Source organism: Dipodomys merriami, unplaced genomic scaffold, assembly GCF_024711535.1.
Source record: "Dipodomys merriami isolate MVZ:Mamm:240054 unplaced genomic scaffold, mDipMer1.0.p SCAF_11, whole genome shotgun sequence".
Classification (NCBI taxonomy): Eukaryota; Metazoa; Chordata; class Mammalia; order Rodentia; family Heteromyidae; genus Dipodomys; species Dipodomys merriami.
Window position 1 is genome coordinate 22,612,871 of NW_027202382.1, and position 288,358 is coordinate 22,901,228.

Genomic DNA, 288,358 nt, shown 5'->3' on the forward strand with positions numbered 1-288,358 from the left:
GGTTCTCTGTCCTGATTTGCCTTATAAACAAAACTTATCGCATAAAATTCATTTACACAGAGCTAATTTGGCTTTGATGGAAATACTCAGCATTTAATAAGCATCAGCATAACATCAAAATTAAATGGTTGCCTATGTAATCTCAGTGTCCAGATGTGGCATACTCATGGAAATACCTGGTTTAATAAGAATGTCGAACTTTAAGACTGGTAAATTTTCAAATATTTTATTTTCAATTACTTGCTTTTATCTCTAGATTTAAAATGAATAGATATTTTAAATCAGTGTGTATATAACTCAAGGCATATTCATACCATGTTATTTATAAAACTATCAACTTTAGAATTCTTCCTAGCCTCCCTAGTGTTAAAAATGTGAAAATATATGATTTTTAGATTTGAAAAGACATAATTTTGCTTATTTTTATATGTGTTGGGTGAATAACTATTTGTACTTATAAAATTTGCAAAATAATGTTTTGCATAATTTTAATGCTGTGTATGAGCTAGCATAAAGGTGAAACTATTATAGGAGTTCTAATTGTATAAATGAGTATAAGGTCAGAATGTTTTCATATTGTGCTTTTTGAATTCTCTGTGAATTCATTGATACATGCGTCCACAGTGTTATTTTTAAAGTATGTTGGATAATTGATCCCTGAAGGAGAAGGTAGATAAACCTTACCCTGTAGTAATTACATTGCAAAAGAAACTATTTATTAATGTAAGCATATTGTAGAAAATGATTCATGAATATACTTAATATGTGAGGACAAAATTAAGTAAATTAGAATTTTGTCATTAATGCAAATTGATGTTTTGCTTTTACGTCTTCAGTGAAGCTAGGGAATAATGAGGCCAATGGGCACACATCACCTTCTGCTTATCATAGAAACTTGCTTGGATTTCTGTGAATGATGGCTTTATCCTATGGAAAAAGTATTACTTGATGCCATAAATATGATCTCCTTGGGCCTCAGGCTTACAAAAGATGACACGATCATAGGTAATTATCAGCTGAGCATCTTGGCACACATCTGTTATACCAGCAATGAGCCTTCAGGTCCATTCATCTTTGAAATGGAAGAACAAAAACGGCTTAGGCTCCAAACATGTGGAGAAGCTGCCCATTCAACAAAAAGGGCCAGGATGTGCAGAATCTCTAACATAAGGGACAGGATCATCTCAGAAATCCCTAAATGGATGCCTTATTTCCTGTGAACCTGATGGCAGCAGTCCATGAAGTAGAGGACTCAAGAGAAATATGAAGTGCAAAGTACAAAAGATAAGAAGCTATTCTAATCTTGTCAGTGAAGCAAGCAAGGTGAACCTCTTTTAGAGAGTTTTGCTAAGGGAGGTGATCAATGCCACTGGGGACCCAGTGATTGTTAAAAAAAAATCTCTAGAAACAAAAGTTTCTATTCCTAGGCCATTACAGTAGACAAAGCTAAACAGAGCTATAACACACAAAAAAGTATATAAATACATTTCTATCTATTCTATTTATATTTATCTATAAGATAGAAAAACATATACTAATGTGTATAATTGCAATAGATTTTATCCTCACTTTTATATATATATATATATATATATATATATATATATATATATATACGTCTTTTCTGAAAATAAGAAACTTGGCATCAATTACCTCAAATATATTTCCTTTAGTCTGACTGTATGTGGTCCATCTCCCATTGCTACTGTTTTATCACCTACACTGGTTTATGTGTGGTGACACAACTTTGAGCTATAATTTTCAATCCAGACCTTCTCTGAGAAGCTAGGCTATTATTATCTGTTGTCAGAACTTGGCCTGGAATCTTAACTGCCACTCCCTTACCAGTTTTCTTTAGGACCATTTCCTTAATGTATTTTGTGTCTAAATTCTGTTCCTTGGATCTAAATTTTCTAGATCAGAAAAAAAAGTTACTTGGAACTTTTCTTATATCTACCTGTTATTTTCTATACTAAATTATGTTGAAATACTTAAGAGCCAGTCACTTGTGGCTGATGCTTATAATTCTAACTTCTCAGGAGGCTAAAATCTGAGGGTCCTGGTTTGAAGCCAGCCCTGGAAGACAAAATTGTGAGGCTTTTATCTCTTTTAACCAGCCAAAGGTAGGAACTCCAGGTGTGGCTTAAGGGACAGTGTGTCAGCTATGAACAAAAAAGCCAAAGGAGAATGTGAAGCCTTGTTTTCAACCTCTATACTTGCACAAAGAAAAAAAGAAAAAGAAAATTCAAAGAAAGAATTAAAAAATAGGAAAGATGGAAGGAAGACAGTCACACACACACACACACACACACACACACACACACACACACACACACACACACACACACACACACACACACACACACACAAACAGCAAAAGTAAAAACTGTGATAATTTGTACAGATTCCTGGCCATTTTCAAGCGAATCTGCTTTGTCATGTGGTTGAAATTAGGTTTGGCCTAATTTCATTTAGGCCTAATGGCCTACATGTCACTCTAAGAGATGTAGTACAGTTTGAAATCTTTAGGGTTTGTGCTTGAAAGTTTATAAATCTCAAGAAATAATGAATTTACGGCAAGGTGAAATAGTTCTCTGGACAAAGAATGTAAGTGGTTTTAGGAAACTAACAGGTTTGTCTCTATTCTGCTCTCACTAGTGGTAAGATGTAGAATTACAGCATGTCAGAGAACATTGTTCACTCCTGCTCTTATGCTAGATGGTTTAAAGTCTGGGTTTTTTTTCATTTTTATAAGTTTTATTGTGAAAATACTGTACAAAGGGGGGGTTACAATTATATGAGCAAGGTAATGAGTACACTTCTTATCAAGCATTGTTGCCTCCTCCTTTGTTTTTCCCCTACTATCCCTTCCCTCCCACTTCTACAACTACACTCCCCACCCACCCATCACCACCTCCCTATCCCCCCCACCCCCACATAAATTGTAAAGTTCCTTGTTCAACAGTGTCTTGTACATCTCATTGTTACAATGGGTCAACCTGTATCCCTATTTAAACATTTTGTTTTTTCCCTTCCCCTCCCCAAAATATTCCGACATCAAATACAGTGAAAACAGGAGTAATACCATGGGGGAGGAACATACAAAGAAACAACAACAACAAAAAAATCACATGGTATCTTATAAATACGTTCAAAACAATAGCAAGAAGGGAAAAAACACTTGTGTCCCTATCTTGGGGTTCATTTCACTTAACATCATCTTATCTGGTCATATGTACATAGCTTTTGACCTTTTCTGCTTGTCCCAGACATATACTAGTTATTGAAAATAAGAGAAACCATAGTACCTATGTTTCTTTGGGCCTGGCTTAAAGTCTGTTTTACAATATGTACCATCACATAAAGAATAAATGTAAGGTGTCAACTTGTATTCAAGATTCTAAGGTACTGCATACAGGTGTCTTCTTCTGTCAGTATTTTAAGAACAGCAGGGTTTGAGTTAACTCTGTCAATGGAAGTAGGAAGAAGCCTACATCTGGTTCCATCTTCAACAACCTTAAAATTACATTATGCTTTATCACACCACTGTTAGATTACAGGTTGTGGGTCATTTAATGACTTGGGAAATTGGAAATCCTTTCCATTGTGTATCAGGAAATGTTATTATCCTGGCTTTAATCTATTACCTATCCTAAACTAAGCATATATGAATCCATATTAGTGGCAAATAGCAAAGCAAAATCACCCACATTTCTTAAATTATACTCAGTATCTTGGTTAATGCAACTCTATACCTGCTCCCAGAAAGCTAAAAACATGTCTCAAATGGATCAAGGTAATCCACAAATCACTGCCTACCAGAATATATCTAATATACTTTAAAGGAGACCATAAACTTAAGATTCAACAGCCTAAAAGGCAAAGTGACTATTACTCATCCCCCAAAGCACAAAACATGAAAAAGAATAACAGATTCTGTATAAAAGCTAGGAAAGAAGCATATTCAAAAATAAAAGATGATAAAATTAGCAGAAGAGTAATAAATTACTCAGAATTTAATGAAAAATAAGAGACCAATGAGCTGAAAAGTTATTTACTATTATTTTGGGGGATGGAATACAGAATATGTGAAATGGAATGTCACTAGATGGGATGAAAAGCAGATTAAAGAGTGCTGATGGAAAATGCAAATAAAGTCACAGCAAAAAATTCATTAACAAATAAAACAAGAGAAAATATCCCAAAAGGATAACAAATATTGTTCCCAGGACACCAAAGAAATTTATACAGATCAAAACATGTATCCTTGAAATCTCAGGAACCAAAGGGAGATGGATCACAGCATCAAAAGCTAGTATATGGTTCCCCTCCCCAATACAATCTGGATTTCTGCCATTTTGAAAAAATGAAGATTTGATTATTTTAGTATTTCCAATTATATATATATATATATATATATATATATATATATATATATATACCTAAGTATCTTATTAAACTTAATTTTTAGCAGGTCTGAGCAGAGCCTGTAACTCTTCATTTCTATTGAAGTTCCAGGGAAAGATGGGGCGGCAGGTGGAGTGTCACATTTTGAGTAGTAAGTTGTTAATTTACCAGTTGTGTAAATTGGCAGACAATTCAGATTTTTTTCTGATGCAATAGGTTTTCTTTATGTTATGTGGACTTGTTTAGCAATGTGGAAAATCACTAAAGACATTTTCTAGCAGGCTTCAGGGCCACATCATGCTATTCCAGGTACTTCAGAAAATAAGTACTACTAAAATACAAATATCATAAACTCTCCCCCTTATCACATGTGTGCAATATTACTAGTAGCTTAACTTCATCACAAGCCTATTAGCATCCAAGTAAAGGCAGGAAAAGTATGATGCATCATGTCAGCATCACAGTGATTATTTTCAGTGACAGAAACCAGAAAAGTACCATGAAAGAGTTTGATATATATCATAGGATCAGAATGAATATTTTTAAGGATGCCTAGAAAGATGTTAATGAGAAGTAAGTTAAGAGAGAGTTCTGAAACAATTTCAGTTCTAGACCAGATCTGGAAAAAGTCAAAATGGAAGAGAGAAAGGGAGAATTGAAATGTTCCAGAAGAAACAGCCTGAACATCATTTAAAAGTAGCAGATTCATAGCACCTACTTTGCTGCGGAGGAATGAAAGGTAAACATGATAGGTGTATATGAAGGTTCTATTGTCAGAAAAAATGGCATTTTTAAATAAGAAGAGCCACATTATTAGAAACAGAAATCTTGTGTTTAGAGGACCTTACCTGCCCTCCAGAGGTGACATAATGCAATTTGATTTTGATAGTTTCTTCTGAACATATATGTGACATGTACAAGTAAGATGATAGATTAGCTGGATCATCAGCAACTACCACTTGGGACATACATAAACCTAGTCTTTTCATAACTGCTACCAGTTCTTAGGTTAATTAGCTCAACTTTCCATCTGAAATTCAGTTTATTGTGTGACAGGGGTGGGAAAATTTTCTCTGAGATGTGTAATTTCGTGGAATCAGAAGCCAAACTAGAGGGAGATTCTCACTTCAAAAATTATTTAAGTAATACTAAGTTGAAGGAGAGGTACAAATGAGAAAATATTACATCCCCAAACATGAAATGAGAACATTGAGTCTTGAACCAATTTTTAATTTTATTTATTCAGACTGAAGCCAGAACTGCCTCCACTTTTGTTTATTTAGATGGAAAGAATTTACTAAAATAACTTTTATTTCATATGTGCCCAGTACTGCTCCTGAAATTAATTCTCTTAGCTGCATTCACATGGCTAATAAACAGAGGGAAAACCCAAACCCTACTTTCTTTCCACATCCGTCATGACCTAGAGGAAGCACTGACAAATGTACACAAATTTTGTGTCAGCAACAGAGAATGGCCAAAGAATTCCACAGATAAATGGAGATCAAAAAGGCAAGTATTAACTGTAACATTACCAATGTACAGGAAGAAGAGTTAGATCATGAAGACTTAACTTCTCATCAGAAAGGAAGACTCAGGATCCTAGTTTTCTTTTACTTTTGTACTGTAAATTTAATTTAGTGTAAATATATCTACATAGATCCATTTTTTCACAAATGACACTTTCAGAGTTTTTAATGGTATAAGAGTGTTGCATTTTGTATATATCCCACTTTTATATATCTATAGCTGACACTCAAATTCTTTCCATTTCTTATTATGAAAAATGCTGCAGTATATGCAATGTATGCGAGTTCCATGTATGTTTTCCATTTGTTCTCAATATATGTCCAGAAGTGAGATTGCTGGATTCTATCATAGTTCTATTTGTATTTCTTGGAGCATTTTTCAACAGTTTTCAGTTATGATTGTCCTAACTCAGATTCCACTAATCATTTACAGATTCCACTAATCCCTTTACATCTTCACCAACACTGTTGATTTTTGTCACTTTCTATTTTTTGTCTTTTTGGATGCTAGCCATTTTTACTACAGTGGGACACTACTGCATTGTAACTTTGACTTTCCCCCATAGTTAGTAACTTTGAACCTGTTTTTGATACAAGACTGCCCCTTAGGCCTAATTGCCCATTTTTATTTCTTTTTTATTATCTTTACATAGTTGTAAGAGGGGGTTTTAATGCAACATGTTCAGTTCATGAGTATAATGTGTCTTAGTCAATTGAGTTTGTTTGTTTAGTTGTCACTGAAGTTTGAGACCTATTTGTATATTCTGGATATTAATACTTTTCCAGATAGACAGTTTTAAACTATTTTCCTCCCATTCTGCACATTATCTCTTTCCTCTGCTGATGGCTTCCTTTGGTGTGCAATCACTTTGACTTCAAAACAATCCTCTATGTTTATGTCTAGGACTTGAGGCTCAAAGGGCAGGAGGAAGATGAGTGGAGAGAAAAAGAGTGACAAAATGAAGTCATAATATTCAATGCACATAGATGAAAAGGGATCCAAGTAATAAGGAGATGGATATAGTTGGAACAGTTGAGGTGAAGAATGATGGGAGGGGGCTGGGAAGGTGGCTCAGCGGTAGAGTGCTTGCCTCGCATGCATGAGACCCTGGATTCGATTCCTCAGCACCACATAAACAGAAAAGGCCGAAGTAGTACTGTGGCTCAAGTGATAAAGCGCTATCCTTGAGCTGAAAAGTTGAGGGACAGTGCCCATGCCTAGAGTTCAAGCCCCATGACCAACAAAAATAAAGGAAGAATGATGGAAGGGGTGACACTGATTGAGATCCATTATACTCATAAACTGACCTGTTGAATTGAAATCTTTTTTGTATACTACATAAAGATTTTTTTTTTCGATCCTGGAGCTGGAACTCTGGGCCTGGGCACTATCCCTGAACTCTTCAGCTCAAGGTCATTGCTCTACTACTTGAACCACAGTGCCACTTCTGTTTTTCTGGCAGTTGATTGGAGATAGTCTGGTAGGGGAAAAATGAAGGAGGAGGTAACAATGCTCGATAGGAAATGTACTCATTACCTTACTCATGTAACTGTAACCCCTCTGAACACTATTTTTACAATAAAAAACAATTTTTTTAAAAAAAAAGAACCCATAAAAAATGGGGGAAAAAAGAGTCTCAGACTTTTCCTTAGCAGATGGCCTTTGAACTGTGATCCTCAGATCTCAGCCTCCTGAACAGCTAGGATTACAGGCTTGAGTCACCAGCACCCAGCTATAAAGATAATTGAGAGAGAGAGAGAGAGAGAGAGAGAGAGAGAGAGAGAGAGAGAGAGAGAGACAGACAGACAGACAGACAGACAGACAGACAGACAGACAGACAGACAGACAGACAGACAGACAGAGACAGAGAGAGACAGAGACAGAGACAGAGACAGAGACAGAGACAGAGACAGACAGAGAGAGAGACAGAGAGAGAGAGAGAGGGTGGGCGGGGGTGAGAGAGGCACCCAGCTATAAAGATAAAGAGAGAGATAAAAAGAAAAAGGAAAGAAAGAGAGAAAGAAAGAGAGAAAGAAAGAGAGAAAGAAAGAGAGAAAGAAAGAAAGAAAGAAAGAAAGAAAGAAAGAAAGAAAGAAAGAAAGAAAGAAAGAAAGAAAGAAAGAAAGAGGAAGGAAGGAAGGAAAGAAAAGAAAGAAAGAAAGAAAGAAAGAAAGAAAGAAAGAAAGAAAGAAAGAAAGAGAAAGAAAGAAAGAAAGAAGAAAGAAAGAAAGAAAGAAAGAAAGAAAGAAAGAAAGAAAGAAAGAAAGAAAGAAAAGAAAAGAAAGAAAGAAAGAAAGAGAGGGAGAGAGGGAAGGAGGGAGGGAGGGAGGGAAGGGAGGGAGGGAGGGAAGGAAAAAGAGAGAGAAAGAAAGAAAATACAGAGAAAATATTCAGGAAACTGAAATGAGCAAGAATTTTTCAGACACGATCCCCAAATCATACACAGGAAACAAAACAAAACATAGACATGTAGGATTATGATGTTAGTAGTTTTAATTGTGAATGAAAAGGTATCATTACAAGGTATTCAGAACTCATACTTAAAATAATTGATTATATCCATCCCTTACAAGAACTAAATTCTTTTTTTGCTTAATATTTATGTCAGCATTCTAAATTAAGGGCAGGTTCATAGAACAATGTCTGATTCCACAGATATGGAAAAGAAATGCTTGTTATGTAACAGGTGTAATTGCTCCCCAAATCCCAAAGGATTTTGAAGTTGGAGAGAAGGATCTGTAGTGTGAAGATCTTCTGGTATGACAGGAACAGAGTCCTACAGACCCAATTAAAGTGCTGCTAAGAATATATTGTGAACAAAAGTTCAGTGAGAAAATACCATTATCTTGCCTTTGTGACCTTTGACAGAGGGAAAGGTCCACACAACTAACTTTAGGTAATATGAGAGGTTTCTAGTTTAAAATGTATCTACCAAAGCAATGTTAACTCAAGGATCTTAATAACTTAAACAATGACAAAAACAAAACACTATCATTTTTTAAAAATCTAGACATTATGAATGTAAACAGATATTTGCTGTGAATTAAATTTGTTACCTTTAACATTTTGGCTGACATTCTCCTTGTTCTTTTGTTGTTTATTTCATACAGGATGCCATGCACAATCTTTATTAGAATGAAAAGAAATTCAAATCAACAATATAATAAATAATTCCTGGAGGATGGAGGAAAGGAATGGTAGGGGAAAACAAAGGAGGAGGCAACAATGCTTGATAGGAAATGTACTCATTACATTGCTCATGTAACTGTAACCTCTTTTTACAGTATTTTTACAATAAAAAATGTACAAAAAGGGGCTGGGAAGGTGGCTCAGTGGTAGAGTGCTTGCCTTGCTTGCATGAGGCCCTGGGTTCGATTCCTCCTCACCACATCTAAAGAAAAAAGCCAGAAATGGTGCTGTGGCTCAAGTGGTAGAGTGCTAGCCTTGAGCTGAAGAGGTGAGGGACAGCGCCCAGGCCCAGAGTTCAGGCCCCACAACTGGACCTCCCCCCAAAAAAAGTACAAAAAATAAATAATTCCATAGGCAAAAGTGAATTTGTATGTCAAGATCACAAGATTTTTACATCTATATCAAATCATTTGGGGAATAAATTCAGATAAATTGACTCAGTATTCAAGTGTTTTAGTTAAATCTACTCAGTTATTGTATAAATGTTACTATTTAGATTATGACTCAATGTTAATAGATTATTATTGTAATAGTTACACTATGACTAAAATTTTCCAATCAATGTCACATATTACTGTAAAGCACAGATTCTGAAAAACAGTAATTTACTTAAAATATCAAGAGCAGTATCTATGAAAGCATGTAAACAAAAACAAACACAGTCTACAAATTACAATATGTATTCATTAAATACTAGCAGAAATATGTCAAGGTTTTTATAAGATTATAGAAGTCTAGAATCACAAAAGTGTGAAATAATTAAAACTCCTTTCCACAAATAGAGAGGAATGATAAAATATTCTGATTGCTAATATTTTTCTTAAGAAGAATGAAAAGGAATCAGATAATGACAATAATGATATCATATGTATTTTAAATATGGAAGAATGGAAGAATCATATCGTCTAAATGTGTAATTTTTATTTAACTACATAGGACCCCTACATTAAGTTTAAGTTGGGAGATATGTTTGAGGAGACATAATTAAAGTGTGACATATCTTGGCTTATTATAAAAGTTCCCTGAGTTTAGAAAAGAACTAACATAAATGGAAATCTTTATTCTCCTTTTGAAATGGCTTCTTAGAGACCAAAGATGAGAGGAAATGGAGGCATTCAACCAACACAATGAAGTATGGACCAAAATTGAAAGAAAATTAGAGTTGGAATAGTTTTCAGTGGATGGTGTGTGGTGGGGACGTAGGAAGGGCATAGACTGCTCAAATGCCACAATGATGAGCCTTTGTCAAAAGCCTGGTGGCTCAACATCAATATTATCCAATCCAGAGGAGAGAAACCTGCAGCTGTAAACGCTCTACAGTCACAATGCTCCATCTACTGTGGTAAAGTACCCCAAGTCAGGGACACGAGTGGTTTTGTTCTTGCTTGCTATTGTTTTTAACGTACTTATAATGCACTATGTGATTCTTTTGTTTCTTTTATATGTTCTTCCCCCATGGTATAACTCATTTTCACTGGATTTGATGCTGGTGTTCTTCAGCTTGTATATACATTTTTGTAATTTGGGGAGGGGAAGGGATATAGCAGAATGCTTAAATGGAGATGCAGGTTGACACATTGTGACAACAAGATGTACAGGACACTATGTTGAAAACAAACTTTACAATGTCAGGGTGGGGGTCAGGAGAAGTTGGGGAGGTGGGGAGGGAAGTGATGGTAGGGGGAACAAAGTAAGAGGTAACAATGCTCGCTACAAAATGTACTCATTACCCTACTCATGTAACTATGACCCCTCTGTACAATATTTTACAATATATATATATATATATATATATAATAGAAACATCAAAAGCAAAAAAAAGAAAAACAACTGCAAGATTTAGACATCTGGTCATTTAGGCAGAAAGCTGGATAAACCTGAAGGAAGTCAATTGACAAAGAGTGGATGAAGCAGATGAATAGTGAGGTAGGTTGATGTGGTTCTAAAACAAATAGAAAAGAGGAAAACTGTACAGAAATGTGATGTAAAGCCTCAGCAATCATAAATAGACTAAGAAATCATGGGCATGGTGGATGGGGTAGCTGATTTTTCTCCATGCTCATCACTGGTCTCCTAAATAAGGATTCACAGAAAAAGCAACATTTACCTCTGCATTTTAACTCAGTGAAGAAGAGTAAGAACTGAGTTCACTTTCCCAACTGCTTGCTGTTTTTAGCGCCCTTTCTGAGCCTGTGAGAACAATTCAGAAAGATCTGAGATGTTTATATCCTTTTTGGCTAATAATATGGGCCTTCTTCCTTCTTGACTAGTTCTGCTAATCTGTACCCTCAAGGGTTCATCAAGTTATACCACATTCAGACCTACAACAGAACCTCCACAATCTTTTCTTTGTTGTCTAGGGACAGGAGTGAACCACTTCCTACCAATTATCTTACAGTCTATTATTTTTTTTTCATGTGCCTACCTTTACTTTATAAAGATATTGGAGAAACAGCAAAGGAAAATGCAGTTAGTATTAATGGTGAACATCTTGAACAGATATCTGGCTCTACTAGTGATTAGCTGACAGTGAAAGAGGTGTTAGATTTAGTAGTATATTTCATTCCTCAATGTTGCGTCTAAGCTTCAATTCTGATTTTTTGGACAGTATGAGACTGAGACTATGCTAGCAAGTTTCCAACTTTTAAACTTGAAATGACACTAGAATCAGCTTTGTTTATTTATTGCGAGTGAAGATCACCATGGCTTAGAAGAAATGAATCATCAACCCAAAACCCATTTGGGTGGTTTGGAGGCTTGAAGGGTTTGTACTCATGTCTCTTCATTTCCAATGCATGTAGTCGTTTTTCACTGTTGCTGTGTGGTTCATCAGAAACACTTATTTCAGATATATCACAGGATAGAATGTTAATGGAATCCCAAGTATTTGTAAGATCTAGGGCAAGATTTACTACAAAGTTTCTAGCAAACTATAGCCTATTTCTACTATTCTACCTGAGCAAGGCTACTGAAGGCAAAAAAAAAATATCTCTCACTAACCAGGTTTTCTCAAAAAAAATTCTCTTTGACTTTTCTCTGAGTCTACTTTTGTGCAAGTTACACAGAGACATGAATGTCCTGATGCTGTTATTTAATTGGTTTTTGTTTCAGTATATATTTTATAGCAGCTTTGACATCCTTATTCCTCAAGCTATAGATTATAGGATTCAGCATGGGAGTCACAACTCCATGAAATAAAGAAATGACCTTATCTGCAGTTTGAAACTTTTCGTCCCCAGTTGGGTCTTGAGACTTGGGTTTTGCATACATAGAGAAGATAGTACCGTAAAATATGATCACAACAGTCAGATGAGCTGAGCAGGTAGAAAAGGCCTTACGTCTCCCTGTGGCTGTGTTCATTCTCAAGATAGCGAACAGAATGAACATATAGGAGAAAAAAATGACCAACAGTGGAAGAACCAGAAAGGCCATGTTTGATATCATCATGGTAATAACATTGAGGAATATGTCAGCACAAGCTAGCTTAAGGACAGCTAAGACCTCACAAGTAAAATGATTGATAATATTATTCCCACAGAAAGGCAATCGCATGGCAAGAGACGTTTGCACAACTGAATTGGTTCCACCACAGAGCCATGACACAGAAGCCATCACTACATACACCTCTCTGCTCATGATGATGGGGTATCTCAGAGGATTGCAGATAGCCACATAACGATCAAAAGCCATCATGCCCAGAAGCAAGCATTCGGTTGATCCCATTGCAAATCCAAAGAACATCTGCACTGTGCATCCAGAGAAGGAAATGTTTCTTTTCTTGGAGATTAAGCTCACCAGTGTTGAAGGAACAGAGGAAGTTGTATAGCAGATATCGAGGAAAGAGAGGTTTCCCAGAAAGAAGTACATGGGAGTGTGAAGACGGGAGTCCAAGATGCATGCTACGATCAGAACACCATTACCAATTAGAATCACGAGGTACATCACCAGGACCAGAACAAAATAGGTGATTTCAGTCTTTGGATACCCAGAAAAACCCAAAAGAAGAAATTCTGACACAAATGTTTGGTTACTTTGATCCATGTCATTCACTTAGGATTCAATCAAAGACTTTACATAAAATATGCCCACTGCAAAGAAAGAAATGGTACAAGCTACCTGACACATCATTTTTAGAAGGTGTTAGGAGTTTCTTGCTTGAAGCTCTAACAATAATTCTTGTCTCAATAATTCTTGTCTGAATCTCTAACAATGTTCTCTTCAATAACATGTGTTATTAGAATGCAATGAATTTGGAATGCATTGAAGTACCTAAGCATGATTACTAATTTATGTACAACTAACCATGAACAGATATATATACATACAGAAGTAACCTTTCTTAATGCTGAGAACCACATCTAGTAATTGATGGTTATAACACTCATGGCCAATTGCCAATTTAAAGTCCGATTTCTTTTGTTCCAAAAGAAGCAGTTGAGGGAAAATATTTACTCACCAAGGATTGGAGTTTTGATTGGTAACTAGTCAATTTAGTTGAATCTTTTACCAATATTTAATCATAATAAATTGAAAAGCAGCACCTGAAATTTAATAGCAGGTTCAAGGTATAGTTAGTTATAGACTTCATATTTCAGTCCATCCAGTATCTTGTGTGATTCTTCCTTTGGTAAGACCATTGCATACAAACAGGATAGAGAAATCTAGGAGAATGTTAAATAAGCTCCAGCTTATTCTGCAGCTTCAAAATTCATCTTGATAATTTACTGGTTTAAAGCCAACCTGAAAATGGTAAGAATGTTTCTAAATTTCATAGAAACTTTCATACAGTTGTGCATAAACTACTATATGTCTTTCTAAATATAAATTCTTTGTATTATCACCATTTTCCACACATGAAAGACAGAACTTCACTGAAATTAATCAGGTAGTAAACAATAGAATTTGAAGCGAAGCTCTTTGACATAGCTTGTGTCAGTTCAAGATTATGATAATTTTCATGTCCATGCAAAGCATCTGGGGATATTGAAAAGCTTTAGATTTTGTTGTAGTGTTCCTTTTCCTAAGTGCTGCTGATAATGCTTAGGAAATCACTCTCCCTAGCACTGGAGGAGAAACGCTTTCACAATACACACTGAGCTTGTAGCTTATAGATTCATTTCTCATTCAAACCAACATTCTTTTTTTCTTCCTATATAGATGAGCGTAACAACCTAGGAAAATTCAAGACGACAGTTCTTTAGGGTTTTACAAGATGAACCAGAATGACATCATATTGTTAAATCGTGAAAAAAAATGGACAGGACGCTTCAAAAACAGGGTAAAATCATATCAAACTACTCTGTATTAGTTTAGTTTGAGAATATTATTAGATGCTCACCTTGAAACCAATCATGTTCCAAGCCTAGCAAGAATAAATAAAATCATTCATGTAAATTGTTTCCATTGTGGACTTCACAGTTGGCTACTAGGAGCATAGAAGAATCTCATATGGACATCTGTTATAGCTATATTTTCCTACTGAATCTTAGGCTAAAATAAGAAACTTTTTCAAAAGAAAGACATGTATAAGATTTAAGTCATATAAGTGAGAATCTACTACAATGTCCACCTTAAGCTGGACTTAAAAGTGTGGAGAGATTGGGGGAAAAAACTGGGAAGAGTAACATATGAAAGTGAAAAGTTGAGTCAAAATAAAGAGTAAGCAAATTAGCAGCTCATCCATTTTTGAGGAAGGATTTTTTTGAATAAGTATCATAGTATTTCTGAGAAATAAAGTCAATGTCAGGCCACAGAGAAAACCTCAAAGACAGAGGAGAGAATGTTACTGCTTTTGTGAGGAAAGGCCATTAGAAAGCCAAGTGCTAGAGCTGGAGGCATGGCAGAGTTGGTAAAGTGCTAGCCGGCAATCAAAAGCAGCAGGAGCCAAGTTTGGGTATTGATCAGAGACCTAAAAGAGAAAAAAAAAAAAACGTACAGAGCTTTCCCATGTCTGACTTTAGCATTCCCCAAGCTGACATCATACAAGATGACACTACGAGAGTTTCTTTTTGTTGACTTGTTTGTTTGTTTTTTAGCAGAAATGTAACTAAAAGAAATTAAGATATGGGCTGGGAAGATGGCTCAATGGTAGAGTGCTTGCCTTGCATGCATGAGGGCCTGGGTTCAATTCCTCAGTATCACATAAGCAGAAAAAGCTGGAAGTGGTGCGGTAGCTCAAGTGGAAGAGCTCTAGCCTTGAGCTGAAGAGCTGAGGGACAGCGCCCAGGCCCAGAGTTCAGATGCCACGAATTACTAAGAAAAAAAAAAGAAATTAAGATATATATGTGTGTGTATATATATATATATATATATGTATGTATATATATGTGTGTGTATATATACATGTATATATGTGTACATGTGTGTGTATATATATATATACTAACCTATATATATATATATATATATATATATATATATATATATATATATATATATATTGGTTAGTATGGTTGTCATTACTTACCAAGTATGAAAGTTGCTCTTCCTGAAACCATCGTTGTGTTTGACTCTATAAATATTAAAATATTGAGGAAAAAAGGCAAACAAGGGAATACACATTCTCAGTCTTAGAAATGAAAAAAGTTAATCCCAAAAGAGATTGTTCCTTTTTATTTAATGAGTTTAAAAACAGAAGAAGGAAGGAAAGAAGGAAGGAAGGAAGGAAGGAAGGAAGGAAGGAAGGAAGGAAGGAAGGAAGGAAGGAAGGAAGGGGGGAGGGAGGGAGGGAGGGAAGGAGGGAGGGAGGGAGGGAAGGAGGTTGGGAAAGAGGAAAGGAGAAGGGAGGCATGGAAGCAGAGAAGAAAATTGAAGAAGGTAACATGAGAAGAAGGCAAGGAGGAAAAGAAGAAGGAATATAATCATTTCATTGAATTAGCCATATTTTATGGTGGCATCTTACGTGTCATATTTAGCTTAGAAATAGTTCTCTAGGATGAAGTCAAATTGATAACAATAAGTAGACACAAGATCCTAAGCCTATTCTTTTTACCTTACTATCTTTAGCGAAATCACATGTCAAAACATAGAATAATCAGCTCGAACCCTAGAAAAATTATAGAATCATGAAGATGTTCTAGACGTACTCAACAGTGCTCAGAGAAAAGAAGCAATGATTTGACATTTATTCTATACTACTTCTTAGGATACCCAACATTCTCCCTCAGGTAGGGACCAGAGATTAGTTAAGAACACACTGAATAACAGACACCATAAGACACCAGTTCCAAATGCAAAATTAAGCAGCCAGACATGAAGTTCCCAGCACACAAGATATTTCAGATCAGACTCCTTTGGGATCCAGACATGAGAAGCTTATTATCTTTCCTCCAAGACAAAAGTGGCAATGTACCTTAGGCTAGTTGAATTGCTTCTACTGACACTTCCTAGTCGGAAATTCCTTCACAATTCACATCCACCTAAAATCAGACCTGTCTTGCTGCCTCTAGTTTCTTCAGCTCAAGCACCATATAGTGGTCAGTTTCTATAATGGAAAATGACTAAAGACACGGAAATCAACTTTTCTCTTGCTCGTCCCTTGATACCTATATCTCTCACCTATCCTCTGATACCTACATACAGTGTCTATACATAGTAAATAGGTTTTACTGAATCCATGGTTTACTTGCTAGGTTCTTAAGCAGTTTCCTTGTGTGGTATTTGTGGATTCAGGTTGAGGGAAACTTAGTCCTCAAATTGTTCATTTCCAACAATGTTTAATTTTAGCATCTTTCTGTAATTACAAACCACTGCCATCTGCTGTAAATAATCAGCAATGATGTCAGTAATCTCTGTGCACAGTGTACAGGGTCATTGAGTGCTCTCTGGAGTTCCTCTTACATGGGTTTAACACAATTGGGAAGCACCTCAGACTAGAATCAAGGTTTTTTGGTTCTTCATAACTTAAGAGCTTGTGTTCTCATTTGTGATAGTGATAAAATACTTATAACTTGTAGGGATATGTAAAATAACTGTGGCCATAACTCTGGTGGCTCATGTCTATAATCCTAGCTACTCAAGAGGCAGAGATCTGACAATTATTTTTCAAGGCCAGCACAAGCAAGAAAGTCTGTAAGTGAGACTCTTTCCTCTAATTAACCAAGAGTCAGAAGTGGAGTTGTGGGTCAAGCGGTAGAGCGCTAATCTCGAGTAAAAAAGCTTAGAGACAGCACCCAGAACTTGAGTTCAAGCCTCAGTAGAGGGACAAAAAAGAATAAAATAAGAAATGACAACATATAGAAATTGCTTTAAGGATTACACATATTATGCAAATAATAATTAATAAGTAATTTGGTAAAATAATTGATACCTACATTTCTTTAGGTTATTCAAAATGCATATTGACTAATAGCTGTAATTATAGATTGGGCTTCATTAAGTTTAATAATTGTGCTGTTTCTGGTATTCAAGACTCACCTTTGTAGTAATAAATTATTCTACCTCCCATAGAAACCACGTACATTTTCACAGTATTTATGTCAGCATACTGAATTATGGCCAGGTTTAACAAACAATTCTTGACTCCATAGATGTGGAAAAGAGAACATTCGTTATGCAACAGTTATCATAATTGTTCCCCAATTCCCAAAGCAATTTAAAGTTGGAGTGAGGACTCTGTAGGATAAACAAACTTCAGATGCAACAGGGACAGCATCCCACAGACGCCATTAAAATTGGTACTGTAAATATATTGTGGCTGAAATGAAGCTCTATAAGAAAATAACCATCACCTGACCTCGTGACTTTTTGAAATGGGCCAGTGTCCACATGATAAACCAATATCAACAAGAAGAATATTATATTGTACAAGGGGAGTTTTGTTGTAGCATTTACATATATGTAAACCTACTGCTGCTATCTGTCTTATTCCACTCCCCCATCCAAAACCAATTTTAATGTTCTTTTTCTCACATGTGCAGATAAATTACATGGATTACATTTATTTTCATTCGTCATTCTACATTTGGCCTTTCTTCTTCCACTGACATACAAACCCAACAGATCCTGTTTTATTTTCCCTGTTATTCTTGTTTTTTAAGTATGCCTCATCTGTACCAAAGAATTTACCATGGCATTTCATGTGTGCATATATTCTATTTTGATCAAAATAAACCTCTCTACTGATCTCTCTTTTCCCTGTTCACAAATCATCTATTGATCAACTGCTTTCATTGAGAGTCCTCATGTCATATAAGGTCATGGAGATTTTCTATTAAGTTTTGGTGCTTTATTTTGTAGTAGAATGGTTAAATCTAATAATAACATAATATTTATTTCTTCAAAAAAGTTTTAAAAATGGAATTTGAATGACCTCACCACAAAGAAATGATGCGATTACTATGCTAATTGCCCTGAAATGATCATTGCATAATGTACACTCACATCAAAGCACCATATTATACCTGGTAAATATGTACAATTCATATATTTAAATAAGCAAATTTCTTCAGGAGAAACAGCAAAGCCTGAGTCATCACAATATTTGATTTCAAATTATAATACAAACCTATAGACATCAAAAGAGCATGATGCTTGCATAAAAAAGACATCTAGACTAATGGAACTCAATAGAGAACCTGGAAATAAATTGATGTATTTGTGGTCTGTGACAAAGTTGCCAAAAAGATGCAGAAGAGATAGAAGATTTAAATGAAAGACCCATAACTGTGAAATAGCAAAGCATATCCAAAAATCTTGATAATATCTGAGCATAATATCACAGAAAACTCAAACAAAAATAAACAAATGGGATAACATCAACATGGAAAGCTAGCAGAAAAGAAATAATCATAAGAGTAGGAAAAAGAAACTTTGGAATGAGACATGTGTCTCATCCAAAACATGTGTCTGAAAAATAGTTAATAGCTCAAACTTATAAGGAACTTAAACAACTTAATAAATAGTAAAAAAAAAAAAAAATAGGGCAGGAAAAATGACCAGTATTTTTCAAAGCATGTTAAAGGACCATAATAGACAATTCCACTGGCCAACAGGCATGTACAAAACAAGAGAAGTGGCACTGTGGCTCAAGCAGTAAGCCACACCTGCCTTGAGCTGAAGAGCGCAGGGACAGCACCGAAGCCCAGAGTTCACGACCGACAAAAAAATTCAACACTGTAATTACCAGAGAAATCAAAATCAAAATCATCAATGAATGCCACTTCTTCTCCTTAAGAATGTATATTATCAAATAAAAAAAAAAAGCAGCGATAGCAAGTATTGTCCAGGATGTGAAGAAAACTCTTGTACACTATTAGTGGGAATGCAAGTTAGTACAACCATGATATAAAACAATTTAAAAGTTCCAAAAAGAATAAAAATAAAACTACTGCAGGATGTAGCAATACCTTTTGGGGGTATACATATAAAGCAAATAAAAGTATCTAAAACAAATGTACAGTCCCACATTCACACCATAAATATCCAAAATAGCCAGAAAAATGGTATCAACCTACATGACCACTAATTGTTGAATGGATAAAAAGTAGTGATATTACTATGCACAGCCACATATTGGAACATTATTCTACTTTATTTAAAAAGGACGAATTCTATCATTCTTACCAAAATCAGATAAATCTGAACATATTACAGTATATGAAATCAAGAAGGCACAAAGAGATCAATGAAAGAGTTCTATGTGATACCATTTTCCTATGATCCACATGTAAAATAGTCAAATTCATAGACAGAGAGCTAAAGTGGAGTTGGCAGGCATTGGGCTGGGGTGAGTAGGACAAAAATGACAGAGAATAGTTAAATATAAATAGTTCTAATTACACAGGATAAATAAGTTCTGAAGACCTAATATACATGATGATCACTACAGATTTCTTTCTTTTTTTTTCTTTTTTTTAATTTTTTGTGAACATACTGTACAGAGGGGTTACAATTATATGGACAAGATAATGCGTACATTTCTTATCAAGCATTGCAGCCTCCTCCTTTGTTTACCCTTCACATTCCTTCCCAGCCATCTCCTTCACCCCCCTACCCTATCTCCCCCCCCACCTGTACCAATGTTGTAAAGCTCGTTTTCGACATGACAACTTGTACTTCTCATTGTTGCAACAGGTCCACCTGTAGCCTTAAACGACTTGTTTTTCCCTATCTCTTCCACAAGTTATATTGACATCAAATATAGTGAAAACAGGGGTTATACTGTGGGGGAGGGACATACAAAGCAACAAAGAGATAATCTTATAAATGCATTAGAAACAAATACATGAAAGAAAAAAACATTAAAATACATATCTAAGGGTTCATTTTCCTAACATTACATTATCTGACCTTTTCCGCTTGACTCATACATATACTATATATTGCAAATAAGGGAAACCATGGGACCTATGTTTCTTTGGGCCTGGCTTACTTCACTTAATATAATTTTCTCCAAGTTTTCTATTTCCTAACAAATGGGGCAATATCATTCTTTCTGATGGAGGCATAGAATTCCATTGTGTATTAGAAACACCTGCATGAAAGAAAAAAACATTAAAATACATATCTAAGGGTTCATTTTCCTGACATCACATTATCTGACCTTTTCCACTTGACTCATACATATACTAGATATTGCAAATAAGGGAAACCATAGGACCTATGTTTCTTTGGGCCTGGCTTACTTCACTTAATAGAATTTTTTCCAAGTTTTTCCATTTCCTAACAAATGGGGCAATGTCATTCTTTCTGATGGAGGCATAGAATTCCATTGTGTATATATAAGATTATCTCTTTGTTGCTTTGTATGTCCCTCCCCCACAGTATAACCCCTGCTTTCACTATATTTGATGTCAGTATAAGTTGTGGAGGAGATGGGGAAAAACCAGTTGTTTAAGGATACAGGTGGACCTGTTGCAACAATGAGAAGTACAAGTTGTCATGTCTAAAACGAGCTTTACAACGTTGGTGTGGGGGGGTGGGGTGGGGGAAGGGGGGGAAGGAGAAGGATTGGGATTGGGGGGGAGGGGGGAGGCTGGGAAGAGATGTGAAGGGTAAACAAAGGAGGAGGCTGCAATGCTTGGTAAGAAATGTACGCATTATCCTGCCCATTTAATTGTAACCCCTCTGTACAGTATGTTCACAAATAAAATAAAATTAAATTAAAAAAACAAAAACAATGCTTGATAAGAAATGTAAAAAAAAAAAAGAATTCCATTGTGTATATATACCACATTTTCTTGATCCATTCATCTACTGAGGGGCATCTGGGTTGGTTCCAGATCTTAGCTATGGTAAATAAGGCTACAATAAACATAGTTGTGCTGGTAGCTTTAGTGTGGTCTTGTTTGTAAACATTTGGGTAAATGCCCAAAAGTGGGATTGCTGGGTCATAGGGGAGCTCTATGTGAAGTCTTTTGAGGAACCTCCATACTGCTTTCCAAAGTGGTTGAACAAGTTTACATTCCCACCAACAATGAAGTAAGGTTCCCTTCTGTCCACATCCCCTCTAGCATCTGTTGTTGTTAGAGTTCTTGATTTTTGCCATTCTAACTGTAGTAAGATGGTATCTCAATGTTGTTTTGATTTGCATTTCTTTTATGGCTAGGGAGGTTGAGCATTTCTTCATGTGTCTATTGGACATCCTTCTTTCTTCTTCAGAGAAGTTTCTCTTTAAGTCTTTAGCCCACTTATTTATTGGGCAGTTGTTTCTTTGAGGATTTGTTGTTGGGTGGTTTAATTTTTTGAGTTCCAAGTATATTTTAGATATGAGACCCTTGTCTGTTGTATGGCTAGTGAAGATCTTCTCCCAATCTGTGGGCTTTCTATTGATCTTGCTAGCTATGTCCTTTGCCATGCAGGAGCTCTGCAACTTCATGAAATCCCATTTGTCCAACCTTTCTTTGATTTGTTGTGTTTCCGGGTCTCTATTCAGAAAATTTCAGCCTGAGCCAAGGAGACCTAGGGTTTCTCCTATTCCATCCTGTAATGTTTTCAGAGTGTCTGCTTTGAGTTCAAGGTCTTTGATCCATTTGGAGTTGATTCTGGTGCAGGGTGATATATAAGGATCTAGCTTTAGTTTTCTACAAGTAGTTAACCAATTTCACAAGCACCATTTACTGAAGAGGCTGTCTTTCTTCCATTCTATTGTTTTAGCTCCCTTATCGAAGATTAGATGGCTATAGGTCTGTAGGTTCATTTCTGGGTTTTCAATTCTATTCCATTGGTCCTGAGGTCTGTTCTTATGCCAATACCAAGCTGTTTTGATTACTATGGCTTTATAGTAGAGTTTGAGATTTGGTATTGATATTCCTCCAGCAGTGTTCTTTCTGTTGAGGAGTGTTTTTGCTATTCGGGGTCTTTTATTGTTCAATATGAATTTTTGGATTGCCTCTTCTATTTCCTTGAAGAATGAGGTTGGAATTTTGATAGGTATCGCATTGAATTTGTAGACAGCCTTGGGAAGTATTGCCATTTTCACAATGTTAATCTTTCCAATCCAGGAGCATGGGAGGTTTTGCCATTTTCTAAGTTCTGTTTTGATTTCCTTTTACAAGATTTTATAGTTTTCATCATAGAGGTCCTTCACTTCTTTGGTTAAGTTAATTCCTAGGTATTTTATTTTTTGTGGGGCTATTACAAATGGAGTTGCTTTCCTAATTTCAGCCACACTTTTCTCATTCTTGGCATACAGAAAGCCATTGATTTTGGGGGGTTAATTTTATACCCTGCTACTTTGCCAAAGTTTTGAATCAGCTTGAGTAATTTGGGAGTGCAGTCTATGGGATTCTTTAAATACAAGGTCATGTCATCTGCAAAGAGGGAGAGTTTTATTTCTTCTTTCCCTATTTGGATCCCCTTTATGTCTGCATCTTGTCTTATTGCTGTAGCTAGGCATTCTAATACTAGATTGAAGAGAAGTGGAGAGAGTGGACATCCTTGTCTTGTTTCTGAGTTAAGAGGAAATGGCTTATTTTTTCACCATTAAGTATAATGCTGACTGTAGGTTTGTCATATACAGACTTTATTTTATTGAGGAATGTTCCATGGATTCCTAATTTTTCCAAAACCTTCATATCACTACAGATTTCAATAGTATTCAATGTGCCTGAAAATTGCTAAGATATAGATCTTAAATGTTATCATCGTATAAAAAAGTAACTAGGTAAAGAAATATATTTGTTGCTTAGGCTAATCATTCAATTTTTTCATATTTTTATATTATATAAATAAAACACTGGATACCTGAAATATGTACAATTTTTCTTACCAATGATCACTTATAAAATCTAGAAAATGTAATAAGGAATTAGTAGGGATTCCAGCTACTGAAATTAAATAGGTTAGTATAAAAGAATAAAAAAGCAACTTAGATGCCACGTGTCCTCAGAATCTAACAATTATATCAAGTCACTTCAATTTAACTCAGGCTTGATAAATATGAGACATGATGAAGATCCATGGGATAGAAAATTTACCATCATCTCAGAACCAGTTTTAATTAAAATTGTATGAAATGCAAGGTGGAATTATGATGAGAATATTGCCACATTTTCTTGTTGCAACCTAGCACATGAAAGAAAACATAAAGAATTTGTAAGTCAGATTGCCTGGGGATGATTTAGAAACTTTACTGGAATTACTGGAAACTGGTGTGAAATGTACTTAATCAAACCTACTAATAAAAACTAAACTATAATATAATGAAATTAAGGAATAGAATGATTTGGTCTTAAAATTAAAAGTAAGATGAAGTCCTAAACATGAAATAAAAATAAAGTTTGTAAATTTCTTTTACAAAAAATGAGAGTATGGACAGATATTTTACTACCTTTACCATAAAGTATTTCTAGAATATTTCATATGCTTGAATGGAAGACAACACTTCCTTTACCCAAATAAAGTCATGAAAATTTTCTCCATTCTTTTCCATTAGGATATTTTCCATGGGATTTGTTAGTATTACCTAAACACTCAAGTAGTTAATGTAATATACTTGGAGCATATTTAATTAATAATTATATATCAGTACTGACATAATCATCTAGTATGCCTGTGATCTATACATGTTGGAGATTAAATTGTTGACTCTTGGAAACTAAATAATGGATCAGTCTCAAATTTTCAGCCAGGACTAGGATGAACACAAGATGCACAACACATTATCATAACTGATATTTTGTAATCTACTTACGAAATACATTTGGTTTTATTCTAATTCAGAAGAAATGCAACACAAGTATGAATAGATTCCAATACAGAGTTACAAAGCTCCTGGAAAATGTTTAAACTATCTTGTTTATTGCAATATTCTGGACAGATGATAGATTATATGAAATTGCTGTTCTTAATTATTACAATGGCATAATGCTGATAACTTATATGGATATTAACCTAAGGTTGAATTATAAATGATGATAATATGCCCAGCAAAGTAAGACAGATGAACTTGCTAAACCACATGTCCAAGCATAAATAGCAATCATTGTAGGAATCACTGGTATTATTTGTTCTGCAAACAACCAAAAAGAGGACAGAACAATACTTTTGTGCACTTAAAAACCTAAACAAGAGGTTACTGAAGTCGTTGAGGTGTTAAATTATGGAGAGATCATATATCACATAAAGCAATATTAATACCTCCTTCTTACAAGGCTGCAATTTGAATGTGGCTCTGAATATCCGCAGAGGCTCTTCAAGCTTCCAAAACTTTTCAAAGTTACCTCCCAGACAATACGTGGTGGATGATAAAACCCTAATTCCTCAATATAACTAGAAGTGTGAACAACATACACCCCCACTGATGGCATATGACACTGACACTACCTATTGGGATTTTGATAGATGACAACCCAATGAAGCCTCCAGAGAAGTTTTTACGTCTTTAGCCCACTTGTTTATTGGGCAGTTGTTTCTTTGAAGATTTCTTGTTGGGGGATTTAACTTTTTGAATTCCAGGTATATTTTAGATATGAGACCCTTGTCCGTTGTATGGCTAGTGAAGATCTTCTCCCAATCCGTGGGCTTTCTGTTGATCTCGCTAGCTATGTCCTTTGCCATGCAGAAGCTCTGCAATTTCATGCAATCCCATTTGTTCAAACTTTCTTTGATTTGTTGTGTGAGTCTTTATTAAGAAAATTTTGGCCTGTAGCAAGGAGCCCTGGAATAGGCAAAACTGTTTGCAAAATTTATGCACTATCCCTGCCCTTACAAACTGAAAATGTACCTAACAAATATTATGTTTGTCAGCATACTAAATACTATTAGAGATTTGTATTTTTCCCCTATGGTAGCAGTAACAAATGTGCCAGATCAGATGGCCTGAAATAACACAAGTGCATTATCTATAGTTCTTGAAGCTGACGTCTGCAACCAAGAGCTGTGGCAAACTCCTTACAATCAGCAAGGAGAGTCCAGCCTTGCTGCTTCCTAACTATGGGTTACTTGTCAACAATTCTTGACTATCCTTGGATTGTAGATAGTGCAGTCCTTGCCTCCATTGTAACTTCTTTTATTTCCCCTTTGTGTCTTCCTCGTGCATCTGTGTCTTTCTGCTGCTCCTGCAGAAACGCCACTCATACAACACTAAACATACATTCTGCTCCAGTTTGACCTCATCTTAACTAATTCACAGCCATGAACATCCTTTTTCCAAGTAAGATCACATTCTGAGATGCTAGAGTGAAGACATTCAACATGATTTCTGGAAGAACACAATTAAACCCATAACACAACATTTTTTGAAAGGATCTGTGAAGACCAGAACTGGAAAGTAGATAAAAATCAGCCCAATTCTTTTACTCAACGTAAATAACTCTTCACTAAGAAAGACATGCATATGGAATTGTATTCTTGAAAACAAACCAATGCCACCATAGAAAAACTATAGCAGGAATATCACTAAGGAATCAATTAACTGAAAGTGAAATACAATAATGAGTTATGAAATTTGAGATATGACTGGCTTATGGTAAATCATTGGTACATTAAAAAAAAAAGATTAGACAATTGCTGGGACTCATGCCTTTAATCCTAGTTACTTAGGAGGCTGAGATCTGAGGACCACAGAAGAAAATTGGAAGTGGAACTGTGGCTCAAAGTCATAGAGCGCTAGCCTTAAGTACAAAAGCTTAGGGACAGCATCCAAGCCCTGAGTTCAAATCTCATGACTGACAAAAAAAATAGATTGAAAACTAGAATGCCATAATTATTAGAGTGGAGAGTAACTCATGGAATGGCTTTATAATTTAATGTGTTATAATTTCATATATATGAAGAAAACTAGAGATTGCCATTGGATAGGGGCATTTTGTATACACAAAGGAAAATTGTAGAAATGATACAGTACTTACAGAAATTACCCTACTTTTAAATTTTTCTTTCATTCTATGTTGGTAGGATACAGATTACATCTATGAGTTTGGAAAAAAATGTCAATTGCCGAACTGGACACTCTGATAAGAGGTCCCAATGTAAGTTCCCAACATTCCTTCAGTATTGGTCATTCCTTCTTCCCGTCTTCCCAAAGTGAGCTTTGTGGGTTTGTGTTTCCTACTGGGTGGATAAGACTATATGTTTATGTTCATCAAGTTCTCTGTAACAGATGGCACATGAGTGCAGAGGGTTATAGGAGGTGGATTTGAGATCTTCACTCTGTCGTGTTCTGGCTATACAACCATCAGCAAAGTAGTCCAACACAAGACACAATGTCTCAGGCTCTTGGACTATAAAATAGGAACCATTGTTCTAACTAACTAAAGCCTTCTGAGGATCCTGAGTATTTGAAAAAGCTATTCAAATCAGGACAGTAATCATAGGACGGTTTCATATCATTTCAAAAAAGGAAAAAATAATATTGATGTGGGATGTTTCCTGTTTCCAGTGTCTTATCCTAAAAAAGATCTTCAAATATTGTGATAACATGAATAGTAATTTATTCCTTATTTGAGTTAGCTTAGAGCAAGAATATGCCAATTATATAATATAATTGGGTCTGAAAACTTACTCCCTGGAGTTTTTTTAACTTTTTCATTCTCTGTGTTTATGTTCCTAACTTTAATTTGTTGCAAATATTGGAATCCTCCCTGGCTCAATCCAAAACAAATTTAAATTACCTTCCTGTGGTAATGGCTTGCCTTCTGAAGGATGATTCTAGAGCTGAAAATGTAGAGAAATAGATCACCATGAAAGTCTGGAGAACCTGTAGAAATCTTATACTTTTTTCTGATATTGAACTAGAAAAATGTGGGTCTAAGTCAGAACACACTGGATAATATCATCCATTAACTTTACCTGAGAAAGAAACTATGGGTAAGTGGAAACATGAGTCCAATAATTGCAGCACACTGCTTGCTATCTCATGCTTACTTGTATTTCCTCAGTTTATCTTACAAGTAAGTTATTTCATAAGATTAGCATTATTTCTTTAGGACATAGGACAAAGGAGCTATTAAAAAACCCGTCTCAACACAATGAAAGGAAACTCTTCCTCAGGCTCAAAGGTATGTGAAATACATCCTATTCCATCTTCTGGTTTGTAAATATTCTTTCTTGGGAAAAAACAATTAGGAATAAATAATCATTTTATGCTTTAACTTGATATAGATGGTTATTGAACCATGTAGTTTTTATATTTAGTGTCATAGAGATGAATGTTACATTTTAGATCATCTGGTATTATTCACAACAAAGCTGTTAGAGGAATTGGCCCCTCTAAAGAAGAGATTGTAAGTCTGCATTTCATATCTAATTATTCTAAACTCAAGATCACATTGTTCTCTAAAAAAAACATTTATTTTGTATGTATGTCCCCCAGGTGTAAGCCCTGCTTTCACTGTATTTGATGTTGATATAATTTGTGGAGGGGAAGGGAAAAACAAACTGTTTAAATCGGGTTACAGGTGGATCCATTACAACAATGAGATGTACAAGACATTATGTCGAAAAATGAACTTTACAACTTTGGTGGGATGGGGAGTGGGGTGGTGGGGAGGGGTTGTAGGGGGGTGTGGGGGTGGGGGCAGAGAGGGGAAGGGATGATATGGGGAAACAAAGGAGGAGGCAACAATGCTTGATGAGAAATGTACTCACTGTCTTGCCCATGTAATTGTTACCCCTCTGTATGGTATTTTCACAATAATAAGAAAATTTTAAAAAAATTCTGACATAGGAAAAAAAAGAAATGTACTCATTATCTTTCCCGTGTAATTGCAACCCCTCTGTATGGTATTTTCACAATTAAAAAAAAAAGAACAGAAAGAATAAAAACATTTATTTTGTCTTGTCTTCCATTCCAGGAAACAGAAGGAACAGAATGTCTGGTACTCTTATGTAGAAACAACATTGAAAAACGGGGGCATTATCTCTTGTGTTCTTCAGTAGGTAAATAAGTAACTTAACCAGCTATTATTGACCTATAATCTGCTATAAAAAATTCTGTCTCAAATGTGTGCAAATGCAATATGATTGACCATAGCTAGGGCAAAAGTGTTTTGTTAAACATTTCTAGCCACTGAGATACAGTATCAGCTACATGGTTTTATTCAAAATAACTATTTGATTCAAATTATACAAGACACAAAAATAATCCCTGTATTTTAATATATACATTCCTATATCTAAATTTTATGTAATTTAATAATAAATAAGCATGAACTGCTTCTGCCATTAATACTTTCTGAGAGTACCTTGAACCATAATTACTATGATCATGCCACATATGTTTTGTACATGAGTGTGAATTTGGGTCTCTTATTCTTCTAATTGCAACTAAGCATGAACCAAGGATGAATCACATTTGTTTTAATTTCTTAAGTTTCTTAATTAAGTTTAGTGGACATCATAACAATTAAACAGACAAAGCTAAGCAAGCACATAAAATCACCTAATGTCACAATGTTCACAAGAAACACAGCACAGTTTTCTTGCAATTCATTTGGCTATGAAACTTAGGATGTTCAATGTATCTTATGTCTTCTCAGAAAATCTGAAGACAAAATGAGGATTCACTTTCCCACCGAGTGAGCAATACAATTATGACTATTAGAGAAAGAAATTTGGGGGATAAGGGAACCAGAGAATCTTTTCTTAGAAAGGATAAAGGGAAGCAGCATTAGATTCTTAAGACCTCCAGGGCATCAATCTTATATGGTTTTGTTTTGTTTTGGTGCCTGTCCCGGGGCTTGAACTCAGGGCTAGGATACTGGCCCCTAGCTTTTGGCTCAAGGTTAGTGGTCTACCAATTGACCACAGCTCCACTTCTGGCTTTTTGATGGTTAATTGGAGATAAGAGTCTCATAGACTTCATTGCCTGGTCTGTTGTTGAACCACCAATTCTCAGACCTCAACCTTCTGAGTAGGTCAGATTACAGGAGTGAGCCACTGGCACTTGACCTTTACTTTTTTGTTTTGTTTTGCTTTGTTGTTTCTTTTTTATTTGTGGCTGAATAAAGACACAATTTTTTTAATCCTCGGATCAGTTGTAACTGAGCTCTATGAGAGATACAGGTTTAATGTTTTCAAACATTGTAATTTAAGTCAAGTTGAAATTACATTCTTATACCATATCCTCTTGCTTTAAAATTCTTTCCTGTAATTCATATTTAAAATACAGTGGGGAAATATAAGATTTGGAAGTTGAAAAGGAACTATTACTTGGGAATGAAAAGAGGTTGTAAAGAATGGGAAGGCAAGAGAAGATAGAAGGAGGGTGAAATGATAAAAGGACAATACATCTTTGTTAAATGTTAAATGTAAAAACCATTAATTTTCACAGTTAATTCCACAATTAATTATAATAAGAAATTATGAGAGAAAAACTATTGTAACTCATTAATGCCTAGCAAAGTACATTTGTCTGCTAAATCCAGTCTGCTAGCCACTAATTTGCAGCTGAGAAGTCAAGAAATGGAGATCTTCTTTGGTACCAATAAGTACTTCTTTCTTAATTCTGGAAAAGTTAGGTTGGAATTCTTGCTCTAGTGGTCTAGGTTCCAGTAAGAAATCTGCCTACGTTAAATTGTCAAACCCAAATACACAGATACAGGAACAAGAATTAAAATTCTTTTTAAAAAGTAACTCTTAGCTGAGCATCAATAGTTCATGCCTTTAATCCTAACTACCCAGAAAGTTGAGACCAGAAGGATCATGGTTACAAGCCAGTCCAGGCAGAAAAAGCATGAGACGCCATCACCAGTTTATCAGCAAAAAGCTAGGTGGAAGATTATGGCTTGAATGGTAGAGCACTGGCTATGAGCAAAAAGAGACAAGCAAACTCAACACTCTGAGTTCAAACAGCAATACTGGCAAAATAAATAAATGAAAGAATCTCTTGTAGATGTGATAATAATAGAGTTCTGTCCTAACACCCACAGAGTTCTCTTGAAAGACATGTACCTATAACATGGGAAGAATCCATAATTCCACATTGACAGAATTTGTCCTAGTGGGGCTTTCTGCTCACCCAAAGCTACAGACAGTTTTCTTTGTGCTTGTTTTGTGGATGTACCTAGTGATCCTGCTTGGCAATGGAGTCCTCATCTCCGTGATCATCTGTGATTGTCACCTGCACACTCCCATGTACTTCTTCCTCTGTAATCTTTCCTTCCTGGACATTTGTTACACAAGCTCCTCTGTCCCACTAATTCTTGACAGCTTCCTGACAGTAAAGAAAAAAGTCTCCTTCCCTGGGTGCATGGTGCAAATGTTCCTCTCCTTTGCCATGGGGGCCACAGAATGTGTGCTTCTAGGTATGATGGCACTCGACCGCTATGTGGCCATCTGCAACCCACTGAGGTACTCTGTCATCATGACAAAAGGTGTCTATATGTCTATGGCAGCTGGTTCTTGGGCCATTGGACTTGTGGACTCGCTAGTGCAGACATCACTCATGATGCAATTGCCATTTTGTACTAATAACGTCATTCACCATTTTGTCTGTGAAATTCTGGCTCTGCTGAAACTGGCCTGTGCTGACATTTCCACCAATGTGATCAGCATGGCAGGGTCGAATCTGATTGTTCTGGTGATTCCAATACTAATCATTGCAGTCTCATACATTTTCATTGTTACAACTATCCTGAGGATCCCTTCTACTGAAGGAAAGCGTAAGGCCTTCTCTACCTGCTCAGCCCATGTGACGGTGGTGATCATATTCTATGGAACCATCTTCTTCATGTATGCAAAGCCCAAGTCTAAAACCAGTATTGGTGCAGAGAAACAAGACATTATTGATGTTTTCATCTCCCTCTTCTATGGAGTCGTTACCCCCATGCTCAATCCACTCATCTACAGTCTGCGCAACAGGGATGTAAAGGCGGCTCTTAAGGTTATGCTGGGTAGTAAAAACTTTTCCGAGGAAACATAAATACTGAGTTCCACTAGGATACTAGTATTTGAAGTGGAGGGAAACACCAAATTTGGGAAGAAAAAAATTATTATGTGACTATAAATGCACAATGTGGTACATGAAATCGTGTAATATATTTGAGTTGCTGTTTTTGTGATCCATTTTTTTGTTCTAGCTGTAGTTAGGGGACATGTGAACTGTTGAAAATTTCTTAGGAAAACTCAACAAGAAAAAATATTCCCTGAAACTTCAGTAAAATAATAAAGGCTAAAGATCTTCTTACAAGTACTTTGTCCTATAACTAGTGTACAGTGAATATTGGTTGATTACATTCATTTTCATATGTTCATTTATTTGTAGTTTGTGTTCACAATGCTGTAAGTTCCCAAGATAGGTTATCTGTTCATAGCCCTATAGCTTCTGATAGAATTATACCAGAAGCTGCAACAGAACACATACAAAATACATATTTTTCATAAATACATGAGCCACCTCATGTATAAAATCAGACATGTTTTCTGCCATATTTGAAATTATATATATATATATATATATATATATATATATATATATATATATATATATATATATAATCCTTAGCTACTCAGGAGGCTGGGTAGCTCCATAGTTTCATGCCAGTCTCCTCAGTAAAGTTGAAAGACTCTTATCTCCAAGTAAATAGCAAAACACCAAAGTGGAGGTGTGGTTCAAATGGTAGAATACCAGTCCTAAGCAAAAGAGCCAAGGTAGAGGAAAAGGTCCTGAATTTAAGTCCCACTGCCAGCACAAAAATCCAGTTACTTCTCAGAATAGTAATCTAAGGCATGTGAAAGAAAGGCTACCTAAGATGCAATAACTTTGATTAGTAGAGAAAAGAAAGCATTTTAGAATGGAGCCTAGAAATCATCTGAGAGTGTATACTTAAATTTACTGAGAACTGCCTGCAGCTAAAACCACAAGTTAATTGATCAGCAAAGGATTCAAGTGCTTTGATGTTTCACTGTATCAATCATTGTAGGATTTTTTTCAATCTTAATCTCAAGCTTTTTTTTCTCTTTGCAGCATGTGTTCTTTTGTACTTTATATCATTGATGCTAATTATTAATCAATAATTAATAAATGGCAAGAAAATTTAGCAGTCCCAGCCATATTTTACCTTGGCATTTTATTAAAGATATTAATTGGATAATTAGATGAATATAGGATATTATACTAATACTCCAATTATGACAGAAGCCATGAATAAGTTACGTCAATCTAGAATCTTATTGAGAAACTCATACATATTCTTAGAATCACAAACAATGGATAATTGCAAATAGGAACAAGGGCTTTAACAAAAGGAAAATTAGTAAATAAACCTATGATCATGTACTTTCATTATAAGATACTTTAAGAATTGTTCATTTATTAATGGGGGCAGAAAAGCTTCCTAGTTAAGGATCTACTGTGTATTAAAACAATTTGGATTTCAATCTGATGTTCTCATCTACCTTACCAAATTTCATGTGAGTGATTAAACTTCTGAACCTCAGTTTTCTCATTTAGCATGAGGATTAAACATGCAATCTTTTCACCCACATTTCAGCACATCTCTTTTACGCTAGAGCAAGAGTGCTTAGTTCTTCGAGCCACAAAGCAATTGGACTATGGAGAGTTCTTTATACATGGGTTTCCTTGAGGGAATGGTAGATCTTTGAGCTGAGAGGGGATGTTAGATTGCTGGCACTCAGCCTGTACATGGAGAGGAAAATTTAAATTCTAATGATGGAAATTCAATTTGATTCTGAGAATAACAGGGTCCTTGAGGCAAATATTGTATGTAGTGCCTTCTCAGTGTATGATAAATGTGGAACGACCTTTAATAACCCCACCCCACTTTTTATGAATGGAAGAAGTACAACCACTAACAGGAGAGGCAATTAGGCAGTCCAGTGGGTAGAAAGAAAGGCTTAGAAAAAAGTATATCAAGCAAAGTAAGCCAGACTCAGGGAAACACAAGTTGCATGGTTTCCTTCATTTGTAGTGGTTAGAATGTGCCTATAAATGTATAAGTAAACACACTGTGTCTTATACAAGTGGTTACAAAAGAATTGACTGAAGTATAATAGACTCTATGGAGAACACAAATAGTGTAGTTCCTAAAGACTAAGTTAAAACCCAACAAAATAAGTACCAAGGAATGGGTACTAGTAAGAGGGAAGAGTGGAGCTAAGGGGAGAGAGGTAGGCAAGAATGCAGGCAAGAATTTATTATATATATACATGTATATATATAATAAATAATATATAATATATATCACAGAACTGAGCAACATTAAGGGAAAGGGAGGTGAAGATATTGAAGTAAAGAGACAGATCGAGGTGCATTAAATACATAATACATAATAAATAAAGGCTAAAAAGAGAATACCCATATTCTAGGAAAGGAAATCAAAGATATCATAGATGTTACCATGGAGAATGAGGGTGCTGAACAATGACTTACTCATGGCCCCAATGGGAAGAGCTTTACTAAACAAAACTCCTTTGTTTAGTCACACTTACAATAAATCCAGAGTTGTTATAATATTGGTGGGACTCTGAACTATGATAAAAAGAACAATTACTTTCCTGAGACAGTAAAGGTCAATTCTTTTGATGGTCTCTGGACAACATTCATATTTCATACTACAGATTAATGAGAAGTGAAGCAGCCACATTACTAATTAGTGTTTTCTGTATTTCATACAAGAGAACCACTCTACATTATGCTGCAGACACATTTAATCCTCTACATGTATTATGTAGAACCCAAAAATTCATCTAGACCACCCTAGATGACAAATGTGGTAAGTAGTTCAGCTGAGATTAGATCGCTACTCAATAGACTTTAATATTCATACACCTATCATCTCCACCACAGGGCTCCATTTTTAAATTTATTGTCTTTGGTATTGACCAGTAGATACTTCCCCTCTTGAGTAAAATGTTCATAAAAGTTTTCAGTTCTTTGTTATATTGACTCATAGAAACCATAATGCTTCAAAAGAGGCCAGCATAGGAAGGCACCATTTTCTTTCTACTTGTTATCTCAGAGACTAGTAAGCTCCTCCCACAGGAATACAAAGCATAGTCTAGTATTTATACCTGAGCAGGAAACTACATCTCAGAGGACATCATTAAAAAGTTTACTGACCTACTTCTATCTGTTATCATGGTACAAATAAGTTACACAGAGCTGGGATCCCATGTGCCTGTTAGTCTAAAACCAAGCTTGTTAAGGTGAACTTGTTAACTTTTTAACAACACTTTTCCTTACACAAGTTTTCTGGAGGGAATCTGAAGAGGATCCTAAGAGATTGATTTCTCCTCTTTAGTTATAGCTTACCAGAAAAACAATATATGATCGCATCAAGTGGAAAATTCTAAAACGTAGACACCAATTCCCTGAAAAGACAGTTTTCCATGTCCCGCCATCAACACACAATTCAGAAATGCTTATGTCCTGAATTTTAATTTGTTGCAAGTAATCCTCCTGGTAGGAACTTTCCCTGGCTTACCCTCAAAAGAATTTAAATTGCCTTCATGTGTTATTGGCTGGTTCTCTGGAAGGTAATTCTGGAACCCCAAATGTAGACAAACATAATATTGAGGCCCTAAGAAATTATAGACATTTCATACTTTTTTCTGAGATTGAATTAGAAACTTTGAGCCCGAGAGAATATTTTCAGTAATATCATCTATGAGTTTTACTGAGCAGTAAATTACAGGTTAAGTAGGAAATTTGAATAAAATAATTACAGCACATTGCTTGCTACCTCATGCTTAGTTATAGTTCCTCAGTTTATCCTGGCAATTACTACAAAAAATTAAGAATATTTCTTTTAGTTCATAGAGCTGTGAAGGAAGATCAGTCTCAGCACAAGTAAAGAAAAACTTCTTTGGGCTAGAGATACAAAAATTACTTCCTATTACACTTTCTTGTATTGTGAATATTCTTTCTCAAATTACAAATAAGTTTTTATATGCATTAGCCTAATACATTTATTATTTTGATTATGAGGCTTTCATCATTTTGGGCGATAGGTTTTTCTATTATATCTTAGGCCATCAAAGATGTGGTCTAAAATACATATGTATACTGTCTGCATTTCAAATTTGATTACTCTAAACTCAAGTTCAATATTCTTTTCCAATTTCACATCTGCCTCTTCAAGAGAATTTACTTTGCCTATTTTCCCCTCCCACTAGCAGAAAGAATAAGCATTGTATTCCTCTGACTGATGCTATTACCTAGAAACATCTTGTAAAATATGTGCTTTATCTCTCCTTTTCTCCAGTGTTCAACTAGAACTCTGTAACTGAATCAGAAAAATATTAATTTTCTGTCTCAAATGTGTGGAGCTATAATGTAACTGTCTGACTATAACCATGACATCAATATTGGAAAAAATTAATAGCTGCAATATCAAATCACTTGCATGGTTATATTGATTCAAATTATATAAGACAAAACTTATTGTTCTATCTAAATGCGAATGTAATTCATATTACACACAAGTTTCTATTAATATGAATAAACATAAACCACTTCTTCCATGAATACTTTCTGGATGTTCCTTGAACCAGGTTTATTGTGATCAATTCCTCTTTAATGTTGATATTTTTTGCCCAAGAATATGATTTTGTGTCTGTCTAATTGTAACTAATTATGATCCAAGAAAGAACCAAATGTTTAATTTCCCAGTCTCTACATAAACTTATATGTAATAAGAAATGAACTTGAGGGGCTGGGAAGGTGGCTCAGTGGTAGAGCGCTTGCCTTGCATGCCTGAGGCCCTGGGTTCGATTCCTCAGCCCCACATAAGCAAAAAGAAAAAAAAGCCGGAAGTGGCACTATGGCTCAAGTGGTAGAGCACTAGCCTTGAGCTGAAGAGCTGAGGGACAGCGCCCAGGCCCAGAGTTCAGGTCCATGACTGGACCCCCCCAAAAAAAAAAAAAAGAAATGAACTAGAGCCAGACTAAATGAACCTGTGTAATCTCAAATATATAAGCAAAAGAAGCTAGAGACTTTATCCAATTTTACAGAGCTCAGAAAAAGGGCAGCACAGTTATTTTAGCTCATATACATTTGATTAAAATGGGGTTATATGGGAATTCGATTGCAAGAAACCAACCACATTTGAGAGGTTGAATTGGGAGTCTTTATTACAAAGCCACGTGACTGCAGGTGGACTCCTGTCTCAAAGACCTACAGCCCAGAATGTAACTTGCCTAAAGATTTTAAAGACAAAAACCACGTTTGGGGTTGATACCAAGCCTTAACAGAAGCAGAAGCAGATATCATAGGGTAATACTCAAGGGCAAGCCAAGAAAACCATATGGGGAAATATTCAGTGGTGAGCAAATGAGATCATTAAATCAAGGAGGAGCATTCTCCATAGCACAGCTTTCATGGGGCTAAGCAACATGACATCTGCAATGCAAAGTACAGTCTATCTCACCTTTAGGCTTTTCTGAGCTTAGTGAAAAGCTTTCTCCTCTCACAAGGCACCAGGATGGCTGTAAGAAGACAATGTTCCCTGGACCCAGTATCCACAGTTCAGTGGTTTATACTGTCCAATATACGTCCCCCACAGCCAAACAACAGACATAAAAATAAATGTACACTATCTGAAATAGAGAGCAGCGACTGAGTGAACTTATTACTTCTCCAATAGAAATTTGAATAGCAAAGAGTCAGGAAATATAAGAAAAATAATATATTAAAAATACTTTCCTTATAAGGAAATTTCTCATTATTTCTCTTAAAATTAATTATCAAATCAAAAGACAGATTGGCTGATTGGATTAGATCATGCAGACCAACAATCAACAATGAAACATGAGTTAAATTACACCCTATTCAATGAGCTTAATAGATATTTTCAGAATATTTAACATAACAGTGGCAGAATACACTTCCTTTACATCAACACATAGAAGTTTTTCAAAAATAGAAAATAACTTTTACAGGGCAAGGCCGGGCGGGGTGGGGGGGAGAAGATGGGAAGGGATGGGAAGGGGAAACAAAGGAAGAGGCAGCAATGCTTGATAAGAAATGCACTCATTACCTTGCTCATGTAATTGCAACCCCTCTGTACGGTATTCTCACAATAAAAAAGAGGGAAAAATGCAGAAAAATAACTTTTACATAATAAGCAGGTCTTCATGAATATAAAAGGTTGAAATAACTTTCCTTTTGGCCATAAAATTAATAACAAAACTAGAAAGCAATAGCAAGATGAGCTATAGAAACTACATAAACACACAGAGTTTTTCAAAAAGCAGTTTTGAACTAATGATAGATCATTGAATTAATTAGAGAAAAATTTCCGTAAAAATAAAAATGGAACATGACATCCAACAACCTGTGAAATATAGTGAAAACAGTTCTAAAAAGAAAGGCCATAGTTAAGAGTGCCTACCTTTAAAACAAAGAGGTCTCAACTAAATAACCTTTACTGTTTGCTTGATTTGAACCCTTAGGAGATCAACAATAACTAACAAGATTATAGCTGAAACAAAGTGTCTCAACAAATAAAAGCATGGGACTAAATGGATAGATTCACAACTTAATTTTACCAGACTTAAAAAAAAATTTTACCAGACTTTTCAAAATTTAATACCAATACTTCACTATTCTACAAAGCAAGTATTAGTCTGATATCAAAGCTTGATAAAGGCATGACAAATAAGGAAAACTATAGACAAATCTGTCTTGAACATAGACCCAAAACTCCTCAACAAAATATTTATAAATTATACCCAACAAGACATTAAATGATCCTCTACCATGATCATGTACATTTTCTTCTAAGGTTATAACATAGTCCCACATACACAAATCAACAATTGTGATCCTGTACACAACAGAATTAAGGACAAAACCATGTATAGAAAAGGCATTTCACAAAATTCAGTGTCCTTGTATGATAAAATCTCTGAATCAATTAAGTGTAGAACAATCATACTTCAACCCAATAAAGGCTATCTATACTGAATAGAGAAAAACTGAAGATATTTCGTTTAAAAAAAAGTGCCCTCTCTACTCAATAAATACAGTGCTTAAAATTTTAGTCAGATTCAAAAGGCAAGAGATAGAAATAAGTGGATATAAACATCCCACTGAAAGGCTATAATAACTGATCAACAAATTCAGCAAAGAAGCAGAATAAAAAATCAATAACAAAATATGGCTAACTTTTATACAGAAGGCTAATATGTAGAAAGAAAGCAGAAAACCAACTGATAAAGGCTACCCAAACAAGTACCTTCAAATAAACCTGACTCTAAGATGAAAATGATAAAACACAAAAAGAGAGATTGATGAAGACAATGGAAGATGGAAAGACTTACCATGTTCATGGATAGGGAGAATTAATCATCTCAAAATGATTAAAACACTAAGTGCAAGTTCCATCAACATTTCAGTAACATTCACCACAATATTAGAAACACATGATTCTAAACTCTATTTAGAAGCACAAAAGACTCCAAATAGCCAAAAAGAATTTCAATCAAAAAAAGTTAAATAAAAGAAGCAGCAATGCTAGAGGCATCATAAAATCCAATCACAAATTATTCTACAGAGACACTATTACAAAAACGGAATGGCAGTGGAATAAACATAGAGATATGTAGGGCAGTGTTACAGAATAGTGGATGTAGGTATAAACCCATGCATTTGAAGGTATCTGATTCTCAACAAAGTAGCCAAACATACAACAGAGAAAGAACCTCTACCACAAATTGTGCTTGGAAAACTGGATATCCACCCACAAAAAGATTAAACTAGATCCCAGTCTCTTACTGTGTGCAGACATCAACTCAATTACCAAAGACATTAATGTAATGCCTGAAATTTTGAAACTACCAGGGGAAAACCCTTCAAGGTATTGGCACAGGCTAAGATATTAAGAATTGGACACCAGTGGCTCTAGAAATAAAAGCAAACATTATTAAAGCAATTACATCATACTGAAAACCTTTATTACAACAGTGGAATCAACTTAGTAAAGAGACAATATACAGAAAGTGAGAGAATCTTTGAAGAAGGGAAGGAAGGAAGGAAGGAAGGAAGGAAGGAAGGAAGGAAGGAAGGAAGGAAGGAAGGAAGGAAGGAAGGAAGGAAGGAAGGAAGGAAAGAAGGAAGGAAGGAAGGAAGGAAGGAAAGAAATATTTTAATAAGATTTTTACTGGGAAAATACTGTACAGAGGGGTTACAATTACATGAGGGAAGTAATGAGTACATTTCTTTTTTTCTTTTTTTGAGGGAGGTGGGGCAGGTCTGGTCGTGGGGCCTAAACTCAGCATGGGCGCTGTCCCTCAGCTCTTCAGCTCAAGGCTAGTGCTCTACCACTTGAGCTACATTGCCACTTTCAGCTTTTTTTTTTCCTGCTTATGTGGTGCTGAGGAATCAGAACCCAGAGCCTCAAGCATGCCAGGCAAGCGCTCTACCACTTAGCCACCTTCCCAGCCCAAAATATACAATGAGTACATTTCTTTTTTTTTTAATTATTTTATTTTATTTTTATTGTGAAAATACTGTACAGAGGGGTTACAATTACATGGGCAAGAGAATGAGTACATTTCTTATCAAGCATTGTAGCCTCCTCCTTTGTTTCCCCACATCCTCCCCCCACCCCCCCCCCCCCGACCCCACACCCAATCCTCCCCTCCACCCCGCACCAAAGTTGTAAAGTTCGTTTTCAACATAGCGACTTGTACATCTCATTGTTGCAATGGGTCCATCTGTATCCCTATTTAAACGATTTGTTTTTCCCCTTCCCCTCCACAAATTATACTGACATCAAATACAGTGAAAGCAGGGGTTATACTGTGGGGGAGGGACATAAAATGAAAATACTGTACAGAGGGGTTACAATTACATGGGCAAGATATTGAGTACATTTCTTATCAAGCATTGTTGCCTCCTTCTTTGTTTATCTCCTACCATCCTTATCCTCCCATCTCCACAACCAACTCCCCCCTCCCTCCCACCTAAATTGTAAAGTTCATTTTTCAACATAGCATTTTGTACATCTCATTGTCGCAATGGCTCAAATTGTATCCCATTTAAACAATTTGGTTTTTTCCCTTCCCCTCCCCCAAATTATACGAACATCAAATACAGTGAAAACAGGGGTTATACTGTGGGGAAGGGACATACAAAGCAACAAAAAAATCACGTGGTACCTTATAGATACATTAGAAGCAATAGCAAGAAAGAAATAACCACTTGTGTCCTTATCTTGGGGTTCATTTCACTTAATATCATCTTATCTGACCATTTCTGCTTATCTCAGACATATACTAGTTATTGCAAATAAGGGGAACCATGGGACCTATGTTTCTTTGGGCCTGGCTTACTTCATTTAATATAATTTTTTCCAAGTCTTTCCATTTCCTAACAAATGGGGCAATGTCATTCTTTCTGATGGAGGCATAGAATTCCATTGTGCATATATACCACATTTTCTTGATCCATTCATCTACTGAGGGGCATCTGGGTTGGTTCCATAGCTTAGCTATTGGTAAAGAATGCTACAATAAACATAGTTGTGCTGGTAGCTTTAGTATGGTCTTGTTTGTCATCATTTGGGTAAATGCCCAAAAGTGGGATTGCTGGGTCATAGGGGAGCTCTATGTGAAGTCTTTTGAGGAACCTCCATACTACTTTCCAAAGTGGTTGAACATGTTTACAATCCCACCAACAACACAGTAGGGTTCCCTTCTGTCCACATCCCCTCCAGCATCTGTTGCTATTATAGCCATTCTAACTGGGGTGAAGTGGTATCTCAATGTTGTTTTGATTTGCATTTCTTTTATGGCTAGGGAGGTTGAGCACTTCTTCGTGTGTCTATTGGCCATTCTTATTTCCTCTTCAGAGAAGTTTCTCTTTAAGTCTGTAGCCCACTTATTTGTTGGGCAGTTTTTTCCTTGAGGATTTGTTGTTGGAGGATTTAATTTTTTGAGATCCAGGTATATTTTAGATATGAGACCCTTGTCCATTGTATGGCTAGTGAAAATCTTCTCCCAATTTGTAGGCTTTCTATTGATCTTGCTAGCTATGTCCTTTGCCATGCAGAAGCTCTGCAATTTCATGCAATCCCATTTGTCCAACCTTTCTTTGATTTGTTGTGTTTCTGGGTCTCTATTCAGAAAATTTCGGCCTGAGCCAAGGAGACCTAGGGTTTCTCCTATTCCATCCTGTAATGTTTTCAGGGTGTCTGCTTTGACTCCGAGGTCTTTGATCCATTTGGAGTTGATTTTGGTGCAGGGTAATATATAAGGATCTAGCTTTAGTTTTCTACAAGTGATTAACCAATTTCGCCAGCACCATTTACTGAAGAGGCTGTCTTTCTTCCATTCTATTTTTTAGCTCCCTTATCAAAGATTAGGTGGCTGTAGGTCTGTAGGTTCATTTCTGGGTTTTCATTTCTATTCCATTGGTCCTGAGGTCTCTTCTTGTGCCAGTACCAAGCTGTCTTGATTACTATGGCTTTGTAGCAGAGTTTGAAATTTGGTATTGATATTCCTCCATCACTGTTCTTTCTGTTAAGGATTGTAAATTTTTTAATATACTTTTTATTGTAAAGATACTGTACAGAGGGGTTATAGTTGTATGGAATCTTCTAGTTGAAAATCTCTCTATTAAAAATAATTCTTCAATGTGCCATGGAAGTCTATTTTCATCATTCACTACATCAAAGAGAAAGACTGTGGACTTTGGGAGCTTGGTGTGATGAATTTAAAATACCAAGAATTTATTATCTACTTGTTTTGATTTCACTAAACTATTTCCACACTGTGATTATAAAATGATCTGACTTTTTTCACTTATTTCATAAAGGTTATTCTCCTCCATAAATGTTTTACTACTTCCTTCACATCCTTATTCCTATAGATCATAGGATTTATCATGGGAGTCTTCACTCCATAGAATATAGATATAAGCTCATCTGTAGCATCCATGTCATCTGAATTAGACTTGGGCTTCATGTACATGAAGAGGATAGTCCCATAAAATATTATTACCGCAGTGAGGTGAGCTGAGCAGGTCCCAGAAGGCCTTGCTCCTCCCCCTCAGAGGACTGAACCTTCAGGATGCTGGAAATGATCAATGTATAAGAGATCATGATTAATAACAATGGTGTCAGTATGAGAAATGTCATGGCCACAAGTGTGATGAACATATTGCCTGAGACATCAACACAGGCCAATTTCATGTCAGCCAGAATTTCACAGAGGAAATGATTGACAACATTCCTGCAGAAAGGCAGTTGGACCACACCTGCAATTTGCACTGCAGAGTTGACAGCCCCTGCCAGCCAGGACCCAGCTGCATGGACACATAGGAATCCTTGCTCATGATGATGGGGTGTCGCAAAGGGTAGCAGATGGCCACGTAGTGATCCAAGGCCATCATGCCCAACAGCACACATTCTGTTGTCCCCATGGCCAAGCTAAGGAACATCTGCATGGCACAGCCTAACGAGATAGTCTTTTTCTCTAAGAGCAAGCTCCCCAGTATGAAATGAATGGAAGAAGTAGTAAAACAGATGTCCAAGAATGAGAGGTTCCCCAGAAAGAAGTACATAGGAGTGTGAAGGAGAGAGTCCAAAATGCTGATAATAATAAGAGTGCCATTACCCAGAAGGATGACTACAAACATTGCTAAGAACAGCACAAAAAAGTGTAGCTCAAGCTTTGGGTAACCATACAGTCTCTTGAGAAAAAAATTCTTCCGGAATGGTTTTGTTTTTCCATTCCATCTTACTGCCTCTGTTTTACCTGTAAGAAAGAGCATGGATTTTACTAGGATTGCTTTCAAAGGTATACCAATGCAGAAGTGCCAGACTTTTATAGGTTAAAAAAGAAACTAAAAAACTTCCTTAAAAAAGAAACTAAAAAACTGAAAGCCAAAAAAGGGGAAATAAGAAAGAAAAAGAAAGTACAGACGGACAACAGGAGACTCGGTTACCAATGCATCCAGCGTTCTGAGCTGGTGTATAGTCCACTTCAGATGGCTGCCCCAGTGAGTAACAGGAATGGCTGAAGAATTGCTGATGGGCTGCATCTGTTTACAGCTCAGCTGTTCTCAGTGGATTGGAACTTAAAGGCTAAACCTCAGTTTCCTCCATCATACACAAATCAAGAGTCAGCTACTTCCCAGTTGTAGCTTATTATATCATATATGAACTAGGATATTTATAGTGATGTGCAATGACTTCTAAGATATTTATTAAGCAGTAGTGACCTACAGTGAAGTATGTATGCCTTACTGGAGAAATACCCTTACTAATACCTTCCCACTTCACTCTTACCTTGGTCACATGTTTTGATGTAACCAGTGTCCTCTTTACGTCATTTAAACTCACCATAATTCTAGGAGTCTATTATCATCCACATTTTATACATGAGTCAATTAAAACAAAGCTCTTACCTAAACTAGGCCAATACCAAATACCATTGAGCAAAGCTAAGATTCAAATCAAGGTCATTCTTGAAGATTCCTAAGCCTTTTTTCCCCATATACATAAAAATACATATAAAGTAGAATTAGGACTAAAAATGAGAATTACATTATCTATAACTGAGCAATTTTAAATCACTTTTATTGGCTATAAATCACCACAACAAAAAAAATGCTACCATCATTCCTTGCAATTATACTATTGTATTTATTGCTTTTCCACCCAGTAGAATTGGAGCAGGTTCTTTTCCTGTTTGCTTCCATGATTCCAACAGCTAGAACAATGCAGACACAGAGACTGATGCTCAAACCCATTGACTTGAATAAATTAATAAAACCAAAAGGTGAAAGCCTTTTTCTGTTCAAACCTCTACTTATTTCCCCCAATTCAGTCTGAATAGAAAATCTGTGAGGTAATTACTACTATTATTAGCTGCATTGTCCCTATTATATGTAGGGGAAAATTAAGGCACATAAAAATAAGACAATTTGTTTAAAGTGAAAGTCACAAAACTAAGGAAAAAAATGCCACAGTTACACTTAAACCTTAGCAAGATGTCTGCAGAATTCAAGCTCTTAGCAGCCAATTGCAAAGATGGTCAGGAAGTATCAGGCAAAAAATCAGTTGCTTACAAGAGACAAGTTCAATAGAAATGCTTTGTACTATGCTAGGAAATCAGTGTGTTTTTCTGGCAACGTTTAGTCATTAACTTGAACAAAATCCTTACAATTCTTGTTACTTACCATATATGTCAGGTTATTTTCTTTATTTTGACTTACAGAGAGTTTTCAATATAGCTTTTGTCTTTTAAATATAAAGCATATTTAGTCAGGTATGGTGGCATATACCTATAATTTCGGTACTCTAAAAGCTGAAGATCACAAGTTTGAAGCCAGCCTGAACTACATAGTGAAACTTTGTCTCAAAGCCATCAAACAACAACTAGAATAGATTTGTGGCAGACTTATCCTTTCTACTTTTATATGTGCATGTTTATTGTTTTTGTTGTATTGAGACAGGACCTCACAATGTAGGCTACATTGGTCTTCAACTCAAAATCCTACTTCTGCATGCTTTATGAAGGGATTATAGATGTGCCAGCACACTTCGTTTAACTTAAGTTTCTGCCTTTTTAAGTATCTTTAAACTTTTTTCAACCTTTTTTTTTTGTAGGCTGTGAGGCTTGAATTCTGGGCCTGGGCACTGTCCCTCAGCTCTTCAGCTCAAGGCTAGTGCTCTACCAACATGAGCCACAGCACCACTTCTGGTTTTCTGGTACTTAATTGGAGATAAGAGTCTCACGGGGACTTTCCTATCCTGGCTGGTTTTGAACCATGATACTCAGATCTCAGCCTCCTTGGTAGATAGGATTACAGGTGTAAACCACTGGCATCTGGCCTTAAATCTTTTTTCTACTTGCATTACATAAAAGCAAAATGCTTTATTTCATTTCTCCCTTAAACTTTTAGCTTACTAAAGACACTCAAAATACTTGATGTTTCAAGCTAGCACTTATGATATAGATTTAAGATTCAATAGTTTTGCTTATAAAAAAGAAATGTTTTATCCACTAGGGAACTCTCTAACCTCCTTAAACCTAAATGAAAATAAAATAGAATACACTCACTCTTTCATTTCTCTATAAATACTCCCATTTTTTTACTGAGATAATGTGTTAAGACTTTCCTTACAATATGTCTTTGTAAAATTTCTTCAGCCTTGACATGATACAAATTTGGATAGTCAAACTTTACTAATGCATCTATCTATGTGCTTATTCACTGATCATTTCTGGCACCCCTTCCTCTGTTTTTCATCATTTCTTAAGGGCTGTATTTATATTTTTGTTTAGCTATAGTATATTTGCAGTAATTTTTCTCATGCAACATGTACTATGTTATTGGAATTCCCATGGATCAATAACCAACACAATGAAACACAAAAGTGAAATAATGAATATCATCTATGATCAAAATGGAATATAAACTAGAATGCCTTAATAGAAAATAAGCAATATAATAAAATACCAAATACCTTCCTTTTACTTTGCAGGCAAAAGCATATTATTTTGACCTACAAATTCCACATGTAAGAATATATTTGTTTAAAAGCATGTATGAGAAGAAAACAATATGTATTTGTATATCATATATAATGAATATGAGTATAATGTATAACTTATGTAAATATAAATATAAATTATGACTAAATTATCACTATATACTTGACACATCCCATTTAGTTCTTTACACTTCTGTTATATGAATTGGTTACAGAGCTGAGACTGTGGCCTAGTGGTAGAGTATTTGCCTGGCATGCATGAAGCCCTGGGTTCAATTCCTCAGTACCACATAAACAGAAAAAGTCAAAAGTGGTGATGTGGCTCAATTGTTAAGAGTGCTAGCCTTGAGCAAAAGAAGCTCAGGCACAGTGCTCAGGCCTGAATTCAAGTCCCAGGACTCTCCAGGAAAAAAGAACAAATAAGATGAAATGTTTACAAAGATCTATGTGTAAATTCTTTGCACATGTATTTAAATAAATAAGTATAGAGATACAGAGACATTGCCTGAAAAGGTTAAGAAATTTAGTGGCCAAAATCCCAGAGAATCCAAAAAGAGAAATACCCTATTACCTCTTACTATATGGCAAAGCTTGTCAAATTTACTTTATTTAGAATGATTGACTACAGATTTAATCCTCCATAATTATCACACAAATATATTGGTGCATATGAAAATTGATGTAGATACAAATTGATTCATTAAAATATTATTTTACATAGTATATGAGGAAACAATTGAAATTTCCACAAAGAAGTAACATGGCAATGATGGGATTCCATTAGCAAAAGAAATAAGATATTTTCCTGTACAATACTATGCAAAGATCTTCAAGAAATAATAAGTGGAAAAGTAAATGAAAATGGCAAGCCAGCATCTATGCAAAAAGAGATTATTCTTACACATGCATGCAGTCTTTTTTATGTTTTTGCTCACATAGATCTCAGATCTTAAAATTATAAGCACTAGTTCATTATCTCTAGGAATTGAAATGGATAGTTGATCTAAAGGATGGAAGTAAGTTTCTTTAGTACTGTTTATCATTTTGAATCTTGTGACTATATTCAAAAGATTTCTATATATAAACATGTATATATACATATATACATACACATATATACATATATGTATATACATTTAAGCTAAAGACTTTCTTTTGGATTCAAAACTTTTCTTCTTTTAATCTTCCCATCATACACTATATCATTTCCATATAACACAATGAAGACATATGTCTGTAAAATTATGATAAATTATTCAATGTCACATACCGGATGGAAATTGCTGAGTACTTTAAATACAGTCACCTTCTCAACACTAAAGACACTTCATATAGTTTGATTAGGACTTGTGGTCCCACCTCCATCTCCTGTCTTACCATTAGCCTCTAGGTTATTCTTTGCCATGATTAAGGATCCATTCTTCAACTGCATGCCATTTCATTTCTACAGAATGTGTCAGTGTTTGTTTGTTTGCTTGTTTTTATCATCTGCAACAAAATTACAGCTCAGTAAATGTCACTGTTCTTACTCTCTTTTTAAATCCTCAAAGCCTTCTCATTTCAGAATCTATTTTCACATTAATTTCCTGGGCATACTTTGCTCTGAAGCCCCAGTCCATCTTCAATTGCAGGACATAATTAATGTACTTTCAACCATCCCTAAATCAACATAATTTTCTGTTTTTAATTCCTCATTTTGCCAGTTTTTAACATGCTGCAGATTTTTATGAAATTTGTTTGAGCTTTTCAGATTTTTCTGGATTAATAAATAAGCCACTTGAGACCCCAGGGGATAGTAGGAAAAGCTTTTAGAATAATGGAGATCATACTACACCTGTGAAAGTAGTATCTCTGCAATTTCAAGAACTACCTCTATTTTAGAGGCAGTCTCTGTTCAAACATTATCTTTGCCCATCATTAATTAGTTATCCTAGACGGTTTCTGGTCATTACTTTCCCTAGCAGTAGAATGGAGAGAGATAGAACCTATAACAGTATAAGTCTATTGATAAAATTAAAAGAGATGGTACATGCAATTAAAATAGCAACGTAATATTCTCACTACTACTGTTTTCCTCCATGTCTCCCTTCCATGTCTCTCCTTCTGTTAAAAGTATTTTTGTACATCTTAACTGGTTATTAATAATACTGCATCAAATTTAATTCGTTCCTTAAATTGAGTACATTTTCTTTTTTAAAAACTTGAGACAAATCTCACTATGCCTGCAGACTAGTATGGAACCAGTAATCCTCCTGTTTTAGCTTCCTGGGTGCTGGTATTATAGCCATGCACCAACATACCTGGCTGAAAATTAGAGTTTTGATCATATATCCATGTAGTCTGGTCCTTGTCTTAAAGCACGTGGCTAGCCTTTCTTGAGTAGGGCAACTGTAACAATTTTTAATAAGGCTATTCGCATTTAAAAAGCTCATTTTACCCTTAGGATCTGTTGATAAAAAAGCAAAAAATTAAAAATGTTTGTTAATTTTGCATACAAACAGAATAATGCCCAAAGTTTTCTTTCGGACTCTATTGTCTTGATAAATTGTCCTCCCCCCACACACCCAGATTTTAGTTGGTTATGTTCAGTCTTTTAAAATTTCCCAAACTATCTTGTAACCCCTCTGTACAGTTTTTTTCACAATAAAAAAAAATTTCCCAAACTAATTGCAGTATTCCCTTTGTGTATTCTGTCCATTTGAGAGTGCCTAGCCTGGATCACAGCATTCTGCTCTGTCTGAGAGGCCCTTACCACTCCATTGTTTGCAGTTCAACTAGTTTGCTGTTGGCTGAACCAAATGACACTGAATTATCATGCATAGAACCAAGGGACATTGAGTTACTGTGCATAAGCATCATAGACACTTATGAATTTCTATACTAAACTTCAACATAGTCTATTCACTACTGTGCACTCAGCTTCAGTAAGCTCAAGTATGTGATAGAATGTCCAAATGCTTTGTAAACCACTAGAAACTTCAGATGAACAAAAAAATAATATAGACAAGTTCCATGCAGTTTGTTTCCTAAGTGCTTTTGCATACAAATTGCTGTTTGAGTCTCAGCTTTTTTTCTTTTTTAATTCCCAGTAAATAAACCTATTAATACCATTGTGAACACTCCAAGTCTTTCCTCAGTGAGAAAAAAATATTTCCTTTCCAATTTTGATAGATTTAAGTCATTAGTCTAAGTCTTGCTTATAGATAATAAATGTGCTTCTTGTTTACTTCCCAGGAACTTACCATCACATCAGAAGTTCCTTTATGGTTTATACTTTCAGGCAGACTTCATAGCTCATTGTCAGTAGCTGGATCTCTGAAGATCAGCCAATTGCAATCCACTAGTTAATACACACAGAAAAATAGTGTGAGGGGATATGATTACTAGTAAAGTGTCATTAAATTCTTCTCACTTATCTAACAAATCATTATGTTCTTTTAGTTTAAAAATAAGAATTTTGGCATTTCATTTTAGTAATAGGACAAATTAAATTTGCCCTTAATAGGGCAAATTAATACCCCTCCGTTGTTAAAAGCCACAAAATCCTAAATAACTTGTCTCAAACTTTAAGAAACAATTTAAATATTATCCTCTTAAGGACTGCCCTAAACCTCTGTACACAATGATAAATTGCCTCCGTGATGAAAAATCTATGAAACTTATGAAAATTCAGATATAAAGCCCTGAAGACCTAGTTACAGGAGGTCTATTGCTCTGCTGCAGCTCAAAATCAGAAGGGAGTTCATGTGTTGTAATTGATTACTCCATCTTACCTCTCTCTGTCTCTCTCTCCTTTTCTCTCTTTCTCTCCCTCTCTACCTCTCTCCCACTCTCTCCCCCTCTCACTCTCTCTCTCTCTGTCACACACAAATACACACACACACACACACACACACACAAACACACACACACACACACAAAGAAAAACAAGAAAAGGCAACAAATGATATCTTAAAGCGATATACAGAGGTTTATATATCAAAGACAGAAAATAATAATTGAATAATTCAGGAAGAACTATTGTTCAGGAAGAACACAATTATACAATATAACTCAGATTATATTGTGCCTATCTGCCAAAACAAAAAGTATCTTCAGTCTGGACAGTTCTAAGTGATTGCATATGATTATTATCTGTTTCCTCTTCATTTGAGTATATCATACACAAATGTCTATACATATAGATCATGTACACACACATACACATCATATATTCACTCATATACATATACATAGATATACTTATGCAGTACTGAGGTCTGAACTCAGTACTTTTATTTTTACTGTACTGCTTGAACTCTTAAAATATATTTTAAGAAATTATATTTGTTAAGATATAATTATAAATGTGAAATAAGTGAGTCAAAATAAATTAACAATTTTATAAATCTAATATGTATTTTACCAATTTATAAAACTAATATATAAAAATATATAATACGAGTTTGTAACACAACAGTTGCAGTGATATTGATTTTATCTTACTCTTATCAATACTATACATTTAAACCAATAGTTCTAATTTTTCTTCTAGTCTAAATGTCAAATATTTTAACTTTCTTAACTTCTAAAATTATCCATTAATGCATATCTTATAAAAACCTGTATTTTATTGTGTATGAGTTATTGTGTGTGTTTTATACCTAGTTTTCTATTATTTTAAATGTTTAAATCACTTCTATTTACATAAGATGTGCTTTATGCTCACTCTGTCAAACTCATAGCAAGAATTTCTGTGAATAGAGAAAACGTTAAGATACAGTCCTTACCTCAGCAATCTGGGTGGTGTGAGAAGTAGTTTGGATTTTAAAAAAATAATTAAAAATAAATCTTTTGGAGAATATTGTCAGTTTCATAATTTTAATATTTAATCCATAAATGTGATATATTTTCCTGATCTTCAAATTTGTTGTACCATTGTTTATACATTTTAAAATATAAGTTTAAGGTATTAACTTTCTCAAATTTATGCCTATGTATTACATTATTTTTTATTGTGAAAATACCATACAAAGAGGTTACAATTACATGGGCAAGATAATGAGTACATTTCTTATCAAGCATTGTTGCCTCCTTCTTTGTTTCTCCTTCCCATCCCTTCCCATCTCCCATACCCTCCCCTCCACCAAAATTGTAAAGTTCATTTTTGGACGGAACGTCTTGTACATCTGATTGTTGCAATGGGTCCACCTGTACCCCTATTTAAATTATTTGTTTTTTTCCTTCCCCTCCACAAATTATACCAACATCAAATACAGTGAAAGCAGGGGTTATAGCATGTGGGAGGGTGTTTTACATCATTTATACTTTTATAAATTATTTTCTTAATTTTATGTTTGCATTGTTTATTGCTGAAGTGTTTAGAAATAAAATTTGATAATTCATATATTCTGAATTTTTTTCTAAATTCATGGCTTAATTATAATTCTTCTAATTGGTACCTTAGAGTTTTCTGTGCACAAATTTTGTGACCTACAAGAAGAGAAATTTCATATATGTGTGTTTTTGTATGTGTGTGTATGCTCTTGTTTGTCTTTTGATTATCTGGTTTTCATATATTCCCTAATATCAAAAGTTGATACTGGTCTCATAAGATAAGCTGAATTAGCATTTCTTCTGCTTCAATTTTTGGAAGACTTTGTGAAGGATTTATCATTAATTTTCTTTTAAATATCCAATAGAATTTAAAAGGGAAGTAATCCAGGTCATGACTTCTTCCTTTGTGGCAAATTTACACAACAAAAACCATGCTTTTTATTACTGGTTATTCAAATTTTCATTTCTTCTGGGATCAGTTTTGCTAAGTTTGAGACTCATCCAATTTCTTACTTGTTTATACTATTCATTACAGCCCTTTTGTTCTTCTGTAATGTCTATATTCTATTGATGTTCTCTATTTCATTTATGATTATTTTACTATGGGTATTCTCTAAAATTATCTTGAAAAATCTATTTTAATTTTTTTTAAATAATTGTTTCAAAGAACAATTTTTTTATTTCTCTAAGTTCATTTACTGTTTTTCTATTGTACATTTTATTGATGTCCTCATTACTATTTATTTAGTTAGTTATTTTCTTCTTCTGGTACCTTAGATTTAATTTGCGCTGCTTTCTGTAAATTTTAAGGAATAATTTTAGGTTATTGATTTGAAAGCTCAGTTCTTTAAAATATATATACTTCAAAGATTAATGAAACAAAAAATTCTTTCAGAAACTAAACTAGATTAAGGAATCCTTAGCCAAAAGAGAGAGGGGGAAGTCCAAAATAAATAAAGTTCAATGTAATAAAAAAAAAAAAGGATTGTCATAAATGGCAATTAGAAAATCAATGGGAAATACTTTGAAAGTTTATATCTTAATAAACTGGAAAATCTAGAATAAACTCTTGATGCATATGATCTGCTAACACTCAAGCAGTTGAATCAATAATAGAGTCTAAACAAAGAAATGCCCAAGGAAAGGTAGATTCATGGCAAAAATTCTATCAGGTCTTTAAAGAAGAAATAACAAAAATGTTCCTCAAACTATTTCATACAATAGGGAGGGTAGAAGCATTATTAAACTCACCATATGTGGCCAGTATTATACTTACATCTACACCAGCTAAGGACAAAATAAATGAGAAAAGTATAGACCAATTTCCTTGATGAACATGCAAAACTAAACATAGAAAACATACAAGAATTCTTAATAAAATATTTTCAATTTGAATTCAACAATCCATTTAAATGATTATATACCATGATAGAGTTGTTTTCTTTCCAGGGATGCAAGGATAGTTCAACATCAGAAAATTAATAGATGTAATATAGTACATAAACAGAATAAAGGCTAGAAATAAATCACAATACAATCTCAAAAAGATGCCAAAAAAGTTTCTCATAAGCCCCCCCAATCCATTCATATTAAAAGCTTTGAACAACTAGGATTAGAAGAAATGTACCTGAATATAATAAAAGGTATAAATGAAAAATCCATAGCAAACATTGTACTAACTATGTGTGAAACAAAATAATTTCCTTTGAGGTCAGGAATGAGGCAAGGGTGTCCAATCAATCCACTCTTATTCAATAAAGAGTTTCAATTCCTAGACAGAAAGGTAGGTAAGAAATAAAAATAAAAGCGATATAAGTAGAAAAGGAAGAAACCAAATAATACCTACTTTCAAATTATATAATCTTGTACTTAAAAGACTGTAAAGATTCCACTAAAATATTCTTGAAGTTTTTCTTCTTTAAGTAGTCATACAAAGGAGTTGCCATTTAAGAAAGCAGTTTATAAATACAATATATCTTGATCAATGTCACCTCTTTCAACATTCTCAACCATCCCTCCCCTATCCACCCCTTCGCTTTCTTTTCTTAATTGTGTAGGATATATATTTGATTATTTACTGTACTCTTCTTCTATTCGCTGCATTCATATACTTCTCTCTCTTTGATCCTACCCAACCCCGTTCAAGTACCAGCTTTCCAGTGGTTATTTTGTTGAACTTTGCAGTAGCCTTTCTAAGGAATTACACTGTTTGAGTTCTCCCTTGAATCTACCATATTTTAGCTAATTCATTTGTGTACACCTGCATACTCTTAGTCTAATAAACCCATTTCACAAATTCAGGATACAAAATCCACATATAAAATTCAGTAGCTTTTCTATATACCACCGACATAAGAGGAGGAAGAAGCATAAGTGGAAAGGGAGAGAATGATGGAAAGGTTGACTCTGCTTAAGATGCATTTCGTGCATAAGTGCACATATCAAACTGAAACACCTTTATATAATTGTTGTAAGGAAGAAAGAGAGGGAGGGAGGAAAGAAGGTAGGAAGGAGAGAAGGAGGAAAGAAGGAAAACAATCCTATTCACAATAGACTCTAAAGAAAGAAATTAATTATTTAATTAATTGCTTTCCTCTGAAAAAACTCAGACTGTGAAAGACCTCCACAATGAACATTATAAAACACTAAAGAACGACATTAAGGAAGACACTCGAAGATGAAAGACCACTGGTGTTCATGGATTGGCAGAATCAAAAGTTTGAAAATGGATATACTCCCAAAGTATACATATTCAATAAATTCTCCATCAAAGTCCCAGTATTATTCTTCAAAAACATAGAAAAGTAACCTCAAATTTCATAGAGAAAAAGAAAAGAATACCTTCTTTTAAATGAATACATTCAAGACCAGTCCAGGCCAAAAGTTAGTGAGACAGCATCTTAACGAATTGTTGTGATAGTGCACATTGATCATCCCAACTACACTGGAAGTGTAAGTAGGATGATTCTTGCTTCAGGCCGCTCTAGCCAAAAACGTGAGAACCTACCTCAAAACTCATCAAAACAATGGAAGGGTTGGAGGCATGGCTCAAGTTGTAGGGCAGCCACTCAGCAAATTTGAAGTCTTGAGTTCAAATCCCAGAAAGACCAAGTAAAAAGTAATGGGCAAATGAGATTGTGTCGGGGCTGGGAAGGTGGCTCAGTGGTAGAGCGCTTGCCTTGCATGCCTGAGGCCCTGGGTTCAATTCCTCAGCACCACATAAGCAAAAAGAAAAAAGCGGGAAGTGGTGCAGTGGCTCAAGTGGTAGAGCACTAGCCTTGAGCTGAAGAGCTGAGGGACAGCGCCCAGGCCCAGAGTTCAGGCCCCACGACCAGACCCAAAAAAAAAAAAAAAAATGAGATGTGTCAAATTGGAAAGCTATTGTACATTAAAGGAACAAATTACTAGAATCTATAGAAAAGACACAGATTAAAGAAAATAGTTGCAAGCTGTTCATTGGACAAAGGATTAATATCTAGAATACATAAAGAACCCAAAACACTGAACATCAAAACAACTAATTCAATACATACATAGGTTAATGAGCTGAACATAGTGTATAAAAGTACAGATAATAAATGTATGAAGGAATTTTCAACAGCCTTAAAAGAAAATCAAAATCAAAATGAGGCTGAGATTCCATCAGAAGCAGTTAAAATGGCAACAGCAAGAAATGTTCACAAGGATGTGGCTAGGGAGAGGAGAAGATCTCTATACATTCTTATTGGCAATGTAAATTATCTAGACACCTTGGCTTTTGGTATTCAGAATCCTCAAGAAGCTAAAAATATGATGATTATGTAATGCTGCTATGCTACCCATGGGCAGATATCTAAAAGGATATAAGTCACCACACAGTAGGGATACCTGTAAATCAATGTTTACAGCAGAACTATCAACAACAGCCAAGCCACAGAATCAGCTTAGGTATCCAATAATTGGTGAGCTACTCAGAAGGCTGAGATCTTGGGATACAGTTCCAAGCCAGCCTGGGCAGGAAAGTCCATGGACCCTTATCTCCAATTAACCACCAGAAAACTGAAACTCAAAGTAGGAGAAAACTAGCCTTAAGCAAAATGCTTAGGGACAGGACCCAGGCCCTGAGTTCAAGCCCCATGACAGACAATAAAAAGAATATATATATATATATAATATATATAATATAAATGCACACATATATACATATATGTGCACAATATAAAAGAAGACTGAAATTATGTCATTTAGTAGAAAGTGGTTAGAACCAGAGGTCATCATGTGGAGTGAGGCAAGTCATGCTCCAAAAGACAATTAGGACATTTACTTATATGTAGAATCTATATCTAATAAAAATGAGAATGTGACATGATTGGAAAATGAGGGCTGTTTGGAGTAGAACAAATGAGAGAGTGGGGGGAAAGGATAGTGTAATAGGGAGTGAATCTTACAGAAGTTACACTTGCAATACGTAAGCCAAACAAAACTCAGTACTATGAGGTAAATCATGAGAAAGTCAGAGCTTGGGTGAATGCATCCTGCTTTACAGATTTGATGACTATTGTAGAATAACTTTATAGACCTAAAGCAAAATATACTGTCAGATGTGACGGACACATAATGAAGCTATATTATGACCAAATCAATCATTATTTCAAGTTGGAAATTATTAAAGTTAAACATCCATCTGGTTTAAATGTTAAAAATTCTTTATATCTGCAAGTATTCTTTTGAACATTTAATTTTTTAATTTCTCTCAAAATCTTTTTTATTTTGCCAGTCCATGCCAGTCCTCGGGCTTGAACTCAGGGCCTGAACTCCAAGCCAAGGTGCTATCTCTGAATGCTTTTGCTCAAGGTTAGCACTCCAGTTTACCACTTGAACCATGACTCCACTAGTGGCTTTTTGTGGTCAGGTGGAGATAGATTCTCATGGACTTTCTTGCCTGGGATGGCTTTGAACTGTGATCCTCAGATCTCAGCCTCCTAAATAGCCATGATTTATAGGCATGAACAAACAGTGTTCCACTTATTTTTCTCAACTTTCTAGCTACCTCAAGACAATTTTCTTGATTTTTTAAATTTTGATTTCTTACACATTCCCTCCATTAAGAAATAATTGATTCCTTCAACTCATGACTTTTTTCAACTTGGTGGAGAAGGATTGATTCTCTCCTCCCTTCGACTTGTGTTATTAATAGGTTTTCAGCCATTGTCACTAAAGGTGGCAACACTTAGCACATTGTTTCTCCTTGAGCTTCTATGACCCACTATTGTACAAAGTTTTCCATAGACTGATAAATGGCTTAAGATGGATTGCCATTAGATTCATAGTATTACAAGACGTATTAGCTGGAAAATGTTGATGATAATGGTCATCATTTTTTTAAACTTTTCTTTTATATTCTAGTGAAATGAATTTCCACAGAGAATATTCTTTGGGTTAATTAATTCAAAAGAAAGTGGTGAATAAATATTTAAATTCATGTTGAGAATATGGCGCATCTGATTTGTTCTTGTAGCCCAAGTGGAAACACTATCTCATTGTACAAAATTCAGGAAATTCTTTAAAGAACTTTCTTTGTGCTCTGTAAAGCAATTTAAATATTTCTAGCTCTCAGGGACTTCTGTAATTTCCTAAGCTGTAATTTTAAATTGCTTCGGGGAAAGATGTTTAAAACTTTTGAAAACTTCAAGAATAATTCCCTAAAGACTTAATTAGATTATACCCACAAATGTATTTTGAATAACCAATCAGAAGTCTTTAAGACATGCCTTTCCTTATTCTCTAGTACTATATAATTTTAAGATCTCACCCCACATATATTCCTTTTGTCAGGGAGCAAAAGAAGTTTTTATTTCTGTTAAATGTTAACAGCTTTATTGAAGTGTGATTTACATACTAAAGGTTTACTTATTTTAAATGTATAATTTAGCAATTTACCAAATTGTACAATCATTAATCTAATTTTAAAATATACTCACTACTCTAAAAAAGAAATTTTGTGTTTTTTTAATTACCCCAACCCTTATTTAATGTCTCTATAGATTTGCTTTCTCTGGACATGTATATAAAAGAAATCCAATGGTATGTGGACTTTTACATCTTTCTTTTTTTTGGGGGGGGGGTAGTCTCTGGTCATGAGGCCTGAACTCTGGGCCTGGGCGCTGTCCCTCAGCTCTTTAGCTCAAGGCTAGCGCTCTACCACTTGAGCCATAGCACCACTTTTGGCTTTTTTCTTTTTGCTTATATGGTGCTGAGGAATCGAACCCAGGGCCTCAGGCATGCAAGGCAAGCGCTCTACCACTGAACCACCTTCCTAGCCCATCACCTTTCTTTTATTAGCATAATGTCTTTGAGATTCATCTACGTTGTACCCATGTGTTAGTACTTCACTCATTTTCATGTTGAGTAACTATTCCATTGTATAAACAGATATATCACATTGTCTCTATCTATCATTTGACAAACATTTGGTATTTCCACTTTGGCTATTATGAACATAGCTATTAGAAAATGTTTACTCTAGCTTTTTATATGGACAAATATTTTCATTTTTCCTTGGTAGACAGTAAGGAGGGATATGCTCATGGCAAATAATAATTTTTAAGAGTTTTGCATATAACACAGGCTGGTCTTGAACTTGCTCTCTTCATGTGTTCACTCCCAAGTGCTGGAATGACATGTAAAGTCCCATCAAGCATGACTGCTTGGGTTTTTGCAGCACTGCGAATGGAACTCACTGCCTTGCACATGTGTAACAAGTGCCCTAACTCTGAGATACATAGCTAGCCCATGTTAAATTCTAAGAACCCAAAACCTGTACATTTTTCTGCCACGTCTAGGCTTATGGAAAAGCATATGAAACTGTCTTTAGGGGAGTAGAACTACCTACAAGAGCATTATTATAAAATGTACAATGTCAAGAGAAAACAAGAAACTAAGGCTTACACTCACACAAACCAGGCATTCATTCTATCTCTTGTTTATAGAATAACTTAGCAGTATGGAAAATCTGAATGCAAACAGATTAAAATAATTCATGCAAAACAATTTAGAAAGAATCATTTTGAAAGACTCAATACTCGGCCTCAGGTGGATAAATGGAAACTGATTTATCTATGTTAGTTTTTCAGAATGAGTTTCATTTTGTTTTCATACATGTATTCAACAGACTTCGGTTCATATTCATCCCTTATCACTCTTTCTTGTCAAACTTCACTTCCTGCTACTCTGCAAACCCTCATAAATAAAATTTTACTTTCATGTATATTTTTTCTTAATCTAGATTTCACATATGCAGTCTGAGTTTGGCTTAGGATGTCCCACTCATTTTCAAATGATACAATTTTATTTTTTTAAATATGTTTATTGTAAAGGTACTGTACAGGGGTTACAGTTACATGAGTAAGGGAATGAATACATTTCCTATGGCGCATTGTCCCCCTTCTTCTGTTTTTCTCCCTACTATCCCTTCCCTCCCCATCTCCCCTGAAAAATACTCCGTTGTGTACGTCTACCACTTTTTATTTATTCATCCCTAAGTTTATCAGTACCTTAACTGATTCCATAATTTGGCTATTGTGAATATGAGCATGATAAACACAGTGTGCAGTTATCTCAACTGTATGCTATGATTCCTTTGGATATGCACACAGGGAAATTATAGAAGCGTCACAAGGTAGTTCCATTTTTAGTTTTCTGATTTGCATGTGTCTAAGTCAATTCACTTTCCCCCCCTGCTTCCTCACCAGAGTTTTTGTTTTCTTAATGAACGCCATTCTGACTAAGGTAGAGATAAACATATTAAAGTATTTTAATTTACATTTCCTTTACACCTACTACATCTCTTGATTGTGCATATATTACCCGTTTATATGTCTTTCTGAAAAGTGTCTGTTCCATACATTTACTTATGTATTGAGTGAATTATTGGTAGGAATGGGAAATTGCTGTTTAATGCTTTAGTTCTTATAGTGTGGATGTTAATCTGATGTCAGATGAATTTCTGGTAAGGATTTTCTCCTATTCTGTAGGCTGTCTCTTCATTCTATTGTTTATTTTTCTGTGCAGAAACCTGTTAATTTGATAGAATCCCATTTGTCAACTCTTGTTCTTATGTCTTAAGCTCTTAGAATCCTATTCAGAAAAGTATTGCCTTTACTATATATCTTTTGAGTATTTTCTCTATGTTTCCTCTAGTGCATTCAAAGTTTGAAGTTTTATATTAAAGTCTGTAACTTATTTGAATTGACTTTTATATAAGGTGAGAGACAGGATCTTGTTTCAGATTTCTACATGTGGATATCCAGTTTTCCCAGCACCATATGTTGAGGAAGGTGCCTTTCCTCCAACATATGTTTCAGACAACTTTATTGAGAATCAGATGAATGCATCTGTGCAGTTTTATTTTTGTCTTTTATTGTATTCTGTTAGTCTACACATCTGTTTTTATGATAGTGCAGCTGTGCTTTCTCTCTCACACTACTGTGTTCTATTTCTCACTGTCTTCTTCTATTATTGTTTTTTAAAATAATCCTAGCCCTTTCACATGAGAGCAAACTATTACCACATTCAAGTTACTATAATTAGGGCTGGGAGTAAAGGCCAGTGAGTTCAATTTCAACACTGAAAATAAAGAACTCCATGGCTACCCACTGTGACAGTCAGCCCAACAAAGAACTAATAACTGAACCAGCATAGAAGTAAAATACACTTATGTGTTGGTCTATATTTAGCACAAAAAACAGTGTGTTCTTTGGCGTGTATTTTTGTTTGCTTGTTTTGCTTGCATTGTTTTTTTCCTGGTGATGATAGTGGATCTGGGTTTGAACTCAGGGCCTCCCATTTGCTTGGTGATCACTCTACTACTTTGAGCCATGCTCCAGTAATGTTTGTTCTGGTTATTTTTGAAGTCAGATATTAGTCTTGCTCAGGCCATTCTGGATTGTGATCCTGTATGTACACTTTCTGTCACAGCTAGAATGACAGGTACATGTCACTGTACATGGTTATTGTTTGAGGTGGTCTCATGAACTTTTGTCCTAGATTGTCCTCAAATTACAATCTTACTGATCTCAGCTTCAAATTAGGATAGGATTTCAGACATGAATCACCATGCCTGGCTTCAGGTAATATTGTGTGTGTGTGTGTGTGTGTGTGTGTGTGTGTATGTGTGTGTGTGTGTGTATGCATGTTATAAACTTTATTCATTCAGCAAAAACTGGTTGATTCAGCAAATATTTGGTTAACTGAGTGAATAATTGAGTAACAGAGTAAGTAACAAATGACAGAGCAACTGCATGAATGAAAAATTCATATTCTACAGGAAAGTTATGTCCCTTCAAAAAACTACCTAATTTGCTACACTGTAAACTCATTATCATTGCATTCTCAGAGAAGTAGGCAATAAAGCTCTTCAGAAACCAGGTAATTTCTTGAGCCATTTAACAAACACAACAGTAGCCACTTAAAGACACTACTGTTCATCTACTGAAACACAAGATAGAGCATATTTCCCTATCATCTAGGTTGTCTGCATACAAAGCCATATTTTGTCCCAGACATCTCTAACAGAATGCTTGCCAATTTGCAGACAAAAGGAATTCCTCAAGACGCAGTGATTTATTCAACATAGCAAGTGAGCCAAGTCAGTCTAATCAAATTCAATTGAAGAATTACATCCCACTATGAAAAATGAGGCATTTTTTCTACTAGAGTTGGTAAGTGGGGAGATCATAAACCTGGAACTAATTTTCACAAGCACATGAAGACAGCCTAACTGCAAAAGCAAAGAGGCACTTGTGAAAAGGAAGGGAGAGGATTTCTGGTACTGTATTTGTTGTTGTTTTGTTTTGTTTTGGTTTTTTTGGTCGGTAGTGGGGCTTGAACTCTAGGCCTGGGTGCTGTCCCTCAGCTCTTCAGTTCAAGGCTAGTGCTCTTCCTCTTGTGTCACAGTGCCACTTCCAGTTTTCTGAGTGGTTTATTGGAGATAAGAGGCTCACAGACTTTCTTACCCAGGCTGGCTTTGAACCTCAATCTTCAGATCTGTCTCCTGAGTAGCTAGGATTACAAGTGTGAACCACCGGCACCCAGCTCTGATGCTGTTTTTTTAATTCCTTGGTCCAACTATATCTAAATCAAAGTCACATTTTTTTAATTATATGAGTCAAATTACCATTCTATAAAAATAACTTTATATTGGATTCTTACCACTTAAAATCATACAGTCCTAACTAAAATTTTATAGTTACCCCATTCATATTTTTGAGGCAAAAATGTGGGAATGCATTATCCATTTTTTAAAATTTTTTGTTTATGTAGTTGCACAAAGAGGTTTCCATACATTCTGTCAGTTTAAGAGTAGAATACATCTTGATCAATGTCACCCTTCCATCATTTTCCCCATCCAAGATCTCCAACATTCAGGAGTGCATCTTTAATAATGAATTTATAGTCATCTAACATCTACTTGTTATGTAGGGAGGTACTTGAGTCTCATTTCTAATCATTTGTGAGGCGAATTTTCATTTTCCTACATTCTGCTTTTCATTTTTCTCCAAACCCCTATTCTGAACTTACCTTTCTTTTCTGGGGACGCTTATATGCCTCTGTATTCAAACTGTCATCAATATATTTTGCCAGCAAAAAAAACAGATATAAGTCCTCATAACACCTACATGCATTGAAACATTCACTGTGTTTAACATCTATGTTTAGACTTGAAAGTAAGACAAAGAGCACAGATCTGGGTCTTATTAGCCATGCCTCTTCACATGGCCAGTCTGAAGTCCATTTTCCTCTCTGGGCTCTTCTCTGACACCAGGTTGATGGTGTCTATTCATTTTTAAAAGAACATGGGTTGGTTCCTCATCAGCACTGGTTTAAAAAACATCAGCATCCAATCTACAAGTACCTTGAATGATGCCTTCCATTGGAAGATACATCAAGCTGTGTGCTTGGGATTTATGCACTTTCAATAAAATGCCAAAGAAAGAAGAAAACATGAACCCTTGCCTGCCTCTCATTACAAAGTATGAAAATTATCATCACAACTCACATAAAATGAAGACCTAAATGGTTTATTCTTAACAAAGAACTGTAATTAGAAACCAGCAATCAAAGTGCTTTTAGGATCTTCTTTGGGTTTCTAAAAAATCCACAGCAATTTGCAAAAATCGTGCCACATTTCAGCTCACAGTTACCCTGAAGCTTCTCTTCCACCATTTCCTTATCCATAGGTTTCCCACTGCTTGGGCCCTTTCCCCGCTCATTTGACCCTTCCCTGATCATGATAGGCATTTCCTTGCAACATATTCTGCCCTCCTAATGCAAGGAGTTTAGAGAAAGATGGATTTTGAAGGAAATGAGAAGTTGGTTCCTAAAATATGTATAGGAGGTTGTGAAAATTCTCAAGAATTTTTTTCTTACATTATTTGTCAGTACAAAATTTAACTCTTCTTTTCACAAATGTAACCTTTCAACATCTTGGGAGCTCTTCTAGGAAGAAATTATTTCTTCCAATTCTATGCTTTTGCTTTTTATTTTTTAATAATGTTTTTGAGGTTTGAACTCAGGGCCTCAAACTTGCTAGGCTGAGGTTCTACCACGTGAGCCACTCTGCCAGCCCTCTTCCCATTCTATTCTTCTATTGTTTTATAGTATGCTGCTATTGGATTTACTATATTTTTTCAGTTGGCATAGTTTAGAAATATAGGGTAAAAGTCTGGAATAAATGGCTACAAGTGTTTAGCTCTATGTTTTACTAGGAATATAATCTTTAACATATCAGAATGTACATTTCCCCTAATATAAAATCCAAATCCAAGACCAAAACCCCCTCTGTCAGCGGACGAGACTGTTGAATCATTTTGTATCTCTGAATTAGATCCTAAATAGTATTAATATAAATTATCTTAATTTAGGAAAAAGTTCTATTTCGAAAACTTTTCAGTAGATTATTTACAACCCTTACAGGAGAAAGATTAAAAATAAATTTTAATACTCCCTGTGAAACTTAATTTCATCAGAAAGTCTCAACCTTAATTTAGGAGAAAAGTTCTGCGAAAGTTTTTAATAGGTTATTTACAACCCCTGCAAGACAGAAACTGAAAATAAATTTTAATGATCCCTGTGAAACTTAATTTTGTATACTGAACTTCTGTCAGGTTTCAGGTGCTATCTCTGGGGGATTCAAATGGAAAAGGAAAGAAAAGAAAAGAAAAACAAGAAATCAAAGAAATAGATCAGAAGATTTACCAGAATCAAATTTCAAGATGACAAAGAAGAAAAGTCTTCGTTTGCATGGTTTGTGTCTTGCAGTGTTCTTTCGTGTGAGTCCAGCTATTTTTGACAAGACTCCAAGCGCCCCAGGCATGCCACACTGTTTAGGCTTTGGCAAAGGAAAGCTGGTCCTTCTTACTACACTTATTCTCTAGTTCCACCTTGTCAATACACTTTAAGTCAGAAGCCAGGCCCAGTGGCTCACACCTGTAATTATAATTACTCAAGGGGCTGAGGTCTAAGGATCAAAGCCAGTTCAAAGCCAGCCTGGCCCAGGAAAGCTCATGAGACTCTTATCTCCAATTAGCCACCAGAAAACCAGAAGTAGAAGTCTGGCTCAAAGTGGTGGAGCAGTATCCTTAAGCTAAAAAGCTCAAGGACAGCACTGAGGCCCTGAGTTCATGCGCCATGGTTGAAAAACAAAAAATGAAAGCCAAGAAATTTTTGATAGCACCATTCCTATACAGCCCCAGAACAATTACCTAAGTGTCTTAACATTGCTGGTCTTCAAACAATGAAGTTACATAATCATTCCCATACTCTAGAGCCTTTCCAAATGTGGAATCTCAATAAAAAATCAAGAATTTAAGAAATTAATTTATGTTAGTTGAATTAATTTATAACTTAGTTGAACCATTTCCTTCCTGTAGTCCTTATCATCTCACATTGCCAGATGGGGGACATAAGTGGTGGTGTGAGGTACTATTGGTTAAAAGCAACAGCAACTGTACCATAATAATGATTTGGGTGAGTACAGAATAGAGTATTAATATGCATTCTGTGATTAATAACACTATTTCAACTTAATGAACAGTGCTACAGTGAATGATAAAAGAACGATTGAGTACAAACTTTGTTTCCAGTTCAAACTTTAAATTTTAAATCATTTTGAACGAACAAAAAGTACATCTTAGTAAGTGAATAATAAGTGAACAAGCTAATGAAGTACATCAATTAAGACAATTAGATACAAAGAATTATGTTACAGTGATCTTGGTGCAGAAAGAAATCATGCCTCCTAGAAATGCACACATGCAAACTCGGGCATCTTTGTGTTTAATGTCTTTAAATTGTTAATTAAAATTCATGGAAAATAAGTGGTACAAGAAGATAATCAAATAAAAAATAATTATACCAACGTCATAAGGCTGAAAAGAACGTGCACTGTATTTATTTTAGTTTTGGACCAATCCAGGAAGTTGTGACACATTTTGAAGCCAGTTGTCTTATTATAAAGTTGAAATCATTAGAAATTCTAAATACAATTATGCAGAAATATATACCATGTATAAAACTGCATTGTTTTAATGCATATAACTACATAGGTATATATGTATATTCGTATGTAAATATATAATATATAATAACATAATGTAATGTAATCTATAATATAACTGTATAGTATAATGTAACATAAAATGTAATTAAATAGTTGTAGCAATGCAAATATATGTATATTGGCTTATCTCTCTTCTCTAAGATATCAGATTGTGAAATACAGGATTTGCTTTTTAGCTTTACAGATTGAGGAAAATTACAATGCCCAGATTAGATTTCTCTCTGTAGAAAATGCCTTCCTTTTTAGTTACATTTATCTTAGAGTCCATATTTTATAGTATGATTTGATGGTCACATTTAAATTTAAAATCTAAAACTTACAAAGTTTGGTTTTAAATCAATATTCTAATGAGTAATAGTTTTCAGCAAAGCAAGTCACTTTTTGAATCTACATAAAGTGTATAAGCATGTTTATGAATAAGCATGTTATAATGGTAAAATGACTCATGAAAGGCAATGTGGAAGTTGGTCGGGAATGTCATGATACCCCATATTGACTGCACAGATGTCCTACCCAGCAAAAGGAAGGGAAAGAGTGCTGATCAGAGCGGGGGACAAAAAGAGGATGAGAAGAGACAAAGGAAATAAGGGAACAAAGAAAAAATCAGGAAGGAAGAAAGAAAAGAGAGGAAAGGAATGGAAGATGGCAGTGAGAAGTATAAAGACTGGACAGAGAGAAAGAAAACATCATTACTACTCACTTAAAATATGGTTTTGTCTGTGGAGAAAGTCAAAAAATAATCTGTAAAACTAAAAAAACTGAGAAGGAGCAGAAGAATCATTTATAAAACTCAGTAGCAGTTACTGAAGCAAGTACAACTAACTGGATGGAGAAGGTACTTTGAAACTACCACAGGGAAACATAGGAAACACATTAAAAGATAGAGCCACTTCCTGAATACAACCCCAATAGCTCAGAAAAATAAGAGTAAGGATAGCTTCAAATGTAACAGATTCTGTACAGCAAAGGAAATATTTACTAAAATGAATAGACAGCCTACCGAATGGGAAAGAAACCTTTGCCAACTATCCATCTGGCAAAGGATGAATAGCTAAAATATATAAAGAGCTCACAAAACTAAACACCTACTAAAGAATCAATAATCCAATTAATAATTTAGCAAACTAGTTCAATAGATAGTTCTCAAAATAAGAAATACTGATGATAAAATACAGGGATATATATTATATATATATAATATATATCCCTGTATTTTATCATTTTATATATAAACATGAAAGCAAATACAACACAGTTTGGGAGGTTTGAGAACAGAGAGAAGGAAAAGAAGGTGATTAAGATAAGTAACATGAACTACATCATAGTGACACATGAAATGACATAATAAAACCCCCTGAAAACTGTAGCATGTGGGTGTCCATGAAGAGAAAGTTCTATTGCACACATGTGAGCTGGACAATGCCCAGAATACATTCAGCCAAGAATCCCTGATCAACTCGGGGTCACACGAGGTCCAATCTCAAAGCATGGACCATTCTACATGGAGCATTTTAATGCTAAATACTACCCTTCGGGTCCGGTGACACACAGCTCAGAGAGGTAGGAGATGGGCGATCTCAGCCCTCAGCCAATTCTAACGTCACTTCTGACGTTTGAGGCAAGAACGCTGGCGTAGACAAGGCAAAGGGGACGAGCAGACCTGGGCTGACATCACAAAGTGGGCTTGGCAGGTGGGGCGGGCTGACCCTCCGAGCCTAGGTCCGGGTCATCCTCCCCAAGCTAGCCTTTCCAGCTGCCCGGAGAAAGGGAGCCAGCCAGGACTCGGTCTGGTTGCTTTCTAGGCCGTTAAGCTCACCATGTTCGCCCGCGGTGGCCGCCTGACCAGTGCGCTGACCACGCGCCTGCTCGCATCACAGGTGGGGAGCAGAGGGGCGCGCAGGGTGGGTGAAGAGTACAGGAGGCCACATCTGGCAGAGCATCTGGACCTGACATTCCACATGGAGAACCAGATTCTCGGGTCCAGGGTCCTGGATGTATGTGAACCAGTTGGCACAGCTAAGGACCAAAATGGACCAAGTGATCCAGACATCAGTTTTGGGCACTAGCTTATTCTGTGAAGTTAGCCACCAATTGCTTTCCCTTCCCAAGCTGAGGCTTTTGCTCCTTTCCCAAGTGACAACACGGAAAGGGTTCACCTATTCTAGAAATGGACTTTCTGGTGGACACTTTCCTAAACTGGCCACTCATCTGATTTTAACTGCAGTCTTTAGGCTTCTGACCCGCACTGGTAATGGTACCAGGCCTTATAACGATTTTTTTTGAATTTTTTTTTATCTTTAAGTAGTTGTACAAAGGAGTTGCCATTCAACAAAAAGCAGTTGATGAATATAGCAGGTCTTGATCAATGTCACCCCTTTCCATACTCTCACCCACCACTCCCAGCCCACCCTTCCTTCATTCCTTAATTTTTTAGGATACGTTAATTTTTTAGGTTAAGTATTGCATATTTTTTGCCATTGAACAAAGCAGTTTATGTACACAATGCATCTTGATCTGTGTCATCCAACATTTTCACACATACCCTTCAACCCACCCCTACCCTCATTTATCATATTTTGTGGTATACAATAAATTGTGGGCTGCATTCTTCCCTCTTTCCCCTTTCATTCATTCTTGGCCTCGCTCCCCTCTTGCAAGTACCCATTTCCTGGTACATATTTTGTTGGGCTTTGACTTAGCTTTTCTAAAGAATTAATAAAGTTTGAGCTCAAGGTAGAGTTTATTACACCTCAGTTAATTCGTTAGCCAGTATGTTTCCTTACAAGTTTTCTCTGAACTTAAGAGTTTTCAAGTTTCTACCAACAGTCTCTTAAAAATTGAGTTTTTGGTCATCATTAGAATGAACCCTAAGTTGGACATAAGGGTGAGGCAAACACTGATGATGTCCTGCCCCAGACCAATCTGTTCAGTCCTGCAACAAACTCTGGAAGATCACCATTCTTTCCTATTCACATACCACCTCCCGCACCGCAGGCGCTCACTGTATGTTGGCCCCCACCAGATAATAAGGGTCTGTGCCTATGACCAATTATTTCATCTTCCAGATGTAGCTCTTTTTCTTTTGGTCAGTCATGGGGTTCTGGGCCTGGGTGCTGTCCCTGAGCTCTTCTTTAGTTCAAGGCAAGCGCTCTACCACTTGAGCCACAACACCACTTCTGGGTGGTTAATTGGAGATAGTCTCACAGACTTTCCTGCCCGGGCTGGCTTTGAACCATGATCCTCAGATCTCAGCCTCCCGAGTAGCCAGGATTACAAGCATGAGCCACCAGTGCCTGGCTTCAGATGCAGCCTCATTAAAATTGTAATACCAGCCCACTTTTTATTCTGCTAACATTCTGCAAGTAATTTGCTTCAAAAGCACAAAATAGTGTCCGCAAAGTGCAGAGACCACTGAGATTGTTTTTGATGTTATTTGAGCAATAAGAATATAATAAACATGAACAGATGTGAACAATGAACTCAAGATGATTAAATCTTACATACATAAAAAATACATAATGTGTTTGTAAACAAAAAATAATAGGTCAGTACAAAAGTCTAATGCTTCCTCTAGACAAACAGTCTAGACAAACAGCCAATTTAAGTCCTTAGTTTTGCAGATTCTAAATCCATGGATTTTTCTGATTTTATTAGCTTTAGAAAATGAGCACGTTTCACCACATGTAACATAAGATGTATCTGTGAATTCCAATGCCATAAGAGTGTCTGTGTGTGCCCTTCTATGTATGTACATACAGATACACATGTACAGAGGACAATTTCCCACAGGGTGTTTCCTAGTGAAAGTTAAGTTCACTTAGATGAAGAATTAAGAGGTTATACAATGACCCTGTGATTATTGAAAAAGTAATGGTTCTTAAATAGTTCTATAAAACTGGTACAGCTAGATGCATCAAATACATTTCCTCACTTTGCATCTGTCATGAAAAATGAATATAATTCAGGCACCTGGTTCGCTCAATTTTCCTCTCCTAGAATTCACATATTCTATTCCTCCATTATTATGATGCTGCTTGATAGCACTTTACTAATGCATTACTTAAATTTCAGTCCTATTTTTCATCACTGGCTGCTCTATTGAGTGTAGAAAATACAACAATTCACTTTTGTAAGAGGGAATAGTAATAATAATAATAATAATAATATAAAGGTTTCTCCTAATAAACATTTTCATTGTGCCTCCAAAAGATTTTGTAAAGTGTTTTAGGTACAAAATCCTGGCACATATAATCCTGAACTCAGGTGAGATCTTGACTAAGTAAGGGAAAACTGTAAACTTAAATTAATCCAAATTGTATTTTGCCTGTACAGGAGTAACATTAAGACACATAGACCTTTACATACACATTTTCTCATGATCATGCACAGTAGCTATGTGTTCAGCATATTTGATATTAGTTATCTTTATTAATATCTCTGAATGAACAAGTCTAAGGAGATTTGATAGAAGCACACAATACATTTTTTCAGTGTACCGTGTATCCCTTGTTTCTAGACTCAGATGTGGTTGTAACAGAACTTCACATATCCTACCTTTCCCAAAAAAATTTAAGTTCACCTTATCTCTATCCAGGTGTGTGCATCCTTTGCTACAGGCCCTAGGCAAGATCATGGAACATTCTATGAATTTCGTACCTACTATCTTAAACCCTCAAAGATGAAGGAGTTCCTAGAGAATTCTAAGAAAAATGTTCATCTTCGGACAGCTCACTCTGAATTGATTGGATATTGGAGTGTAGAATTTGGAGGCAGACTGAACACAGTATTTCATATTTGGAAATATGGTATGACGTATCTAATTTAGGTGTCCAGTACAAATATTCATTCTGGGGGCTGGGAAGATGGCTCAGTGGTAGAGCGCGTGCCTTGCATGCCTGAGGCCTTGGGTTCGATTCCTCAGCACCACATAAGAAAAAATAAAAAAGCCAGAAGTGGCGCTGTGGCTCAAGTGGTAGAGCGCTAGCCTTGAGCTGAAGAGCTGAGGGACAGCGCCCAGGCCCAGAGTTCAGGCCCCACGACTGTACCTCAAAAAAAAAAAAAAAACCACAAATACTCATTCTGTTAGATGTCACATGACACACTATTGGATCTATATTACAATAGATACACCTAAGTTAAATAAAACTATTAAAAAGAAATATAGTACCAAAAACAAATATAAATTCAGTGATTACTGTTCTCAGTGATCCACTTTTAACAACACCTTCCCAAATTCTTATCATAACTAGGAAAATATGCATCTTCATATATCAAATAATAAAATTGTAATCCAGATGTAAAACACAAATGGTGTACTAGAGAAAGAGTTAGCGCAGGCAGAATTTAAAGCAGTGCTTGCAAAACCCCCAAGTGTGGTAACAACACAGAACAAAATATCTTTTCTTATTAATAAACTAGGGCTGAATATCAATATTGCAGCAAAAATAATTCACTGAGGGAAAAAAATAAATGGAGGTTGAGAGGAGATGACTCAACTTTTGAGTCTCTCTCTTTTGAAGTTCAATAATTCTCTTATGTTGAGAGATCATTTGTACTTGAGTACATACTTGAGTATGGCTGTCATACTATGAAGATGAAGGAGGAGGAGTCTTCTCCTCATTTGAATTTACCTAACCCTGAAGAAAGAGAATCAGTTATAAAAATCCCATCCATGTTTGCTAACATTGTGCCTGGTCTTAACAGTCCACATCAGAATGCCCAAAGAACTCTTAATTTCATTGAGGGTTTGGTCACGGGTGTCCAAATTAATGTTCCTAGAATACTCCATTATCAAAAATTTTCATTCTATGTCTAATGCAAGATTATTTTAAGGGTCTTCCCTGATGTAATAAAACAAGCCACATTAAAACATAATTTACACTTTGGATATGATAGAACTTAAATCATGGCTCACTGGGAAAACAAAGTTCTCATCCTCATTTCATATGTAAGATGGGTGTTATTCATTATCCCCAACATAACATATATGAATTTTACCATTCACCTCATGAGATCTAGTAGTAAATATGACACTAGGCCTATACATTGGTAAAAGTTTGGGTAACTTACAAAAGTGAGATATGAAAGTTGTTGAGAATGACCATAAGCCATCCATTCTTTGAAATGGATCTGTTGTTGTTGTTGGTTTTAAGCCATTTTAATTCAGTTTGTTAAAAGTTATTCTAAGTATGCCTTGTCTTGGCCACCTACCATTACTAAGAAATCATATAATATTTGCCTAAACTGTCCTTGTCAGCTAAATGCCTCAATTGAATAAGTGATGCGCGCGCACACACACACACACACACACACACACACACACACACACGAGTACTGTGTGCTGAGCCTTGTGCTAAGTCTGTCTCATATATGAATTCATTGGATCCTCACATCACCCCCAGACATGGGTGCTGTATTATCCTTTCCAGTTTTACACACAGAGAAGGTGACCACAGAAAGACACCCAAACTGACTCCCACAGCCACTCAGGAAGTGGTAGAGCCTTTGGAGCCCAGTCTCTCGGGTGACCACAGTCCCTTGCATTTCTGTTCCCCATGAGAGCATCAGTACCCTGCAGCCTTTTGGTCTCTCCACAATATTCCTAAATGCTGTGGATGAATTCTGCTGGACTGGATAAAATCCAGAGAAATACAGTTGCTTTGAAGTTGAATTGTTTTTCTTTTTGCTTTTCTTAATGCTTTTCTCCCATAGATAACTTTGCTCATCGAACTGCAGTTAGGAAAGCCTTGGCGCAGGATAAAGAATGGCAAGAACAATTCCTCCTTCCAAGTTTGCCTCTCATTGATAAACAAACAAGTGAGATTACTTATCTGGTCCCTTGGTGCAAACTAGGAAAACCTCCAAAACAAGGTAAGACTTCCTCCTGACTACTTTGAATGTTGGTGAATAAAAATGCTGAACCTCAAGTGATAAAAACCAAAGTTCCAGTGGAAAGCAATAATCATTTGTTTTCAATAAAAACATCTTATTGATATAAAATTAAAGCTCTATGCTTATTCTTTTTTTAAAAAAAAGTGAAAATTGAAGTAAAGAATTGTTTTCCAAATATAGATTTTGAAACTAGGTAAAACTTAGCCACATTATGGGAAAAAATCATACACTTGTCAATAGGGTTGAGAAATTTCTCACTAAGAGCAGGAACCATGATCTTGAGAAATAATGAGTAATATATGAAATACTATCAAAGATTTAAAATAATATGAGTTTGGATATAAAAGCATCTTCCACACATCACAACAAATTGATTATTTAGGGGAATGAATTACCTGAAACTGGCAAGCTGTATTACCATAATTTTTCACTAATTTCTCAATTTGCAAATAATTATTTACAATATGTAATAATTTAAAATAATTTAATATTTAATCAATATACATTTTAAATTTATTTGTTTTGATTGCTTTAACTTATTTGCTTTATTTATTTCACTTCATCTTTGTGTGTGTATGTGTGTGTGTGTGTGTATGCGCGTGTGTGTGTGTGTGTGTGTGTGTGTGTGTGTGTGTGTGTGTGTGTGTGTGTGTGTGTGTGTGAGTACTGGGGCTTAAACTCAGGGCCTATGCATTTCCTTTAGCTTTTTCTCCCAAGATCGGGACTGTACCACAGTTGAGCCACAGCTTCAACTTCTGGCTTTTTGGTCATTAATTATAGATAAAAATCTCACAGACTTTTCTGCCAGAGATCGTTTCAAACCATGATCCTCAGATCTCAACCTCCTGAACTGCTAGAATTACAGGTGTAAACCAAAGTGACTGGCTCATTTATTTCTTTTCCAAAAATACAGACTTGGAAAATTCAAAAATCTGATTTGTTTATAAACTTTCAATATCTGTTTCATTGATAGATATTTTAAAATTAAGATATTTCAGAGCCAGGCACACAAGGTATCCACTCCTGGATACTTTGCTGTTATGGAGGCTGAGATTGGTAGGATGGAAGATCTAAACCAGTCCAGGCAAAAGGTTAGTGAGATTCTATCTCAACCAATGGAAAAAAATAAAAGTCTGTGTGTGGTGGCACACACCTGATGTCCTTGCCGTATGAAAGTATACACAGAAAGAATCACTGTCCAAAACACAAGACCCTATTCAAAGAAAGAAACAAAGAGGGGGAGGGAGAGAGAGTAAGAGAGAGAGCAAAAAGGAACGGGAGCATGGCATAACTGCTTGCCTAAAAAGCATAAGGCTGAGTCCAAAATGTCATTACTGCAAGTAATCATTGCGAAATAAATAAGTAAAGTTCAAATAATCTTTATACAGTGTCTATTTTTTTCTTTTCTCTTCTGTGTAATTAAGTTTACAAAACTCACTCTTAAATATGGGCAAGGTCTTAACATAAAAGCAAAGAAAAATCATGGAAATATAATATGTGTAAACCAGTCTGTATAACTCTCCAAATATGCATATGTAGATGAGGCTTCCACTGGAACAACAAATAATGATTCTAAATTATAGGATGTCCTCTGTGAAATAATGCTTTTTCTCCCTATTCTAGGTGTGTATGAACTGATAACCTTTCAGATGAAACCTGGAGGCCCAGCTCTGTGGGGTCATTCATTTCAAAGGGCGATTCATGTTCACATCAACCAAGGTTATGCAACACTCATTGGTGTTTTCAATGCAGAATATGGAGCACTCAACAGAGGTATGGTTGTCTATCTCTTCCATGAGACTTAGATGTATATAATGATCTACTGATAAGTTTTGGATCACTGTGACTTTCTCATTAGAGTGCTGATTTTTTATTGTCAAAATTTTAGTGTTTTGTAATGAAGGTTGAAACTACATTTTTACATCCTATTTGGAATGTTGACAACTGGCCAGGTACCGAAATTTTCTATTTAAAAAAGAAAAAAGAACAAGCCAGATGTGGTAGCTCATGCTTGTAATTCCAACTATTCAGAAACCGTAGATTTTGAGGATTGTGGTTCCAGACCAGCCATGCAAGAAATGAGTAAGACCCTAAATCAACCAAAAGCTGGGTGTGGTGGTGTGTACCTGGATGAGCAAAATAAGGCCAGACAACTACCTGAACAATAAAGCAAAAAGGGGCTAGTGGTGTGGCTCAAGTGGTAGAGGTTTTATCTCAAAGTGTGGCGCCTTGAGCTAAACCCTTGTGTTATCAAAACAAGTATTAACACTTACTGAAGCTTTGTTCAGTGCTAAACTACTGTTTTCCCTGATATATCAAAATAATTAAGTTTAAAAAGTGAAAGAATCTTGAGAAATAATCTATTTCTCTTACAATCATGTACTCCTTTAAATGTACTTTTATTGCTTTTGAAAAAAAATCATTACTTGAAGTAGGGACATTGTTTCTGGGCAAAATATAATGTATACTATTTTTAATAAATATTAACACCCCCCACCCACAAAAATTTACTCATTTTTGTATTGCAAATTCAGTAAATATCCATATATTCAGAAAGTATCTACCTTAAGGGATAAACAACAACTAAGAATATCTCCTTAGTATTTGAAAGGCTCAAAATGTCTACATACCTTCTTACTGTTTCTTTTTATATCCATTGGATATCTAACACTTGGCAACAATCAGTGATGAGCTTCTGATCTTTACCCAGAAATGCTCCTAGTGATATCGAGGCTCATCTAAAATAAATGACACCAAGCCAGGTGCGCCGGTGGCTCTCACCTGTAATCCTAGCTACTCAGGAGACTGAGATCTGAGGATTGAGGTTCAAAGCCAGCCCAGGCAGGAAAGTCTGTGAGACTCTTATCTCCAATAAACCTCTAGAAAGCCGGAAGTGGCTCTGTGGCTCAGGCGGTAGAGTGCTTGCCTTGAGCTGAAGAGTACAAGGACAGCGCCCAAGAGTTCAAGCACCACAACCGACAAAAAAAAAAAAAAGACACCAAGAGTATTTCAGGTTTCGGATTTTTAAAAATTAGGGATGTTCAATCTATACTTCATGAGAAAATGAAATACATACAAAAATAGATATCTGCTTAAGATGAAGAATAGATGGAGAAAATTATGAAATTATCTCATACCAGATACTAAAATAAAATCAAGATGGATTATGGTTTGGGATGGCAAGTATAATTCATAGCAATGCTAAAGCAGTATGCAAATTTTAATATTGTGGGTGAAGACTATATTTCTAAGGTAAAAGCAAATCAAGCTGGGTGCGGGTAGTTTGCTGGTGAGGTATTAGCAAGGTAATCCTTGCTATTCAGGAGGCTGAAATCTGAGGATCACAGTTCAAAGCCGCTTGGGCAGGAAAATTTATGAGACTCTTATCTCCAATTAGCTACCAAAAAAAAACCAGAAATGGAGCTGAGCTCAAGTAGTAGAAAGCTAACCTTGAGCACAAAAACTCAAGAACAGGGGCCAGGCCCTGAGTTCAAGCCCCAGAACTGGCACAGGCACGCGCGTGTGCACACACACACATACACACACACACACTCATGGCAAATCAAGAAGCCATAAGGTAAAAAAAATTATGCATTAGACAACTGCATTATACAAAGACTTAAACTTAGTGCATGCTCCAAATATCTATAGAAACAACTTTTGATGCATTTGTGCAGTTCACGTTCTTTGGTGGAGTGAGAATGCAGATACTCGTGCTGCAGGGAGACATCGTTCCCATGAGGACCCCCGAGTTGTGGCTGCTGGTAACTTATTTCATTGGTGATGAATTATTTTCAAAAACCCAAATTTGATTTAATCAATAACTTATATTCCACTTAAATATGTTTTTTTTTCCAGTACGGGAAAGTGTCCAATACCTGGAGACTCAGCAGAATATACTTCTGATTCCTACATCATTTTCACCATTGAAATAGCTTCTTACTAAAATATGACTTTACTAGCCCATATTAGATGTATCTGCCAATGGTGCTTGAATTCTCTCAAGAGAACTTTTATTTGAAGGAGATGGTAAGCTAACTTCCTATGTCTTTTGCATTTTTTAAATCCCTATCATTGGGAAGTAAGAGTTCATTTTCCCAAGGAATTTCAGTATTTGTTACACATTAAAAAATACCTGTCCGGAGTTGTCACGTTGAAAACGAACTTTACAACTTTGGTGGGGGGGAGGGGAAGGATTGGGTGCGGGAGTAGGGGGAGGCTGGGAAGGGATGGGAAGGGGAAACAAAGGAGGAGGCTACAATGCTTGATAAGAAATGTGCTCATTATCTTGCCCATGTAATTGTAACCCCTCTGTACAGTATTTTCACAATAAAAAATAAATTAAAAAAAAATACCTGTTCTGCCAGGCACTGGTGACTCACACTTGTAATCTTAATACTCAGGAGGCTGAGATCTGAAGATCATGGTACAAAGCCATCTTGGGCAGAAATGTTCCCATGAGACTCTTATCTCCAGTTGATTACTCAAAAAACAGAAGTGGTGCTATAGCTCAAGTGGTAGAGCACTAGCCTTGTATACAAACAGGCTCAGGGCAAGCACCCAGGCCCTGAGTTCAAACCCCACAACTGACCAAAAAAAGAAAGAAAAAATATGTATCAATTGGAAAATAATGTTATTAGGTCATAATATTAAAAATCTTTTAAATCTCTAGTATATAGGCTGAAATGTCTGCATTTATCCTTAATTGTCCTTTACTTCATTTTGAATCTTATTTAATGAAGATGTTTAAAATATCTTTGTTTTGACAAAATCTTTATGGATATGGAAATATTTGCACTCATAAATGCCTGCCTGTATATTTTGATTCTTCTTACTGTTTTTTGTATTTTTATCATCTTTTCCAGATCAATGGATTAAGGTAATGAGATTGTGGTAAATTACCACCTTTGTTGTAAATATTGTTTCATTTAGATGTTATTGTTTACATCTTAAACATCCCTAAAGAAGGTTTCCTAGCTAGTGGTACTATTGGAGGGGGGCGGGGTTACAAATGTTAGGAGGTGAGGGCTACTTGCTGTAAATAAGTAACTAGGCCCATGTCATTGATAAATACCTCAGGCACCCATTCTTGTCTTTTGATAGGATTACTACAGAAGGTCTCACACTTAGCCTAAGCAACTATACAACCAGAGTTTTCCACTGGCGTCATCCATACTCTAAGCACACTGTCAAATCTACAGCCAAAGTCCCCACCAGGCTCTAGGGTTCCTATTCATTTACATTTCCATTCATTCATTTACAGTTCCTATTCAGTTAACATTTTTCATATGCATTGAAAATGAAACATAACAAATTATGAATTAGCTATTTTCTGAGGGAAAACTGACAAACAGAAAGCACTAACTAACTCAGAGATTCAAAGGACAGGTAAGTTTCCTAGTAAGATTTTTTAAAAAAATACCCTGACACTGGACACAAAAACCTACCAGAGACATAGTGAGATTTGGGCAGAGAGTGAAATATCAGAGTCTGCTATCGCAATCTTCCTTTGAGAGGTTTTCACTTGCACAGTTAGATGGCCGTGTTATTCATTGCAATCAATGTGAACAGATATTGATGTGACATCAGCTGTCTACCCAAAGTCATTTAAGGTCTTATACCTGTACAACTTTCCTGCCTTCTCTTTCTCAAACTAATTTGAAAAAGAGCCAATGGCTCTTTTCTTAGACATGCCCATCTATGGTCCTGACCAAGATTTATGAAGAGGCAGAAGACCAGGCCCAGAGTAACCATACTGACTCAGTATGAGAGCCAATGAAAGTGAAATTTTATTAGTGAAAGCTTCACTAATAAAATTCAGCATGAGGTCACTATAAGGGTCTGCTGCTTCTGTTAGATTCAAGAGAATCTATGAGCATGGCTCTTGGGTAAAAAGCAAAGAGGAGCTGAGCACCAGTAGCTCACACCTGTAACCATAGCTACTCAGGAGAAATCGGAGGATTGCACTTCAAAGCCAGCCTAACCAGGAAAGTCCGTGAGGCTCTTATCTCTAATAAACTATTACCCACCCCCTCAATTCCAGAAGTGGAGCTGTGGCTCAAGTGATAGAGTGCTAGCCTTACATAAAAGAAGCTTAGAGAAGTTCCCAAGCCCTGATTTCAAGTCCCAGGACTAGCACCAAAAAAGAAAACAAAAAAAAAAAGTCAAAGAGGAAATGTGGGAAGCAGAAGAAACCATTTTTTTAAATTTAATTTTATTTTTTTTGTGAACATACTGTACAGAGGGGTTACATGGGCAGGATAATGCGTACATTTCTTATCAAGCATTGCAGCCTCCTCCTTTGTTTACCCTTCACATCCCTTCCCAACCTCCCCCCCCACCCAATCCTCCTCCCCTCCCCTCCCCCACCAACGTTGTAAAGCTCGTTTTCGACATGACAACTTGTAATTCTCATTGTTGCAACAGGTCCACCTGTATCCTTAAACGACTTGTTTTTCCCCATCTCCTCCACAAGTTATACTGACATCAAATATAGTGAAAGCAGGGGTTATACTGTGGGGGAGGGACATACAAAGCAACAAAGAGATAATCTTATAAATGCGTTAGAAACAAATGCATGAAAGAAAAAAACATTAAAATGCATATCTAAGGGTTCATTTTCCTAACATCACATTATCTGACCTTTTCCACTTGATTCATACATATACTAGATATTACAAATAAGGGAAACCATGGGACCTATGTTTCTTTGGGCCTGGCTTACTTCACTTAATATAATTTTTTCTAAGTTTTTCCATTTCCTAACAAATGGGGCAATGTCATTCTTTCTGATGGAGGCATAGAATTCCATTGTGTATATATACCACATTTTCTTGATCCATTCATCTACTGAGGGGCATCTGGGTTGGTTCCATATCTTAGTTATGGTAAATAATGCTGCAATAAACATAGTTGTGCTGGTAGCTTTAGTGTGGTCTTGAGAAGAAACCATTTTTAAGGCATATAAGGAGTAGGGGCAAGGATTAAGTGGTAGAGTCCCTAGCTAGCAAGCACAAGGCCTGACATCAAGCCTTAGAACCACCAATTAAAAATATAAATAATTTTTTTTGGAAAAGAAGTATGTCAACCTTGTTTTCCAAGAGATATAATTTGACTTTGAGTTATTTCTGCTGTGTACCCATGGCTAATGCCTGCAATCCTAGGTGTTCTAGAAGCTGACATCTGAGGATTAAAGTTCAAAGCCAGACTGGGTGGAAAAGTCTGTGAGACCCTTATCTCCAATTAACTACCAAAGAGTCAGAAGGGGAGGGGGAGGATATATTGCTCAAGTAGAAGAGCACCAGCATGAGGCCCTGAGTTCAAGTGCCTACACACACACACACATACACACACACACACACACACACACACACACACACACACACACACACACACACACGAATAGTAGTTTGTGTGACACCTTGTAGAGATGAAGACAAATAGATACGTTGGACAGCATTGGATAATGAATGCTCGGTCAGAAGTTCATGAAAAATGCCATGGCGTGTGTGAGCAGGTGAAGATAGACGGTGTGTCCAGTTACGGCTGGGAGAGATAGAAACCACCATACTTAATGAAGAAAATTGAAACAAATTACAAAAGTTCTAAAAATGCTTTCCTAATAAAAAAAAAATTCCCAACTCTACCATCAGGCATAGAAATTATTCAAAGGAAAAAATTTGCAATGCCTAGATTAGGCATTGCATTTATTGCTGACAGGTTTTTAAATGTCATTGTTATTCAAATGTACTATCCTATACAAAAGCCTTAGGAAAGACAACAGGATATCTTAAAAAATGTTTCATATGTGTGTGTATAGTGAATGTTCATGGGTTTTAATACTAAAAGTTGCTCCTATATGTAGAAACCACTTTAAATTAATTTATACCATAACATTAGAATGTTCATAAACTTTCTTGTCATTGAGTCTTATTAACAAGGATGTTAGCAGACATTAGCTGCAGAAATATGACCACAGGTTGCAAAGTTCACAGATTTGGTCTTTTTCCATCTGCACAGCATGTTCAGCAATGTTTAGCACAAAACATGCTTAACAAGTACTTAGTGAGATCAGGAGGACACCATAAGGAATATTGAATGAAACTTGGTTTTTACTTTTATTGAAAGTTGCCTATTATAAATAGCAAAAATTATAGGGTGCTGGTGGCTCACGCCTGTAATCCTAGCTACTCAGGAGGCTGAGGGCTGAGGATTGAAATTCGAAGCCAGCCCCAGGCAGGAAAGTCCCTAAGATGTGAATCTCTAATTTTAAAAACTACTCAGAAAAGAGAGGAAGTGGCATTGTGGCGCAAGTAGTAGAGTGCTAGCCTTGAGCTAAAAGAAACTCAGGGACAGTGACCAAGCCCTGCATTCAAGCCTCAGAACTGGCACAATATAAACAAACCGACAAGCCGGGCGCTGGTGGCTCACACCTGAAATCCTAGCTACTCAGGAGGCTGAGATCTGAGGATCGCGGTTCAAAGCCAGCCCGGGCAGGAGAGACCGTGAGACTCCTATCTCCAATAAAACCACCAGAAAACCGGAAGTGGCGCTGTAGCTCAAGTGGTAGAGCGCTCGCCTTGAGCTGAAGAGCTAAGGGACAATGCCCAGGCCCAGAGTTCAAGCCCCACGACCGGCAAAAATAAATAAATAAATAAACAAACAGACAAATAAATAAAAGTAAGGCAACTCACAAAACATTATCAGAGTAACTCAATTTCCTGAAATATTTTTCTCTGATACATAATCAGTTATTATAAAATTTCTGTAAATTAATTCTCTTCATATTCATAAGTTTAAATTACAACATAAAACCAGCAAAAATAGGTGGATACACCTTCAATGAAAGGAAAGTTAAGCTATGCCGCCATCTAGTGGCATTTAAAAGTAGCTCTAATGAAAGAAAGTACCCAGGTTCACATCTGTCCTCTAATCTCATCAAGGTCAGCATTGGACCCACCACTACTGCTTCCATCTACACAATTGCATGAGCCTGACCTTTAGACAAAATTAAACAGGTAGATTATTTCTTTTTACCACTTCTTAATCTATCATATTGCAACTGATACCAATTTTTATATGAAGCATAAAAATGCACTTTCACATCAAATTCTATGAGATTGCTAGAGAATCCTCATATACAGGTTTGAAGATTGTAAATGTGGCACTATTTAGGACAGATAAATAAAGCATGCCTTATTGCCCAGTAATTCTATTTCCACGAATGTATCCTAAAGCAAGGGTGTGTAGCATCCTGGGCATGAAGCCAGGAAAGTCAACTGTTGGTATTCAGAGGGTCTGGTAACTTACATAGGCAAAATGTTGTATCTACTCTTACCAGTAAATAAACAACATTATTATCAGAACCTGTGACATGTAAGCCACAACAATTCTTAAATACTGCCCAATTCTACTTCTAGTCGTTGAAAATACACCCAAATTTCTTTTATGTTCGACACTACTTAAAAATTCTCTTACACCAGCTATTAGATTTTGTCATTTAACACCTTAATAAAGAAGACTATTTCATCAAGAGATGTGCATAGTATTGGGGCTTGAACTCTGGGCCTGAGCATTGTCCCTGAGCTGCTTTTTGCTCAAGGATAGTGCTCTACCACTTGAGATATCTCCAAAATAAACTATTCAGAAAAAGTCTCATGGACTTTCCTGGCCAGGCTCTCTTCAAACCATGATCCACAGATCTCAGCCTCCTGAGTAGCTAGTATTACAGGCTTGAGCCACCAGTGTCTTGGCTTATGCCTTTATATTTTGATGATCCTGATTCAATATAATTCATTTTCTCTACAGCCCTCTGTATTTTCCTCTGGGAATTCCCTCTGCCTTTCTGACTGCTAGAGACATTTCATGATAAATCTGTAGAAAAATGGTAAAGCCAAGGGGTAGGAAAAGCCTTAATTCATCATGTAAAAAATACTGCTTGACAACTAGGAAAACCTACTTTAGATTCTCAAGGAATAAGAAATAAAACACTGTTGTGCATTTGCTACATCTATATATTACAACAGTGATTTTTTTTAACCTTGAAATGTCAACCACATGCAAGAATGTGAGAAACAAACTTAAACAAATAATTCAGTGAATTACAACCTAGCAAATACTGAGATGGCCAGGGCCTTCCCTTCAGTCACAGGAAACTGAAATAATGTGCATATATCTCACATAGAACATGAGGACATGGGAAGTTTCTCCATAGGTCTTACACACACACACACACACACACACACACACACACACACACACACACAGAGCTTTAGGAGCAAGCATGTGGCATGTGGTATTAAACTTTTGAAACTTGTATGTCTAATAATATATTCTACTAACATTCTATTCATACTTAAAATGAATATAGAATTCCACATTGCGTATCTTTACTTTTTTTTTCTGTTGGTTGTAGAGCTTGAACTCTGGGCCTGGGTGCTGTCTCTGAGCTCTTCAGCTCTAGGTGAGTGCTCTACTACTTGAGCAACAGTGCCACTTTTGTTTCTGGTGGTTAATTGGAGATAAGAGTCTCACAGACTTTCCTGCCCAGGCTGGCTTTGAACTGTAATCCTCAGATCTCAGCTTCCTGAGTAGCTAGGATTACAGGCGTGAGCCACCAGTGCCTGGCTCTTTTACTTCATTTTTTTTTTTTTTTTTTGGTCAGTCGTGGGGGCTTGAACTCTGGGCCTAGGCGCGGTCCCTGTGCTCTTCAGCTCAAGGCAAGCGCTCTACCACTTAAGCCACAGCACCACTTCCGGTTTTCTAGTGGTTTATTGGAGATAAGAGTGTCACGGACTTTCCTGCCTGGGCTGGCTTTGAACCATCAGATCTCAGCCTCCTGAGTAGCTAGGATTACAAGCGTGAGCCACCGGCGCCCACCGGCTTACTTCATATTTTTAAGGCAAACAATACTCTACCACATCATGGGAACTACTAAGAAAATAGGGTGGGTTCCCTCAAAGAGCCCACTTAGAAAATTGTACAGTGAAGCCCACTACTTAACAGGTCATTGTAAAGTCAAATCCAAGAATCAAATGAACACATTTTAGGGAAAATTCTGGTACTAAAGGTAGGAAATAAACCAAGATAGAAAACGTAACAAAAGTCAAATGAAAAAGAAGATATTGTAATAATTTATTATTTTTTTAAATACTTATTACTTCCAGAGAGATAGAATATTGAACTGGCAAAGCAAATAGAAAACATTTCGTGAAGAGGAAAAAAAATATTCCAAGGAAAGTGTTAAAAGGGGGGGGGGCAGATCTTGAGAGTAAATACTGTAAAAGTAGAAGTTTATATTTCTATGTGAGATTAAATTGTGCCACATACCCCACAAAAAATGTAAAACAAAAAAAGTAAACAGAAGAACTGGTAAAGAAAATCAGAGGATCAACTAGAGGCCTTGTGTCCCAACAGCATAACATCTTGAGCTCCACATGAAAACAATTTAAAGAAGAGTAAATTTTCAGTGCTGTTGCCAGATGAATCTACTGAGAATGACACATTTTTTGGAGGGGGCAGGGTGGGAGAAGCAGCTTCCCAAAGTGCATCAGGTTTCCCAGAGAGTAAGAAATAATTCTCAAACAAAGAAACAGCATTTCCAACTTCAGTGAGTTTCTTATAGAACTTATTATACAATAAAACATTGCCTTTACAAAAAACAGAAAAGAGTCCCAGTGTAGAACTTTATACCCTTCAAACCATGAAGCAAAGGAGTTGACCCACCTTTCCCTAGGACATCACACACCAGGACAGAAGTGAAGCACTGTTAGAGCATGGTCGAATACAGTTGAAGTATTGTCACTGATAAGCCTTTGTTGTCTGCAGCCTTTTTTTATTGTGAAAATAACATACAGAGGGGTTACAATTACATGGGCAAGGTAATGAGTACATTTCTTATCAAGCATTGTTGCCTCCTCCTTTGTTTCCCCTTCCCATCCCTCCCCCAGCACCCCCTACCCACCCCCCTTCCCCCCCTCACCCCCCCTTCCGCCAAAGTGAAGTAAGCCAGGCCCAAAGAAACATAGGTCCCATGGTTTTCCTTATTTGCAATAACTAGTATATGTCTGAGACAAGCAGACAAGATCAGATAAGGTGATGTTAGGAAAATGAACCCCAAGATAAGGATTCAAATGTTTTTGTTTTCATGCAATTGTTTCTAACATATTTATAAGATGATTTCTTTGTTGCTTTGTATGTCCCTCCCCCACAGTATAACCCCTGCTTTCACTGTATTTGATGTTGGTATAATTTGTGGAGGGGAAGAGAAAACACAAATTGTTTAAATAGGGATACAGGTGGATCCATTGCAACAATGAGATGTACAAGACCTTATGTCTGCAGCCTTTTGAAAGTTTTTTTTTCTTTTAAATGGGCTGAGATGTTGGGGCCTGAAAATTCTAAACTCTAAAAGTAATAGCTTTTAAACTATTCTCCTTCTCCTCTACCCCTGTTGCCTAGAGCAAACCAGGTTGCTAAACAGACTGCCAACACCCAAAGCATGACTTTAGCTCCAGAAGGCACTACACCCTTCCTCCCCCTCTGTCCCCCACCCCAGCAGGGGGCTCATGGAAGTCCAATTGTCACAACTGCAGCAGGTGGGCAAACACGGATCTGCATAATGGACTGTACATGACTGGCTGAAACGTGAGGGGCCATTAATTATTGGTGCAGACAGTCCTCCCCTCTTCCACTGACTACATAAGCAAGCTGTTCAATTGGCTTTGTGAGTAGCTAGCAGACACCTCCACCTTCCATCCACCCAATAAAGACTTTCTCTCCAGTGGTTTTATCCACCTTTTTCTGAGGCTTTTAACACAAAGACAGACAAGAGAAGCAGGGGTGGGAGTAAGGAAGCTGCCCCGCATCACAGCACCCCCTTTAATACCAGCCTGATCAGTCACCAGGGTGAAATTTACCAGGGCAACAGCTGGTAGGCAATAAAGAAAGTAAAACAACAATGGCCAAGGCCTAAATGCTGTGTCAACATACTAGCTGTCAGAGGCCCAGGGCTGGCTGCGGCTGCTCCACCTTTATCACCCTGCTGCCCAGAAATATCACAAAGGTCCAGAATACTTGAGTAAAGAAAAAGCAAAACAGCTGGTTTGTCATGGAAGGAGAACTCAGAATCAGTGCCATGCCATATTAGAGAACAAGAAAGCCCCTCTGCAATAAGACAACCAGGAGTCCTGAGAGGATGACTCCAAAGACGCAGCTGATAATGCTGGCTCACAGGTTTAATCCTATGGATAGGAAAGTCATGTTCAGGGGAATTAATTGGGTGACTCATAAATGGTAGAAAGAAAATGAAGACCATATAAAATGGGGTGAGAAGAAACACCCACGCTCATATTAAGATCACAGATATAAGCCACGTAACAGCAGTCTTACACTATAAAGCAATTTCTCGTGTAATACAGACCTAAGGAAGGAAAGATTACAGTGGCTAGTATGCAATTTCAAGACATCAGAAAATCGAGACTCCTTTTCTATTCCACCATCATCATCTATCTTAATATTTCATGGACTCAGCCATTACAGCCACATTCCAGCAAGTACAAGTAAAGAAGCAGAGAAGGAAACTTTGAGCCACAGTGCCACTTCCCGTTTTCTGATGGTTAACTGGAGATAAGCTTCTGACTGACTGTCTTGCCCAGTCTGGCTTTGAACCTTGATCCTCAGATCCCAGCCTCCTGTGTAGCTAGGAGTACAGGTGTGAGCCACCAGCACCCAGGTTTGCTTGCATTTTTATTTCACATCAAGCCCCCATTCTTCTGAACTCCACAAAAAGTTAACATACATATGTGTGTATACACATATATATCAAAGCCTCTATGTGTCAAAGAATACATATATAGGATATTGGCATCGAACACATTGATATAGATATCTATAGATAGATATTTATAGATATCTATATCTATATGGATATATAGACATATACTGATTTATAGGTATATCGATATCTCAAAGCCTCTCAAGAGATCTTGCCAGGGTGGTCAGAAAGATGGAAAAGGTACTCCGCAGGTAAAGGTGAAAGGTCGCTGGTCGGTTCCAGGTCTCTGACCTCCACGAGGTTACCTGCAAAGCCCTGCACAGCACACACCCCCAGGCGCCTCTCCTCCCAGCTCAGGGACTCTCCGCCACACTTCCCTTTTCCACTCTCTATCACTGACCTTTGAGCCCAGTGACAGGCGGCCCGGGAAGCTGCCCGGGTCAGATCTACCATCCCTGCTGGCATCTGACGGGACCAAACACTCCAGGGCGTGTGTCCCAGCGACCACAGCATCCCTGCCATGACGGCGGGGGCGGGGCTGACCCTCCGAGAGCCCCGCCCAGGCCCCGCCCCGTCCCGCCCACCGCCCCGCGCCGCCCCCTCCCGGAAGCCAGAAGGCCAGTCACTCCTCGGAGACCCGGTGCTCCGGCCTCGCCATGCTCGCCCTCCGCGGCCGCCTGACCAGCGCGCTCGCCGCGCGGGTGCTCGCGCCACAGGTGGGGGAGGGGGAGCGGGCTCCCTGGGGTGGAGGGGGGGCCGCGTGGGGCGGGAGGGAGCGGGGGGGGGCCTGTGGAAGGGGCGGGGCGCGAGGCCGTCCCCAGCTTGGGTAGCGCGCGGAGCGACGTGCGGATCGTGGATCGGGAGTGGCCGGGGTGGAGGGCGCGTCCCGGGGTGGGGGGCGCCTCCCGGGGGAAGGGGGCATCCGGGGGTGGAGGGCGCGTCCCGGGGTGGGGGGCACCTCCCGGGGTGGAAGGGGGCATCCCGGGGTGGGGGAGCGCGTCCCGGGGTGGGGGGCGCGTCCCGGGGTGGGGGAGCGCGTCCCGGGGTGGAGGGCGCATCCCGGGGTGGGGGGCGCGTCCCGGGGTGGGCGGCGCGTCCCGGGGTGGGCGGCGCCTCCCGGGGTGGAAGGGGCGTCCCGGGGTGGAGGGCGCGTGGGGGGGCGCGTGCGCGTCCCGGGGTGGGGGGCCGCGTCCCGGGTGGGGGAGCGCGTCCCGGGTGGGGGAGCGCGTCCCGGGGTGGGCGGCGTCTCCCGGGGTGGGGGGGCGCGTGCGCGTCCCGGGGTGGGGGGGCGCGTCCCGGGGTGGGGGGCGCCTCCCGGGGTGAGGGGGCGTGTGCGCGTCCCGGGGTGGGGGGGCGCGTCCCGGAGTGGGGGGGGGCGCGTCCCGGGGTGGGGGGTCGCATGTCCCGGGGTGGGGGGCGCGTCCCTGGGTGTGGGGGCGCATGCGCGTCCCGGGGTGGGGGGCGCGTCCCGGGGCTCCCGGGCCGGTATCTCCCCCTCCCCCACCCCAGCTGAGAAGGAAACTCCTGAAAGAGAAGAGTGTCTCCTTAGATGAGGGACTCACGTCGGACACGGTCTATCTGTAAAGTGAGCCCAAAGCTGGCCTTCGCCTCCCCACGGAGAGGCGCTTTCGTGGCGGTTGGTGGACGCAGCTGCCTAATAATGGCGCTGGCCTGCTGAGAGCTGCAGTCCTTATCCTCACCACAGTGGCCGAGGCCAAGAGTTAGTAACCTCCTAGCCGATTGTTTTCTGAACTTAGAATGCTCACGTTTCTTATCCATGGATTATTATTATTAAGAACTGAAACGTGGGAGTGTACACTTGTTCAACCACTCTGGAAAGCAGTATGGAGGTTCCTCAAAAGACTCCACATAGATCTCCCCTATGACCCAGCAATCCCACTTTTGGGCATTTACCCAAATTACCACATTAAAGCTACCAGCACAACTATGTTTATTGCAGCATTATTTACTATAGCTAAGATATGGAACCAACCCAGATGCCCCCCAGTAGATGAATGGATCAAGAAAATGTGGTATATATACACAATGGAATTCTATGCCTCCATCAGAAAGAATGACATTGCCCCATTTGTTAGGAAATGGAAAGGCATGGAAAAAATTATATTAAGTGGTTAGCCAGGCTCAAAGAAACATAGGTCCCATGGTTTCCCTTATTTGCAATAACTAGTATATGTCTGAGTCAAGCAGAAAAGGTCAGATAAGTTGATGTTAGGCGAAATGAACCCCAAGATAAGGATTCAAATGTTTTTTTCTTTCATGTGATTGTTTCTAACATATTTATAAGATGATTTTTTTTTGTTGCTTTGTATGTCCCTCCCCCACAGTATAACCCCTGCTTTCACTGTATTTGATGTTGGTATACTTTGTGGAGGGGAAGGGAAAAAACAAACCGTTTAAATAGGGATACAGGTGGACCCATTGCAACAATGAGAAGTACAAGTGGTTACGTCGAAAAACGAACTTTACAACTTTGTGGGGGGAGAGGGTGGGAAGATGGGCAGGGAGGGGAAGGGGAAACAAAGGAGGAGGCAACAATGCTTGATAAGAAATGTACTCACTATCTTGCCCATGTAATTGTAACCCCTCTGTACAGTATTTTCACAATTAAAAAAAAAAAGAACAAATAAGGGAGTGCCAGACATTGGTGACTTCTGCCTCGGTTCGGTTCTTAGCCCTGTTAACAAAACAAAATGATCCCACTCTCAACCTCTGCCCTTATCTCCCCTGTCCTTATCTCTCATTGTAGGTTCTCATATTATTATCCGGGGAAAGATTATAATAAAAAAAATAGTACCTATTTAGCCATTTATGTCTCTTTCCAAACACAGATTACTTGAGTCAACCTGAGCAAAGTTTGCTCCATATGCCCATGGATTCATTTTTTTATGTTATTCACAGTCTTTAAAAACTATAGGTAGTAGGCTGGGTTTGTTTTTTTTTTTTTCTTCTAATAACAACCTATCAGGATGTAGTTTAAAACATTAAGAGTGCCTACCAATTGCGATTGTTTTTGATGACAAGCTCATTTATTTGGGACAGTAAGACACCAAATGGAATAAACTCAAGTTACATGGTTACATTAAGATTTATATACTACAAGGTAAAACTTATATAACTGTGTTTTGTAGACAAAAATATATCAGAATAAAAGCTAATACCTTCATTATGCAAACTAGGTAGTGAAAGTAAGCCCTAAATTTGACCACAGCTTTGTAGATACCATAAACTGCTTTAAAAGATTTTAAACTGATTTAAAAGATTTTTCTGGAGTCATTAGCTTCAGGAAATGGGTGCATGCTAACCTAACCTACATTAGATGGATCTGTAAACTAGAATGGCATATGTGTGTGTGTGTATGTGTGTATACACATACACGCATACACAATTTGTGGTATAATTTATGGTGAAGCAGTTCCTAATGAGAATAATTTATGGGAAAGCAATTCCTAGTGAATGATGAATTAAAGTTTTTCATACTCAACAAACAGCTATTACAGAAGGAGGAACTAATGGTCCGTAACCTGATGTCATTAGAGGCTTAAAGATGACCTTGATACTGCATCTGTCTTTTGAAACTAATACTGACTCACACAGTTCTGCTTGAAGTCTCCTTTTTCAGCTTGTGTGTATTTTACCACTATATCACAATGCAGTTAACACATAGCATCGTCTTGCATTAGTTACATCTCATATCTGCTTTTAATCAGTGAATTTTCTGCATTTACTCAATATAGGAGATTCTTTGACTTTAGCAGCAATTTCTAATTTTTAAAGAACCTAAGAAAATTCTGGTAAAACATACTTTTATCATGATTGCCAAAAGACATGCAAACAGAATTAGTAAAGTTCATTCAGATGAATACATTATCGAGTAAAAATTTTTACTGCATAATTGCAAAATTTGCAATAATCCCAATTGTTCTCAGATAAAGGAACAACATTGGAACACCCACACCCTCTAATGAGCATCTACTCATAAATATGTGGCTAAAAGAGAATGCCTGCTGGTTCACAATAGCTATACATTCAGTATTGGGTAGTGGTTATGTTTATTGACATCTCTACATAAATATGTCTAAGGAAATCTGTCATACTACTCTGTGAAGGTAAAAGAGAAGCAATTAGAAGTACAAGCATGGATATTTCAATCTACTGTGTGTCCCCTGTTTCTAGACTCAGATGTGGTTGTAACTGAACATTGCATGTCCTACCTTTCCCCAAATATTTAAGTTTACCTTATCTCTCTTCAGGCATGTGCATTCTTTGCTACAGGCCCCAGACAAAATGATGGAACATTCTATGAATTTCGGACCTATTATCTTAAGTCCTCAAAGATGAATGAGTTCCTGGAAAATTTTAAGAAAAATGTTCACCTTCGGACAGCTCACTCTGAATTGGTTGGATATTGGAGTGTAGAGTTTGGAGGCAGAATGAACACAGTATTTCATATCTGGAAATATGGTATGCATCACACAGTTTGTGTTCCATACAGGTATATTTGTTCTGTTGGATGTTACATGACACGTAGTTTTTTGTTTGTTCATTTTGTTTTTTGGGGTTTTTTTTTGCCAGTTGTGGGGCCTGAACTGTGGGCCTGGGCTTTGTCCCTCAGCTCTTCAGCTCAAGGCTAGGGCTCTAACACTTGAGCCATAGCACCACTTCCAGCTTTTTCTGTTTATGTGGTGCTGAATCGAAGCCAGGGCCTCAAGCATGCAAGGCAAGCACTCTACCACTGAGCCACCTTCCCAGCCCCCAACACATAGTTCTTGAATTCTGTATTACTATAGATACTCATTAATGAAGTATAGCTATTAGAAAGCAATGTAGAGCCAGATATCCAGAGCTCACGCCTGTAATTCTAACTACTCAGAAGGCTGAGCTCTACAATCACAGTTTTAGGCCAACCTGGGCAGAAAAGTTTATGAGACTTTTATCTCCAAGTCCCACCAGAAAGCTAGAATCCAGACTGTGACTCAAGTGGCAGAGTCACAGCCTTGGGAGAAAAAAGTAAGGGACAGCACGTAGGCCCTGAGTTCAAGCCATAATACTGACGCACACACATATACACACGCACACACAAAATCAATATAACACCAGAAGAGTAAAATTAATACATTGATTACTCTTCTCGGTGGTCCAGAACAACACTGCTCAAATTATTAAATTGTCATCAATGGGAATATATAATCTCATGTATCAAGTCCTTAAATGGTGAGCTAAACAAAATTTGCAGAATACTTTCTCTGTGTTTATCTATCTGAGGGCTTGAACTTAGGACTTGCATAGTATCCTTGAGCTTTATTTGCTCAGAGCTAGCACTCTACTACTTGAGCCACAGCTGTACTTCTAGCTTTGTGGTGGTTAAGTAGAGATAAGAATCTCACACTCTCCTGCCCTGATTGGCTTAAAAACCATGATCTACAGATCTCTACCTCCTAAGTAGCTAGAATTACAGGAGTAAACTATCAGTTCTTAGCCTTAATGCCTAGACAAATCTTAGGATCATTTATTGGAAAATTGGTTTACGCAAAACTTAAAGCACTTCTTTTAAAATCCCAAGTGCACAAAAATCACAAAAAGGAATTTGGACAGAGCTAGGGTTAAATATTATCTTTTTGTTAGACAAAATTCACACATTTGAGGTTTTAAGTAAATGATGATAGTCAAGTTTTATGGCTCACTCAACTCTGGGATTTAAAAATTCTCTTATGCTTAAAGACCACTTTTGCTGTATTTTGTACCTCAGATATTCAAGGAAATCTATCATACTACTCTGTGAAGGTAAAAGAGAAGCAATTAGAGAAACTTCTTCCTATTTTGAAGCTACCTATCCTGGAGGAAAGAGAACCAGTAACAAAAATCCCTACGATGTTAGATAACCCTATGTCTAGTCCTAACAGTCCACATCACAGTGTCCAAAGAACTCAATAATTTCATCTAGGATTTGATCATCAATGTCAAAATTAACATTCCTAAAATAATTCACTATATATTAAATTAATTTAAATAATCTACCATTCCATACCTAACACGGACAACTTGAGGAATTTTCCATCATGTAATAGAACACAACTTAGAATGTTGATAGACAAGTTGTTACAATATGACTTTCCAGGAAATCTAAAATGTACTGATATATCACTTAAGATGTAAGATTTGTGTTACTCCTTATCCCCAACATAAACTGTATCAATTTTCACTATTAGTCTCATAAATTCCTATTAGTAACTATTTGGCTTGACCACCTACTAGTACAAAAGAAATACAGTATTTGTTTCAGTAATATGAACCTCTGGCCCATGAGCTGCATAAGGACTCTGAAATCAGTAGCTCTGGACCTGCCAGGGCATCTGAGGCCAGGACCCAAACTACCTCCACAGTATTCCTAAATGCTGTGGATGAATTCTGCTGGACTGGATAAAATCCAGAGAAATACAGTTGCTTTGAAGTTGAATTGTTTTTCTTTTTGCTTTTCTCCCATAGATAACTTTGCTCATCGAACTGCAGTTAGGAAAGCCTTGGCTCAGGATAAAGAATGGCAAGAACAATTCCTCCTTCCAAATTTACCTCTCATTGATAAACAAGAGAGTGAGATTACTTATCTGGTCCCTTGGTGCAAACTAGGAAAACCTCCAAAAGAAGGTAAGTCTCCCTCCTAACTAATTTTTGTTTTGATGAACAAAATGCTAAACCTTAAGTGGTGAAAAACTTAACGTTCCACTAGGGATGGGGAACTAATCCTTTTTTGCATAAAGTAGCCTACAAGGATGGTTGATATGAAACCAAATGGAAGCTCTTAGCTTGTCCTTAAAAAAATAACTGGGAATTAAGTTTGAAGAAATTTTCCAAATTGAGATCTTTATATATTAGTAAAGCTGAACTATGCTGTAGAAAAATACCTACATAATATAGAAGTAATCATTTAAATATAAAATATTTTCTCCAAATGATAACTTTTTAGTGACTTTTATTTATTATTTGAATTTAAGACCTAGCCGTTGCTAGGCAAGTGCTCTACCACGTGAGTCATATTCCTTATGCTTTTGCTCTCATTAGTTCTTGAATAGGGTCTTCTTTTTTAACCCAGGTTTCTGTGGACCGTGATCCTGTTCTTTATACTTTAGTAGCTGGATGATAATCACGCACCTCCCAGGCCCTGTTTTTCATTTTCTTACTTTTTCCCTGGCTGACTTCTAACTATAATCTTCTCCATCACTGTCTCTCCCAAATAGCTAGGATTATAAGTGGAAGTCACTACACTTAGTTTGTAATTAATCTCAAACATTAGGTTTATCTTTGCTTAAAAATTGGTGGGAATGAACCAAAACTATTAAGCTATGTTACTATAATCTAACATTTTTATCTTCCTCTCTCTTATTTCTGTTTGATAATAATTCCTTAAGCTAGGTCTTATTGCTGATTTTACTTTTCATTGATGTAAAGAACCTCTCACATCCAACCAGTTTTAATTTTTTTATAATTTTTATTCCTCTTATCACTTATTCTGTACTTTATTTTAGATTTATAAGAAGTTTGAATTTCTGCATTTTCCTATTTCTTGTTTCATCTATTTATATCCTAGTTCTATCTCTCCATCTTAGTCCATACTTCTGGCTAGAGGTAAAAAACTTTTCAAGTGTTGTTTAGATATTAGGATGTAGTATCAGAAAAACAAAGAAGAACAAAAAACCACTTAACCCTACAAATTTTCTTTTCAGGTTATTTTCCTTCAAAAAATAAAATACGTCCTATCAAAATTGAGAGAGAGGGGAGAGAAAGAGAGGAAGAATAAGAAATCAGAAGATATTTCTCTTATTAATTTCTTATCTAGTGGACTTAAGAGACTCAAAAATCCTATTTCACTATAAATTTTCAATATCTGTTACATCAACAGAGTGGACAGTTTAAAACATTTCACACAATAGCTTCGATGCAGCTTCTAGGCCTTTTTCCTTCTGTTGTGAAATTTAACAAGTAAGACTTAACATGGACAAGAACTTTCTAAACATAAAAGCAAGCAAAAAGAATAAGTTAAAAAAATAATAAGAGGCTGGGAAGGTGGCTCAGTGGTAGAACACTTTCCTTGCATGCATGAGGCCCTAGGGTTTGATTCCTCAGCACCACATAATCAGAAAAAAAAAAAAAGCCGAAAGTGGTGCTGTGGCTCAAGTGGTAGAGTGCTAGCTGTGAGGTAAAGAGCTGAGGGACAGCGCCCAGGCCCAGAGTTCAGGCCCACGACCAACCGAAAAAAAAAGAAGAAGAAGAAGAAGCAATAACTGCATAAACATGATCCTTCAAATATGTGTGCAGAAGGTTAGCCTTCACCTCCAGAGACAAAACTGACTTAAAATTGCTGGAATCTCTTCTGTAAAATGATTCTTTTGCTCCCTATTCCAGGTGTCTATGAACTGGCTACTTTTCAGATGAAACCAGGAGGTCCAGCTCTGTGGGGGGATGCGTTTAAAAGGACAATTAATGCTCATGTCAATCTAGGCTATGCTAAACTCATTGGTGTTTTCCACACTGAATATGGAGCGCTCAACAGAGGTACATTTCTATGAAATTGTGTGCTAGTTCAGTTTTCTCTCTTTTTTGCATTATATCTTTTCATTATTACTGAAAATTTTTGAGGTTTCTTTGCAACATGGAGATTTGACAAAACTAATTTATAGCTGTTTCATTTTTAGAATATTAATACTTTCTATGGTCTATTTCAAATTCTGAAGTTCTATTTAGACACAGAAACTAAGAAAATATTATTTCTAATCTCCTTTTTCTTCTTAAATACACTTTCCTTGATTTTCCCCCCAAAAATACTATTACTTGAGTTAGAGGGATAACTTATGAATGAAAATGTACTATATGCTAAAAATATATGGAAATCCAAGTGAACAAAAGTTACCCATTACTACTAGTAATGTTGCACATATATAAATAACACAGGAATACAGATATAAAAAGACTAGAAACAATTTATATGCATAGATACTATCATCTATACCACCCTGTATGAGTGAATAGACTGGTTAGATAGATACGTACATACATACTTTAATTTTTAATTAAATATATTTGGAGCACTTAACTATTAAAATGGAAAGAAATTACAGTAAGAATTTCTGAGGTTTTCTGCCAAATTCTTTAAAAAATGTGTATAATGTTTATCTAGGATAAATGATTAGGAAGAGCTACTAAAATACTTGAAAGAGTCATTGTATCCTTTTATTTCCTCAACTTCCCTACCTGAATGTTCAACAGAGATCCAAGCCTGACACATGCAAATAACTCATCTTCTTTTGGTACTGAGGTTTAAACTCAGGGCCTCACACTTGCTTTGATTGCTGGCTTTGCCATTTGAGCCACATACCTACCTTTGCTTTTGCTGGTTAATTTTGCAGATGGAGTCTTGTGGACTTTTCTGTCTGGGATGGCTTCAAACCATGATCCTTTGATTCTCAACCCCCTCACTAGCTAGATTTATAGTCCTGGGCTACTGGCACCTAGCCAGGCTCCTGATCTTTATCCAGAAATTATGTCTTAGCCATTTAATCAAAGAAAATCATTAGAATATCTAAGCAATGTATTTTCAAGATAAAAAAATAGGTTAAGAGAAAAATATTTGATGTTTATGTCATGCTAAAATAAAATGCATTATGGATTCAGTGTGTAAAAACATGCAGTTGTGCAATTGTTAGGATATTTGTGAACCTACATAATAGCATACATGAAACTAAGCCAAAATTAAACTATTGAAAATATTAATTTTATGATCTTATTATATAAAAGCTCAACTATCACATACCCCAAATCACTATTATGTGAACTTCAAAGCAAAAGGAAAACTGAGTCTTTATACAAAAAAAATGTACAGGTAGCTTAAGGAAGATGCAGGTTAATGCAATAATTAAATAACATTTTTATGTAGTTTACATGTAGCTAAATAGGTATAATGTTAAGTCAGAAGCCAGGCACTGGTGGCTCATGCCTGTAATCCTAGCTACTCAGGAGGCTGAGATCTGAGGATCACAGTTCAAAGCCAGCCCGAGCAGGAAAGTCCATGAGACACATCTCCAATAAACCACTAGAAAACCAGAAGTGGTAGTGTGGCTCAAGTGGTAGAGTGCTCACCTTGAGCTGAAGAACTGAGGGACAGCGCCCAGGACCAGAGTTCAAGCTTTATAACCGACAAAAAACAAAAACAAAAAAAAGTTGTCCAGAAAAAAGTACTCATTTAGTGTTCACATTGGCTTAATTTTCCCTTCCAAAAATTTGACAATATAAACAAAAAGCTTTTATTTTTGTTGTCCTTGTCAAAATTACTTCTAGGAAATATTCATGAATGTGTAGCATTAGCTTGCACAGGAAAGAAATTTCCAGGAAAAACTGGAGGCCTGGCTGTATTGATAGAGCACTAGCTTAGCAAGTACAGGCCACACATGCAAGCACACACATGCACAAAAGACATTTGAAATGATGTAAAATATAAAGTAGACACATTTGAATTACAAAATTAAAGGTTTTGAAAGTTTCTCTCTTAATTTTTCCAGAATGAAGATACATATAGATATATCATTAGATATTTTTATAAGAAAAACATACCAAAAATGTGTGTAGACTTTTTGAACATAAATTTATTCTCAATACAAAAATGATACTATGCAAAGGATACATTGTCTGAGTTAGAATCCCAATTCCCTCACTTCATAACTTCGTAAACTTTGGGTAACTTACTTTAGCTTCATTAAACTTTAGTAACCTCACTCATAAAACTGGAAATAGTAACCTACCACCTACACTATCAGGAGGCTCAAATAAATGAACACATGAAGAATACTTAAAGGTAGGCCTAGGACATAGCAACTCCCCAGTAAATGTTGCTAGTCACTGTCATGGACCATGTCATTATTATGGGCACACATGTAGATGCTGCTATATTGAAGTGTATGTCAGCTTTGTTTATAATAAGAAAATACTAGAAACAATGTGGCAGGACCCCATTTGAGTAATGTATACGCTCACAATGCACAAGTAGAAATATGTATGCCTCACGTGCATCCTGTATTTTATATAAGCAGCCACACATACACTGTGTGGGTATAAATATATAAACATAAAAAATACACATTTTCTAGCTGGGTGCCGGTGGCTCATGCCTATAATCCTAGCTACTCAGGAGGCTGAGATCTGGGGATCACGGTTCAAAGCCACCCTGGGCAGAAAAAAGTCAGTGAGACTCTTATCTCCAATAAACCACACAGAAAACCGGAAGTGGCGCTGTGGCTCAAGTGGTAGTAGAGTGCTAGCCTTGAGTTGTAGAGCTGAGTGACAGCGCCCAGACCCAGAGTTCAAGCCCCACGGCCTACAAAAAAAAAAAAAAAAGATATATATATATATATACATATATATGTATACATTTTCTCTATATATAAGCATACATACTATGAGAGTATAGATGTATAAACATAAGTACACACATCAATATATAAATATGGAAACAACAACAAAATAGAAAAACATGGTTATTTGAGGGTAATAAAATTAGAATTGTCTCTTACTTTTTTAATGTATTTTCTACAACCTTTTTGGCTAGCATCATAAATGTCAATTATTAAAAAATGTAAGTATATATAAAAGCATATTGGGAATAATATGCATTACCAGCAATAAAGGGCTGGTAGAAAAGATATTATGTAGATAAGAACAAATTCATATAACCATTTAAAAAATAGTGTTATTGTTAGGCACCAGTGGCTCAGGCCTAGAGTCCTACCTTTTCAGAAGGCTGAGATCTGAGGATCCTGACTTGAAACCAGCCCAGGCAGGAAAGTCTATGAGACTTTTTTTTTTTCTTTTTTTGTTCGGTCATGGGGCTTGAACTCTGAGCCTGGGCACTGTACCTGCGCTCTTGAGCTCAAGGTGAGCGCTCTATCGCTTGAGCCACAGTGCCACTTCCAGTTTTCTAGTGGTTTATTAGAGATAAGAGTCTCACAGACTCTCCTGCCTGGGCTGTCTTTGAACCGCAATCCTCAGATTTCAGCCTCCTGAGTAGCTAGGATTACAGGTAAGAGCCACCGGCGCCTGACTAAGCATAAATCTTCCTTTTTTTTTTTTTTTGGTGGGTCTTGGGGCTTGAACTCTAGGCTTGGGAGCTGTCCCTGTGCTCTTCAGCTCAAGGTGAGCTCACTACTACTTGAGCCACAGTGCCATTTCCTCTATGAGACTCTTTTCTCCAATTAACTACCAAAAGGCATAAAGTGGAGTGGAGCAGAAGCCCAAGTGGTAGAGTGCTAGCCCTGAGCAAAAAGAACTCTGGAACAGTGCCCAGACCCTCAGTGGTAGTTCCAGGACCAGAACACACACACATATACACACAGACATGCACACATGCACATGTACACACACACACATGTAACATTATCAGCATCTCATGAAATTCCATTAATATGTACAAGGTTAATGTTTATATGTATTAGTCAAAAAATAACATTAACAGAATATTATCACATTGATGATATTTAACTGGTAGTAAGCATAATGTGTAGTAAGAACATGATTTGGTTTAGTCATTTCTTTTAAAGGAAAAATGTTATATATTAACAAAGAGTGAAGATAAGCTTTTGGTTTTCTACATTAATTTCCTATGGAAAACACAACTTTTTAATAATCTACTGTTTTAATGAGACAGTCTAGAAGGAAGTAATGAAATGTGCACCTCATCTTAATTTTGTTTTAGCTATTTTATATTACTTCCCCTCAGCTTTTGGTTTCATTTGATTAATGTACACAATTTTTTCCCAGAGTTCTGACCCCATATTTAAAAACTAAACAATGCTAGGCCAGGTGTCTGTGGCTCACTCCTATTATCCTAGCTACTCAGGAGGCTGAGATATAAGAAGTATGGTTCAAAGCCAGCCCAGGCAGGTGAGTCTGTGAGACTCTTTATCTCCAATTAAGCATCACAAATGCTAGAAGTGGAGCTGTGGCTCAAGTGGTAGGACCTTAGCTCAGGGACAGCGCCCAGGCCCTGAGTTCAAGCCCCAGGACCAGTGCGCGCGCGCGCACACACACACACACACACACACACCACACACACACACACACACACACACACAATTATAAAGAAATTGATCTAAAAATAAGGTGTATTTGTGCAGTTCACGTTCTTTGGTGGAATGAGAACGCGGATAGTCGTGCTGCAGGGAGACACCAGTCTCACGAGGACCCCCGGGTGGTGGCTGCTGGTAAGTTATTTCACTAGGCATAGATTGTTTTTAGAACAAATCTGTTTCAGCCAGTAACTTTATGTGCCTTTTCTGGAATGTTTTTCCAGTTCGGGAAAGCGTCAACTACCTGGAGACTCAGCAGAATATGCTTCTGATACCTACATCATTTTCACCATTGAAATAGTTTTCTATCTAAATACCAAGCATTACATTAACCTGACATTAATATGTGTCTGTGAATGGTGCTTAAGCTCTCCCAAGAGGATTGTTTTCCCTATGATCTGAAGGAGGTAGTAAGTAAAGTCACTGGGGTCCTTCCATTTTTTTAAAGCCCCCTCTCTCTCTTGTCATCACCAGTCACTTCAGGGAACAGCTGTGTTCATTTCCCCCTGTATCTGTTATACATTAGAAATGCTTCTCCTGTGATACTTTGTACTTTGATAATCCTTTATGTCATTTTCTATATTCAAATAGTGATTTTTACCTTCTTTTGCCTGGCAATATTTTTAAATTATTTACATGCAGTATCTTTTCATCAGCTTTATTTTTCTGAGATTTCCATCCAAGTGTTAGACCAAGTACATTACTTTGGAAAAAGTGTATTCTCATATGTATCATCTGTATTCATTATGGTTTTCACTTTAATAACTACATTAATCTACTTGGATCTTTTATAATTAGATCACTGCATTAAAAATCTAGAGAAGACTTGACTTGCTTGCTGAAGTATGTTCATTTACAATTTAATAATTTTGACTTCCCCATGGGCCACTCACAAAGTTCCTGAGACATTTGTGTTTAACAGATCTGTGTGACTATGGAAATGCCCTAACAAAAACAGCCATCTCTACTATGATAGTTCATGGGAAATATTTCATATTTCATTTTTATATTCTCTTTTGTAGAGGTCTTACTGTCTTGCTGTAGTGACACTGTGATAATTTGCCAGCTTTATGGTAAATGTCGAGTTATAGCATAAAAATAGCATGCTGGTAACCCCAGAAGGAAAATTTCTTTCATACTGATTCAGATGTTCTAGAATTTTCCTTGAAATATCTTGAATCCCCAGTCTATTGAATTCCTCAACCTTCTAAAACTAGGTTTCATACTCAGAGCTCCCTGGGGAGCATTAGTCAGGGAAGGCAGACACACACAGGCACAAGCTTCTGTGTTTTTTTCCATGCCTCTAAAGTTCAAAGAGTCTAGAGACATTTCACATTTATATGAAATATTTAGGAATTCAGTAACTCATTAACATATCGTGTTACCAAGGTTTCTCCTCAGGTTCTCCTTTGATTCAGGCAGGCCATGGAAAGATGTCCAGCAAGGTGGAAAAGAAAGTCATGTTTATTCAAAGCTCTCTGTCCATAGATTCATCACTGGCATTAACAGCATCAGCAGTCTCTAGCATAACAGCACATCTTTCACCCAGCATCCACTCTCAGCACAGCATCACCAGCTTTGATCTGTTCACAGCTTCATATTCTGTCTGCCGGCTGCAGCACGCCATCACCCTGACCTCCAATAGCAGCTGACTGTCCAGCAATGGTACCACCCCCTCACTTCCTCCTTGTCCTTCAGTGGTCCCTGTTTATGTCCTCTGTAGACAAAAGAGACATATGGCCAAGGATGGCTACACAAGACCAACCATGTGCACCCAGTCTCGAGGCTACATGGATGTGCTGAGACAGCTGAGTCCCAGTGCTTGGGAAGTTCAGGCTCAAAGCCTTCAGAAAGCAAGAAAAGTCTTACTTATTCCATTACCCTACACGCACATACCCATACATTACCAATTCAGAATTCAGATTTAATTAAGTTAAATTTTTTAATGAACTCTAAAATACTACCAATGATTAACACTTTGCTTCAGAATGTAGCAGTGTCAGGCCTTTGAGCGTCAGAGGAAGAGGGCTTTCCTCTTAGATCTTTTTGATGATACGTGAAGAAGCACAAGGGAACTCCCCTTCATTTAACTCCTATGGCTTATTTCCATCGTTAGCTCCAGCCAGGTTTACCTTTCTCCAGAATCTGACATGACAAGGATTTGCCTTCCAAGAGGTCTAATTTAAAGATGAAAGTAATTTCTCTCTCCAGATTCATTTCTTAGCCTTCAGTTTTCTGTAATTGGTTTGTTCTTCCAGTCTCTTAGGTGATTCCCAACACCTGCTCCCCCATCTTCATTCTCAACTGATAAACTTTCCTCTTACTACACTGAAAGATGAAAATAATCAGAAGAGACTTGGTGCAGAGGTTCATATCCCCGACTAAGTTCAAATTCATCTCCCCCACCTTACCTCCTCCTGCTCTGCATGGTCAGAGCCAAGGAAGAATAATCTCTCCCACATTCACTCTCGCTGCAGGATGAGGCCACAATCGTTTTGTCTTCTAAAGCTACACTTTCCCTCTCTTCTTCTTCCTTCTCTTACCATTTTATTATTGTTTTGCTTTTATTTTCCCCATGGTGGGGAAAATGGGAGAGAGTGGGTGGGAGGTAGCAGAGATTGGTACATGCACACCAGTCTTGGGGCTTGAACTCAGGGCCATAGCATGCTCCCTTAGCTCTTTCACTCGAGGCTGATCTACCATTTGACCCACACCTTCACTACCAGCTGGTTTTGGTTTTGGTTTGTTTGTTGCTGGTTAACTTGAGATAAGGGGCTTTTCAATTGCCCTGACTCCCTGGAAGCTCACGCCAATAATCCTATCTACTCTGGAGGCTGAGATCTGAGGATTGTGTTTTAGAGCCAGCCAGGGTGGAAAAGTCCTTGAGACTCTTATCTCCAATAAAATACTCAGAGGGCTGGGAAGGTGGCTCAGTGGTAGAGCTCTTGCCTTGCATGCCTGAGGCCCTGGGTTTGATTCCTCAGCACTACATAAGCAAACAGAAAAAAGCCGGAAGTGGCACTGTGGCTCAAGTGGTAGAGTGCTAGCCTTGAGCTGAAGCGCTAAGGGACAGCGCCCCGGCCCAGAGTTCAGGCCCCACGACCGGACGCAAAAAAAAAAAAATTAAAAATTAAAATAATAAAAAAAATACTCAGAAAAAGCAAAAAGTATTCTGTGGTAGAGCGCTAGCCTTGAGCTACACAAAGAAATTCTGAGACAGCACCCGTATTCTGGGTCAAGCCCCAGGACCAGTTTTATTGTTTTTTTTAAACCAAAACCTCTCATTTTCTTATTTATTTATATGACTCAGAAGAAGTATATTTTCTTCCTACCTTAATCTCATCTCAACTTCCATTTAAACATTCTTTTAGCTCCATACTAGCCGAGCTGATCCTAAATCTGCTAGCAATCTCTCCTTATTCTGGAACTATTTTCTTCATTTCTAACACTCACTGCATAAGCTCCCTCCCCTGCGAATGCCTTCTAGTCTCTGCCTTGTCCCCTTCACCTCCAGTGAGGTAGCATCCCATGGCAGGTTCCTTGTGAGGCAAATGCTGAACAGGAATCTAGACACACTCAGAAGTCAAGAATCTTTTTCCCACAAAGTTCAGATCTGTGCCCCAGCAAAAGGGCTGATCAGGACTTCTCCCACAGTCCTGAAGGGTTCACAGTGGAACCAGGACTCTCAAACCTCCTAAAAGGGACTGTTTCTCAGAACTTCTTACATTCCAAGATAAGCAGATGTCTTGTTGTGAGACCCATTCTGTTCTTGTTTTGTTGGTCTTGTTATTGTTTGTGCCAGTACTGGGGACTTGAACTCAGGGCCTACCTCTCTCACTTGGCTGGCACTCAACCCTTTGAGCCATAGCTCTGCACCTCCCTTTTTCATGGCTAACTGGAGATAATATTCTCATGGACTTTACTGCCTAGACTGGCTTCAGACCAAGATCATCAGATTTCAACCTCCTGAATAGCTAGGATTACAGGCATGAGCCAACTGTTTCTGCTATTTTTGTTGTTCTTGGTGGTACTGAGGTTTGATCTCAAGGCCTTGCCCTTTCTGGGCATATACTCAATGCAGCACACCCTCAGTCCCTTTTGCTATGTTTTTTATTTTTTGCTTTATTTTTTTTACATTTTTTGCTTTGTATTTTTTTTTAAAACTTTTATCTTTATGTTTTGAAACCTCTATGTTTTATGCAGTACTGAGTTTGAACTCGGGGCCTTGTATTTGCTCAACAACTACTCTGCATATAAAACTGACGAACTCAGTGTTAGTTATTTTTTAGAGTCTTGCTTTTTCTTTCCCTGGGTAAGTCTGGATGGCAACTCTATTTGTGTTTCCCAAGAAGTTGGGATGACAGGCACACAGCTTCATGTCTTCAGCCTTTTAATGGTTGAGATGAGATTACAGGTGTGACCCAGTGCTCCAAGAAGAAAAGAGCATGTCTATAGTCTCATCAGAGCACCATTTGTGAACTGCGTAGCCCTTACCGCAGGAGCACAAGGAGACATCTCCAGTATGGGCTCAGTGTGAGTTCCCTTCCCATATTTCCTACCTGTGCCTCGTCAGCCTTACCATCACTTTCAGCAAAAAGCTCACAGACATGCTATGCTATGCCTTGTATTTTGGAAAGACTGCCTTTTGGTAGCCTCCTCCAAGCCAGTTAAATATTTATGAAATAAATTTAACTAGTTTATTTCCAGATGTCTCTATAGTATAATGATCAATAAGCGGAATAAATTCAACTAAAAAACACCTCTTAAGCTTTCTTAACCCCAGTTATCTAGGATCTCGATTGAATCATGAAAGTACAGAATAGGCATTCATGTACTTTCAAGTCATCTCCTGAATTCCCTTGTAATTCAGAGGACATCTGAACCTTTTCTAAGACTTTTTCCCTCTGATTGAAACAGCTTTCCCCTCCAGGAGAGACCTTTGTTTCTTTTGTCATGGCTTTACAACCCCTTATCAGTAGATGGTGCTACAAGTGCACAAAAGCAGACTAGTATAGACGAACAGAAGTGTCACAGCTTTATTTTGTGACTCATTACAACATAGAAATATGCCTTTTTAATACGTCATATAAAGTCACTGACATACAAATTTTTTTTCTAGTTTTTTTTGTTCTTTTAATGAAAATGATTTAACTTAGAAATCTATTGTGAAACTTTTGTCTAGTTTTGCAATTCTCAGATATTCCAGTGCAAAAATAGATCCATTACAGACAGCATAAAGTGCTTGGAATGAAGGGCCGAGGGTAAAGAAAGCACAAAAACGGCTTCAACCTCAAGTTTAAGAAGAGATAAGAGCATACCTAACCCTTATTGGGGAAATAAACATTCTAGAAAAAAAAGATACAGTGATTTTGGAAAAAAATTAGAGCAATGTTACTATAGTATTCCATTACTACTAGTAAATAGTAATAAGAGTACAAATTAATATCTCAGTATTAAAGTGGTTCACTATTACATGGCACAAAGCTCTTTGGAGAAGTTTTACCTGATATATACAACCATGAGAAGAAGAAAAAACAGACACCTCCCTTTAAGCAATGATTACTATACAGTGAATCAATGATGTTTAACATTTAATAGTCACAAAACATAGACTTTCCATACAGATATCAAAATACAGTAGTTTGAGGTTTGTGTTTTTTTAATAAAGAATTATGCTGGGTTATTTACAGAGAGAGGACTTGTTATTTTCTTCTGTATTTTGCTTGTTCACAGTTAGTAAGTTTTCCAAGGTTCCCAAAAGGTAAAAACAGAAAGTTCTAAATCCTTGAGAATTTCCAAAACTCACGTGGTTATACTTCCACAGGGAATATATAGAAAATTTATTCTCAGAATAGGATTGCTAAAAATTCTACCAAAATTAGGGTTACACAGGAAAAAATATAAAATATAGTTGGGTAGTCTAAAGGTAACAATATTAACGAGTCAATGTCTAACTGTGGATTGTTTAATTTTTAAGTAACAGACATGTCTTTTTTAAAAAATGGCCTTAAAGTGAGAGGAATTAAATCAAGGAGTTGCTCATGGATTTTATTTAACAAAAAAGTATATAGGATAAGAAATGCAACAGAAGTTAGATTTTGAAAAATAGGAACAATTCAATTATCTTTGATGATGACAGAGACTATAGTGATCTCACCAATAGTTATTGGAAATACGCTTCCAATATCATTTTAGAAAACTATTCACAGTGATTTCTAAGTCATTGTTTCAAGCAATGAATTAGATAAGAACATTCTGTAAATTTAAATTGAAGTAGATTGGAAATCTTCTACCTTTAGAGTTAATATTTAAACCTTAGAAAAAAATTGAGGAAATCAGTATGATGTGGAGATCACTTGAACTCTGCCAAACAATAATCATCTTCTCATTTTTTAATTCTGTCTCAAAACAGGTGACATTCACATCAGTGCAGTCCTATTTTTGAAGTGGTTTGTTGAACAAAAAAAAAAGAAAGAAAGAAAAAGACTGTGTTAGAATAGTCTGAAAAACATTCCATGTGGCAGTCTTTTTCTGTTTTTCATGTTAAGTTAGTGATTGAAGAGATGAAAATGTTGAGATTGTCAAGGATTTACTGGGGTGTCTCAGTCTCGGCAGTGTCAATGATTTGAAGGTGCTAATTGTCATAAGCACAAGTGGTGTTCAAGTTTACAACCAGTTATTTTTCCCTTGAAGAGTTCATTGTTTAGTCTTGTGAACCCATTCTTGGCTTTTGCATTGTTCCTATTCAAAAAAATTAAAGTTCAGAGGCAGGGGTGATTAGACAGTATTCTCTTAGTGGGCTCCCAAAACAACAGTATTATTATTATTATCGGAAGACTGTGGCACAGAAAATCTACTGACAATTTCTCCTCATCCCTTCACATATCTATACTTGTTCAGTGATAACATATTCCCCCAAAATACTTGATTGACGGACTGAGATTAAAAGCATTCTAGGTGACCTGACAGAAATTCAAATTCAAATATCATGCATGAGATTTTGCTCACGTTTTCTAGTCACTGGGCCCTAGTCAGACGTCTAATCCGCGAACTCTAGGAAAATCAAGCTAGCAAAGCAAGTTGGGTAGCCAGATTCCTTTACACCACAGGCTTGTACAAAGAGGCCCCCTGAAAGGATTCAAAAGTCACTGAAGAAGTTGAAATGCCAAATGACATTCATAGTACAAAGATTTTTGTCAAAATACAACCTGTTTTCATTGTCTTGACTAATCAGACATACCACACTTGTGTCAAATTAAAAAAAAAAAAAAAGGACCTGGAGATGCAGTGTACCGTGTTAGCAGACAAACAGGACAGACAGACATCAGCCTCCCTACACATGAATGCAACCTCTCTCTCATCCCTTGCTCTGACCTCAGTAGCTTGGTAGCTGCAGTAGTTGGGCTATAGCTGTTAGGTTTCTTACTGGTATCTAAAGACATGGAAGCAGTCCCTAGGGATGACCCTAGAGAACCATGGCTCCAAACATGGCACAATGTAACAATGGAGCCATGTATCCTGTGTTTAGAGACATCCATATCTTACACATTGCAGCTCACCAAAGAGATCAAAGCAGCCTTTAATCACACACAGCACCAGTTTATCACCTGATAGTTAATGATGTTGATCTACTCTTGAGCAGGGAAAATTTCACCAAAATGTGATACATATACCATGGTGCTTCAAACTTTCTGAGCACCTTGGCACTAGTAATCCTGGCACATTCATTGCCAGCAATGGATGTGTCACTGGGAACCCATTCTTCTGGCCTGGCATTCCTTAATGGCTGAGGATGTGTAAGCCTTTGAGTTTGATCATCATTGACCATGATTAGTTGCTGCATTTTTGTTGCAATCCCAGTGAGAATACATACATACACAGGAACAAAAAAAAATATGACTTCAAACCCATATGTCCGCTGGGTTGCATACTAGAGTTTCACATAGGTAAAAATAAACTAAATTCAAGTCTTTTTCACTAGAGAGCCATACAAGACATAGGCTACAAAGGCACTGCCCCTGTAATGGAATTTCTGTTTTCATTGCATTGAATTGCATTGCATTGAATAGTATCAGTACAGTATCCAGTTTATGTCTTCCCATGAAAACCTTCCAGCTCTTTCCTCGGGCACACTTGACATGGGGCACAGGAAGATCAAGTTCTTCCCCACTTTCGGCCGTTCTGTGTGAACAGGGTTCTTCATACATAACTTTCTTTCACTTTCTCATCCTGCAGGAAAGACGTGAGCACTGCCACATCCACCACTGTCTGGTTTTTGTGCAATGATAGGTCCTTTAAGTGGTCGTCATCACTTTGGTCCTTGGCAAAGTTCACAAATACCTGTCAACAGAAAGAGGGGGCTTTAGGAAGACTTCTCAACTTGTTCTTTCTTTAGTCTAGTTTCAGGATTTTTTTTTCCTGTGTGGAAATTAGGTCAGGTAAGGAATTCAGAACTACATAAATAGACAGGAACACTGTGAGAAAAGAATATGTGAAAAACATCAATAGTCACTGAAAATGATCTCTATTACTCCCCTCAACATATCACTGCTCAATCCTCTATTTAATGCAGCACACGTACACTTCACTAAAGGAAAGAGAAGAACACATTTACTAAATACTTAACTGAGGGCCTGTTTTATACTTTTGGTTATCTAAGTGGAATAAGGCACCCGGTCCATAGTTGGTACTCAGTAAGTGGTGGTTATTATAATGACTGATATTATACATTTTCAAAAGAGCCTCATCTTTTCTTCTGTGTGTAAGTAAAGAAGTTTTGTAAAAGGCACAGCTAGTTATAATGGATGAGGAATCCAAGCACAGATCATATGAACTGCTTCCGGGCTTATGATGGGGGGAAGAATGGGGAATGAGTGGGCAGGAATCCTCACCCTGAGAAGTAAAGCTACTTTTTGATATGTGAAGCTTACTTGGTCAAGTGTTGTCTGGGAAACAGAGTAGTCTTCTATGTGGAGTCGCTTTTTGCTCTGGGAGAGGATACTGAATATCCTAGCCAGAGAAGATAATGAGGATGGAAGCTGGTACTGGAGCATGTTCCGGTGTTTCTCCTTTAGGACACTTCCTGGAAAGGCGAGTCCGAAGAATTCCTGGACAGGCTTCAGGTCAGGGTTGGCCCCTGCTATTCGTACAACTATAGTATAACCATCTCCAAATCTAAAAGTGTGGGGGGAGGGAGGAGAGAGAAACACACTTGAAACGAAGTATTTCTAGGAAATTTATCAAAAGAATACTTAAGCCAGAGAATCCAACTCTGCACCAGGACAAAAGGGAGGTCCCTGACATACCCAGAAATAGATTCTGAGGAAAGGAGCAACTAAGCATTTGCTGAACCCCTATTTTATGTGTGCACACTCAGCGCTTGAATGCACAATTTCATTCCATCTCTACCCGAATGCATGAGGTCTAACATGTTACACAAACCCAAAGCTGAGAGTGTTAGCCACTCGCCCATGTCATGAATGGTGAGGGTCAGATCAAAACCTTCTATGTTGCCTCCAAAGCTCCTAACCATAACGTCACAAGCAAATTTTAAAACTGATTTGATCAGCACAGCTTCGAATTAATCATCCTAGGAAATCATCCTTCATTTTCACTTCTAAGCCACCATTTATGCGCTCACACAAGAATAAACACCAAGCTTTCTCACTAGGCATTATCCCGAAGAAATTATCTTTGTTACCTATTTTTCAGATGTTGGACACTGCCAAGGCACCTGAACCTCCCATTGACCATAATTGCCATCCTAGTGCAAAGAGCTTCACATTCTTCCATGCTGTGGGAGCAGAAAGAGGTTTTCCTTTTAGAGAGAGGCTCTTGTAACTATGAGAATATTATGACATCAAAACATTTAAAGAACAGATCCCCAGACACCTAAGACCATAGTACCAGCTGTAGCAAAGACATAAAGATGTCTTTGCTCCCTGCAATGTTGGTTACCATTATGGATAAGCTAGAAACAATCCAAATGTCTATACAATGGGGAACAGTCAAATAAATTAGGATATATCCTAATGAAATACCATCCAGCTATAAGAAATGAGGGCACACATATTGATTTATTTGAGATCACACTCACAATATATTGTTAGGTAAAAAAAGAAAATGTGTATTCTATGCTTATGAACATACACACGCATATGTAGACTGACATTTGAAAAGGCTGCAAGCATATATAAGCCAATGATAATAACAGTTTTCTCCAAGGGTTACAATTTCAGATGAAACTTATTACTAACTTTTGTTTTGTAATTTTTACAAAATGACTATATGCACTGGAAAATTTAAAGGACACAGGGTGAAAAAGCTAACCCAAGCTTCCACTACGCACCTATGAGACGTCAGCACCACCGATCTCCCCTCTTTGACGATGCTGAGGGCACAATTCCATAAGAATCTTCGGGCTTTGGGATCCATGCCTGTAGTTGGCTCATCCTATAAGCAGAATAAAACAAGTTTTATTATTCACTGGGAGAAATATTGGTTATAAATACTAAAAACATTTTAAACCAGCACAAATTTTTAAGTTACCTTCTATTTTTGATGGATTTTTTTTTAAAAAGAGTAAGCCTCACTCATCTGTAACAAGGTCACTTATGTCTGATTAAAGCAGACAGTTAAAAACTCAGAGTCACCATCCTCTTTTGCCAATAAGTATATTTTAAAAAGGCTTTTTGTCTGAAACCTCTTGGGAGATCAAGGTCTAGTTTGAGTAAAGTCCCTTTCCTTTATGTATTTTAGCTCCCTCCAGCTTATCCTATTATCTTGCTTTTGCTAGTTTTAGTGAAGTCCCAGATCCACATGTTTGGATAACATTGACACCAAGGCTTCTTGCTCAGTACTCTTCTCTACAAAAGACATCAAGGGTCACTTCCCAACTAATCTGCCATTCAGTTATCTATGTATAAGGAACTATGGTTCATTTGCTACAATATATATTCTGAAGCTGTGTCCTCACTCTCCATCTTTTGAGAGAGGACACAGCTTTCTGATCACACACTTGGTCAGAAAGAACACTCCAAAGAAAGATCAAATCATATATCCACCCTCAGTCCCAGTTATAGCAGGCACCAAGAAGCAGAGCACCTGGAATATCTTTGTGGGGAGCATCTGAAGGTACTATAGGACACCGCAGTGTGTGCTATCATAAAAACTTCCCTCTGTTCTTCCAAGGCTGCTCTGCCATTTCTAGTGGGCCACTCACCATTGCGACACCAATCATGCAACAACAGCCCCTGGCATACAGGACTTTTGAAAAGTGGCTTTTTCCACTCACGTCAGGACAGCAATTTTCCATCCCCACATATGTACTCACCAGAAACACCACCGGGGGCCCGCCAATCAGAGCCATGGCTGTAGAAAGTTTCCTCTTGTTGCCTCCACTGTAGTTGCCAGCGTATTTCTCCCCATACTTCACGAGGCCCAGTTTCCGAATTGCCCACTCACCAACCTAGACAGATAAAGAGCACCTTGGCTTCTTTCTGGCTCATTCATTTTATCATGCTTTCTTACACTTACACACAAAAGAACTTTTCACTGAATAAGACTAGATCAGTCATGAGCTACCAATTGCTAGGAAGCCAAAAGCAGGGAGGAGGGATTCATTGGATGGGAGCACTACTCCCTCTCTGCTGCCAGCCTAAGAATGGATATCCATGACCTACCCCTCACCCACGCATCACTACGACTTCCCAGCCTAAAAGCAGGTCCAAAGAGCTAGCACTTCACACTTCACATTGCAGGAAGTATGGGGACATAGCCCAATGTAGACATGTGCAGAAAAGCCGTAAGGTATAGTGTCAGGATGCCCAAAGAGGCGGGCTGACTTTTTGGTGTGCGTAATACCTTGCCAACTTCTTTCTCTGGGACTCCTCTCAAGAGAGCAAAGAACTCCACGTGTTCTCTCCCAGTCAGCAGCTCTGTGATGGCGTCGAACTGAGGGCAGTAGCCCATGTTCTGATGTACTTCGTGGATACTTGATAAGATGCTAGAAAGGAAAATAAAGCTAGTCACACTTGCAGCATCTAGAGATATTCCAACTGGATTACCAGGACAAAATGTTCATGTAAAGTCTGCTTATGCCTAACACCAAGATAGTCATACATATGTTGCTGTTTTAGAAGCTTTTCTGTTCCTAAGATGTCAGCTATTCCTGATTGTCTGGGGTCTGACCTCTAATTATATTGACTCACCCAACACTTCAACCTGCAGGCTCAGCTATCTATTTCAAAATGCTTGTCTCTGCTACTTGAAGCATATGATACCAACAATATGAACTATCCAGGAACTTCAACACTTAAATCTCCATCCTAGAATTGACCCTATGATTCAATTTTATATACAAATTGCCTGTTGGCTTCAAAAAAGTCTTTGTGACTCAGTTGTACCATGAGAATGTCCAAAAATTCTGGGCATAAGCACCTGCTGCTTTCTGCTACTCATACTATATACTCATACTATATACTCATACTACTTACTACTCAACTATATACTGTGATGAGCTTGCTGCCTTCAGACCTCCCAGTCCTGAATACCCAGCCCAGACACCTTCTCAGTTCTTAAGAGGGTTTTTTGTTTGTTTGTTTTTTGTATCACAGACTCTCTGACAACAGGGTAACAACAACAACAACAACAACAAATATATCTACATATATTGTTTGGGTGAGTTTTAGGGTCTTGGGTAGCCAACTTGGTTATAAAAATCCTTAATAATGTGTGAGCACTTCAGCTGGACTCCAAGCCTCCTAGAAAGTGATGAACTTGGCCTGTTAGCAGCCGTAATTGCTGCCTGCCTTTCTATCCAGAATTCCCAAGGCCAGCCTTTTCCACACAGATTGGATACCAATGAAAACTGTGCCCAGACCTCACAGCTACACTGCCCAAGATGGTCCTTCGAACCAGTCACTTGGACAAACATTAGTTTGGACCAGTTATTACTGCCATTACAATGTGTTCCTGGGAGCTAGAAACAAGCCTGGGTAAACAACACTAGTCCTAGAATGTCTGTTCTCTTAAGACTACTGTAGATCACTACAGAAAAAAAAAAAAAAAAACACAAAACTGGAAAGGGACCGAAGAGGAGACTTGATGAATACATAAAGTTCCTTGCTCTTGGAAGTGGCGCTATAGCTCAAGTGGTAGAGCGCTCGCCTTGAGCTGAAGAGCTGAGGGACAGCGCCCAGACCCAGAGTTCAAGCCCCACGACTGACAAAAAAAAAAAAAAAAAGTTCCTTGCTCTTCAATATTACTGGCTAACCCCAGCCAATGTTTCCAATAGCAAATCAGCTCTCATCAGTGCATTGTGAAGTCAATTTAGTAGATCATGACTAGCAATTTTATGTGGCAGTGAGTAGAATAAACTAAAAAATTATCAGAGTATAACCAGATCTTAACAATAGTATTTTATGAAACTTTTTATTAAATGATGTATATTCATGTGTCTGTGCATGCACTGCACTGAAAATGTAAGTTGCATTTCCTACATGGGTTATGCTCAGCAAAGTTTGAAAATCACCACCTTGGACCTTTATCGACATAACAAAGCCTAGAGAAGCCCCACATGTTCTGGAGTACTTAGTATAATATTACCTAACTGGTCCCTAATGCGTGGCTGCATCCTCAAAAATAATCAGACTGCTTAGTGACCTGTACAGTCTCAGAAAATGGACTACTGTTGGCCTCATCAATCAGCAGCTTTAGTAAGGAAGGTTTGGCAAGTATATTCCCTTTTCCCTCCCAGAAATTTTCTCAGAGGAAATAATAACACCTGCACAAGGACAAATTTACATAGTGAAAAATGGAAAGGAAGAAGTCTCCAATGTCTATAAAAAGAAATCAATTACACAGACATAGGGGCATTTTAGATACATAAGATTCTGCATCTTAAAATATGTAACCCATTGGAAGTAATATACTAATTAGCAATAAAAGCTAATTTTAAAACAACATACAGTATGATCTCAAATATATGATGTATTGAGATTGTAGAAAGAAAGATTTGGATGTGAAATGATGTGAAAGTTTCAAAATTGAACTGTGATGATGGTTGTACAATCCTTTGGATTTACTAAAAATTGTTGAATTTATTCTTTGGAAGAATAAATTATATTTATGTAAAGTATAGCTGAATAAGACTATTACACTATACTTGAATAGTAAAATGAGGCTGAAAGGAAATTTAAATAATGCTTTTTTCTAGTCAAATTAGAAGTGACTTTTACTTTAATAATTCTATTTTACTTGAATAATTCCATGATCTCTAAATAGTACTTCTACAGTCAGAAAAATAATGATGTATTTCTTCACACTTAGAAAACGAGTCATTGTAGGAAAATACAAACTACTTCTTACTCACCTGTTTTTGTTAAGAAAAGCATCACCTCTGGTTACAGTGGTGTCTCCAGTTAACATCTTGAAAGTTGATGATTTCCCAGCACCATTCACTCCCAGGAGTCCAAAGCACTGGAAAATCAAGACTAGGTTAGTTGCTTAGGTCAACAACTAAGTCTAAATATGAGTTGATCCTGTACAGTAGCCACCTAAGTTTGTTTGTTTATATGATGTGATCCTCAAAACATACTTTATGTGTTTGTATGTCAGTGCTAGGGCTTGAATTTAGAACCTTACTTTTGCTTAGCATTTGTCCACTCAAGGCTGGTGCTCTACCATTTTAAGCCACACCACTACTGGCCAGATTTCTGCTGGTGACCTGGTGATAAGAGTCTCTCAGATTTGTCTTTCCTGGCTGTCTTTGATTTATGATCCTTAGATCTCAGCCTTTACATGAACCACCAATACCAGGCCTCAAAAATAATATTCATAAATATCAATGACAAGTCAAATATCCCCTTGGTTTCAAGACATTATAAAAATATCTAAACATGCATTTTATAATAAACCATATTTTTAACTAAGTTTTTTATTGTGAAAATACTATACAGAGGGGTTATAGTTATATGAGCAAGGTAATGAATACATTTCTTATCAAGCATTGTTGCCTCCTCCTTTGAATAAACCATATTATAGGTGGTTATATTTATAAATATTGAGTCATCAGGTTGAGACCAACATTAATATGTGGAAAACAATGATGTAAATCAACCAATCAAATTATGCTACCTCTGATTAACGGGCATGAAGGAACAAAAACAACTGAAAAAGGAGAAAAAAACTTAAAAGAAAGCCTATTTGAATCTCAAATAGATCACAAATATACAAATTAGATGTGCAGGCTTTCCTTAAACTGCCTGAGATTACCCAAAATTGTTCCATTTTGACATATGGAATCCTCATCTTCTCCTAACTGACTTCTTTACACAGCCCTAAGTAGAGAGGCCTCTAAAAGCTTATGTCCCCCCTCAGAGACATTGTTGTTTGAGTAGATACAGTCTGAATTAATGGAGACAAACAAAAAGCAGACAAAGTATATTTACCTCTCCAGGAGGAATGCCAACACAAATCCTATCAACAGCTGGCTTCCTCTTCCTTCTGTATATCTGCAACAAACAAACACAAAAATCCATGCACTCTGGTGACTCTCAGCTCACCCAAACAACTGCAGAAGAGGGGACTGTAGTCCACCTCATGAAATAAGACTCATGAGTAAGACTTAGTCATATAGTGGATATGGTGAGAGTACTGTCTGTAAGACAACTAGCTTCTAACAGATTCAGAAGCTCAACTGTGATATGTTGATGGGTTCACCACTAAAATTGATGTAATTTTTCATTTAGTTAAATAATATCATACATACCCTTAAATTTCCATATGATATTACACTTTTTTTTCTTGGTCCTAGGACTTGAATTCAGGGCCTTAGTACTGTCTCTTGAGTTTTTTGGCTCAAGGCTAGTGCTCGACCACTTGAGCCATAGGTCTACTTCCAGTTCAGTCTCACAGACTTTCATGTCCAGGTTTGCTTGGAACCACATACTTATGCCTCAGCCTCCTGAGTGAGTAGCTAGGATTACTGGTATAAGCCACCAGTACCCAGTTTATATGGTTACTTTTTTAAAGGAATTTTGGGGTTCAAGCATTTAGAGAAGGCCGAAATAGACCTTTCTTCTGAGCAATGGAGGTATACCAGTATTCTGAACTATGAAACTCAAACTCATGCACTTAGTCTTGCAATATCACCAACAACACAATATTAGTGTATATATAAGTACGTGAAACAAATAAATTTGAGAATGGATATTCACATTCCCAAAGTAATCGCCAATAGTATTTCTGAAATGAAGAAATGTCTATGGTATATGTTAAATATTAAACTGACAGAAGTTTGGTACATCTTGGAAATCACTCCTTTCTTTTTCTGTTTTTTCTAATTTAGCAAGTCATCCAAATGCTAGTTCTCAGTATAGAACACTGAAACAACTAAAGACAAGCTGTTAGAGCCTGCACTCTCAAACTCACCTTAGTCAGTTCCTTGATTTCCAAAATGTCATTCTGTCCTCCACCATCCAGGATTCTCTGTCTTTCCCGCCTTACATCTTCATCCTCATCATTCAGAGGAGGGAGCTTTGCCTTCACAGGTCTTGTGGGGGGGAAATAAGAAAAAATATCAACCATCTGAATTATATTTATGACAAAAATCCAGTCTCTAAAGCAGTCTTACAAAACCTACTTGCCACACTTTCTCGGATTTGAGCAGGGCTGAGGGTTAAGAATGGCCACAATAGGATAATCAGTTTGATTATTCGAGTGTAACTCAATTCAACAGCCATTCACCAGTATTTCCCTGAATTTCTCCTCTGTGACCTTCAATCAGGTGTTCCACGGGAATTTAGGAAATCCTCACCTGGGCCTGATGAAGAATCTGTACTGGATCAGAACAGTAATGAGGAAAAACACCACTCCTTCCACGGCCATGGCGAAAAGGTTCCGCCCCACCAAATCCCAAGAGAGTGGTGACACAAAGCGATCTTCTCCTGGTGGACACAATGCACAGATCTGGTCAAAATTACAGGCACTAGAGCACACGTCACTGCCTCAAATTAGAGGTCAAGTTCACCTATTTTCCTAAAGATGCTAGTAGCTGTTACCCATAGTGCCTATAGATGCTTATTCAAGATACAACCTTTTATCAATCAGTATTTCAGAACCAACTTGTAACTTCATGCAAGATGGTTAATATTCTCTTTTCAATACGACAGGCCAAACAGTCCTTTTATTTATTTATTTTTGGTAGTACTGGGGTTTGAACTCAAGGCTTAATGCTTGCTGAGCAGGTGCTCTACCACTTGAGCCACTTCCTACCCCTATTTTGCTTTAGATATTTGTCAGATAAGAGTTAATGACTTTTGTTTGCCTCAGGTTGGCCTCAGGCCATGATCTTCCTAAGTCTCCTATGCATAGGTAAGATATAATATAGGGATATGCCACCTTACTTGACTTGTTGGTTGAGAAGGAATGGGATCTCATTAACTTTTTTGCTCAAACACCTCTAGCCACAATCCTCCTGACTTGTCTCTCTGATACCTAGGATTCCAAGCAAGCATCACAATGCCTGGCCTTTTAAATAAGGTAAATAATCCAGGGTAATTCTTAGTGTATGTTAATAAATTCTATGTTTCAATAATACGAAACACTAAAGCACACAAAGAAGATACCTATTTTAGTAGCATATAATGTAACCTGGTGACTCAATTAAGTCATCTGGCTTTAAACAACCATCCCTTACATTCCTTATATAATATCCTCTCAGTAAAAGAAAAGTCCCTCTTCTATATGTATTAAATAACATGGCCCATCTAACTATAATAGCTGGTAGATAAGTAATAGTAATATAACAATAAGAGAAATGCTTTTAGCTACTCTGAAGGTAGGAATAACTGTAGTAAATTATCTTTTTATTGACTATGTAAAAGGTAATATACAACCACACACCTGCAAGCCCACAAAGTATGCATATTTTCTTTCTATTCTCTGGCCTGTATCTAATTCCCAAGGCTGTGATTTGACTTTTCCAATGATTTGACAAACCCAGCCAATAGGCACAAGATACAAGCAAATACCAGCATTTTCCTTACTTCTATTTTTTTCAGCACTGTTATCTTATCTTATCTCAGCACTGTTTGTCAGAGAAACCCATAAATGGATATGTCATGAGACCCATGTGGGACCAGCTACATTGGCATGAGCCTTCAGAGATGAAGTGAGGCTGGACATCTTGTCTCTAGTCAAACAGAGGCCAAGGGTGCGAAGGACCCTGCAAAGTGCCACCTCTGTTAAAGCCTTCTACAGCCGCTGCTTCACTCACCAAATCTTTCTAGAGCATCAGCCATTGCCTGGTTTTTCACCATGTCAATGAGCCCTCTCCCCAGGCAGAAGTGGGGGAAGATCAGGAACACAGACTTCAAGATGTCGTTGATGTTATTCAGCTTCTGTAAACAGGAAGGGAAAGGAATATTATTCACAATGTCCACTAAAGTCTTATCAAAGTCTACAACAGGAGCATGAAGAAAAACGGATTGCCTGTGGACACATTGGACCTCTGAGTTCAGAGACCAGATCTTTTCTGTTCTTTTAGGAAATGTGGAGTCAGGCTGACTATGGAGAAATAAATGAACAATGGGAGCTGGGCACCGGTGGCTTACGCCTGTAATCCTACCTACTCAGGAGGCTATGATCTGAGGATTGCAGTTCAAAGCCATCCCGGGCAAGAAAGTCCGTGAAACTTTTTATCTCCAATACACCACTAGAAAACCAGAAGTGGTGTAGTAGCTCAAGTGGTAGAGCGCTAGCCTTGAGCTGAAGAGCTGAGGGACAGTGCTCAGGCCCAGAGTTTAAGCCCCATGACCAACAAAACAAACAAACAAACAAACAACGCTTTGGAGACAGGGCTACAATTAATCAGAAGAAAATCCACAAAAATCCACAACAAAGTTTTTGATTAGCATTTCAAATCAAATGACTCATGCATGAGTCAAGTTTCAGGACTTTTCTGGAAATTTCCCAAAATAAAAGTCTTCTCAGTTACATTAGAACTTATTATGATTATTATAATTGTTATTATTTTCCACAAGAAAATGGTAGCCAAATATCCAGCACTTGAGTGAGTGGCAATATGTAAGACACATTGTGCTAGGGCATGGGAGAGGCAAAAGTTAATAAACAGACTCTACTCTGAGGAAGAGAAACATCTAGGTAGGAAATGATTACATAACTAGGTATGTGCTGCTCTAGAGGAAGAACTGACAACTCTGAGAGCCCCAGAGATGAGAGAGAGCACATCTTATTGTGCAGGTCAGAAAAGCTTCACATTCCTACAGGCTCTGTGATAGAAGGGCATTTCAATTCAGGCCCACAGGAGTTTGGTGGTTTTAAGGGACAATACGGCTGAAGTTTCAGGGCAAGAGGAAGAGGTGTAGTGAAAATTGGCCAGGAAGGACCTATTAAAGTACTTTTTAAAGACACTGGATGCTAACCCACGGTGTTTAGGCAGAGGCAATGACAACAGAAAACAAGAAGAAGCCTTGTTTATTTGTAATTGGAATTTGTGTTATTGGAAGAACTGATGGTGTGACCAGTTGTAATGGGAAAGAAGCAACAATAAAGCATGTAGGATGACTCCAAGAGAGCCAACACAGGCAGCTATCCAGATGGCAAGGCCACTAGATCTGAGATGGCAAGAAAAATAAAACATTAGCTTCTGAAGGGAAAGATCTGTGACATCTATAAATTATGTAAATGGAACCATACACTCTAGGAGACTAGAGTTTAAGGGAACTGCCGAGACATTAATCTGTGAGACTAAAATAGGACACTAAGAGACGAGTCTATACTTCTTATTTCCTGCCTATCTCTCCACTTTAACACTGTTAGGCTAAAATAAATCCTTCTAAAATTTTAAACAACAACAAAAATCATTGTCCAAAAAGAAATGTACTCTTCACTTATGTAACTGTGTATTCTGTACTTCCATAACTATAACCCCTCTGTACATCACCTATATAATAACAATAAAAAAACTGAAAAAAGAAAAATCAAGTTGGGTTGTCCAGAGATGATGACTAAACTGGACAGTGAAAATGGAAAAGGATCTAGTCCTGAGCACAGCAACAAAGGAGTAGGCATTTATTTAAAAGAATCTACGACAAGAGATGAAAGGCATGGCCGAGAAATACAAAGGCACAGCCTAAGAGAACAGAGTTGTGCAAACCCAGGAAGACAGAATCTAAAAGAAGACAGAGTGGTTTGTAATTTCAATGCCACAGACAAATTGAATAAGATCACAGTTAACACAGTCATCCTCTGGTACGTCCTGGCAGAGCAGGAAGTACTCTTTCTACAGAACTCACGTTGTTGGTGAAGAGCTCCAGCACAAACGTGGCCACACTGCCATTGATGCCGATGAAGAGATTCACACTGGTGAGTACTACATAGGCTGTGCTGGGGATCTTGAACACAAAGGAAGCTGGGTACATGAGAGGTGTGATGGACCACCTGGGGAGGCACAAAGTTAAATGTCATTGGGAGACATCTCACCTGGGGTATCATCTGCCTCACCCACTGTGGGATCCTGCACCGTGGGGCAGCTTACCCATATAGCAAAAGTAGAAGGGCTAACACAGGCAGGTTGGTGGAGGACACATAGGACTTCTGCTGGAAGCAGATGAAGATGATAATGACCAGTGTAGCAGGGACCACATAATTGCACTAGAAGACAGAACAAGAAAATGAAGTTGACTCCTAAGTCAAACATACAACATCTTTACCATCACTGAACAACAACAACAAAAAAAAACTAAAAGGACAATGAACTTGAAAACAAAAGAATTCACATATCTTTTGTCTCAAAATTATTTTTTCTCCTTTTTTTCAAAAAGGAATGTATGCATTACCTGAATTGTTAAATGGTAATCCTTCTATACAATACCTTAATAAAATTATATTTTAAAGAAGCAAAAATAAAGGACAGATAAACATATTAGAGAATCACTTTGGGTTAATAAAGCCACATGAACTATTCATCAAAATGCTAGACAATACATTTTGACAAGCATTTTACCCTTGGATGGTTTTATAAACTGCATGCCCTCTCTGTCTTTCCCACAGCTAAGCCAAGGTGTCACGCTCAGTAAACTTACTGAAGGATGGATTCTCAGTCAAAGTAATTTCAATTTCACAGGAGGCAAATAAGCTTCCATTATTCTTCCCAAAGATGATTGTGTCTGTTTCATCATTAATGCTATATGATTGTCTGCCCAGTTTCGATCGCACAAGCAATCTATTTATGAGGTAAGCACTCCTAACACAAATGTCAGGACTGTTTCATCACACTGAGAATAATTTTAAAGTGTGTCTTGACAGTCCTTCAGGCATTAAAATGAGAAATAAAGACTTGACCATGAAACAATTATGAGAATTCACAGCTATAGAACAAAGCACAGGCAGGGAGGTGATGGTAGCTGGAAGAATTACAGCTTCATACCCCAGGACTCTGCCCCAGTCCCTAACTACTCAATCCTACTTAATGTGTTTATCAACAGCTTGGATGCGGACTTGATCACAGCAAACCTCAGTCTCAAAAAGGAGGGACAGATGATACATGAGAGTATAAATGATGTCCCTGAGGTCAGAGACGCAATCATTCATCTCTGAATCTACTATGGCTGGCAGAGTCAAACACATAGTAAACACTCAGGCCCCTTTACATGAATCAGGTAATTACTTGATCAAAACAAAACAAAACCACAATAAATGGAAACCAAACAAGATGTGGCTTAACAGGGATAAATATAAATATAGGTTCAAAAATGCATTAGCATAGCATTAAAAAAGCCCAGTTAAACAACCTTCATAGGAAATGGGGGTTTAAGGTCATTACTGAGTTGCTAGTAAGACAGTGCACCTTTTAAAATGCAATATCCTGGTGCAGAAAGAGAAGTACAGGATAAAGAAGTATATAAACTCTCTAGACATGTAGCTGTTCAGATTGCAGCCTGAACACAAGGTTAATTCTGGACTCTGCTTTTCAAAAGAGACACTAACAAGATGGAATTTGGTCATGGAAGGCCAATCAGATCAGAATAGTGGCAAATCTTGAAGGTTTGTCCTACTTAGCATAGACTTCACCATCATCTTGAACAGCTCATACTTGTACAGGGCTATAAAGATCACAAAGTGCATTCTCATACATCATCTCATCAACGTAGAGCAGAGTTGTCTTTAAATATCCTATGAGTTGCACAATGGAAAAAGACTTAGACTTATTTTGTGTGGCCTGGAATGAATGGAAGGCATAGTTCAACATCATTTTGCAATCATTAGAACCCCAGAATTCTTTGAAGTCTTCCAGATTGGTCCAAACATTTGTGCACTGGCACAAAAATAGTTGCAATGGATCAATAAGATGCTGGTAGAACATACGGAGTTTTCAATTCACAGGTGAATTTCCTAGTAAGGCAATGGATATCTTATCTCTGGGAGTTAAAACATTTCAGAGAAGTTAAGACTGATTTATTGGCTTAGAGTTTTGACCAAGGTCTTTCCATTTCTATGCTTGTTGAGAAATTTTTCGCATGGGATATTAGGAGGTGGTGGTAACAGCTGTACATGCAGCCAGATGTCTGGTGTGAAATCAGCTTTGCATCCAATGCCATGTATGGAAGTGTACAGTTGCCTCTCTCTTTTCCATTTTCTACATCTTTAGACCAACTGGAACACTTCCTACTGATGGTCAGGGGCCTTTTCTGTCTTACCCATATCAACCCATGGCTCTAAGACAGATTCATACAGGGACAACAGGCATGTGTCCTCACCATATCCCAGACAAAATTGGAGAGCCAGTAAATGACAGGCTTCACCCCACTGATGAACTGCAGATGCTTTGCTTTGCTGACCCGTTCCTGAATTAGGAACACAACAAAGCTGGCTGGGACAAAAGACATCGCAAAGATGACACAGATGGACACAAGGACATCCACCGATGTGGTCATCCTAGAAAGAGAAAGACAATAAAGATCAAAGGAGTCTTTAGATTCATTGGAAGTCATACAATGTAAGGGGATACACACACACAATCTAAACCCCAACCCAGGGGAAAATATGTGTTCACACAATATGTTTAAATATGAGCATTGAATATGATCATTTTCAATTGTTGGCTTTATTCTTTATTTTCTTTGGTCATGGGGCTTGAACTCGGGGCCCAGGTGCTATCCCTGAGTTCTTCTGCTCAAGGCTAATAGCCACAGCACCACTTCTGCTTTTCTGGTGGCTAATTGGAGATCAGTCTCATGGACTTTCCTGCCCAGGCTGGCTTCAACTCACAATCCTCAGATCTTAGTCTCCTGACATTTTCAAGTTTTTAAAACCTGACAATTGAGCCAGGTGCTGGTGGCTCATGCCTGTAATCCTAGCTACTCAGGAGGCTGAGATCTAAGGATTGTGCTTTGAAGCCAGCTGGGGCAAGAAAGTCCATGAGACTCTTATCTCCAATAAATCACAGAAAGAAAAAAAAAAACAGAAGTGGTACACTGGCTCAAATGGTAGAGTGCTAGCCTTATGCAAAAAAGGAGCCCAGGGAAAGCATGCAGGCCCCAAGTTCAAGTCACACGACTGGCAAATAAAACCCTGAAAAAACCTGACAATTCAAATATAAAACCAATTTCTCTGAGGTTAAAGATAATACTCTGCTATAGGAAACCACTTGGAAGGCCTAGAAGTAGCCCATGTTGTGCAATATTGTCACCAGCCTTGACCTTGTAAAAGCTAAATTGTACATTTTCACACATGAAAAGATCTGTGTTTGTCAAAGACTAAATAGGGAAGAAATATTAGTGTGAACCTACTCAAATAAACACATTCTTATGGCAGTGAATAAATTTGAAAACAACAAGATACAGCATAGCCATCACATACAAACACATTTAAAATTTTACCAGGGTCTAAGTATAAAGAGCCTACTACACTATATTGACATTCCATAGTAGTGAAGCAGAAACAATAGCTATGCCAGGTTCTGTTTATAGGTGTTGTTCTAGGCACTGCACTTGACAATTTATAAGAATGGCTTCATTTATTATCAAACATCAAGCAAGTTTAGAGGCTAGATTCAAACCAAGGACTAAAATTCCAAAAACGGCTTCTTCTGCTTCTCCTACAGACTGCCCCTCTCTCTGTCTCTCTGTCTAGCTCTCTCTCTGTTTTACCTTCTTTCCCTCTCTAACTCACTCTCCCCCTCCTTTAATCCTTTCCCACCCTCTTTTACACACACACACACACACACACACACACACACACACACACACACACACACACACACACACACACACGCCATCAAATGTATGCTTCCATTTAAAATACAAGTTTTAGAACAAACGAAACTGACATTAAATGATGTTGTAATGGTGAGAATTATTTTTGGATTTTATAACAGTTTTTAACTCACTTTATAGGAGTTCATCAAATATAATGTTTGTTTTTTTACATATCTGTGTCATTTCCTCTACAGTTTAAAAATGCCTACCAATCAATTTGTAAACTGACCATTTTCTATGTGGAGACTGGATGAAGCCAGACTTACAGGATACAGCTTTTTGTAGCTGTTCTCCACCTCCTCATACTCCAGGATTCCCCCAGCACTCTCTCCTCTCCTTGCCCCATTCATTTCCACGCAGCTATACTTACAAAGCCACCTCTGAGAGCTGCTGTTTGGTGAGATTCAGGGGGTGATTGAAAGCAGTGATTCCATACTGGCTAGGATTCTCTCCCTTCTGCAGGTTAGCCCGGAGAATAGCATTGTTGATGACATTCAGGAAAGAGCTGATGGCATGCCAGCCCTTGTTATTGAACCACACCTGAAATAAAACCAGGTGCAATGTACATGTTTTGCTCCTAAACCAAACTCTTAAGAAGTGAGTGTACACATGTACAAGATGCACATACACTTCAGAAAGAAAACCTAGTCATATATTGAGACAAAAACACTGTGGCAAAATGATAGCACGCAGAATTTACTGGCCTGGCACTGCATTAAGCATTTTTATCCTGAACTCATTTATCCTCATAACTGTGAGGTTTAAATAGGTTCGTCACAAGTCAAGGCCTGGTAAGTCTCACTAAGTCTGGTGGCAAAGCAAAATACTCTTAGTTACCACACTGTAATGCTTCGTTCTTATAGTTGGCAGAGTTTGCTCTTTTCTGTCTTGGATACCTTCATTAATCAGATCATGAGCTGAAGATACTTCAAGGAACATAAGACTATTTTTACTAAGAGGCTAGAACATAGATACTGATTTACCTTGACATTGTTTTTGGTATCCAGACCTGTCATGAACCTTCCCAAGCTGCTGAGAAATCGATCTGCAGAACTGTCCTGTGAACGACAAAACCCTCAATCAGCTCTGATTATAAGGGTCAATGGTATGGCAACAGGAAAAGTCTTTGAAGAGCAACAGCACTGCAATCTCATTAAAATCAAATTTGAATCCATTAATAAATGACTCCCAAGAACCAAGTAACCAGAAATCTATAGTGCTGATACCACCAAGATGCCATCAGTCTCAAAGGAATCCCAGAAACCCTGCATCTCAAAGTCCCAAGATAAGTATCTGGATATAACATGGTGATGAGGATTCCTCACAGAGTTCCCCTGGCATTGTCCCCAGAACCACAACCACACTCTATGCAGACGGGACTATGTGACTATGACTGCCACCAGCATTCCAGAATCCACGTCACTTCTTACATCAAACTGGGAAACATGATATACAGAGAAATGACAGTGCAGCCGGGCGCCAGTGGCTCACGCCTGTAATCCTAGCTACTGAGGAGGCTGAGATCTGAGGATCACAGTTCAAAGCCAACCCGGGCAGGAAAGTCCATAAAACTCTTATCTCCAATAAGCCACCAGAAAACCAGAAGTGGTGCTGTGGCTCAAGCAGTAGAGCGCTTGCCTTGAGCTGAAGAGCGCAGGGACAGCACCCAAGCCCAGAGTTTAAGCCCCATGACCGACAAAAAAAAAAAAGAAAGAAAGAAATGACAGTGCACTCACTGGGTCCAGAAGACCAGATCAACAGCTTGAAAATAAAAGTAATTCATTTACTATTTAGCCAGTGATTGTCTTAGAAAAGTCTGGCTGAAGCCTAGCTTTTTTTTTTTTCATCTATTTTAGTTATCTTTATAAATTCAGTTCTTTTAAGAACTTTTCAGTCTCTGAATTCACACTTGACCTACCTGTTCAGGCTTTTAAATACACACTGAGAAGTTTTATCTAATTTGGCTGAAATCACTGAATACTGATGATGGCTTCATAGTAAAACATTCAGAGCAGTAAGCTACTAGAGTCAGATCGACCTGGCCAGACCGCTCATGTCCCAGCATTCCACACCCATTTTTCTGATATGCCTCAGGATGGATACTTACTTTGGCCAGCCTCAAGTGTTTCTTCACTTGCTTGATGGCATCCTTAACTTCTTGACTTGGAGGAAGTGCTTGAGAATTACTGACACCCAGGGAAAACCCTCCATACCTAAAAGAACAGCCTGACATTAAAACCCAGACAGTGTGTCACATGTTATCACTCAGCAGTAGATAGTACAATGCACAAGATTCCTTGAGATAAGTTTCTTATTTAAACTAGCACCAAGGTTGGACTCAGGAAGTTATGCCTCAGCCTCCTTTGATAAATTCTAGGGATCTCTTTAAATCTCAAGGTTGTTGTCCAGATGGAAGGGCCTGGGGTTGGCAACACAAAGTTAGACATCTGTAACACTCAGAAAAGAAGGTTCATCTCTCAGATGCTCCTGTCACCAGGAGGCTTAGGCCTCAACTTGATCTGGTGAAGACATACTGTCCCAGTTGAGCAAGGTAGAGTGAACGGAAAGGCTTTATATCTTCCTTAGCATGAGGGCCATCATAAGGCTATGTCTTCTCTGTCCAGAGATCCAGGGATCCTGGCCTTTGGGGAAAAGGCAGTCAAGGAAAGTGGGATTCATTCACTTGGCCCTTGATATGTTCCCCATGGCAGTCTCTCTTCTATCTCATTTTCTAGGATGCACAAATTGGCTGCAAGGCTGCTGCCTTCCCCCGGCCCTTCACAGCCCACAGGGGGAAAATACAAGGAAGATAAATGGCTTCGATGACTTGTTCTGCAGAGATCTTCTAAGTGACATAGCAAAGGCTGAAAACAAAACTGTCCCTGGCTCCCCAGTCACCTTTGGAAATCTGTTTGGAGAAAAGGGCAACTAGGACCAATATTCCTCGCACAGCACTGAGCTTCCTTCAAGACCCTAGTCGCTCCCCAGAGCGTCCAAATCTCCTCAAGGAAATCACTGCACCAAATATTTTGGTGTCCTCTGAAGTGGCCACGGAGCACAGAACAGAGATGCTCCAGGCAGAAACTTCAAGGTGAGTCCAATCTAAATTCCACTGTGCCCCCGTACACTCCGTGTGTTCCTTGGGCCCTTTGGCCTCTTCAAAGCGAGTTGACATTCAAGAATGTGAGTAAAAATGCCCAAACCCTCGACTTTCCCTCAATCCCAGAGGACTGCATCAAATCTCCTGAGGCTAGAGACACCAACTGAAAGTAAGGAGAAGCTTACCTAAACTCATTCACCCAGATCTTATTCTTTAAGCTGCAGAAAAGGAAGACAAAGAAAACAAAAATCAGTTGTAGAAGGCACCAATCCCATTCTACACGAGGTGCAAATATCTACCTGAGGATACAATATCTACCAGAAGGACTTCTATGATCAGGTATGCATGCACTACAGAACTGTACCAATGGGGAAAGAGAGCCATGTCAACAGAAGGCTTGTCTGCTATCTTAAACAGGATTGTTGTTTATATGAGAACAGAACCTTAGATTAAGCCAATTTAAAAATTACTCTACAGACCAAGATATGACAACCTATAGGCTTTTATTCAATGCAAAGGGACACTTCAATTGTGAATGACACATGGGGCGATTATGTCTCTTTCTTATAGATGCATGCTCATTATCAATCCAACACACTCTTGTTATTTAAAGTTACTGAGAACTAACAGAGAAACCCCACCTGACCAAGCTGATTGGTCTGAGCATTAAACAGTGGTCCCTATGGGGACATGTCTCAGGAAGATACAAGGCTCTTCCAAAGTTCCACAAGCAACAAATAAGAGCATCATTACTATCTCATTTTATATAAACAAAGGCCCTTAGTCAAGCAGCTAATAAGTATCAGCATTCACATTTGAATTCACATTTATTTTTTATTCTAGAGTAGGAAGTCTGCATGTTCCCAATACTTCTCGTCCTTTTCCTCCTTTGGTATATCCAGACTTCTTAAACATCAGGCCATAAGTTGGCAATTCCCTCACCACTAACTAGGTCTACTACTCAAAGACCTAAAACTCTTCTACTCAGCAATGACCTCCCGTGGGTTAAGTTTTATTAATAGTCACCTTTTAGCAATGATCTGAACGTACGTCTTCACCAAGTAATCTGAAATGTTTCTTCCTGTCAGGTTCTGAAGGATGTCTGCAGTGTTCTGTTTTCTCTGAAACCACATAGAACCAAGCACATGTGTCTTTATAGACAAGGACTTGCCAGAAGACAGACCATCAACAACAGGGATACATGTCCCACAAACATATATACCCAGGCCACAGGACCCAAGTAGCCTCAGCCACAATACTACCAAGACCTTGTTCATTCTATCCTAAGCATAATCGTTCATTTGTATCAAGTTCAGGTCATTCTCAGGAAACTTTTCTCAATATAGAAACAATAAGCACTGAGATAAAAATTCTTTATAGTCCCAGATGATTTGGGGGACAAGCATCATAAACCAAGCCTAGTGACTTGTATTCATTTGCATTACACTGATGCCTACATTAGCTGTCATTGTAGAATGGTGACCAAGGTTTCTTTAAGCTGTCACACTCATTTAAAAATCACTTGGCTCACTGTCCAACCTGGGGGCTGAGAAAGCAGCAGAGAGCTATCACAAGCGAGACCCTGTCAGAAAAAAAAATTGCTGGTATCTCCTTCTCAAAGTCAAGAGTCTCAGAAAATGCTAAGACTAACACACATTGTCTGATCCAGCTTTCCTAATTCATGGGTGAAGAAATAGGCTCAATGAACTAACATAGCCTGTTGACCAGCTCAGGGTTAGAAGCCAGTCCTCTGACAGCCTGTCTTGTGGCATTACCACTGTAGGAAAGGCATGGGCACAATACGACCCAAACCTCGTCTATGCAAAACTATTGTTTTCACTGCTATCACATCTCATCCATTCCTGCTCCCAAGGAAATGCTACCAGCTGACCTGCACCCATGGCTCGGTTATGCATTTGACAGTGACTCACTTGTGGAGGGGGCAGCCCTCCAGCCCCTGGAGGACACACAGGCAGCATCTTCTTAATTTTGTCACTGCTACACTGGCAGGCAGGAGAGGGGTTCTCCATCGTCCAGTTCCCATTTTGGAAGAGATCGACAATGGTCTGAGGAACAGCAGCAGTGGTCCATTCCTCCTCCCCCACCAAGCAGGGTGTGTCTCTGTGAAGGGAGAGCAGGAAAGGTAGAATCACTCAAAAGAGCCTGGACTTCCTGTTGCCTTAGAGCACAAGATCATCCTGTCCCAACCAGTAGCATGCACCTGTCCCTTAGTGTTTGGAAAGAATGAGCATGACCTCATGGGATTGTTTGATCCCACCACAGTTTGGGAAGTTGCAAGGTCACCTCCGAGATAAGAAAAATGGAGCTTAAACAGGCTCTTGAAGTTCATGTATTGAATTGTCTGACACTGCCAACCAACATTTGTTGACATAACACACATTGAGCATTTACTCTGTACCAGACATTGTTCCACATCTTTTGAGAGTCTGGAGTAGACAAGACAAATTCCTGCCTTGATGGGGTTTGCATGCTCCAAAAGAGTTAGAAAGCAAATAAATAATCAAATTTTGCATGGCCCAAAATAAAAATCAAGATGAAATGAGAGGATGTAGAAGGAACAGACTTCTAAACAAAACAAAAATTAAAGGATCAGAGAATGAACTAGGCAAAGATTTGTGGGGAGGTAAGACAAATTCAAACTAAGTAATGAAAAGTCTTGAATGAAGACTCTGAGAAGAAATGAGTTTCTAATCTGAGGAACAAAAGAAGGCAGTATAGCTGAAATAGATGGTCTAAGAGGAAGAGTAATGCCAAATGAGATTGAAAAAGAGTAAGGTAGGATGCAGATGATCAGACCTGAGAAGAAGTTTGGATCTTATGCTCAAGATGCTGGAAATTCTGTGAAGAGTAGCAAGATTCAATTTATATTCTAAACTGAATATAGATAATTTGGAGATGAGTAGGGAGAATGCTTGGTGTTTGGAGAGAGGTTGTTTGGACCAGGTATGATGGTTCATGCCTTTAACACCAGCTACCAAGCTAACAGGAGACAGGAGAATCACAACTCAAGACTTGCTAGGGAAAAGCATGAGACCCTATCTGAAAAACAAAAGCTAAAAGCTAAAGGACTGGAGGTATGGCTCAAATGGTAGAGTGCTGAGTTGAGTAATCTCCAGTACCACCACACCCACAAAAAATGGCTGTTGGCAAAAGAGACAAAGTACAGAGCTTTTATCACTGCCCTGAGCTCTGAATTACCAGAAAAACATCAGCAAGTCTCTTTTCCTCTCAGGGTTTATTTTTGCCACTGGAAAAAAAAATTAAGAGTATAAGGTGACTTGTCATTTCCAGTCTCTCTTTTAGTTTCAAACTTCTACAACTTCAAGTAGAACCACAGTATTTCCTTACATATCAGAAAACAAAATCAAATGAACCATTTTCAGATTGATCTCTCATTCTCTTTAAAGCCTCTTAGTCATGGAAAGACTTAGTGGTCTCCTGCAGCTCACCCCTAAAGCCTTCCAAAGATGATTGGCTGAGACAAACTTAATGAACACTGAGAGACGTGTTCCAGTCAGCTCTGCTTCAAGCCCTGCCACTTTCTGCAAACTTCAACTTTGAACTTCACTGTGAGTTGCCAGCAGGGATACGCTTCCTTCAAACCGATTCTAGGGCAGAGTCAGAGGTACTCAGACTCAGTGCTGAAAACCCTCTGATGACAGGGCTCTGCTTCTTTTGTCTCTGTAGGCCATCTCTCAGCCTAACTGTAGCTCCTAGAGATCAACTTAAGCTGCCAGCAATCTAGGAATCAACACAAAATTCAGCTGGCCAGCAGTGAATTCCACCTAAATACATGATCAACTTACTCATCTTCTTGCTTGCCTACAAAAACCTTAATGGGAAATCTGAAAGGTGTGATGACATCTAGTTGGGCCATGTCTATGTAACTTTCTCACCACCTCCCTCCCCCACCATCTTTTTATTGGAGAACCTAAATTAGCTGTTGGGATTTGCCACCCATTGAGTACTAAATACCAAGAAGTATTTAGTAACTATCTGTTAAGATGTCAATCTTAAATATCACCCAAGTGCTCATAAGCTGTTGGCCCTTCAAAATTAAAAAAAGTATTCAAAGAGCAAATCGTGACAGTCACATTACTCATGGCCTTCAGCTGAGAAGTGCAGTATATCAAAAACCAAGCACAAGCAGCCAGTCTATGGCTAAAGTGTCACTCACGGGATTGGGTTTCCTTCCATACAACGGGTTCCGAAGCCAGGGTCCTTGGTGAGGGCATTCAAGAGCTGCTGGGTTCCCATATCTTCAGGAGCATCATTACTGTGAGCATAGGAGAGGCAGCCAGCTTATAATTCATTCAGACCAGGAATTAGGAGGTAGACATGTTTATTCCTAGATATGAGACCCTAAGTATCTTTGGGGCTTAGGCTCTTAAAAACAAAATAAATAACAGACAAGACACTAACAAGACACTATGTACAAGGACTTCAGACTCTGGTCATATATTTGGCCTCAGGGTCATGTGCAGTACCAAAAAGTGGAGTTTGTATAAATAGCTTATCTGAATGAAGGTGTGTATGTGTGTGTGTGTGTGTGTGTGTGTGTGTGTGTGTGTGTGTGTGTGTGTGTGTGTGTGTGTGTGTGTGTGTGTGTGTGTGTGTGTGTGTGTGTGTGTGTGTGTGTGTGTGTGTGTGTGTGTGTGTTTAATTTGAAGTCAAGAAATTTACTAAGAATCAGTATTTCAAAAATACTAAATAGCTTATCTGAATGAAGGTGTGTGTGTGTGTGTGTGTGTGTGTTTAATTTGAAGTCAAGAAATTTACTAAGAATCAGTATTTCAAAAATATTTCCATTATTTAATTAGCATTAACAAGTTGCTCAAGAGTATTTCATTTTCACATATCCATTTATGTTTTCCTAAACTAAATTCTTTCAATTTACAGATAGGATTATTATATAGCAAGAAGCATTCCTCTCTAAAGATGAACCTTAGCTAACATCCTCATCTTGAGAGAATAGAAAATTACATAATTTACATTATGCAGAAAACAAGAACCTGAAACATCTATGATTTGACAGCACAGGGAAACCTGTGATTTGATTACAAAATTAAAACTGATGTCTAGAAACCCAAATAGCTTATAAATTAGTCACAGATTTTAGTTGAGAGCAGATTACTTATTCTAAGGAACACATACTGTTATTCGTGACAGCTGCAGTATAACAAGAAAGGATAAAATGTCCAAAAGAGGACTTACTCGCCTACTATTTCAAAGATAGTTCATTGTTGCTCTTTGCACAGAATAGTTGCTTATGTAAGGGCATGAGCCACAGTCAATAAAATCCACCTCACAGTGGAACTCTTGGGAGCATTCCATTGGCTCTCAGCATAGTAAACATCCTTGGTTTGCTTGAATCCTCCTACCTCCCGAGGCACAGAACACAAGTGCATACCTGACAAACGTATACTGCTCATTGTACATCCAAGGCTGAAGTTCCAGGCTGGGGTACTTGCCAAAGGGTGGTACGATCAGGCTGAACACCAGAGCAATGCAGACAAACACAGCTGGCAGGACAATCTGTAACCAGGCATTGGAGGAGAGCAGAGGCATGTCAGAAAACAGTAGGTGTTATAAATATGTTAGAAAAAATCGCAAGAAAGAAAAAACATTTGAATACTTATCTTGGGGTTCATTTCACCTAACATTGACTTATCTGACCTTTTTTGCTTGACTCAGACATATACAAGTTATTGCAAATAAGGGAAACCATGGGACCTATGTTTCTCTGGGCCTGGCTTACTTCACTTAATACAATTTTTCCCAAGCCTTTCCATTTCCTAACCAATGGGGCAATGTCATTCTTTCTGATGGAGGCACAGAATTCCAAGTCCCAAGAGTCAGACCTTGTAAGTTCAGCCAGCCTCTCAGACAGACCTGGGAAAAGACACAAGGCCCATAGCTGATGGTGCTACACAGTTAGGGAGCAATGAAGCCTGAAAATTAAACCTCTTTTCCTTCCAGAGAATCTCTGGGAGGTGATAGCACATGGCCAATGGTTATGGTCATGCGGCATAGGCACTAAACTGGGAATCTCACAGAGCAAATAGTTATCCTATAAAAAGATGACTCCAAACCTTAGCTCTTGGCCTTCTCTTGAAGACAGAGGAAGACCACACTGAGCCATGACCCACCCTCCCCCCCCCCCCCGCCCCAGATCAGAGGAAGGGCAAAAGGACAAGGAGCCAAAAGATCATAATCCTGGTTCTGACTCTGCCAGTGAGTGCTGGTGACATCAGTTCCCCCCTCTGGCCTCAGTTTCCTCACTTGTAATCTCGAGAATGGACAACAAGTTCAGATCTCACGCTTGTGAAATCAGGGCTACAGCAATAGCTCCAGTGTGAGGTAACAGCAACCATGCTCTCCCAATATCAACTCAAAGCCAAATCCTTCTGGAACTTACTCATACTTTCCACATACTTTCTCTAAAACAGTAACCCCTCTGTACTTGATAAGAAAACCAGAAGGTCTTTGCATTCATCACTACAAAACTGACCCTCTTATCATTTAAGAGATTAAGCTAGATATAGTGTCTCATGCTTGTGAGGACAACTATTCAGGAGAAAGAGATTGGGAGGATGGCAATTCAAGGCAAACCCAAGCAAAACTTAAGTGAGACTTCCATCTCATTTTTTTTTCTGAGCATAGTGGCATATACCTGTCATCCCAGCTACGTGGGAAGCATACTTTGGAGGATCACAATCCAGGACAGCCCAACAAAAATGTGACACTATCCCAAAAGTAATTAAAAGCAAAAAATAAAAAGATTGGGGTCCTAGCTCAAATGGTAGAGCAAAGCTCCAAGGCCATGAGTTCAATGCAGTACCAAAGCAGGAGAAAAAAAAAAAAAAAACCTGAATCAGATTTCAAATCCAGGTCTGCCTGCTCTAAAGTCATGGTCACAGTCTGTAGGGAAAATTCTCTTACAGACCTTTTCTCTACAAAGTAAGCAAGTTAAAATGTACTCTTTATGAAGCCATTAATGCAATGAGACTTCTCAGTTTGCCATGTATATTCTGATCCCTCTGGTTATATTTTCCTATCAATGGGAATCAAACTTAGAGAAAAGTTGTTTCCTGATAGGTTCCCATGTCAAGTACATCAGGGCATAATATCTCACAGGTTAAGAGAGTTTAATCATTTTTCTAAACTTTGTCCCTTTCATGTATTTTTTTCCAAAGTAAAATACACACACACACACACCAATTGCTCATGTCAGATTCTAGTCTAAAAAAAATAATTTTCATACTATAACAACCCTGTATCACAGGTACTATTATTTTCCCTTCTCTGCCGATAAGAAAATTGAGACACAAAGATAGAAAAATGGCATTTAGCAGAACTGGGATGGTAACCTGGCTCCAGCATCTATATCCTGGCCAGAAGGCTATTCTATTCTACCCTCACTGGTCAGAGAACCTGAAATCCACCCATGAGGCCAGAGACCAGCACATCTCACCTGAGCAAAGAATCCTTTCCTACTCCTTTTGGCAATCAGCAGCCTCTTCCATAAAAGAGCTAAAAACTGTTGCTGTGTCAGTTTCCAGCCCTTCACCTGATAGGAGCCTTTGCCATCCATTCCACTGAGCAGGTCAGTCTCTCTGGATTCTGTAAGAAGCCAACACTGAAGGTCACTCATGATCATTGCACTTTGATCTGATCATATTCCTTACTCTCCTTTTCAGCAACCATCTAAGACTAGCATCACAGAAGTAGAGGGTTATGACAAATCAACCTCCAAGAAAAGTGATGACTCAAACTATCCAACAGTAGCAGTCTCTGTGGTCCTTCAATGGTCCTCTGATAAGTAAAAAAAAAAAAGGAAGGATTCTTGAAACAAAGGGAGAGGTGTTCATACATGATGGGGTGCTACTGCAAGTCGTTTGGAGGAATCAAATCACGATATTAATTTCTTAAGGTTATTCTATAAAATAGGCCATGTATGTAGGCTGATTACATGACAATTACAGTCCTATCTTTAATGTTTTTGATTTTTTTAATTTAATTTTATTTTATTTGTGAACATACTGTACAGAGGAGTTACAATTACATGGGCAGGATAATGCGTACATTTCTTACCAAGCATTGCAGCCTCCTCCTTTGTGTTTTTGATTTTTTTTAAAAAAGGTAACAAATTTTAAATCATCAAGATACTGACAAGGTATAAAATCAGAGAGGATGTAAGAGCCATCTGCTCATAGGACCAAGAACTGGGAAATCCAAAGAGTTTTCTGTTCCTAAAAATTACATAGAAATCTTTGTCTCAAACATGAATCCTAACTCCAGTGCTTTGGTTTCCTATCGAATGTGTTGATTTCTTACCTCCCCTCTTCATTCTAGTTACACACACACACACAAGGATACCGGTCATCCAAACTATTTTGGTCTAGGGATACAATTAACTCTAAAAGCAGGACTTCTGACTCTTTCAGTATCACTCATTCAATGAATATCTATTAAACAATTAAACACCTAGCATTTTTCAGAAACTGAGACCCTATAGAAAAGATAGTCAGTAAATGGGTTTGGAGGGCTGAGGTGCAATTTTTTTGTGTGGATTTAGAGAAAGATCTCTTAGATGCAGGAAGTGATGAGAATAGGCTCTCTCAGATTTAGCCATATATACAATGATGGAAAATAAAAAAGAAATAGCCTTTTCTCTCCTCCCCACCCCCCCACCCCCTGCTTCCCTTTGGACCCTGTTGGGATCTATCATCTTGCCTAAAGCCCATCAGAAAAGGAAACCAGCTGAGTACAACATAAAAGAGAAATTCACAGTCAAACAACAGAACAAAGATCTTGCCTAAACAAACCTGGGTCGATGTCAGAGTCATTCGGATCAATAGCATCATCTTCAGTGAATGGGCGCAGACAGCTCTGCTTGTCCCCAAAGACCCGCCTGTTCCGTCTTGCTGGCAAGGTTCCATCTAAAGGCAAAGAAAAAGATTCTATGTTTTATTTTCTTTGTAACGAAATAAATCGTCTCCAGTTGTAGTACACCCATGCACTAGAAAAAGGAGACTGCATTAGGAGCGATTTCAAAAGTACACCAGAGATGATCTATGACCGCCTGCAGGAGGCGCTATCTCCTGCGCAAAAGGCTTACCTGAAGTCTCCGCATCCACTCCACTCTCTTCTGCCACTTTAAGGAATATCTGAAAAGTAAGAGCATCAACATTAGGCCAGTCTAACATGAGTATATGACTGAGTTGCATGCTAGCCCCTCAAGACACAAAAGGTAGAAAGCACATTTATTAACACTTTATCAGAGTCATCAGGGAGAGAATTTATATTCATCAACACACACACACTTTTCTTAGAGATGAGAAATATCAATCCAGACGATCTTTTTCAAAGCACACCTATCGCATTAAAACCGCAACAACAACGAACTCCAGGAATGAGGCAAGTGGCTTCTTTGAGGCCTATGGCCCCAAACCTTTGAATTGAACAGCACTATGATAAGTGATCCAAGACACAATGGTCAGGAGGAAATAGGTTCCTTATCACTAGAAGTAAATATTACGGCAGATGTCCAGACAGTAGAGGAGAGTTTCCAAACTAGTTTATAGGCCCCTGTGAGGAAGCAAACAATGAAAGTACAGATTTCAACACCGTATCTTGAGAAATTTTGGTTCAAAGGCTCTAGGGCTGAGCCTTACAATTTCGATTATCATTAATATCCCCAGACAAGAGAGTCTGGGCAGCTTTTAAATCCCTTTCAGCCTTCAAGGTCTGTGTCAAGTCTCTGAGTCTAAAGGGAGGTACTACTGCATGGTAAAGAGAACATGAACTCTGACACCTTAAATCTCTGATTCTGAATCCCAGATCAATATCCCTCACTACTCATTTTCATTTTCTAAAAAAACGACATTTTTAAAAAACAACAACAAAATACCCACCAAGCTCAGCACCAAGTCCCACTGGACTAACTATAAAATGTTGGTCATTCTCTGTGTTTGTGAGTTCAGTTGTGCATGTGAAACCCTACCAGGGAACAATCCATCCCATGCTTCTTGCCTTCTATTTGTCAGTATGCTTCTATATGATTCACTAGAACAACATTGCCCTTTCAATAATCTGAAAATGCAGTGATGATTCCATGTGATCCTATGTCTGATATAGGCTGCTTGTTTGTTAGTCCTTCTATATTCCCACTGAACTTACTTCTTCTAGGGTAGTCTCTGAGATGCCATAACTGGAGATGCCCAAGTCTGAGAGCCGGTCATCAATCTCGTGGAAAAGTTCCACAAAGGCTCCCTCCTTAGCTGCTTCATATGGCAGCACATAGGTCAACTCATGTCCAATGTCTTCTACCAGCCGGGCTTCAGATACATGCTTCCTGATGAGGTTGGAGATTGCAGACACATCTGTAGGAACCAGAATGCAAAGATGGCTTGATTAGCTCAGAGGATTCTCAGAAGCTCAGATGTCCCATCTTTGGCCATACCGCCTGTTTATCTCTCGCCTGAGCACTCCAGGGGGAAGACCCTCCACAGATTTAACTTTAAAATTCCAAAGCCTGGCACTGTAGGTACTCGATGCACAATGGATGAGCAACAATTTGCTGAGGTTGAAAGCCTGGTATGTATTATATATGCTCTGGAATTCTTCAATGGAAAACTTGAGTACAAAAAAAAAAACAAAAGAAAAATTTAAAAATGCTTCACTCTTCACTAAACTTTCAAAAGAGGCTATCTTCTATTACCTCACTGGAAGCTTAATCAAACAGCTAATGGGAGCCAAACTCTTTCTAGAAAATGCCAGCTGTTAGTACTAAGGCAGATAGCCACAGGTCAATATTTCTGTTCCATGTACTTCTAGTAATACTGGTCTCCCATAAACATTGACTAAGGAAAACTTACAAGGCCATCCCTTACCTCTGTACTCTGCCTCCTTATATATACTAAAGGTCATTTCCCTCCTTGATGGCTTGACCCTAAGCTCCTCTTGCAGGCTCTAACCACTTCCATACCCTGAAGGGATTCCTTGGTTCCCAACCATCTCTTTTCTCTGGAACAATGCCCTGCCAGCTCCCAGACCAAGCCCCAGGCTCGCCAGCAAGCATTAGGCCAAACCACCACCAAGCTGCATTTGCTCCCACAGCCACCCAGCCCAGCCCAGCAGCAAACCTTGAGTCAGCGCCACCAGCCTCTGCACCTCGCCTCCTCTGCCTCCACTCTGCCCAGCTGGGGGAAGCTCAGGCACCACCTGAATAAGAAACCCCAGAGTTCTTACCGATGGTCAGCGTGTCACTTTCATGGTCGCTGCCCAGGCCAGCATCAGAACTGCTCTGAGAAACACTGTCCTCCTGATGGCAAAGAAGGAGGTGAGAATGGGTCAGAGACCAAGCAAGGTACAGACACCACCTCTGCCAGGGAGCGCTTCTAAGAAGCTGGATTGAGTAAGAACAGTTGCATAAAAGGCTTTCCTGGGATGCAGGCCGCTGGCAGCAAGAGCTTCAGAGGCCACTGTGACTTGTGTGTGACGTGGGCAGTCCTGATCACTAGGATAAGAGGTCAGGAAGCAGTGCTGTCCACAGAACTATAGACAGATGATAAATGCTGCAACCACGCTGCTTGTCAAGCATTGACTTCCCTGGCTGTTGGTCCATTTTAGATGTTTTCTAACCTTTAACACATATTTACTCAGAACCCTTATTAAAATGTGGATTGATTCAGGAGGACTGCATTGGGCCCAAGTGGTTACATTTCTAACAAGGTCCTAAGTGATCCTGTGGTCCACAGACCATGAGAATGGAGGTTTTTTATTAAAATGTTAATAAGTGGACAGGAGTTCCATGTGAAGCATGTGGGTTTCAAAGTGCAACTAAATCTTAGGCATGTGCTATGGTACCAAGGAAAATATTCAATTACTGTTATGTACTTGCTGGATGACCTTGAACAAGCAACAGAATCCCTACCAGCCTCATTCCCCTATCTGGGAGAGTAATCATGATACCGCCTTCCCACAGCTACTCAGTACTTCGAGATGATAGATTAACAAACAATGTAAATTGAACAAAAATGAACTATCACCATTATTTTCTTTTAGACTCAGAGTCTGTGTGTCATGAAATTGGTGTTTAAGGCATATTTAATATTTTGTAGTTTAAGAGCTAAAGTCAATGAGATTTGAAGGTAATGAACAGGAACGGCAGGGCATTTTATAACCAAGACTCTTACCTCTTGGCAAGTCTATTTTCTTCCACATAATCAAGTCCTCAAAGAGCCTTCTCCATCACTCACTGAACCTCCGTAGGAAACACAACAGAGCTAACACAGTGGGAAAGAGGTTCCCACATAGGAGGTAGGACACAGTCCAACAGGACCCCAGAGCAGCGAGATGGTGGCCACAACTGGACAGAACGGGCAACTTCCCAGACCCAGCACCCTGTTCACACCCAGGCCTGAAACATCAGCTCACCTTTTTCAGGTATGACACAGTGCTGCTGCTATTCCTGCAGGAACTGAGAGAAGATTCCACATCTTTCTTGACCAGAGTCAGATAGTAGCCTGTTCCCAGCTGGTTTTTCAGGAACAAGGAAGAGCCCACACAACACAGCTTCCCGTGGGAGATGATGGCAATCCTGTCTCCCAAGACGTCTGCTTCATCCATGTGATGTGTAGAGAGAATGATGGTACGGCCTGCAAGGCACACACACGAAGATGGAGGACAAGGAGGACTTCTCTGGTCTCATGAGTTACACTGGCAGGGGACTACAGAGATCTGAGTGGGGTATGCATGTGAGAAATTTCTGGCAGCTGCCTTCAACCCTGTGTGGTCAGCATCCTCAACATGACAAAGCTTAGGGTACTGTTACTAGATCCTCCTAGAAAGAACTTGCTACCTATAAGGCCAGTTTTATGGGCATCTTCGGTTAACTTATTCCACTGTGAATATAGTATTATAGGTAGGGAAACTGAGGCAAGTTCAGTACCACACCACAGCTGTAAGCAGGTAACAATTGTGTTTCTGAACCTCTCCCACTTCATCTGTTTATTTACCTACTTTCTCAAGAAGCATAAATTTGGGATAACATAAACAAAGACTCAGTCTCTGTTCTCAAGAACCTTTGTCCTGGCCAAGTACGGGCGGCTCACACCTGTAATCATAGCTACTCAGGAGGCTAAGATCTGAGGACCATGGTTCAAAGGCAGCCCAGGCAGGAAAGTCCATGGGATTCTTATCTCCAATTAACCAGTGAAAAGTGGGAAGTCAAAGTGTGGCTCAACTGGTAGAGAAACAGCCTTGGGTGAAAAAGCTAAGCAAGACTAGAGGTCTTGAGTTCAAGCCCCAGTACTAGAATAACAGCACAAAAAAAAATTTCAATCTACAGGGAGACATAATCATAATAGTGTAAGTCTATACTATTTCTGCCCTTCTCATAGGTACCTAGGCAATGAAGCATAAACTTCCATGTCATATATACCAGGCCTCCCACCTCCACAAAATGAGGCACTGAGCCTAAAGGAAAGAAGTCCCGGATTTCCCATGAGAAGCAAGTCTATTTCCCTAGCAAGAGCAGGCATGAGAATGATCCATACTTCTCAACAGCCCTCATCTTGCCCAGCCCATGACTGAGAATAAGTACACATCAGTTACCTTGGCGATATTTCAACAGTAGTTCCCATATTCCCCTGCGAGAGTAAGGGTCCACACCAGCTGTGGGCTCATCCAGAATAACAACCTTGGATCCTCCCACGAAGGCCAGGGCAACAGACAGCTTTCTTTGCATTCCGCCTACAAGATAGAGAGCCAGGCTCCAGGACCAGTGCCAGGTGGCAAAGGAAGGCAGAAGTGGAGAAAGGTGAATGGAGGGACAAAACCTTAGATACATTTCTGCTAGCCATCCACCTAGCCCGGGGACCCTACACAGCTTTTCCTCTGTGAGTATGTGGTTGGAGTGGAACAAGGAAGATGGAAAGATGCCCAGGGCATCACCTGACAGCTGACTTGTTTTGCTTTTCAGCTTGCTGGGTGGCAAACCAACATCCAGGGCCATCTGCTCCATCTCTGCTTTCACGTGTTTCTCTGAGAGCCCCTTTAGGCGGGCATAGAACCAGATGTGCTCTTCCACCGTCAACCTAGGGACAGAGAGGCGGGTCAGCTCTGGGGCTTGGCAAGATGTATCAGAATGTTTGTTTCCTGACTCACAACAAAAAACAATAAACACATTTTTTCTCCCTCACCATAATCCTTTCTTAGAATTTTTTATCCATTTCTTAAAAAAAAATAATCAGAAGGATGGATTCAAGGTAGACCAACAGTGAACAAGAACTCAAGCTACACAGGACATCAAAGTGAAATGTAACTGATCATTTCTGACCTATCCCCAGCAGACTCCACCATCAGCCATCAGAGGACTCACCCCATAGTCCAACATAGTCCAGTCAACCAGTTGGTTCAGTATTTACCCAAAGGATTTCAGGCTCTGAGAGAACGAAAGTCTCTGGGGAACCCACTCCACAAAGGGATTGCAAGTACTCACATGTCAAACAGGACATTATGCTGGGGACAGACCCCGAGGTTCTGCCGAATGGTGCTCAACTCGGAGCGAATGTCCTTCCCCAGGATGTAAGCAGTGCCCGAGGTGGGAGGGAACAACCCAGTCAGGATGGACCTGAGGACACAAGAAGTACAGCAGTTGGGATTGAACACTTTCACCAATAGACTGTGCAGAGGGCAGAGAGAGCAAAGGGTACCAACGTCCCGCCCCATTCTTTCCTCCTCGACCCTAGTCAATTCGAGAGCGCTTCTGCATTAGTGAAGAACTAGGATTGGAACTATGTGTTTGATCTGGCAAATTTAGTATGAGTGTTTGTATAATGAAGCTTCCAATCTGCAATGGGAGATTTGACTTCAAAAAAAGACTATATTCCTAATGTCAATAGAAATGGATGAAAAAGAACCTACCAGTAAAGGCTAAAAATTATGTATGTTAGCTGGAGGACTTTTAGAGTTTCTTTTTAAAACAGTCAACAACATTAAAATGTCTTTTTGAAATGTTCAAAACTATCGATTTTTATGTGGGAACATAAGAAAAACTAGAAAATAACATCACCCCTAAAGGTCTAGCCTTTTGCAATAAGATGCTGTTCGCATTTGCTTATAGACAAGGTTCCTGGAAGCTGCCATCACCCTACAACATAGCTATTCTCCCTTTGCAGATTCTTGCTTTGTAGTCCTGACCAAATTGGCTCAAAAGGAGCCCCTCTTCTCTACGAACTATCAGAGCCTCGGGGTCCAAGAACTCTGCAGAATTCTCAGAACAACATGGAAAAGTTTACCAGAATGTTCTGGCTGGTTTTAGGCTAGAGAAAAACCTATGTAGGAGAAAAGTTGAACTTGGAAAGCACGCTCAGGATTACATAACCTGCTGCTTCAACGCAACCTCACCTGCCTGCTCTACCTGGGTCCCAGTAACCCACTAAGCTCACTGCAGAACCCTGCGCAGACTCTGTGAGCACTGCACCCTCTGCTTACATGGTGGTTGTCTTCCCTGCTCCATTGTGGCCCAGGAAGGAGGTGATCTGTCCCTCATAAAAATTCAGTGCCAGGCCATCAACAGCCACCTTCATGCCATCTCGGTAAACCTTCACCAGGTTCTGAATGGACACACCCAGCTTCAGATGCGTGGGTTCTTCTTCCATGCAGACTGAGAAAAGAAAGAAGTCAGGGATCAACCTGCAGGAAAGACTGATGAATGCAGTGTTAAAGACACAGGGGCGGTGCTTAACTTTTAAGAACTGTCTTCTGTCCATAGACACTCTGGCTGTAAGAATAAACAGGAGACTATAAATATTTATTTGGGCATTGGTGGTGGTGATGGGAATTAAATGATAAGGGAATATTTGCATTCTATTGATGGAGACTTAACAGGAAATTAAAATATAGGATGTGAACAGCCACCCGTTTTTAATTAATCCTAAATAGCTGAATAAAAGGGCTTCAATGTGACATATCAGTTAGTGAGTACAATGCATCTTAATCCATGTCACCTCTTCTATCATTCTCTCCCATCTCTCCCAACCCCACCAATCGCCTCAATTTACCTGGTTCTATTTTCCCATATGCACACTGAATATTATGACTGCATTTACTCAGCCTTTCTCTATCCATCCTAACAGCCATTTTTAAAACAAACAAAATGTGCATGGAACTGTGGTGCATCACTCTGTGGAATAGTACTCAACAATGAAAAGTACTGAACTCTAGATAACCATACAATTTGTCAAGAGAATTGTGTCCAGTGGAAACAAGCCAGCTAATATTTTAAAAGTTACCCACCATATGGATCTATTTCCACCAATATTTGGCAATCACAAAAATATAGAAATGGAGATCAGATGAGCAGTTAACAGGTATCAAGGAGTGGAGCAGAAAGCCAAGGCTATTTAGCAGTAGAATGAGGGATATTTGTAATGTTGGAACAATTGTAGATCTTCAGTGGAATTAGTGACTGCACATATCTACAAACAAGATAAAGCTGCACAGGTCAAGTGAAATGATGATATGTGAAAAAAAGGGAAGGTATCTACAGGTCTGTAAAATATTCCAGTATCAACGTCATGTTTGTGAATCTATTCTCTAGCAATTTGTAGTGCTAGCACGAGGAGAAAATGGATGAGAAATAGGAGAGAACTCCATCCTCTTTTCTTCCCAGCAACTTATTATGACTCTAAAACTATTTTTAAATAGAAAGGACGTTTTGTGGGGCTGGTTTTGTTCTGTTTTTTGGCCACAGAAGCTCAGCAGAAGTGGTAACTGACCACAGGAGCATCTAGGAGGTCTCCTAGGAGAAGAATATTGAAACTGCTTCTGATGAGTGAGGAGGAATTCAAAGAAAAAGCTTCTCTCATGGGAAGCAACAGTGCAGACAAAGGCTTGCAACTGTGGAGGGGAAGGCATGTTCTAGTGCCCGGGAGCAATCCTGAACACATGGACCAGAAGCTTGTGTGGGAAGAAGGGAGGGAAGAAGAGTAGGAACAGTGGGAGAACAGTTGGCATGGGTGCCAAGCTAAGAGGATCATCATATTTCACCACCTGTGACCAAAGGTAAGGCACTTAAGAAATCAGTAGAAGGATCAAGTCATCCCTTAGGGTTAGGGTTAGAGAAACCACACGGAGCACAAAGACTAGAGTAGAGAACCTGGATAAAAGAACCTTTTCTGAACAGTGGATATCTCTACCTATAGTCAGGAGACAGGAGAGGACTGGAGATCTGAGTAAGAAAAGGTGGGACCACTAAGAAACACACAGGCTACGTTCAATGTTAGCCACTGCTGTACGAGCCTACACAGATTCTTACAAAGATCACCATGACAAGGCAAGCAACAAGGCTACATGTCCACAATCACAGTTACCATTATCATTTCCTGGAACTTGTTAGGAGAGCACAAGGGAGGGGAAAAGATACAGTGATCAAAACATACTTTCTAAGAAGCCAAGGAAGCCAAGGAATGTTTCTAGAGACTTTGGCGCTGGACACGTTAGAATCTTGTAAAGGATGCACTCATTGCATCTGATGCATCTGATTGATGTCTCTGACCCTAGACCGGCTTTAGAAATTTCACAGTGTAGCAGCTGTCTCTTGTCCCTGCTACAGGCAAGATAGCTGCATTGGGTTTATGAGGGAAGGTTTTTAAGCTTAGCAATACGTACTTTCTGATATTCCTTTCTGAATGGAACCAGGGTGGCTCTTCTCATCACTTTCTTCACCAAACCAGTAAGACTTGGTACAAGGAAAATACCAGGGCCTGGGAATTCCATACTGACCTAAAAGGAAGACATAGCTGTAATCCAAGCTATACAGTACCTCCATATTCCTGACATTTGTCAGACCCAATCCCTCCTTCACACCCTTTCTACAGAACAAACACACTGCCATAGAGGTGGGGGAAAGGGAGTTAACCTTTGCTGAAACCTATGATATATATCATGCATTCTGCACCTCTCTGAGGCCTCCCAACAGCCCTGGAGGCAGACACGTCCCTATATTATAGATGGGCAAACTAAGGGGAAAGTAGCTGAGGGATGCTCAGCCAGTATACTAAAGACTTGGACTTTAAATATAGCTCAACACAGTATAAAACTTCATATTCAAAAAGGAGGCTCAGGTAGAAGTAATCAGCTACCTCCTCAGAAAAGGAGCCAAACAGAGTTAAAACTCATTGTCCTAAAATCTGACCTTGTATTTTCATACAAATACCAGAGCCTGGGTATTCCAAAACAGATTCATCTTGGAATTGGTAAGAAAGATTTATTAAGGAAAAAAATCAAAATGTATTTATGGACTTACATGGGGGGGATTTCACTGTTACATCTTTGGACATTTACACACATTTACATTTACTTAATTTCACCCTCTGTACTACACTACTTGCACCCTTCCCTCTGGAAAATATCATCCCCAACACTTTTCCCTTGTTCCATTTTCATCATTGCCAATAGTCTAGTTTGGCAGTATTCAATCTTCTTTACTCTTTCCCCAAGAACACCTCCCTCCCCCTCTTGATAGTCCCTACCTACCCACAGAGTCTACTTACCCTCCTTGTCATTCTTCTTCCAGAAAATGACTTTTAATTGAATACTAATTAAGTTAAGTCACTGGAAGGGTCTTAAGAGACAATATAGCATACTAGTCATGAATCTGTAATCAGGAAATAGCACCTCCCACAAGAGTTCCCTTGCTGAAGCCACAGACTTACAGACTTAAGTCAGCCTGGTAGGGATCTCCTGGCCTGCTGACCCAACAATGAGAAAATTGCTTTTACAGGGTCTCTCCCACCTTCAGAGGCCAGTCCTACTCTACAAAGGAGGGGAGTGTCCAAGTCAGGGACTCATGTAAAAAGGGGCACCTACTCTGTAGTCATGTCCAGTTCAGAACAGCATACTGGACACAATGGGGTTTTCTCAACCCAAAAGTGGTCATCTCCAATCAGCGACACTGAACAGTCATATGCTCTCAGGCAAGTCACTCAACTTCTTCTAGGCATAATACTCGTTACAACAGTAAAGACTTTGCACTGAATTATAAAGGACATTTTGCACAGGTCTGGCATATACTAGGCTCAAGAAGTGTTATGGATGCAGAAATAGATGTGCTTTCAAAATAAGCTACTTCTTGGGACTATTGGTCTGCCATGAGTTTAAAGTCCAAGTCTCCTTCTGGGAAGCCCAGGGCCTGCAGAAACCCCAGAGCAAAGAAAGGAAGGACCTGCAGGCTGAAACCATCTCTGTCTACCACATGGTCAAAGCTCTCAGTATACCTGGGAAGACAGCCTCGATGTACCACGTCATCACTCCATAGAGGAAGGTGTCAAACAACATCATGGAGACAGCAGTGGTGAGATTGAAGCCATCTCCCTCCACAGGACTCTCAAAGAGGTTGTCCCACTGTACACCGATGCCTTGTTCCTCAAAAAGCGCGAAGTACTCACAGCCAAACCCAAAAGCCACAGGAGACAGCAGGCTCTGGGAGAAAGAGGCAAAAGTCAGCTCTTCCATTTCCTTGTTTCTCACATGTTCCTATTACTTCTAATATAAATTCTACCTGGAGACACTGGACTTTGTAAAACAGATCAAGTGCAGGCTACGTAAGTCTTCACCTACAGAGTCCCTTTAGGGGACTGTGCTCCCTTACAGAATATAAATTGACTCCATTTATAACCACTCATTATGCGCACACATTTCAGAAATGCATGAGGCATGAAGCTGTGTAGAACTTTGAGGATTTTACGCTTCCAAAGATGTTTCAAGCCTCAGCAATCCTGCCCCTACCCATGCCACCTCCTGCACATACTGACATTCATCAAGGTCTTTTCAAACTCACTGCTCAGCCAGTGAATACTCAGGATCAGAGGAGTATATTTTGGGCTACTCATAACTATAGAACCCCAATTGAGGGACCGGAAGCACCCTATGTATTACTATGAGCTTCTTTTATAAGTGGCCCTGAGGCATGATACTCTTAGAGAGTTCTCTTGCTGTCAAAGGCTAATCTTTTGTGGAAGAAAATTGCCTAATCATGAGTATGGGGCACATGGGGCACCTGCTCCTCACACTTGTTCAATTCAGAAAACATTACTGAAGCAAAAATACCACATTGGACCCAAGAAAGACAAAGGTCAAACATGAGCCATCTCTGACCTCAAAAGTATTCCGGTCTGTCTGTGGCTGTGACTTTGTAGTGAACTTAACATGACCAAAAGCAAGCAAACAAACAAAAAAACCTGGGTGATAAAATGTAGAGATGCTATCTACTGCCTAAAGTCATCTCTAAAAGTCATTTTTCCCCAACCAGATTCAAGGTAATCTGATTTCTTTTATTTAAAAAAAATCCATTCGATTCATTATCACCAGCATTCACCAAGAGGACTAAAGATCAATAATGTAGTAAGATACAATGCCTTCCTAGAACACAGAATAGAGAACTGAGGATCGGATTCCATTAGGTATGTTTGGAACTTGCTTCCATTCGTGGGCTACGGAACAGAGGTCAAACCTTCCTTGGATGGCCACCACCACCACTGCTGCAGATGGGCCAGCGTGACTCACCACAAAAATCTTGACTGCAAAGCCCACATAGTCTTGCCATGCCACACACAGGACGTAGGGCAGGTACAGCGTGAAGTAGATGATGCCCCCGCAGGCTGCCGCCAGGTTGGCCCGGGAGAAGAGTGTGCTAATCAGGAAGCACTGCAGGATGGTCACCACCGCAAACACAGACAGGAAGACAAACACCACACTGGGGTCGCTGTAGGGCAGCAGGTTTCCTAACTGAGGAGGAAGACACCCGTTAACTGTAGTATGTTGATAAGCCTTAGTACTCATTTGCATCATCTATGGAAAAACTCCCAGAGTTTATTTATACTCATCTTAGAGATGAGAAACAATGCTGTTCTGATGAGGAAATCGAGGCCTTGATCACACAGCAATATCAGGGCAGAAACGGGAACAACAGAGTCTAGGATTAATTACTCCATATCAGTGGACAATTTTGCTATTTCTCAGGCATCTAGGTCAAAGAGCAAGATCCTATCTCAAAAGCAGACTAAAGGCAAAAGGGCTAGGGGTGTGGATCAAGTGGTAGAATACCAGCCTACCAAACACGATGCCCTGAACCCAACTATTAACACCATGAAGAATGACACATTTATTTATATGTGTTGCATTTGCACATGAAATAATTATGGAAGGAAGAAAACTGAGAAGTATACTAACATGTAGTGGAAACAGAACTGCACATCTCAGAAACACCATAAAAGGAGTGCTTCTATGACTGTCAATAGACAGTATCCAGATGCCAATATCTCTGGATTTGTAACAGACACAGAACCACCTGGCCCTGGGGCACATCCTTCTCAGGGGGTAGGATAGGGATGTCAGGAAGGAAAGCAATGGGAGAACTTTAAGTGTGGGTTCTATCAGCTCAATGACAGACAACCTCAACAAGCTTTATGTCCTCCAAAGCACCACACCATTGGTTGTCTCAACTCTCCTTTCTGCCCAATCCTACATCGGGCTCATTCTTCCCTGGGCACTGATCCCTATTAAACAGCCATAGGCCAAACTCTATGTCAGACTCTACTTTCAGACAACCTAACTTATAATCATGTATGTCCTTCTGATTATTATTTTAGAAATTTGGGAAGTATCACTACTCAATACATCAGAGGATACAAATAGCTACAGGTACAGTTCAGTGTGTGCTTATCAGAAAGCAGGAGCCAGGGGTTCTAGTCCTACTTGGCTATGACCCAGCTGGGAAAGTCATTGCCTCGTTCTAGATCTCATTTTTCCCAACTTTGAAATGAGGGAAAGACCCATCACATGCAAGTCCCCTTCTCTCTCAGATCCCAAGCTGTCCTTCTTCTCTTCCCTTAGCTTAGATTGGGATGTGAGGAGTTCCCTAACAGAAGATGGCAAAATAAGCAGCGTACCTTCAAGATGATAACCAGTAGGCCGGCACTCACAAGTAGAGGGATGAGACTACTGATGAACCAGCTAAACCAGAGGATGCCATTATCCAGGCCCATGATCCGCATGGTCTCCTTCAGCCGCGCCTCCTTCTCATACACGATGCCCTTGATGATAACAGCCACAGAGTAAATCCAGGCCAGTGTCATGAAGAGGGGCATCGACCGGCTCATCACCCGCAGGAAGCTGGAGACACCAAGGAAGGGAAGGGCAAGAATGAAAATTAGGCTTATGGGGCCACGGCCTCGGCCTACATGATAGAGGAGGCCCTACATCTGCATCACTAAGGGCAAGTTCCTTTGGACTCCAAAATACATAGTACTTTGTGAGCACGCTGACAGAAACTAAAACTAGGCTTTGCTTTAGTGACAAGCTAGCATCAAGCTCAAGGTAGGTTACATTTTATTTTATTTTATTTTATTTTATTTTATTTTATTTTAAAGGTGATGTTCAGAGGGCTTACAGTTATATAACTGAAGTAATGAGTACATTTTTTATGGAACATTGTTACTCCCTTCCTCTTTTTCTCCCACTTTCCCTCCCCCACCCAATTCCACTCCCCACTCCAAGTTGTAAAGTTCATTTCCAAATAGTGTCTTGGGAGTATCACCATTTTGTTATTCTCCTTTCTTTCCCCAAATCAGATAGGTGCATATACAAGACACAGGGTTCCAAAATCAAAAATAGTGACAACAGGAGATAAACAAACAAACAAAAAATGAAGGGGAAAGAAAAAATAACTTCACACTGTATATTAGAAAACAAAAACAAAGAAAATAACTTCTTGTTTCCATATCTTGGAGTTCATTTTGATTAGCATCATTTTATATGATACATAGCTACTGAACTATTGTGAACCTCCGCTAGGGCTATCCTAGACATATATTAATTATTACAAATAAGGGAAAACATGGAGCCTGTTTCTTTCGATCTAGCCAAAGTACTAAATCCAACCTAGTTTTTCATGTAAGTCCCTAGCTCTTAGGTCATCTCACTGTTGAGTTGCTTAGTTTAACTCTGATCACAGAGCAGAAATACACATCAGACAGCTTGTACCCATTATATTTCATATTCCACTCTAGCAGAGGAAATGTAGTACTGCAAAGAAAGAACCACAGATTGTAGACCCTGCAACTTGAGGCTCCAGTCCTGATCTTACTACTTATGTGCCAACTGACCACATGACAATAGTCAAAGGCTCTTAGGTCCTCAAATTTCTGTGAGTTCACCCTAACACACACTTTCTAGAATAACCCACAGCTTACAGGTCTTTGGGAAATTCTGGCTAATCATCTTGAAGGAGAAAATAAAATTTCTGGTGACCTTAAAAAATGAGGGTTGGCCACACACACACACACACACACTGTCCAGGATTTGGAAGAGAGATGGTATTTTGAGAATCTTGCAATAGCTATACCTCTTCCCATTCTCTCTCCAAGAAATCGTTAGCTTCAAAGACACAGTTCTCACAATAAGAACTTGGCAGCTTAGCAACTTTGCCCTAAAAGATTATCTAAAAAGTCTAAGACAGGCAATCTTGTTCAGCTTCATTTTGTTCAATTTTGTTCAGCTTTGGATTGTTTCAAAATGTGGTTCAATAATACTTGGAAGGAGTAGACAAACTTACAGGAAATCCACCTTTGTTTCTGAGTTTGGGAGTCTGTGCACATATGCTCTTGTATATTTATCATGGCATTTTTAATCTTCCTCCTTGGGCAAAGCTTAAAAGAGTGCAATGTGCAAAATTTAAAAAGGTAGTAAGAAGGAGGTAGAAAGAAGGAGGTGTTAGTTGTATGTGCACACGTAAGTCTGTCTACAATGTGGACAATATTGTTATCTATCTTTAGCTGGCATGTTATTTTTCAGGTCATTCACACACATTTACATACACATTCTCCCTATAACAGTATTCTTTGGCTATTGAATAAGGATAATGGCTTGCTGGTAACTTACATGTCATCAACGTAACAGGGGTAGGGCATCTGTTGCATATAGACACCTGTTTTCTTCTCAGTACCAGTCAACACCCTTATGATTGCCTGCTCCACCACATCCTGCAGATAGGCAAAGCCTCCCCAGACATACCGCATGTCCTCAAATGGGTCAGCCCGAGGACCAGGGTCCCAATACCTAAAACCAAACCACAAGGGAGTGAACATTCCTTAGGAGCACACATTGTAAAAAAAAAAATCCAATCACTCACAGTCCCACTGGGCCACTCTTTGTTTTTGTTTTTTACTTTCTGGTCTCTAGTGACATGTACAGGTATTTTTCAACAAAAAAAATAATCATCATGAACATTCCACACTTAGTATTTTTATCTTTGTTGTCTACATAACATTGCATCAAGTGGACATAAAAAAATTTACTCCACCATTCCCATTTTATTGGTTTTATTCCTATCTAGTAGTAAAAGTTGAAAGACTTTTCTTTTCCTCTTCTCTTATTGATTTAGGAGTTAATTTCCTTGGGTAGAAATTCTGGTATTTTATGACCATAGAAATAATAGGCTGCAGGCAATAAATATGATGCCTTCATCAAAATCATGTCATCGAGGATTTTTAAAAATTCTACCAAGTTATTTATTAATGTAAAGTCCTAGCTATTCAAGAGACTAAGATCCATGGATCGAGGTTCAAAGCCAGAGTGGGTAGAAAAGTCTATCAGAGTCTGACCTCTAAATAACCAGCAAAAAGCCAGAATGGAGGTGTGGCTCAAGTGATAGAGTACCAGAAAAGCTAAGCAAGAGTGTGAGTCAAGCTCCAGTACCACCAGTATAAATGTGTGTGTGTGTGTGTGTGTGTGTGTGTGTGTGTGTGTGTGTGTGTGTGTGTGTGTGTGTGTGTGTGTGTGTAAAATGAAGTACCTCCCTCCGCTTTGACTTCCCTATAATTAGGCTGATAGGATGGGATTCAACTTACCCATCCTTGATTTTATTGGTCCTTTCCACATTGTCAATGTCCATTCGGATCTTGTACTTGACATGACGGGGCAGTTCAGTACTGCCTGGACTGACACCCGTGAACACAATACCAGCCCAGAACTTCCTCTCATCCAGCAGCTCCATGGACTTGTTGATGAGTCGGACTTCAGTCGGTATGGGTTCCAGCTTGTTCAGGTTGACACACTGATGGGAAAACAGCCTTAATGAGAGCTCTGCTGGTCGGGAATGTAGGCAATGGCCAAAACACACAGCCTCCTGGAAGAAGCAAGAACTAACTGCCCATTAACTGCCTGATAAAAAGTAACATGTTAGCAGGGATCCAGTAGCTCACACTTGTAATCCTAGCTACTCAGGAGGGTGAGATCTGAGGATCACAGTTCAAGGCCAGCCCTGACAGAAAAGTCCCCATGAGACTCCTATCTCCAATAAACTACTCAAAAAAGGCAGAAGTGGCACTGTAGCTGATGTGGCAGAGCACTAGCTTTGAGCACAGAGAGGCTCAGGGACAGCACCTGAGTTCAAGCCCCAGTACTGGCAAAAAAAAAAAAAGTAACATCTTAATCAGCACTATCCAATCCTCTCTTTGCTGATCTTCAAGAATGCATCCGTTTTTAACCGGAATTTAAGTGATATACTGGAAGAATTTAGGCGTAAGTTACTTGTATGGCTTTTGTGAAAAGAAATACATGAAAACAATTATCCTATCTGTTTTCCTCTTTCTTTTCTTAGCAATGACTCACAGCAACTAGTCACCGAAAACATACGTCAAAAACAAGTTTACTCATCTCTATTAAGTGCCAGCATTTCTAGGATTTTTTTAATTTGTCTGAATTAAATTTCAGGTTTACATAAAATGCCTTTTTAAGGGAGCCCAAAACATATTGGAATATCAAAACACAGGGAAACTTAGAAGGCGATGGATAGTAGGATTCCTATCATTGTAAAATAAAGCTAGTTAGCTTTATTGACTCTTTCAACCATTCAACCAACACTTACTCTCTTTAGTATACCAACCCTTTAAAGGATGCTGCTATAAGTGATATTACACATTAGCTCCAACATTTCCTTCTGTCTCTAACATTATTGCAACAGTGGTTACAAAGAAATAAAGTCCTAAGCCTTTTTCACTGAAACACATAACAGATACTCACCTCCATGAAGCGAGATATTGTCTGGATTGCCTGGTTGGTCTCATTGAAAGCCTCTCTCCAGGTATATACAGAGCCATTAGAGGACTGAATATCCTCTGGGTGTTTAGCCAGAAATGCAATGATGTCTTGGGCTGTCCAATCTAAGCCATCTAATTGCTGTTCCCAAAACTGGTCATTGCTTTTGCTTTCCAACAGCATCTGTCATTTCAGTGAGAATGTACAATGAACATCTACATTGTGATGCCAATTACTTACTTAGGACTGCTCAATTAAATTGGGAGACTATGAAAGATTACCCATCATGACACCATATTTATATACAAGTAATTATAAATAAAGCAGGTTTAAGTGTCTTCCATGTTAATGTCTTAAGAGATTGAAAACAAATCAGCCATTAGAAACTATTCTTCCTGCTAATAAAAATTGCATGGTAAATATTTCATTGCAAAAATAAAAAACAGCAGCAAAGGAGAAAACAAACAAATAAACAAAAGCAAAATAACAAAAAACCTCATTTCCATTTCTTGGAATTCATTCCTATAAGAATCATTTTATATGATCATATGCACATAACTCTTGATCCCTTGTAATCTTCTCCTAAGAATATCTTCCTTTGGTCTCCTATGTGAGTGTTTAGAGGCCTATATAATTTATCACATCCAAGTGTTGTCTTTTACAAACCAGTGTGACTTACAGGCACATTCTAGTTATGACAAATGAGGAAAACTATGCAACTATATTTCTCTGGGTCTGGCTTGCTTCACTTGATATAATTTTTTTCCAACTCTTTCTATTCATAGATTCTCAGTTTTAAATTCCAGATCCACAGTATTGACTGTAATGACACTTCACAATATTTTATTGAGAGGCCAATATGTTTTACATCTCATTCTACTCCAAGAGCGTGGTAGTTTTTATGTTCCCCATTTCGCACATGGGAAAACAGAGGTTCAGGAAGGGTAAGTCCCTAATAAAAGGACACAGAGCTAATAAGTGGCAATGCCAAGACACAAAACAAAGGACCTCTGATTCTAATGTATCCTCTATGTTGGATCACCTCCCTCTTCTGAGATATAGTCTGATGACCCCCAAGTAAAAATTCTAGTCTAGACTGAGCTTAGTTTCAAGACTTCATGCTTCTTAAATGAAGCCAAATGCCATCTTTTCCAGCATCAAGACACAAAGTTCATGATGCAAAAAAGACCTACTTTTCATTTCTTGAGCCTTCACCTGCTAGTTCTTCACATGTGTCAGGGTGATGACAGGGAAGCCAATGTGGGCTGACTAGCAGATCTGGCGGCTGGGCAGAGCCCACACAGATGTGTAGCCAAAGAGCAGAGCACTGCAGGCTCAGCAAAAAGGAGACATGTTTGCAACTCTCCTCACAGTTTCCGAGGAAAGAGAGGCCTCAGCCTTTCAGAGGAAAGCAGAAGCCTCAGGCATGGCCTCCTTTTCCTAGATAACAGGCTGCAAGAAGGCTAAAGACTGAAAAGCCCAGGCTTGTGGAATTTGTTCCTTAACTTATAGAAAACAGTAGTTGTGCCGGGCGCCAGTGGCTCATGCCTGTAATCCTAGCTACTCAGGAGGCTGAGATCTGAGGATCACAATGCAAAGCCAGCCTGGACAGGAAAGTCCATGAGACTCTTATCTCCAATTACCCACCAGCAAACTCAAAGTGGTGCCTGTGGCTCAAGTAGTAGAGCACTCACCTTGAGCTGAAGAGCTCAGGGACAGAACCCAGGCATAGAGTTCAAGCCCCATGACTGACAAACACAAAAACAAACACAAAAACAGCAGTTGTTGGTAAGGCTCCTCTGACTCCATAGGATGACAGCTCCCCTGTCTCTGTCCCAGACCAACCTCCTGCACTGCAGACCCCCAAAACCATCAGCCTGGGATATCCCCATCACCCACCCAGCTAGAAATCAAGAATCATCTTGCTGCCTCCTTCTTTCCTCTCCACCACCAAGCCACTTGACAGGTCTGCCAAAGCATTATGCCTGCTATCCTCCCTCACATAACCTCTGGTTATGCCTTCCATTTGTCCATCTGCCCTCTTAAATCACAGTAATGCATTTATATCTCCATCACTGAAGGATCCTTCCTCAGCTGTCACCTGTCCCCCAGGACATCCAGGGACATTCCTAAACTCTGGAAGGGTTTGCTCCAGATGGGTAGAGTCTTGAAAATCCAGTGAGTGGTCCTGGGATCAATGAAGTTGAAGACAAGAAACCTGGCAAAAGATCCTCTCCTGCCTCTTAATGGCAGCAGAAGCAAAAGGAAGAGGCCTCCCGCACCATGGCAATCGGAAATAGTCTAACGATCCTGACTCAGCCCAAGACAGAGATGATATGATTAAATGGCTCTCAAACTCAGGCAAAGGAGACATTCCATTCTTCTCAGACTGCTCTGCTTTTGAATCCAATTGTCTCCAGTGCACTTATCCCTTTCAAGTGGTTCAGAAGCATTAAGTGCAATTCCCTTCCGTACAGTATGGGTTGCTATGCACTGGTGCAGAGCCTTGGAAACTATCGCTGGGCCTGTCTGCAGACGGGGCCACATGTTGGCTCTCACACTTCCTTCTAAGACCTACCAAGACATAAGAAGGCTAAAGAAGATGCTGAGGGGGCTGGGAAGGTGGTTCAGTGGTAAAGTGCTTGTCTCCCATGCATGAGGCCCTGGGTTCGATTCCTCCACACCACATAAGCAGAAAAAGCTGGAAGTGGTGCTGTGGCTCAAGTGGTAGAGTGCTAGCCTTGAGCTGAAGAGCTGAGGGATAGCACCCAGGCCCAGAGTTCAGGCCCCACAACCGACAAAAAAAAAAAAAAAAGAAAAGAAAAGAAAAGAAAAGAAAGGAAAAGAGAAAAGAAACATACTCATTACCTGACTTATCTAACTGTAACCCCTCTGTACATCACCTTTACAATAACAATTAAAAAATAAAATTTAATTTAAAAAAAGAAAATGCTGAGGCTGGCTCAGCAACCAAGACTGGAAATACAAACAGAGTCTTTCAATCATCCAACTCTACCTTCAGCCACTGCCTCACTAAATTCTGTACACAGCTAATATCTGGCCATGAGAAGACTGTGATGGTATACCACATAAAGCTACCATTGAACCATGTCCGATGTTGCTGGAGCAATGGCAACACTGAGGCTTGAACTAAGCTCATGACGTTGCAACTGGTTTACATTAAGAGTTCTCATCTGGGTCATGTGTGAAAAAGTAGCTATCAACTCACTTCTCAAGTGAGCACAGTCACCAGGGGGAAACTCACCCGCACAAGGTCCATTTCTTGGCTACTCTCCATGAAGGTCCAAATCTTAGGACTGAGTTCTTCCCACATGCCTTCCAGATCATGAAAGACAGCCAGTTCCTGGAAGGTCTTGTTCACCTAGAGTCCAGTAGGGAACCAGGAGTCATAGAAAAAAAACGGGAGACAGAAATTATAAGCAATCCAGTGCTCCTAAAAGATACCCCATTATACAACCTTTGACCAGTTTTCTCCCATCCCCCCAAGAAATGCTTATCTGTAGCTATGATTCAAATACCCAGGGCTTTGGAGCTGGTCCGAAACAATCAGTCCTAGTCTGAATTAGCCATGATATTTTGAGGTCCCAGAAGAACCATGAGTATATTTAGTCTACTCCATCTGAAACCTCCTTGACTTGTTCCCCCCTCCACACACACCCCAAAAAAAATCTTGAAGGAGTCACAAGGAGGGACTGTTGGCCTGGGTAGCTTACCTCAGCCATAACCTGTCTCGTGGCTGGAGTGTCAGGTGTATACAGAATCTTTCCAACAAGCAGGGGCTTGAGAGCTTTCCAAATAATGCGAGAAAGAGGACTAGACTCCAAACTCTTCATCAGATCATTGCAATAAGGAGCTACAAAGATGGCAAAGGATACGGGTTCATTCAAATACACAGCCATATGCTGGTAGAAACATGCAGAGTTTTGGAGCCAGTCAGGTGGTACTGGCTACGAATCCCAGCTGGACCACATTGCAACCACATAACAAATGGCTTTCCTTGTCTGATCCCTAGTTTTCCCCTTGTTAAAATAAAGTTAGTATCATCTGCTTGGCAGAGTGTCAAGAGGATTAACTGAGATATTTTCCATAAATCCTCCAGAAAAATGCTTCAGTAACCAGAGCTTCTTATAACTCACAGCTGAGCCAGTCCAGGAAAATGTTTTTACTGTATACTTGTACCCATAACTTTGCCTTCGCACTGCGTGCCAGCCCTCAGATCTCTTGTTTTCACTAAAAACAAGCATGTTGTCTACAGGACAACCAGAAGGCTGGATTTAGACTTTTGTTTTTGGCTTTAAAACAAATACCCAACATTTTCCCTTTACTTAATAGATCCTATCACAAGGATACTTACTATTTAATAAAAACTCCCCAGTGAAAACTCCAAAATTATAATAAACAGATGGGACTGATTATTCCTGATTTTTTTTAAATCATTGAGCCAGGCTCTCTTGGTTCACACCTTATAATCCTAGCTACTCAGGAGGCTGAGAGCTTTGGCTCACAGTTCAAAGCCAGCCCAGACAGCAAAGTCATAAGACTCTTACTTTCCAATTAGCCAAAACAAAAGCTAGAAGTAGAGCTATGGCTCAAGTGTAGAGCACCAGCCTTGAGTGAAAAAGCTAAGGGATAGCACCCCAGCCCTGAGTTTAAGCCCCAGGACCAATATACACCCAAAATAAATTACTGTGAGCTTTTCACATTGTTTTTTAAGTTATCAAGTAGCCTCTATATGCTTCAAAGATAACAGAAATGCAGAGGAGAGGATTGTGAGAGATCAAATCCACAACTTTACTCATACTAAGCAAGCACACAACCACTTGGCTACATCCTTAGCCCCAGAATATAAATATAAACACATACTTATGTAGCATTTACGATCCTCCTGTCTCAGCTTCCCAAGGGCTGGGATTTCAGATGAGTTCCACCCTGCCCAGCTCACAATTTTTTTAATAAAGAAAATTTGCTCACAATTATATTTCTTGTTCAAGTAAAAGCTCCCTTGGGTTGACATGCAGGCTGGGGGAGGTGAGGAGAGGAAATGACATTAAGTAAAACTGCCTACAATGCCTTCCTCTTCAGGTTTGTAAAGCAACTTGCAAATGTCTGAATACACTAGTCCAGAGACTACGAGGGTCTTGTATTGCAGTCATGCATGAAAAGCTGTGGCTGGAAATGGAGAAAGGCCGAGCCGCATCATGTTTTCAAGGCAAAGGACGCCATTGTCTTTTATTGTAACACTGCCATGCTGCCACTGGGCACAGCCCCACAGAACTACCCATGTGCAGCAAGCAGATATGGAATTACAAGGCTCTTTAACACTGCCTTGCGGCTAAAAACATAAAACAAACAACAGATCAAATGTCTTCAGTGTGATGGTTCACACATGCTATTAACAGGTGTTTTGGAGGCAGTGTGGTTTACAGGAGAAAAGCTGGGAGCCAGGAGGATTTGAGCTTGAATCGCAGCTCTTGTGGATTAGCTATGTAGTAGCTTTGACCAAGTCTCTTACCCCCCTCTGAGCCTATGAAATGTAGGGTTTCAGATCCTACCTGCAGAGTTATTATGCCTGCAAAGTGAGATAACTTAAACAGAATGTATTATATATTGGAAATTTTACAAAGTTAGATTTTCTTTTTCTTGAATTGTTTTATTGTAAAGGGATATACAGAGGGGTTACAGTTACATAGGTCAGGTAATGAGTACACTTCTTTTTTAACAGTGTCATCTCTTTCCTCATTCTTCTCTCAGTTTTTCCCTCCTGCCTACCCCCATCCCCCGACAAGTTGTATAGGTCAACATAGTGTCTAGTGAGTATCACTGCTGCATCTCAAAGTTAGATTTTCTTGTAATGGTTATTATTACTCTTACTATTGTTAGTTTTATTAGAGTTTCATTTTAAAGCTTACCTCAATAGTAATAATAACATTTTTAAAATACTAGCATCTTATTCTTTCTCAGTTTTCTAGTTTTGCTAAGGTATAGTGGACAAATAAAAATGAAGTATATTTATGACATATGACCTGAGGTTTTGATGTGTGCATCCACGTGAAATGGTTTAAAGATTAAGATAATTAATGTACTCATCATCATACATAGTTGTCTTGTGTGAATGGTAGGAATACTTATGATCACTTCTCACAGAAATTTTTAGGAAAATACACACAATGCTACTAACTACTGCCACCGTGTTGTACATTAAATCTCCGGGGCTGATTCAGCTCACATAACCAAATTTTTTAAATCCTTGATGGACATCTCCTATTCTTCCCAGCTCCCGGCAACCTCCATTCTACTCTAGTCAACTTTTTTACATTCTAGATGAGTGAGATCATGTAAGATTTATCTTTCTGCCAATATCTCATCCTTGATTATTCCAGAAAATTGGAAGAGGCTGATTCTCAATTACTTATTCATTTTGATAAACACTACTATATACTGGACATCTGCCAGGTCACAAAGAGCTGGGGGCAATTTGCATCTCCCGAGGAGAAGGGCCAGCAGAAGGAGGGGAGATGACAGAGGCTGAGCCCACGGCTAAGGCGGGTGGGAAGGAAGCTTTGGTCTGCACAAATACTCACTTGTAGAGTTGTCATAGAAGCTGTCAGCATCTTCTTCTGTGCCATTGCCTCCAAAGAGGGCTTTGTAGTTGTTGTCCTCATACCAGTTAAGAGACTTGATCTTCAGTCCCCCGCCCTCTGGATGGCCACAGACGATACGGGACACAGCCTGGTATATCTGCGTGGAGGAGCTGCTGCTGTTCACATTGGTTAGAAACATCACCTCCTGCCGCATGTCACTCCAGCTCCTCATGCTGAACAGCTAAAGATCAGGAATTGGAGGAAAAGGAGAGGGAAGGGAAAGAGGGCAAGGGGGAGAGCAAGGGTTGAAGACAGAGGAGATAAATGAAATATTTTATTCTCTTAACCCTTCAAAAATCCATGACCCAAAATGTATTGTGTCTGACATCATCTCACAGCCTCATGATGAATCTTCCTACCCCACCTGTGGTCCTGGGACATAGCAAGTTAGACAATGAGCTGTTCATTATCAAAGTGACTTGAAGGTATTGTATTGAGAGAAGCCAGTGGCTCTTGCTCATCCTAGATGAGGAGCAAGCAGGGCACAAAGAGCTGCTACCAAGGAAAAATGTGCACTGTCCACTTGGAGAACTTCCCTCCGATCAGCACAGGAACATCACCTACTTTCAGTTCATTTTTGACTCCTGACAGAAAGCAGGACCAGTGATAAAAGAGAAAAGAGTACAACATAGCCTGAGTTTACAGGCAGCCTCCCTTGCTAGACCTCAGCTTTGCTTTCTCCAAGGCCAAAAATGAAACAGCAAGGAACAGGGCAGGAGAGAATCTCAAGAGCAATGAAGAGTAAGCCAATGTCAGCTAAGCCCTGGAGAAATAGATATGGACTGGCATAGCAGTCTCTCTTTCTGTCCCCATGAAGAATAACAGTTGGCTCAGCTTCTCTGCCCAGCCAAAGGTCATCAACCTTCCTAACAAGAGTCACAAATGACAGCCTGGAAGGCGCTGTTCCTGAAAGGGGAGCCAAAAGTTAAGCCTCTTCTGTCAGAGACACACGAGTGGAGTTAAAAGAAAGAAGATGGAAGAGAAGGGAATGCAGGAAGCGTGTTGACGGTGTTTAAGCCTGGAGTTTTCTGTATTTTACAAGTGTTCTACCTTTTCCATGATGAACATGTAACACTCTATTCAGAAAACATAAATTTTAGTATTTGGGGGGGAAAAGGCATAAGTATTAAATAATGAGTTAGAGAAGCAGCTGAAAATAAGACTGAGGGCTGGATATGGTGTCTCATACCAGTAATCTCAGTTACTTTGGAGGCAAGGCTAGGAGAATCAGTTTGAAGCCAAGCTGAACAAAATACCATTTCAATGTACAAGCTATTTGTGGTGATTCATCCTTGCAATTCCAGCTACAGACAGGAGGACCAAGGTCTAAGGCTGGCCTGGGATAAAAGCAAGACCCTACCTGAAAAATAATCAAAGCAAAAAAGGGCTGAGGGTGTGGCTTAAGTGGTAAAGTACTGACTTAGCAAGGTTGTGATCCTAAGTAAAAAAAAAAAAAAAAAGAAAGAAAAGAAAAGAAAAGAAAGAAAGAAAGAAAGAGAAAAAGAGAGAAAGAAAGAAAAAGAAAGAAATAAAAGAAAGAAAGAAAGAAAGAAAGAAAGAAAGAAAGAAAGAAAAAAAGAAAGAAAGAAAGAAAGAAAGACGAAAGAGAAAGAAAGGAAGGAAGGAAGGAAGGAAGGAAGGAAGGAAGGAAGGAAGGAAGGAAGGAAGGAAGGAAGGAGGGCTGGGAAGGTGGCTCAGGCTCAGTGATAGAGCGCTTGCCTTGCATGCCTGAGGCTCTGGGTTCGATTCCTCAGAACCACATAAGCAAAAAAGAAAAATCTGGAAGTGGTGCTGTGGCTCAGGTGGTAGAGTGCTAGCCTTGAGATGAAGAGCTGAGGGACAGCGCCCGGGCCCAGAGTTCAGGCCCCACGACCGGACCAAAAAAAAAAAAAAAAAGAAAGGAAGGAAGGAAGGAAGGAAGGAAGGAAGGAAGGAAGGAAGGGAGAAAGAAAGAAAGAAAGAAAGAAAGAAAGAAAGAAAGAAAGAAAGAAAGAAAGAAAGAAAGAAAGAAAGAAAGAAAGAAAGAAAGAAAGAAAGAAAGAAAGAACTAGACCAGGTCTGAAAAAAATTCCCCATCAATTTTTATTTCCCAATGTCCTATATATTACACAATGTATTATTTATGATCACTGCCCAGCTCAGCTCCTTAGATAGGAGGTCTCTACACAGTTTCTCCTTCACAAGTCTGATTTGAAATGAAGCTAGAAGTCAGAGGAAAGGTTAACCGCTATAGGCCCTCTGTTCTGATGAGGGTTATTCAAACCCATGAGTCAACATGCAGACCTAAAAGGCCTAAAAGGCAAGAAGAGACAATATACCCAAAATTGAACTTCACAGGCTAGATTTTACTAGGGAAAAGGCTGGATTGAGGAATCTTGTTATTTCCATTCATTTAGAGATACACATTTCAGTGAAATGTAAAAGGACCTAATAAGTCTTGCCAGTGAAGAGGCTACATAGAGAAACCACCAATCAGATAAACGCAGAACATGAAGGGGTGGAAGAGAATTCTCTTCTTCACAATGTGTGATTACCTAGGGACAGAGAGAACAGAACCCTTGGGAGAAAGGTCTAGTCTAGATACACGGCTATAAGCCTCAAATTAGCTCTGAGAATCAATGAGCTTCAGTTTCTTCATCTCTGAAGTAAGTACATCAAAGCAGATCATGTTTTAGATCATTTACGATTCTAACATTGATATTGCTTCTTACATGATATTCAGATTTAAAAGACTACCTTAGGAAAAAAGAAAAGCCACTGTGGAGCCGATCACTTACTAATGCTAGAAAAACACAACTTACCTCTTGGGCCAGACTTCCAAGACTATCCAATAAAGTTCTAGTAGCTTCTACCAGCTGCTGAATTGGGAAGGAAGATGTGGAGTTTAGTCCTATCTGGAATGAGAAAAGAAGTACTTTTGTTTCTGAGCTCAGATATTGAGAATAACCAATTGAAAATAACATTGAAAATAACCAATTAATACCATTCCCAGTCTTCAATTAAACACACACACACACACACACACACACACACACACACACACACACACACACACACACACACACACACGAAACTAACCAAAAGAAAGGACATTACAATTATTCTAAATGGTGGCATGTAGGTTTCATTTTTTTTCTTCAAATAAGAATTTCTAATTCTATGATGAATGGTTTCCAATGTTGTAGGAATACCTAACTAAAGCTAATGCATACACCATGGATAAAAACATCTCATGTGGTATGTACATACTCATCTTCATCTCAGTGCAAGTGCATGTGTACCCTAGAACACGACAATGTTCACAGAGCCTCACTTTCCCAGGGCTCTTTGCAGGAAGGTGTGTTTGTACATTCCCTCTCTGGTCCACATACTACCATTACTTTGGATTGTGAAATTCCAAACTGAGACTGATCCACGGTGGTGCCAATCACAGGTGCCCAGAAGTGTCTCTTAAACCCCAGATCCAACACTGACCCTTGTCCCAGTTCCCAGCCACCTATTCCCTAATAAGTACAAATTGGTGAAGAATGCTTGTCACACTTAGAATGTGGTTTCTTCATCTGAATAAATTCACATATTCATAGGTAACAACTTTCCTTTCCTCCAAGTTTTTAATGTCAATGTCTTAAAATTGGGGGCAAGCTTATTTTTCTCATTTTACAAGTTCCACAACTCAGCAAAACTCCATACATACAGCAGGACCGACTACATGACGGTTTTACCCCTGAGTATAACTGTTGTGGGATATAAACACAAGGACCTCACTAAATCTGCCATGAGCATCAGACTTTTATGGAAACTACATCTTCTGATAAGACTTGTTGTTGTACTTGTGGTCTGCTGGCTTCTTTAGCTGAATGCTTTTTTTGGTTTTGGTGTATAACAGAAGCCTTAGCTCAATCTACCTATAAATAATAAGGTAGAGCAGTCAATGTGATTCCACACTATCGGTTTAAGAATAAATACTAAATGTTCTCTAGGAGCATTGGAAACCTGCATTCAATACAAACCTCCATGTTCAAATGAGTGTTGACTGGAATTACATATATAGGCATGAGCTGATCTTGATCTCTCTTTCTCTCTCTCTTTTTCTCTCTCTCCCTCTCTCTCTCTAACACACACACATATACACAAAAACATACACACATACACACACACAATTCAAATTCAGAATCAAGTTTCAAGCTTGGATTATCATTTATATATTTTTACTTAAGATATGATTTTACTTTTTCTGTGCATAAACATTATAAAATACAAAGAGGAGACTGATACAGATTGAAGAATATTACACTGGAGGCATGACTCAAGTCGTAGAACATCAGCCCTGAACAAAAAAGCCAATGGAGAACTCCAGGTTCTGAGTTCAAGCCCCAGTGTGTGCTCTCTCTCTCTCTCTCTCTCTCTCTCTCTCTCTCTCTCTCTCTCTCTCTCTCTCTCTCTCTCTTTCTCTCCACCCACACCCCCCCCACACATACATACAAATAACAATGTTACAAAGGGATATTTTCTACCTTACTCTTGAATAAATTCTTTGCATATAAAAGTAAAAATGAAAGTTTAAAACCTACAGGAGAAATATACACTTATGAACTTAAAGTAGGAAATCAGTTCTTTAACAAAATATAAAAACATGAACTAATTAGCAAAAAATGACTCTACATGTTAACAGTAAAGACTTTGCCTACAAAATACCATAAAAAAGCTGAAGACTTTATTGAGCTGGGCTCAATAAATGTTGGCTGAATGAATTGATTTGTTTATAGATAATCACCACATAAATGAAGACAGATAAAGGATATTATGAATATATTTGAAATCATAGCCAAATAGAAACAAGAACAAGATATCCTTGAAATTAAATGCAATTGAAAACTATTTTTCACTTTACAAAAATCATATCTGCATCTAAGTTTTTCAGGGACTCTAATGCTAAATAAAGTGTGAATATGCATACATTTGAATAGTTTTTTTCAAAACAAAGTATAATTCTTTTTTCTCCTGCAAATGCATGCTAGCTATCATTACGATATTTCAAATTTTCCTTGAATACCTCCGTACAGTAGAAGAAAATCTCTACTTATTTTTCTCCTATTCCAAAAGTCAAACTTAGGGTTAGGATTAATATTCCAAACCACCAAGAAGTAAACCACATGCCACATATAAAACCCAGAAGTAATCACTGTCATATCTGAATAATTTCCATAACAGCAAATATTTCCTTTGAAGAACACTTTGATATTTTTTCATGAAAGTTGGAAATTATGAAATGTATGCCTAAGAAAGGTATTGTGCTTTTAAAATATAACTAAGCAATTTGAACATAACTTTTAAAGTTCATGTGTTTCACACATTAAAATACTTCATTTAGAGCTATTTCTAAGCATAATTAACTACATGGATTAGCATAATTTAGAACAAAAATCAAACTTTTATTTAGAAACAGCAGCACTTTTCAAGAACAAAGTAGTATAATTAAGACAAAAATATCTGTGCAGATGGAATAAAAATGGGCAGTCTTATTAGCACAAGGCTAATTCCACCAGGCTAGCCTACAGTCTCATGCTCTCCTTTCCCAAAGGAATGAGGTGAAGGTAAAGACAGTGTGTTGCTGAACCAAAAAAGTAATTACAAGGATTGCGATCACTTAACAAGAGAAAGTGGCTTTTGTAATCAAATGGGCATCAAAAAGAAAATGAGCATCCAATTAAAACAAGGCCAAACAGCATCTCATACTTTCTACAAATGTCTGAATTTGAGGCAGCAAAAAGGAAAAGGAAGTGTTCTCTCCCACCAAATCCCACACACCTGCTTTAAGGACTACATGTAACAAGCTCTACAAAGCCACCATGGAGAAGATAAACACAATCTGTACTCTGAGTCCTCATCCATAATAGTGAAGACAGAGCTAAACAAAGGTCCTTTGAGACAAGGCCCCTTGTTTACTTCTTACCCATCAGTGGGTTTATACACAGATCAGCTGTGAGGTCACTGGTCTTCCTGGAACCTCAAGACCCTTTTACTTATGAACTAAGTTCTGCCCTGGTGGGAATATGCTGCAGGAATCAGAAGAACAGGGTCTTCTCCATGTCAGGCAGAAGATATCATCAGCGATGGAGATGATCTAACCACATAGTGGTATTATGTACAAAACCCACCGTATTGCTTATATAGATATATAAATCTCTATGCCTGACTCTGCCCTCAAGGATCAGACATCATATTCCTATCACAGGGACAATGATGAGCCAGACTAATGTTCTAACCTAGCTAACTCCAATGGCACTTTCTTCCTACTGCATATCACCATGTCCCTGGCTGGCAGAAGCTGATGTTATAGGATCTGGGTAGGAGATCTTCAATGAAAATGGGGTAGGAAGAAACTCCTCACAGAATCTGTGAAGAATTCTTCAAATGCCCAGTCCCAGCCTTAACACTTGTTCTCAAACCACCAGAATGAAAATCCCATGTATTCCTTTCTGCCTATGCCATGGTTGAACTTTCAGCATCTCTCTGAAACAGTGCCTGGTATAAAGCAAATGTACGGAATGTCTCATGCTTTGATCATAGGTGCTCTGCTTACTACCTCTCTTTGGTTTGTATATTAAAAACCCTAATGGGCAGTGTTTAATACACATTATGATTGTTCTTAGAATATAAACAAGCTGAAAAAGGATCAATAAAAGCTTGAGGCCCTGAGTGAACACTTCAAAGACAAAATGAAACATACTCCCCTCTTAGAAGGCAGTCATGGCAGGTGAATGGTTCCCAAACAATGTTCATAACCTAATTTCTGGAATCTATCTTACATTATGGGGCAAAATGTAAAGTAAGAGACCTTAAAGGGATTATCCTGCATGGACAATTTAATCACATGAGCTCTGAAAGCCATAGAGCTTTCTCTGGCTGGAAAAAAATTTTTTTTAAAGAGATGGCAGGAAAAGTCAGAGATTGAAATCATGAGAGGGATGTAACCCGCGTGCTGAACCATAGAAAAAGGATGAAGAGAAACAGTAGGCTCCCAGGAGCACAGACAGACCTTCCCCTTGCTGAAGGCAGGAAGGAATCAGGGACTCTAGTCAGTAAGTGCAAGACACTGGATTTGGCTGACAGCCTATAAAAGCTTAAATACAGATGCATCTTCAGAGCCTTCCAAAGGTACACAGCTCTGCAAAAACCCTGATTTCAGCCATGAGAGACTGTATGCCGAGTGAGCCCCCACTATACTAAGACTTTTGGCCTTCACCATTGTGAGATGATGAACGTGTGTGGTGTTAGGCTGTTAAGGATGGGGGTAATTTGTTACAGCAGCAACAGTGAACCCAAAACAACCAGCCAGGGCCTTGACAACAGAAACAAACAAATTGCTCTGGCCAAAATTTTCTGATCCAGATTATAACTCCTCCCTACAGTCCAAAACAAAGGCTGGAAGTTACTATGGGGCAGGAGAAACAAAGGGGAGGGGGGAGATCCCCACAGTTTTCTATCCCCTACCTGAGAAAGATGTGTACTGCATCAGGAAGGACCTCAGGGAAAGTTGAAAGTGGGGAAAACTCTGCCTGCGAGGCAGCCACCTGTATACTAAATCCACCTGCTGAGCCATGAGAACATGGAATTTGATTTAAGAGGTCCTAGGCTCCTCTTAGAAGTTGCTTAACAATACATATACTCTGGACACTCAGCAACATGACTCTCCCTTCTGATACAAAGGTGTTTATCTGAGAGATAGTATTTCATTTATCAACCCATCCTTGGACCCATTAGAAAGTCTTTTTGAGGATCTCAGCTGAGTCTAGTTCCTAGAACCATCCTGATAAATACATAATAAGCACTCAATGAAGAGCCCAATTAATACGTTTTTTAGCTTCACAAGTGCTCAGATGACAGCTGTATACCACCACTCCTATATAAATGAGTATGTTTCTAAGTTTAAAAAAAAACAGAGAATGTCTAATTACATTGTAATAATACTGGAGAACTTGAAGGATATAATAGCATCCTGACATAGAATACTCATTTCCATGTAAGATACAGATTTAAATACAGATGTAACCATGAACCAAGGGGTGAGGGTTTGGCAATACCTAGGCAAAAACTGCACTTCTTCACTGAAATGTTTTCCAGGACTACCTTGCTTGGTATGATTCTGTTCTAACTTTGATCTACAAAAAGAGACTTCCATCTTACTGGTAATTGTGTGAAGCTTAAGATGAATATTATTGATGTCAATTATGATCAGCTTTTCTTTGTTGAACACCTAGTATGTGCCAGAATCTTCATACATATGTCCAATAATCACAATAAATGATAGATTAAATCATCTGCCCATCAAAGAAGAAGAAGCCAGGTGCGGGTGGTTCACGCATGTAATCCTAGCTATTCAGGAGGCTGAGATCTGAGGCTCTCAGTTCACAGCCAGCCTCGGCAGGAAAGTCTGTGTTTGAAACTCTTATCTCCAGTAAACCACCAGAAAACCAGAAGTGGCACTGTGACTTAAGTGGTAGAGCGCTAGCCTTGAGCTGAAGAGCCCAGCCCCAGAGTTCAAGCCCTATGACTGATGACAAAAAAAAAAAAAGAGGAAAGCCTACAGAACTAAAATGATTTTTCCCCATGGTCAGTGATGATTTAAAAAAAAAAAGATTGAAGCAAAAGTTGAATCTATATCAGATGGCCCTAAGGCAAGATCCTTCCAATTCTGCCATTCCTTCACATTGTCAAAACACTGTTCTCGCGATCATCTGGAGGCTGGAAGGGACCCAGGAGAAAAAGCCAGAATACCCTTGGCTGAAAAATTAGGAAACACCCACACCAAAAAAAAGTTTTAAATAAAATAATAATAGTAAGAGGAAAATATGTTTCAAAATACGTCTTTCCTGATGATCCACTTGTGGTACATAAACACACATGGACAGAATATTTTTCCCCCATGATGCTGCCCAGTTGCTGCTCTTGGCACCATTAACCATCTATGTGCAGTAATGCCACAGGTAACATCCATCTACATTACAAGCACTGAAATTTCAACTGAGAGGCAAGAGAAAAAAAAATGCTTCCTGTAATTCAAATAGCAATCCCAATAGTCCAATTAAAGCTGTGTTTCATTCAATAAACAACATTCCAAAAGCTTTGGAAGTCATTTCATCCCAAAGGCAGCCTCCAAAAATCTCTTTGCACAGAACAATCCTAATCACTGACTACAATCTATTGCAAAACCCCCATTTTTTCTGATTTTTGGAAGAGAGGCTTTTTTCAGCAACAACAAAAGAGCCAAAGCAGAGCCAGAGATGTGCCACACATGCACACATCCAAAATGGACACAAAACAACACCTGCTCCGGATTCAGCTGACCCACAGGACACCACAGCAAGACAGGATGGATGCAGATGACAAGTCTGAAGGTGTATGTCCATGAACTTTGTCATGTTGTTAATCCTCCCAAACAGGGAGACAGTTTGAAGCTGAAACCCAAGATATTCATTGTCATATGATGAGGGCTAACGTGTCATTCTAATTTGAGTATAATTCAGAGATTATGTGAATGAAGAGATTTCACTGTGTTGCATACACAATAGGTGCTTAATGAGCAAAGAGAAATGAAATAGAATAAATGGGCACCCAAATACATCAATCTGCCTTCTGAAAACATTCATCTTTTCAAGAACTGAAGGGCAAACATTTGTCTTTTACTGAAATGCAGCAGCCCAAAATAGTTCCAAGAAAGTGGTTGACCACAACCTTTGGTACAATTTGTAATAACTTTGACCTTCTATCTCTCATAATGCAAAAAGAATGCCAACAAGCTGGAAATGTCTATGCAATTGAGCTCATCTATTTTGGACTGTTACAGATACAAATGGCTCTATAAAGAAATATATCTCACTTGAAATTATAATAGAGAAACGATAACCAATAGAATCACAGATCACTGAACCATGGACTTAGTATTTTTAAAAAACCACTAAAATAGAATAACAAAAGCAATCTTAAGCATTGAATCTAAGTCACATGACTGGCTTAGATGCCCACCACAAAGGAACCAGAAAGTCACAATTCTGCACCCACCTCTGCCTCAAACATCTACTATAGCATTCGAGTTGAGCAGCATACAAGAACTTCTTGCGTGTCAGTCCAGAACATCATGCACCCTGAGGTGGGTTTCTTTTTTTTTTTTTTTTTTTTTGGTCAGTCGTGGGGCTTGAACTCTGGGCCTGTGAGCTATCCCTCAGCTCTTCAGCTCAAGGCGCTTGAGCCACAGTGCCACTTCTGGTTTTTTAGTGGTTTTATTGGTGATAAGAGTCTCACGGACTTTCCTGCCCTGGCTGGCTTTGAACCGTAATCCTCATATCTCAGCCTCCTGAGTAGCTAGGATTACAGGCCTGAGCCACCGGTGCCCAGCCCTGAGGTGGGCTTCTAAGACCACATTATAAAGTATAATCTAGACACAAGGTCTAGAGTAGAACTAAACATTCTTAGAATTTCCTGGGAAGAGTCAACTCTCTATAAAGAAGTCACGATGCTCAAAGTCCAAAAGAATTGCAATTTCATTTTACTGTAGTGAGAAACAGTTCTTTCTAAGCCCATTCTTCAGAGCTTTTTCCCCTGGTTTTGAAAAATGTACTAACAAATTAAAGCACTTTCTAGTGAGTAGTAAACCAGAATGTTGGATGGTAAAAGATGCTATTGGAGGAACATTTCACCAGAACTCTCGGAAAGCTCAGATGCATATTTACTCAGAATTATGATAGACAGCATGGATGAACAATATCCAGCCTCACTTGTACTCTTTGATTAAGAGTGAATGGGCATCATGCAGCCTTCTCTGCGTGATAGATTCCTAGGCTAACCAAAATGCTATTTGTTTGTTTTTACTTTGAAAGTACTTTTGTCACTGATTAAGTATTCCTGCAATCCCATCCATTTCCGGGGTTTCTCTGTGACTACCCATAATTCTCCTCTCTGATTCAAACCCACAAAAGTAACCATCTTCCCATCAACAGTTTCAAGAGTTAAAAACAAAAATTCTTTCTTCAAATAAACTCTTACTTAAATACAAAAAAAACTAATAAAAGAAGCAGGTCGTTGCTGACTGAAACAGGCACAAGGGACGTTGAATTTGAACTCAGCCAAACCAGCATGTTCATTCTCATTCACCCATAGTGAGATGAATCAAAGTTTGAAAGAACACTTAGGGCACCACTGAGCTAAATTATAATACCAACTTCCAGTCAGCTCTATGTTTCTACAAAGACAAACTCATATTATTGGGGGGGAGGGATTCACATCCCCAATCATTAGTGCTTCAAGCTTCTCCACAGAGCAAGCCTACTCACCACAATCGGCTTCAGAATGTCCCTGTTGGAACGAAGCACCTGCTCTGCCACATCCAGCTTCTCTCTGGGTTGCCCACAAAGCTCAGAAACTTCCGGCTCACTGATTTGAATGGTATCTCCTAATTTTGATCCATTGCACAGACTGGTCAAATGCAACTGGTAACCTTGCAAAAATACCTGGAGATAATTCATGCAAAGAGAGACAAGCAAAACAGGTTACAAAGATGAGAAGCTGAGTCTTGAAGGCCTTTCAGGGTACTTCATGTGAATACAGATTTGAAGGTCTTAAAAAAAAAAAAAAAAAAAAGTCACCACTGTGGTAGTTCAATGTGCCAAGCCTTTTCAACAAACTTGGAAAGGAGGCAGCACAAAATCTTCCAGCACATTCCAAACCTGCATGTTGGATTTGACTTAGGATCTCCTAAATCTGTATCTCCCTTACAGAGTTTCATCCTAAGGCCAATATTCTTTCTCTATCCTGGGACAGAGCCTGGATTCTTGAAACGTCTTTTATTAGAGGAAAATTATTTTCATTACTTTGGAATTTATGATATCTTACATTGGGGTTGGACTGAATCACAAAAATAAAACAATTATTTCTGTATATCTGCAAAAGCTATTTAGCTGATGCATAGAACTATGCTCAAGTAATGTCAAAATTTGGATGTTTTTTTGCTGAAATAAGGATACAGGATGACCAAGTGTAACAACAAGATGTACAAGACACTATGTTAAAAACAAACCTTATAACTTTGTGCCAGGGGTAGGGGGCAGGGGAAGGAGTTGGGGAGGTGGAGAGGAAAGGGATGGTAGGGGAAAAATAAAGGAGGGGCTAACAATGCTGGATAGGAAATGGACTCACTCCCTCGCTCATGTAACTGTAACCCCTCTGTACAGTAACTTTACAATAATATATATATATATACATATATATATATAAAGAATTTGAAATTTTTCATGTCACTTGCCCCCAAATAGAATGCTAGAAATCCATGCCTCTTATCATCTCATTGATGGGCTAGTAGACAGCTGGCTTTGTAAAGAGATGGGTCTTTGTTTACAGTGCACAGTGCTAGGATGATACCAACAGTGAACGTTGATTGAAGAAGTGAATAAAGCAGACTCTATAGTAAACCATTACTAACTCCTCTGTTAGTTTAAAGGAGTGCAGTTTGCCCTGTTTATAAAGCAACTAGATGTGAGTGATGGAACAAAAGCCTCTCAAACCCATGCAGCTTTCTAAGCACTACAGAGCTTTGGTCCTGCCGTGGTTTCGATTAAGTTTTCACCTAATGCCAGGTATTCAAATGCACTTCAGCTTTACCCCTGGCCTTAATCCTTGCTGCCAAGCTGTCAGTCTCCCCTTAGGGTCTGTGCTTAAGAACCCACTCTAATTACCATACCAGGACTACCTCCATGCTTAGGATGTCCCTGATTTTCAATTGATGGGATGTGACAGATATGAACTTGGCAGGATGCAGTGGAAATTGTACTAAATGCAACTATTTTCAAAAGCCTGCTGCCTCTGGCCCACCTCCCAGCCACACAATGAGTAAATACAGGCATATTTTCCTAGTTTCATAAGGGCAAGCAGTAAGCACATTTTTCTAATTTTAAGAATTCTCAGTTGTGTGAAGCAAAGACCTTATTTTCAAGCATAAACATTTCCACTAGTTCTGCTTTTTGTATGAGATGGGCTGAGAGAGAAGTTCCCCTTTCTGCTAGAGAATAAGCTCAAGAAGCATCTTTGAGAAAGCAATAAACACACAATCTGCCCAGGAGCTATAGGCGAATTACGGATGCCAGAGAAAGTTCCCCATGAATCAAAGGTTAAAATTCTACACAAACGCTAATATTACATACTGATTTTTATAAACCTAACAAAGGTTTCTGTTGTGTATCTCTGTATCTTTTCACAGTCTCCTGTCTTAAATTGTGTGTGTATGTGTGTGTTGGTAGTGGGGCTTGAACTCAGAGCCATGGGCTCTCAATTGGCTTTTTTACCCAAGGCTAGCATTCTAACCACATGAGCCACACCTCCACTTCTGGCTTTTTGAAGATTAATTAGCAATAAGAGTCTCAGATTTGTCTACTTGGGTTGGCTTCAAATGGTGATCCTCAGCCCTAGGCCTCCTGAGTAGCTAGGATTACAGGTGTGAGCCAGCAGCAAGCTCCCTGCCTTATATTTTATAGACAGTATTGCTCAAGATCAATAATCATCATGCCAGCTCTTATCTCAGAACTGTGATTTGTCTTTCAATTTAATTCACCTTAACTGAAAAATGTAACCCTTTTAGGATGAAGTCATCACATATGGACAGATGAAAAAAAATCAGTTTTATTTCAAGCAACTGGCCCTCGATACCAGATTCTACAGTCCCCTCTCCTGCCTGAACAGGGAAGTAAACTTAGGTGAATCTGAATTCAAAATAACCACTTCCCTCACCACAAAAAACAAGAGTTTAATTCAGCCCCTACGGAGGACACTGAAGATGGCAGCTTACCTTGTGCAGACTGACATTAGCCTGCAGCAATCTGTGCACCGTTGGCCTTGCGAGAGAGAGATTGTGATACAGAAATCCAGAGAAGGTTTCATTATCCACCAGGAAATCCTGAAGCTTCAAGCCTATTGAAAACATGATGTTTTGTTTTCCTTTAATAAGTAACTCCAAAAGTTGAAATTAAGAAAAAAAAGAACAAGCACTATGGAGCAGGTGGAGAAACATATCACAATATTGGTTGCCTAGATTGAAAGCTATTGATGTCCACAGGCTTCTGGCTTACACACACAGAAAAAATGAGTCAGGTCACTCCATCTTATTAGGAGGAACATAGAAAGATTGCTTTCTGATAACATGTTGAGACACACTCAGCATGAGCTCCCACAATCACACTGCATGACAGTGTGGTCACACATACAGCCTTGTCAATGATCTCATCCATTCCACCTGAGTTTTGTGACACAAATCCTTTTAACATGGTTAAAAGTCAGATCCATTGAAAGCCTTTATTCCCACAAGCCAGAGGGGCAGATCACCTGCATGAGTAGCAAACAGTTCTCACACTTCACCATTTATCAAATACCAACCTGGTAGGCTGGTAAAAGCAGGGACTAGATCCTGACCCGCTGCCCCAGAGTACCTGTTTGGATGAACCTGAGCTGGGGTTGTAGAATCTGTGTATCTCACACATTCCCAGGGAATGCAGCTGCTGCCAGCCTACAAGCCACACTTTAAGAAACATAGGTATAGCACCTTCTGTCTTTCAGAGAGATTTTACAGATATGGTCTCATTCAGTTCACAACAAAGCACCTGAGATGAAGCTCTTCCACAATCTGGGAAAATAGGTTAGTATATCTTTGCTTTTTTTTTTTAATCTACCCTATGAAATGATTCGACTGCTGAAGTTTTCATACAGATTTCCACTGAACAATAAGCCCTCCAGGTACATTTACAAAAAGCCAGAAAAAAGCATTAGTCAACACACAGCATTTTAGTTATGGATGCTGTGTCTGGAGTTGGGTTCTGTGCTTGGTAGATATTTCATGCCATGCCAATGGACTTAAGTTTCTTCATCTCCAAGAGATTCCTGAGCAGATGCATAGGAATAGCCTTCAGACTTGCAAATGCTCTCTATTTCCTGGACTTAATTCATTTGACTCTTCCTGTAATCCGTCCTCTTCTCCCTGTACCCTGTCCTCCTAATAACATATATTCTTTCTTGGAATAAAGATGAAACCAGTTCCTTCAGATCATATGGCCATCAGACTAAACAGGTATCATTTGTGGAATTGTAGTCCAGAGACCCAAACACGAATTGACCTCTAGGGGGCAAACTTTACAAACCCAAATCACACACCAAAAAGAAACAGATGCAATCTGAAACCTCTACAGTGTGTGGCTTGCTTAGGACAGGAGTTAATCTAAAAGGGTCACTCCACACAGGCACCGGGATTAAGTAGCAGGAGGGTCTCTCTAGCAACACAAGATTCTCATCAGAGCTGCACAATCCAGGCAAGTTCTGCCTTTAAAAAGCGTCAGTACATTGGATAGAGTTCTAGAAAGAGTTAATGAGCAAGATGCGTATCTCTAGAGAAATGCTTCTCTGCAGCCCCCATGCAGCCAGCTCCTGGGGATGCTTCATGACACTCAGACGCGGTTCCTAGGCCTCTGAGTGCCTCTCCTTGAAATCAGTACTCCTGCTAGTTGCCAAACTTCCTGCTCCTATCACTAGTGATGTTTGTTTCTAAGACAAACTCTCTAAAATACTGACTCGGTAGCCTATAAATCTACATTTTAATCAAGTAGCTCTGGTACTTCAAATTCGGGGAGTCTGGGAGCCACATTTTAAAGAATATTGTTTTAACTTAGATACTGCTGCCACACAGAATACGTGTTTCTCTTGGTGTTTCCATGATCTAGATCAGGATTTGGACTGTACAGTAAATCACAACCAAATAATAAACACTAAGAGATGGGATTAAGGCTGAGAAAATGCCAGAGGTATCCAAAGGACTCCTTGGATGACAGGACCATCCATGCACAGGAGTAAACAGAATGCCTAACCACTAAAACTATCTTCCCAGGACATAAAATGGTATACAGGACATCCCAGAATCCCTATGGTACAGGTAAACAGTAAGGAAGATAGATAAGCAGGTGGCTTGAGGCCTACTATAAAAAATGTAGACATTATCAGCTAGCAATAGAAAAAGTACCACATTTAGGACCCAAAAACCCTGGGCTCTGTTTCCATCCAGAATTTAATGGATCATTTCACCTAGCTGTGCTTAGACAACTAGGGACCAGAAAAGACCTTTGTGAACACTTGACAGAACAGAACAAACATCTGAGCTAACCCCTTCATTGACCAGTTGGGCCACACATTCCTCTTCAGCAAAGCCACAGCAGTCCCACTGAGGAACTTCAGAATAGCCCTCAACTTCCCTCCCGGGGCAGCAGAAGTGTGGGAGGCTGACCCAGGCTGTACTTTCAATGGGCCTAGGTCATCCAACAACACTCAGGAGACCAACAAATGTGCTCGGCATGTTTATAAGACTCTTCTGTTATGTCAACAGATGCTGAGGATGAAAACATCTGGATGTGATCAAACGCCAACTGCCTATTCCCTGGATGAGACACAAGAATGAAGAGGCGGATTCAATAGTCAACAACCCTTGGCAGTGCACGTGCATGGTGTGGTAGGCCGGCTGGGTGGAGAAGCAACAGGAAGGGCCAAAGATCCCTAGCTACAAAGATTCTGCGGTCTGGTCACATGGATAGCCACACATTTTGGCTTAAGATACTCACATGATCACTGGCAGCTGGAAAGCAACAGGGTGCTTATGTAGGTTCTCAACCCTGACTACCTGTTGGACTCACCTGGGAGCTTTACAAGAGTTCCAAAGCAGACATCAGAATTAGAAGAGGAAAAAAAAATCCAGATGATTCTAGCCATGTTTAGAAAACAATGATACAGAAGAAATATCAGGGCTGATGAAAAGAAAAACTAAATTCATGCTACACTGTACTGTGACTTAGCTGTGTGGTGGTGAGAAAGTCACTCGGTCAAGTTTTCATACCCATGAAGGAAGACAAGCAGTATCCACCTCTCGGAGGACTAAGGAGATTCATATGTAAAGCACAAACAATAACCAAGTGGCTTTCGATAGATACTTAATAGATGGTAATGTTTTTGTTGATATTAAAAAGATTGTTCACTTGTATGTACATGAAGTATACACAGTAGATACAGACCTTCCCTTTAAGGGACTTTCTGGGCTGATAAGGAGAGAAAGAGGCACATCTTTTAGAGTAAGCAGAAGGAGAGATAAGAAAGCCAGAGAAAGATAATGCAAAAATTTTTCAAGACAGTTTAAATGCAGTTTATCTGCAGGCATTCCTTGGGGAAGAGGGGGAAGGGGAGAGGTAGGTATTGGAGAATTGGGCTGGAGCCAAGTTCTGCCAAAGAACAGAGAGCCCCAAATCTCTACAAGCTGCAGCAAGTGAGGACAAGGAGAGACCCAAGACCCACTCATGATGGAAGTGGCTGAGATATTCCTATGCTCAGTGCTAGTACACAGTAGGTTCTCCACCTATATCTCAGTAAATGAATGATGAATGAACAAAATGAACAAGCTGATAAATAGAGAGAGAGGAGATGTCTCAAAACCTAGAATTTGGGAAACAGGAAAAGATAAGGGAGGAGTCGGTGTGGAGTAAAGACATAGGAGAGTGATTTTGTCCCCTGCTGGTCTCTTCCCCATTACAGGGCTCCCTGGGGAATGGGTAGAAAAATGCAGACTATATGGAAAGCCAGATGTCTGAAACAGCCCTTATTCTCTTATTTGGCCTGTGAGTCACCTGCTCTAAGAAACTTTCCCTGACCTTCCCACACTCAAGAAAGATTGGGTAGCTCTCTCCTGTGCCTCAAAAACATCCTGAGTTTCCCCTAAGAACCACACAGAGCAAGCTGGGATGTCCGTGTACACATCTTTCTCCTAGAAGAATAGAAATGTCTTGAGGGCTAGGCTTTGTACATCCAAAGCTAGTAGCATCAGGCACAGAGAAGGAAGGATAAAGGAACACAAACAAGTGAATAAATTAATGAAGTGATACGATCCAGGAAACTGCCAGCTAAGAAGAGGTTCATTTAACCTGGCAGTGGTTTGGGAAAAGATAGAGCAGAACACGAACATGAAACAAACTGGGTCAAGATGGTACTGGAGTTTCTCTAAGCCCACCGAGTCACATCAGCCCAAGTTAAAAGAGGAGTGAATGGCAGCTCAGAGCACAACAGGGATATAGCAGGGGGAGGGCTAAGTTAATTAATTAATGAAAGAAAGATGGCAATGGCATCCACCTCCCTGGAATGAGCATGGAGTTAAATGAGAAACACATGTGCAGGCCAAGAAAACAGCGGACACTGAGATAGGTGCTCTCTAAAGAACAGCTGATACCTTCATCATCATCTCCTTAGCTTTCCTGCTAATTCAACCTCAAGCATGTTCAGAACAGAGAAGAACAGAGAAGTGACTTTGCCCAGGATGCTGAGATGTTGAGTCCACGATCTCACACATTTCTGTATGTGTCTATCATGTACTTGCCTGGCTTGGATAGAATTAGTGAGATTTTTTTTTTCCCCTCTTGATAGGGTCTATAAGATGAAGAAAAAGCTGAAGTTCACTGATCCATTTATTGCAAACTTTACTAGAAGAATAAGTAAATGTAGCATTTCACACAGGAATGATCACATCTGATGGTAGCTACAAGGACGAACACAGGTAAAAGATACAACCAATAAGAAACCACTCACTCTAGTCACAACAGGGTACACTTATTGGGAAGGGTGATCACTCATGTGTTCAATTTTGGCCAAATGAGTTGACCTGAACCTGGATCTTATCATCTGGAAAAGGTGTATCTGAGGTATTGTTATCTACCCTATTTAAAGGAGTAGAGTCTCACAGAATCAGCACTGGACATATAGCACTAGAAGGACCACTTCCTAACTGTGTGTCCATTTAGCTCACCTGTCACCTGTTCTTAGTTTCTCTGGGTCTGTGTCCTCTGCTGGACAATGGGACTCATACTCTTCACAGGTTGAAACAGGTAGCAATGAAGGATTAAGAATGTCAAAATGCTGGCTCAGAGGAAAGAGCCGGAAAGGTATGCCCACTGTCACAGCACAGGGACAACAGGAGGTCAGCTTATGTGCTAAATGAAATGGATAATTCAAAGTCACTATCCAGCAAAAGGCCAAGAGAGCTCCCTTCTGTCTCACAGTCCTTTCACTACAAACCAACGTGGCTGATCTGCTGAGCTCAACCTCCTCAGCTTTGCGTGGAAGAGCAAACAGCCGCCTACCAACGTCTACCAAGTCCCAGGAGCTTTGCTGCTGGTACAGAGAAACAGGGCAAAGAAAAAAGAGAAAGGAAAAACAAAACCAAAAGGACCTTGGAGTCTAAAAAGAACAAACCAAATGAGATGTGTTTGTGGCCGGACAAGGGTAAAACAGAAGCCTCAGTTTCTTTTCATTCATCTGAGCCAGGCCTCTTGGCCCACAGTAAGGCCAGGCAGGCAGAAGGGGGGAGGGGGGTGAGAAGGGGGAGGGGGAAGAACCTGCCCTTGGGAAACCTTTCATAGCCACTCCATGTTCCCTTCCTTCATTCCAGCACCCCCAAGAACAGGCTCCACCTCGGGGCAGAGGATGAGGCAGAAGGGAAGTGGGAGAGGAGGAGTGGGAGGAGGTAGAGATGCAGCTCTGGAAGGCTGGGGTTACTCGCGGCCAGTGCCCTCCCAGCCCCAGCTCGAGTTTCAAGAAGTCCAACTCCGCCAGCCAGTGCTCTACTTGAAAAGGAACCACAGCAATCAGCCGCTTGAGAAGTGGGTGGAGGAGGCGAAAGGGAGAAAAAGAGAAGTAGAGAAAGAGGTTGCTGTTAAGACCCAAAGCATAGAACCACTTCTTGAATGCCCCCCGCCCCCACCCTGCAGGAGTGGAGTGGGGGTCTCCCAGCGCCCAGCCTGTGAGAGAAGCAACAGCTCAAACAGCCTGGGTTGGGGTATGAAAGGCAATGCCAGACCTTGGTTGGCCTTATAAATAAGACCTTGAAACTTTTTTTTTTTTTCTCTACAAGGACTGCTAACAAACACACTTGGCAGCTTTTGGGGGCATCTATTTGTGGTTTGTCTTTGTCTTCCTGATGGCAGGCCTCTGCTCTCTTCAGGGAATGAAGTGGCAGAGCCCTCTCTGGGAAGACCTTGTTGTTCCCTGTTCAGAGAAGGCCACAGAACTGACCAGCTGCTCGTGGATTACTCTTAGGACAGGTGAGGAGGGACTGGGATGATAGGAGGTACACACCATCTCAGGCCCTCCCTTCTGGCTATGGGGGCTCTGGAGAAGTTTCCTTCTCCCAGTGGAGACTTGCTGAGGAATAACAAGATAGAGCTTAAAGTCTAAAGCCTAGGATTTAGACTCTGGATAATCTCATCAAATATCAACTCCAGAGTTTTCTGGTTCTAAGGACTTTGGGAAATCACTTGTTAGGCTCACTGAGCTTCTTCCTTTGGTAAATGGTCTACTGTTTGAGCATGAGTTCTGTAGCACTAATGACACTGAGCGTGTCAAGTACTCTGAACACCAACTCACACATAATGCAAGAGAAGATTAAAGATGAAAATTAAATGTGTTCAAAATAGATGTTGATAAAGACATTCTAACAATGATGTAACAAGTATTTATGGCTACGCACTCAGAATTCTTTGAGGCCGACACTAGGGAAGTGCATGTACAAACCTTTCTCTCTGGAGCAACTGGAAGAAGTATGACTTGAAATAAATTTTACACAGGTGAATATACAAACCTGTGAATGGATGCTATACACCAAACACAAGTACAATGGTTAAAGGAAAGAAGTAATGCTTTTCCTGGAGCCTGCAATCAGTCATACAGGGGGCTACATGAAGATAGACCCTCTGCCCTGCCTTCTGGATGGAGATGGTTAGAAGACAGGGGAGTAGAGTTAAGGGCCTCCACCCTATCTACCCCTCCAAAACTCAGGTGACACTGAACCCGGGGCTAGAAAGCAACATCACCCATCTTCCCTCAGATTCAACTACAAATGAAATAATGAGCCTGATGTGAATTGAAGAGATGAAAATGTATACAAGGAAACTTAATCACCACTTTATACTTAAAGGTGTAGGGCTTTAACCAGTGATTAAGCAGAGAGCCCTCAACAGGTGGGATTACAATCCTTGTAAAAGAGCTTCAGGGAAGGGTTTGCTCACCCTCAGTCCCTTCTGCCACTTGAGGATACAGCACTTCACTCCCATGGAGAATGCAGCAAGGGGTACCAACTTGGAAGCAGAAAAGAGCCCTTCTCACACACTAAACCCAAAGCAAGCACCTCCATCTTGAATTTACCAGCCTCCAAAGAAACACTTTTCTATTTACACAATTACTGAAGTGCGGGGGGGGTGGGGGGGGGAGGCTGGGGAGGGAGGTGAAGGGTAAACAAAGGAGGAGGCTGCAATGCTTGGTAAGAAATGTATGCATTATCCTGCCCATGTAATTGTAACCCCTCTGTACAGTATGTTCTCAAATAAAATAAAATAAAATAAAAAAACCAATTACTGAAGTGCCAGGCATTGTGTGATGGCAACCTGAGTGGCCTAATACAATACTCCTTTCTTACTAACGAGGGAAAAGTGGGGAAAATACTGGAAGCCCAGAGAATCAAGACCGGCAACATCTGACAAGAACCTGAAGGGTAATAAGGAGCCAGGCAAGTTGGTGGACCCCAAAGGTCAGAATGACCTTGTCATGCTAGTCTAGGGGAGGCAAGTACAGACATCTGACCTGAAAAGCCCAGAAGGAAATGAGAGGTAACACCAAGGCAGTATCGTGGGCTCAAATGAGTTCTGAACATAAAGAGAAGGAGGAAGAAATAAGGAGACAAGAGCAGAAAAAAAATAAGAAAAGAGATAACGAGGGAACCTCGTGGAGAACCTTTTGTGAAGACGAAAGAAACAGAAGAATGGGGGGGGGGTAAATGGAAAGAAGTCAAAAGGATAAAGGAAAAAGAGGTGCAGAAACAGGAAAGGCTGAATCAAACAGAAGCGGTAAAAGGGGAAAGATCTGAGAGGTGTAGAGAGGAAGAGGCTTTGAGGCACCTAGCTCTCACTGAGCTAGTCTTTGACTAATGAAACCAGACTCTCCAATCACCAGAAGACACCAGAGCAGAATCAGCCTGCAGGGCCCTGGAAAGTCCAGGGAACAAAAGGAAGAATAGAAGATAAACTTACAAGTTAGGGACTTAGTTGAAATTCCTTCTGGAACTGATCTAGGAAGAATCGTTTCTCTCTAATGTAAAAAAAAAAAAATGTTTTACTTTTTCTAACATCTAAAATTTACAAAAATGAGTAAGGACATGGTACTAATTTGTCAGAAGAAAAAAAAAGATTCGTATTTTCAGAGCCTCAGACACACTCTGCTCTATTTTCCCAGCATGTCTAAAATAAGCTTATGAGAAAGGTTTCATCATCATCATCATCATCATCATCATCATCCTCATTTTGTCAAATACAGAAATCGATCTGACGAAGTTAATACCTCACTCAAGGTCACAGAACTAGCAAGTGGCAAATTTGAACAAACCACTTTGATTCTTTCTACTCTATTAGCAAAAAATAAATCGATTATTTATGCCCTAAAACTGCTTCATCAAAAGCTGGTGATGATCATACTACTTAGCTTTGAAATAAGGCAACATGACCCCATGGTATAATGGAAAAATCCTTAGCCTGGAAACAGAAGACTTGGCTTTAATCTACAACTTGACTCTCGAGCTTGAGAAACAGATACAACCATTTGAGCCTCAATTTTCTTATCCACAAAATGGGGACAATACTTTCAGTCGGCTAGTGTTATGTCAAGGCTTTGGATTCAATAATCTAGTAAAAAAAAAAATGTACAATGGTCTCTTGACCTTTGTGCCTCAAAGGTCAACACCAATGGAGGGCTGAAATCGAACACTTCTGGTAAAAAAAGAAACTGCATTTCCAAGCTCCTCTTTGCCACCCACAGGGTGGCAAATCTTATACTGGAAAAGCAGGAGACATACAGCACTGTTTTGGATGTTAACAATTCCAACAAAAAATGTAAAGCAGTCTGCTATTTGTGGAATATGTGGCATTCTGTAATTGAAAGCAATTGTGTTTTCTTCTATTTTTGTCTGGGTAAAGCCGACCTTTGATTTAATTTAGCTCAAGCAATATTTCAACACTGCAGTGGAGCGTTGAATCCCCAGACTTGATCCCAGCTGGAACCAGGCCCCTTCCTGTCCTGGGTGAAAATCAATATCTTAGTCCCTGGGACACAGCCTGACTTTGACAGGTCTGAGGAAGCTCTCATAGAGATAGAAGAGTTTCAAATTATGAAACCCTAAGACCCTAAGATGAAAAATTTCAACAAGTATATACCGAACATGAATTGCAATTAGCCACAATTTCAAGGGACTTCCATTTTGATGACATAATGTTGGCATAAAGGTCATCAAATCTCCCAGTGAGATGACCCAATGTGGTATGGGGTGGGGAGTGTGGGGGAGGGAAAGGGGAGGAGGCTGAAGGAAATAAAGTTTAAGACTGTAACATCAACCTCAGCACAGCTTCCCAAGTGGGACGAGAGACTTCAAATAAGAAAGAAGTGGCCACAAGTCTTGTTTTGTTTTTTGTTGTTGTTTTTGTTTTTTGTTTTTTTTTTTTGTCAGTCAAGGGGCCTGAGCTCTGGGCCTGGGTGCTGTCCCTCAGCTCTTCAGCTCAAGGCTAGCATTCTACCAATTGAGCCACAGCACCACTTCCGGATTTTTCTGCTTATGTGGTGCTGAGGAATCGAATCCAAGGCCTCATGCATGCAAGGCAAGCACTCTACCACTGAGCCACTTTCCCAGCCCCCATGGCAAAGCCCTGGACACATGCCCCAATGCCCACTACCCATGAAGCCAAGAAGTGTAGGAAGTGGCAGAAGTGCATAAAAATCTAGCATTTCTCTCTGAAGTTCTCTTGTCCTTTCTCATCTCAGCCTGTATATATCCAGTGTCTGTGGCCTTCGTGAAGTTTATAACTTCCTAGGAAAACTCTCTCTAGAATACAACAATATCAGAGTATAAGAGGCTTAGTTCTAGTCCTACTGCTGTCTTTGCTATGCTTCCTTAGCCTCTCCAAACTTCAATATCTTCATAGGAACTTGAATGTAACCCCTACATTCCATATGAAAAATGCCAGAAAACTAAAGTCGAAGCCTGGTATTTACAATGGCCTCACTGTTCAAAATGCTTTATCTTCATTGGTTCCTTTTGTTTTCTATTATGCCATTCCTAAGAAAGATGCTATACCATTTCAAGGAACCTGAAAGGAAGAGATATGAAGGAATTAGCCATAGGTAGAGCCAGGATTCAAACCCAGGCAGTCTGGCTGCCACATCTGCTCTCTTAACACTAAATTGCCCTTCCCAGAATACATTTACAAAATGTTAACTATCCACCCCTTCCCTCAAATCCCCGATAGAGCCAATCACCTTTCCATGTTACCACAATCACCACCACCCCACACAAGAGCTCATCTCTTTGATTTCCAAAGATTAAGGAAGGATAAAAGATCTATATTATGAATTCTCCGTATTGTTAGTAAATCTCACAGCCAGAAAAATAGGATGCTTTTCCCAAAGCAAAGTTCAGCATAGCCTGTCTGACAAAGTTTACTACAGTTTTACTCTGAGTCGCAAGAGAAATGGCAACCAAACCAGCTTTTTATAAATGGCAACCATTCCAGGTTTTCAACTCAATATCCAGCTAAAGAGACACAGAAACCAGAGACCTGGAGTCAAGATTGTAGGACACAGCAAGACTGTCCTTGATCTCTCCTCTGCTTCTGCCCCTTTCAAACCTTTGAATCTAACAACATGGGGACATGTCCTCTGGGAGAGCATCCCCAGCCCAAAGTTCTCTGGGTCTCTCTGGAAAACATTCTTCAAGAACTTCTCTACTCCAGAGAAGCCCCTGAATCAGGGGTAGTGGAAGGTCTGTTATCACCCCAATACTCACTGGGAGGCCTAGTGTTGCTGAAAAGTATATTCTGCTATAGGACAAAACCAAGCAGGTTGTACGCAGCCCACCTTGAAAGAACAATTCTCATGGGGAATGCCACACACATTGACCATGAACAACACGCACACCATCTCTTGCTCCAGTGCAGAAACTATGCCTCAGTTGTCCCACCTACCCCTTCTGGCCCAAATCCACAGGTCTAGAAAATTACCTTCAAAGCCCTCACTAAGCATTTTGTTAGTTGGCTATAACTTGAGACAGGGCCAAACACCTGGAGAGCTAAGATCTTGGCTCCCTGGCAGTCTGCCACACCACAAAACCCAGATCCATGTCAACATCACTTGGGTTGTACCACAGGTGTAAAAGGTGGAGAACATCAACAGGACTCACACAAGCCTAGGGATTGTCCCCAGGTCAGCATGGGCAGTGGTGAGACTGGACAAGGCACCATGAGGCATGTGATGAATGTAAGCATTATGTCCACCTTTGGTCCTCAGCTCCACCCAGACCTGAGCTCCACCCTGCCCTGAAGTTCCCACCATACAGCTGGCCCCTCCCTCTCTCCACCTAGACCCACCTGAACTCCCATCTACCTCACTTCCTACTTCCAGACCTTGTTGCTACCTGGATAGTGGAGGTGCCCATGTGCTCTCTCTCCGGGGGAAATATGGCTCCTCTAATAAACCTTTTAATAATCTTTCTCCTGTGCCTGCCTGCCTCCGCATGGTCCCCTGGCATGGAAAAGAAAAAGAGCCCAACTGACTCTGGAAAGCAGAAAAGACCCATGCCTACTAGGCTGCCAGGAGCTGAGGAATCAGAGGTGAACATTCTAGGGTTGGGGAAAGAAGCAGATATTGGTACGAGGTGGATGTCTAAGCCCAAACACTCAGCAGGAAGCAGGCTAATCTGACACTGTGATATCACTAAGCTTAACATTTTAAGTAGCTGAAAAGGAAATAAGCAGTAAAGATAACTATGGACAAAGTACACCCCCTTCTCCAGCCCAATCCTGATTCTGGCCCCCATCCTCCTCCTGGTCATCCTCCTCCTCCATCCTCCCTCAAAAAGGTCAGATTCACCAAATCAGAGACACAGTCAGGCAGGGCCTGGTGAGGGAGGCTAAGGGCAGAGTCAGAGAGGAGGCAGAGGAGGGAGACAGTTGCTTCTCTTACCCAGGGCCCTCGCAGAAGCACATGTAGGTTTGTAAAAACCTAGAACTAACACATGTGGGGAACTCTCTTTAAGAAATATATAATGGTGTTTTGTATTTCTACTTTCCCAGCAAGAACACATCTCTGCCTAAACGTATCGCTAGGATACCTCAGAGAGCCTTGCAAGGTGCCACAAAAAGGGACTTGGGTTGAACTTTCCAGCAACATGCACTGTGTCCTCTGGGTGTCATTAGTATTAATTGTAAGCATTGTTAAACTGAGTTTGTCTAAGGGAATTAACTCCACAATTCCAGGTGCTAGCTTTTTACATGGTTCCCAACCCACTTTCACTTGATCTTCGCCACACTGAATGAAGAAGAAAGGCCAGAAGTTTGGTTTTCTCTCACGTGGCTGAGGTGAGAAATCGGATGCACTGATTTATCTGTCTGTTACTGCTTGGCACAGAACCATGAACAAAGCCAGCCCAGCAGTGAAGAGGTTCCAGTCTCATGGACAAGCCATAACTAGCAGTTTGTCCTAGGGGGCCCCCATCCAAGCTTCCACAATGAAGCATTTTCACGTTACCCAGAGTGGGTAAACAAACTGGCTAAGTTCTGACATCCAAAACTATCCACGTATGTAAAACAGTTCAGAATTACTATACTGTACACAAATTGTGTGCTGAGAGCTCATTATCAAACACCCAAGGAAATCATCTCTCACGCATAAAGAGCATGTTCCACGGTGACCTGTAGGGAAGTTAATCTCCCTATTTTGAGTAAACAAAGGACCAGAAGGAATAAAAATCTGCCCACAGCTCATACTTCAGAAGGACTAAAGTCTGAGTGTGTTGCCAAAACAATCTCAAACTCTTTCTCTTAAGCCAGCATTTTCTAATCTTTAATCACTTATGAACTACTTCCACAGGTTTTACCATGCCCACATAAAGCAATGTTCTCTTTAAATGAACGGTAATGGATCTTGCCTACCACTTAAGCAATAACACCCATAAAATTTAAATTTAATAGGAGCTAAAACTAGAAGCTGTTCATTGTGTACTGTCCAAAATCATCTCAGCCCTCACACAAAAAACTAACTCAGACAAACACCAAGTCATAATGTAGACAGGGAACTTATTTGCTAGAGTTTCTGGGAATGTGTCCTCTTGTTACACTGCCTTAGAATTGAAGATAGGGTCAGAATTTTAAGAAAGAATGCTCCTCACACTAATTCCCATACATTGCTTAAGCCAACCTCTCCACCTGTGTGGGTTAGATGGAAACAATAAAATGATCAAAAAGTCCCAGTGATGAAAATACTTGGTAAAGGTCCTCCAGAAGCCTTCCTTCTTAGGCATCTCTGTTAGGATGATTTCAAGGATAATGAGATTCATCTGCAATTTCATTCTTGAAACTGGAAGCATTCCCAGTTGGAAGTTCATTAAACCAAATGTAATATGGTATGGGAGAAAGAGAACTGTGTGGGACATTGGGGGCTGGCTATGTTCCATTCGGGAAATGGAGGACAAAGTCACCTCCATCTTCAGGATCTGATTATGCTGTGGAACAAAGAGGTTCCATATTGCTTTGAATATCTGCTGTCTCATACATGGTTGAATAGTTGGATCAATCAACCCACTTTCCTATAAATAACAAAATAGCTTCTAAAGGCTCTTTCAATAAGTGGAAATGAAATGAAGCCCTAGCCTAGGAAACCATGACACTAGAAAGAAAAGAATGGAACAGAGATTCCCACATCCACAAATCACCTGTAGATTATGGTCCCATGAATTTAGCAGATGCAAGCTGAAGAAAGAACAAGATGACTTCCAATTGGATCACAAAAGCAGGATATAGTGTCACAGCACTGAGCACAATAATTAATGATTTTCTATGCCAAATGCACTGAGATCTCCAAGGGAGTGATCCAAGCCTCAAGCCTTCTGCTCATAGTTATCAATGACTTGGATGAGAACTGGGAGAGCCATTCATTAAATTCCTAGATGACAGGAAACAATAAGCAACAGGTATCATAGGAGGTAAATTCTAAGATAAAATGGCATGGGAAATCTAAAGAGGTAAATCAGAAAAGTAGATGACTTCTTCTTTTTCTTCTTCTTTTTCTTCTCCTTCTTCTTCTTCTTCTTCTTCTTCTTCTTCTTCTTCTTCTTCTTCTTCTTCTTCTTCTTCTTCTTCTTCTTCTTCCTTCTTCTTCTTCTTCTTCTTCTTCTTCCTTCTTCTTCTTCTTCTTCTTCTTCTTCTTCTTCTTCTTCTTCTTCTTCTTCTTCTTCTTCTTCTTCTTTTCTTCTTCTCTTCTTCTCCTTCTTCTCCTCCTTCTCCTCCTTCTCCTCCTTCTTCTTCTTCTCTTCTTCTTCCCTTATTCTTCTGTTGAAAAAGTCAATGGCGCAATGACCCAATTAAGAAAGGGAGAATGAGTCACTTGTAATTCTGCGTATTTGAAAGAACCCGCAACTTTGGTTGACTGCACAAGGACTATGAGTCAACATTGTGACATGAATGCCAAAAAGTCTAATGAAATCTCAGATTGCGTGAAAAGAAATACAGTACTCAAAGTGAAAGAGGCAAAAGTCCCTTTCTTCCTCCACACTTAGAATGCTTTAGTAACTTCTGGTAAACTTCTAGCATGACATAAACACACTGAGACCCAACAAGAGAAGAGGAAGAAATTAGGAGGAAAAGTTTTCCACTAGAGGGATGAACATTTAGCCTAGAAAATCTAAACATTCAAAAAAGAGAGTGAACATTCACAAGAGCTGTCTTCAGATTTCCCAAAGAAATAGAATTAGACATATTACTAAGGAAGTAGAGAGTGATAGCAAGTATTTTCTGACAACTCAAGGTGTCAGCACCTAAATGGAGCTGCCCCATGAGAAGTGAGTGTAAGTATAAGATAGACAAGGTAAACAAGGCCAGAGTTCTGGACCAGAGCATCTCCAATGATCCTTCTAGCCCTGGGACAGTACCAGAGGGCTAAACCCATAATGCTAGGAATGAGGACTTAGAGCAAATAAATACAAGTCTCTTAAGTATGTATCCAGGCTTACACTTCCAGCCCTGTAGTCTCTGTAAAATGTACAGAGCTCTGTTCAAAATCAGCAAAAGATTACTGGCTTCTTCTAAAGAAGCAGCATTTCTGTTCATGTCCCTCTAGAACTGAGGCCTGGCTTTGGGTTACAAAATAAACAAAGGAGGAGTCTAGCGATTTTAAGAAATTAGTTGCTCAACCCAGTGGTGAGCCCTTGCCTAGCATGTGTAAAACCCAGTCCTTGAACCCCAGCCTGGCAAAACTGAACAAAACGAGCTGCAGGGTTGAAGAAGGGAAATACATACTCTTCTCCACGTTACCTCAAGCCTCCAGTTGCTCAAAGAAGGGTTAGCTCTAAGGCAGCCTCCACCAGAATTGAAACTCTGCTAGACAATCCATCCCCATCAGCCAGTTTACTTCACCAGGCCCACAACTTGAGTGTTAGGGGAATAAGACCAGATGATCAAAAATGTATCACTGTCATAGAAGGAGAAGGCTAATACTGGCTACTGATTAGTGAGCATCTACTATGTGCCAGACAGTTTGGTGGGTATTACTTTTTGTGGTGGTACAAGGGATTGAACTCAGGAATTGTGCTTGCTAAGAAAACACTCTACCACTTGCTACCATTTATCACCATTTATCATCAGGCATGCCCCGCATTGCCCACTGCCTCTTTTCCTGCCCAAGCAAAGTACAGTTTTGTCTATACACGAAAGAGCTCCAATCCAAGTCTGGCTTAAACTCTAGCACTTTGCACCATTTCTTCTTTTGCCAAGTGAATCACAAGTTAGGAGATCTTCTAGAAAAGTCAACCTACTCCATTCTCTCCTCGAATGCCAAACAGAGTAAAAGCACTTCTCTGGAGCAGTGGTAGTACTTAGCTGGTGATCGACAGGAATAATTCATCACTTCACTGTTTAGAACCACCAGCACAGGTGGTAACAAAGCAGACCCACCTTTCAGTAGGCTTCCTGGTGGTTTTTCAACCCTCTAGACTGTGCACACAATTTTTACCCACATCCAGCATCTATTCCCATCAGCCTCTGCTCCCCTGGAAGGCCACTCCCTGGGAAGTTGCCCTGTAACACACATAGCCAATTTCTCTCCCAGCACATGGCCACTCATTGGCCACTTCCTTAGTGCATGCAATCAACTGTCTGGACACTTAGTAGATCACTTTTAAAAGATCAGGGTTCATGTGTCCACCACACTACAATGGCTAAGGGAGTATGAATTTGATTTTCCTTTTAGAAACGAAGGCTTACTTTTCACCTGCCACCTACTGAGTTGCAACTTCACCTGCTCTTCTCTAAGTGCAGCAGTATCCCTTGTCTACAAATGTCTAGTCATGACACCCATATTCAAAAATGCCATTAGTGGCAACCTGCAACCCCTACCTGTCCCTAACAGCAAACCTATGCCAGTCCTATCTGCTGATTTTTTTCCTTCTGTCTCCCCATAGAAAGTCAGCATACTGGATGTGTATGGCAACCAGCTTCCTTCATTTTGTTTCTAATACTTCTTTCAGAGAGGCCTTGCTGCAGAGAGGCCCAATGCCCAGCCACTATGAGGAGAGAGGGCTGTGGAGGAAGAGCTTAGGTAAGAGCTAAAAAGAGCAAGCCCAGGGCCACAGATGCAGGCCAAGGGCTACTTCCAAACACACGCGCAGAAGGCATCTGCTTACTTGGGCCAGAATTCTTGATCTGATGCAATGTTCTCAGAACTCTGTGTATGTCCTTCAAGCTGGTGTCTTTCTGGCTGAACAAAAGAAACTTCCGAGCATCTGAGAACAGGCGAGACACACTGTAAAGGGTAAGAAAAGCATAAAATCCTTGATTAGACCATCTAGCTGCTTCTCCTGCGTTAATAAACTGATTACCAGATCTATCTGCCACAGACTGGCTTGCAGCATGCACATGCGCACTCGCGTGCGCGCACACACACACACACACACCACACACACACACACACACACACACACACACACACACACACACACACACAGAGATGCTGAGCTCTGCTACTGCTCCCCATACCCAGTCTCACTGGACACCCTACATTGTCCTCACCACCCATCAGTTCAATCACCCTAATCCTGAGACCACAGTGGTAGCTTCATAGTAGACAGGAGTGTAACTAACTTGAGGACCAAGCCCCTTCTGGTGTACCCCAAATCAGGAGCCATTTCAGATGTTCAGCTAGCACATCTGTCCCTCCCTTCCCTTCTTCTGGTCCATTTTTGGAGATACCCAACACTTTGGGTTTGTTTGTTTGTTTGTTTGGGGCCACATATCGCCGTGACATATGCAACAAAGTAAGGTCCCATTCTGCAGTCTTTTTCATACAAACATTTCCACAAAGGGCAGGATAAGTGTTCACGGACAAGTCGGGTCTGGTACTTACATGGATTTGTCAAAGTTTCCAACAACACCAGGAGCCTCCCCAGGTGTTGGGTAACGGAAACAGGGGTTGTTGGCATTACAGATAATCCCCTGAATCCAAGGAAGCGTCCCTGCCGATGGCATGGCTTTATTTGGAAAGTGGCCTGTTTGAAATCGGGGAAGAAAAACACACAGAGACGAAGGTTAATTCTCTGAAGTGATTTCAGAACTCTATTCACACAATACTTCATCCCAAATCTATACGCCTCTTTTTCCCATTTTCCCAGAAAAGTACCTCCTCTAGGGCCTTGAATTCGAAACCTGATATCAACTCTCTTAGCCATTCTGAATGCATTGTGGCATCACCTGTGGGTCCCCAGTAAACGGCAACCTCAGGGAAATGGTGAGTGAAGTAGACCGAGACAGCTAAGTGCCTGATTACCACCACCTCCCAGAGACATAGAAGGGCCTTGAAGTGACCTAATCCAGTCCCCTCACACTCCAGCAAAGTGGCCCATAACAGACAGACTCCTAGACAGTAGCAGGCCCACTTCAGAGTAGACTCAGCATCGCCATAATCCTAACCCAAGACCCTTCCGTATGCCTAGGACCTCCTCTGGAGCCAGGATCTGCTAAATCTCTGCCTCTCTCTTCAGTTTGACACCTCCTCTGCCAGCTCATAATCTCCTCAAGGGCGCCTCAAAAACATGCTGAGTCGGTGGGTCAGATGCCATCTGTGAAGCTACCTTCGTTGTTGGTTTGTCCCTTGTCAGTGAAGTGAGGTCCTATTTGCTAAATCAGCTTCTCACTCTCCTTTCCTTTCATTATGGGAATTCCTTGCAAACAAGATTACTGGGCATGACTGGACTGGGTCCCAGGCTTCAAAGGCACAGGTTGGTATATGGCAGTCATCCATGGGTGCTGTTTCTGGGATACAGGTAAATGTGCTCTGCATCAGGAGCTCTTAGCCTGAGGGCCTGTTCATGTTAGAACAGAACAGCTATAGTTCTAACTTTCATCATATTCACACAATTATCTGTGACCTCCTAGAGTTGACAACCATTAACAACCACAGCTCTCGGTGGTGAAGAGCATGTATTTTTAATCTTTGGGGTCAAACCAACTGGGATTCACTACCAGTCCCTTTGCTCAAGTCACTGGCCCATCTCATAACCCTTAGTTTTCTCATCCACAAAATGATGTGAAAGATACACATGGTGAGCCAGGCACCAGTGGCTCACACTTGTAATCCTAGCTACTCAGTAGGCTGAGATCTGAGGATTAGAGTTTGAAGCCAGCCCAGGCAGTAGAGGTCATGAGACTCTTATTTCCAAGTGGAGCTATGGTTCAGATTCAGTGCGTAGCTCCTGAATTCAAGCCCCAGGACCAACACAAAATAAAAAAAGAAAGAAATACAAGTGGTAAGTATTACATAAGAAATTACAGTCAAAGCACTTTTGCAAAGGGCCTACCCCAAGTTAAAATGCTCAGTGAATCGGAGCTGTTAGGACTTTTTAGTACTGTGGCAGTGAGCACACAATAGTATTTCCACTGCTATTGTCGAAGTAAAAACCTCCTTCTCTCTCCCAGCTACCATCTTACTCCCAAAGCAAGGTTCTTGTTTTATTCATACAAGTCTGTGATAGAGACTCGCCCAAAGCTACATCAAAGCTAGGCCTTGCTGCACTAAGCCTATCAATACTGGAGCCTTTCCATCTTCTATCCATGTTCCAACCAGAGAGATAACATCCAAAGCAAGGAGGAGACAAGATCTGATCTCTGTGCCTACTCTCTACAGGGACTCTGGCCTACTGAACATTTACTCAGTTAATCTCTTTATCTTCCTGTTAATAGTTCAAGGTAAACCAAACAAGGCCCATTACCTAATGAACTGTGCCTCATTCAGAGATTTATGTAACCCAACCAAATACTCCAAGGACCATGGGATTGTCTTCTTTCATATATCAGAGATACTGGCTCTGGATGATATTGGCCAAAGGCAGTACAGGGCAGTGACGGCAAAGGTATTTCAGACTCTCCTTCAGCAGGGGTAGGAGGTGAGGATGAGTGGAAAAGATCCTTTCTTGTATTCATTTTATTTGCAAACAAAAGCAGGATTAGGAATCTGCACTTAGTGTACAGGATGTCAATCAAATAATATAATGGATACCCAGGAGACAGGAAAGTTACTAGGATTCTGATGACTCTGAGTTGGATGAAGAAAGATTTGCAGGGAAAAAACATTATTGATTGACTGACTAATTGAATGACTAGTTTGGGGTAGTACTGGACTTGAACTCAGGGCCCTGGCACTTGCAAGGCAGGAAGTCTACCACTTGAGCCACTCTACCAGGCCCTCTTTTTATGCTGGTTATTTAAGAAAAGGCCTCATTTTGTGCTTGGGCTGGCCTACACTGCAATCCTCCTATTAGTGCCTCCTAGTCCTGGTAGGATGATAAGCATCACCACTGTGCCCAGACACTGTGCTTCCCCAAAGTGGGGACATACCACTATGCCAAGCCTTTATTTAAGGTTGACATTTCACAAACTTTTTTGCTTGGGCTGGCCTCACACCTCACTCATCCTGATCTCCTGACTCCCAAGTAGCTAGGAGAGCAATTTTATATACATGTATGAGAAGAAAACAATGAAAGGGGGGAGAGAGAAGATACAGAATGAGAGAAGGGGTGAATTTGGTCAGAGTATTTTATATGTATAAAATGCATAAAAGCTCCTATGCAATTAGTATAAGCTAACAAAAATGAAGAAAGAAGGAAGGAAGGAAGGAAGGAAGGAAGGAAGGAAGGAAGGAAGGAAGGAAGGGAGGAAGGAAGGGAGAGAGGGAGGAAGGGGAGGGAGAGAGGGAGGGTGGGGAGGGAGAGAGGGAGGGGAGGGGAAAGGAAGAGAGGAGAGGAGGGGAGGGGAGGGGAGGGGAGAAAAGAGACAAAGAGAGAAGAGAATCTTACACTAGTCGTTTATTTACAGAGAGGAGATAATTTTGCAAGCTCTGACTTATTTTTCAACTCTGTCCTTCCAACTGGGTCCTAGAAGGAGGTGAGAATCAGAGATGAGTCTGCAAGTACACAGATGGATGGGGAAAGTCCTGTCTGCCCTTGAAACACAGAAGCTCATAACATTCCCCAAAACGTCTGTGATCTGGGGTAAAAAGGATCTAAGTGTGAATTCAAGAATATGTAATATGTCTAAGATCACCCAAGTGCATGATAAATCGGATGCCAAATTTTGTGCAGTTTCTACTTTACAACCTGGCCTGCTTGTGATCATTCCAGAAAGACAATAGTCTAGGGGGTGAAAAAAGCTTAAGTATGCTCTAAAAGATATACTTCTGTGGGTGTTGGGGTCGTGCTTTAATAAAAATTAAACATGGATTTGCTACTGAGTAAACATATTCCTTAAGTTTCCAAAACAGAAAATAGAATTGCCTCATAGGCCTATAAATCGAGTAGAAACTTCATTTAATACTTTATTCCTTTTGGGTGAAATCATATTATGTCTGAAGGAATATTGTTTAAGTTTTATGTGTACATGTGTATGTGTGCATATATGTGTGTTTAACATGAATGTACATGATGCACATTAGCAAACTACCAGATAAATAACTGCTACTATTAACCATCAGAGAAACTCAAGAAGGCTTTGGCCCCATTGCTTCCCTGGAAAAACAGAATCCTATAAGCCCTATGGTTGTGGTATAGGTAGAGCTGTGAAGTGGTGAGAAAAGCCCCTGAAACAATGACCAGAGGTCCTCACTTAAAGTCCCACATAAATATTGGTCCTTCTGATTTGGACATTTCTGCAGTGTCAATTCATATCTCAAGACCAGTCATCATGATAGCCTTAAATTAGGATGATACTACTAGCATCAATAAGAGAAGTATTACTGTTTTTCTTTTCTTTTTTAGCCTGTCCTAGGGCTTGAATTCAGGGCCTGGGCACAGTGTCTGAGCTTTTTTTTTGCATAAGGCTCGTACTCTGCCGCTTGAGCTACAGCTCCAAGAGTCTCAATAACTTTCCTGCCTAGATTGACTTCAAACCTCAATCCTCAGATCTCAGACTCCTTAGAAGCTAGAATTTCTGCTTTTTTTTAAAAAAAAAAAAAGAAGCTAAATTCACTTGCCTAAGATGATATGCCTTAGTGAATGTTGAAGCCAAGATTCAAACTCAAACAACCTTAGGCTCTTAGTCAATTCTATATTTTGACATTTGCTGTAAAGGTTGTTATCAAAATTTAGGTTAGGTATCAAGAATTAGAGCAAATGACAATACCACCTATTATACAATATTTTCAGGAATCAAATGGAATATTAGTAAAACTGAAATGGTCTATACAAAGGCTCTGTAATCTAACTCCCTTTCTATTTTTTGATTATGTGATTAACACATGATGCATCATCAGGAATTGGGTAATAGTAGGATTAAGACATTCCCTCTAGGAGACTCTTAAATCATTACTTTGTGTACTATAATTAAGGTTATTTTGTTTTTTGTGTGATTTCAGATATGTAAAACAGATATCAGCTCTTGCTATCATTCCTGTTACTTCCATTCACTAGGACTCAAAATGGTCTTCTGATTTCTTCTTTCTCAAAAAAATTAGGAAGTTATGTTTTCTGGTCCTAATCATTTGTGGTATCTCTTCCACACACCATCTTTGGAAAAAGTAAATTTAGGCCATATTCCCTGCCTGAATTTCCCTTGTCAGCAGTGAGTGAGTCTCTGGCATGATCCATGGATACTCACATTCATGTTGTTCATAGGGTGGGTAGCTCAGCCGGACAGAGATCAAGATGAAGAAGATGAACAAAGGCCAGGCCACTTCCAGCAGCAGCTGACACTGAGTAGAAAATAAGACAGAACAGTCAAACATTCCTAGTCACATGGTGCCTAATGCTATTGACTCTGGGAAATCTGCAGAAAATTCCCTCTAACAATTGTTCGACTCTTCAACCTCTCCTACCATACCCTGACATTCTTAATATCATTGAACTGTTTGAAGTTCTCATCCTGAACCATTGCACTCTGTACCTCATGACTTCCTTAAGCCAGGGAGGAGGCCTCGTACCTGCTTCTTCACCTACTCAGTCTCCTGGACTCACTCAGCCAGATATAATGTCTTTTACTAAAATCTCAGCCTCAGCAAGAAGCTCATTACAGAAAAAAAAAAAAAAAAGAATTTTTAATGGTCACTCCATTCTAATCAAAATTTAGCCTTCCTGTAATTACTGGCACTTGAGTGCTTTGGCTCTTTTTTGTTTTCTCTGGGTTTTTTTTTGGGGGGGGCGGGTTGGTTTGGTTTTATTTTATTACTTGTTGTTTACTTTTTGCTATTTTTAAATAATTAACTTAGCCGGGCACCAGTGGCTCAGGCCTGTAATCCTAGCTACTCAGGAGGCTGAGATCTGAGGATCACAGTTCAAAGCCAGCCCAGGCAAGAAAGTCTGTGAGACCCTTATCTCCAATAAACCACCAGAAAACTGGAAGTGGCACCTTGGCTCAAGTGGTAGAGTGCTAGCCTTGAGCTGAAGAGCTGAGGGACAGCGCCCAGGCCCAGAGTTCAAGCCCCATGACTGACAAATAAATAAATAAATAAATATCTTTTAATTTCCAAAGACCTTTGGTATAGTTCCATATGACTCGTTCTTGAATCTTCATTTTGAAAGGAAATGCCACAAGATATTAACTATGGCTATTCTGAAGTGATTAGAATATGAGCAACCTTTTTTTTTCTTTTCTTACTGTTTTCAAATTTTTCTATAACATGCATATATTATTTCTCTAATGTAAGAGAAAGACACTGTTAACCTAAAACTACAAAAGGATACTTTGCCTTGATAGCACAGCAGGAAAGTCAAAGACTAGTGGCTCCCTACACAGAAGAAAACAGGCTGAGAGCGGAGTCCCTAAGACCAGAGTGGGGGCTGATTCTCTAAACATGTCTTTAAATAATCCCAAAGTGGAAGACATTGTAATCTCCAAGTTTGCATATCTCACAAACCTTTTCTTTTTTCTTCATAGTAAAGTCTTTATTTTGTGCTAATATTAAACTGACATATGTACACATAGGTAACATTTTAAATTGATATATGCATGTATATGCATATATTTCAAGACATCACATTCTGGAAGGAGAAGGATTGGGATTGGTGGGGAGGGGGGAGGCTGGGAAGGGATGTGAAGGGTAAACAAAGGAGGAGGCTGCAATGCTTGGTAAGAAATGTACGCATTATCCTGCCCATGTAATTGACTCCTGTGTATAGTATGTTCACAAATAAAATTAAATTAAACTAAAAAAAAAGACATCACATTCTGTACCTTAAATATATGAAACTATTATCTGTCATTACACTTCAAAAAAGTTATTTCCCTTCTTCCAAAGACAACTCTATGAAAATAAACTTCTCTACCAGCTGAGCTGGAAGTCCCTCCTCTGAGTCTCTAAGTCCTCTGGTCCTTTACCAGGACTTGGCACAGGAAAACCTTATTTATTCATGAGCTTCTCCCCTAGTCACTTTCTTCTCACTAAGACTGTCACATGATTAGGACTTAAAAAACATTTGTTGGGTAAGAGAATGGACTGAAGTTTTAAAATAATAAAAATGGAAGTATAAATCAACTGGTCCCCTTGGGAAAGAAGTTTGGCAACATGTATTCAAAAAGCCATGTTTATCCCCTTTGACCAAGTATTATCACTGGGAATTCATCCTAGGCAACTAAATTTAAAAACATCAAAAAGCCATATATGTGAAAATTATTCGTTCACTGAAACATTGTAATTGCAAATTAATGGAAACAACTTAATTGCTCAGCGATCAAGAAATAATTAAATGGGTCCATCTACTGGGCAATATATTATGCAGTCACTATGAAAGTATTTATGAAACACAGACATCATTAACTGAAAAATGCAGAACATAAACTCTTATGCATTCCAGGGTTACAGCTATGAACAGATAGGAACAAAGATAGGAATTAAACTCTTTTTTAAAGTGGTACAACCATAAATAAATTGAGAAAAAAAATAATGAATCCTGAGAAAAGCAAAATTAAATGAAGCATCAAGCCTGATGCTCTGAAAGCTATCATTTCACTTATAGGATTAAACAGTAGTGGCTACTTATTGATAGCCCAACATAGGCATATTTATATGGTTCCTTTCATTTAATCCTTAGAACAATCCTGTGAGACAGAAACCATGATTGTATGAAAGGCTAAGGCTCTAGGAAGAGTGAGTCACAGAACCAATTAGCTGCAAGGTTGAGACTAAAAAACAGTCTTTAGCAAATCCAGAAACCACATTTGATACCATAGGTGTCTCAGGTGGGAAATACCCCACTATCAGGGTTCCCTAGACAGAAGGTGAACTTATGGTCTATAGATTTATAAGAGCCAATACTCAGAAATGTTCATAGCTCAACCCCAATATTTAATCCACAAAAATGCTTCAAAGTAAATACTATTACTATTATTTTAGAAGTGACAGATGCAAGTTGAAATAGTTATAAATCTCACCTGGTAAGACACAATCAGCCAGATGCTAGTGGCTCATGCCTGTAATCCTAGCTCCTCAGAAGGCTGATATTTGAAGATCACAATTTGAAGCCAGCCCAGGAAGGAAACTCCATGAGACTCTTGTTAGAGGTGGCCTTGTCAGCCTTGGCTGGCAAATAAACTCTTTTTCTTGTACACGACTATGTCTGGTGGTCTTCTGGGGATGGGTGCTAACAACTTTTATCTCCCATTTACCACCAGAAAACCACAAGTGGAGCTGTGGAGCCTTGAACAAAAGAGTTCAGGGACAGTGCCCCATCCCTGGGTTCAAGCCCAAAGACTGACCAAAATAAAAGAAGAAACAATCAGAGTCTGGACTGAATCTGCTATTGAATCTGTCACGTTAGCTCTCACAGAGCTGTGAAGGAAACATATACTCTTTACAATATGCTCCTTCTGTGGAAGGTAGCACTTGCCAGTCCTACCAAACACTCATCTGACCCAGTGAGTCAAGCCTTTTGTCTTTGGATCTCAGAAGGCCCACATTGAGGGTTCTGTAGGACAGCACATATTTGTTGGTAAATTGAAAAAAAAATGACTAAGATCTTCGCATGGCACTGACAACAACAAGCCATTTTTTTAGTAGCTGATGCCAGTAGCTGATGCCAGTATGCATACACAGAGCAGGAAGAGGCAAGGAGATTGATGACTTCATGATGATGATGATGGTAACAATGGAGACTAATGTAAAACACTCAGCAGACTAGGACCTAGTAAGACCTGGGTGGCAGTAAGTATTGTGCATGTATTAGCTCATTTCATCTTCAAACAACCCAGTCAGTAAAATTAAATAATATCTACTTTACAGATAAGGAAACTGAGGATGAAAAAAGTTAACCAAGTACCAAGACTATGAGATTGGGAAGGACAGAGGTGAGATGTGGGGCCAATCTGACTTAAGAGCGCCTGTTCATAGCTACAATGCACCCCACTTCTTAAGTCCTGCCTGGTACCCTGAGTATATGGACATTGATCATCAATGCCCTTGCTGAAGCGAGACAGTAGTATATGAATGAATGAAGAGACTGCCTTCCATGTTCACACAACAACAACTAAGGAGCTCATGTGTGACAAAATCAAATCATGTCATTTTACCTTATCCTGTATTTCTTATTTTCCAAGCTCAGGAAGCCTCAAAGCTTCTAGAAACCTAACTGACTTCTTCAGCAATGACATTCTAATGCACTCACTATCAAAATTAAGTGTCCTCTCAATCTCTGGGCCTAGCACTTATCTTAACATAGGCGATCATAAATAGCACAGAGATGAGGCTGAGCCCTCCCCTTTATAAACCACCACAGGAAACTCTCTAAGTCTTGTTTTGGCACACCACCCATGCCCATGCCTCCCCGTCATGGAGTTGGGATGTTGGGAAACACTGTAGTCAAAAAAAAACATTTCCCAAACAGGGTGCTGGTGCTCTCACCTATAATCCTAGCTACTCAGGAGGCTCAGATCCGGAAGAGTGTAGTTCAAGGCCAGTTTGGGCAGGAAGTTTGCTAGACTCCAATTCCAAAATAACCAGCAAAAAAACAGGGCTGGGGGTGTGGTTCACAGGCAGAGTGCTAACATTATAAGTATGAGACCAGAAGAAGAAGGGGAGGAGGGGGGGGGAAGGGAGGGAGAAGGAGAGGGGGAGGGGGGAGGAGCAAGAGAAGAAAAAGAGGAAGAGGGGAAGGAGGAAGAAGAAGAAGAGAAAGAGGAGGAAGAAGAGAAAGAGGAGGAAGAAGAGGAAGAGGAGGAAGAGGAAGAAGAAGAAGAAGAAGAAGAAGAAGAAGAAGAAGAAGAAGAAGAAGAAGAAGAAGAAGAAGAAGAAGAAGAAGAAGAAGAAGAGGAGGAGGAGGAGGAGGAGGAGGAGGAGGAGGAGGAGGAGGAGGAGGAGGAGGAGGAGGAGGAGGAGGAGGAGGAGGAGGAGGAGGAGGAGGAGGGGGAGGAGGGGGAGGAGGAAGAGGGGGAGGAGGAAGAGGAGGAGGAGGAAGAGGAGGAGGAGGAAGAAGAAGAAGAAGAAGAAGAAGAAGAAGAAGAAGAAGAAGAAGAAGAAGAAGAAGAAGAAGAAGAAGAAGAAGAAGAAGAAGAAGAGGAGGAGGAGGAGGAGGAGGAGGAGGAGGAGGAGGAGGAGGAGGAGGAGGAGGAGGGGGAGGAGGAGGAGGCGGCGGAGGAAGAGGAGGAGGAGGAAGAACAAGAAGTAGAACAAGAAGAAGAACAACAACAAGAAGAACAAGAACAAGAACAAGAAGAACAAGAAGAGGAAGAGGAATTTGAGATTTATGCCTAACTTTCTCTGCTGGTTGCAGAAATTTGGTCAAAATTTGGTTACTCTGTATATACTTAGCTACCTAGCTTAAGGACACAGTAATGATGCTCCTAAATCTCAAAACTTATCCATATTCATTCACTGTTGGGAGAGGGATAGGGCCATGTTTGAAGAATACAGAAAAGCAATGGAATAAAGTTTAGTCTCAAGCAAGAGCCTCGCTTTGGCTTTGCCAAAAAATTTAGTTCTTACTTGAAAAAAGAAGTCAGTGTTTCTTAGCACTGAGTTAAAGATGCTTGAGATTTCAATGAGCCATTTCAAAAGAATCAAAAATAATAAGCATCAGAAACAAAAAGATGAAAATATACTTTCTGTTTATATCCTGGTCATGAATCTCAAAAAAGCTTCCAAGTTAACTGGAAAACTTAAAGTTGAAAAAAAAAAAAAGGATAAAATGGTCATAGCCAAGGTAAATTTTCCTAAAGAATTGCCTTGCTATAGGAATGTGATAACCAGCTAAGAATATAATGTGGAAAAAAAGAAATACATTGTTCACAGTAAGATCAGATAGAGCCTTGCCCATGTAATTGTAACCCCTCTGTACAATATTTTCACAATGAAAATGTAAAAAAAATCAGATAGATAAGCAAAAAATTCTATACACTAATTGAATGTCAAATATATAATTCTTATATAAAAGAAAACCACATAACCTTATAAGACAGGTATTAATGAGTATGCCATTCTTCTTAATGAAAACTATACCTAAATTTCCCAGATTTAACACACATTAATTTCACTTTAAATAGTGATAGGATACTTTTTAGAACCTCATAAAATAGTAAGATTCAATGAGTAAAAGAAACTGTTGAAAATTTCAGAGAATTTTCTTTCTTTCTTTCTTTCTTTCTTTTTTTGCCAGTCTTGGGGCTTGAACTGGTCCTGGGCACTGTCCCTGAGCTTCTTTTGCTCAAGGCTAACACTCTACCACTTGAGCCACAGCTCTACTTCCCTCTCTTTATGAGTAGTTTATTGGAGATAAGAGTCTCATGCCTAGGCTGGCTTCAAACAGTGATCCTCAAATATCAGCCTCCTGAGTAGCTAGGATTTTAGGTATGAGCCACCAGCCCCTGGCTTTCAAAGAATATTCTGAGAAGCAATGACTTCCCTCAAATATCAGACTATTCACCAGAGTAAGAGCACAGGCCTAGGTTATATTAACAACCAAGGCAATACAAACCCAGCAAATAACCAAATGAATAACTTTAAAATAGCTTCCTAAACATTTCATAGAGTTCCAGAATAACTATCAAAGATATCATTGTTTAATAAAGGCCGTAGTATGATCTAATAAGAGGGTGAAAAAATTACTTTATGCCTGTTTCTAATACTACATACTTAATCAGGTGTGGAATAAAGCAAAATCTTAAAAATCAAACTGGACCAATGCCAAAAGGGAAAATTGATTTTAAAAACAGACCCATCCTCCTGGAATTATAAAGCTTAACGCATTGAAGATGGTTTTTTAAATCAATGCCTGCCTTAGGAAGGACAGTTGGTCATACACTTTAAGGGCCATCTGACTGTGGCCCAGGAATCCCACACTGGCCTAGGGAACAATACAAAAGTAAGAAAGGCTAATATGTATAAAAATCTGTTTAGTAACTTACTTGTGATCGCAAACTGCATGTTGGAAATTGGATTTCAACGAACAAAATAAAAACGGCATTGATAGATTTTAAAGCTATCTGGAACATCTTCCAGATATCTTCCCAGGGTAGCTTTGGAGCTAAAGACCCAACACTCCTCTTATTGACTTACCAACAATAACTTTTTTCATTGGTGAAACAGAATTGTACTTCATAACTCTCAGAATAAGTGTAAACATTGAAACATAGTGGGTATAAATGTACTTTCAAAATTATTAAATACAATCAATATATCAATATATTATAATTATTTGAAGATATGAGAATATACCAAATAGTGTTAAATAAAAGAATAAAGCAGAATATGAAATGCAATGTATATATGTAATGATTATTATTATTGCTTTTAGGACTGTAGTCATTCAAGTCTCAGTACCAAGAACCACAAGACTGGCCCTAATGACCATAACCCGCCTACCTCAGGAACTTGTTTTGTACATAAAATGAAATTCAACTGCCGTTCCCTAGCTGCAAGGCCCTACATAATCTGGCCCTTACTGTTCCCTACCATCTCCCACCAGTCTTCCTTCAGTCCATCAATGGCTTCTTTATGTTCCTGGACCCAGTGTTTCAGCCTAGAACACAATGTTCGAAAGGTCTGAGCTCCTGATCTTTGCCTGGATAAGGCTTAAATGACACTGTCCTCCATTTTAAAAAATTCCTTACCATACTTGCTAGTTTGCTTTCTTCATAACATTTATCACCATTTGGGTTACACTGTGTGGTTGCGGGAAGGGAGGTGGCGAGGAGCAGTTCCTAGGGCTCAAATACATGTCCTTGATCTTTTGTGCTCAAGGCTAGCACTCTTCTAAATGAACCATATCTCCACTTCTGGCTTTTTGGTGGTTAATTAGAGATAAGAGTCTCATGGATTTTCCTGCCTGGCTGGCTTCAAACCACAATCCTCAGATCTCAACCTCCTGAGTAGCTAGGAAGAAACATGTAAGCCACCAGCATCCACCCAGCTTGTAGATACATTTTTAAATGTATGCGCTGATATGTTTCCTATCTGTTTCCCTCACCAAGCTCTAAGCTCTGGAAGCACAAGAGGTGGTATCAGTCTGATGGTATCTGATTTAGCCCTAAACACCCAGCAAACATTCCACAAGTCAGAGATGCTTAGCCAATATTTGTCCAGATGAAATACCAAATGATATTTTATTCCAGCTTTCTTCATTCTATAGAAGAGAAAAACTAAAGATTTGGAGAAATAAATATTTCCTAAGCCACAGTGTTCAAACTGCCACTGGGTCAGGACTAAAGACAAAGAAGAAAGGTGATACAGAAGCAGGAAGTGGGGAGAGGATGCAGAGCTTCTATCCACTGAGTACATTTTCTAAAACCTCAGAATAATACCTCCTTTGTGATTAAAGAGTATCCCAATATGCAATGATAGAATTATCTATTTCCCCAGAAATGTGGCTAATCAGAACTAACTACAAATAAATTCATGGTAAAGGTAAAAGAAAAGAAACCATAGGGCTACACTCTCCTTTGTCCCAACTGTCCCATGGAGACCTTGGCCTCCAGCTCAACCTAAAACCAGAGGAAGATCCAAGAAACCCTGAAATCCCTCCCTCTTCCTGTCCCAAACCCTGTTTGTGCTGAGGGACTGTCGCCCACACAAGCTAACTGGTACTTTGGACCCAAACTGAGCTTTGTACCCAACTGTTGCAACTCAACTCTATTCTTTACCCAACAGAAACAGTGGAAAAGTAACCCTCGCTGAGAGTCCCCAAGAATCTGCAAGGGAGCCCTCTCAAGACCTGCAGCCAACGGACCAACAATGCATTTACCATTTCTTTGGCAAATTCTTATTCAGCATGACCCAAGGGTCTGAGCTGAGTTCCTGGCCAAACGTTTGCATGCCAGGATCTCAAGAGCAGGGAAATGATAAACTTCTATGCATTGTGAATAAGAGCTACTATGAAATAGCTAACTTTCCCACCTATCTCATAGGTTGGTTCTATCTGAGCTAATGAAGTAGCACAAACCTCATTACTAATGTTTGTGCAATATAATCTAGAAACCCAAGCCAAGTGGACTAGGAAGAAGTTACTATGTTCATGATTAACATTCTCCAGGTGCCCGTGTCCCTCACAGCCCCCTTTTCAACTCATAAGAGGTGGACTAGATCTCTGGCCATTTCAGCCTGCTGGCTCGAAATCAATCACCTTTCTTTCTGATTCAGCAAAATAGATTTCCTTTAGAAATCAGAAAGGGAGAAGGGGAGGTAGAATTTTTTTCAAGTATGTTGTGTCAGGAGATTGTGTCCCAAGATTGTGTCCCTACTTCCTTTTTCAACAAGAACTCTGGCCACAAATTGCCTTTGACCAAACTTGCCTATCTCTCTAATCCTCACCCTTTGAAATGCAGAAGCAAAACTAAGCAAGAAGCAACAAGCTCAAATCCAGTGAAGACCAGCCTGGGCTGGATGATCCAACCACACATCCTGTTCCAGGACAGGGGACTCCTGATTGCTTTCCTGACTGAGCACAGAAAGAAGAAAAACAAAAAGGCTTCCCTGCCATTTCCTCCTACTCTAGCCTAGACACTTCTGTGCAGCTACAAATAAAATTCAGAAGAGAGAAGAAAAGCCACTGAAATGGACTGGAATGAGGAGATATCAGCCTTTGATCTCAGCTCTGTGGCTGCTTGGTTGACCTTGGGGAAATCCCTTCTCTGCTTGGTGCCTCAGCTTCCCCAAATCTCTGCTTGGTGCCTCAGCTTCCCCAAATCTAAGATCAAAAGATTATACTGGACTACCCCTGAGCTGCTCCCTTTCATTGTTGTGATGACATGATTCTTTCCATGACTCAGTAGTAAACGCACCACAGCCAAGACAATTTCCATATACTATGTTACTGCCACTGGGCTGCGAAAGGAGCAAGGAACATGACCATACAGTAGCTAAGCAGTGAACACTAGGGCATGGGAACAACTGAAAGAGCAAGGTGTTAAGGCAAGAAGGAAGTCAGAAATGTCAAGATTTGGGATAGAAGACAGAAAAAAAATGATACAGGAAAAAAGAAGAAAAGAATAGAGCCAGGCGCCAGTGGCTCATGCCTATTTAGGAGGCTGAGATCTAAGAATCACTGAAGCCAGCCTGGGCAATAAAGTGTGTGAGACTCTTACATCCAATAAACTATTCACAAAAGCTGGAAGCAGAGCTGTGGCACAAGTGGTAGAGCACTAGCCTTGAGCAAAAGAAGCTCAGGGACAGTGCTCAGGACCTCTCCCCCGCGAAAAGAACAATGATACCACTAAAATGCAATCTGATGTGGAAATGTTGAGTTCCAACTATGGAGCCAGACTGCAAATTTGGATCCTACTTCTGCTTCCTTACTGGCAGTGGAAATCTCTGGTAAATTACAGAATCTCGCTGTGCATCAAATTATATATAGCAAGATGGCGGGGGCGGGGGGAGGGACTTTATGGGCTATAAAAGGGATAACACAGTTAATAACCTCCTTGGTTGGCAGGGATGGGGTGGGGTGGGGGCTTTGTAGTAACAGGCTAGCCTAACATGCCCTGAGTCTGATACCTAACTTTACCAATCCACTTTGTGTCTGATATATGAGGCTCTCATTTTAAATATTGCACTTATTCTTATAAAATATAACACATCATATTTTTCCTAAAACTGATAGGATCCATAGATTCTAGTCTACATTCTCTTACTAGTGACCCCAGAATTCAGTTCCCCATCTAGAACATGAGTGGCTGAAGAAAATCAGTGTATCTCAAAGTCAAAGCAGTACACATATTTTTTGAAGAATTATAGTTGAGTTCTTTGTGAAGATTTAAAAAAATCCTGTGTTTCAATTCAATGGCCATCTAAACAAATTCTGATAAACTTATCTGAAATTTTCTGAAAGCTAACTTTAGTATCAAGTTTTGGCACAAGACTTCAAAGTTCAGGTTTTCATTTGTGTGTATAATTGTGTTGGCACCAAGATAATTGTAGCAGACAAATGAGAAACAAGCACATGCAAACTGAAAAAAATAGAGCCAAATGACATCAAATAAAAGTTATTCAAGAAGAAAAATGGATGAAGAACTGAATCATTAGCACAAAGTAATACATACTAGCTAAACACCAAAGATGAATACTACATTATACACTAATATATTTACCTTCCAACTCATAAATTGGGTTTCAGCTACACAATGTGAATTGTCCTGTCACACCTCTGGTGATCATTCAAATGGCACAGTTTTACAATTTTTTGCATTTAATTTTTAAATCTATGTGGATTACAAAGTTACAGTATAGCCTACAGTATAGCTATCACAGAGCATAAGGAGTATATTATGAATATACATAAGTGACATTCTAACATAAATATAGTGAACACAAAGTACCTTGACATTTTTCTTCTTTTAAAAGAAGGTCCAAGTACTATTCTATTTTTAGAAACAATGAAATAAATTCTCTTGAAGCTTCTTCATAGTTTCAGAACAATGATCATTAAGACAGCCAAGTTGGGATACAAGCTTAGAACTCAGGAAAAGGCAGGACAGGTAAAATCCTACCAGGGGTTGACCAGTGTGTTGAGGTCTCCTTTGGATACCTTAAGCCTTAAATATATATATATATATATATATATATATATATATATATATATATATATATATATATTTAACTCAAAAAGGAACTACAGACACGTGTCACTAAGCCCAGAGGACTAGAGGGTATCACTAAGGAAGAATGATCATCACAGATAAAAGAAATCAAGAGCTGACTCCCCAGCTCCAGGGAGCTCACCCTGAGGCTTTACAGCCCTCAAGTCCTCCATGAAAAATGCTATTTCTGTGTGCACTGAAGGCAATCTCAGGATTTTCAGGGCCAGACTGGCCCATGCAGAACCATATGGGAACCCTCCAGAGAAATAAGACAAGTCTCAGTTCTTATGTTCCTCCAGGCCTGTAGGCAAAGCAAAAGGAGGCAGTTCAAACTACTACAGAAGCTGCAGTCACTGATCTCTAAGAGCTGAGCCAGTAAGTCAACTGATTCCCAACTCCCAGAAACATGGGGGTCGTGAGATGTTCTAGAAGAGCCAGGTGCTCCCAGAGCTGCAGTGGAAGGAAATAGTGAGGTGATCAGGGACAACTTTCTGCCATGTTCCATAAGTCAGAACTCATGCCTGGGTACCTGTAGCACAAATTAAGCTAACACTTCTGCCAGATGCAAAGTTCCCTCTGTGCTAAGCCACACAGACACATCAGGATTGCCTAGTCCAGTGTCCGCCATGTCAGCTTCCTCCTCCACTCCCAACCCAACACCATGGAGAAAGCATGACCGAACCCTCTGAAAAATCCCATACTTACTGTTTGTCTTCTTCTGAAAGTCAGGTTCTTCCACAGCAGCAACCTCAACTGAGGCCAACAAGCCATGTTACCTCTTCTGGCACCCACAGTGACTGGTGTGTGGCTCGGGAGCCCTGGAGGCAGTGGCTGTGGCTGGTCATTAACTGAAAGATAAAGCAGGAGAAAGAGAGAGAGAGCAGTCAATCATTACTACAAAGCCTACGCCAATGAGAGCTATGGTTCCAGCTCTATCACCTGAGAGACCTCCAATACCCTAGTAAATGTCATGACCACTCCTCAATGAGCTAAGTCCTAACACCCAACCTCAGAGATCTTTAAACAATGGGACTTCAGAAGGTGTTCCGGCAGAATCGTGTTAATTCTATTGGTGTGATCATTCAGAAATGAAAAGTACACCCATGAAAGCAGATGTGAGTGGACTCCCTTAGGTAACCGCTCATTTAGGATGGAAATGGCACACTGGATCCTAGGGACTTGTACCTTTCTTCTCTAAGAAAATGTATGCCTTTCCACAAAATTTTAGTAACTTTTATAAATTCTGCCTCAAGCCTAGAGTGACTTATGCTGTTCCCTAAAGCTTCTAGGCAGACAAATTTGCATCTGGTCCCAAACCTACATCCTTCAAGCTGATAGGATACACAGCATCATCAATAAATCAGTTTTCCAATCTGGAAACCTTCAGCATGTATTAGATGACTGTGAGTAAGCACCAAAGAAATGCCAGCAACATCTGGCTTCCTGGTGATTACACACAGCCCAAGAGTTGAGCCTCTGTGGAAGGAAAATAGTATCCCACAGAGAGATCAGTCTCCTAAAGCAGGCCCGATACAGCATCTGTGCAAGTGAGGGGCTCCCATAGTCAGCACATTTGCAGCTCACTTCTGGCCTTGCTTTACGTACACCTGAACACAGATGTCAGATGTCACAGGGGCCTCCCTGAAGAATGAACAGGGGATAGATACAGCTTCTGTGTGGCCCATATGCACAAAAAAGACAGCTGTACTTATTTAATGCTGGCATAATCCCAAGCAGTTCGGCTAAAGTTAAAGGTAAGGAAAAGGCAGAAAAGAAAAAAAGTAGAAGAAGGAAAGGATGCCCAGGTAAAAGCCGGGCTTTGTTGGCACTTGGTAGTCATCAGGAGGGTTGAAAGGACTCAATTACTGTGGCTCTCATCGGCCTTCTAATACAATTACTACAATACACTGGGCACAGAAAACAACAACAATAGGATGATGTATCCCTCATAGATACAAAACTAAAAACTGGAGTAGTTCACACCTGTAATCCTAGCTACTCAGGAGGCTAAGTTCTTAAGGTTCTTCCAGTCCAGGCAGGAAAGTCTATGAGACTTGTACTTCCAATTAACCATCAAAAGGCCAGAGGTGGAGTTGCAGCCCTGAGCAAAAAAGCTAAGGACATCACCCAGGCCCTGAGTTTTTGTGTGTGTGTGTGTGTGTGTGTGTGTGTGTGTGTGTGTGTGTGTGTGTGTGTGTGTGTGTGTGTGTGTGTGTGTGTGTGTGTGTGTGTGTGTGTGTGTGTGTGTGTGTGTGTGTGTGTAAGGCTTAAGGTATCCAAAGTGTGTGTGTGTGTGTGTGTGTGTGTGTATTTTTTTTTAAGGCTTAAGGTATCCAAAGGAGACCTAAACACAGGTCAACCCCTGGTAGGATTTTACCTGTTAGTCTCCTGCCCCACAAGGAATCAAAAAGTTCTAGAAAAGAGATTGGAGGGAATCTGCAGCATCCAGAAGAAAGGATGAAATAATATGGTATGGTATATTCTTACTTGGATATTAGCAATCTAATAAATCAGTATCAATTCTTCTGAGGCAGTCAGACCTTAAAATCTGTAAAGGACACAGACTTCTCCACCCCTACCCCTGAAAGTCTTTCAAGAAGACTTAAGTATGCCTTACCACACCCATTTTCAGCCCCTTGTTCGATGTCAATGGGACTCATAGCACTAATATGACATTGCGAGAAGCATGCTTGAAACCCCAAGTTGTTCTGAGAGTAGCTTAGGACAGGGCTTGCATTTTTAGAAACACAGGAATAAAGACTCGTTGGATTTCTCTGTTATTAAAGCTGCTCTCCGGGAATCACTTAGCTGATTGACAAGGTACATGAATCTTTGCCATCCCAAGGTAACACCAAGCTGGCTGTAACACAATATGCTATTAGAAAAGGGCAAGCAACCTAGCAGAAATGCCCAGACATGCATTAGCCCCGGCTTCCTCACCAAGTGTCCTGACCAAAGCTTTTATGCTCTCTGAGCATCCATTTCCTCATTATAAAGTGGGGGTGACAATGTCTGCCTTATATAAACTCTAAGAATTACACAGTAACATAAGTTCTCAACACATTACCTGGCACAATCTAAGTGACAAAGAAATACAAGTTCCCTTCTCTTCACTTACATTTCTCCATTTTATAAGTGCCAGCTCATAGAAAAATGGTTATATTCTGTCCCAGCAGAACATCCCATTACTTCTAGCTAATCCACTGAATTTCTCCACAGGTAAATGGATACAGCAGCAACGGTGAAACCTAAGTCACTTAGTGTTTGGGTGGGTAGGGCCAAACCCAAGCACCAAAGTGCCTGCCTGAGCCCTGAGCAAAGATGTGAGAAAAAGAGAAGATGCCCCTCTACAAAGTGCCCCTCTACAAAGTGTCCATGAGAACAAGAAATAAAGAAAGACCAGGAAGCATTTTCTTGGAGAGTATGTTCCTCCAAAGTTGAGGTTCTAGGTCTCTAAACATGGATTCATACACCAGGGTCCAAGGAGACACACACAAACTTTCTGTCCCAATCCCTCCAGCCCACCTTGGCATTTCCTGGTTTCCTGCACAATTACACACACACACACACACACACACACACACACACACACACACACCTTCATCTCAACACACACACACACACCCTCATCTCAACACACACACACACACACACACACACACACACACACACACACACACACACACACACACACACACACCTCATCTCAAAACACAGCAATCAATAGTAGAAAGAAGTCAATCCAAAGACAAGGATTTAGCAATGATTGAATTGTCCTGTCCAGGTAACTAAAGCCAAAAGGACATTTCCACATCAGTTTTCCAAGTGAACAAACAAACGAAAAAAAAAAAAAAAGAAAGGAAAGAAAAGAAAAGAAACAGGCAGTCTTATGTACTAGATTTCTCAATGTTTCAAAATGTAGCACACATCATTGCTGCCCTTCTACACATTTCCAGTTACTGGCTGGAAAGGATCCCACTTGAGTCATGCTAGTCAATAGGTGCTTCTCATCTGATTCCTGATACCCACAGTGGCCACTTCACTGGTCTCCCTGCTCCAGTCTTACCCCTACTCCTCTTCCTTTGACAAAGAGCCCTCAAAATGATTCAACCAAACCAAATACCCAAATATGTCCCCTCCCAGCCCTTTGTTAGCCTCCACCACCCTGATGATAAGAGTCCAACCTTCACCAAAGCTTTCCCATAATGACTCTTCAGTTGACTCTCACCTCTCTCCACCTGCTCTGCAATGCCCTAGAGAAGGACTCATGGACTAGGAATGGACTGTACTCTCTTCTACCACTGAAACATCACTGGGCTCTTCCCTGGTCCTGACTACTTTCTGCAGCACTGTCAGCCTTGCTAATTCCTCCTCCACTCTGCGTCTCCACTCAGCTGCCACTGTCTGAGGAGTCCCTTCCTGATCACTTTTTCTTCTAGTCACCTGGTCTAGGAGCCCTTCCTAAGTGATCTCGACAACTTCTGCTTTCCCTTGTGAGATATGTCCAGCCAGTAATGTTTCTGGCTCCTTTATCACTGTCTTCCTTGGTATGTAAAAGGTATCAGGGAATATGTGTGTGTGCTTCATTAGTTTTTTTAAAAGAAAGGATGAACATGAGAAATAGTGTCTCCGAATTCATGATGGTACTATTCCTGGGCCTGTGCTAAGTGATTTTTCATGCCTGATTAACTGATTCTGGCAAATTGTCCCCAGGGAAGGAGCTCTGTGTTCAGCAGGCTCCTGCCACATTGGAGAGGGTCACAAAGGACTACTAAGCTTCCCAGGGGACTCTGCAGGCATAAAACATAAATGAATCTAAGTCTGTTTCCTATAAAGTAGGAAGTAAAGACCAAGCAGCTGTTCCCAAGGCCACTGGGACCATGAGCTTAGCTTTCAATCCTCATGCTCAAGACCTAGGCATCATCTCTCTCATTCTTGTTGTCAGTCACCCAGGTAGACCCTCCCCCTGACCTCCTGATAAAATTTGGGGTTTTGCACATCTCAACTTTGCTTTGATCAGTATGGACCTGAAGGAAGTAGTTGATCAAAGCTTTGATTACTCTATTTAGAATTTTTTACTTCTGCTACGGCTGGTATTTTGAAGCCACTCATATCTATAGAATACGTAAGACTGCTGAAATAAAGCCTTCCCAAATAAGTAAAAATGCTTACTGGTTGCAGAGAAATGCAAATCAAAACTACAAGGAGATATCATTATCTGACCACTAAATTTAAGTTAAAAAGTGCCAGCAAGTATGTGGAGCAACCAAAACTCATCACACAGACCCTGGGAATGAAAAATGGAAAAGCTGCTTGGGTAGTTTGGTAGTATCTTAGAAAGCCATACATTTGCTTACAAGGTAGCCCAGTCATCCCATCCCAGATATTTACCCAAAAGAAATGAGAGCAGGTGTGCACACAGACTTTTGTACATGTTCACAGAAGCGTTACACAAAGCGGCCCCAAACTGGAAGCAACCCAAATAGCCATCAGCAGAAGGAGATATAAAAATAGGATAGTATTTGGCAACAATAAGGAACAAATTACTGGTACATGTAACATGGATAAATCTCAAGAACCTTATGCTAAAATAAATTAGCCAGACATAGAAAACAAACAGGATATACTGTCTGGTTTCATTTATATAACATTCTAGAAAAGGCAAAGCAATAGAACGCTGGTCAGTGACTGGGGGGTAGCTATAGGATTATATAACTGTGTACATCTGCAAAATTTCATCAAACTACCTACTTCAAAGGAATGAATTTTACTGTATGTAAACCAAGTATCAATAATCCTGACACCAAAACAATCTGCCTTCTATTATGACAGCTAATATACCCAACAAGTCGAATTAAGCTGGGAAGATCTAAGAACTGTATAATAAAAAGACTGTCTGATGCCTTTAGAAGAGATAAATAGTCACCACTATTTATTAATTCCATGAACAACGGCAGCATTCACACTCCCAGCCTCTCATGAGCCACAACAAATATTTATTGAGCACCTATCACATGCTGGAGCTTCAACAGAGAACAAGAAAGGCAATATTCTGTTTTCATGGTACTTCTAGCAAGAAAAAATAGACAATGTTGGGAAGGAACTCCTTTCTGATGAAGCATCTTTAGGAGAGCAAATGGATAGCCACATGCTACCCACAAAGGGGACACTTAAGTAGCACCAGGATTATATAAATTATTTCCACTTTTCTCCAAACCAAAACCTGAAATGCCAGACAGAGTCGATGATGCTGGCAAAAGTAATAAGAAGAAAAAGAAAACAGCTTCACAGGAAACCTGGTGGGAAGAGGAAATGATGTCCTTTGTCTCCCCACACTCTCCTCCTCACTCCCTTCCTGGCCAAGACATGTTTTCCTTTTGAACTTGACATGTAACTTTCAAATAGAGATGAAAGAAGGAAAAAAAAACTATAAAATACAGAGGACACAATAGAAAGACATGATAAAAAAAAAATACAAGGTCGAAGGTTTCCTTCAATTTGGTGTCACTGAAAGAAAAACAGGAACTCCTAAGGTCACCTCTGCCTTCCAGCCACATTCAGGTATTGCTGAATGCAATGAAATGCAGATAGGGAAAATGTGCTTGCATTCACACTGCTACCAGAAACTCTTGTTTTAAGTAACAAAAGGTGAAGCAGGACCTGTTCCCCCAGCAAAAATACTTTATCACTGCATCTGAGCTGTGAGCATGAATGCTGGACTCCCAACCCTAGGGTGGCAGTCAAACCACACACCTCAGCCAGAGCAAAGTCTCCAAGCATGACCACCCACAGAGTTCCTGGTGTCACTGGGGCAGAGAAACCCCACCCCTCATGTTTCCCAAGTCTGGGTTCCATTGGTTTGTGTATTTGTAGGCACAACGAGTATCTAGAGATTGTGGAGATCTACTCTCACCACACCCTTTCCAAAATCTTACAAGGTAAAGAAGCTGAGGATCCCTAGTAACAACTCATTTATCTAAAATTTAGGGTTGGCTCTTAGGTTGCTCAAGAAATTATCACATGACTCTTCCCAATAAGCCATTTCTCCTATGAATAAACAATCATTTTGCTCACTAGTTCTACCCAACCAGTTCACATATCCTGAATGTGCAGCCAACAAACTAATTGGCTTTTTTTCCACAACAGTGGTTATTTGAGTTATTCCCTCTAAACTTCAAATAAACAAATAAATGTTTCTGTTGTCTGGTATATATATGTGAGTATTCTGCTTTGCTAAGACAAATTTCACATCGTTACCAGCAATGAGCTGCACACTGAAATTTCTTACAACAGCTTAGTATCTGTCTTGATGAAATTGTTTGTAGATGTCCTACTTTTTTTCTTTTTTCTTTTGTCATACATGGAGCTTGAACTCAGGGCCTGGGCGCTGTCCCTGAGCTTGCTCTTTTGCTCAAGACTAGTGTTCTACCATTTTTGAGCCACAGCATCACTTCCAGTTTTTGAGTAGGTAATTGGAGATCAGCATCTCATGGAAACTTTTCTGCTTGGGCTGGCTTCAAACCTTGATCCTCAGATCTCAGCCTCCTGAGCAAGCTAGGATTTTAGTCATAAGCTACAGGCACCTGGCAGTAGATGTCCTATTCTTAAGTGAGGTAAAATGGACAGATTAAAACTCTAAGAAATGTACTCATTATCTTGCCCATGTAATTGTAACTTCTCTATACGGTATTCTCACACAAAAAAAAAACCCATAGTGATTTAGGTGTTTTATATCAATGAACAGCTTGCCAATAAACTAGAAAGTGTATCAGACAGGAAGGGAAAGGTGCTGGTCCTAAAACTCATCTGATTGACTATTCATGAGAAGTTGACGTAAGCCTAAGAGTCATGAGATTCCAATGTCTCATCTCCAGAGAGATGTATGAGGACCTGCAATCATCAGATATAGGATTTATAAACCCAACAAAGCATTTTTGCTTTGGAAAAGACTTGTTCTCTGACTGCCTCTCTGGGTGTGTCTCTGGATCTTTAGTCTGGGAAAAGCCTAATGAGATTACTACAGGTCAGAAGACCTGACTAGAACAGGCTCTCAGCATCCAGGATTGAAGACAGGAGGTGGCTGCCATTTGGTAGGAGGGGATTCTGAGTCATCCATGTTTTCTCTGGGGCTGACCCATTAGCAATCAGGTAAACCTGGAGCTAATCTGATTGTTTCGGTTTAACTTCACTGGTTTCCAGATGCTAATAGGGCTAGGTCCTTAAGGCTGACTTTGCTAGTGTCCATTAAATCCCAATCCAATTCCAACAAAAGCAAATCACAGACAGCCATGGGCTGGTTCACTGAGACCTCTGAAATCGTGTCTGTACTTAAGACTATAATTTTCTAGCACTTATCATTGAGAAGACAAAGGGGAAGAAATCTCTCAAGGTAAAAATCAAGAAAAAAAATGAAGTCATCTTTGCATTACACAAGAATTACTTCAGTATAGAAGAAGTTCTGTTAACATATTATTACTCATTTAAAAATATATTGATCCAGTGATATTTACTAATTCCAGTCATCTACAACTTATGGGAAAAAAAAGTATTATACAGACTTGATTATTAATAATTACACATAAATACCCTTCATAAAAATAAGATTACAGATAAATACCCTTCATACATCCTGGATAACGTATTCAATTTCTTAGAAAAAATTATTTTCAATACTCAGTTTTTAAAGTGATGCCTAGGAAATGAATCCACAAAAATTAAAAGAAGAAATCAATGAATGTAGTACAAATCTGTAATTAGCCTTAGAAAAGCATAATTTTTCATGATGTCAACAATTCTATTTTTAAAGGAGATCCTAAAGATTTAAATCTATTCCAAACATGTCACTAATACTTGGGACAACCAATGATATCCATTACTCTTATCATTCCATTTGCTATTAGCTAAATCATCTCAGGACTTAGAAAACTCTCAACAGCCCATCTGGAAGCAGATTTGTTCTGAACCCAAGCCCTTCTATTACTGCAGTAAGATTATAGAGAAATTCTAACAAAAATGTTAGAGATATCCCCTCCTCTGCTGATTTCTACTAAACTAGGACAGGGAAACCTTCAAAGGAAGACTTCAGGGAAAAATGCAAGTATTTTACTTTCTCCCTGGTCATAGGTAGGTAGCACCTAGGAAAATGGATCTTTCTCTTAGGTAAGAAACCTGTTACTATTATAAGTCATGAAAGGAAAAAAATCAGTTTTCAACCATAATCATATCGGAATAAGAGGAAGTTGAAGAAAGGAATTCATAAATAGCATCTGTGCATGAAAACAAGCAAGCAAGTCCCCATTCTGCAATCCTTGGTTTACAGAAAAACTATGACTGTGATGATATAACGTTCCTTATTGTCTTAGGAGTATTTTTCCAAGAGAAAAAAAAAATGGCTCACAGATAGTACCAGCAATGATCACTTTGTTTGGCTTATATCTCTGAAGGGTCTTCGGACACAATCTTTTCTTAGTCCATATGCTCAAAAGATTTGGGGGTCAGACAAACCCAAATCTTTCACTGTCCTTCCTTTCCTTTGGGCCTATTCTCTGACACAGCAAAATCTCCAAACTGTTGCTTTAGATTAGCATAGGTTAATTGTAAACAGGGGTTTCATTGTGATAGTGTCATGCATGCACATAATATATTTAGTCAAACTCACTCCTTCTACTACCCTGTCTTATGCTCCCTCCACATTTTCCTTTTTAAAATAATAATGTTGTGTTTTCTTGAATTCACTGGTCCAATGGGAAGGAGGAGGCTTTGGAGAACTGCCTTTGTATACTCACAGTGTTACTCACTGACTCTGGGACCCTAGAGACTTTGAGCCCCTGGCAGAGCTAACAATGTATATAAAACATTCATCCACTTCCTGGAAGAAATTAGGTGCAGTACACATAGCTCTTATAGCAATGTGTGCCCACTCGGCAGGATACAGCTTTTATCCATAGTGGGAAATCAAGTGGGCAGGTAATTAAAGGAATTGCTCTTCTCTCTCTCTCTCTCTGTCCAGACATTTCCCTCTAGAGCTTTTCCAGAGCAAAGTGCAACTCTCTCCAATGTCCAGCTTATTTGGCAGAGGTAAAAATGCCACCTTGGTATTCTGGTACCACTTCTGACCTTTTTTTTTAAAATCACAAAATCCCCTTCCCAAATCTCCACTATTGAGACATTCAGCTACCACTTTACACAGCTCACTGCTGCCTTCCCTCAAGTCTTCAGCACCTGCCTCAGGTTTCATGTTCACCTCATTTCTTCCATCCTCTACGGTGATGAAACCTGGGACTTGTAATTCCACCATCTCTTCTCAGCTCTACCTATAATCATTTCCACTTGAGCCCGGTTAAGTGGCAAACCATGTAGAGCAATCTACTCTTGTCTCCATATGTTTTTCTGAGTCCAGGATGACCTGGTACTCCAAAAACACTTGTGAAATGAAGACTTCTGTAGTAAAAACTGCAGAGATAAGGACAGGTTTTGTTCTTTTTTTAATTAAAGCAAGCACACTAAAATAACAAATCAGAGCTTTCATGGAAAGAAAAAGTTCAGGTGGCACAAAACCATGACATTTATATTAATTTCCAAAGAGCAAGAATTGTCAGGCTGAGTCTGCAGAACCCCCAAGAATATACCAGCTTTACAAAGGACACCTTTCCTAGGAGTTCAACCTAGAATATAAGACTTGCATCACTGCTCAGGAGCTCTGAACTCTAAACACACAGGCTCAGGTAAAGAACTCATGCAAGGAAGCCTTTCAACACCTGGATGTCATTTTTGTACTTTAACACTTCTGTCCAAACAAGTCATCCAGTCGGCAGGCTCCTGTCCACTTCTAACTCAGAAAGCAGATGAGCAACTCCAGCTTCTCCAGAACAACCAGCCAGCTCTTGAAGCAGTGCAAGCAGATGTCATGTGACTAAGACACCTCCATTTCTGCAGTGCAGTGTCAGCTAATTAGATGAGTGGGAATTTTGTCAAGGTGACGGACTTGCTGAGCCTGTAGACACAGGTCCCGCTCTCTAAACTTAATAACTAAAATCCTTCTCTAGAAAAACCAAAGCAAACAACTTTTCTGGCAGCCTCGCTAACTTAAGGAAGACGAATATGATCACAAGTCTCATCCACACACTTGAGATTCTAAAAAAAATAAATAAACATACAAGCTTTTTATCTTTTCATATTAGCATTATAGAAACTATTATTTGAGGATTACTTCAGGTGCAGGGGAACCTTACAAAACTGAATAGTTCTATTTTGTTCCAGTATATCAAGATCCTATGTATTGCCTACATGAAGTCCTTCTAATGTGAAGATTTTCACAGATCAAATCCTCTGTGTGCCAAAGAAAATATACTGAAGGAAAACATGGAACCAAGCTATCGAGTGTAACTTATGCTAGCATCCTTTAGTGAACTGTGGTTTTATGGTGGCATTTAAAACTTCACACTAGGGCTGGGAATGTGGCTTAGTGGTAGAGTACTTACCTTGCATGCATGAAGTCCTGAGTTTGATTCCTCAGTACCACATAAACAGAAAAAGCTGGAAGTGGTGCTGTGGCTCAAGTGATAGAGTGCTAGCCTTGAGCATAGAGAGGCTCATGGACAGTGCCCAGGCCCTGAGTTCAAGCCCCAGGACTGACAAAACATTTAATCAAAACAAAACAAAACAAATATACTTCACACAAGCCATTTTCCAAGCAACAATGACCTAAATGCCTGTCAGGTGAGTGATGCCAAGGTTGTGACTGAGGACAGAGTACTAGGCTTGCTCTACAGGCTCTTGATACTACCCTGGCCTAAGAGAAGCCATTTGAATCAAGGATCAGACCAGCCTCCCTTGCTCCCCATAGGAGAGCACCATACTGTGATCAGGTGAAATATGACTGGAATTATAACTGAAAAATGCCACCAAATCTGCAAATCCTACAAAACTGGCAAATGAATAAACACAATTTGACAAAGTAGAATGGAGGAAGACCTTAAGGTCCTCATCACAATTAACACATTAACATTAAAAAAAATACACTTACCTTGAATCACACCTAACTGTAAAGAGCCAAAATTAACATCAGGATTTTATAGGTTTACATAAGAAATATGCCTAAGAAACCATCAACATTTGGGATTTTTACACAGATTTCCTTCTCCTTAGAACTCAAAACAAAAGGATAATTTTTGAGAAAGGATAAAAAAAAGCTCCAATTGTAAAACCCCTTAAGATTCAAACTGGCCCAACAGACAGGATAAATAACGAAGGCCAGTAAGTGTTCAGTGAACAATTGAAGCTGAAACGGAAAGACTCTTACGACACAAATTCTTTTTTCTCTCCCAAAAAGCACTATAAAGATTGTTCTTCATTTGTATATATTAGAAAAGAGGCTGGATTAAAGTGAAGAGAAACTAAGACATTAATTTCCAATTAATGGCAGAGTGAATTTAGCAAAGCATTCTACCACTATGGGCCACAGATAGAAAAGAAGTCTTGATGAAGAGACTTAAAGTGGATAATCTCCTAGTAAAACTGTCTGGAACCCTAGGGATCCAGAAACCATAATACTTAGACTCACAATGTCACACATTGCTCATGCATTGCTGGTATACCAGGACACACCTGATATCAAAATGTGTGTGGGAGGGAGCACAGCAGATGGTAATATTCTTTAAATGTCCAAGGAAAGGTAGCAGGGATGAGGAAGCATGAGAAATTCTGCTAGACTCTGGAGTTTGATGTCTGTCAAAGGCCCATGTGTTACAGGGCTGGTCCCCACAACAGTGTAATCAGGGGATTCAAGAGTTGGGGCCTAGTAGCATTTAGGTCTCTAGGAGTCCCCTCAAAGGGGACTATGGGATTTTAGCTTCTGCCTTCTTCGACTTTTCCCTTGTTTCCCCATTCCCTGGCCATGAAGCTTAGACGTTAGATCTGCCAGATGCTACCACCATCACCACAGTAATACCTCTCCACAGACCCAGAGTAAGAGGACCAATCAACCTTGAGCTAGAACCTCCAAAACTGGGAACCAAAAGAAACTTTCTCTTTATAAATTGATTATCTCATGTATTTGTTATAGTGATGGAAAGCTTCCACCATAAATATGGCATGGTCTGTAAAGCACATACTTAGGAGTGAGCAAGAGTTGAGTTCAAATTCAGCCTGTGCCATTAGCTAGATAGGTCAAGTGCACTATCTGAAAAATGGGGTTAAAATAGACAACCTCAGTATTTCCCCCACATGTGAGAGTTGCAGAAAACAAATGCTCAAAGGATTTTAAGAGATGAACAGGCACAGTATAAACTGAATTACAGAATAAGAAAATGTTGTTCTCTTCAGAGCCTCTTAGCCTTTATAAAACTTTTATTACATTAAGGAGAGCGTTTTTGTTTAGTTTTCTTTTTGACACCTCCTTAACACTTTGCTACTTTCCCTTTTTCAAGAAAGCGTGAGCAGGCTTCCAAGTTGGTTAGTGCCTTTGAAAAAGAACATTTTACAGACAGACTGCAAAATAATTTTTCATTCTAGTTTTATTTTTTAATTGCCGACTTATGACAACTAATACTGGTTTTTAGCTTGCAGGACTAATGTAATGCTGATTTCAAAAATGTAATGACACAAGGGTTGGAGATATAGCTTGGTGGTAAGATGTATCCTGCTTGGCTAGTATGTACAAGGCCCTGGGTTCAATCCCCAGCACCACCAAACTGTAGTTTTATACACACAAACACACACACACACACACACACACACACACACACACAAATGCACACTGGTTTAAATAACTTGATTCATACATTACACCTATCTCAGAGGAAGATTAAATGAGTTAAAGAGATAATGTTTAGAAAGTCCTATTCAGATATTAGGCTCTTATTACCCATGGTATAGTTGACAGGTAAAAATCTCAGTAGGTACAGAATACAAACTTAGGAATCAATACAGATAAAAGCAACATGGAAGAAGAGTGGGAGATCCCAGAAAACAAAGTCAGAAAAAAGACCACAACCTGTAGAGAGATTCATTTAATATGTCAATCAACTCTGTAAGAAAATCAGGTGGACTTCCTTCAAATATAACCTATAAATCGTGTGCCAAAGCTGTCAAAACAGATCAGCATCTAATCTCAAAGAACCTCAAATGCCAAGCTCAAAAAGAACATTAATATGGTGGATCCTTAAAGTCTTTTGACATTTGTTCAGAACCTAGTACTTCACATGGTATGTGGTGTTTAGCACATATTTACTGAACAAATTATTTCCGTTTAAAAGCACTGTTTCTATTTTAGCACACTTAATTTCAAGGTAATGAGTGTATTTTGTTGCTCTATTGTTAATAGTATATCTTCCTTTACCTGGTACCATAAAACAATTGCACTCCAGCTAAGGCAAACTACACACCTCACATCCCAAGGCCTTGAGTCTGCAAGTGAAGAAGGGTCTGCATATCTGTCTAGACTCATCAGTCTGGAACTTCATTCCTCTCTGCTTTCCCAAGAAAAGCTGATGCTTCCATCACTATGGCCTTTGTGTCAAACTGGGATCATCTAAATACCAAATGAAACCAATTACAAGCTTCCACCCTCCTCCAACCCCAGGGACTCCTGTCTCCAAGAAAGCAAGCCTAGTTCGATTCCTGGTTAAAAATAAATAAAACCCTTACCCTGGTACCCAAAAAGAATTTTTGCAAACCAACAGGGAACAGGGTAGGATACCCAATCAATTTCTTAGCAGCAATTTCACCTATCTACTACTTCTGTCCAGAAGCTCTTGTTCCTTTTCACCCTTCTTCTCTTCTGTCCTAGTTATGTTACAATTTCTAAAGCATCAAATTCAAGATAATGCTTTAGAAATAGGTGCATCTTACCCATCTATCCCCAATGAGCTTCTTCCAACATACTTAGAAATATCCTTATAAAGTACAGTCCAATTCTCTTCTTAGGATGATGCTGACATTCTAGCAAATCTTATAAAAAGCAAAACATACCCACAATATATATGTGGAGATAGATAGATAGATAGATAGATAGATAGATAGATAGATAGATAGATAGATAGATAGATAGATAGATAGACAGACAGAGATACATAGGTATATAGAGGGGGAGAGAAAGAGAAAATATAGACATTTTGTTAAAGAGATTTTAAAGAATCTCCTTCTGGTTGTGTGGTTCAAATCTCATCCACTCCATGCAGATAAACATTCGCCTCCTCCATCTTCCTGTCCTTCCAACATCGCCCTTCTTTCTAGCCTCACTCTCATCAGGAAGGCTCTAAGGCTGTACCTGGGTGTTTCTCACCTATAACTCAAAAGCCCATGATGTGTTACACTCAAACTTAGCATAACCATCCTTCAGAACATATCTCTGAGTGGTCCATTCAAAGGGTCATCTTTTCTCCTAAATGCAGCCTTGAAGTCAGAGGGTATATAAGCTTGTCAGCTAGTTTCATCTTATAGACCAGCAACCTAAACCTCAGAAAAGTAAAGTGACTTGCCCAGGGCCACATGGCTCCTTAGCAAACTTATGGGCATTCATGAATATCCCTATACTTATACATAAAATTGGGATTTATGAGCCTCCACATAATTTTTCTAACAAAGAATCCATAGATTTCAGTATTACCTCAAGAAAATCAACTCTCTCCCCAGAAAAAAACCACTGATCATATGCATATATTTTTAAAAGTTGAACTAATAAGTAATTGTACCATGTTCAAATAGAACACTAAAAGAATTAGTGACTCAGTATAAGAGTGGAACCTAGATTAATACCTGTCAACATCATCATCATCATCATCATCATCATCATCATCATCATCATCATCATCATCATCTATTTTTTCTGAGTATGACATATCAGCACAAGTAATATGGGATAAAAAAAAACTGAAGGGAAACAAACCAAAAGTAAAATTGTTTAGTCATTGAAAATGCCAGTATAAAATCATAGGCAATGTGTCAAACATTTTATAAAATGCTTTATACTGTAAATACACATACACACACGTTATTTTACAGATAAAGAAATAGAACCCAAGAGAGATTAGCAACTTGTCTAATGTCAGATATACTCTGCTAACAAGATAAAAATTTCAACTATGGGGGCTGAGAAGGTGGCTTAGTGGTAGAGTGCTTGCCTTTATTCATGAGGCCCTGGGTTCGATACCTAAGCACCACATAAGCAGAAAAAGCTGAAAGTAGTGCTGTGGCTCAAGTGGTAGAGCACTAGCCTTGAGCTGAAGAGCTGAGGGACAGTGCCCAGGCCCAGAGTTCAGGCCCCATGATCGGCAAAAAAAAAAAAAAAAAAATCAACTATGTTAATTAACTCTTCATAGATTAATTTTCATTAATATCTGCAATTCATACTTCAAGATGCCTTCATCCTATTAATATATTATTTTAACTTATTTAGGAAGAACTAAGAAAATATTCAAGGTAGCATCAAAAGTCTTATAAATGGATTGGCTACTAGAAAATTCCACCTAGGGAATGTCATATATTACCATAAAACACCTTTACTTCAAGACTGAACAGATAAAATGTTTTGATTCTAGATTCTTTTTGGAAGTTGGATTTGACATAGAAAATACTGCAGAATTATTAACTCATATATATAGTTGTAATTATAGTTATATATTGTTATACATATTGTTATAGATTTACATACATATGTAAATTTAATGCATGAGGTTATTCTAGTTATTCAGAATTTTGAAAAAGTATTTAAATTTCTAAATTATTTTATTAATTACTCATTAATCAAATAAAGATGTCATCCAACATACTTAAGTGTGGAAATGTCACATTCTATATTTTTTTTTCACATCACAGCTGGCTCCAAAAGGGAAATGAAACTGGACAGAGTAGAACCGTTTGTCCTACTAAGACTGATCAGACCCAAATAACTTAAATATGCATGAAAATTTATAACTCTTTCATAAACCTAGCCTAACTACAGTTATTTGTAATAGAATTTTATTTGTAACACTTTCCTATGATTAACCCATCAGCATCAACCTAAACAGTCTTTTAGAACACAGGAAGCAAATGTGGCGTTCCCAGCCTCCTCTGACTGCATCATTCCAGTCAGCATTTGTTAAACTCCTTCCACATCAAGGGGAATAAGTTAAGGGAGAATGAATTAAAGTCTTCTCTTTAGAGAAGCACACATGCCAGAGGAAGACAAATACTAACCAGTTTTGAAAAATAAAATTAAATACATGACATGAAGAGTGCTGTAATCCAAGTCCCCTGAGAGGGTAAAGAAAAGGTCAATTAATTTTCAGAGAGTGTCCTGCAAGAGGTATGGATCCAGGCAAGTGTCAAAGGGGGAGGACAATCCAATCAGCCCATAAAGGAGGTTCACAAAAACCTGAAGGATTTTGTATTGAAGTTCTTAGCTTTATTATATTTTAGGAGCCAAATGTGTGACAACTGCAGTTAACAGCAAATGCTCTTTGCTTTGAGAGAATTTAAGATTTCAAAGGAATTCAGAGTAACTGAAGGCCGTGGTGTTAAAGCAGTATTATATGTGAGATTCTCATCCTCCAATTTAGTGCATTTCTAAGTGTACTTCTCCAAATATGTATATTGTAAACTATTCAAGGATCTATTAAGTTTTTATTGTTATTATAAAGGTGATACACAGAGGGATTACTCTTACATAAGTCAGGTAATAAGTCAAGGAACTATTTTTAAAAGGAAGAATCTCCTTCTGTATTTCATTTATTAAAAAAAAAAAAACTTGTGCTGGGCGCTGGTGGCTCACGCCTGTAATCCTAGCTACTCAGGAGGCTGAGATCTGAGGATCGCGGTTCAAAGCCAGCCCGGGCAGGGGAGACCGTGAGACTCCTATCTCCAATAAACCACCAGAAAACCGGAAGTGGCGCTGTAGCTCAAGTGGTAGAGCGCTCGCCTTGAGCTGAAGAGCTGAGGGACAGCGCCCAGGCCCAGAGTTCAAGCCCCACGGCCGACAAAAAAAAAAAAAAAAAAAAAAAAAAAAAAAAAAAAACTTGCCATTTTGACAAGGTTTTTGCCCTGCAATTGGTAAACTCATAGGCCAAACTACTTATAACACTACTCTGTTCCTCTTGAACAAAACCTATAACCAGTCTACTTAAGTTGCTTCCATCTAAATTTCCTCATCTATAAAAATAATAACAGTACCTACCTTGTGGGCTCTTCAGAAGAATGAACTGAGTTATCAAATGTAAAAACCCTTAAAATGTCCAGCATATGGTAAGTCAATGACAAATATAACTGTACTGAGAAGTGTTTAGTAAGATTCCTAATTTGCTATAAAATTAATAAGAAACTCAGTTCCCCATCCTATTTCATTGATTAAAACTTATTTATTTACATTTTATATATGGCAGTACTGGCCTCTTACTTGCTAAGCAAGTGCTCCACCAACTGAGCATAACCCAAGTACTTTTTTTTTTTTTTTGGTGGGAAATGGGGCTTGAACTCTGGACCTGAGCGCTATCCCTCAGCTCTTTAGCTCAAGGCTAGTGCTCTACCACTTGAGCTACAGCGCCACTTCTGGTTTTCTGGAGGGTTTATTGGAGATAAAAGAGTTTCACAGACTTTCCTGCCCCGGCTGGCTTTGAACTGTGATCCTCAGATCTCAGCTTCCTATGTAGCTTGGATTACAGGCGTGACCCACTGGCACCCAGCACCCTACACTTTTGCTTTTAGTATTTTTGTGTTTTGTTTTTGTTATTACTTATTTTTGCATAGGGTCTCATGCTTTTGCTCTGGCTGGTGTGAGACATCCATCCTCCTACCTTCAACTGTCTAGTAACTGGAATTACAGTGCTGTACACCTGGTCCTGATATTTCGATTTCTTAAGGCATATTTTGAAACTCCCAGAGAAATAAACCCAACAAAAAGCTAAATTTGCTTTCTAGATAGTAACAAAGGAACAGCTCATTTGGGTCCACATTTATATATTTTTTTAAATAGGCCAACTAAAGACCAAAATGTATGATAACCAAGTTAAAAATTCACCATAAGATTAACAGTCAAATTAACAGTTCTCCCTCCTTTTCCTTTGTTCCTTGTACTTTGATAGCCAAATGCTCCATCACTCCATTTCCGATCCTGTGTAACACACAGGAAAACCCTTTGAGATCACACATGACTCACAAATCATTGAACGAAGCAACAGTATCATTTCCATTTAAAACCAAGTTTTAAAATATTTGAGTTGAGCAAAAATATTACTCTCTGTTCTTTCCACAGTGTTGCAATTCCTATGCAACCAAGGTCTCTGCGTGCTAAAGAGAATTTGGCTGGCCCACTCACGGCAACACGGGAAGTATGCTACACACTGGAGATGCCGATATGGGCTATCGCAGATGAATGCACAGAACAGGGTGGGCATTCTTCAATGCTCCTTGCTCACAGCAGTTGAAATTGCAGGAGTTAAAAGAATTCTAGAACTGAACTCAAATCTAAGCTCTGCCCCTTGCTAGGTATATGGTCAGGGACAAGTTAGACTCACACTTCTTGTCTGTAAAACAGGAGTAAAGAATGGGCTTACTGGAAAGATTAACATTTGAGAAACAGTATTTGACACATACTGCCCTACTTCTAATTATATATATATAAAACAGCCTTGACATTTATGGTATTTCAATTTGCATATGTAAAGATGATTGCAGATTTTAGTGTAGGCTTTCTCTAAGCACAATTAAATAAAACATTAATTCAAAATGATCTTTTAAGTGCTGATGCTGTGAGGAACATACCATCAGGGACATACAGCTGCATTGTTTCTTTTTTATGACAAAATTATTTTCTTTTAATAAGTTGTACTAAAAGGCTTCAATTCATCAATTAGTACAATGCATCCTAATCAATGTTACTCATTGCATCATTCTCCCTCATCTCTCTCAATCCCACCTATCCTCTCAAGTTACCTGGGTCCATTTTCATATATGTACATTGACTGTTATGATTGTATTTGCCCATTCTTATTTTTTTAATATCTAGACCACAAATAAAGATGAATTTAGACTTAGGGGCATTTAAAAGTGCAAAAACATCATGTGTTTTGGGTGTTCTCTAGATCTCCAAAAGGCTCATAATTTAAAAAGTTTAAGGGAATGTCCATCTAATGAAATAGCAAAGCGCTAACAATAAATATAGCAAGCATAAACATTCTGATTTGTGGGAAAGAATGTCCCTTTAAAAATTTAAAATATTCCCACTGCTCTCCATATAGGTTAAGTGGTACAAAACAAATAGGAAGCTGACTTGCTAAGTCTCATTCTATTTCATTCATTTTTAATAATGTTTGCATTGGAGCTTCCTTCAGAGTTGAAAACACCCAAGCACTAATCACTCTTTTGCAATCTTAGACTAATGCATTGTCTCACACCAACTGTTAAAAAATGCTCTAAGCCAAAATGTGTCCGGGGTCCATTACAAGCCTGTATTTAGATGCACACTGAAATACTTATAAGAGTTGAGATGTTTAAATGATCATCTACAGCAGGCACACACAACACAGGCAGTCTAGCCGTAATTAGATATGTCATACTGTCACAATGTCATAAGTCACAATCAGTATGCCATAATGACTTTGCAAATGAACTCAAATATTACTTTATTGTAACAGTAAAGCTGGAAACCTCTGGTTCTTCAGTTTCACTGCTCATTTTCAAGCAAGACACTGATTTGCTGTGTAGCCAGTGCTTTCCAAATTATCCCTATCATTAATTCAGTGGAAGCTACTGAGAAAAAGGCTGACAACAGAAACTTCCTACTTGAAAATTGTACTATGTAAGGAGGTTCTACTCAGGAACATTCTCCATGTGTTCTCACTGTCTTCCATGCAGGAAAAGTTTCTCAGAAAAAAAAATCCTATGAACAGCAGTAAGCCTCTGTTGTTCTGTGTTAGGTACGAGAAAAAACAGGCTGAAATAAAAGTGGAGAAACTAAATGGTTTGAAAACTAAGACTCTTGGGTATAGGTTCCAATGTATTATGGTAAAGGAACCAATTTAACTCTTGCTCTTGAAATTGGGGGACATTTTGTGCTTTGTGGGAGGTGGTGAGTGAGCCATAGGAGGAAAGTAATATGCTGATTCTCAATACCAAGAAAAGTTTTTTAAAATATCCACTACGCCAGGCGCTGGTGGCTCACGCCTGTCATCCTAGGAGGCTGAGATCTGAGGATCCGTGGTCCAAGGCCAGCCGGGCAGGGAAGTCCGTTAGACTCTTATCTCCAATTAGCCATCAGAAAGCTGGAAGTGGAGCTATGACTCAACATAGTAGGGAGCTAGCCTGGAGCAAAAACAGCTCAGAGACAGCGCCCAGGCCCTGAGTTGAAGCCCCCTGATTGATGCCCCCCCCAAATCAAATATATTCCCTATTACATGGATGTACACCCCCCCTCACCCCCTTGGAGAAGATCTGGGTTTTAAACCCCGGTGGTGTCAGTGTTGCCCCTAGAGAACCCCACCACGGACGCATCTCCTTCGTTCTTTTTAATAGTCCTTCTTTCCTTCCTTCTGGTCAATGCAGTGTTGGAGGGACAAAAATAAAAACAGATAAATAAAAGGACCACACTTGCACACAACTTAGGCACTGGCCAGAGAATACCACCCTCCCCCCCCCCCCCACCTCCATCTCTCATTTAGCAATGACCTAGGGGTCGGTGGGGACACTGGCGGGCAGGAGGGGGCGGTGAACCGTCAGCCCCAAAGCCTCGGGGGGTTCCTCCCAGCCACCGAGGTCTCCACCAGCTTCTCAGATGGCACTCCCCGGGTAAGCCCGCCGCACCATACCCCGACCCCCCGGCCAGGAGGCGCTGCCGACCCGTCTCCAGGGGCCCGGCAGCCCGCGCCCCGCCCCCCACGCCGGCCCGCCGGGCCCCGCCGCCCGCCGCGCTCGCCAGCGGTGCGCCGCCCGCCGGGGTTACTCGCGGTCATTCCTCGGCACCACCCGGGCCGGGCCAGAGGCTGCGCCCCCGCCCCCCCCCCCGGGATGTGCAGCCCAAAGCAGGCAGATGGGGGCAGAGATGGGGGAGAGGAGGGAGGGAAGCACCCCAGCGCCGGCTCCCCACCGGATTCTCTGAAGTTGTCCGCCCGGGCAGGAGACCCTCCAGTCGGACCTCGCCTCCCAGGTCAAACAGACAGCCTCCGGGCTTCACAGAGCGACCCCCACCGGGGGGCACTTTCCACTCGAGTCCTTCGGGCACCGGTCTCGGGACGTGCGGAGCAGCCCCCCCAGCTCCAGGTCCGAGACCCCACACTCGCTCAAGAAAGGAGCGGCGAGCACGCGCGTGGCTGCCTTTAGTCCTGGGCCCAACGCTGGCTCCCCACAGCTTAGCTCGAGGGGTCCCACACCGAGGGACTGGCTCGGCGTCGATCAGCCCCTCGCCCCCACCCCCGGGGACCCTGCACCCCCAGGGACCCTGCACCCCCAGGGTGCACTGGCCTGGGGTCTCCACGCCCGGGCGCTGCGAGGTGAGCCCCCGCGGGCAGCCCCCCCCAGCTGCGTCCTGGGGTCCCCAGAGCCCGTCCCAAGGCCATCCTCACCCCCCCCCACCCCACCCCGTTGAGGTCGCCTCCGCCCCAGGGGCGTCTGCCAGAGGTGGGAATGTGGGGGGGGCAGACCCAAATCTCGAAACCCAGAGCCTCCCAAAGCCACCCCGCCCCCTTCCTACCCTGCCCCCCCAAATAAACCCCAACAATAGCTCGACACCTCTTACCTGTTCTCCGCTTCGCTCCGGGCGTCTCTTTCCCCTACCCCTCGACGAACCCCGTCGGGAAGGGGGAGGGGAAGAATAAGAGCGAGGCACCCCGTCAGTACGGCTGGCTGCGTAGGTATTGGGGCGCCCCGGGCCCTTCCCTGCCCACCCGCACCCGGGAAGAGAGGTGTGGGCTCCGCTCAGCCCGGCCGGGCCTGCTCACTCTCCCTCGGAATTACTGGGTTTTGCCGCGACTAGTTCCTTTTATAGATTCGGCTGCGCTGAGAGCCGGGGTTACTATCGGTCAAAGACTGCTCCCAGCCTGTCCCCGCCCCCTTCCCGGCCTCTGTTTATGTAGTTCAGTCACTCAGTGGAAAGCACGTGGAGCTGCAGCCCGCCCCTTAAATGGGCGACGACGCTTCAGTCCCCGCGGCGAGGTGGGGCTGGGCCTGGGTGGATCGTGGGGTCCACCGTCCACTCTCGCTGGCCCTGGACAAGCAGGGAAATCCAGGTTTGAGTTGTGACCTGAGGCTCCAGTCTGCATTCCTGGTAGCTGACTTAGCTAGAGGAAATCACTTCCTCTAAATCCTTTTTTCCCTCCTTTGTTAGTTTACTCAGCCCAAGAATTGGGGAAGGAAGAGAGCTGAAGGCTGAATCTCCCTCATATGCCAAGCGCTTAGTCCCAGTCTTTTCTAGACCTAGATGATGGGGGAAGGGTGGACAGTCTGAATAACTGCCTGGTTTTTGTTTCTGCCACCAACTTTAACTTTGGTTTCAACAGGAGACCTATCACCCTTGAGATTTTCAGATCCCTGGGGCGGGGGGGGGGGGGGGGGGGACGGGGAAGAACAATGGAGAATGTCTTGCATATTGCAAAGAAATAGCAACACTGCAAAGAAAAAGAATGCAAAGGAACAGTGGAGACCAAAACCCTATTTGCTTTCACTATATTGTTTAGCATCATGTCAGACATGCCATGCATAAGACTTCCATAGATTTACAAAGATAGACCAAGCACAGCTAGCAAATAGCCTTGTACAATTAGTCATATGCTCATTCCAGTTCAACTTTCTCCCTGGGCCTTGGCTTTGACAGTTGAGTAGAAAGAAGACTGACTGAAACATCTGAAAGACAGAAGCCAGAGAACATAGAAGCCCACATCCACATAAGGTATATCTAAATGCTTAAATCCAAACTGAAATAAATGGACAAGAATGTGGTGCAGTAGAACAGCTTTCCCCAACCATTTTTTCCAAGCTCCATCATATTCCATAATTTGCCCTATCTGCTGGTGAACCACACACACACACACACACACACACACACACACACACACATACACCTGCCCATACACTCTCCACAGCCAGCAGGTAGCTCTGAGCCACAACTTAAGCCCAGGTATACATATCAGAACATTCTGGACATAACCAGAAAAGGGCTCCAAGCAGGCCTAGAGGAATTATGGGACCTTAAATGCTCATAACTCTTGGTGTCTTGCCTATTTTTGTCCCACTGGATGCTTACTAACTAAGCATGGCTCATTTTGAGGAGGGCCAGGGCTAAGCCTTCTGAAGTCCAGGCTCAGGAGAAGGATGGAAACCTCTTGCCTCACTCCAAGGACAAGCCCTTGGATGGAAGAGAGTGGGATCTGGCATCAAACTAGACCAAACCAGATCATTTATACTTTAGGTAAAGCTTTTCTACTTCTATTTCTTCAATTTTAAAGAAGAAAGAATATGCTAGCCCTGTCTCTCAGGAATATTTCCAAGAAAATATTTGTTGAAATCTTTGAGCTCCTTGTAAAAAAGAGGGTACATATAAACAGAGGCACACTCATTCACTATCAGTGTCATTTTCAGATTCTCTCCCTCCCTCCCTCTTTCCCTCCTTTCCTCCTTCTCTCCCTCTGTTTCTCTCCCTCTCCTCCCCCTCTCCCTCCTTCCTCCCCTCCTCCCCTCTTTCTTTCTGCCTTGAACTCAGGGTCTTGATCCATTTAACTAAGACCACCTGTGCCATCAGGAATCTGGTCATCTCCCACAATGAAAACATGACTGCACTGTCCTGTTTGGAATATGTTTATGTTGATCTCTATTATCAAAAGAGCCTGAATCCTTCAAAAGGCCAAGTGTTTCTGCCAGCTTACAGAATAGCTTCGAAGCTCTTACAAAAAGAGTTCTGAATTTCAAAGATTAGACTGGTTTGTTCACAGTGTGCTTCAGTGAATTTTCCTCCATTTTCTCATTCCTACAACACCAACACCCTAAGCTCCTATCCAGAAACCCTTCCCAAACAAGTAGAAAGGTCTTTCTGTCTTGCTGCTGCTCATGAGGAGCTGGTTCCATAAATGTAACCTGGGTAGCTTGAAGTTCTATTCTGAGATGACCCTGGCATCTACTTATAGAATTGACCTTCAGGCAGCTGTGGCCTTAGAGACCTTGCTGGAGGTCATAGAGCTACAGAGAAGTTCAATTTTATCATTCTAGTAGGGCTTTTAAGATTACCTAAAGTCCTTGCTTGGAGGTCGGTTGGATACAAACTGGCATCCATGCATTTATACACTGTTTAAAAAGAGATTTTTTTCACCACTTATGAGTTTTTTGCTTGGTGCAAATATATTTGACTACTGGAAATTAAAAATAATTTTAGTATTATAGAGAGCCAACAAATAAAAAGAAAGTATACTAATGTGATTTTTTTCAAGCTGAATTTTTATGATTAAGAAGACCTATTAGTTGGGATCTTGAAAAATGAAAGAGGACTCAAGTTGTTTTTAATTTTAAAAAAAAGGTAAATCATCTTTGAAATAAGGAGGAATAAAAAGAACTAGACTTAAAATTTGAATTAGCTTAATTCCAATACATGGTTAGATATAGGAACAGATCCTCAAGCAATCAATGATCAAATAAAATAATAAAAGCAACCACTATTATATGTGGAACAGGCCATATACTATGGATTTTTAATACATCTCAATTTAATTGGAACAGTGTGGTCTCATATATTGATGTGAATTCTGTAAACAAACAAGCAAGATTCAAAACCATTATTGCTGCTGACTTGAGAAAGATATCTATTCTGTCATTTGGTCAACAACTTATATGATTTGTAAACAGATAAATGCTTCTGGATTTCCAATTGATTATGAGTTATGTCATTCTTTATAAAAGTCACCCTTCCAACCTTTCTTCCTTCAAGCTTTTCTTCACTTAAGAGCCAAACTTAACTAAATATTTAATATTTCATATCTATGACTCCTCTTTAATAACTTGCTCTGTAACTCTGAGTCTTTGTTCAAGCTCATTAAGGTCAGAGAGAAAATATATTTTATATGATAAAATGCTTTTCATGTAGGAAATTGTGGAGAAAAGTATCTCAGTCGCAGACAGTCTGCTTAATTCTGATGACCTCTTTTAAGTCCTTAGGCTATTTGATCTCTGGTATTTGACACTATTGACCGCACCTTCCTTCCTGAAACTAGTTCTTCTCTTGTGTTTCATGAATTTGGTACTTTTCTGACCTACCTTTTTAACCTCTCTTTTTCTAACTCCTGTTCATATATATGTGTGTGTGATATGATCAATGATATACTTGTATATTGCATGTATGTATATGGCATATACCCTGTATGATATTTTATATTGTATATAAGATATGCCATGCATAGATGTGAAATGTCTATATGTCATATATATGATACATATACAACAATTTGTAGTTGTATATACAACTATATATATAAAACATTCTAATATATTTTTAATATATATAATTCTAATTATATTTATGTTTTACCCTAAGCATTATTACCTTGCTTTTTAGTGTCAATGAAGTGAGCTGTGTATGGCTAGATACCAGATCTTGCTCCCCAGTGCACCAGAGAGTACAGAACAGGATCATCTGTATTGAGGGCCCATTTCCCTCCACCTCAGAAGGGCTGATTGTACACGCCTCTTCCCAGCTTCCTTAGTAACTAATGGCCAAGCCACCTCCACTAGCTTGAAATCACCAGAAATGTTAAAACTTTCCATCAAGGTTAGAAATTGTAAATCAGGACTTATTTATACCAAATAAGTACCTTTAGGTAGTTGTATAAAGGGGCTTCAATTTAACGTGTCCATGTATATATACAATGCATCTTGATCAATGTCACCCTTCTATTACCCTCCCCCTCCATCTATCTCATCCCTATTTCTGTTTTTGCACAAGTAAATTGGATATTATGACTGTATTTACCTATCATTTCTCACTAAATTCATCTGCCTCCCTTTCCTTAGGGCCCACCTCCTTCAGAGAAGACACATTTCAGATTTCTGGTATTCATTTTGTTAAATTGTTACATCATTGAAAACCACCCATGAGTATACCATACTTTAGACAGTTTGATCCTGCATAAATATGCATATTTCCCTGTCTGTGTTTCATGTATATTTACATTTTAGGTCTAACCTCCACTTATGAGAGAAAACATGAGCCCTTTTTCTCTCTGAGCCTGACTTACTTCACTCTGTGACTCTTTTTCCAGTCCATACATTTCTCTGAAAATGACATAATACCTCCTCAAGTTTTTTTTTTTAATCCATTCCTTCCTTTCCATCCCACTGCCCTGACAGATATCTGAACGTTTGTACTATGATACTCTCAAAATTGCTGTCCCTACCTCTAACTTCTTTTTGTCCTCTTTATCTTCCTTGCTTTCAGTGGAGTATGTTTTACTTGGGGAGAGAGGAGTGGGAAGCCAAGCAAATCAACACTAAAAACTTCCCAACAACAACAACAACCATAATCCTTCCTATGGTTGTCTTTTGCTTACAAAGAAAAAGTAACTCAAACACCCTTGGGAAGACCTATAAAGCTCTTTCAAAACAGGATAATTGAAGGTCTTTGAAGCTTCATTGCGTGCTCAAGCTCCTATCTCTATCCTCTTCCTTCCCCGTTGCATCCTACCTAACCCTGTCTCACAATCTTACCATCTATTTTCCAGAACTTGGAAACCCTTATGTTCATCTCTACCTCAGTCATCTTGTACTATTCCTTAGAATCAGGATAGAAAGTTAGATAGAAAGTTGTGTTATGACATGCACATAAAGAAGAAACAAAGAGATCTTTAAATTATCCAACAACAATTACCACTAACTCAGATCTATTAGCAAGCTTAAAGATAGATCCACAGAGGGAAGTCAGTAGCTTTATATTTGAGAAGAAAATAATTGGACTCAGGGGATTAAAATAAATTCAGAATTCATTATAATAGAATAGATATATCTGCATTTATTTCCATATTCAGAGTACTTTCTTGGTACTAAGGAATCCATGATCTCTGCTGTGATTTCTGGGGTAAGGGATCATTTAATGTCTTTGCCAAGAGCTTTTCTTCTCTCTGATAGAGTAATAAGAGAGCAAGAGAAAAGAAAGAAGGAAGGAAGGAAGGAAGGAAGGAAGGAAGGAAGGAAGGAAGGAAGGAAAGAAGGGAAAAAAGAAAGGGGGAGGAAAAGGAGAGGAGAGGAAAGGAAAGGAAAAGAAAGGAAAGGAAAGGGAAAAAAGGAAAGGAAAAGAAAGGAAAGGAAAAAAGAAAGGAAAAGAAAATGAGGTCACTACAAACAATCCTGTTTTTTCCCTTCATTAAGTGTGTGTGTTTCTTCTATTATGCTCAATGGTCCTGGATTGTTTTGAACATTCCTAAATAGCTTCTCAAAAACTGCACAGAACAAATACTCACACTTCTTGAAGATGTTCAGATGTGCTGTGAAAAGATTGCAAGCACAGGCTTTTGTGTCCCTGTTCTGTGGCATGCTTCTGTTACCTGATGTCCATTTCTTAGCTAACCACTTTACTCCAGGATGTAAACTGGTGGGGAATGGGCTCCATTCTCCTGGATATTCTCACAGAGCTCATCTTGAGGCTGGTTCCCACTGCATTAGCTCCTAATAGGCTCCTTCATCCACTACAGTCCAGTAGGAAGTCCCTCCACCTGCCTACTTACTACTTGAGCTGGGCATTCCTGGACAGATTGCCCAAATTGGGACATAAAGATACTGGGGGCAAGAAAATAAAGAAATGAAACAGACTAGAGAAAAGGGGAAATGATGACATAATGGTCATAAAAACTTGAGTGTTAGTGGCATGTAAAGTGACCCAACATTCTAATAGTTGATTTAGCAATTTGGCCCACTAATTTTACTTGGGGAAATTTACCCCAAAGAAATTTCTAATAATGCAATCAAAGACAACATTCACTGTTTATAAGAGCAAGCCTTTCAAAAGATTTAATATAATCTAACTGTATGAGAATCTTAACTCGTGAATTCATGTGATAGTATATCATATAGTCATGAAAAATAAAATTGTATTTCCAAACAGGAATGAAGCAGGAAGCTGTTCATAGTAAACATTGTACAAAAGCAAGTAAGATGATAGATTAGAAGCTTTCCTGCAAGTGATTCCATGAATGAGAGGAGACAGATAATAAAGGAGAAATCATATGCTGAGGGGAAGATGAGGAGCAGAAATAAAGCTAGAATTTCAAGGTAGGCCAGGCAGCGCCAGTAACCACAGACTGGCAATCCTATTCACAAGAGGAATGTTATAGTTCCCAAAAGCCTTCCATTCAGTGTGATGATTAGGTCTATCAGTGACTCCTCCTGTATGTCAGTCCAGCATTGGAAAAGAAATCTATTATGTTATTCCACTACAGCCAAGTGCCATATTGACAGTAGTCAAGAAACGTGGCAAGGGGGTAGAGATTCTGTAATCCCAGCTACTTGGGAGGCAAAGAAAGAGGATAATGGTTTGAGGCCAGTTTGGGAGGGGGGAAAAAAGTCCATAGAAATCTAATCTCAAAAGCCAAGTGCGTTACAGTGGACATGTTTGTAATCCATAGTTATAGGCAATGACTTTCTAAGTTAAGGCTCATAAGAGCAAAAATGGGAAAATAATCCAATCAATAATCAGTTCTCAAAAGAATAAATGAAAAAAGTTGAGCATTCTTAACCATTAGAAAAAATACAAATCAAAACTACATTAAGATTCCATTTCTATTCAGTCACAATGACTAGCTATTACCAAGAAAACTAACAGCAATAAACACTGGTGAGCATGAGACAAGGAGAAACCCTTATATAATGTACTGTTGCTAAGAATGGAAGCTCATGGGAATAGAAATTAGTATGGATGTTTCTCAGAAAAACTAAAAATAGATTCACCATATCCAGCTGTATCACTCCCAGATATATAACCAAAGGAATCAAAGACAGCAAATAGTAGTGATACCAACACACAGACTAGATGGCCATGAAGAAATGAGTGGATAAATAAAATGTAGTGTAGATATACCACAGAGTAGTACTCATCCACAAAGAAGAATGGAACTGTGTGCTTTACAGGAAATGGGATGCAGCTGGAAATTCCATTAGGCAAAATAAGCCCTACTCAGAAAGATAACTATCACATGATTATCATTATATGCAAAATGTAGATTTACAAAAGCAGTACATGAAAGTAGGAAGGGAACTATTTGGGTAGAAGAGGAAATCCATGGGGAACAGAGAAGGAGATAGGGTGACAGGAGACTGACTATACAATGTCCATTATATTTGGTATGAAAATGCCCTAATGGAACACATTATATTATCCAATTGATATATATTGATAAAAGGAAAAATAGCCAGCTGATCAAATTCAGGGCCCCAGTACTCCAGTACCCCAGTTCAAACCCCAGTATCAATACAAAAAGAAAAATAAGTAATGCTACGGTTTAGCTATGTGTCGATGATTCATATTTAATTTAAGATAGTTATTGATTCATCTATATCATCTTCATTGACCACATGTGCATAGAAAAGACTGAGAAGAAATCCACCTAGATGAGAGCAACAATTTTCTGTGGATGGTGGGATTTTTTTTTGAAGAATAGTTTTGTTACATCCATATTTTTCAAATTTTCTAGGATAAACATGTGCTATTTTAAGCTAAGAAAAATACTATGAAAAGCAGAGTTTGTAGATAAGCAGTGGGAGGAGAAAATTTACAACAGCAGAAAGGCAAACCATAATTTACCACATGGAAACAGTATATCCTAGCTTATTTTAAAAGCATGTGTACATGGTTAACAAAGAACACACAAGAATTTGAAGAGATGAAAATGGCTAAGACAGCTGGAACTCTTTGGTGGGTGGATACTAAACTATAAAAGAAAGCTGAAAGATTTAAAAACTAGTCTTAGGAGTTCACTGTTAAGTGAAAATTCCTGTATGTTTAAATCCTCTTACTTGTCTCCTGTTTGTATCTATAAAGGATATCTGTGTGTTCCGGGGCAAATTTTCATCTCTTTGCCTCAGTTCATTCATCTGTGGAATAAAAGCAATCATAGGATCTGTCTTATAGGCTTTCTATGGATAATTAGACAGGTTAGAACATGTAACATGCTTTACTGTGATTGGCGTATGATAAACACAGTAAATGATAGCTGTTAGTGTTATTGCTTTGTATTATCACCATTATTATCTCAAACAATATAATCATTCTTCAGCATCCAACAATAACATTAATCTATGTATTCAGAAGTTGTTTTCAATCAAGTTAACCAGTATGAATGTGTCATCATTTGTAAATCAAATATAGTCCTATCTCCTTCAGATTTTTACTTAATCACTCAAATATCTGTCAATTAGCAAGGAGTGTGGCATCTCTTTTTGAGACCACCTCTCTCTACTCGGGTTCTACAAAATCTGGGCTTCTAAAAAGAATCTCTGGGGTTCTAGAGACTTAGAAAGGTCCATCTGGTCCCAATTAGGCTCCATATTCTTAGTGACCAATGTCGTTGTCATTATCACACAACAGTATGGCTAGTCTGGTCCCATCAAGTGTCAAGCACCCATGTGTGTGGTTGGGTTTGCATCCACACCAGTCCTCACCGCAATGCAGCTTCATCCTTACCTGCCCTCAGTTTCCCATAGCGAATACACTTTAGTTTCTGTCAGAAATTTCACGCCAGGGGTCTTCTGGCCATATCCAGCAATTTGACACATAGTTTGGTCTGCAGAATGTGGGACGTCTGGTTTGGTTTTGTTTTTCAAGTAGCCCATGCTGGCCTCAAACTCACAGTATTCCTGCCTTAACCTTCAAGTGTTGGGAAGCTTGCAGGAGTAAGCCATGACACTGAGAAAAATGTTGGTATTGAATTAAACTAGTAGACAAGACTAGAATTGTCACACACACACACACACACACACACACACACACACACACACACACACACACACACACACACACACACACACACACACACACATGATGACAAGCTTTAGTCCCACATAGCACCGTGGCTGGTGCTGATAGAGTGTTCTCTTCGATTGAACATGCTCTTTCTGCTTTGCAAAGTCCCCTCTAGTTCCTAATTATCTTAAACTCCTTCTTTACTTATTTTCATTCTTCATTCTTGATCTACACAGGTTTCCAAATTAGTAGGTCCTTGGCCTAGAAGTTCCTGAAACATCTGGGGTGGGGAGGAGGAGGGACTATGGAGTGTAATAGTGCCTCCTGTACACTGGGAATATATTGGGCAGAGTCTGAGTATATGAGTGTAGTAGCAAGTGAATTAACCTAAATCTTAACATTGAATCTAGCTTCATGAAAGGCCTTTTATGACAGAATTAAAATTTCATTTCTATGTTGATAATAAAACTCTGGTCTTTTCTTGGAACTCTGAGAGTTTCTACTGCTATCAGTCTGAACTTGATTTTGCAGGCACACGTTTATAATTGGAACTAAACAAAACTTGAGTCACAAAGTCATAAAAGGCATTATGCCCTCTAACACAAGCAACTTCCTGAAAAATCTCACCCTGCACCAGTATCAAAGGCCTAGTAAAACCAGCAGGAAAGACCCAAAGAGGTCAGAAGCAATCCTTTCTCTGAGTGACTGAAAATGAGACCAAAGAATACATCCAACCCCATAAGCTCAAAGTTTGATCCAAGCCACTTTGTTTACTGAATTGAACCCTGCAGATAAACAAACGAAGCAAGATGAAATACACTCCACAGGGGTGCACACGAAAGCAAAATTGGAGAGGAGATAGGTCAGGAAAAACCTGTAGGGAAACTAGGGAGATAAACACATTCCCAGATGAATCTTTGGTGTGCCAAAGAGAGATTTTTCAATGACTTAAAATTCAATGAGATAATGGTGATTAGTTCTGCAGGCAGTTTGTTTTACACCTTCTATTTCTGAGAACATTTTGGAGGAATAAGTGAGTGTGTCATAGAAAACATAATACAATGAAAACCAAACTTGCAGTTTTTGCCTTCTTCATTTTCTTAAAACTATGCAAAGGCCAACAAACAGGAGAGAGATTTCAAGGAACCTGTAGAGTCAGAGTAATTTGATTCTAAAAACAGCCTGAAAGAAGTTATATTTAAATCAACCATCAATCTATCAGGACCTAATTTCTAAATTTAGTAATAGATAACCTTTCCATTCTACCACCTTTCCAATTATCATATACACAAAAGTATACCTTATACTAAAGAAGTTCACAGTGTTTCATTCTTTAAACATATAAACATTCAGAGGTTACTTTCTTTCAGTCCAAGAACTGGGTCTTAAACATCAAAGACAATCCCTCCAAATTAGCAAGTGTTTATAATCCACTCACATTGGAAAGTGAAAGATTAAACAGTGGGAATGAAATTGTTGGGCTGTTCAGTCTCAGAAATATGCAGCCAAATGCTCTCTTTTGTACTATATTTCTGAAGGAAACCTTGAATAAATCTATTTTGATGGAAACATTTTAACGTAGTCTAAAACGTAAATCTTTACATTTTAAATACATGCTCATAGTCAAATGTTACCACTAATGAAAGTATAAAAAAATAAGATATTTTAAAATCACATAGAAAATTGGACCCACTACAAAGTACATTCTTTCAGGATAATTTTTATGAATAAATTTATGTATATTAGCATACAGACATACTTTTAAAAGTTCATGCCACATATATTTTGGTAAACTATTATTTTCACTATGTAATATATCATGGATAGTTTTCACATAGACAAATATACATTTTTATCATGATTTTAAATGGATACATATTTCCCATATATCATAACATGACAGCAAATCCCTACAGGCATAGATATTTATTTTACATAACATTTTTATCATCATGAAATACAGCCATGATCATCTTTGGACACATATTCAAAGATTTCTTAGAATATTTGAAAACTGTGTATCTAAAGCTATATTGGGTTACAACTTCGGCGGGAGGAGGGAGCTTAGTTGTGGAGGTGGGAGGGAAGGGATGGTAGGGGAAAAACAAAGGAGGCGGCAACAATGCTCGATAAGAAATGTACTTATTATCTTGCTCATGGAACTGTAACCCCTCTGTACAGTATCTTTACCAAAAAAAATTACAAAAAATAAAGCTATATTGGGCTGCATATATTGAGTACCTATGTATACGCTCATGAACAGGGTAAAAGAAGTCCTGTGTTTTTTGAGCGGTGAAGCAGAGGGCAACTTAAAACTTAATTCGTTTCCCTTGGTATACAGTTTCTTAACTGTATGTCTCTTAACTGTTTGTGTTACCATCACCATCATCATTAGTATATAGAATACTCTCATCTCCCAGCAAGCAACCAGTATTATATTCCTTTGTCATCATACCCTCCCTCACATATAAATCCTACCCATTCTGATCTGCTCTCTGTCTCAATTTTGTCTTTTCAGGAATGATAAGTATATAGAATCACATAGTATGAGACTTGTGATGCTAGTTTCTTCCGTTTAAAATAATGCTTTTGAAATTATTCACTCTGTTGCATAGATCAGTATTTCTGGGCTTCATTTTTGTATTTCATTCCATTATATGAATGGACCACAGTTGATCCATTCACCCATTGAAGAAAGTGGTTTTTTTCCCCCAAAAAAATTTTGGCACATATACTTCCTAGCTCTTGGGGGATAAAATTTTTTTCACTTTTATACTGTGAATATCCCAGAGTGTGATTACTAGGTCAGATGGGTAAGTGCATGTTTAACTTGAGAAATTGTCAAATTGCCCTCCAGGTGGTTGTACCATTTTGCATTGGCACAAGTTATGTCTAACAGTTCCAACTGCTGTCCTGCTCAGCACTTGGTATTTTTTTTTTACTTTGGTTATCATAATACACATAATAGACATACAGATATAGGCATACCTACATTTTCATCATTAAACCAATATTTTAATCAGTCTTTAAGTTATGTCCAACCAAAGTATGATTTTGATTTATAGTTCCTTTGATTACTAGTAAGATTTGACATCTTGTCATGTATATTGACTTTTTTAAATCTAATGCTTATTCTTCTGTTATTTATTTGTTCAAACTTTTGTTAAATCAAACATTTTAATTCCTGACTGCCACATATGTTCCAAAAAGTTTTCCCAGACTGCCCTTTTTTAAAAAATTAATCTATAAATCGTTTCCTTTGGGGTTTCTGGCTTCAAGGTTTTCAGATTCCAACTATATTTCAAGATTATAGGAATAGTCAACCAAATTCTTCATATATTTGCATAAATGATTAAACACTTGCTTCTATGATTGCCAGTAATCTTCAACCCAGCTCATCGCTATCAAATAATGAACTATTTATAAAGTGGGTACAATTTATACAAATATATGAAAATAAGTAAGAAAATGATTAGGATAATCCGAGCCACAAGTCAAGTTATTTATGTAAACTTGAAGACAGAATCTCTGAATGTCTGTAATTGTCTGATGATGGAAATAACCACTTTAGGCAACATTTTTTTCTAGTAGACATTTGTGTATTGTATACTCTCCACTGTGCTAGATTGTACCCATGCTTTACATGAGCTCACAGCTAAGAGGAGAAAGACCATACAAATTAGAATATTATATGACACAAGCTGTGATGATTGCGTGTTTGTTGAGGAAACACAGTTGAACCATTCAGTCTGAAAACTCTGAGAGTTTCAGTTGGGCTGAAGATGTCCTTAAACTTAGAAGAATTTTCCAGGAAGAATAACATGTAAAGGTGTAAAAGTCCAGGGTGTTGAGCAAAACTAGGTGGGAGTAGGCACAGTCCCTTAGTCTAGGCTGAAGCCCTGGCAAGTCCCTCAGTAGGAAATGGCAAGGAGAGGTAGCAAGGCTCTCCAAAGGCAGCTCAGGCCAGGACATGGAGCCATGATGGATGGCTTGGCTTCACTCTTTCCTCCCTGTTTCTCTCAGCCCAAAGCATGCCTAACATGAAAGAAGCCCCTGTCTCCATTTGCTTGGGGAATGGAATCATCTCTGCATTTGAAGTAGTGGAGTGATTAGATGTGAACACGTGAAGCCAAATCCTCACCTTGACCCTCATGTAGCTGAATGACCTTTGAAAGGTTATTTGCCATCTTTGTACCTTGGGCTTCTCATTTATAAATGAAGGATAATAATAGTATTTGTCCCTTTTACCCATTGTGGTAAGGATGAATGAATTCATACATATAGAACCACTTGGAATATGGCTGGTAAGCAGTCTGCTATCAATAAACAAACATCAGATCTCATTTTATTAAATGGTATTATAATGTTCTGAAATTGAAAGCATGCTTTTAAAAGTTCCTTTTCAACTTGTCCTTTCTTATTGGCTCTCTGACTAGCTACATGTGATTTTTGTTTTCTCCCCTTAGTTCTGCCTACCCCCTGAAGGTAACACCCTTCCTTAAAAATTATTTCTGAAGCAGACCAGCATGTTGTTGTTGATAAGCTGGGCTTGTGTGATCTCCAGCCAACACAGCCACTGATCAGAAATGAGTGACCAGTTCACAGCCGGTCCAGCTGTGCCATTCAGAACACAGCCTGGCCAGCAGAAGTCTCAGCCCAGAGTTCTCAAATGACCAGAGCCTGAAGTAAACTTTTCACACTAGAAAGCTGAACACCAGGATATCACAACCCTACTGGAGGCATTCCATTTAACGTTCTAAACAGCAATCTGCCAACTCTGTGGGAAGTAAAAAATAATAAAAATGTGTCCCTTATAAAGTCTAGGAGAGAAATCCGAGACCAGGCAGGGAATAAATAGATAGCAACAAGAGGCATGTTCCAGTTTTGTTTTGTTTTGTTTTCTTCCAAACTAACCACAAATGGGTGGCATTAATTTGCCAGTTTGGCAAATTGTTTCTGGTCACATTTATGACTTTGAGTGAACTCATCCAAGATATGTTGGCTCAAGAACAATAAAATAGCAGTTGAAGAGATCTCTCCCAACACATCTAGGATAAGATAAAGTCTTGATATGGACATTCATACAAAAAACTGTGCTGTGCTCCTCCTCCAATCTCACAGTGTCTAGCCATTTCAATCAGGAGCATTATTTAAAAAAAAAAAAAAAAGATACTCCAAATCTTTGGCAGGAATCAGACAATGACACAGTCTCTAGGCTTCACTGTTTCCCAAAGCATGTTCTTGTGAAAGAACTTGGTATTGAAAAGAACCTTACTTATTGTCTTGTGCAATGAAGAGATATATAAGGTAAAGTAAAATGAGGTGTGGAGGAGTCAACTTATTGGCCTAAGGTTGTTGTTAGTGTTAAAACTACAGCGTGAAACATTTGACTTCTATATTCTGCATACAATAAGATAATTAAATCATTCAAATGTCAATAAGGACAACAGTAAACAGTGCCTACTTGGCTAGCCCCAGTTTCACTTACTTACGAATTGCAGATAAGGTCAAAGTAGTGTCCTAAACTTGGTCCCCTTTGTTCCTCTATATCCTCAAGAAGTTCCTGCGCTCAAAAATTTCTCCCCTTCCCAAAGACTCCCTTTCCTTAGATCTTCTGCTCTACTCTGCTCAGTGGTTGCAACCCAAGCTCCTATAGCAGATGCAGACTCTCTGTTAGCTTAGCTCTCATATCCTGCAGATAATTTGGTTCCGTTATGTCTTTCATGATGAACTGAGTTCTGCTCATTTCTGCTCATCTGTCCCTGAGACAGAATGAGCACTAATGGTCTGGGACTCAAGGCTAGCATCTGGGTAGAGAAAGGTACAAGGCATCTGTCATTCACTAAGTGCTGTCAGTAGCCACCATAGTCCTGCAGCAGGACTCAGCCTCAGTCTTTCATGAACACCTCTTCTCTGCTACTTGTCCTAGTATAATTCCTACAGGGACTCACAACTAAGCCCTGAGCCACAGAACAAACTCAGAATAGGTCTCAGCAGACTTTTACTGCCAGAACTATTCCAAATCTTGACATGAGAGTGAATAACACCACAAAGTTATTCAAGACAGGAGTCTCATTCTTTCCCTTAACTGCCTTCTTACTCTCCCACCAACCAATGGTTAATTGTCAAATCCAACCATGCTAACTCCTCAGATCATCTAACTTGGTCATTTTCTTTCCCCTCTGCGTTACATTGACTCACTAATTCATCATCTGTCATTCGAATTACTCTAACAGCCTTTGAACTAATCTGGTTGTTTATTGCCACTTGTTCCCATGCCTCCTCTATATTGTGCTCTGAGCTTTAAGATTTTTTAAAATAAAATATGAATCTAATTTGTCACCTCTGAAAATAGTTCCATAACTCCTCTGTAGCCTGGAGGGTAATGTTCAGACTCCTGTCGTGGTTTACTGGCCTTTCGTAACCCTCTCTCCAACTCTTTTTGCCATTTCTCATACTCTACCTTTGGGTCTACCAAATTAGCTGTACTTCTATCAAATGTCTTGGTCTTTTCTTACTTCCTTTGACACCTCTGAGGCTTTTCACCATACCACTCCCATTCTCTCACCTAACCCCAGCTCCGCTCACAGGATTGAGAATATGCATCATTCCTTTTGAGCCTCTTTTCCTCATCCCAGCTATGGAATGACATGCTGATTCTAAATTCCACCCGAGCCACATCATTTTTACATTTTGTTTAGCACTTTTCCAATATCGTATAATCATCTATCTTAAATATGCATCTGCATATTGACATTTATCTAATACACTAGTAGAATCTGATTCTCATTCCCTAGAATATGAGCACAGAGTGACCCCTAGGAATGGAATGACGTAATGGTGGGGCTATGTACTTCTTAAACAATGTTGATTCAACTTCTTTCTTTTTCTCTTGTCATACTCATTCTCGGAACCCAATCACCAGGCAATTGAAAGACTATAAATAAATCACACTTAAATTTAAATGCAGCACCCAAATCCTGAGCCAAGATGTCAGCTGACAGTCAGCATCAACCTCCAGAGAGATTAGTGACTAGGTCTCCAGGTGATTCTGGCTCATAGCCATGAACTTCCCCCCAGAAGATATAGGGCAGAGATGAGATGATATTATGAAGCTCTGCCTTCATTAGAGATCTGTGAGCAATATAAATTACTGTTTTTCCATCTGCCATTAATTTAGGTGGGTGTTTAATGCAGCAATGCATACCAGGAACACATCTATCTTGAAGGTATGCACCTGCTTAACTCCAAAACCTTGGACAGGCCTTGACAAAACCTGGCATACAATAGATTTTCTATTTGTATTGAATGTGACTTAAAGAAAAACATAGTGTTCCAGATTTTGGAAAAAAAACAAAAAAAGTTCAGCGCAACAAGGAAATTCACCAAAAAAAAATAGAGGTCATTTTGGGGGGAAGGAATTTGAAAAAACAAAAACCAGACACTAGTGACATAGTCCCACAGCTTGATGTTCTTGAGAGAAGAAATCACATGCCCTGTATGCACTTGACTTCGGTTGCACAGAATTAGGAAAGTCATGTTTCTCTTTAAACTTGTGACCTCAGAATGTATAGCTATGAGGAAAAAACCTGTTAGTTTATAATTTTACTATTTACTCTAGATAAAGCAAGCAGCCCTAAAGGGCTGTATTAAATGCAAGAGCTATGGATTGCAAACAAAAATTAGGATCTTTAACTTTTCCTATAGCATTCTAGGAGGCTTTCTTTCCCTTTCTTGAGTTAATTTATAGCAATGGCCTATCAAGTACCTTACAGGGAATTGCTCATCACTTTCTGTGGGCCATAAAATCTTGTTTTCATTTCCTTACTAAAGGCTCCTTCTCATGAGTGGGTCAATGGTTGGTCATGTATCTAGACAGGTAGTAGATTTACAGGTACTCCCTCCTTGCATTATCTACTTCTGCTATCTAATCTCACATCTAAAAGCACTGTCTCTGGGGAGAATCACAGTCTGGTTTTTCAATAGGCAAAGCCCAATCCAGGCAATCTTAGCTCAGTAGGTTACTGAGTACTTCTAGACATGTCTGAGCTCTTGTCCACATCTGGAAATGTCTAGAAAGTGATTCTTGAAGTTTGAGACTTGTCTGAAAGTCTAGCTAGAAAGAAGAAATGTCGCTAATTGGGATTCACAAAGGCAGCAGCTCAGTGAGTCAGTGCGTTGCAGGAAAGGGAGTTACACATCCCTCCTCAGAGAAATCATCTTTGGCAGAATTCTATCATTATTTATGACTCAGATTCCAGGATTCAGTAAAGAGGGCTGGGAAGTTAGGTGTTTACAGACTGAAGAAATAACACTGCTTCTGAGCCAAGTGTTCAGCTCATCCACACCAATCAATATGTAATTTGATTGCCAAAGTTAGTCCTGCTTTTGGTGAACAGAGATTCCACTCTGGGGTTGCGGGGGGGGGGGCGTTGAGGGGAGTACGTATGTTTACACAAGCACTACAAAAATCTTTTCAGTGCATGAGAATACCATGTATGATGGCAATCCTGGGTATATGGAACCAAGAATCTCCTCTGGCCTACTGACATCATGGTCATTTTAACATCGCAGAACAAGGGATTATTCACACATTTATAGAGACTCTGTCATAAGTAAACAATGCAAATAGTGGTGTAAGAGTATAGCACATATCACTAGGTGCAGTATGTAACACTTGACAAAGATAATAAATGCAAAGGTGAGTGGTTTGAGTATTTATTGCACTATACTTTGTATCATTACTTCAGTTATCTTGTCTACCTTTAAAGTAATATATTGCAAGCTTGAAAGCCATGCTGTTATAACTGCAGTCTCATATATCTTGTACTTACTATTTCTCTGGATTTCCCGTAGAGGTTACAACAGTGATTGACTTACAGCATCTACAATTGTGTGAGTATAGTCTGTATTGGTCACACAATGGCCAAGTCAAATAACGCTTCATTTTTCCAATCAAGCCCCACCAGAAAGCAATACACAGCCATGTTTGTGTAAGTATAAAAAATATATATGCATATATTTTGTATGCCTAATTATATCTGAATATAATATGTAAAAACAATCTCATTAACAGACCAAAGAGATTGTATATAATGTATATACATATTTATATACTATGTACATGTATACATATATAATGAACATATATGTGTATATATTATATGCATATATGCTCATATATAATGTCTTTGGTTAATTAATGATATTGGTTGGTGTTTCATAATCAGTCAGAATGTTTATTTAGGCCCAATTACGATGCCATTGTAATTCCTTTCTCATGTACTCAGCAAACATTTGGATAGGCTGTGTGTGTCAGACCTCTGGGTTAGACACTTGAGACATAAAAATGAGTAAAGCTTTAGCCCAAGGGAAGTTTGAAGAAGTTAAAGATCGGAGGGCAGATCTTAGGATTCGTTTGGAAGAAAGCACTTATGACCTTTGCTTATTTGGCATTTCAATAAATCAGAGGATGTACAGATTTCCTAGTTTAAAATAGATTATAGCTACACAGCCAAAAATACTTCTTTAATCATATGAGAAAAAACTGCAATATCTTTTGATTTCAATATTACTATCTTCCCTCATATCCACACTCATGGATAAATGCTGAACAAATAATACATGTGAAACAAGGTACTTCTTTTTTTTTTTTTTTTTTTAACAAGGTACTTCTTGAAGCTGCACTCCTGGAAGAATTTTTCTCTTCTCCCCAATTGTTAAAAGTAGACACTGGCTACACGTTGATGCTTTCCCCCTCTCTTCATGCGCTGGGATTGCTGGACCCTCATCAGCTTGCTCCAACTCCTTTGGAGCTGCTGTAGTTCTCTAATACCTCCCTAACGTCAGACCTGTTGTTCTACAGCAGGACTCCTCAGGGAAGGGCCATTAGGAAGTACAGTAGGCAGGCCTGCCCATCTTAAAAGGATGCTATTCTTCTATTGAGCAACCATTTTATCTGGTTGATTCACAGGTGCACTTAATGAAAACATCCTGTCTTCTTTTCACAAACTAACAAGAAGTTACATCTCCTTTATCCTGTGTATGGCATTTTAAAAAGTACAGGATTATGATTTTACACTTTTCATCAAAATCATTTGTTCCTTTTGGATAGTATTAAGCTTGCTATAATTTTGTTTTTCTTCTTAAAGAAATTTTGACTGTGATATATGCTGTATTCAATATCTCTCAAAATATGTGTCACTACATACACAAGTTTCAGTCAAGTTTTAGATAAAGCTGTGGCCCCATTAATGTCTTGTTTGAGTAGCAGCAAACCTAGTACCCTATCAGTCGATTGGATTTTCTCTATTTTGTTTCCAAGGAAACATTTTACCGTGGCTGAAATCAAAATACACTGATTGAAGAAATTTCCCTTTCCTGTTGTATCAACCCTATCATAAAGAGAAACAAGTTTGGGCTCAACATGGCTTGCTGTTAGTAAACCCACACTGTTTTCTATGTTCTGTGCACCCAGGCCATCTGTTCATCAACTGATGCCAAGGAATGAACATCAAACTCACCAGCGTCGTGAATTTACTTTTCTACTGTTGTTTACCTTAGACTGATTGCTTGCAGAATTGAATTTCCTTTTTTTATTTTTTTAAATTAATAATGCATGACATACTAGTATAAAACTTTGATGTCCTGCATTTGCGAATGAAAATGCATCATTAGGTTTGCCAGCGCTCTGATTATATCACAACCTAAGAATTGAGAAAATATGAAGACTTCATTCATATATTGCCCCTGGGCTCACCATGCCACCATGTTCCTCACTGTGTTAAGTGCTGTTTCTCTCAGAGCCTTTCAAAGCTAACACTGGTCAGAAGCATAAAGATAGAGCACCAACCATCAGGCATACCCAGAGATTTGAGGCAAACAACTTAGTAGTTGGCTGGAAAAGCAAGATATTGGCTTTGTTTTGAATATATTCCTCAAACTCCATAGGCTGGAAATGTAATCATCCCCAGTGCAATTGAATTGTGAGGTGGGGCTATTCAAAGGTAATTAGGTCACGGGGCTTTACCTTCATGAGTGGACTAAAGCCATGATCTAGGGAGTGATCTCTGGCTAAAGGGATAGGTTTGGCCTGATTTCCTCTTCTGCGAAGTCATCTGTCCTTCCTGCCATGTGAAGACAGCACACAGAGTGCCAACCAGATGTTGGCACTATGCTCCTGGACTTCCCAGCCTCCAGTACTAAACTAAATAAACAATTATTTGTACATTCTCCAGTCTGTGGTATTATGTCATATAGCAGAAAAGGAACTAAGTCCACGGCATATAAGAATGAAAATAACCACATCAAAATGGCACAAGCCAAACAGCAACAATTCTAGCCCCACAGGGATTCAAAATACCAAAAGACATGGAAGGACAGATGCAGACTTTATTTCACCCCATCCTCACCCTCTTTGTGTGGTGTACTCGACTCTACAGTTCAGGGAATAGAACAAAATAAAACCAGCTCTCTTAAGGGGGAAAAAGTGAACAATACCAAAGAAAACTCAAGATAAAATCCAGCTTTTAAACTATGCACTTTTGTAGTTAATGTGATCCAGATCTTAAAAGACAGAGACAGAAGGAATGATTGGAAGTTAGATAGCTAACTCTTGCTGCATCCAGAATGGGTCTGTCTGCCACACAGGAATAGCAGGTGTGTTTGTGTGTGGGTCTAAGCACTTTTGCAAGCGTTGGCTTTCTTTGGTGTATCTTGTGATCTGAAGTTTCAGGAAGGTCATTTTCCTTTATGTAAGAACCTGACAGCCTGGCGCTGGTGGCTCATGCCTTAATCCTAGCTACTCAGGAGGCTGAGAACTGAGTGAGGATCATGGTTCAAAGTCAGCCCAGGCAGGGAAGTCCATGAGACTCTTATCTCCAATTAACCACCAGAAAACCAGAAACGGCATTGTGGCTCAAGTGGAAGAGCTCTTGCCTTGAGCTGAAGAGCAAAGGGATAGCTTCCAGGCCCAGGGTTCAAGCCCCACGACCAACAACAACAACAAAAAAAGCTGACATTCCCCAAAGAGGACACTTAGAGTCTTCTTGTCATATGTGCCTAGTTGGTTTCCCATGGCCTTCCAAATTGAACCCCATGGGATGAGTTTTCCTCTTTGGTTTATATTGCATTTATAAAAATTGCTAGAAAACCCCAATAGCGTCTCTCTCCCAGGCAGAATAGCATAAAGCTGGCTCCTAAACTTAGTCAAACTCATTTTCCTGGCCACAGAGGAAGCAGCTGCAGATACCCTGGAAGGTCTTATGCAATCAAAGGAAGACATCAACACAAAGAAAAACTGAAGTTGCTTCCATCAGGACATATATTCTGAAAAACATTAAGAAGACATGAAGTTTTTCACATAGTCAAATTTATGCAGCTAGAATATTTAGCAAATGGAGCTATGTTCTTTTGTTCTGTGTGCTTGCGTCTTTTGTTTTAAATTCAATAACTAAAAAGTCATCATGTTACAATGTAATTCCAGTTTCATGCTACTGTGGAAAAAGCAAAGCTAAAAGGACAGAGAATGGCTCAATGGTTTCCAGGAGGTAAAGATGAGAAGTAGAATCAACTAGAAATGGGCAGCACAAGGGTCATCTGTGAATGACAAATCTGCATCTTCATTTCGGTGGATGCATGATTCTATGTGTTTTTTCAAGCTCCATGAGACTTTTTTTTTTTTTTGCCAGTATTGGAGCTTGAACTTGGAGCCTGTGTGCCTTCTCTTGGCTTGTTCACCAAAGGCTGGCACTCTACCACTTGAGCCAAAACTCCACTCTTGGCTTTTTGGTAGTTAATTGAAGATAAGAGTTTCACTGACTTCCTGTCCAGGTTGGCTTTGAATTTACTCAGATCTCAGCCTCCTGAGTAGCTGGGCTTACAGGCATGAGTCACCAGCACCCAGTTCTCCACAAGACTTTACACTAAAAGAGTGAATTTGTCCATAACAGAGTGAAAAATACATAAACATGCAATGTAAAAATTTAAGTTGCATGCAGCATAGGAGGAAGGCTGCACATTGAAACTCAGGGGGCTTAGGGGGCTTAGGTGCCATTTTTCTGGCTCTGATCCCTTTGCTAGCCCTACAAGCAAAAGTAATTTTTGCTTTCATGCTTATAATGAGAAATCTTTGTAAAATTGCTCTAGGATTTGTACCTGCCTTAGGAAGTAGAATATGCGGGGGGGGGGGGGGGATGGAGGGGATATGTTCATTGTCTTCAAGGCTTCAGTGTCTTTGAGACCTCGCATAAAGCTCCCGAGACATGAAAGTATCTGCCAGCCTAACTCCACACAAGCCTTCCAGCTCAATGCTCTGCCTTCTCTATTTTCCCCCATTGCTCTGCACCTCCCCCAAGCCATCATATTTTGATAGATTTTACTGAAGAATTAATATATTTGCTTATTCATACATTTCATGATAAGCAAAATTAACTATTATATTTAGAGGCACTTAATGAATTCAATAATCAGTCCCTTGATAGAGCAACATATGGTTCTGTGAATAGAGTCAACAGCATGGAGATGTCTACAGTGCCATGCTCTCCTGTGCATGTACTTTGGAGTGCTGAGCTGTGCCCATATCCCCTAGAATCAACACATGTGAAGTAGCAGGCTCCAACAAAACAAAAGAAAGCCTTCCATTGTGGCAATCAGACAATCAATTATCATGCTTTGAAGAGCTGCTTGTTATAAAACAAGTTTGTATTGTGCTTTTCCAGATTTGTTGATGATGCATCCAAATAATTCATAATCATAGAGTATTTTGTGTTTCATTTCCAGTCTCTTTCTCTTTCATCATTGTTCTCTATCTTTAGAGTTGGTCTCTTGAACTGTCTAGTCTATGGGGGAATTCCTTTGTACAGTTAAACTGTGAAGCTTTTTGAAACTTTTGGTTATGAAAACTGGTGTAACTTGGTCGCAACATACTGACTACAGTTACCAAGTAAAAATTTTGGTCCCAGCAGAAATTTGTGGTGGCATGTCTAAACATTATATATTGTCCATACACACAGACAGGAGGACTTAGCACATCATTGTTTGCTTTGGGGGTATAAATAGTACCCAAGTTTCAGGATTTCTGACAGAGACTGTAAACCTTCCAAGGTCAGAGAAAAAGTTTTCTAATCAGAAGTCACCCTGAGCTCTTCCTGCACCATTCCTCTGCCTGATATTTGTTGTTATCTCTTGTCAGCTCCCTCATTTCTCTCCCTGTTTTCTAGCCCTGCTGTTCCTCCTAGTCTCTTGAATATACTTCTACCCTGTTTATTCCTAGACCCCAGTCACTGACCGAAGGAGCTTGGCCAGAGAAAGTTCTGAGAGTGAATATTGTGTGGATAGATGAATGAGTAAGAAAGATGGAGGGAAAAAGGAAAGATAGGATAAATAGCCAAAAGAAGGAAATAAATAGAAAAAAAGAGAAAGAAATAGAAGAATAGTTCTTTTTGATAATACGTGGATAGGATAAACTACTTGCAAATCACAAATGGCCATGCTATGAAGCATTTAAATACCCAGTCCAGTGAGCCCAAATAAATGAGTTCTCCCCTATTTCGTTGTCTAAGGATTCTACTATCACATGAGTAAGTCAGCATTTTATGATGAACAATTCTATACCCAAAAAATCCAATGGAATTGAATTCCCCTGTGATCCTCTGGGAAGATAGTACGGCAACAGGTGCCTTTTACTGACAGACCTTCCCCAGCTTCAGGCACAGGGCTCTGAGCTCTCACACATATGGCTGCAGGAGTCATCATGACCCTTGGGAATAGGTGCCTCCTTTCCTATTTTTGTTTGTTTGTTTGTTTTCAAATTAGAAATCTCCTTATAAGAAAGCCAAGTCCCTCTCCGAGTCTTCTAAATCCCTGGAAAGACCTTAGACAAGGAAGAGGTAGACTGATCTATAATTGATAAACAGAAACACACTATTTTTTTTTATTGTGAACATACTGTACAGAGGGGTTACAATTATATGGGCAAGATAATGAGTACATTTCTTATCAAGCATTGCAGCCTCCTCCTTTGTTTACCCTTCACATTCCTTCCCAGCCTCCCCCTGCCCGCTCAATCCTACCCCCCCCCCACCAAAGTTGTAAAGTTCGTTTTCGACATGACAACTTGTACTTCTCATTGTTGCAATGGGTCCACCTGTATCCTTAAACAACTTGTTGTTCCCTTCCCCTCCACAAATTATACCGACATCGAATACAGTGAAAGCATGGGTTATACTGTGGGGGAGGGACATACAAAGCAATAAAGAAATAATCTTATAAATGCATTAGAAAAAATGCATGAAAGAAAAAAAAACATTTAAATACATATCTAAGGGTTCATTTTCCCAACATCACATTATCTGACCTTTTCTGCTTGACTCAGACATATACTAGATATTGCAAACAAGGGAAACCATGGGACCTATGAGAAATACACTTTTAAAAAACATCATTCATGCAAGTGCTAGAGGCTCACACCTGTAATCCTAGCTATGCAGAAGGCTGTGACCTGAGGATCACAGTTGAAAGTCAACCTGGGTAGGAAAGTTCATGAGACTCTTATCTCATTAACCACCCAAAAACCAGAAGTGGTAGAACACCAGGCTTGAGTGAAAAAGCTAAGGGATGGTGCCCATGCCATGAGTTCAAGATCTAGTATCCCCTTCTCCCCCTGATAAAGAACTACCCTTCTCATTAGATATTGAACTCTTTACATGAAACTGTGTTGATCATAATTCTGTTAAGCAAGACTGTTGTTGTTGTTGTTGTTTTTACAATACTGCCATTAAGCTGTGGTGTGATACTAGAACTTTATCATGTTCATACAGGTGAATGATTTGGGCTCTACTTCTTATGGAAATAAGCTCCATAAAATGAATTCAAGCAGGCATGTGGGTAGGTGTTGCTATTCACTGCTAGAAGTGCCCTAGTGACCTTGATTGCTGGAGCTCTAGACTATAGTTAAACAGGAACTATTGTGCCTTCTCTGGTGCAATTCAATTGGAAAAGGCTTTCATTCACACACACACAATTCATGTTTCAGCCAGATGTAAAGGTAAAAGAGTCAGCTGCCAATGACAAAAGCTTAGCAGATTCTCCATGATAATAGTCTTTCCTGTCATGCCTTTAGCCAAAAAAAAAAAAAAAAAAATGTAGTGAATATCCATAGCATTGGAGACAACAGTCCAGGGCTAGAACTGTTCCAGGAATCTGGAGATTATAAAGGAATGGTCCATGATAATTTGGCCAAAGAATTACACTAAAGAGTTCAAACAACAGGCACCCTAGATCCTCTTAGACAACGATAGTGTCTTTGTTAAACCTTTTAAAATTAGATTACCTTGCAATCTTGTTGCCCGAATAACAAACTTTATTTGCTGAGCAATGGAACAACATTCTAAAACCATACATATTGGTGAAGAATCCAGGACTTGTGATTCCAGGTGTGAAAACAAAGGTAATAGCCAGTCAACAAATCCTATGTACATTTGTCACGAAAAATAAGTCAGGTACATTGACCAATAGTCAATTATAACAATGATAATGTGCTTCAGTGTAATAAGAAAACAAATACTACAACTTCTCAGCAAAATTATTTTCACAATTGCATGTCTTTTTGTTTTGCCTTGCCTAGATTTTGAGAACGGTTCTTGTGATGCAATCCAAATTGGCCTGAAATATCCTGATTGACCTGTTTCAGCCTCCCAGGTGCTAGGATTATGGGTATGGACCAATCATACACACACCCAGTTTCATGGACCTTTAATACAGCAACATATACCCTCTGCAGGCAGATCTCTTGCTCTCCCAGTCTTCAAATCGAACAAATAAATAAATAAAAGTACATTTTCTAAAATGAAAAACTGATCACAAGGAGTAAAAAGGACACTCATTCAAGAATTTTGGTCAACCATTAACTCACTGGTATCTAGATCTCCAATAGAATAACCTGGTCACTTTGATTAGAAGATGCCTTCAAAGAGGTGAGGTGATTACGTGATTAATATGTATCTTCTTTCAGCCTCTACCACAAATCAGTAGACTACAGCCATGCTCTCAGCCTGTACCTGCCCTACTATTTAGCATCTGGATTCTTGGCCAGATTTAGGCTCCTCAGTGCCAACTAACTGTGTTGTCTGCACCACTCCCATTGGGTTACAGAGATATGGAGACAGAAAACTGGGCAGGTGGCTATCAGCAAGATCCTACATGCCTTAGTGTTTAGTGCCAAGGAACCCCTGTAGAGAGTAGTGGCTCACTGGACTGTTATAAAGGGAGCATCAGGGCATTATTTAAACTTATAAATGTAGCTTCAGTTCTTCAAACAGCTGGGTCTTTTTCTTTCCTTTCTTTTTCCTTTGAAGACAGTTTCAAGAAATGAAATAAAATATTTTAACTAGGCTTAAAGGGTCTTCCAATATTTTTTCTTTCTTCTCCTAAATTTGGTATGTGTCAATCCCATGTATTTTTTTATATTTTCTCTACATATGCAAATATTTGTAGTAAATAACTAATATGTTCTAAACCTTAAGTGGTATACTGGCATTGTACACATCTGTTTGTAACTTCTTTGTACAAATTATTTTTGGAATCTATACATATTAGTCACATAGCTGTTGTTTACCCATTTTTACTGCTTTCTAGTCTTCACTAAATGAATGAATTCACTAGCCAGTCTCTTCTTTAGGGATATTTTCTTTATTATCTGTCTAAGGCTGTTATTGGTGCCATTATAAGTTTTGTTTTGACATGCCCCATGGGTGCAGATGCACAAAAAATTCTCTGGAATATACACCCAGACTATATTTGCTTTGTATATTTCAATGGTATTGTCAAAATGACCTGATTTATACCAACATCAACAGTATGTACAACTTTGTGCTGCTCAACATGTTTGAGAACATTCCAGTTTATTGACCTTTGTCATTTTTCTAATCCGATAAATGTGGAACTGTGTCTTTTGTTTTAATAAGTCTCCCCCCAGTTACTAGTAAGGATGAGTATCTTTTTACTACTGATTTGCCCTTCAGTTTTCCACTTCTGGGAATGGCAAGTCATGTCTTTTTTTTTTTTTTTTATTGTATTATCACATTGCATCATTTGTCCTGGCTTTATTGACTTGCAGCAGTTATATGTTCTAAGTACTAATCTTTTGTTTCTCTTTGAGTTGTAAATGCCTTTCAACTCTGTGCCTTGCTTTTTACTCCTATTTTCTATTTTCTAACATACCAAAATTTTATTTGAGTGCTTTTTAGAATGTAATCAGTTTCACCTAACTTCCTCTTCATAGTTGGAACTTTGTGTTCCAACTTCCCTCCAGGCACCTGTGGCTCATGCCTATAATCCTAGCTACTCAGGAGGCTGGCTGAGATCTGAGGATCACAGATTGAAGCTATCCCAGGCAGAAAAGACCCAGTGAGAATCTTATCTCCAATTAACTACTCAAACACCGGAAGTGGTGCTGTGGCTCAAGTAGAAGAACACTAGCCTTGAGCACAAAGAGGGCCAGGGACAGTGCCCAGGCCGAGTTCAAGCCTGCAATGAAAGAAGAAAGAAAGAAAGAAAGAAAGAAAGAAAGAAAGAAAGAAAGAAAGAAAGAAAGAAAGAAAGAAAGAAAGAAAGAAAGAGAGAGAGAGAGAGAAAGAGAAAGAAAGAAAGAAAGAAAGAAAGAAAGAGAGAGAGAGAAAGAAAGAAAGAAAGAAAGAAAGAAAGAAAGAAAGAAAGAAAGAAAGAAAGAAAGAAAGAGAGGGAGGGAGAGAGAAAGAAAGGAAGGAAGGAAGGGAGAGAGAAAGAGAAAAAGAGAGGAAGAGAGAGGAAGGAAGGAAGGAAAGAAAGAAAGAAAGAAAGAAAGAAAGAAAGAAAGAAAGAAAGAAAGAAAGAAAGAAAAAAGAAAGAAAGAAAGAAAAAAGAAAGAAAGAGGTGTAGGTCAGCGGGAGAGTGCCTCAGACTAAGACAGAAAGAATTTTTAATTCCAGGCCAACTTGGACTACATATTGAGACCCTGTCTCAAAAAACAAAAACACTTCCCTAGACCAAATTCATAATAGTAAGAGAATAGCTGAAGGTTTAAAATTTTTCCTTTTTCTATTTAAGTCTCTAATACAAATATAACTTATTCATTTCTATATGGTACTTTATAGATGTTCTATAGGGTACTTTACAGTTTTCCCAAGCACCACTAATTGAATAGTCTATCATCTACCAAGAATCTATCACATTGCAAGTTGCTCTAAAGAAACTGTCCAGTTCTGCTATTTGCCTATCTCAGCAACAATATCAAATTTCCTATTATTGCATTGCTCTATCTAGTAGGGAAAATCCTCTATATCTTAGAGGTACCCACTTTTTAAAAGAAGTGTGTTATTCATGTTCCACTAACCTTTCACATAATTTTAAAATAAACTCATCAATACACATACACACACATACATGCAAAACTACTATTGATATTTGGCTCAGATAACTTTATAAAACTAGTCCTTTCATCCATGAACATGGTCTATTTATGCATTTAAATGCTTTCTTTATAATGTTCAATAATTTTTATACTTTCCTCCACTAAGATATCATAGGTCTTACTTGTGGCTTTTGAAATGTGTTAGTGATAGCATAAAACTGATGGCTGTGCTTTGCACTTTTTGCCATATGCCTTCTCTTAAATCTGTTAGATTGTAAGTTCTCTAGAAATTTTCTTGTACACAATAACATTGCTTTTATCTTATGCTGTTTTTCTTTATGTGATGGCACAGATTTGATCAATGGTTTAACAGAAAAGTCAGAAATCTTTTTCTGTTCATGACTATAAAAGAGAACGTTTGTGAATTTTGGGAAAGTCTGTTACCAAAAATCACGAGTGCTGCTTCCCTTAAATGTCTTCTAATGTATGGAGGGTTTGTTTCCAGCACAATAGCTGCTCTAGTCATCTCTAAATTCACCATACAGCAGCTATTATTTCTATTTTCCAGCATGTCTATTGCTGTACTGCCACCACACAGAGAACAAATGAAAAATTAATTGTTGGCCCAGCTGGCCAGATTATCCACAAATGCCACCCTAAACAGACTGAATGCATAGATCATCATAAAACTCAGCAGACTGTAGCAGAGAAGTTCAAAGCATAGAGAAAAAGCCCAACTCTAAAACTTACTCAAGTTCTAAATTGATTCCCTTTTAGGTCCTTAAAATTTGTTTGCAAAAAATGCTCATTGTTAGTATGTGGACGTTGTTAGCTAATAGTTATAAGAAATGGGGGTTGGGAGCTAGGGTGGGAAGAGAGCAGGGAAGTTTTTAATTTTAGTGTCTCAAGCCAATGAAGTCTCATCAGTTCTTAAGAGTAAATTCCCTGTTCAATAAAATCACTGTTAAAAGAATGCGATAAATGGATGAAATAATAGTCATACTTTAATAAAGTATACTTTGTGTTTGTAATTATCACAGTGAAACCTCTTTGTTAACTACAAAACAAAAAAGCACTATAGCTATAAGGACCAATGGCATCAGCAAGAATATACCTCTAAGAACCACCTTCTTCCTTCTCCTTCTCCTCCATTTCCTCCTTCTTCTCCTCCTCTTCCTCCTCTTTCCTCCTCCCTTCCTTCTCCAAGTGTGCTCCATTTTAAAAGTATTTCATTGCATTCATTCAAAGATAGTTCACTGCATTCCATTCACTCCTAAAACTTAGGAAACAAAAGTAGAAACTTTACTATATTAAGTTTTAATTTATCAGCATGATTCACTGCAAATTTTCTTCAAAGGCTTCCTCTTACATGTTGTATTGAGTCTTAAAAGATTCTAAACATCATTATGACAGGTGCCAAATATGAAAGAGAGAGGGTGGGGAGAGGGAGAGAGAGAGAGAAAGAGGGAAAGAAAAAAAAGAAAGAAAGAGAGGAAGGAAGGAAGGAAGGAAGAAAAGAGAAGAGAAGAGAAAAGAAAAAGAAGACAAAAAAATAATGGGGGAGGGAAGAGAATTCTTCACAGGGCCTGAACTCTGTGCCTGGGTGCTATCCCTCAGCTCTTCAGCTCAAGGCTAGCACTCTACCACTTGGACAACAGCGCCATTTCTGGCTTTTTCTGTTTATGTGGTGCGAACCCAGGACCTCATGCATACAAGGTAAGCGCTCTACCACTGAGCCACCTTCCCAGCCCCAGGATTGCTTTTCTAAAGATATTTTAGGCTCTCTTAGACTAAACCTGCAACACAGAATTCTGAAGTAGTCAAACCTGAGATGAGACCTCCAAGAGAACTTAAATAGAGTTCCTTTTTATCGTGCTATTTGCTGATGCCACCCAACAGGGAAACTCTGTGGACCCCCACCCACAGTGCCCCCGCGGCCCCGCCCACCCGGGAGCAGGCGCGCTCGGCGCCGAATCTGCCTGACCGCTTTAAGCAGGACAGGGCCTCGGACACGCCCACAAGGAGGCGGGGCAGCGCGCTGGCTGCCGGGAGTTGTAGTTCGATCTTACAAGTACGTCTTGATTCTTTTTTTCCCCTCCTGTTCCCACTGCTGCCCAGCAACTTAAGGACTCCGAAACTGCTGAGGACTGAGCATTAGGACTTCCAGGCTATAAACCGAAAGGAGCTTTCTTTAATTTGCGGTTTACAGTGTCCCTGACATTGTTTAGAAAGGCGGGGAGAGAGGGTGGAAATGGTTAAACAAGTGGTGCGCATGCGCAGGCGTCCACTGTGCCTGCTCCTCTCCAGGCACTGAAGTGACTAGTCAGCGAATATAGTCTGCAGTGACTTCAAAGCAGTGGCTGTTAGCATGGAGACTGGGGAAGGCAGAGCGATGAGAACCAGGACTTTCTGTTGTTGTTGTTGCCCTGCCATCCTGTCTCTAGGGACCTGCCCAGCTCCTGTCTTTCCCCAAACTGCAAAATTGCAGTTTCGCTCACCCCCATCCCCCACCTGGTCCCTCCGGGAGAAGTTATTCCTACGGTGTTGTGAAATCTGTTAGAGCTACTTCTCAGCCAAGGCCTTTTATTCCGCCTGGAATTCAGCTGCCCACTCCTTGTCAAAATCCAGGTCATGCTAGGCAGCATAAGGTTTAAGGCACAAGCCCTACAAAACAGTGACTCTACCAATTTCCCCAAATTTATGCTGAATTTGCCCTCCTTTTCCCCTGCAAAAAATGAGACCAGCAGAGACAGATGGCATGTGGTAGATGACAGATAGATAGCCAGAGAGTAAGCAGAGCTATCTGTCCTCCTTCTTGCATCTTGCCCAGAGAAGTCAGGTAAGATGCTAACCAGAAGTAGTGAACGTGATGGGAACGTTTATTAAGAAAAAAAAATATGCCAGAGAAAGATTATGGTTGCATGATGCCACGGGGAGGGGGGGAAGCATTTTAGTTTATCTTCAGCCATCTGCAGGGTACAGACATAAACAGAGGAAGAACTGGGGACAAGGGGCAAAGGCATGCATAAACAATCCCCAGAGTTCCTGTTACAGGTTACAGGTGTGGTTTGGCTGGCTCTGGAGAAGTTGTTATTGCTGGCATCACTTGAGGTGAACAATCTCATTCCCATGAGATGATTGATCTGGCTCCTGAGTTATCGCCTCAACATTACAGATAAATACAAAGGGTGCTGTGTCCTGCAAGGAGTACTTTCAGTGCCTTGTCACATTATCAGTCAGTCCTGTCTTTCCTGGAACCCAAGGTGATTGTAAACTGTCCAGAAAATGCGTTAGAATGATGACAATCACAAAAAGAAGACAGAAATGCCAGACTTTTCTCCTGCTTTTAGCTAATTGTAGTGGCAAAACCATTTTAAATTCTTGTTACAAATACAAATCAAAGACCATTCGACTAACCTAGAGGCGAGTCTTTAGGATGAGAACAACAGTGTTAGCCTTTAGGGTTTGAGTATTTATTTCGATTGCCTGTGGTTGGGTCCGGTTGACAGGGCTGAGGTCACCAGTGAGCCAGGACATTCACAATATGTTATCTCAGTGACTTTGTGATCTCATCTTCCACTTTATGTTCCCTTTTCATTTCCCCATCGTACATGGCTAGCTGCAAACTATCAGATAGATAGATAATATGTCCTTCATCTGCAGAGAGCTTTCGGTAGCTTCCTGTGCACTGGGAGAGGGCATTATTATACACAACATATGCAAGAATACATGGATGTAGGCAGTGGCAGAGCCCAGAAATGGAGAGCTACAGGAATTCTAAGTCTATTGTGAATATGCGTATTCACAAACAGATGTGTCAGAAAGAGCTAACATGAGTAAGTAGCTGCACCTGATGCTAGCTGCCTTTCTGAATTGTCAGCCCTCAATGAGTGAGCCGTGCCCATTCAAGTGACCCCTCCACTGGGGATTTCACATAGAGAAATATTTCGGATTGGGCAGATACATTGTGCTGGGCCCTGGAAAGGGGCACATCAGATCTTAACTTGGAAGGTAATACTTATTATACTGTAAAGTGCCCTGTATTTCCCACACAGTAAGACTAAGCCATGCTTTTCTGTGCCTTCCTCGAGTCACTGCATCACTCTTTTGTTCTTCCTTGTATTGACAAGACTAACATAGATGTCAAACAGGCATATATATGATGAAATGCAACAGTCCTGTCTCTGCTCTTCAGATTTGCACCATGAGGATGATGGGATACAGGTTTATTCAAAGCTTGAGGTCTCAAGACTGCATGGGAAAAGCAGCATCTGCCAAGAAGGAGTCCACTCTAAGGTTTGAAAATGTACCTCAGTCAGAGTAACAGATGACCGGTTATCACACAAGAGTCTCCATGTGAACTCTGAAAGGGAAGGGAGCTGATTTTTTTAACAGCCAACCAAAATGTGAATATGAATAATGCTTCCTTCTTCAAGGTGGTCATCTATAGAAATTGCACTGTGCAGGGACCCTGGCTTTCTTCAAACATCTGTGGAATGTTCTTTGTGGAAATGTCTTTGGAGTATGGGGTGCATTCTTTGCACCTCTCCAGCAATAGAACATCTTGTTCCTTCAGGGATATGGTATTTGGGAGCAGCCAGAAGTCATTTAGATGCAGGTTTGGTGGACAGTGAAGATGATCATATTGCATAGTAATTGCTGGTGAAATTGAGAACAGGCTATTTATTAAAGACAGGAGCTCTCCTTGTGCAGTGTGGTAGTGCTTTCATGAGGGGTCATGCCTTTGGCTTTTATTAGATTCACCCGGGATACTATGATTTAAAAAAATAAAGCTCAATAACCACTTATGAGATCATTTCTTTTCTGATTCCTAAAGTGGCTGTGGAAGAAAGGAATGTGTCTGGAGAATGGAAGATAGGTTGTTTTCCAGTGAACCTCAGAGTATATCCTTGGACTAAGTAGATAATAAATGCTTCTTTGAAATAGCTGGAAGACAGAATTTTCAGCACATCTTCGGCCATCTCTGGGGTCCAGATTTGAGCTATGGGTTTAAGTAGACTGAGACCATGATTGGATTAACGCCCTTTACTGCTCTGTCTTTTCACCATCCTTCCCCTCCTATACTGTTTTTAACAGCTTTCAGTAGGTTACCTTGTGCCAACTTCATATGTAGACACAATTAGACTTTCTCCTTAATTCGTAGTTTTCCTGAAGCTAGGGATAAGATGAGGATATTTTTATTTAGCCTTCTTCAATATGAACAATTGTGTTTTGAGTATAAAGCATTTATGATGTGATCCAATAGTTTTGTTGTTCCAGTCCTGGGGCTTGAACTCAGGGCCTGGGTGCTGTCCCTGAGCTTTCATTTATGTTACGCTCTACCATATGAGCCACAGCTCCACTTGTGGCTTTTGTGTGGCTAATTGAGTCTAACAGACTTGCCTGCCCACAATGGTTTTGAACCAGAATCCTCAGATCTCAGCCTTCTGAGTAGCAAGGATTGTAGGTGCAAGCCACTCATGCCCATCAAGACACAGTAGTTTTTTAAACTCTGTGAAAAATAGATTATATCACCAGATTCTGGGGCTAGGTTTCCATGTCCAAGTCTCCCGGAACGAATCATGGTTTGGGAATTTTTCATGAGTACTGAACTTTTCATTTTTTTCAGGACCGCTCAGCTAAAAGGCCTTTGTCCTCTTCTCTTCCTTTTCTTTTTTCTCCTTCCTTTTCTTCCTCCTTTCTAATCTGTGAGGGGTGCAGGAGAGAAGAAGCAACAATGCAGAATGATGCTCTCCAGTCTTAAGAAGTTTGCAAACTTGAGATAAAGATTTTCCACTTAAGGAACTAAATGACTAAGTGCTTAGTCAGGTGCTGAAAAAAAGAAAATTCCTACAAAGAAAAGGAGGTGAAGTTAGTGTGGAATGGAATGAAAATAGTCCTTGTTTTTCATGTCCCACAGAGAAAAAGGGAGTTTCCATTCCCTAGGAGAAAGGCTGAGCTTGCCAGGCCTCTGCTTTCTATGTCCTTATAGACCCAGCCAAGTCATATGCACTCTTTCTTTCTGCCCCATGTTGAATGTGGCTAAGAAGACTGCAACTTACACAGAGAAGCCCACAGCTTTTCAGCATTATTAAAGATTGAAAGGGGATTTAAAAAAAAACCTGATACACAATGGAATTCTATGCCTCCATCAGAAAGAATGACATTGCCCCATTTGTTAGGAAATGGAAAAACTTAGAAAAAATTATATTAAGTGAAGTAAGCCAGGCCCAAAGAAACATAGGTCCCATGGTTTCCCTTATTTGTAATATCTAGTATATGTATGAGTCAAGCGGAAAAGGTCAGATAATGTGATGTCAGGAAAATGAACCCTTAGATATGTATTTTAATGTTTTTTTTCTTTCATGCATGTGTTTCTAACGCATTTATAAGATTATCTCTTTGTTGCTTTGTATGTCCCTCCCCCACAGTATAACCCCTGCTTTCACTATATTCGATGTCAGTATAACTTGTGGAGGAGATGGGGAAAAACCAGTTGTTTAAGGATACAGGTGGACCTGTTGCAACAATGAGAAGTACAAGTTGTCATGTCCAAAACGAGCTTTACAACGTCGGTGAGGGGGGGTGGGGGGTGGCGGGGAGGGGGGAAGAGGGGGGAAGGAGAAGGATTGGGATTGGGGGGGAGGGGGGAGGCTGGGAAGGGATGTGAAGGGTAAACAAAGGAGGAGGCTGCAATGCTTGGTAAGAAATGTACGCATTATCCTGCCCATGTAATTGTAACTCCTCTGTACAGTATGTTCACAAATAAAATAAAATTAAATTAAAAAAAATCTGACTACTGGTCAAGCCACATTATCATCTCTATTTTATTTTTATTTTTATTTTTGTGGTCAGTGGTGGGGCCTGAACTCTGGGCCTGGGAGCTGTCCCTCAGCTACATTATCATCTTTATCACTAAGTAAAGCTGTTTTATCTCCATTGGCCAGCCTCCTGGCATTGCTTCTCTGTTGGTTCCAAACTCAAATCAAGAAAACAGGAATTCCCCCCCTCCTCCAATGTTCCCATGCTAATAAAAGACAGAAAGCCACTGGGTTTATGGCTCACTATGGAATGGGAGCCTGGGGCCTTTTCTGTCACAACAACTGCAAGCTATGTAGCAGCCAGTGTTAATCTGCAGGCCTTACACAAAGCAGGGGGAGGGGGATCCTCCTAAAATTATTAAGCTTTTCAATAGCCAAGATCTACCACTGCAGTGTGAAAATGGGTAGCCAGAGGACACCTCTGCTATGGTCATCTGTACAGTCCGTCAAGTCAGGGCCAGGCCCAGACTTTACTGAGGCTGGTGACACAAGAAGGGATCCTCTATGATTCCCTTAGCATGTGTGGGAGCTTGCTATCTCTGTTTGGCTTAAGGTTCTTTTTTTGATTGTTTTTCTCTTTCTGGCCTTTCTCCATTATTTTTACCAGCAAAATCTAAGAACAGTCTCCCTGAAGCATGCAGTTTTTTTCCCTTAAATGCCTTGATGGTCCTCTCTCCTAACAAGTTCTTACCCCATCACAGAGGAGTCTCCAACACTGGCTCCAGTGTGGACCTTCCCCTGACATTCCTGCCACATCCCATTGCGCTTAGTTGTTCTTCTGCTCCTCAAAATGGTCATGGTACCTCGCCACTCCATTCTTTCAGTTACAGGGCTTCGAAGCTCTCTATCTCCAGCACAGCTTTGGCTTCTTGTTCCAGTGGGTTGTAAAATTTGTCTCAGATACTCTTCCCTTCCTCCTCTTGGAATTACCTGGAAAGCTTTGCCATTCTCTAACACTACTTGTACTGTGTCCCCTTCAGAAACCTCTCCATCTGCACAAAGAGTTCATAGTCTACTCAACACCCAGTGGCTTGTAATCCTACCTATTCAGAAGGCTGAGAACTGGAGGATCACAGTTTAAAGCCAGCCTGGGCAGAAAAGTCTGTGAGACTGCATCTCCAAAATGAGATGGGTTAGAAGTGCTGGATGAGAAGCAGGGCCTGAATGGTAGAGCACTAACTGGGAGCAAGAAAGCCAAGTTCAAGCCAGGTACTGGCAGATAAAAAAATAGTTCACTGCTTCTTTGCCTTCCATTGTGTGCCTGTGTTTCGGTTTTTTGTTTTCTAATTTACCTATCACAGCATCTACCACGTCATTTTGAATTTTTTTTTTTTTGTACAGCAATGTCTTGAACTCTACTGTGGGTTTTTTTTTTTTGCCACAATAGCATATTTTTTTTCTTTTTACCTTTGATACTGGGACTTAGTAGTCAATCAAAGAATGTTAAGCGAACTGTATGCTTTGTTTATATCTGTATCCTTCCCACATTATATCTTTGAAGTTAGGAATATCGGCTCATTTGTACATTATTCTGAATAGATAGTATAGTACCTAAATGTTTCTAATTTAATAAGTAAGTGGACAAATGAATAAAGCTCTTCATAGTTTCTCCAACCAGATATATCATTTCCCTTCTTTGAAACTTCAGGCAGCTTCCTGCTCTTTCTCTTGTGCTATGTCGTTAGCTTGCATTTACCTCATGTACTAATCCCCCTACTTGAAAGCTCCATAAATACAAGAGTTGGATGACATTGCTTTGGTGTCCTCTCAGGGTCAGCCATAGTGGCAGGCTTATCAGGGGCACTCAGAATTGAACTTTTCTGAAGAACATAAAAGTATTCATAATTCAGATTCCCCTGTTCCAACAATGAAGTGCCCAAATAGGTGAGCAACACATATTGAATCCCTTAACACACCACCTTCACCCCATTCTTGCTTAATGTTACTTTCGGATAGTATGAAGGCAGAGTTGAAAAGGCCATGTAATTTCTTACTCGTGTTAGCTACAGTGCCTTGTACACTAAGCATAAGTTCCAAATTAATAACAGTGATATAATCTACCAAAAAGTAAAGAGCCGAAGGATACTGAAAAGCAGCAGCAGGAAAAAAAATGGAAATCACTTCAGCCCACAAATGGAAAAGCAGCTCAGCAAATTCCCCTTTAGGAACTGAAAAACATGTTTTTCTTCAAAGAAGGTCAAGGGTAAACATATACTTTCAACTTGAAAATGTGATGATCCTTCTCATTTGGCCACAGCAAATGCAGAAGCACAATCTTCAAAATTAGAAAACTTAACAGTTTCCTTATGTTTGCTTTTTATCTGGGTGACCATTCACTCCACTTCCTTCTTCTCTTCACTGTTTTTTTCCCCCTTCAGCTCATTTTGAGCAATAAGTAGATGCACAGTACTAATTTTTCTAAGTGGTTTGTATACTCAGAATTTCTCAAAACCCTCACAACAACTCTGTGATATAGATACTAATGATCTTCCCCTGAAATGTGACAAAACCAAGGTTCTTATTCAGAAAGTTGCCCAAGGCCCTACAGCCATGAAATGCTGGGATCCTATTTGAATCCAGGTCTTACAAAAGGTGTAACCTTATTCTTTGTTGTTTAATTTCTACATTACAATGCCTCATTATACAGAAGGAACAGCCTTCTCTCACACAGCTTACTGACAGTTGGGATGATAACATGGCTCAGCAGTTAGCAAAGGAACACAGACAGCATCTTCCAAGTCAGCAGGGTATCAGGCTCCTTTTGTCCAGAAAAGGATCATTTGAGTTGAGATCTGAAAGATAAACAAGAGTGTTCTGGATCAAGATAGCAGCCTCATCTGGATAAAGAGATACAGCAGAGACAAAGGCCTAGGAGGTGTGAAAAATCCCAATACATTCAATGAACTCTAAGTATTCCTTTGAGTAAAATCTTAGTCCTTTAGCATACTAGTCACAAAACTATTAAATCACATCAATGTAATAAGGGAAAAGGACTTATTTTAGCTCATGATTTCTGAAGTTTCAATCATGGTCATGTGGCTCCATTGCTTGGTTTATTATATAGAAGAGGTCTATTCACTTTATGGTGACCAGGAAGCAAAACAGAAACAGATGAAGAGAAGGGGTGCAGTATCCCAGTTAGGGGCCCAGAGATCCTAATATCCCTTTTAAGAACATTCACCCAATGACCTAACTTCCTTCCATGAAGCCACACCTCCTGAAGATTACACCACTTCCCAATAGTATCATCAGATGGAGACTAGTACTTCAACACATGGGAGGCATTCAAAATTCAAAATATCTTTGGGAGACATTCAAAATCTGACTGTAGCTGGGTGCTGGTGGCTCAGGCCTATAATCCTAGCTACTTAGGAGGGTGAGATCTAAGGATCGCAGTTCAAAGCCAGCCTGAGCAAAAAAGTCCCTGTGAGACTCTTTTTTCCAGTTAACCACTCAAAAACCACAAGTAGAGCTATGGCTCAAAGTGGTAGAGTACTAGTCTTGAGCAAAAGAGCTTAGGGGCATGCCCAAGCCCTGAGTTCAAGCCTCATGACCAACCATAACAAAAAATCTATAACATTCTGTTTTCAAATCTGTCATTTATTTATTTTTATAGCTCACATCAGGTGATTGTCTTTGCTTTGGTACAAAAGTGCTGAAGTTTAAGGGTGAATAGTCCTTAAAGTAAATTAGGGTTTTCTTGCTGTCTTCAAATGCTCTTGAGGAGACCAGTGCATTTTGACACCCAAATAACATAGAGAAGTGGCCAGCATCATGTTCCTGGCATTCCACTAAACTCAATAGCTGTGAAAGCACAGTAGGATTCTTCAGGGACTGCAAAATATAAACCATGTAGGCTCCTATGATGCTTTATTTTTCTTTACAAAAGGAATGATCATTGATTATTTCCATAGGATACAGTGAGTAGAAATTATTTTATTATGATGATTCCAGTCAAGAAATCAGATGTCAAGCTAAAGAAAATGATGTCACTAATCATTCCAGACACCCAAATTATATTAAGATCTAAGGTGGCAGGACCATAGGGATCTGTTGTACTCTTTTCCCTAATTTTATATAAGTTAAAATTTCTCCATAATCATTCTCTTTTAAATTTTTAATAGATTGCATTATTTTAGAGAAGTTTTAGGTCTCTAGCAAAACTGAGCAGAAAGTGCATAAGTCTCCCATAAGACCCTTACACACTGGCTCCTACACTATTAATACACCATAGTAGATCTTTAAGTCTAATCTTTTAGTCCAGTACAGGTTATATTCGCATCTCTATTTACCAAATACATAGTGTTTCATAATTTACCTAACATTTTGCTAGGTTTTAGGAGAATAACACAAAATAGACTTTGTTCCAACCCTTATGTTGTTTATATTCTAGTGAGAGAGAAATCCAGGAAAGAAATAATTTCACAGAACACTAGTTATGAATTATGTTGAAGAGAAGTTGGAGTGTGTACACAGTAAGATTACAACCTTAATATAAGTGCTCAGGAAAGGCTCTCCCAAGGAAAATCAGCAGGGAGTTTGAGATATCAAAGATAAGTAGGAATTGACTAAAGAAAGATGATAGTAGAAAGTGTGCAGACAAATGAAGTAGTGCGTACAAACACTTGAAGCAAGAAGGAAGAGGGCATGGTTTAGAAGCTTGAAGGTAGCAGATATGGACAGAGAGATGAGGCTCAAGCATCATGTGGAAGGTACAGTCCATGGATACTGTAGGCTGAGTTAAAGAGCTGTTTGTGTCTTTGTCGAAAGTGATGGGACACAGTGGATGGTTGTACATAGGAAGTGACATCAATAGGTTTTGTCTTGAAATGGTGGTTTTATCTGCCTGGTGAGGACCACATGGCAGTGGAATAATAGAGACTGGTTAGGACAGAACTCACAATAGACACAGAAATGCCAAGAATGCAATGAAGTAGTGTTAAGAGAGAAGCAGAGAAATGAATGGGTGCCATAAATATTTATGAGGTGGAATAACAAGATTTGGTGTTGGTTTGAAAATGGTAGGAGACTGTTGAGTTTCTAGGCTTGCAAAATGGCATGGATTATGGTCCATTTACTAAGCTAAGGGTATGGCTGATGGGAAGATCAGGAATTTACAAGGACTTTATAAACTAGTTTTCTATTTAAAATAATAAGAGTGCTGTGATAGGTCCCAAGATAGATAATTCATACACAAGATCATAGAAACCCTTCTTTTCTGATGTGGTAGTGTATTGATTCCCATCTTACAACACAATGTACTTTAAAAGATTGTATTTATTGTCTTTGTTATCATTTCAATTGTCCATTTATTACCTAGTTACAATCCATTGGTAGATGGGAAAGCCTAAGTATTATTTCTAAGTCCCTTCTTCCCTTCTCAGTTTTCTTAATGACTTACTTGGTGACTCCAATAGGAATTTTTTTTCTCTCTGTACTCTACTTCATAGTAGCAGGTTCATCATCCCCTCCTTCTTGAATAGTTTAAAGTCTTTATTATGGAAGGTCATTGGATAAAAGTGTTATCAAATTATTCATGTTGCAAGTTCATCATTTTTGATCCATTATCCTCAATCCTTCATTCCACTGAGCATGACATTTGTTTTCCTTCTAACTTCACTGACTCCCTTAAGGTGTCACAGTACTTTGCCCAGTGCTATAGTAGTCAACCCCCAAATTCTCACCTTCCAGTTCAAAGCCCTTATTAGAACAGATCCCATAATCATTTCCATCTTCTCCTTATTCTAGACTGCCTTTTTTATTTCTCTGAAGTCCTTCTGTTATTGCTTCTGTTTCAATAAAAGTCAAGAAAATACCCAGTGTTTTCATCGGTGATGTTCAATTTAATCCCACATCTCTGAAGTTCCTAATCCTATGTCCAGCATGTATTGGTCATCCAAATGTTGGTTGAATTAATGAATAACATACATAGCTGGAAAAGCAAAGAATGCCTTCTTTGAAGGGTGATTGATCCTTCGTTATTGTTTTTAAAAGATAAATGAAACTTTTTTTAAGGTTTTCATGAGTAACAGCCCATCTATAAATTGCTAGCAGCAATATTAACTGTTTATAACAGGATGGTTACTTCTGCATGCATGACTATGTTATTATGAATCTGACACCCTCAAGATAAATATTATTTAAATAGAAGTAACATCATATCAAAAAACCTTAAAAATGTAAATTTTATATTGCATCATGGTGCTTCTGAAACTGGTCCAGAATTTTCACTTTGGTTATCTGTTGTACAAATTTCAATGACTATTTTTGTAACATTTCAATGCCTCTTCTAGAGTTGCATCAGAAAGCATGTTTTAGCCTAAGTGGCACCATACTATTGTACTCTGCATTTGGGGCTTACTTTATATTTGCAGACTGCATAACTATCATATTCATTAGTATTTCTGCAAAATCTTCCTGCAAGGTAGCTCAGCATTACTGATGCCAACATAAAAATGTGTGCACTTATCAAGAAGATGCTGATAGTATTCATATGAAATATCAATGAACAATATTGCACAGTATTCAAATCGATTGTTTTTCCAGATGCATTTCAGCAGAACTATCAAAACTTTTTTCTATATCATTTGAATTGCCAGCATAAATATGAACCTTAATTTTCATGGGGATAATTATCATAAGTTATTGTATTTGACTATTAAGCCTTATGCTATTTAAAACTTACACAGAAGTCTTAGTTTATGAAGGTAATATTTATTGAATTATCTTTAGCTATACAAAGGTGTTTCAATTTAACATGTCAGTTTGTGAGTACAATGCATCTTGATCAATGGTTCTCCCCTCTCTGAGTCACGTATTTTATGTGTAAAAGTTCAGTTACATTTCTAGCTAGGAAAATATTCTTCAATGGCAAGTTAAGGTAAATATTTAGACTCTTATATGGCAGAAAATCAGAATCACTCAATTAAATGAATTTGAGATGGTCTAAAATTGTTCTTATCATCTTTAAGATCTGATTTTCAGTTAGTCAGCCCAAATCATTCACCTATCATCACACAAAGATAGACCAGATTAGTCTAAGTACTCATTTTAGTGGAAGCAGGAACCCCAGTCCAAACAAAAGCAAAACAAAAGAAAAGAAAAAAAACTCAAAGCAAGATAGAGGAAAAAAGAAACAACGGAAGTGAATTCTTTGTATCATCTCTTTCTTTCTTTCTTTTTCTTTTCTTTCTTTAGCATATTTTCATCCCTAATAAGACTAATGTTCTGGTAATAATGAAGAAAGGATGAATGGATTTTTGTGTAGACAACATCGACTATGCCACTTGTTCTAAGTAAGAATTGTGGGGACACCTGAAAGTGTGGTACAAGAAAGAAAATGCTAGGGCTGGGAAGGTGGCTCAGTGGTAGAGCGCTTGCCTTGCATGCTTGAGGCCCTGGGTTCGCTTCCTCAGTACCACATAAGCAGAAAAAAAAGCCAGAAGTGGCGCTGTGGCTCAAGTGGTAGAGCACTAGCCTTGAGCTGAAGAGCTGAGGGACAGTACCCAGGCCCAGAATTCAGGCCCCACAACCGGACCCAAAAAAAAAAAAGAAAGAAAGAAGATGCTAGTTCAACTGGTGAGAGGCACAAGGGTTCATGCTGGGAGGATTTTGTTGAGGACACCATCCTTGGGTGGGAAAGAAAACTCAGAGCCTTTCATCCTGGCTTCCAGTTTTACTTCTTCCATTTTCCTACTGTTTGACTTTGGGTAATCCACTTCACATTTCAACTCTTTGTTTACTAGGAATGTTCTCTCTTAAAGGTTGTTGAGATTTCCAGTGAAACTAGACAAGTGAAGTGGCTTTGAATGAACTTGATATAGAATGCAAAATTCTTCCAACTATGAACCTGAAACTACATTTAAGAATACTCATTCCAACATCATTGATAACCACCAACATTAATTTTAAAAACCAACCCAAGGTCTGGGAATGCGACTTAGTGGTAGAGTGCTTGCCAAGCATGCTTGAGGCCCTGGGTTTGATTCTTTGGTACCACATAAACATAAAAAAGCAAATGCTCCACATCAACATCAGTCAGGTGTATGTTAACCTGCAGATTCCTGGGGCCTCTCCTAATACCAGCCAAGACAGACTCCAATCTGGATTTCAGGCAAGGTTATCAGGTGATTCCTAGAGAACCATTGACACTGAGTAGTACAATATAAAAGAGCTTAATGGAAACTAGGAAAATGACAAAACTCTGGGTTGGAAGGTGACTCATATATCCTAGGGAAAGGCTGAAACTCTTACCCTACAGTGGACACAAGGAGCTATTGCCATTCGACAAGGAAATGGACAGTATCTGTATTATCCATGTATAAACAGCATCTGTTAGGATTAAGCTAGGAGACATGGAGACGCCCAAAGGCTAGGGGTTAAATAATTAACCGTTGTGTGTCCCCTTCCTGTGAAGTAAATTTGGAGGTAGTCTAATACTATTGTGAGTGCAGCACTTAAATATACTAGTAAATCAAGGCAATACAAACAAGTATTTCTTTGGTGCCTATCTAGCAACAATTTGATCTGGAGGCTAAAATAGTCAGCTAGACCAAAATTACTTGTATCATCCTGCTACCTATACAAAAAGACACTCTACCAAGTGCTCTATCAGCCTCTAGCTCAATCCAGTTGGAGTGACCAAGAGTTAAGATTGGGTCATGAATTTATCATTTGATCTTGTTGTATTTGCATCTTTCTCCTCCTCCACTCCCTCATAGACTTTTCTTGGGTGATGATGGGTAATCACATGCACAGATTGATTTTTGTTACATAATAAGGGAGATATTATTCACAAGAAAGAGCATTCCTGAGTATAAGAGAGATTCAGACCAGGTTATCCTTTTTAAACCAGTATAGAGGATGGGATATCCAGAGACTTTGGCTGGAGGATCAATCTCCTCTCTGAGAAATTCCTCTCTTGAGGGTGGAATCTTATATTTGTTACTAAATATTTCCATTGTTTTTACTCCATCTCACAGCTTGCTTGACTTCTTGTACAGACACAAGAATCAAGGACTTCAATTAAACAATTCTATAACATTATGGTTTAAATGTCTCCACCAAAATATATCTAATCCTCATTGTTGGGAGTTATGTGGTAGAATCTTAACAATAATATTTGGAGGTGCAACTGTTTGGGAGTCAACTGAGGTGAAATAAGGCCAAAGGGGCCTGGCCCTACTTCAGTGGGGCTGTGGCTTTATAGGAAGAGGAGAAGCCAGGCACCCCTGGCTTACATCTGTATCCTAACTACTCAAGAGGCTGGGATCTGAGAACTGTGGTTCAAAGCCAGCCCGGGCAAGAAAGTCTGGGAGAATATTATCTCCAATTAACCACCAAAAAAAGCCCCTGCAACTAGAGCTGTGGCTCAAGTGGTAAAGAGCTAGCCTTGAGCAAAGAGCTCAGGGACAGCATCCAATGAAGAGGAAGGAAGGAAGGAACGAACGAACGAAGGAAGGAAGGAACAAATGAAGGAACGAAGGAATGAAGGAATGAAGGAACGAAGGAAGGGAAGGAGAGGAGGGAGGGTGGGAGGGTGGGAGGGAGGAAGGGAGGGGGGAGGGAGGGAGGGGAAAAAAGAAAGAAAGAAAGCAAGCAAAAAAGAAGGCAGAAGAAAGAAGAAAGGAGGAGTAGAAGGCAAAGAAGAAGAAAGAAGGAGGAAGAAGAGGAGGAAGGAGGGAGGAGGGAGAAGGAAGGGAAAGAGATACCTGAGCTAGAATGCTCAGTCTGTCTTGCTGTGTGATGTTAGTACAGCCTTGGGTCTCTATAGAGAATCCCCAATCAGCAAGAAAGACTTTTCTGGGTGCTTCCATCCAATCTTACCGTTCTAGCCTTCTAGGCATCTAGCCATCTAGGGTGAGAATTAGCTTTTCTCTTTATCAATTATCTGGTCTTTAGTATTCAGGTCTGTTCACATTATTGCCACATCCAACTTGTGACAACTTGGCTTTTGGCTATCAACCACCCTGATTCTATTACAACCAACAAGAACACAGAAAGAGAGAAAACAGACCTACCTTGTCAGTGTAAGGATACTTCATGAAAGCCTCACAACTCACCTTTGCTTACGTTCAGAATGGAGTCGCATCGCCATGGATAGCTGGGAGAAATGTGGGGACATTTTGTCTTTACTCCAGGTGACTAGCTACCCAGCTGAAGTGGGGGAAGCAAAAGCTCCAGTATCATAAAGTGATAAAATCAGGTGCTTTCTGTCACAGAGGTCAGGGGGTCATGAGCTCATAAACATCCTGCTGAAAAGACCTGGGAATTCCTCTGAAGACCCAATCAGAATGGTGCTGATTGTATGTTTTCTTGGGGTAGCACAGAGGCCACATTTCATGGGCGGCAGCGGCAGCAGCAGCAGCATCTAAAAGCTGGCTAGAAAGGGAAAATCAGTCCCAAACTCAGCTTGCAAAACCAAAAGCTGCGTTTTGTTATTGGTATTGAGGTTCTGAAACTATCTTCACAGGAATCCTTGACACACACTGGTAGATTTCAGAGATTTGTATCACAGACTGAAGGTCTGAGGTGTGGGAGTGTTCTAGAAAGTGTGTGGGCTGGGCCCCTGTGTATTCATGAGCGCCCTGTGAAAGTGGGTGCAGAGGCCAGACAGGGAGCTCAGTGTTCAGACTTGACTGGGAAGAAATTGCCAGCAAAGAATAACAAGAAAGAAAGGAAGAAAGGCACTTGACAACGTTGGAAAGAACATGATCTTGGAAACAAACTTAGAAAGAGTATCCTCAAAATGCATACTTAACTAGGCTGTATTGTGAAATCCTTAATGGACTTCAACGAAACTGCTGACTTGACCAGATCACATGTGAAATGCCCACATGGCTTGCAGAAATACTTTGTCGTAGAGATCGGACAGATTCCCAAAGCACAGTTATATGCATTATATAACTTAATTCTTACAATGACTTGGAAATAAACAAATCACCTGTCATTTTTAATTTTGCAAGTAAGGAATTCCAAGGCTTTTGACTTTTTTGTTTTTATTTTTCCTCCCTCCCCTCCCCACCGTTTTTTTTTCTGTTTCCTGACTTCCTGACATATGATAAGAAGAGTAAGAAGGGAAGGAAGTATGGCAGTCACCAGACCTGAATTTAACCTTGATTTTGAGAGGCCAACCCCAGAAAAGGCATATAATATTAGGCTCTCCTATGGTAACCCGTATGGTTATACTTACAGCTGTTGGTTTTATTCAAGAAAGCAATGTTTATAAAGGTGCTCTGTGTAAGATAATGTGTCTGCAATAGGGAAATCACTCTGAAATATGTTTCAGAGCATGAACTGTCTAGAGTCAGGGAGCTGTCTCCAATGCCAGCCCTGCTGTCTGATAAAATACAGGTGCTGGTCAAAGTGATGAGTAACCTCTGGCCTCTACTTCCACTTCTTCAAGGCTGATACTTCACTGTAATAGGAGAATTAAATAAGGTGAAGTTGGAGATTCTATTCCAATGGTGAGACTCAAACAAATACTTGATTATGATGCTAAATCCATCTATATAGATGGATGATCTGGTAGAAATCGACTCAAACAAATACTTGATTATGATGCTAAATCCATCTATATAGATGGATGATCTGGTAGAAATCGAAACAGCAACAAACAGGAATAACCTACATGAGTTATACGTTGCATGCTTCTCACTTGGTAGACATTATTGATATAAACCTTAAATTTAAGAAGCATAACCTTCTTCCTCCAGCCCCCAGTTTTAAAACCCTGAGTTTCTGTTGACGATACTACATTCATGGCTCATGGCTCTAAGGTATGGAGATTTCTTATATTTCTCATCTATGTGTTTGGTAGCTCTGAGTCAAGCAAATGAGTACAAAATAGTCATTGTTCTTTGCCTTTTAATGTTCATAAAGAGAAATCAAAGGGAAAGCTCCAAGGAACTCCTACTATCTCATTTATGAGAAGCTTTGGCACCATTTATGAAGGTGAAAGATGTTTTGCTTCCTAGAACCTTTTTTTTTCCACCCCTAGAAATCTATATTTTCCCTTAGTATATTGATTTCTTGTTACTGAGTGGGAATGGCTATTAAATATCTTCATTTGGGAGCTTGGGGTACCAGCTTGTGAGAGGAAAAAATATATCAGTACTTAAAGGAGAGTCAATGGCAGGGGGGAGCGGGGGTAGAGAGGACCTAAGTGAAGGTAATCTGTGCTCAGGAAATGATTTACAACCTGGCTGAAGGACCAAAAGACTCGCCAGAGGAGGAAAAGAGGGAGCAAATGAGAAAAGCATCCAATCATGGGCAAAGCCTTTGATGGATGAGAAGAATGCTCTAATAGATGAGAAAGCATTTTCCCCAGTGGCCAGCTGGCTCATCTCATCTTTTTGGCTTGTACAACAGTGGAAAGATTTGCTGTAACAAAATATGAAACAAATAGTAGTAAACAAGCTGATGCAACTAATAACATTGTTCTTTGTTATTTTGATGAGAGGATACTGATCTCTGTTTTGAGGTGGGGTTGGATTTGCACCACTGAAATGTAGCTGGAAAATCGAGTGGACTGATTATGAACAATGGTCCAAACATCATTTTTAGCTCACCAATGCAAATAACATTTCCGTAGTGTATTTATAGTTTTAAAGTAGGCTCACCTGCATTTTCTCATTTTTTATCTTGTAAATAGCCCTGTGAGATACATGTCATTACCCTCATTTTGTACTTGAGAAAACAGGCTTAGAGGACTGCATGTACAACAACATTCAAGTGTTTTACTTTAATACTTTTCATTGGTCCTTCTAATAAATGACAACTTATGGCTGCTGCTCCAAAAGAGGACTTAGAAGTGCAAAATAATGCCAATTTAAGACTGATCGTTGTGTCTGAATTTGAAACCTTGAAATCACTTGCTGATTGTGGTAACTTCCGATTTGGTGTACACCTCCTTAAAAATACAACAGGGTAATCTTAGTACAAATAGCAGGTAATGAGGGTTCAAAGCACTGTATTACGTGTTTAGAATACTACCTGGCACATAGAAAAGCTATATAACAATTGGGTGAATTGCATCTTTAAAATTGCTTCCTTTAGGAAAGACATGGTGGCTTACAGCTATAGTGGCATCTACTTTAGTGGCAGAGATCAAGAGGATTATTGTTTGAGGCCAGCCTAAGTAAAAAGTTATCAAAATACCCATTTCAACAAAAAACGGCCTGGGAATGGTGGTGTATGCTTCTTATCTCAGCCATGCAGGAAACATTAAGATAGTTTCCACCAGTCCTGGGCAAAAATGAGATCCCCTATCCAAAGCAAACAGAGGTAGGGGTATGGTTTGAGTGGTAGAGCACCTGACAAATAAGCATGAGGCCCTGAGTTCAAAAACTAGGTCTCTCCCACCAGAAAGTCTACTTTTTAAAAAGTAACTGCTCTATTCCGGGTTCTTTACCTTGGACCTGGAGATGTCAGTGAAAGTAATCTTGACCCTTCAAATGGGCAGTCTAAGGGTTAATTTCCATTTCCATAGAATATTTTAAAAAATCTTTCTCCAAGAGATCTGAATTGCAAAAAAAAAAAAAAATGTCTTGCATTTCTTGGTCTGCTCAGGCCCCAAATACTCACTTCTTCAGAATTATTCTGTTTGGAGATTGTTTTGTTCTCCATAGTGTCATATAGATGTTTCCATTCCAATTAGTATCCCCACAGAACTTTCCAAGACATTCATAAGTGTACCAACCTTTATCAGACTTTTAGGAAAATGAGATTAGACCAACAACCTAATATTGGTTTAAATTCTATTAGCTGTCCTTGTCCTTTCTAATGCCTCTGATTATGTCTACATCCTAGGATCTGGCCTTCTGCTGGGTTCCTTAATCTTCCTCTCGCTTCCTAATGCTTACTGTAGGATAGTATTACAAAATACCCATAGGCTGAGTATCTGAGAATCAAAAGAAATTTTTTTGCTAACAGTTCTAGAGGCTGGGAAGTCCAAGTCTGAGACAGCAGCAGGTGTCTAGTGACAATCTTCTGTTTCAGAGACCATGCAGTTTGGGAATCTTCAAATGGCAGCAGCAGCAGCAGCAGCAGCAGCAGCAAGGAAACTCCCTCTGTTCCTTCAAACATTCTCTTGTAAGAGGCAGAACCTTCCTGTCTTAATCATCTTCCCAAGGCCTACCACTTCATACTACCACAGTGTGGCTCAGGTTCAGGTTTCAACACAGGGGTTTTAGGGCATATATTCAGACCATAGCACCTGTCATCTCTCATCACCTAGCATCCATGCTTAGGTTGCCTAAGACCCCAAATCCTTCTTTTTACGAATCTTTTAAGCCCTTTCTAGCCCATCAAGAAGACAGACCGTTTGGTATAAAAACCTAGATAAACCTTTGAAAGGCTGCTACTTCAACTACACAAGGACTTGCTGAAGATTTAAAATGGTCCTTTCTGATGACTTCAAGGTTTGCCAAAGGGTAAACAGGTTCTCCCTGTCTTTGTGAGGATATAGGACCCTGGAAAGGAAGCTTGTTAACTACACATTATTTCAATTTGTTCTCATAGCCATGCTGCAAGGTAGGCCTGGTTCTCCATTATTTTATAACTGGAAAACCTAGAGAAATTAGAGATTAGTCACTCTGCCAAAGCCATCTTGTGGGCAAAGGATAAGCAGAGGCAAGACTAGGAGCTTTATCAGTTTGACTCTGAGACTCAGCTTTCTGAAAACTCTTAGTTTTAGTTACAGCACATTGGCTTACACTGTTGAATGTGGCCTTGAGAATATGAAGTGTCTTGCATGGAAGCAGAAATCACCGAAGCCAAAAGCAGCTCCTCTCTGGACCTCTCTTCTTGAATAACCCTCAGTTATGCTCCAGGCTGTCTTCTATCCTGAAGTATCAATGTTACAATACATGGTAAGACCAGAACCAGCCTTCCATGCAGGACCTGACCAGCAAAGCAGGACCTTTATTCTTTACTCTGGATTTCTAGCCATGCAACAGTCTCTCTGCCACCTCAAACACAACTTTTATTGCTGATTGATCCTTGGTCGTCAGCAAACAAAAACTCCCCTAAATGAAGGTCTTTCCTGAGTTCTTGGGGAAGTCCCAGGATTCGCCTGAGACTTGTGAAACCTAGATACAAGACATCTGTCCTTTAAACTACATTCCCCTGCGTTTCTCTAAAAAAAAAGAGACAATAATATTATTTACTCCATGAGGCTGTTAGAAGAAGTAAGCAGTGCACATAAAATACTAGCCTAACACCTGGAATATTTTTAAGTTCAGTCAACATTAGCTGAATAACAATCATTATAAATGCCAAACCTGACTCTTAGCTCTAGACAAATCAGATCACTACCCCGATATTCCCCATCCTCTCAAACCCACAATTAAAAAGCACTCTTCTAAAGAAGAAGTACCAGCCATAGTAGTCCTACCACATGCTAGCTGTGTTACGTTGGACAAGATGCTCAACCTTTCTTGACTTCAGTTTCTTCTTCCATAAAATGGAAATCATAATTTTGTATTAACCCATACCATTGTCATGAAATTTATATAATGTAGAAATGGAGAGAAACTCCTTATTTGTTGTACTTTATTCCCATTCCCCTAAAAGTGTTAGTGGGGTTTTTTTAAGGACTTATTACTAATCTTTAATAAAGAAAGTACAAATTCATTAAGGATTTATCAGATTGACAGTCCCAAATCCCTTTCTTATGGTTCAGCTTTCACATTTTCATATGACACATTTATCTGCTCATGAATTTTTAAAAAATTCAACTCATATTAAAATGAAAATGTAAGAGTCCCATCCTTGCTAGCTACAAATTTTACTATTAGTCATTAAGAATGGAGCCACACCAACGGGTTGGGACAACGTAGTCAAAAGTACAAGGAATGTGTAGCTTGAGTTTGTGGATATTTGGGGGGGGGGAGGGAACAACCTACATATGATCCTTAAAGATCAATGTCTTGAAACAGTTGTACAACCTTGCAAGGAAAGCTTGCAACCCTCAAAATATCCTCTCATGGAACACACTGGAAACTCCAGTTTTCCTTAGCAGCCTGCTCTTCAGGCACTGTGTGAAGTGGAGAACACACATGACATCAGGGATAGAACATCTGAGCGTTAGATGCCCCGCGACCTGGAGACCATCTGACTCCCAAGTTTTACAGTTGAGGATTCTGATCCTGGAAAGAGAGAAGAACTTAACCCCAAAACACATACACACATACACACAGCCCAACTCCGTGGCAGGGGCTCAGCCAACCCAAGTAGTAGGTGGGGTTCTTACTGGATTTCAGTGTCCAGAGATAGTAGAGGGAGGCTCAGACCGTAGGATGAACAGTCTTTTCTGTCTGGGTCTCCTTGCCAGCTTCCCCCCTGCCCGCCCCCCACCCCACCCCAGGGCTGTGTGATGCAGAGAGGAGAGGAAGGATCCCCTGCCGAAGACCCTGGCCACGCGATGTGTCTGGGCGGTTAAAAGCGCTAGTGCCACTGCAGTTTCCTAGGGCCACGCAGTGGGTCCCCGCCCCGCCCGCGCCCCGGCCCCGCCCCGCGCCCCGGCCCCGCCCCGCGCCCCGCCCCGCGCTCCGCCCGCTGTCCGACAGTAACCCCGAGGCAGGCACGCCGCCGCCGTCGGCACCTTAGCCCTTTAGGAAGCAAAGCACCATTGTCCTTCCGTCGTGCACCCCGGCCAGGCTCTCCCGACCCGAGGACTAGGAACGTTCGGTTTGCACCCACATGGCTCGGGCCCCACTTTTCCTTTCGGGTGGGGGGTGGGGGTGCGCAGAGCTGAAGATGTAGGAGAAGGGGGAACGTGGACACCACAGAGGGAGAAAGGGAAACGCGGCGATCCGGCCTGAGATCGTGCCCGGGCCCGCCAGAACCCAGAAGCGAGGCACGTCCGCACAGCCCACACCTTTCATTTCAGGACGGAACTGAAACCAAGGAAAAATAAACGCCGGGGAAGCCCAGCTGCGCCCAGCCGCCTGCCGCTCTGCGCATGCGCCTCCGGGCTACAGCGTCTGACCTGGAGTTACCCCGCGCCCTGAGCCAGCGAACTAGGTGAAAGGTAATTAGAAGGCGCTGCGGCGGGCGACGGCCCAGGCGCGCATGCGCGGGGCTACTAGGCGCTCAGAGGCTGCCGCGCAACTTTCTCCAGGTCTGCTGTATGGGTGTTGACTGGGCCAAAGCAGAAGGTGATGGGTTGCTGACATCAAGCAGATGAGAAAATGAGGTCCCAGAACCCCGCGGGGGCATTGGGAGAGGGGAGAAAGCCATTGACTGGGCACCATTTGTGTACCTAGCGTGGTGCTTGGCATGATACATGTGTTCTTTTAATACACGTTGAAAGAGAAGTGATCTTCCATTTACAGAAGAGAAAACTGAAGCTCATTAAGTCCATGTAGCCTGTCCAAGTTCATTCAGTGGATAAAGGGCAGTAATGGCCCTTGATTCAAGGTGGGGTTTTGTCATGGATTAAATACACTACTTGAATCAACGCAGCCTTCTAGGTTTTACTCACTCAGTCTCTACCTGCAATCTGTGAGACACCGATGGCACTTGGGCTGTTACCTTATGGAAGCCAGGGACAGTGCTCCCTGCTCACAGTTGCTGTACTTGCTGCCAGGGTTGAGTTTATAAACTGAATGGACACACTTCCAACCCCACAGCTGCCTCTGTGTCTGGCAATGGGTGAAGTGACAGCTTGTTTGTGACTGTTCCCAGACAAAGGCTCTTCACATTTATTCAGCAACATACTTAGCACCCCCATTGGGATGTGTGCATCGCTAGAAAATAGGGCTGTAACTTCAGAGGGCGAGAATGCATTGGCTTCTTCATGACTTCGTCCATAGACAGTTCTTTCTCAAAGTTCTTCAGGCTGGAAGTTCAAAATCAAGGTGTTGGTAGTGATTCTTGCAAACTTCTGCCCTTCACTACATGTTCCTATGACAAAATGTGGGGAGGAAAGGAAAGGCATAGAGAAAGAAGGGATAGATACTCCCTCCGTAATAAAGACATAGACATCTGGGAGATCTCATGAATGGTGGAAGCTGTTTATCCCCTCTCCCATCTTGCTTTCCTGTGACACTAGGAGGACATCCCCCAGAGAGGGGAGGGACCCAATCACATTCCTCCACAGTCTCCTCCTCTCCTAAAGCATCCACCCAAAGGGAAATGCAAGGGAAAGAGAAAGGGCTTCAGCAAAGCAGGCCAGCCCTTCCCACCCTCATCTCTTTCCAAGAATTCTCCTCCCAGAGTATCTTGTAAGGCAATTGGAATGTCACTGCCTTGGTCCCCAAGACTGTGTTGCTCTTCAGAACGATTAAAACAAAGGCTGCAGTTGGGCTGTCTTTGCCCTAACATAACCCCATCTTGCTGCCTCCCTGAGGTGACCAGGGGAGATCATGTGCTGCCTGAGGTTGTCAAGATGCCTTGGTAAGCTGACAGCCTGCTGGTGTTGGCAGGAGGGAGGCTGCTTGGGGATTTACATCATTACCCAGTTAAGAGTCTTCTATGCTGAGAACTCTGGCCACACCAGGCCCTGTGCTAGTCATTTGTATTTAAATTCTGTAGTCCTCCACAGCCCCATAGAGTAAGTGCTATAATGTAGACAAGGAAACTAAGGCTTCAAAGAGGACTCCTAACATCACATAACTCATAAAGGCCTGGCTGAGACTTCATTCCTTTCACTGTTCCATGTGTTTAGATCCAACACTAACTGGGCTGGGAAAACTACCCATTGGTTCCTCCCTTTGTTCTTTAGCTGTCCCAGTAAATCTTCAATTAAAGGCAAGTGAAATCCATTCTTAACGATGATTCAGTGAGGGAGTACAGACAAAGGAAGGCAGGTAGGTGGAAGATGAGATTGGATAAGATTCAGCATTGTTCCTACCTATAGTATGATTAAATAAAGGAAGAAGAATAAATCAAGGTGTAAGGAGTGCAAGAACTTTTAATAGGAGATGCAAATATTTTAGAAAAACCATTTCTCAGCCTTAAGCTCATAGATAAAGTTTACAGTACTGTAAGAATCTGCAATTCTTCTTTTTGAACTATTGGCAAAAGGCTTACTGGCTCCAGAAAGTTACTGGTAAATACACAAAAAGTAAATGCCACAAAGTCCTGGGCAACATCCCCTCACTATTGAATTGATTCTCACAGGCTTTCTATGTATGATTTGTGCTCTCTGCCTCCAGGAGAGGTTTCTTATTCAATTCAATAAAGGAGAAAACTGTTTATGAGGCACAATATAGAGTAATAAAAGTATATGATCCTTAATCTCACCTGGGAAAACGTAAAACTTGAAATCAAAAGTCCTATGTTAGAGTCCTGGAGTGCATGGTTCAGCATGGTATTCTCAGTTTTTTAATTTATAAAATAGGTGCCAAAAATCAGAGTAATTTTAAACAGAGCTAGCCAAGTTAGTCATATACAATATATAAAGACACAGGTGAGGGTTGGAGCGGATACATGCAAATACTTTTGATTTAATTTAATTCCAAGAGAGTGTAGGGAGCGTTGCCTTATCAGGGCACTAACCCTAGCCCTTCCAGGAAAGAAGGAATGGAATGGGCAGCCATACATTTGAGATCTCAGGAGGTTTCTGGCATGGAGGGAGTTAGCAGGCACCAACTTGGCCTTGGGTCTGAGCTTTGGGCCTTTTCTACCTCTCTACCATACTGAGCTATGACTTGACTCCCAAGGCTGCAGGAGGAAGCAGCATCCCAGAGCAGAGGAACCCACCGAGAACACTTCAGTTAATGTTCTCACTATACCACTGCCTTGCTCAAGTCTTGAGTCACTGCAGCCAGCATTCACTGAGCCTTTGCTGGGTGGCAGACCCTAGGTACAAATGTAGAATAACTAAACAGAGAATGATCTGAGGGCTTAAGAGCAGAAGAACCCAGTACTAGGAAGGTGACATTTCCCAAGGAGATGTTTTTGGGTGGGATGCAAGACATAGATCCTATTTCACCTAAGACAAAACTAACAAGCAAACACAAGTTTATATATTTAGGTTGAATGGAATCCCACACTGGCCACGGGACACACTTTTTTAAATTTGTCAAGAGACTTTAACGAGCTGCAAAGAGGAAAAACCATAGGAGATGCCTGTTGGTCATCTTGCAAGGAAAGGGCAGGGTAAGACTTTGCTGCCCAAGAGTTGATTGTTTACCCAGACTCAGGTACTGGCAAGTCATCTCCCTCTGGTCTATAAAATGCCTTATTTGGCACCTACTGGAGAAGATGATAAAGTTACATAAAGATGCTCGAAACACAGTAAGTTCCAAAGAAATAGAAACTTCTTCCTTCCCTACTTAGAGTCAATAACTGATCAAAAGTCAGAGCTCATTCACTTGCATTGCACACAGACCCTTTGAAAATGATAGGCTCAAGAGAGGCCTGCAATATGCAATGGGGAAAGAAAGGGGTGAGGGTTGAAGGTAATACGAAGCAAATTCTTTCGATTTAATTTAATCCCAACAGAGTATTGGGAGCATTGCCTTATCTGGGCACCAAGAGGAAAGGAAATAGACTGGGCCTCCTGATCCCTCAGAAATGTCTGTCTTTTCCCCCAGAAAACTGGTTCAAGCATTGGTCCCTTGGGATGAAAACAACCCTGTTAATTAAGCACAACCCCTTTTTGTCTGAAGACTGTAATTACCCTTCCATGTAGATGACTGGCCTTGAGACTTGTCTTGCTCCCAGGGGTACCCTGCCAGGGTTCAGACTCCTCAGGGTAGACATCCAGAAGGTCTTGGGATCTTCAAGTCTGCCCACAGAGGACACCGCTGGTCTGCTTGGAGGGTTGTTGTAAATCATTAGTGTGAGCCCTAGTTCTTCCTTGAGCCATGTGAATGTTGCAAAGATAACACAGAGGAGAGTGGAGCCTCTAAGTCATCTCCTGAATAGTCCACACACTGAAGTGGCAAGGAAACACGCAAGTCTAACTCAGTCTTCATTGTCCTTCATATTCCAGTTCATTGTAGGGAATGTATGGGAGATTTTAATTCCCAAAGAGTTCTTTGCAGAGTTAATTGTTCCAGGAGAAAGGATTGTCAGGGCGATAGAAAGGGAACAATGCATTTGGATCCAAACTCAGCCTATTTGAACAGTCTAATGTTCCTTTGGGAGAAGCAAAAGGCGGTGTTGTGGGAACTTTGAAGGGAATCAGGTGAACTAGGAGCTCAGCTATGTTTCTGTGCATTAGGAAGCGCGGCCTTTGTTAAAACACTTCCTTTCTTTTTGCTGAGCCTGTTTCCAAACCTATACACTGAGAGATTTAGTCAATCATGAGGTTCTCTTTTAAGCATTAATCTCTTTTAAGCAATCAGTCTCATAGTGATTTATAGTTAATGCTACCTACCTCCGAAGAAAGAAGGGTTTTAAAGCCAAAAGCCAGAATTTGCAGAACTTCTGATAGCATTGATATATTGAAATTTGCATACAGACACACATAGACATCAATTGTAACACACTACCACTAGGCCCCTAGCTACTTAGGAGGCTGAGATCGGAGGATCACAGCTCAAAGCCAGACCAGGCAGGAAAGCCTGTGAGACTCTTATCTGTACAAAACTACCAAAAAAGCCCTAAGTGGAGCTGTGGCACAATGGTGGAGTGCTAGCCTTGAGCAAAAGAAGCCCAAGGACAGCACCCAGGCTCTTAGTTCAAGCCCCAGTATCAGCGCGCCTGCGCGTGTGCGCACACACACACACACAGAGGAAATAGTAAAATCTAATACAAAAAATATACTTGAGAACAATTACAGTATTATTTAGTTCTTTACCAATAGTTTAATTAAATTTAAATTTTTGCTAATTTTATTTCTACCACCGAAGCCATACTTCCAGCTCTGCTTTTTGTTGTTTTTTTTTTTTTTATTTTGAAGATGGAGTCCAGTAAATTTTTCTGTCCCTGCCCAAGCTGTCCTCAAACCTTGATCCACTAGAGTACAGACTCCTATATAGCTAGGATTACTGAGTGAACCTCTGACACCCACCAAGACTTTTTAGTTTTTAGTAGTATTAGGGCTCGAATTTTATAATATATGTGTGTACATGCTCACATGTGTGTGTGTGTGTGTGTGTGTGTGTGTGTGTGTGTGTGTGTGTGTGTGTGTGTGTGTGTATGGTGGTGGTCATGGGGTTTTGAACTCAGGACCTGGGCACTGTCCTTGAGCTTTATTTGCTCAAGGCTAGTATTCTACCATTTTTAGCCACAGCTCACTTCTGGTTTTTCTAGTGGTTAACTGGAAATAAGAGTCTCACAGACGTTTCTGCCTTCACTGGTTGTGAATTGCAATCTTTAGATTTCAGCCTCTTGAGTAGCTAGGATTACAACCAGCTCCCAGCTTGAGTATATTTTTAAAGGAGGCTAAGACATTTTATTCAAGGTTACTATTGTACAAACTTTTATCAGTTAGGAAAAACAAATTTCCTTGCTTGTGTAGTAGATAAGGAATGGGGACCTTTAAAGTCAATAGCTAGGAAGAAAAATGAATACATTTATGAATGACCTCTTTAACATGGATACAATCAAGAAATACTTGACTAGTGTAGTGAACACTGTTGGTGCCCCATCCAGATTTCCTGTAGCTCTGTCACCTGTTTTTCCATCAGCTGCTCTGCGTTAAGTGCTACGGGCTTACATGTCTTTCTTTTCCAGAAATTTCCCCCTATAGAAAGTGAGCTGACTTCCTGAGAGGGTGTTTGGTTTCCACACCACCAGCCTACAACCAAAACCCAACTGACTTAGAAGACCTGGCCCTCTCCTTAGGGTGAGACCACCTCTGTAGAGCAATGTGTGCTTGGGTAAGGCTGTGGCTAGACTTTGAACTAAAATAACATCTTTGCTTAATTTCTCACCCTGTCCTACTCAACTCTCCTCATTCTTTGCAGGATCTTTTGGCAAGCACTATCTTAATAAATACACCCACATTCTTGTTCTGGGATTCTGCTTCTATGATACTTGGCAAGACAAGAAGGTATTGTTATTCACTGACCAGTAATGAAATCTATTTCATTTGTTCATTAATTAATTAATTAATTCATACATTCATTTATTCAATCAAGATATGTGGAATTACTTACTACAAGTCAGACTTGGAGACTTAGAGAAACCTAAAATGAAGAAGAAGATATTGTCTCTGTAGTAAACTGCAACTTATTTATTTTGTACTAGGGAAACATATAGGGTAAATAAAACAACCAACATAATAGTTAGATTAAAATAAACAATTTAGTAGTTAATAATTGAGTACAATTTCTTGGTAGGCTCAAGTCTTGTAAAACCTCCAGTCTTCAGAAAGCAAGTGTGTTCAAAGATTCTTGAAACAGACGGAGATGTCTGACCAGTACTGGGCTAGATAATTATATGATAGCCAAATCCCCTCCTAGTTTTAAATGTTCTGTGAGACAGAGAAGGAAATAGGGATATTTAGAAGAAGAAAAAAATAACTCCATGAAACATCATACAAAGTGGTACATTTATATTCTGAGAGTAATCAAAATATTATTTCTTTGTCACATGGTAAAAGAAGTTTTGTTTTAAAAACTGATAATCCCATGAGATTCAGGAGACTTGACTATTAAGAAATTTTAAAGTCAAAAGCAAAAGGGCCTTAGAGATAAACAGTTTTATGATTTTCTTAAACACATTAATGTTGTGCTGGAGAATGAGCACAGAGTTCTTATATAAGAACTATCAAAACATCTGAGCTACTTTACAAACATTCTCTTCATTCCTTGTAGCAATCTATCTGCATGTTT

At 39.4% G+C, this 288,358-nt stretch overlaps 5 protein-coding genes, 1 long non-coding RNA gene and 1 pseudogene across 10 annotated transcripts in view; 4 read left to right on the forward strand and 3 right to left on the reverse strand.

The window, feature by feature from the left end:
• Positions 1-9,866: 9,866 nt before the first annotated feature.
• On the reverse strand, positions 9,867-13,170 carry LOC138817213 (olfactory receptor 13C4-like). Its single transcript, XM_070007624.1, has 2 exons — positions 12,225-13,170; positions 9,867-9,955 (listed from the first exon to the last, which is right to left on the reverse strand). The coding sequence occupies exons 1-2, from the start codon at positions 13,165-13,167 to the stop codon at positions 9,867-9,869; spliced, it is 1,032 nt and encodes a 343-aa protein (XP_069863725.1). The 5' UTR covers positions 13,168-13,170.
• Positions 13,171-30,466: 17,296 nt separating this feature from the next.
• Positions 30,467-31,429, forward strand: LOC138817221 (olfactory receptor 13C8-like). The gene has a single exon (XM_070007637.1). It carries the CDS (start codon positions 30,467-30,469, stop codon positions 31,427-31,429), a length of 963 nt encoding a protein of 320 aa, XP_069863738.1.
• Positions 31,430-42,273: 10,844 nt separating this feature from the next.
• LOC138816249 (olfactory receptor 13C2-like) lies at positions 42,274-43,208 on the reverse strand (annotated as a pseudogene).
• A 23,074-nt stretch (positions 43,209-66,282) lies between these two features.
• LOC138816252 (protein NipSnap homolog 3A-like) lies at positions 66,283-75,924 on the forward strand. Of its 2 annotated transcripts, none has more exons than XM_070005904.1 (6): positions 66,283-66,444; positions 69,479-69,689; positions 71,596-71,754; positions 73,399-73,548; positions 75,453-75,539; positions 75,634-75,924. In XM_070005904.1, the coding sequence occupies exons 2-6, from the start codon at positions 69,563-69,565 to the stop codon at positions 75,708-75,710; spliced, it is 600 nt and encodes a 199-aa protein (XP_069862005.1). In that variant the 5' UTR covers positions 66,283-66,444; positions 69,479-69,562; the 3' UTR covers positions 75,711-75,924. The 2 variants fall into 2 exon arrangements, with proteins under 2 accessions (XP_069862005.1, XP_069861996.1); XM_070005895.1 differs by lacking the exon at positions 66,283-66,444 and adding an exon at positions 66,577-66,761.
• Positions 75,925-86,160: 10,236 nt separating this feature from the next.
• Positions 86,161-99,506, forward strand: LOC138819508 (protein NipSnap homolog 3A). 3 transcript variants are annotated; one of them, XM_070011046.1, is made up of 6 exons: positions 86,161-86,265; positions 89,821-90,031; positions 92,054-92,212; positions 93,968-94,117; positions 98,725-98,811; positions 98,901-99,506. In XM_070011046.1, the coding sequence occupies exons 1-6, from the start codon at positions 86,206-86,208 to the stop codon at positions 98,975-98,977; spliced, it is 744 nt and encodes a 247-aa protein (XP_069867147.1). In that variant the 5' UTR covers positions 86,161-86,205; the 3' UTR covers positions 98,978-99,506. The 3 variants fall into 3 exon arrangements, with proteins under 3 accessions (XP_069867147.1, XP_069867155.1, XP_069867162.1); XM_070011054.1 differs by lacking the exon at positions 98,725-98,811; XM_070011061.1 differs by lacking the exons at positions 98,725-98,811; positions 98,901-99,506 and adding an exon at positions 94,969-96,945.
• A 4,182-nt stretch (positions 99,507-103,688) lies between these two features.
• On the reverse strand, positions 103,689-229,427 carry Abca1 (ATP binding cassette subfamily A member 1). 2 transcript variants are annotated; one of them, XM_070011068.1, is made up of 50 exons: positions 229,227-229,427; positions 207,227-207,369; positions 195,125-195,218; positions 190,386-190,527; positions 189,667-189,785; positions 172,681-172,802; positions 170,177-170,353; positions 161,648-161,740; positions 158,787-159,027; positions 155,919-156,058; positions 155,450-155,566; positions 152,170-152,367; positions 150,996-151,201; positions 150,028-150,204; positions 148,038-148,260; positions 146,653-146,874; positions 145,365-145,569; positions 143,758-143,871; positions 141,580-141,751; positions 140,585-140,716; positions 140,038-140,180; positions 139,699-139,836; positions 138,520-138,740; positions 137,226-137,304; positions 136,261-136,463; positions 135,200-135,248; positions 134,907-135,020; positions 133,553-133,701; positions 131,489-131,613; positions 130,256-130,354; positions 127,989-128,178; positions 127,084-127,178; positions 126,243-126,275; positions 125,065-125,170; positions 123,941-124,015; positions 123,328-123,497; positions 121,458-121,635; positions 119,237-119,352; positions 118,995-119,139; positions 116,954-117,077; positions 115,493-115,622; positions 115,108-115,228; positions 114,126-114,188; positions 113,048-113,154; positions 110,539-110,680; positions 110,009-110,143; positions 109,025-109,128; positions 108,377-108,469; positions 107,607-107,850; positions 103,689-107,016 (listed from the first exon to the last, which is right to left on the reverse strand). In XM_070011068.1, the coding sequence occupies exons 2-50, from the start codon at positions 207,290-207,292 to the stop codon at positions 106,876-106,878; spliced, it is 6,792 nt and encodes a 2,263-aa protein (XP_069867169.1). In that variant the 5' UTR covers positions 207,293-207,369; positions 229,227-229,427; the 3' UTR covers positions 103,689-106,875. The 2 variants fall into 2 exon arrangements, with proteins under 2 accessions (XP_069867169.1, XP_069867178.1); XM_070011077.1 differs by lacking the exon at positions 137,226-137,304 and adding an exon at positions 137,332-137,404.
• A 51,965-nt stretch (positions 229,428-281,392) lies between these two features.
• Positions 281,393-288,358, forward strand: part of LOC138816259 (uncharacterized) — an 8,779-nt gene continuing 1,813 nt past the window's right edge. Inside the window, exons 1-3 of the long non-coding RNA XR_011368596.1 lie at positions 281,393-281,655; positions 287,256-287,401; positions 287,489-287,574. This is a non-coding gene — a long non-coding RNA (uncharacterized lncRNA). The remainder of the gene's footprint in view (positions 281,656-287,255; positions 287,402-287,488; positions 287,575-288,358) is intronic.

What these genes read in the sequence shown, in the direction of transcription:
- LOC138816252 (XM_070005895.1), top strand. Translation starts at nt 66,702, where the DNA reads ATGTTCGCCCGCGGTGGCCGCCTGACCAGTGCGCTGACCACGCGCCTG. An exon ending in ATTTCATATTTGGAAATATG is followed by an intron (nt 69,690 to 71,595) that starts GTATGACGTATC and finishes TTTCTCCCATAG; the next exon opens with ATAACTTTGCTCATCGAACT. An exon ending in ATATGGAGCACTCAACAGAG is followed by an intron (nt 73,549 to 75,452) that starts GTATGGTTGTCT and finishes GCATTTGTGCAG; the next exon opens with TTCACGTTCTTTGGTGGAGT.
- LOC138817221 (XM_070007637.1), top strand. Translation starts at nt 30,467, where the DNA reads ATGGGAAGAATCCATAATTCCACATTGACAGAATTTGTCCTAGTGGGG.
- Abca1 (XM_070011068.1), bottom strand. Translation starts at nt 207,292, where the DNA reads ATGGCTTGTTGGCCTCAGTTGAGGTTGCTGCTGTGGAAGAACCTGACT. An exon ending in TCAGAAAGGAATATCAGAAA is followed by an intron (nt 141,752 to 143,757) that starts GTACGTATTGCT and finishes TTCTTTTCTCAG; the next exon opens with TCTGCATGGAAGAAGAACCC. An exon ending in TGATGCTCTAGAAAGATTTG is followed by an intron (nt 115,623 to 116,953) that starts GTGAGTGAAGCA and finishes TGTGTCCACCAG; the next exon opens with GAGAAGATCGCTTTGTGTCA.
- LOC138819508 (XM_070011046.1), top strand. Translation starts at nt 86,206, where the DNA reads ATGCTCGCCCTCCGCGGCCGCCTGACCAGCGCGCTCGCCGCGCGGGTG. An exon ending in CGCGGGTGCTCGCGCCACAG is followed by an intron (nt 86,266 to 89,820) that starts GTGGGGGAGGGG and finishes ATCTCTCTTCAG; the next exon opens with GCATGTGCATTCTTTGCTAC. An exon ending in ATATGGAGCGCTCAACAGAG is followed by an intron (nt 94,118 to 98,724) that starts GTACATTTCTAT and finishes GTATTTGTGCAG; the next exon opens with TTCACGTTCTTTGGTGGAAT.
- LOC138817213 (XM_070007624.1), bottom strand. Translation starts at nt 13,167, where the DNA reads ATGGATCAAAGTAACCAAACATTTGTGTCAGAATTTCTTCTTTTGGGT. An exon ending in ATATATACTGAAACAAAAAC is followed by an intron (nt 9,956 to 12,224) that starts CAATTAAATAAC and finishes ATTCCTTTTCAT; the next exon opens with TCTTCTTAAGAAAAATATTA.